This window comes from Desmodus rotundus, chromosome 4, assembly GCF_022682495.2.
Source record: "Desmodus rotundus isolate HL8 chromosome 4, HLdesRot8A.1, whole genome shotgun sequence".
NCBI lineage: Eukaryota > Metazoa > Chordata > Mammalia > Chiroptera > Phyllostomidae > Desmodus > Desmodus rotundus.
Genome location: NC_071390.1, coordinates 8,271,885 through 8,554,264, shown reverse-complemented (window position 1 = coordinate 8,554,264; position 282,380 = coordinate 8,271,885). Strand labels below are relative to the sequence as shown.

General features: G+C 51.4%; 4 protein-coding genes and 1 long non-coding RNA gene across 8 annotated transcripts; 2 read left to right on the top strand and 3 right to left on the bottom strand.

Moving 5' to 3' along the window:
* The first annotated feature begins 9,550 nt into the window (after positions 1–9,550).
* On the top strand, positions 9,551–29,438 carry DENND10 (DENN domain containing 10). 3 transcript variants are annotated; one of them, XM_053922927.2, is made up of 9 exons: positions 9,551–9,644; positions 11,964–12,160; positions 13,757–13,836; positions 16,992–17,140; positions 18,174–18,285; positions 20,693–20,793; positions 22,842–22,949; positions 25,631–25,725; positions 28,207–29,438. In XM_053922927.2, exons 1-9 carry the CDS (start codon positions 9,590–9,592, stop codon positions 28,381–28,383), a joined length of 1,074 nt encoding a protein of 357 aa, XP_053778902.1. In that variant the 5' UTR covers positions 9,551–9,589; the 3' UTR covers positions 28,384–29,438. The 3 variants fall into 3 exon arrangements, with proteins under 3 accessions (XP_053778902.1, XP_053778903.1, XP_053778904.1); XM_053922928.2 differs by lacking the exon at positions 13,757–13,836 and having other exon boundaries at positions 9,554–9,644; positions 11,944–12,160; XM_053922929.2 differs by lacking the exons at positions 9,551–9,644; positions 13,757–13,836 and adding an exon at positions 10,304–10,321.
* Positions 29,439–31,697: 2,259 nt separating this feature from the next.
* Positions 31,698–50,318, bottom strand: SFXN4 (sideroflexin 4). Its single transcript, XM_053922842.2, has 14 exons — positions 50,147–50,318; positions 48,919–48,984; positions 47,017–47,091; positions 46,142–46,168; positions 46,002–46,056; positions 44,829–44,854; positions 44,057–44,110; positions 43,919–43,975; positions 43,726–43,791; positions 42,416–42,494; positions 41,416–41,531; positions 35,792–35,877; positions 34,000–34,117; positions 31,698–32,103 (listed from the first exon to the last, which is right to left on the bottom strand). The coding sequence occupies exons 1-14, from the start codon at positions 50,183–50,185 to the stop codon at positions 32,026–32,028; spliced, it is 942 nt and encodes a 313-aa protein (XP_053778817.1). The 5' UTR covers positions 50,186–50,318; the 3' UTR covers positions 31,698–32,025.
* A 1,844-nt stretch (positions 50,319–52,162) lies between these two features.
* PRDX3 (peroxiredoxin 3) lies at positions 52,163–61,057 on the bottom strand. The gene is made up of 7 exons (XM_024555359.3): positions 60,960–61,057; positions 59,466–59,601; positions 57,430–57,571; positions 56,724–56,859; positions 55,740–55,843; positions 53,505–53,670; positions 52,163–53,201 (listed from the first exon to the last, which is right to left on the bottom strand). Exons 1-7 carry the CDS (start codon positions 60,993–60,995, stop codon positions 53,148–53,150), a joined length of 774 nt encoding a protein of 257 aa, XP_024411127.2. The 5' UTR covers positions 60,996–61,057; the 3' UTR covers positions 52,163–53,147.
* Positions 61,058–73,636: 12,579 nt separating this feature from the next.
* Positions 73,637–260,976, top strand: GRK5 (G protein-coupled receptor kinase 5). 2 transcript variants are annotated; one of them, XM_024555551.3, is made up of 16 exons: positions 73,637–73,917; positions 163,577–163,672; positions 208,776–208,888; positions 219,938–220,015; positions 241,156–241,256; positions 242,933–243,025; positions 247,165–247,228; positions 248,032–248,172; positions 250,518–250,708; positions 252,861–252,898; positions 254,773–254,862; positions 255,058–255,266; positions 257,976–258,113; positions 259,136–259,273; positions 259,831–259,962; positions 260,529–260,976. In XM_024555551.3, the coding sequence occupies exons 1-16, from the start codon at positions 73,866–73,868 to the stop codon at positions 260,625–260,627; spliced, it is 1,773 nt and encodes a 590-aa protein (XP_024411319.2). In that variant the 5' UTR covers positions 73,637–73,865; the 3' UTR covers positions 260,628–260,976. The 2 variants fall into 2 exon arrangements, with proteins under 2 accessions (XP_024411319.2, XP_053778492.1); XM_053922517.2 differs by lacking the exons at positions 73,637–73,917; positions 163,577–163,672; positions 208,776–208,888; positions 219,938–220,015 and having other exon boundaries at positions 241,163–241,256; positions 242,929–243,025.
* LOC123479256 (uncharacterized) lies at positions 199,765–205,640 on the bottom strand. Its single transcript, XR_006654811.3, has 4 exons — positions 205,261–205,640; positions 204,754–204,867; positions 204,091–204,304; positions 199,765–202,892 (listed from the first exon to the last, which is right to left on the bottom strand). It is a non-coding gene; the product is annotated as an uncharacterized lncRNA (long non-coding RNA).
* Positions 260,977–282,380: the final 21,404 nt, after the last annotated feature.

Sequence of the window (282,380 nt, the reverse complement as noted above, 5' to 3'; positions counted from 1 at the left end):
ATTACGCCATCTTCACATGGCCCTTTTTATTGTGTTACCTTCTCGTGGAGCGACTAAAATGGCACCTGCTCAGAGATTTCATCCTCCTTTCCCGAACACCGAGTTCAGCCTAAATCCCACTCTGTTAATTCTCAGCGGAGCGCTCATTACTCTGAGTTGATAGTTTTCTTTGTTTCCTTGGTTACCGTCTATCTCACCTCACTAGATGGTAAGCTTTAAGTGACCAAGTTTGTCTTGTTCACCATTGTATTTCCAACTCCTGGAACTGTGCCTGGCACATAAATATGTGATGTGTGAATAAATAAAGGAATGGAGACTGATGTAGACAAATTCTAAGATGCCCCCCAAGACTCCAACTCTCTGATGTACATACCCAGGACTGTAAATACGATGGGTTATTATTCCTATGATTAGGTTATGTTATGTGTTACAATGGACTTGAAGAAGGGTAGATTACCTGGGTTGGTCTGACCAATCTCATGAGCCCTGTAAATCTCTTGAAAGCGTTCAAAGAGATTCAAGCATGAGAGGGAATATGGAGGGAGCTGCATGGTGAGGAACTGCAGGCACAGACCTCTAGAAGCACAGACCAGTCCCCTGGCCAACAGCTAACCAGTGAACAGAGGACTCAGTCCTACGACTGCAAGGGCCTGAATTCCATCAACAACTTGGATGAGTTCAGAGGTAAATTCTTCCCCAGAACCTCCAGAAAGGAATACAGCCTGACCAACCCCTGGACTTCAGCCTGGTAAGACCCTGGGCGGAGAACCGCGCCGTACCGCACCTGGACTCAGGATCTACAGCACTGTGAGCTAATAACTGGGTGTTCTTTCAAATTGCCACGAAGTTTGTGGTACTTTGTTACACAGCAATAGAAAATTAATACAGAGACCTCCATGGTTTTCTCCATATTAACTCAGAGAAAGAAGAATGAAACACGGATGGAGTCTAAAATTCTAAAGTGATTTTGCCTTGCATGAAATGAAAATGAAAGTACAGCTCAGTAAGGAAAAGGGCAAACTGTAAAACTGCACAGATTTACACTGTTGGAGCAAAAGCACCATAGGAGGAATCAGAGACAGGTCCACGTTGGTGTTTTAGAATGCAGGGGTGTGTTTTCTTTCTTAGAGAACTAGGGTCACAAATACATCTCAGCTCATCCTGTAAGCAGGGCAGATTTGGGGGTTGACATGGCTTCAGACCCCAGCATTGCCACTTACTAGCACTACGACATTAGGCAAGTAATTTCTCTGAGCCTCAGTTTTATCATCTGTGAAATAGGCACGATGAGTTTGTTTGAAGTTTAAATGAGATACTACATGTAGCATTCAGCACAATTCCTGACACAAGCTCTGTGGAGATCATTTTCACATATATAAATAGAAGAGGGACAGGCCCTCACTGGTGTAGCTCAGTGGATTGAGCGCGGGCCTCTGAAGCAAAGGGTCGCTGGTTCAATTCCCAATCAGGGTACATGCCTGGGTTGCAGGTCAGACCCTAGTAGAGGGACACATGAGAGGCAACCACACATTGATGTTTTTCTCCCTCTCTTTCTCCCTCCCTTCCCTTCTCTCTAAAAATAAATAAATAAAGTCTTAAAAATAAACAAATAGAGGAGGGACAAAATCAGTGCGCGGAATACAGCTTCTTTCTCAGCTACTATAATATTCTGATATTGACTAATAAGCATTTTTCATTCCTGCCTTCCCCCTTTTCCCACTTTATTAGGTACATGGGGTAACGAGTTGGGAGGACACCTGGAGAAGTGGGGTAGGCAATTCAAATAAGAAAGGGTTGAGATTAAAAAAAAAGGCACAATAGAGGGTGTAGGAAAAGGCTAATGGGAAAGAAAAGGAAAGAGGAGGTAAGTGGGCAACCGGGAGAGTTATTTGTAAGGAAGCAAAGAGATTTCAGAGCCTGTGCTGAATGAAGGAGAGATAGTTGCAATAGGAGGGAGTCCATACTGATAGACATAAAGATCGAATATGTGAATAAATGGAACAGAATAGACAAATTTCCCATGGAGAAAAATTCTAAATAATTCATGTAGATGCTTTGCCCTCGAGGAGGTGGAACATAACTCTCCGCTCCTTAACTGTGGGCTGTGCATAGTGACTTTCATCCGAAGATGACAGCATAAAGTTGGGCGGGGGTAACTCTGCAGGAGAGAAAGCCAACAAACACTGCTTCAGCAGGGCGACCAAGGTTATCACCTCCATGGACCCCAGCTACAACGAAAGAATAATAACACTTGACGTCTGTGGTCTTTCTCTCCAAAGTGCATGGCTCAATCTAATGATGAGAAGGACATCAGAAAATCCTAACTGAAGGGCAATCTACAAAATACCTAATGAGTGCTCCCCCAAACCGCCATGTTTATCAAAAACAAGGAAAGTCTGAGAAACTGTTAGAGCCAAGAGGACATGTTAACTAAACATAACATGGTATCCTAAATAGGATCTTGAAACAGAAAAAAAGACTTTAGGTAAAAACTAAGGAAACCTGGAGACTAAGGAAATCTGGAAACTAAGGATAAAATATGCACGGACTTTAGTTACTAATGTATCGGTGTTGGTTCATTAGTTGTGACAAATGGACCTTACTGATGTGAGATGTTCGTAATATAGGAAACTGGGTGAGGAGTATATGGTAACTTTCAGCATTATCTTTGTAACTCTTCTGTAAATCTAAAATTATTCTTTAAAAAAGTTTATCCTGGGCTTTGGCACCCCCCCAAAAATAAATAAATAATAAAATAAGATTTAAAGTTTATTTAAAAATATGAGAAGAAAGGGATTTTAAGATATATCACTGGAGGCAATGAATTTTATCTTCTTTAATGTTCTTTGAAAAATTCAGGTAAGGATCCGTATTAATTTTTGCTTACATTTTTCTTGCTGAACTGTTTCTTTTATTACAAGACAGTTCCAAAGCTGGGCTTCCTTAGGTTTGGGATCTACTCGAGTTTCGACATCAGCACCCTAAATCTGTGAGGAACCCAACAAGGACTACTTCCTTTGGGGAACATTCCGGAAGCCTCACATATGCTGGAAGCCAGTTAACTGTCAGGACAGAATGTCAGGAAAGTTGACGAAGCTCTTTCCAGAGGTGACTTCCTGGTGCCCCAGTAGGCCTGGAAACCCATAAAAGAGCCAACTCCAATGGCTCTCTTAGCTGACACATGCCTCATGTCTCATTGAATCCAGTTATGGACAAATGATGAAGAGCCCACTTGGCTCCCCAGGACCTGGAAAGTAGAACATCTGTGGAAGATGTTGGGGGCCCTTATCCACACGCCCAGACGGTTGGGACATTTCCCCAATCCGCATCCATGCCAGCCACTTCCTACTCTTTTCCTGGAGAGCAGGGAGTGTGAGCAGCAGGCCTGAGGCCTGCCGTGCTGAGTAAAGTCTGCTGGCGAGGAGGCCCATGGCTGGGGTCTGGGAACTTGGCTTTCAGGAGTGCTCCCACCATTCCCAGAATTTATAAGAGTGACGGACTGTGACTAAACATTTTGTACAAACAATGGGGTTCATGCTGAACACCCATTTCCTTCTGCGAGCCCTGAATTATGATACGTGCTCAGCAGAAGATGCCTACGTGACTGGCCCCCAATAAAAAACCCGAGTCTCTAATGAGCACTGGGTCTTTAATGAGCTTCCCTGGTCAACAATTATCTCACATGCGTTGTCACGACTTGCTGCTGGTGGAATTAAGTACATCCTGTGTGATGCCACTAGGAGAAGACTCTGGGACGGTGGGCCCACTTTCCTCTGCACACGGCCTCACGTGGCTTTTCCCTTTGCTGATTTGACTTTTATCGTCTGGCAGTAATAAATCACAAGCTCGAGGATAGCTGTGTGCTGAAGCATGTGGGTCCCCCAACAAATAATCGAATCCCAGGGTTGTCTTGGGGACCTCCTACACAAAGCTATCCTTGCCTGTAAAAATAACACAAAGGTTTTTCTTGATTCAGATCTTCCCTGGAAGAGGCACAGAGGACAGTGTGAATAGCTCCATTTGATCACTGAGAATGTAAGTGCAGAGGAGACAGGCAACACAAGTAAGGTTTCTCAAGTTAAGATGGCAGAACCAGGATCAGAACTCTGGTTTGTCTGTTTCCACACCCCAGTTCCTTGCGTTGGTGACAGTCTTATTAAAGGTGGGGAATACCTCCCTTCTCTCTACCCTTTTATTTCTTTCCCCTTAACTCTGGGGAACTTGTCTGGCAGGTCTGACCGCACCAGTGGTAAAACGGAAGGGAGGGAGGCACCAGTTCCAGTCATCCTTCCTACCCATAGGTAACCTCCCCACCCCTGGCCCCGTGTCCCGCTCCATCTGAGCCTGTCTGCAGCCTTCATCAGCCTTTTCCCTGCACCCACCACTCTCTCCCTCAACTCCTTTGTTTTGGAATCTATTGAGCAGCGTCTTTATCCTCCGTATTTTCTGAGTGTCTCCTGTATGTATGCCAGAGACAAGGGTGCACCCTGGGCCTCCACCACATGGGGCTGCTCCCTAACACATTCATTGAAGAAATACTCAGGGTCAGGCACTGCACGAGACACAGCTTGAACATCCTCCCCAGGAGCAAGGAGAGGCAATACACCCAACACACTTTTATCCTGCTCTGCCTCTGAGACTCGTCACCATTTTCTTTTCACTCAGGTTTGGATCTCCCAGTCTGAAATCCCAGAAGCAATAGGTTCGGTCATGCCTTCCCTCCGTCTTTCTGTTTCCCCACCTGATTGTAAGGGGGCCACAGGCAAGCACCCCACTACGGTTGCATCTGTATTCTCCTCCCCGCCCTTGAGCCCATGCCATGCCTGTTTTGCGAATGTTTGCACACTCAACAAGGGAATCGAGTTTTACTGAACCTACAATGTTGCTAACTTACGGAAAGTGATTCTTGCAGCCAAAATACCATGAAAAATTATGCTACATATTTTGGGCAAATGTCTCTCGGTAAGATTCAGCAGATGACTTTGGTGAAATGGGAAAGACCAGAGATCTGGAATCTATGGATTTAACATATTTTCTCATTTGTTTTTCTGTTTACCATGTTTCAGCAAATCTAGAAGTACCATCTAGATCGAACACATCATTTTGTATACCATTAAGAAAGAAAAGCCCTGACCCATGTAACCCAATTGGTTGGGCGTTGTCCTACAAACTGAAAGGTCACCAGTTCTATTCACGTCAGGGCACCAGCCTGGATTGCAGCCCAGCCCGTGGTTGGGTGTGTGCGAGAGGCAACCAATCGGATTCTCTCCCTCTCTTTCTTCTTCCTGTCCCCTCTCTTCTAAAAAAATAAATAAATACAATCTTTAAAAAAAAAACCCACTCAGAGTTATAATTGTAGGATGCATCCCAGTTTTAGAAATTTAAAAATTTGAAGTATTGGAAGCAATGGATACAGTATTTTTAAAATTGTGAAATAAAGTAAAAGGAGGAAAATTTGCTGAAGTCTTACCTACCTAAAGCAAACCATTTTAAATATTCTATTTATTTATTTTTAGAGAGAGGGGATGGGAGGGGATGTGAGGGAAACATCAATATGCGAGAGATACATTGATAGTTTGCCTCTCACACGCCCCCAGCTGGGGACCTGGGCCACAACCCAGGCATGTGCTCTGACTGGGAATTGAAACAGCGACCTTTTGGCTTGCAGGCTGGCTCTCAATCTACTGAGTCACACCAGCCAGGGCAGCAAACCATTTTATCAGGATCTGTTATTAGACTTTGAATATCTTCAATATTTCCAATGACATTTTTTACAGTTATGAACAATCTATAATACGTTTAACATGCCTTATGTATTAAATATATACACTTGTAAGTATTTATAAATATAGACACTTCTATAACACATTTCTAGGTACGTTGGGATTTTTATTATGCAATTCACAGTGTTTGGGGTACTGTACAGATGTCAATGTAAACACAGCTGACCCCATCTTTGTGTGCCCCCTAATTTCTTCCTAGTTTCTATGCCGAGAACTCAAACCAGTCTCAACCAGCACCAAAGCCTCATAGCTAATGACTCGCTTTGTCCTGTCACCAAGATTCCTGTCCAGGAAGTGGCCAGAATGGAGCAACTGAGATAAATATCAGACTAGGTACCGGCACCAACTGTGAACAATTATCCATCATAAGGCCACCAGGAGGATTGGTTCCTGACTCCAGCTACATTCTTCGTCCCTTTGCCTTGTCAATCCTTAGTAGCTCAGCTAGACTATGAAACATTTACTGTACTATAAGGGTAGAGGAGCTGTGCAGACTGCTGGGTCATCTTTTCCATTCTAACCCAATCTCCCCTGCAAGTAAATTACCCTACTATAAATTCTGTTATATTCAATGAATTTGCCTGGTTTTTTCTTGGTCTTAAGACACCTTACAGTTCAGTGCCCACCTGTACAGTGCCCACCTGTACTGTACCTCCTCTCCCACCTTCACACAGCTACACAGCCCTTCACACTGTTCCCCACACCTTCCCTCTGGGTTAATCATTGTCAGCTGCTGGGTGTGCATGTCTCCAATCATTTATACACACTCTCACACACACACATATGGATATCTAAGCATATATACACGTATATACGTGTATATATACTTGTGTGTGTGTGTGTGTGTGTGTGTGTGTGTGTAGTCTGTCTGGAAAAAGTCTAGCCATTGTTAATATAAGGAAAATGGTTTGTGCAAGAGACAATGTGACCTGACCCCCAAGAAGAGTGGACTGGAATGCACATGCATAAACAATGAAGACTTCACTGTACTAGTCAGTAGGGGTGGTAGACATCATTGAGTGAGCATGTGTACTGTGTGGCTGTTGCATTCAAAATGACTGAGCAAGTAGAGCAATGAATCTGCATCAAATTTTGTGTTAAGCTTGAACATTCCTCCGCAGAAACTATGGATGATTCAGAAGGCCACAGCTATGGGCAACTGGTGATGGGCAACTTCATCCATGTCATCAACATGCCCACTCATGCATCATGTCTTGTGCAGAGTTTTTTGGCAAAACATCAAGTCACCCAGGTGACTCAGGCCCCCTATATCCCAGATTTGGTGCCCTTTGACTTCTGGCTTTTCCCAAAACTAAAATCACCTTCAAAAGGGAGGAGATTTCAGATCACCAGTGAGATTCAGGAAAACATGATGGGGCAGCTGATGGCAATTAGGAGAACTGTGTGAGGTCCCAAGGTGCCTACTTGGAAGAGCATCATTTTCCTATGTACAATGTTTCTTGTATCTTATATCTTCAATAAATGTTTCTATTTTTCATATTACATGGCTAGATACCTTCTGGACATACCTCGAATATATCAGCTTGAAGTTTTACACACACATGGGATCATAGTGAGTTAGTACGAACGTGTCTGCCTCACGCTCCTCAGTGACTTCATAGCATTCTATAAAATGGAATAAGCCATCGTGTTTCTAGTTTCTTCATGAACAGCTGTTTCTTCATGAAACTGGAAACACGATGGTTAGCTATCTAGGCAACTTTCACATCGTCGCTATTACTGGCATCACTGAATGAACATCCTTGCACATGCGTATTTGTGTGCGTGCCTGTTTCACCACAAGCAGGTATTTGAGGTGCAGGTTAAAGCAGGCTAATGTCATTGTTGAGGTTGCTAAAGGAAACCCATGAGATGATCTATTTATCTCTAGAAACTCCCTAGAAATTTCAAAGGCCAATGAAACATGAGTGCAAGTGTCTTCTTGGCTCCCAAACCGATTCTGAATGTGTCCCACTCCTCAGCCTTAATACAGATGTATTTTGGGTGAGAACTAGAAATATTAATAACTATTTACTACAATAGTAAGCACAGGGAATTCAAAGGTGCATGGTTCAGGATGCTGCCCTCCAGGAGTTCAGTCCAATGGGAGAAATAGAAGAGCCATACACATACCTAAATATACTCCCTTCCTAGCTCTATGGACAAACGCTATTAGACTCCGGAAGAGCGAGAGATTAGTTTTGCCTGAATTTAGGGAAGAAATGGTAGTTGAGCCTTCATGACGTGGAATTTCCCCAGGTAAAGAGCAGGTAGAGCAAGGAGACTTGTTCAAAATACAGCAGCACCGATGACAAAGTAAAAAACAGGAAACAAATTGATGTCCATTAACAGATGATGGAACTAATTATATTTTCACACACAAAATATCATTCAACAGTTAAACTTACTGAGCCAGAACTCTACTAATGTGGATAAATCTGTAAAAACACACATTTGAGTGGTGAAAAGCATTCTACCAATGATTCCAAACAGCATGTGACAGAACCGGAGAACAGGCAGCACAGTGCTCTGGTGTGTGGTCACAGCCCCGCTGCCTCGGCCCACTTCCTGGCACCTCCACTTGCAAGCTGTGTTTATCCTGGGCAAGTTGTGCCACCTTTCCATGTTCTCACCTGTAAACTGGGGGTCATCCTAGGATGTACACACAGGGGTATGGTGAGGGTTTGAGGGAGTAACACAAGCAAGACACTCAGAACCGGGCCTGCCACTCAATAAGTGTTAGCTGTCGTTGCGCTGGTGTGAAGTTTGAAAAGGAGTACAGCATTTTGTTGGGTGAAACATACACATATGCCAAAGGTTAAAAACATGTAGCAAAAAGACAATCACCAAATTTAGGATAGCGGTTCCTTCTGTGGGGTAGGGAAGGGAAGGAGACCAGGGAGAGAAGGAAAGTGTTTCAACTACATTTATAATAACTATCACGTTGAGTGGTCACCACATGCTTTTCTTAGGTTGGTACATACGTATGAAATATTTTATTTTGAACACTCTAAAGAATATTAAACGGCTGGGGGTGGGATTGTAGACACCAAGGACACTGCCTAGTCAGTTTTGCGTGATCCGGGGATGGAGGTGCAGAGGATCCAGAAGGTGGGATCCGGGAGCCACCCAAACTGTCTGGCTCCTTTCCATCATTCCGATCTCGGTTCAGACAGCCCTTCCTCGGGGAGAAACCTTCCTTGACACCCATTTTAAAGCAGCACATCCCTGTCCACTCTATAACACACTGAAGTATTATTTTATCGCAATGCGTTTATGACTCTGGACTGTTTTAGTATTCTTTTACTCGGTAGTTGTCCGTCTCTCCCCATTGTTATGCTCTGTCTTGTCAACACTGTATTTCCAAAGCCATTTTAAGTCTTCAATTTTGGGGTGGGGGGGAGGGATGATGGATGGATGAATGAATGCATGGACACCCTCCATCCTCAGGACACCTCTTTTTAGCGGACTGAGTGGACTGGAGTGGAGAAGTAGACTGAGGAAAGCTTGAGGGAAGATTGGAGTGGGTTAAAGAGAAGGCGGATGAAAATCTGGAGTACAGAAATGGAGGGCAACTGCGGAGCCTGACGGAGGTTTTTGAGGGTGAAGAGCCAAGGGCTGAAGGTGAATGGAGGAGCTGGGAGGAAGTCCCGGAGGGCGGGGGGCGGGGCGGGGCCTGGGGTGGAGGCGGGGCTTCAGTCCGGGTGGGTCCAACTGGTAGGCGGGCTCTGGAGGAGGGGCGGGGCGTGTGAGCGGGCTTGGGGAGCGGCGCGCTGCAGCGGCGGCTGCGGCGGCGGCGGCGGAAGATGGCTGCGGCTGAGGTGGCGGACACCCAGCTGATGCTCGGAGTCGGGCTCATTGGTGAGGACGCAGGCGCCGGCCTCGCAGGCCAGCACCCCAGTTACGCCTCCGCCTGGGTCCGGGGCGGGCCCTGCTCCCACCGCCCGCGGAGGGGAGGGCGCGACCCAGTCCCTGTTGGGCCTGGGCGGAGGGCTGCGCGGCCCGGCCTCCTCCGCAGAGGTTCGACCAGCCCTTCCGCCTGCGGCCTCGCGTGGTGCCCACTGGGCGGAGGGATCGCTTTGGGCCTCATAGGTTCACGGCGAGGAGCTTGTCCTGGACGCCCGGGCGTGGGGAGCGGCAGGCCCGGGGCCCCTTCGGAGGGTGGGGGAGCCAGGCCTGGCTACCGTCCGGCCCCCGACTGGTCTGGATCATGTGATCGAGCGGTTCGAGACTGGGCGGCCAGCTGCACCGGCCCCGGGTGCTGCGCATTATGCGTGGATTATCTCCATTTAACGCTCCCCTCGGCTTCAGGGGGTGTGGGTGACGTTTGATGCCCACTTTACCGAGCAGCAGCTGGAGGCCCAGGGTGTCATTTGTGCACCGACGCACGCCACAAAGTGGCGGGGCCAGGACTGGGACCCTTGCGGTCTAGCCCCAGAGCCCCAACTTCGGCCAGTGGGGGCGACTCCTGCGTCCTACGCTAGGGCTTGCGCACGCAGCACGGTGCCGATGGTTTTGAGGAATTAATGGATGAGGAAGTACGTTGGGACCTTTGGGCAGCCCAGAACGTGTGTCTGAGCCGTGGGCAGTGTTTCAGGGTTGGGTGTTTCAAGGAACCATTCATTCGATACGCGACAGTGAGCTCGGGGTTGCTGGAATGAACGTATGTCGGTTCCATGCGTGCTATTGCCCTTTGAAAAAGTATTATTCTGTTGGGATTTTTACAAACCCCTAAACACACTATATCCCTAGTGTACAAGAACATTGCTTGGGTTAAGAAAAACTGGTGAAATGTGCTGATTACTTTTCAACGTCTCAATGAGAGCATTTATGTGGGAATGGTTTCCTGTATTCATATCTTTTTTTCCTTAAATCATTTATTTTTCAATTACAGTTGACATGTAATACTATATTAGTTTCAGGTGTACACCCCAGTGATTAGATGTTTTACAGCTTACTAAGTGATCATTCTGATTAATCTCATACCCATATAACATTTCTAATGTGATTTTAAAACTGCTTCAAAGCAGAGCCTAAGTAACGGGCATCTTAGTCCTGCCTGAAGCACTTCTGAATTAAGGCTGGGTTAAACTGTGACTATAGTCGGTAAGAGCGAAGAGAAGGATGACTTGCAATCCTTTTCAATTTTGCAGGTTTTTAATTTTTCATGTTGACCTGAAAGATAAACGGATTTGCTTCAAAATAAGAGGAGGAGAAATGCTCCTCCCCCCCCTTATGAAACAAGGAGGGTCAGTTGTTAATAACTGCTGAAGCTGAGTGATGGAGATGAGGAATTTTTTATTCTGCTTTTTTTAAAAAGATTTTATTTATTTCGAGAGGGAGAGAAACATCAGTGTGTGGTTACCTCTCACAGGCCCCTTACTGGGGACCTGACCTGCAACCCAGGCATGTGCCAGGACTGGGAATCGAACCAGCGACCTTTTGGTTCACAGGGCAGCACTCAAACCACTGAGCTACAACATTCAAGGCTCTCTGCCTTTTTTATACACTTGACATTTTCCATAATAAGTTTTTAAGTCTATAGATCAAATCTAGATTCTTTTTTAAAAAAAGATTTTATTTAATTTTAGAGAGAGGGAAAGGGAAGGAGAGGGAGAGGGAGAGAAACATTGTTGTGCAAGAGAGAAACAGTTGCCTCTCATGCCCTAAGCTGGGGACCTTGCGCCCTGACTGGAAATCGAACCAGTGGCTTTTCAGTTAGCTGGCTGGCGCTCAGTCCACTGAGCCACACCAGCCAGGACAAAGTCTAGATTCTTAATGCTGTGTGTGCAATAACTATTTCTCTAAAATTTAGGCTATTTTTGCTTGGCGCTTTTATTACAAGTAGGTTGCTTCTGTTTTGTTATTGAGGTGTTTTATTTTAATGATGAAACTATATGTGTGGATAACCTTTATTATTATTATTATTAAAATTTTAAATATACAATTTGTACAATCAATATGTAACAAGATTTTCTCAGGTGGCCTAAAATTCAAGGTCAGGAAAGCTAGGTTATGTGAGCAGTAGAGGTAGGTGGGAATTAGGGGGTCTCACATGCTCTGGGTTGCTTTGTAAAATGGGATGTTAAAAGTGATTCCACTAAGTGCTTCTGAGTAACCAATCAATTCACTCCCTTGCTGCTGTTTGACATTCTCACAGTGACCATCTTTCCACCGTAGAAAAGGACACAAATGGAGAAGTTCTGTGGGTGTGGTGTTATCCTTCCACGACAGCTACTTTAAGGAATCTGCTGCTGAGAAAATGCTGCCTTACAGATGAAAACAAACTCCTCCACCCCTTCGTCTTTGGTCAGTACAGAAGGACATGGTTTTACATCACAACAGTCGAAGTTCCAGATTCTTCAGTTTTGAAAAAGGTATGACTGCATGAAGGTCAAAAAACCAAAAATATTTAAAGTGATGTAAGGTTATTTCAGTAAGTCTTAGCTTTAGATTTCATCATTCACAATTCACTTGAAAAGCATTAAATAAGATTTCCGTTGGGAATGTTCCCTTTCATGTTTCACTCTCATTAACCCTTGAACTTGTTAGTGTGTATTGCATGACTGGCCCTGCTGTTGGTGTAGTGAAGCCTTTTTCAGGTTGTAGTCTGATGGGGTAGAAATGTAGAAGTTTCAAAGTAACGACTCTTACTAGAAGCGTGAGGAAGTATTTTTTCTATCATCAAAAGCTATTTTAGAGGATGTAATTGTTCTTGACATAGTTAAGAAAACTTTTTATTCATTTGTGGACAGTAAGGCTGTACTAAGAATAGAAAGGATAATTAAGGAAACGCATGTGTTCAGCCGGCTTTTCGCCGTGTCATTTGATGCGGATAGAGTCAACGTGACAGGCTGAAAACTGCTCCGTGGCTGCCGTGAGCTTCCCGACCCCAAACAACCAGCAGGGTTTTCCAGAGAAGAGAATATGGGGGAGTAGCGGCTGAGCTCCTGGCATGTTCCTGAGTAGGAGCTTCTTTTACCTTTTCAGGGATGATTTTACAGCCAAAAACCAGACTGTGGGAAGCATAACCAAGATATCAGTTTAAATTTAAGGAATCACATTTAGAAACAGGAAGGCAACAATTTGGAAACTGTTAAGAGGTTTAAGACAAAACAGAGATTCATGATTAGAAAATGTAAATTTGCAAAAAGATAGTTTTCCACGTGTCATAAAATCTTTCCTATGTGTTTGTTAAGTGTTTGCTGAGAAGTCTTGATGTATCCTCAGGTAGGGTCCCTATGTTTCACACCGCAGACTGCCAAATTACAGCAACGGCGGTTTCAGATCTGCTTTTCAGATTTGAAAAATAGCAAGATTTTAGATTTTACACTTCAAAATGTGATTTTTTAAAATATATTTCTTAAATGCTTTGCTTTTATAAAGTTCTAAATTTTGCCTCATTGATAGGAATGATAGGTATATGATTATTAGAAATTTATATTTATAAAATGAAGCATATCAATAAATGAAACTTACTATAACAGCGCACTTCAAGTTATATAGCAACCTATAGAGAATGAACTATTTCAGGAACTGTATAATTTTTACTGTAAGAATTTTACTGAAATGTATTCTTGTTGTTTTCCATCCTTCTATTTCATTAATGAAAAACAGTTGCTACGTTGGTAGGTCTGATATAGCATTCCTAGTTCTGCTTTGATGAGGTTAAGGGATTTTAAATGAAAATTCACACTTTTTTATATTTGAAATGTTTCTGTTTTGAAAAAAACTAAAAGTATTACATTCTTTTGTAGTAAATTCAATATATGTACAGTTACATATAACATTTTTATATGTGGGTATACATATAAAAGTACAAAGAAACAATTGAGGACTTGTTACGTTTTGGTCTTTTTCTTTTAATGCTGTTTGTTATGTCTTGTACCAGAGGTTTGTTAGAATAGAGTAATAAAAATTAATTTGATTAAAGTGTCTTTAAAAAATTTACTTTTTTTGTTTCTTTTGGACAGGTGACTCATTTTTCTATTGTTCTGACCGCCAAAGATTTTAACCCAGAGAAATATGCCGCCTTCACTAGGATATTGTGTAGGTCTGTATGAAAACTGTATTGAACGCTCATATACAAAAATGAAGACCTTAGTAGTTACATAGCAGATTTCTATACTGAGGAAGCCGATTTCAGCTCTTTGTCTCGCCATCTTAGTCTTTACTGGCCCTGCAAAGATTATTTTATAAAGAGGAACTTTCTCTTCTGCTTCAATGATATTGTTCCTCTCATTTGGGAAAATGGTAGATGGGAGGAGAAAAAGCAGTTTGCGTAGCTGCTGTTCCTGGGTTTGAGTCCCTTGCCATTTTTGGTCTGCTGCTCCTCATTTCCCATCCAGAACTTGCCTGAGCAGAATGGGTGGGTGACGTGCTTATGAAGCGGGAAGCTGCTTTGTATGTGTCAGGGTCTGTGTGTGGGACTCATTTTGGGGGGGAGTTAATGAGCATTTTGAATTATGCAAAAGCACAGGAAAACTTTTCGTAGCTGGAACGCTGAGAGACTGAAAAACTGATTCATTGGTTCATTGTGATTCAAATAGAGCCCTTTAGTTTCATCCTAGCTGTTGAAAAAATTTATCTAAAATACACCAGTGTACTTTCTTGCCTTGGTGAGTAAATCTAATGGACTTCATGAAATATTTCTTATGTATTAAGAATAGTGGCTTTTTGTGTAATGAAGACTTTAATGTTTGTTTGTTTTTAAATAAATATTGTTATCACTAGAAAGGCTTGAAAGTCTAGTATGTATTACTCGCAGCTCTCAGACTCACACCCAATAGGTAGTTTGAGGGGATGCGAATGGGGGGAGTTTTGTTTTTCCCACTATAAGCCCAATAAATGGTTTGCTTTTTGCCGCTTTTATGTGCAACACTCGACCTAGCATAAGAATACCGTCTCATTACCTGAGGGTGTCAGGTAGGTTGTAGTTTGAGAAATGAAGTCTCATTGCTTTCGCAGCCAGCTATGATAAGAAAGACCTCTCACCATCATAGGATTAATTCCAGGCGTGTGGCTCACTGTGGAGCAGGACCTTGTCTGTTAATACGGTGCTTACACAGACAGAGACTGCTGTTGCTAGTGAGACGCTGTCCAGAAGCTGTGAACTCAGAACATTGCAGAGGTGGTCTTGAACAAACACGGGACCCCCGTTTCATTTGATTGAGTCAGGGCTAGGTGACTTAACTGAAGTCACTGTGAAATGTTCTGGGGTCCAGAGGGGAAGGTTGGTTTAGACCCCACTCCCTGGCCAGGAGGCAGCCCGAGGGTTTCTCAGCCTCTGTGGTGCCGGTGCGTCCTGGATCCTCAGCTGCCACAGTGCGAGGGAAATGAGGACTCAGAGCTGTTGCCAGGCACCTCCTCGGCCTCCGACCCTTAGTGAGCTCTCGTGCTTGACCTTACATGTGTGCGTACCCATGTACTCGGGGACATGGGTACATGCATGCATGTGTGCACACGAACATACTTTCTTCCCATGAACTCCGGTGTCTGTGTGCATGTGCACACAAACTTTTACAATATTTTTTTATTTTTCAATTACATGCAATATTGTATTAGTTTCAGGTGTACATTTTTTAATAATGAAGAGGTTGCTGTGGACGTGCTCCCCTCCATTTCTAGTGAGAGAAGCAAACAGGCATTCCTTCCACAGCATGCTGCTTACAGAGCCGTGGAGGACTGCATTAGGGGTGGGGGGATCATTCGGGAGGGTCATTCCCTATAAGGGTTACAGGTCAGCTGCCATGACCCCCTTCCTCTTCTGGTCCTTCAGCTAGTGGCCCTGGTAGAGAACCAGGGTTTCATGCACACTTGGAGTCAGTTGTCCAGGCCAGGTGTGACAGCTTGTGGGTGACCATCTGAACACGTTCCCCTGGGTTGTGCTTTGTGGTTTTCCTATGGAGGAGTTTGGGGGGATTCTTTCCACTGTCCAGTCTCTTATGGCTCGCAGTTGTCATGTGGGAAGTTCCCTTATTCTACTACCTTTCCTATGTTTCTCTTCTCCATTACTGCATATTGTTTGTTTTATAATGGTAATGGTGTGTTTTTGTTTTTGTATCTTTTTGGTGGTAGTAATGGAAGCATGTAGTTAATTAAAAAAAAAAATACAGTACAGAAGGGTGTACAGTGAAAACTAAGTCCTTCCCCCTGTTCCCAACCTCCAGTTTTACCTCCTGACCCCCACCCCCAAGGCAGCTCCTGAGCCTGTTTTCTTCATACACAGCTGAGCCCTTTGCTCCACATATGAGCACACGGACGAGTTCAAGGGCTTGACTGTGTTTTATAAATACGAGGGTGCACTGCAGTCATTGCTCTCTACCTTCTTTCTCAATTTGTGCGTTGAAAAACTCTGGTGATTGTCAAAATTTGGTAAGCAGTTAAAACACTTTTTGTTTCATTATCTTAATGAAACTTAATATACAATAAGTATCATTTTCAAGTGATTTATCTTAAACAGTGATTTTATTTTCTTCCCAATTTTGTATCCCTTCAGCTGCTGAAAGGCCCAAATAGACCCGGTCCTGCTTTCCAAGCAGAATTTAGATTTAGTTACTCATCGGAAGAGATTTCGGGGGGAGAGATTGATTTCACATGCGAGCTATAATTGGAGCCAGCATTTCCTGTCAGCATTTTCTGGAAGTTTTTAACTTGATGAATGTATCTAGTGTGCATTTATCACCAGAAGCTTAAAGGAGTTGGATTTCTTAATGATTTAAATATAGTTATCTCTGGGAACTCTGATAATAAATATAGGTTCTACAACTAATTACTGCTTTCTCTGTGAACAATGCATAAACCTCCTTTCTTGTCAGAGGAAATTCCAGCAATAAAACAGAGTTATGACTAAGAACCCCAGCTGTGAACGTAAGACATGAAAAGAGATAAGTGTGTGATGTTCTTGAGAATAATGGGGCCTCGGACAGCCGGTAGTTCATTCTCCCACCAGCGCGGACTAGAGCAGGCTTTCCCAGATACAAAGACAGAGCCAACCTCAAGGAATTGTCAAAGGTCCCTCAAGTGGGTTTTTTTAATTACATTTTAAAATTAAATCTTAAAATGATGTCATGAAAAAATTCAGGCATTCAGAAGTGTATTAGCAAGTTGGCTTCAGTTCTTTAGGGAGTACTGGTGCTGAGCCTTGGTGCCTTTCTCCACGTGGTTCATGCGAGATAGAAGCGTGATTGCTTTTGTCCTTTGTTACAGAATATACCTGAAGCACGGGAGCCCCGTCAAAATGATGGAGAGCTATATTGCAGTTCTCACAAAGGGGATATGCCAGGGTGAAGAAAATGGCTCTTTCCTCAGCAAGGACTTCAGTGCCCGAAAGGCATACCTTGCAGGCTCTATCAAAGGTAAAAAGAAAAGAAAAGAATGCAAACCCATCCCAGGGGATTTCAGCCTGACAACGGCAGAAATCCTGAAGCCAAGGGCCATCTGTCAGTCGACTCTGATTTTCCATCTTTCCACCTATATCATCTGCATGATATTTATTTTTTGTACAGGAGAGTTCTTCAACTTCTCCATTTTCGCATTTGATTCGAATTCTGTCATAGGGAAGCAGGCTTTTGTGGTGTTCCTTTCCAAAAAAATCTGACTTTAAATATAGAAATGTTCTTTCAACAGTGAGCTGCACTTCACGGGTTCGGGTCTCCACTGACTTCCATAGTTTTCTTTCCTTAGATCTTAGCTGCTAACTCTTCCACCTGGAGAGCTCAAGCCCCGGACCCAGGCTCCTAGTCCAGCTCCCCGCCTTCATCCTACCTGGAGAATCCAAAATGACAGAGATAGCCCTGGGCTAAGCCACTGACTTCTGGGTCCTTAACAAAGGGAGGAGAGGGAACTCCAGGGGCAGTGCCAGCCCTCGCTCTCGTCCTCCCACAGTGCCTGTGTGTCCTCACTGCTGATGCTGCTGTCCTGTGTGGTTGGTTTCTGAGCGTCCCTGTGGAGGTGTCAGGTGTTGCCCAGCTATCTCAAAAGCACTTAAGTGTTCACCTCAGCAGCACACATACTAAAATCAAAAGGACTAAGTAATGACATGTAGGGGCGTTTGGGGGGTGGTTAGTGAGCAATTTGTAAAAATTTAAGGTTTTATGACACAGAAAGGTGCTGATTGCCTTCATACCATTTACCCCACTTTCTTGTGAGTCTGACTGTGCATCCAGCAGAATGAGTCTTTTGGGGAGCAGGTCTAGGTGGCTGTGACACCCCTCCTGGGGAGCAGATGTGTCCACCAGATAAGATGCTTCTGTACTTACAGCATTTACTTAAATTTACTTTGTGTTGAAAATAAGTTTCTTGCATTCATATGACAAGAATTCTTTCCATTAAAAACTTTATTTCCTTATTTCACATTTAATTCAATAACGTAATTTCTTTTGTTTGAAGACATTGTATCTCAGTTTGGAATGGAAACTGTTATCTTACACACAGCGCTGATGCTCAAGAAAAGAGTTGTCATCTACCACCCCAAAATAGAAGCTGTCCAGGAGTTTGCCAGGTACCGTCTCTGATCAGTCAGCACTGTAAACTTGGCCGGCAGCCCGTTTGGGGCAGTTGGTGTTACTGTACGCTCTCTTTGCACACTTGGTAAGAAAAGAGTGTGTTAGGCTGGAGGTGAAGGACCATTCTGGTCTAATGGTCCAGTTTATTTATTTTTTTACTTCTTAAATACACACTTCTTAAAAAATTTTTTATTTTAGAGAGAGGGGAAGAGAGGGAAAGAAACCAATTGGTTGCCTTGCCTTCCGTATGTGCCCCAGGCTGGGAATTAAACTGCAGCCCAGACATGTGCCCTCACTGGGAACTAAACTGGCAACCTTTTGGTTTGTCAGATGACGCCCATCCAACTGAGCCACACCGGCCGGGGCTAGTGGTCCAGTTTATATTCAGCAATTCAGGGTCACTGAATTTGGACAGATTCTTTAAATTTAGAAACATGAATAGTTTACAGCAGGAAATATTTTAGGTGCCCTGGCTGGTGTGGCTCAGTGGATTGAGTGCTGGCCTGTGAACCAAGGGGTCGCTGATTTGATTCCCAGTCAGGGCACATGCCTGGGTTGTGGGCCAGGTCCCTGGTTGGGGGTGACACGTGAGAGGCAACCACACATTGATGTTTCTCTCCCTCTCTTTCCCCTCTCTTCTCCTCTCTCTAAAAATAAATAAATAAAATCTTAAAAAAAAAATCTTTTAGGCTTGTTGCCCATATGGTCTCTATCTCAACTACCCGCCTGTCACGGTCGCATAAAAGCAGCTGAAGGTGAGTGAGTGAGCGTGGCTGTGTTCCTGTAAAACTCTATGTGTAAAGACAGGCAGCAGCTCATAGGTCATGGTTTCCTGACCCCTGTTTAGGTAAGTTGTTTCTTCTGTTCAATTTTACTACAGGTTCTTCTCTTATTTTTTAAAAAAAATGTTTTATTTTTAGAGAGAGGGGAAGGGAAGGAGAAAGAGAGGGAGAGAATCATCAATCGCTTGCCTCCTGCATGTGCCGCAAGTGGGGACAGGGCCCGCAACCCAGGCATGGGCCCTGACCGGGAACTGAACCGGTGAACTTCGATTTGTATTTAACCAACTGAGCCACTCCGGTCCGAGCTTCTCTTATTTTTATAATAAATATTTTTTTCTTTTTATTTATTTATTTTTTACCTTTTTTTTTTTTTTACAATCAAGGAGAACTAGCACCTATGCTGTGTTTACTATATGGCAGGCATTGTATAAGGTACCTTAAATTTACTCATGACGAGAACTTTGCAAGTATTATTGATGAGAAAATTGAGGCTCAGAGAGGCTAAATGGTCAGATAAAAGAGAGAAGAAAGGCTTCGTAGTCAGAAAGACCTGGATTAAAATACCGGGGCCCTGACCAGGGTGGCTCAGTTGGCTGGGCGTCATTCTGCAAAGTGAAAGGTCGCTGATTCAGTTCCTGGTCAGGACATATGCCTGGGTTGTGGGTTCAGTCCGGGTCAGGGCGCATGTGAGAGGCAACCAATTGATTCTTCTCTCTCACATCAGTGTTTACCTCCCTTTCTTTCTCCTTCCCTTCCCCTCTCTCTAAAAATAAATAAATAAATAAAATCTTTAAAAAAAATCCTGGGAGGCCAATTTACGTGCTCTGTGACCACATAAAGGATACTAATATTCCAAGCCTGTCTTTTTATCTGTACAATGAAGATCATACTGACCTCATAAGCTTATTTTTCAGATTGAAATAATTTGCGTAAAGTTTTTAGCAGGTACCTCGCCCATAGTGTGCACTTGAGGAATAGTCATTGTTGTGACAGCGATTGCCTCAGATCTTAAATGAAAGGGCCGGAACTTTTACCCGGCTCACTCTGACTCCCAGACCCGGTGCTTTGCTACCCGTTATCCTTTCCCTCTGCACTTACGCTGCTAAAACTGTGGTGTGCAGAGCTCTGAGACATGTAACAAGGCATCGGGGGGTCACAAAACCTTGCGATAGCCATTTTACTGGAAGGTTTTTTTTTGAGGAAACCTGTTTTGTATAAATAAACACAAAGTGGTTTACAAGTCTGACTGGAATTAAATGTGAAACGAGAGACTTCAAACATGTTTTTACGCGTACAGGGCCCTCCTTGGATTGCACACTCAGGCTCCCTCTCCGTGACAGTCTGTGTGATGGGGTGGTTTGGAGGGGAACCTCAGCAGTGTCTCTCTGCCACCGTGGAGATCGTTTGAAATTTCACCTCGGGCTTTGTGTAGCTAATCTGACACCAGAAGCAGAGTTTTAAACGTTGCCTTGCTTTCATTTGAAGTCTTGGAGGGGTTAGGCCTTTTATGGCTGGTTTTCCCTCCGCCTGTGCTACCCAGTTTCCTCCTGGAAGAAGTGGGAAGAGGGCAGCTGAGCTCGGCAGGCCAGCAGTCATGTGCGCTCTCACTTTGCTTCCCCAGGACTCTGCCTGCCCTGGTGTGGCATCGACAGGACTGGACCATAGTGCATTCATACGTGCACCTGGATGCTGATGAGCTGGAAGCCCTGCAGATGTGCACAGGTAGACCCCGGGCTCCCGGGGCAGGGACTTGGCTTTTTCTAGGGCTGTTGTTGGTTCTTTGATTTGGGTTTGTTTGTTTGTTTGTTTATTTTGTGCAGTTTTGTGTGTGTGTGCGTTCCTAAGGAGAGTACTGATCGGTTCTTACTTCTTTGGTAAATGGAACCGATCCCCCCCACCCTTTAAAACCTTTAATTTAGAAAAAAATTGGGTAAAATACACTTCACAAAACTCATCATCTTAATCATCTTAAGTGTGTAGTTCAGTGGCATTAAGGACATTAACATTTTTATGTAGCCATCACCAAAATACAACTTATTTTTAACTTGTAAAGTTCTCGTCTTAAAGATTTCTTATTAGTGATTATTTATTTATTTATTTAACATTTTATTTATTTTTAGAGAGAGGGGAAAGGAAGGAGGAAGAGGGAGGGAAACACCTATCTGTTGTCTCTCATGCGCCCCAACAGGGGACTGGGCCCGCAACCCGGGCATGTGCCTTGACCAGGAATTGAACCAGTGACCTTTCCCTTTGCGGGACAATGCCCAACCAACTGAGCCACACCAGTCGGGGCTCAGTGATTTGATTTACAGTTTAATTTGAGCCTTGGCGTACTTTTCTCTAAAATTATTTTAAAGTGATGTTTTTATACTTACATAATTTTTAATAATAAGATTCTGTATCTAGAGTAATCCTAACTTTGTAGTGCCATAGTTTTTTGTTTTAGTTTCTTTAGATTTAAGGTTAAAATGCCCTTTATACATTTATGGTATTCTTAAAAAATATTTTTTTTATTTATTTTTTAGAGAGAGGGGAATGGGGTAAGAAAGAGAGGGAGAGAAACATTGATCAGTCGCACGCCCCGCAACCAGGGACCTGGCCTGTGACCCAGGCATGTACTCTGACTGGGAATCCAACCAGCGACCCTTTGGTTTGCAGGCTGGCACTCAGTCCACTGAGCCACACCAGCCAGGTTTAATTGATTTTTCTATACTCAGTATATGAAGCTATCATTGGTCTATATGCTTCAGCAATCTCTGAGTTTGTGAATTTTTTTCATTCTCATGGTATCTTTTGAAGACTAAAAGTGTGTTGGAATTTTTAGGCTTTTATGATTTTACTTCTTATATTTTGTTTAAGAAACATCTCTATCCCAAGGGTAGAAAGATATTCTCCTATATTTTCTTGTATAAATTTAAAAGTTTTTTTCTTCCTCATTTAAGTCTTTAATCTTTGGGGAATTACTTTTTTTGGGGGGGGGTGTGCAAGTTTGGGAGCTGATTTCCTTTTCCCCATTTAAACAGTCGCTTGGCCCAGGAGCACCACCGAATAGGTTCCCCTCTGTCCGGTAGTCGTAGTGGCATTTGTGTCCCAGTTTGCGTTTCCTCACGTGAGGGGGCCTGTGTCTGGGTGCCCTGAGCTAAGTGTTTGGTTCTGCTGCAGTTGTTTGTAAATGACCTCATCTGGTAAAGTAAAGCTTTAGTAATGATGCACTGGCCATCAAAAAAAAAATTTTTTTTATTGTACAGCTCTGTGAAATCCGAAAAGTCTGCAAATCACTTACTTAACACCCATTCCAAAGGTCTGCTAATTCTGGAGTTGCCTGATTCTTTTACCACTTCTTGTATCAGCCCTGAATTCAGTGAGAGATGATGCTGTTTCCACCTACTGTCCCTGAGAAACACGGGCGTTTGGCTATGATTTCTTGGAGACAAGGACCTAAAGGGGGAACACTGATCAAGAGCATCCTTGCTACCTTCTGACTTGTCTGTCATTTTTGCCCCCTAAAGCAACAACAACAACTGAAAAGTAAAGGCTTTTCCTTCAGCCTCCTTCCTTGACACTGAAGTCTGGCTTTGGAATCTTTTGAGTGTATGAGTTTCTTCGGGCAATTGACAATAAAGGAGTCGTAATGCCACAGGGCACAGCTAATGTACCCCGAACAAGTAAAACTGAAAAAAGGCAGCTTTTAGTAGACGCAATTCTCATTTGATATGTTCACAGTAGGATTTCTCCGTACTCCGGTAATGTTGTTTCTCTTCGTGATGCAGGGTACGTCGCCGGATTCGTAGACTTGGAGGTGAGCAATAGATCGGACCTCTATGACGTGTTTGTGAATCTGGCAGACAGCGAGATTACCATTGCTCCGCTTGCAAAAGGTTAGTTCTCTGGTTTCTTCTGTTGGTAATACGAGACATGAGCCAAGCAGTTGTAACTCTTTTTCAGGCTGATTCTCTAAAACCAGTATTTGAGGGTCTTCTTACCCTGCTGTACTGAAGCTGGAGGGATTTTTTAAAAAGAGTTTATTTATTTATTTTTAGAGAGGGGAAGAGAGGAGAAAGAGAGGGAGAGAAACATCAATGTGTGGTTACCTCTCACATGCCCCCTAGTGGGGACCTGGCCTTCAACCCAAGCATGTGCCCTGACTGGGAATCGAACCAGTGACCTTTTGGTTCGCAGGCTGGCACTCAATCCACTGAGACACACCAACCAGGGCCAGAGGGATTTTTTACATGTCAGGAACACAGCATCTATTCTTACAGGCCTAGCCATGTTAGTAATACATCCTGGATGCTCTTGCTTCACAATGTATGTTAATAAGATGGTGTATTCATTTGTTTCTCCACTTTCTATTAAACAAGGTGTATTAGTTACCTATTGCTGCATAACAAATCACTTCAAAACTTAGCGGTTCAAAACAACAGATATTTATTATCTCACAGTTTTGGTGGGTCAGGAATTCAGGGCTGACTTAGCTGGGAGGCTTTGGCTCAGCGTCTCTCCTGAGGTTTCAGTCAGTGTGGTGCCAGGGCTGCTATTATCTGAAGGCTCTGGTGGGCTGGAGACCCCACTGCCCAGCTAACCCCCGTGGCTTGTGGCAGGAGCCCTTAGCCCATGGGCCTCTCCAAAGGGCAGCGTGAGTGTTCTCATGACCTGACAGTGGGCTTCCCCGAGAGTGAGTGATCCAAGATGCAGAGAGGAGATGACAGTACCCTTTATGCCGGGGTGGCCAACCTTTTGGTGTCTCTGGGCCACACTGGAAGAACAGGGGTTGTCTTGGGCCACGCTTTAAGCACACAAACACTAATGAAAACTGATGAGCAAAAAAAAAGTTTTAAGTAAATTTATGATTTCGTGTAGGACCACCTTCATAGCCATCCTGGGCCGCATGCAGCCCGTGGGCTGTGGGTTGGACACCTCTGCTTATGGCCCAGTCTCAGAAGTCATATACCGTCACCTCCTCCATATTCTATGTGTAAGAAGCAAGCCATTAAGTCCGGGCCGCACTTAAGGGAGAGGCATTAGGCTCCACCTCCTGCAGGAAGCAGCGTTAAAGAGTGGGTAGACATTTGTCACTATATGAGGGTCAGCCGTGGCTGAAAGTGGGGAGAGCTGAATGCTGGCCCAGCAGGGGTTTATGTTAGACAGAGTCTCCTTCGATTAGATTTTATGGGGTAACTCTAGATGAATAGAACCATAACTAGTTTTCTTTCATTTGTTCTCAAGTGACAAACATCATGTGTGTTCATGGTGAAAAACTCAAAATAGGGAATCACCTACTACCTTTTGTGAAGCAAAAGTGATAGAAAACCATCTGCAGCCACTGGAATTGCTGAGAGGGTGGCCATTCCCTCGCTGCTGTCTCTTCCTGAGTGTGTACAGTGGGCTCATCCCAGTCGGCACCACTCGCGTTTGTGCCTTGAAGTGACACGCAGAAATTCCTGTTACTCTCCTTGCTGCAGAAAGTAGCAGTGTACAAGCAGTGCCCAAAGAAACTGGAATTTAGAAAAAATTGTGTATTTACTCCTACATGTTTAAACTTCAGTCACCTTCAATGTGCTCTCCATTTGATGCAGAACACCTATCGAGAGGTTTGTCCACTGCTCAAAACGGTTTTTGAACTCATCGATTTTGATGCCTTCTAGTGCTTCTGCGTTTTTTGTTTCACCTCTTCCACATCAGTAAAATATTTCCCTTTGAGGACTTTCTTCATCAGGGGAAACAAACAAAAGTCACTCAGGGCAAGATCTGGTCAACAGGGAGGATGAGGCACAGGGGTCATGCCGTCCTTGGTCAAACACCGCTGGACACTCAGCACAGCGTGGGCAGGTGTGCTCATAAATCACCCATCATGAAATGGGCAAATGTGTTGAATCTTCAAAAAAAAAAAGTCACTGAAGCCAAACACAGCCTCTCACAGCAACGCCAGCTGGTGCACTGGTACAAATGGGTTCCTAGAACACTCACCTACTAGGGGAAGCCTGTATGTACTAAAAGGGGCCCGCCTTCCAAAAGATAATTCCGTTTTGGGGGGATCCCCCTCATATATAATTAATGCAACTTGGTTTGTTTCCTTTGCTCATTTCTAAGGGCCTTTATACACTGAATATTCAGCCAGCTTCTGCAGAACTAACAGGAAACACTTCTTTCACAATCTTCCTGCCAGGAAGATAAACTTGAATTCTTAACTGTAAAGACCTGGACAGGAAAGTCAGGCTTTTGGCTTAAACTCACAACTTATTTGTAGTCAGAAGCTTTCATGAAGTGTTATCTAGAAGGAAAATAAAAATACTTCTCAGGCAGGTGTGAAGGAGGAATTTGGTTTGGTATGGTGTGTTTTTATTTGGACATGAAGTATATAAATCATGATTTTGCCTTCCTTACCTCCTAGCATATCATCATGTTTGTGTTGAGCAATAAGATGGAAGTGTGGTGGGTTGTCAGTTGGTTTTCGAAAACTCCCTCTGTGTGATCTGCCAGGTTTTCAGATAGATGGCATAGTTATTTTTTATTATGCGAACTTCTAAATATTCACACAACATATTCTTCATCTCACCAGAGGCCATGACAATGGGCAAACTGCACAAAGAAATTGGCCAGCTGATTGTTCAGTCTGCAGAAGATCCAGAGAAATCTGACAGCCAAGTTGTACAGGTACGTCCTTAACCTGCCAGCTTAGCCCCGAACTAGTGTCAGTGGGCCGTGTGCGAGGAGCTGCTTGTTGTCTGTGGTGCACGTGACAGGGCAGTGACTGGGGGAGGCCAGCGGGCTTGCGCTCATGAGGGTCTGCGGATTGACCTGCTGGAAGGGAGCAGTGGGGGCCGCTGGGGCCACTCCGGGCTCAGGCTCTGAGGACAAGATAAGTGTGCGGAGTTGGTGCCGAAGCCAAACATTTATGGTGAGAAATGTAACTTCTGAGTGGTCTGGAATGCTGTTCTCGACTGGCCAGTGCATACTCTCCTCCTGGCAGGATTTTCATGGAGAAACAAACGTCAAACAGAAGGTTGCTGCTGAGCAGGAAGACTAGATAGAGCGTCTTAATCTAGCTTTGATATATTTATCGTCTCCAGGGCATTGATAATGCAGGCCCTTGCCAAACTTAGCAGACCCTGGTGTCATAGTCTGCGGGCTAGCTCCTCTGTGGGATCTGTCATCTGACAACAGTGTCCATGTGGACGCTGTCCTCTCCCCTTGCCACATGGCATGCATGGCAAATGGGTTTTGTTTACGCCTCTCCGTGTGGTGATAAAGCCCCTCCTCGGCACCGCAGCGTGCCAGCCTCCACCCCTTCTGTCTGCTGCCAGGTTGCATTGTGCGTTTCCAGCAACTTGCTCTTCTGCGTGGTTACGCTTCCATCCTCGCCTCTCTTGGGTCCTGCCTCATCTAGACCCATCTCGTACTCTGGTGGGAGCCAGGGGTCTAGAAGGATTGTCTCCCCCCGTCTGTACCTGGGGGGCACCTCTAATGTGAAGGTCCTACTCATCTGGTTGCACCTAGCCCTTTTCTTCATTAATCCACTTATTTACTTAAACGGTGTTTATTGAGCACTGACTACCTGTCCCACATTGCAGGGGGCATTGCAGTTACAGTGGTGAGCACAGTCCCTGCCCCTATGGCCTGTATTTTAGTGGAGTAGGTGAACAGGACATAATACGAGTGACAAAGTCATGGCGAGCCACGATAAATGAATGCTGGGACAGAAAGAAGGGGTGAAAGTAGAAAATACGAGACAAGGGATCAGACGGCCCTCTGAGAAAGTGACGTGTGAGCTAGAGGATGCTAAAGGGTGAGGGACTGCTGGTTTTGACAGGGACCCGCCAGCAGCACTGTTCTTTCTCTTCAGTGCTGGTGGCCTGTCCAGCTGTGGCCAGGAGGAGTGGGTGGGTCTTGTCCTGCGGACTTAAACACTGAGACTCTCCTTTCCTACCCATTGGACCGTCGTGGCCCATCCATGCTTCCACCACCGTAGTAGTAAAAATAGTGACTCTTTCCAACATTGCTGAGGTATGTGAATTTGAGTTACGGTGTTTCTCATGGACTAAAAGTGATACATAATGACTCAGTAGTGTAATGTATGACGAGTGTGCCTGGCATGTTGTAGGAGTCCAAAAAATGTTTGAGTGCATTAATGATGTCAACACACTGAGAAAAAGACATGACTTTGATGTGAGCTCTGGTGAGTCCTCAGCCCTGCAAAGGAATGTCAGTCGACAAAGAGGAATAAAGCCCCTGTGGCAGGTGCTGGATTTCTTACCCTAGGCAGAAGAGACCTCTGGGAAGAGATCTGTTCTAGAAACAATAGTAGGGTTCCTCAAAGAGGTGAACACAGAATCACCATGTATCTAGCGATTCTGCTTCTGGGTATTTATCAAGAGGAATTGAAAACAGGGACTCATATTTGCACCTCCCTGTTCAGAGCAGCACTATTAACAATCGCTATGCATGGGTGGATAAACAAAATGTGTATATACACAGTGGAATATTATTCAGCCTTAAAAAGGAATGAAGTTCTAACATGCTATAACATGGATGAACCTTGAAAGATTATGCAGAGTGAAATAAGCCAGACACAAAAGGACAAATATTGTATGATTTCACTTAAATGAGGTACTCCGTAGGCAGACTCACAGAGGCAGAAAGTGGAATGGTAGTGACTGGGGCTGGGGGAGGAGAGATGGGGAGCGCTTGTTCAGTGGGAACAGAATTTCCATCTGGGATGGTGAAAAAGCTCGGAATGGAAGCGATGATCATCACGCAACACCATGAATGTGCTTAATGCCACCCAATCACGTGCTTAAAAATGGCAAGAAGAAAAAAGTTATCCATGACATTGATTTTTATAAGTTATTTTGTTTCATTTTTTTCTAGTTTAAAAATAAACGCCCTAGCTGGTGTGGCTGAGTAGATTGAGCGCCGACCTGCAAACCCAGGGGTCCCTAGTTTGACTCCCAGTTGGGGCACGTGCCTGGGTTACAAGCCAGGTCCCTGGTAGGGGGGCACTACAGGCAAAAAAGAAGGAAAACATAAAGTTAATCTGATAAACTTAAAAATAGCAGGAAGAATTCTGTTACAATGCAACAACTACTCACATTTTTCGGTGCTAACGTTTTGTGTGTTTTCCTGTTTTTATTAAAGGATATTTCCCTGAAAACAAAAGAAATCTTCGCCAACCTGGCACCATTTTCAGAAGTTTCGGGTGATGGAGAAAAGCTGGTTCTCAATTTGGAGGCACTGAAGCAAAGACGATTTCCACCAGCGACAGAAAACTTTCTTTACCATCTGGCTGCAGCCGAACAGATGCTGAAAATCTGACCGCTTGTCCGAGCGTATCGCTGAGGACTGATACAGAACTCTGTGACCACAGTTGTCCGTGAACTGTGTAAAATACTGAGGATAACAGGGAAATGGTATATTTTAATGATTTATCTGAAAGTACTGAGATTCGACCTGAGAAGCACTGAAGCACATGAAACCACTGCTGACTGTCTCTTGCTGATCAGCTTCACGCCCACTGTCAGTGCCGGGCCAAGCGCTGTAACTGCCAGACACAGGTCATAGGCCGCCTGAGGTCCTGGGGTCAGAGGGAAAAGCTCTGTTGAGTTCTCGTGTAAATCACAGCAAGTCCAAACGCCTTCCTTATCATAAGTTCCAGTTTGTCTCATTGTGCTCCACAAACTAATGTTTATTTTCAGAAAGCTGCCTGAAATTTTGCTTTGTATTCTTCTAGGAAGAACTTTAATTCCTCATGAGGAACTCTACTTTCTGAGCCAAACTACTAAGTTTCCTGCAGAACCGTCTAGAAGATCATTCAAAAGACCCTGCAGTTGCACTTTCTTACAAATTTTTTTTTTCTTGGCCTTTGAACATTTTTGAGGGTTTTGCATAGATTTTATACTTGAGTAGACAACTTTAATAATCCGTATTTATACTGTCTCAGAGGTAAGCGTTTGGCAAACTTAAGCCATCAGTACTCTTCAATTAACCGTGTTGCTAGCAATATTAGTTTGGAAAAGATACCAGTCCTTACATGGCAGAGTAAAGTAAGCAGCCCATTTTGAATATAAATGTCTGTATAACTGACCTAGCAACTTTACATAAATGGTAAAGGAGTGTGAGAACTAACTTCCTGCAAGGGCCAAAACCAGAGAACGTCTTCAGGTAACTCCAGAAAAAGTAACCTGGCCACGTACGAAGGTAACTGCTCCTGTTCAGCTGCGTGCCTTCCTCATGGTTGGAGACCTGAAAACTGCAACACAAGCGTGTAGGTCCGTGTTATGTGCGTGTTATTTTAGTACGTGCATTCATATTAACTGCGGCAGGTGGTTTTACAGTCACTGCTGTTGTCCTTAGCTGTTTTATCCAGAAAACGTTTGCAAAAAATCTTGTCTTCATTGGATCTTTCAGTTACTCTTGGTGTTAGACTTTTGTTAAGTGAGAATTTAAAGTAGTCCTTTCCCTCCCTCCTTGGGTAGGTGGGTGAACCTGAAATGAGATTTTGTTTACTAAGACAAACAATTTAAAATTAAATCTGCACTTTATGGAAATGAATACTAACATCTTTTTCTTGCTCATTTTTGTATTTCTGTATTAGCTAATGATCGAAGTTGTTAAAATTACAAATGTATGATGCAGAAATAAAATGGAAATATTTTGATACTCATCAAAGTTTTAGGTAGATGAAAATTGTGCCCTTTCTCTAATTCTCCCCACTCCAAAACAAAACTACTTTTTGTCAACTGCAGGTGTGCTGGGGAATTATTAAAAGATCTATTTGAACGTGAGGGGCCCCTGACCAGTGGGGCTCAGTTGCCTGGGTGCTGTCCCACAAGGCGAAAGGTCGCCGTTCGATTCCTGGTCAGCGCACATGCCTGGGTCGTGGTCTGTCCCTGGTCAAGGTGTGTAGACAACCTAGGAGAGACAATTGTTTCTCTTCCTCTTTCTCCTCCCCCCCCTCTAAACACAGTAATAAAAACTTAAAGTGAAGGCTCTTTTCCTCCACACTCAGCTCAGACCCGTGTCTCTGTCCTCACCCTCCCTCGCCCATTCCCAGAGCTGTTCCTTCAGTGTCGTCTTTGAAGAGAGGCCCTCACGTAGCCACCATCCTGTCAGTGGGCAAGCTTTCACCTGGAGCCTTTGCACATTTTGTCCTGTTCACTGTAAGCCGGGGGCTATCCTGAGCCGTCTGGTAGGTCGATTTTACTAATTCTGTCCTTTTAGGCTGGTTCTCGTGAAACCTGTTTACCATGATTCCAGCCCAGAGAAAACTGAAAGGCCAGAGATGATCTTCGATGATTTGGGGCAGGGTGTGGTGGGGACACTCCTCCAGGGTGCAGGTGTCTGGGTACTGACTGCACTGCACTGTTGTGTCCTGGGGCTTCCTGGATACACTCAAGGGACAGTCTGCAGGGGCACAGGGTCTACAAATGGGCCATGGTGCTGTGGTGTGGGAAGTGCTGGACAAATGCTTCGGGAGCACAGGAGGGGCACATGATAGAGCACCATGAATCCTGGAAGGCTTCCAGGAGGGAGTGACCGATGTCCACATCAGGCCTGAACCATAAGCAGGAGTTAGCCCAGAGCAGAGGAATGCAGGTGTGCAGGCCCAGGGCAGAGAATGCAGCCCATTTGAGGAGCTGGATGTTGCTCGAGTGAGGAAAGGGAGCAACGAGATGAGTAAGGCAAAGGCTCACTGCTGCCTGCATGGGAAAGAATTTGAACTTGACCATGAAGTGCTGAGAAGCCACTGAAGGCTTTTAAGCAGGTGTGGTTTAAAAAGAGTCAGCTGGAGCATGAATTGGAGGCAGCCAAACAGAAATTGGACTAGTGATACCAGCAGGGGCTGCTGTTGGACCGAGCTGGGCTGCAGCTGTGGGCGTGGAGTGAGCTGTAGAGAGGACTCCAGCTGTCTGCTGAGTGGGAGTGGGAGGAGGGTGGGGTAAGGGTGTCGCCAGTGATCCTGCCTGATGCAGGTGTGGTGGGGACACTTCCTGAGGTTGGAAGGTCTCAAGCGGACACCCAAATGGCAAAGTGCAGGGGCAGCTGGCTGTGAGCCTATTGCCAGGGGAGAGCAAGCCCAAAGACTGTGGAGCAGCCAGCCAGCAGTGGAGCAGAAGGTGGGGTGCAAACAGCGAGGGTAGACAATCTTAGAAAAAGTGTGGCTATGAATGGGGGTTTTGCTTTTTCAATGAGGCAGGTGACTCAAGCAGTTTAACTACTACTGGGAAGAAGCAGACAGAGGCAGCTGGATGCAGAGACCCTGAGGAAAGAGGGGACAAGCCCAGAACCTAGGGCCCAGCTGACCTTGCATGGAGGAGGAAGGCTGGGTGCAGGTGGAGGAGGGTCTGCAGGTTTGGTGGCAGGAGTTTCCACAGCTGGCCAAGGGCCTTGGTTTTTACTGTGAAGCAGGAGGCAGGGTCGTTTGCTAGTCAGGAGAAAGGAGCTGGGTGGTGGGTGGCAAAGATTTTAAGTAGTAGTACAAAATGGGAGCAAGGTGATCAGGGAGACAGGCTTGCTTTGGGGGTGAGGCCTTCACCGGCTCACTAGAGGCTCTTGTTTACCTGGAAATGGTCCACCGATTTAACTTAGCCTGTGCCCTGGGCTTCATGGACCCTCCATGTCTTCAAACGTTCAACTTGAGACGAGTTTATTAGTAATTTCACAGTGTCATTTCACAGGCTGACAAATCAAAAACAACCTGAACATCACCCATCCCCTCAGCAGTCCCGTGGGGGCAGGTCGGACAGGACGGCCTGCCCTTTCTCTCCCTCCATCCAGGCTCCGAAACCGCAGGCGCAGCAAGCACGGACCAAGTCTTGGCATGTGCGACTGTAAGCCGACCTGTCTGTGCAGACACCTCCGGGGTTTCCAGGAGACCTCTGGCACCGTCCTCGAAACTGAAACCTTGAGAGGAAGGTTTTCCAGCAGGAGCCCAACAAATTCACCTAAAACCCACCCCTAAACCCCTCTGTTATAGAAGAGTTCTGTTTCTTCTGTTGCAGACTGGATTTCCTCTTCCAGTTTACTACACTGTATCTGAAAAACACAGTCAAATTCTTAATATTTATAGTAAGAACTTTTCTTGCCTTCGAAGCCAAGTTTTTTTTGCTTTTTGTTTTTTTAATTTCAGAAAGTATTTGTTTTACAGTCCAACTTTTTTTCAGTGCTGTCTAATTCAGAGCTAAAAAACATAACCTAACATCTTAAAAACATTCTTCTGGAAAATTTCAAACATAAACAAATGCAGACAGAATATAATGAGCCCTAGTGTACCATCACTCAGCTTTAACTATTAACGATCCGCCAATCCCAGGAGATTGAAAACCTTCTGTAAATCACCCGACTTGCTAAGCCATTGCTCTACTCTCTGAGTATCCATGCAGTCAGAAGTGATTATTTTCAGAGTTCACTTTTATTGCAACCTTACTGTAACAAACTGTTCTAAAAGGGACTGTGAGAATTGGAAATATTTTTTTCTACTTTATCTATTTGAATGAGAAGCTACTCCTCTCTCTACCCTGTCCCTCACCACCCTCTTTTTTTAAAAATACTTTATTTATTTACTTTTAGAGAGGAGAAGGGAGGGAGAAAGAGAAACATCGATCAGTTGCCTCCTGCACACCCCTCAACTAGGGACCTGGCCTGCAACCCAGGCATGTGCCCTGACTGGGAATCGAACTGTCGGCGTTTCAATTTGCAAGATGACACCCAGCCCACTTAGCCACACCAGTCAGGGCACAACTATCTTAAAGTATTTAAAACGTCTGTTATATGCTGGCAAAGTTGCCTGAATTAATGATTCTGTAAACCTAAACTTAAGAGAATTTGGGTTTGGGACAAAAGCATTCCATAAATACACAGGGTGGAGCCAAAAATAGGTTTACAGTTGTTTGTAGAGAAAATACTACAATAATTACTAAATAATAATACAAGAACTCTGTTTTGTATATTCATGACTGTAAGCCTACTTCTGCCCCACCCTGTAAGTGCTTTGAGAGCATGACTGATTTTTTAACTCCAGCGGCAGAAACAAGCATTTGAAATTTTCAGATGAGAAATGCCAGAAATCGCTAATATATACTAGCATCGACAATGTCCTTGGTACCAGCAGCAACCCTTTGCAGAGATGGTTATTGTCATCTCTCTCTAACAGATACAGGGACTGCGTCTCAAAGAGCATGAGCAAGTTGACCGAAGCCATGGAGGAGTTGGGTTTGAGTCCAGGCAGGCTTGCTCACCACAAACGGCAACATATCCTAGTCTACAGAACTGTGCAGTCTGATACAGTAGCCACTAGCTGCATGTGAGTACTTAAAGTTACATTAAACTTGCCCTGGATGGTGTGGCTCAGTGGGTTGGGCATCATCCCTCAAACTGAAAGGTTGCTGGTTTGATTCCTGGTCAGGGGACATGCCTGGGTTGCCTGCCAGGTCCCCAGTTGGGGGCGTGAAAAAGCCAGCCAATCCATGTTTCCCTCTCTTCCTCCCTCCCTTCCCTGCTCTTTAAAAATAAATACATAAAATCTTTTTAAAAATTAGATTAAATTTAAAATTCGGTTCCTCAGTCATAGTAGACACATTTCAAGTGCCCAACAACCACACGGGCTAGTGGCTACTGTAGAGGACACCACAGATACAGGGCGTTTCCATCACCGCAGAAACTTCCACTGAATGACGCATTGCTATAGAATGTAATAGACTAAAACATTTCAAAGTTTTTTTTAACATCCCATAAAAATGCTTCTGTTAGATCCTTAAAAAAGTAGAATCCCAAACAGCACAAGGGGCTGGGGAGATGGGATTACGCGTAAACGATGTTATTTCCTTTTAGGCTTTGGTAAACTTGGCAGATTTTTTAGGAGAATGATTTCTTTCACTCTTATAAGGAGAAGAGAACGTTACTTTTAGGAGAAAGTCAAATGCGGGCACTTACCCGCTCGATATTGGGGAACACACTAAAAGAAACTGGCACCATCAGCCCCGTTACCAAGATGGTACACGACAGCTTCAAGGTCCACAAGGACCGTGGGTATCGCACGAACAACTGGGTCCTGGAAGAGACGAGGTTACACAGCTTCTTCAGGGGCGGCCCTCTGCCCTACTGGCGGCCAGCTGTCTTGCTCACTAGCATCAGGTCCCGGAGTGAGGACTCCGTGTGCATTTGCTCACTAGGGTGCCCCACCACCCTATGAGGTTTATGTTGCCATCATCTCCTTCACGTGAACGAGAGAAGGCAGCCAATGTCCAGTCACCGTATTCTGTAACACGCACAAAAACGTGGGTGTGCATTATACACCTGAGTGCACATTACACACGGCAAAACACGGTAAGTTACTTGTCCCAAATCCCACAGCTCAGAAGTCAGAGGTCAGATCCTAGAGCCCGTGTTCTCCCCCGAGGGCTACGCTGACACAGATGTGACGTTCTGACCCCGACCTTTGAGAGCGTGAGACAGTGGGGGAAGATGCAAAGCACCCCAGCCTGGCAGTCAGAGCCCGAGGCCCTGGGGTGGGGGCGGGGTTCTGCTACGGACAGACTGGGTGCTCTCAGGCAAGTCACTTTCCCCCTCTGAGCTTTGGGTTGCTTCCAGTGTGAAATGAAAGGGCTGAGTTGGCCATAGAGGTCACGCTAGCTTGGATACTATCACGGCTGTGGGATGGCACACAGTCCTTCTGGGAGCTCCAAGGCCCCTGGGAAATGCGGACCCTCTCTCCGCTCTAGGCAGCCAGGGCCATTACACAGGCATCCAGAGGGCCCCAGCATTCCCAGGAGCCAGCTCTGAGGCCAGCTGGAGTGGTCCAGGAAGATGCTGACTGAGCATAAGTCCCCATACCCAGCCAGCTGGACTGATCATGGGAAGTACCAGCTGGCACTGCCTAGGACACTGCAACCTCATGGAAAAATGCTCCTTACATGGTTCTAGCAGGGACTTCCTAGCTGATCACGCTGAACAGCGTGGATTGGTTCAGCAACAGGCAGGCGACCCCACATGGGCCAATAGAACCCTTCCCTGGGAGTTTGTGAACTGAGTGGAAGACACTCCTGCCTCCCCTGGGATTTACTGTGTTCTTCTCTCTCCTTACGATGTGATGAGGATATAGCTAGGTCGGTCACATCCCTCATCAACACAAAGAAGCCAGCGTGTGGCAGGAGAGGAAAGGACTGTCCCAACCCTACGGCTTATATTCAGCTGCTGTAGGCTCCACTCCCTGCCTGTACCCGGTATCTAAACCGACACAGTCCCCTTCCGGACTGAGTTCCTGCAAGCTGGCTTCTCGGACCGGCGGATCCCCAGGCCCCCCTCCCAACAGGCCATTTCTCGCTTCTCAAAAGGACGACAGTCTACCAAATCTGGGGCCACTTAAGCTAATTGAACGCATGCTTGGAATGAAGGCGGGGAAAGAGGCGCGGGCAATGGTCATAGCACATCAGAGCGGGGAAAACCTACAGATCATCCACAGCCATCATTCCAGAAGTGAGGAAACCCGCCTCAGCAGGTGCCGGGCCACGCCCAAGAACACGGAGCTGACTGAGGACAGCGCCGGGCGCGCGCCAGGTCTGTGGGCACAGGCACATCTGGATGTGCACGCCGCCCCCACATCAGTCCTACCGTCTTAACTGCAGTGAGAGTGTTTGGTAGGAAGACCCCAGACGCCCCGTCTTCCTGGCCCACCCACCAGGTTCAGATCTGACAGGCTTTTGTAAGGACTTGGACTGCGTCTTACTGTTTGTAAAAGTGCGAGACGACTTCGGGAATCAAAGCTGAGGTGCCAAACAGCATGGCTCTGGATGTCGCTGTATCTCTAATGGCCTGGTAGAAAGGGAAAGAAGGCAGCTTAGGACATGGAGTGAGACGATTTCCAGGCATCCTGTAATTCACGACAGAGACAAGCGAAGAGCAACTCTCCTTCCTCGCTTAAAAAAAATAGCACACAAGGAAAGGGGTGGGGGCAGCACCCGACACACACATGTACGTAGGGCAGCTGGTGCCGGTGCCAGGAGTAACTGAAGATGGGATTCACCCCCGCCCCTGACTCCATAATGGGCTCCGTCAGTCTGCCGACCACTCCAAATAAAACACTAAGTATAAGCAAAGGCAGCTTACAGACAAATCCTCTCTTAGAACCAAATGGCAGACCCCTTGGCAGAAATGCTGTGTTTTGTCAATGATGGCCAAGCTACGTTCTCCTTTAAATCCAGGACTCTGCCACTGGCCTCTCTATCTGGAACTGCTCCCCAGTTATTCCTACCCCTTCCAGTGGAGGAATGCTCCAAAAGCCAGGTCAGAGTGCACCAGCACAGGGTCACGCCCACAGGGAACACGCATGAGTCTGCCTACACACACCCATCTTCTGTTTGTGCAGTTAAAAGTGTGCTATGATGCCCTGGTTGGTGTGGCTCAATGGATTGAGCACTGGACTGCAAAGCAAAAGATCACCAGTTCGATTCCCAGTCAGGGCACATGTCTGGGTTGTGGGCCAGGTCACCAGTAGGGGGCACATGAGACACAACCACATATTGATGTTTCTCTCCCTCTTTCTTCCTCCCTTCCCTGGTCTAAAAATAAATAAATAAAATCTTTAAAAAAACAAGTGAGCTATGCAATTTGATTTTGTACAAACACGTATGTAAAGCATATGATGTTTTGTCACTTTTTCTATTATATACATTACTCTATGTAGTGAACATTTAAATATATAATTTACTGTATGGGTTATATGCACAAAATCCTGTGTACTCACAGTGTAAGAGACTTTCAAGGGGAATTTTGAGTACTGATGACACTATGATAACTTCAGAACCCAGACCCCGGGTAAGAGATAGCAAACAGGCACACAGGCCCCACTCCCATCCCCCACCCGCCTCCCCCCTACTTCCACTTCCCATGCCCACACCTGTTGTCTGCCTGTTACACGAATGCTCCGCCCATCTGACCCCTCTGCAGGGAATGCCTTTCCCCACGATGACAGAGGGAGCCAGGGAGGGTGGCTCTTAAAATAAACTTTCAGAAACATTACATAAAATTGCTCCAGTTCAAGAAGAGAAAGTGACTGTGAGCATGGTGTGTTTGGACATCCGTGGGGCAAGGTTGGCCTGTCTCCATATGTCCCCTGTAGACGGGAAGACACTCCAAACACGACGGCCGTCATTCGGAAGCACTAGGAGACCAGTTACAGTTTGCAACAGAGTGGCTTCCAAGGCCAGTCAAGGGGAACAGCGTGGACTAGGCTCCTGAAATCTGATCAAAGGTGCCCTATTACAATCAGATATTGCTGGTTACGCAGTTTCTGAAATTTTAGCCACAGAAAATAAACCTTTCGGTTGACAGGGAAATGATAAAAGAAGCCTTATGCTTACGCACAGTTGCAGACACTTTATTCTTAAGAGAAAGATAAACTTATTTTTTTAAAGCAGACCATCAAACCCTTCTTTTATCCTAAGTTGGCATTCATGCAAAAAAAAAGTGAGGTTCCTCCCGGTGAGATAAACTAGATACCCAGATAGCTAGCAGGGCCTGAGGCGCCTCCCGCTGGGAGGCCCAGCGCTCCTGGCCCCTGGAGAGAAGGGATTCGGGCTGGTGAGGGTGTCGACCCTTGCAAGGTGCCCAGTGTGCCAGAGGTGCTGAGGAACAACTGTGGATTAAACATTTGCTCTCTCTTCAGCTGTAGGAAGAGTTCCCAACACCACAACACCCTGCAGTTAGAACGGAGTTGAAGAGCCCTGGCCAGTGTGGCTCAGTTAGTTGGAGCATCATCCCGTACACTAAACCACTGCAGGTTCTATTCCTGGTCAGGGCACATACTGAGATTGTGAGTTCGATGCCCAGTTGGGAAGCCTATGAGAGGCAACCGATTGGTGTTTCTCTCTCATATCGATGTTTCTTCTCTCTCTCTCTCTACCCCCCAATTTCCTCTCTAAAAGCAATAAAAAATATGCTCAGGAAAAGATAAAAAAAAAATGAGTTAAAGAAAAATACAAACATACAAGGTCTGTCTGGAAAAAGTCCAGCCATTGTTAATATAATGAGAACGGTTTGCATGACATCGATGTAACCTGGCAGCCACAGAGAGTGGACTGGTTTGTGCACGTGTGAACAATGACAACTTTGCTGTACTAGTCAGTGGGGCTGTTAGATGCTGTTGAGTGAGCATGTGTACTGTGTGGCTCAAATCTGCATCAAATTTTGTGTGAAGCTTGAACATTCCTCCGCAGAAACTACTGGGATGACTCAGAAGGCCGCATCTACGGACAACTGCTGATTGGCAGCTGCATCACAACAATGCACCTGCTCACATATCACTCTCGTGCAGTGTTTTTTTACGAAACATCAAATCACCAGGGTGACTCAGCCCCACTACAGCCCAGATTTGGTGCCCTGTGACTTCTGGCTTTTTTCTAAAATCATCTTTGAAAGGGAAGAGATTTCAGATCATCAGTGAGATTCAGGAAAACCCAACGGGGCAGCTGATGGCGACTGGGAGAACTGTGTGAGGTCCCAAGGTGCCTCCTTTGAAGGGGACATAGGGGTCATTGTCCTGTGTACAATGTTTCTTTGTATCTTGTACCTTCCTCGATAAATGCCTCTATTTTTCATAGTACATGGCTGGGTACTTTGTGGACAGGCCTCTTTTGTCCAGAGTGTTGCACATGAATGTTCAAAGCAGCACTGTTTCTAATGGCTCCAAATTGGACGCAACCCAGTATTTATCGCCTGGAGAATGGGAAAGCAACAATGTGGTACATACGTACCGTGGAATACTGCTCAGCAACAGAAAGCTGGATGAACATGTGGATGAACCTCAAAAGTCAAAGATGCTGGACACAGAAAACTAATGTACGATTCATTTATATGACATTTCTGGAAAAGGCCCTGCTATGAAGGCATAAAGCAGATCAGTGTTTCCTTGGCATTGGGTGTAGGAGGGAAATTTTTAGGGTCATGAAAATGTTCTAAAATTGGACTAGGGTGATAGCTGCATAACTGCTTAAATTTATTAAAATTCATCAAACTATAGTTGTTGTTTTTTTTTTTTAAGAATTTAAAAATTTTTTAGAGAGAAGGGAAGGGAGGAAGAAAGAAGGGAGAGAAACATCAATGTGTGGTTGCCTCTCACATGCCCCACAACCAGGGACCCGGCCCACAACCCAGGCATGTGCCCTGACCAGGAATCGAACCGGCAACCTTTTGGTTTGTGGTCTGGTGTTCAACTCATTGAGCCACACCAGCCAGGGCCTGACTAGTCTTATAATAAAGCTGTTAAAAACATCTCTTTAGGGTGGTTTCTTAGGCACAGAATCTTCACTTCAAAAACGAAGTATTTTATTTCTGGTAGCAGTTTCCCTCCTTGATACTGGCAATTACCATGTCCCTGCTATAATTCATGTGGAAAGGTAGCCGTTACTTTGAGACCTGCTGATGTGATGGACTGGTAGAGACACTGTAGCACGTTGCTGATGGTTGGTAACTCAGCTTTGTGAATCACTGCTAGCATTTAGAGCAATGTGTTTCATGCGTTTTCATGCATCATGCAACAAGGATGCATTTCCTGACTGAATGAGCACCCTGTTTTTCTGGGCTCCTCTGCCACCCACGTGCCGGGCAAAAGGCTGTCCAGCCGGCCCCTCTCTTGCTTCCTACCAGGGGCTGCTTCACGTTGCTTTTCATGCCATCTGCAAACAACTGCTTCACATTACAATTCTCCAGCTGAAGTCACTTCCCAGGGACCCCAAAAAGATCTCCTTGGTTAAACAAATCTTTTTTACAAAGTCCGTACCCAAAATAAAACTACCACAGGCCTCTGGAGGTCCTGAGAGCTGAATGCATACAAAAGTCATTGTGTTGAAATCAGCAAAAGAATAAGCTATTTAATAATAAAAATTATTAACAACCAAGGCCTTTTTGAAGAGTTTTGGGCCACAGCATTGAATTTTCTTAGGCCATCCTTGACAGCAAACCAGGCCCTAAAGATGAAGAAAATCTGCTGTGAGTGGGAAAGGGAGGTTCTCGGAAATGCAGAGAAGGTATCCATGGACTTCCAAAGTACAGAGCAGGCTGCGAGGGCGGAGACTGAGCTTGAAGAACACGATCTCACATTCGCTCTGATCGCCGTGGCTTGGCTGGTGGGGTATTGTCCCGCAAAGTGATTCCCAATCTGGGCACATGCCTGGGTTGCAGGTTCAGTCCCCAGCTAGGGTACAAGAGGCACCTGATCGATGTTTCTCTCTCACATCGATGTTTCTCTCCCTTTCTTTCTCCCTCCCTTCCCATCTCTCTAAAAATAAATTTTAAAAAAAGATCTCACACTCAGAGAGGCCTAGCATTTGGCAGACACCCATCCATAACGGTCATTCTTATGGGTCCACTCAGCAAGGCCACTACTCCCACTTAATCAGACATGAATTGAGCCATTGCTGTCGGGGTGTCCTACAATCAGTTCAGTCCAGTGAGGACTTTAAGTAAAGCAGCTAACCCCCCATTAGTATGGATGGGCCTCACCCCATCAGTTGAAGGCTTTAAAAGCAAAACCTGAGGTTTCCCAAAGAATAACTTCTGCTTCAAGACTGTAGCAGCAGCGTTGAGTTTCCAGCCTGCAGGCCTGCCCTACATATTCCCAGAAGAGCAACTGCACAGCCAGTTACTGAAGATTCATCTCTTCGTGTATATGTATGCAGACAGACAGACAGACAGACATCCTATTGGTTCTGTTTCTCTGGAGAACCCAAACTAATACATGACCATTTTTTTCCTAATTGTTATTTATTTATTTTTAGAGGGGAAAGAAGGGAGAGAAACATTGATGTGTGAGAGATACATCGATCAGTTGCCTCTCACACACTCCCAAGTGGGGACCTGGCCCGCAACCCAGGCATGCGCCGTGGCTGGGAATCAAACCGGCAACCTTTTGGTTCACAGACTGGTGCTCAGTCCACTGAGCCACACCAGCCAGGGCACGATCTTTTCCTTTATTTTTTTACCCTCACACATGGACACACTTACTGATTTGAGAGAGAGTGGAAGGGAGGGACAGAGAAAGAGGGAAAGAAACATTGGTTACCTCTCTCATGCAACCCTACCAGGGACCGAACATGCACCCTATGTATGTGCCCTGACCGGGAATTGAACCTTCAGCCTTTTGGTTTACAGGACAACGCTCCAACAAACTGAGCCACACGGGCCAGGGCTAACGCACAATCTTCAAAACATCAGAGTGCACAACATAAAATCTCTCTCAGCATGAGGGAAGCTAGGAGAAGAGAAGTCGAATGGGAAATATGAATTCGTTGCCAGCTCTCACACAGAGAATTCAATTCTTTGCCCCAAAGTAAACACCATCATGTCCCCCCCTACCTTCGCCCCAGCTCTTCTGGAATAGCCAATGACATTGCCTTCCTTGTCCATGACCTTAATCCCTCGCGTGGTCTCCAAACTTCGGGACGCAAGAACATTCAACGCACTGACTTGGGCTGTGGATTAAAGAAGAGAACACAACAGAGACGTGAGTGTCAGTCCAGTGAGGAGACATCTTTTCTGGGGTCAAGTCTCTTTCTCTAATGGCTGTGCTTCCCGCCATGGTCACCTGACTTGTGCTGGGCCAACCAGGCTCTGTCCTGGGCTGTGGAGCCGGGTCAGAACTGCTGGCCTGTCAGTCTCGGATCGACTATAACCCAGCTCCGGGTTCCAGCACCCCAGAAAGTCTAGCCCGGCTCCCTGACAGGATTCCAGGAGAATACCCTGGACCCCTGAAATATACCCCCCTTTTTGCTTAAGCTGCTCTGACCAGGTTTCTGTTAACAATTTCCCAAATTTTACCATTAACTTTCTGCCAATTCTTCAAAATGCTGATTCCCAATCCCAAATCTGGAGCGTGAACTAGCGAACTGGCAGGCCAGCAAACTTGACATAGTTGGTTAATATCGCTGCCACTCCCTTGGGGTTAGATCTCTGCTGCTTCCCCGCGGCCCTAGGAAAGTTACTCGATCTCCCCGTCTCAGTCTCTTCATCTGCAAATGCCAACAGTGTTGCCCACCCATAATCTGCTATCAGGGCCACGTGAAGCAATACGTGTACAGAGCTCGTAGGTCACGTGAAGCAATGCGTGTAGAGAGCTCGTACAGACGGCCTTTAAAACGTAGTTTGCGTTTCCAGGTTTGTGTTCATCCTTTGGCAACTAAAGGGGTTTCTATGGAGAAAATGTCATCTCTCCAATCAAAGACCTCACCCAGGCCGAGGGGCACCCGCCAGCTGCAAATGGTGGCTGTCCTCGGCCACAGTGCGGCCAAAGGACCCGAGCGTCCCTGGAAATGGGGAAAGGCTCAAAGACCACGAAGACTGCAGGCTTCCTGCTTACCGAGGATGACGACAGGCAAGGTTTCTCGTAGCAAAATGTTTTTCAGCGCATACTTTACTAGGAGTAAATTAGGGAGTAACTAGAAAGAGAGAAAAATCATTATTGCATGGGACCAAAACTCAGCTGAACATGCGCGACAGCAGGGAACCAGCGTCAACCTCATTCCTACCATGGGTCAGACCACGGCCAGGGCGCTCCATGTGTTTTTTTTAAATTTATTTTTAAAGATTTTATTTATTTATTTTTAGAGCAAGGGGAAGAGAGAGAGAGGGAGAGAAATACTGATGTGTGAGAGATACATCGTTTTGGTTGCCTCTCCCACACCCCCAACCGGGGACCTGGGAAGAGAACCGGCGACCTTTCGGTTCCTAGGCCAACATTCGATCTACTGAGCCACACCAGTCAGGGCTCGTGTGTATGTTTGATTCCATGCAGCACTGAGCTATTCATCATCATCACCATCATCAGAGGGATGCGCAGACGTTTCAAGAAATGACATTAACTTGTCCAGAGTCACTTAAGTCGGGATATAAACCTAGGCTTACCCGACTCTAAAGTCTGTATTTTTAACCATTACCATACCCTGACACCCAACGCAATATACAATGTGTACACCATGTTTATGGAGCATAAACTAATTTTTCAACAAGAGAGCATGTGCCTAGAAACTCAGAGTACTCACATAAATATATGGGGGGTGATAGGACTGAAGGTAGCTTTATTCTCTTCGTTATGTCTTAGTCATGCTTTATGAATTGTTCAAAAATGGAATATAGCCCTGGCTGGTGTGGCTCAGTGGATTGAGCACAAGCCTGCAAACCAGGGGGTCGCTGGTTTGATTCCCGGTCAGGGCACATGCCTGGGTTGCGGGCCTGGTCCCCAGTTGGGGGCCATGCGAGAGGCGATTACACATTGATGTTCTTCTACCTCTCTTTCTCTCCTCCTTCCCCTCTCTCTAAAGATAAATAAATAAAATCTTTAAAAAAAAAAGAAACATCAACTTAAAAAAAAATGGAATATAGATTTGTAATTGGAATAAAGTTTTTATTTTATTCTGAGGAACAAAAAAAAATTGAGCCCTGGCTGGTGTGGCTCAGTGGATTGAGAGCAAGCTACGAACCAAAGGGTCACCGGTTTGATTCCCGGTCAGGGCACATGCCTGAGTTGCAGGCCGGGTCACCAGTATGGGGCGTGTGAGAGGCAACTACACATTGATGTTTCTCTCCCTCTCTTTCTCCTTCCCTTCCCCTCTCTCTGAAAATAAATAAACAAAATAAAAAGAAAAATTGAAAGAATTTTATAATACCTACTGTAAAAAAGGTTGTAGAAGCAATCGCTCCTGCCCCTACTAATAGACTCTCATACAGGTGACGATTCTACGGAGAAACAACAGTATCTATTTAGCCAACAGCACAGTTTTACCCAGAAAAGATAATGAAAACAAAAACTAACTCCAAAAGATACAATACAAAATTGCAACCCTGTGGCCTCCATAGTACTCACATAACTTGCGTTTCCATTGATGAAGTTGAATGCTGTGCTGTAGGAGCAGAAAGACAGCTGCAGAAAATAGAGGCGAACAGATCACATACTGGTTTCAAGAACAGAATTTAGTAATCACAAAATCGAAATCATTGCTACCTGAGGTAAAATCATGGACTTTAGGCTTTTCCCCGGCACCAGGGACAAAAATACCTTTAGAGAGGAAAAAAAAAAGCACAGTTACAGTGTTCTGAGCGAATGAGAGGCTGTAAGAGCACAGAAGTCCCCGGGGGAGATGCAGGACTGGGACCTCCAGGAGCAGGGACAAGGAGAAGGAGGTGTGCTACAGGGGCCAGCGGTCCATAGAACGGTGAAACTGTATGGGCACCACCTGGACACTGAGGACACCTGGGGTCCCACGGTGGTCCCTGACTGAGACCTGCAACTGAGTGGGGCAGCAGAGAAGGATGCACGTCAAGGAGACACAGAACAGGGCAGGTGTGGAAGAACTGGCGGGGAGTGCTGTCACTTTGTGAGAGCCCCCTGGGAGAGCCAAGGTGGGCTGGGGCCTGTTGGGGGCAATTCCAGGTCCCAGTGTGGGCCTGTGTCAGGGTGAAGCGCTCGGGGAGAGAAGGTAAAGGGCCATTCTGTGGGCTTGCGGTACCTTAACTCATGGCTCTCCTCCCAGAGTGCTTTGGGCTTAGTAAGTGGTCAAAGGATCGCCCTATGGTGCTCTGGATGCCTGACTGGCTAAGCGGGGGCGAGGCGTGGGTAGGGGTATATGAAGAGCAGACAAGGTCGGAGGTAAGGAATCCATTACTGTCTTTCACTGGACAGGGGCAGGGAGCTGAACTGAGGAGACAGGTGGACATCTTCCTAACCCCCAGGCTGCCTCCCCCGCTGATACCATGGCAAGCAGGGGTGTACTCACCATGGGCGTCGTGACAGGCAGGAAAGCTGGGGGAGAGAAGAGGGTCAGCGGATGCAGAAAAGCCAGAGGGGTTACCCTATCCCCCCAAAACCTCTTCTGCAGCACACTGAATGCATGGATATCAAAAGATCTTTTTTTACTCATTCTTTTAATTCTCCTAATAAAAACAACTATATGAATATGGCAAAAATTTAAATCAGTGCAGTACAGAAAGACCTAATGAGGCTCCCACCCACCAGCCTTCAGAGTCCCTGTCACTGAAGGTAAGCAGCGTTAACGGGCACCTGCTCACCCTGCCACGTGACTTTAATACATCTGGGACACTGTGATTTATAATACAAAAGGTGAAGTCCCTCTCCTTCCCCGATCCTAGCACAAAAGATACTACAATGCTTAGAATTTCCAGAGTGAGAAGAAGGCAGTCTAGTAAACATGCCCCTACTACCCCGCCGGAGCTTGTGGTAATGAGGTGACTTTAAGAAAGTCCAGAAGGCTGAGGGCTGGTTGCCAGGGCAACCAACCAAGTGATGGTTGGAAAGTGAACCGACCTTTCAGCCCCACTCCCCCAACCTCTAACTCAAGGGAGGAGAGGGGCTGGAAGTTTAGCTAATCACCAATGGCCAATGATTTCACCAGCCAGGACAAATAATACAGCCCCCACTTAAAAAGGCTAACAGACCCTGGTTCGTGTGGCTCTCTGGACTGAGCACCAGCCTGCAAACCAAGGGGTCGCCGGTTCGATTCCCAGTCAAGGCACAGGCCTGGGTTGTGGGCCAGGTCCCCCAGTTGAGGATGAGCGAGAGGCAACCACGCATTGATGTTTCTCTCCCATTCTCCCTCCCTTCCCCCCTGTCTAAAGGAAGTAAATAAAATACAGAGGCAGTCTGGAGAGCTTCTGGGATAGTGAACACGTGGAGGTGCTGGGAGGGTGGCAGCCTGGTGAGGTCATGGAAGCTCCTGGCACCAGGCTAGTGCCCTCACTCCCAAAGCCCAGATCTTTCCCCAGCCCTGGACATCCTTCAAACATTCTTTTTAAGCTGTGGTTTCCAGATTGTCAGAAATCCTTCTCAGAAAAGAACTGTTAAAATAAGGCAGGCAGAGTTTTGTAGCTCTTCCCATCACACCTGCCCATCGCACCTGCCCAACCCACTTCTGAAAATCAGCACGGCTCACCTGCAGGTCGGAAAGGAACGGGGATCAGTTTGCCGTTGTCAGGATGCACTGCTGACTGCAAACAGGTGAGCACGCGGGTTAGTTAGATGTTTGGCTTTGTTATTTTAGGAGGCTAAACATTAAGAAGGGCTGAAATTTACCAGGCTTCTCTTCCAAGCTTCGCGTATCTAGAAAGAGAAAAAACAAGCAATAGCTTTTAAAGGTGGCTCGGCTACAAACCAGTCTCTCCAGGCTCGTTTCTGATACTGCCTCTGCTCCACCTTTCAGGGAGCGAAGGGCAAACCCGTCAAATACCAGACAGACAGACAAATCAAAATAAATGAGTCAAACAAATAAATGAACTAACAACAACCAAAGAGTTGATCTGCATAAAGAAAATGACCTAAACATTAAAAAGCCTTCAGGCTCTGACCTTGGAGAACTCAAGGCCAATACCTAACCTATCCCTCAGCAGACTGCGTGTAGACAACACGCCATTACCCAAGTCACTTGCAACAGAGCCAGCCTGGGAGCCCAGAGGCCCCAACAGGTTCTTAGAAAAACCCAGTTAAGTCTATGAGCTTTCCACAAGCTGCCTCACAGGACTGATGTTTGCAGGCTCTGCAAAGACCCACACACTCACTTCAAGGGAACAAATACTTCGTTTGAGTCTTCAGGCAGGAATGGAGTCCTGTCCCAGAACACTATCTCTAACAGGAAATGGTTTCAGATTTCTGAGGCCTGCCTGGATCCTGGAATTCGTCATAGGGCTACAGGAATAGGCTATAGAGCATCCCCACTAATACCCATTGCACAGGAGAAACCCTATGATTTTCTTCTTATTACTAGTTTCTATTCCTGGTACTAATCTAGTTTATGGGAAGGAATTCTAACTACAATGAAAAAACTGACCCACTTTTGAAAAGCAGGTCCCTTGTTTTTGATGGCAAAGTTCCACCAGATTTCAGACCACTTGAAGGCAGAATCACCTGAAGACCAGCCTTGAACCAGGTGCAACAGGGAACTCGATACATACCCTTTGGTCCTCCAAGTCATGAATAGATGCATCTTCATTTTTTAACAATAGTTGCCTCGATTTCTCTATTTTTCCCTAAAATCAAATATAAAGATATCAAGCCATTAGCTCAACATCGCACAGGTTTACCCAGATTTCAAAATGACATGCTTATCACACCTGATTTCAGTGGGACACGTAGTCAAGGCTTTCAACCTCCTGAGAGTTTCCATCAGGATAGGGCCATGTGTCAATCAGACCTCCCAGCCAGCTCCAGCAGCTGACCCCGCTGGCGCTGCCATCTCCCCGTTCTCTGACGTCAGCTGCCTCAGGGAACCGTACCACAGTCTACTTGGCTGGGCAGGTCAGAAACCTGGAAGTCCCTTATTGCTCACTCACCCCCCATCTAATCAGTTCAGTCTTACTTCCTCTCCTTTTTACTTAATTTAAGGGGAAAAATTAAATGCAGAAAAACAAAGAAGCCCTGACAGGTGTGGCTCAATTGGTAGGGTATTGCCCAGCAAAGCAAAAGGTCGCCGGTTCGATTCCCAGTCAGGGCACATCCTGGGTTGTGGGTTTGGTCCCCCATCAGGGTGCATATGAGAGACAACTCATCAATGTTTCTCTCTCACATTGATGTTTTTCTCCCTCTCTTAACCCCCCCCTTCTCCTCTGTGTAAACATAAATAAAATCTTAAAAAGAAAATACAAAGAATGATTATATACTTCCAATCCCCTCCCCCAGAATTAACAGCTATAAACATTCAGTTATATTGGCTTCAAATTTTTTTCCCCAAAAAAGAACCAGCACCCCAGTCTCATTTCCGTCCCCATGCTCTCAGAGGCACCCACTATTATGAGTTCAAGGTATAAACTTCCACCCCTTTTTTCTTCCTCATACATGTATCCATAAATAAATATGAAGTATTGATATTTTGTAATTTGCATAAATACAGCATTTATGCATCGCTTTCCACTAAAGATCAGATACCATGTTTTCCCATTTAACATCATATGTTTGTATGTTTCTATTTCACATGTGTTGATTACTAGATCATCACTTTTAACAGCTAGTCAATATTCCACTGTATGAATATACACTATATTCATACAGTGGAATAGATTTTAGATTAGATTTTTCTACTGTTGGGCCCGCAGGTTGTTTCCTGTTTTTCTCTATTATGAACAGCGCCAAATGGACCATCCTGAGCACAAGGGTGGGCATGTCCCTTCGGGGCTGGTCCTAAAGGGTCATTGCTGGTGACAGGACCTCTCCTCCACATCCCTCAGCCCCACCTGGTTCAAACCCTCGTCCTTCATTTGGACGCTCTGCCATCCCGTGAGCCGATGACGCCCCACTTACAGTCTGGACCCCGCTGGTCACTCACTGCACGGTGACCAAAAAAACCCTCTGTAACAGAAACACTGCTCTGTGGGCCAAGTGCAAACTCGTCTCGTCTGAATGACACACAAGGACCTTCAAGAACTGCCTGGACCCCCCTCATAAAAAGCCCCAGAGACTGGATGACCTGCTCTCCTCCCCTGGGCTTTGCTTACAGTGCCCCGTTTCCCTCAGCCCCCCTCCCACACCCTCCCCCAATTCCCTGTGACACCCCGCCCTTCGATCCCTAGGTCAGGGTCTGTGACGAGAGCTGCCCATCTGTCTTCCATTCCCAGGGGGCTTTGTCTGACCCTCTGAACCTCCAGCACCCGGCCCAGGGCTCGGGAGGGCCTGTTCACTGGCTGCCCACTTCCACTTGCCGCCCTTCCATCTCACAGGCTCACTGGAAGTAATAAAAGCACGCCAATGCGTGTATGTGGATTCTGGTATTTCGCCTGCTTTCAAAAAAGACACACAGACTTCTCGTTTCAGAATAACACATAAAACTCATGATCTCTGAAAACAAAACAAAAAAAACTTACAGTTGGAATGACCAAATTTGTAGGATCCAATAGCTCTGTCCACTGAAGAAATCTCTGAATAAAAGACTTAGGAGGGGGAAAGCACAAGAGGTTAATGGAGCAGAACAACAATGATATATGGTAATAAGAACTGCTGACATTATTTTTGAGAACCTAATGGGGATGTCTGTCTGCAGCATCTCCTAAAAACCCCATCCTCCAGGTGAGGAAACTGAGGCTTAGAAGGGCTGCAGGGAACCCGGCCAGGCAGACTCAGTGGGCTGGGCTCTGAACCACTCCACTGTCGAACTGCTCTGGAGGCATTAAACGGTTGACCTGTGGAGAAAGGAGGCATGTTTTGCTCCATAGAGACACCAGACTTCACAGTGGTTCCGGCCTTGAGTCCAGGCTCTGCAAGGACAACTTGGGTTCTCTGTCCCTTCTCTATTTCCCCACCTAAAAAACAGGCTGGGCCCTACTTTAGGTAAATAAGGGCTGAAAGAGAACAGTTAGCCACATGTGGCTTTGGAATCCTTGATATATGTCCAGACCAAATCGAGATGCACTGCCTGTATGAGATATACACCGGATTTCCAAGACTTAACCATAATTTGAAAAAAAAGACGTAAAATATCTCGCTTATAATATTACATAGATTACAAGTTGAAAAGTTAATGTTTTGTATCAATTGGGACAAGTGCAACATATTAAAATTAACTTCAGATGTTTCTTTTTGCCTTTTGTAACGTGGCTATCAGAAAACTTTAAATTATCTACATGGCTCCCATCACGTTGCTATTGGACAGCGCTGTCCCAGACACTTCGTGGAAGCGAGGCCTGTGGTACTGGTCTCAAAGGGTGAGCGACCCAGCCTACAGAGGTCAGGAGGCTGGGGGCTCCGGGGAGGACCCGTTCCTCTCCAGCCTGAGACAACCCGACGGTCAGCAACAGCTTAGGCAGCAGAGAGCAGACACCTGCGAAAGGAGACTGACTCCTCTTTTAGGGCGACCTGCAAGGTGACTTTGTGGCGACCCTTCCCAGCCAGGCCTGGGGCAGAGGTGGCATTCGAAGAAGAGCCATAGATGCTGGCCTCCAGCAGGCCAGGGTTTCCCTTACGTCCCCTCCCCGGACCTGGGGTGGGGAGGCGGGTAATGAGGCCACGTGGCCTGCCCAAGGTCACGCGGGCCAGCCGGCGACTCCACGAGCCACGCTGCGCCCCACCCCCAGCCGCGCGGGTCCTGGGCCGTACTTGGCGTTCGGTGATCCAGAAGCGCACGTTGGGCTCCATGCGGCCGAAGGTGCTGCTGTGCCCCCGGGCTTCCTTCTCCTCCCGCTTCTCTTCCTGGGAATCTACTTGATGGCTGGAGAGGTCGCCGCCGCTGGGCCTGGGCGCGGGGCGCGGGGGAGGAGCCAGGCGGCGTGTCCCGCCCCCAGCGTGCGCGCGCCCGTTCCAATCCCCAGGCCGCGCGCCAGCGCCTCGGTGTCACACGTGCCAGAGCCGGGCCCCCAGGTGGCTGCTCCTCTGTGTCACCGTCTCCGAGCTCTCGGGGCTCCGCACACCTGCTGCTCGGTGTCACTGCCCTCTAGCACGCCAGTCCCCACTCACCCACTATCCCGATAAGCCCACCTCTCCCAAAGACCAAGTCATCTCGACCCTCCTTCATCCCTTAGAGTAGTAGCCTGGAAGCTTTCCGGGCGGGAGGGGTCACCCACCAGAAACCAACCCCCCTATCACAGCACCAACGTAAGCTTTTGGACATACCCTTGGAAATCCCTTCTGTTGCCCTCTGAAGCCCAGTGTAAGATAGTGGGGATAGTCAAAACTGGCTACATTTTCGTGGCCCAGTGAAAACTGAAAATGTAAAAAGATCGAGAAGAGTCGACGTCAGAGCGTTAAACCCAGCCGGGGCCTTGGTTTTTCCTCCAGCTCTGGGGCAAAACCAGGTCTTTCTGTTGATACCAGATCAAGCAGCGGCATTTGGTAGAGAAAAATGCACCCCCTTCTTCCTGTGGCCCCTCCCCCCGCCCCCTCGCTGGACGGCAGGGGTTGCGTGTGTTGGTGGAAACCGGTGTGAATGTTTAGGGTGATGGCTGGGGTGGGGACCCAGCACCACCCATTTCTTAGTTGTGTAGTCCTAGTCCAGTCAGTCTCTCCAGGTCTGTTTACTCACCTGTAACACGAAGATAATAATCGTACCTGCCTCTGGGTTTGCCCCACCAACACCCAGCCAGCCCATTCCCTGCCTTGCCTTCCCCTGTCGGGGCCTGAAACCCGATCCCGTTTTCTCTTCAGGCCCCCGTGACTACAGCTCCTTCAGCTCAGCTGACCTGGCTCACTTTTCAATAACCTTCAGAAGTTCATCTCCTCTTTCAGGAAGCCTTCCCTGATACCCATAGACGGGAAAAGAGCCCCTCCTCACCTCACTGTTCCCCTGTGACCCAGGAATGTATTTATTGTACCCCAGTAGTTAGCACACCCTGTATTATTCTTTTGGCTCTATTCTCAGGTGTCACAAACCCAGCCCAGCTGACCGCTACTCCCCTCTTTGGACCCTTACAATCTAGTCTTAACAAAGGAGCTAGGGATCCTGTGAGAACAAGTTGATGTAACTCTTCTCAAAACCTTCCTGGTATTTCCCATCCCAAAATAAAATCCACAGTTCTTGGTGTACCCCTAGGGCACTCTGGGCTCTTACCATTCTCCTCTTCCACTGCTCTGTGAAGTCAGAAGGCCCCTCACATCTACATCCCCACCAAAACTCCTGCCTTGGGGCCTTCGCCTAGAACCTTCTTATCCCCCTACTGCCCTCACTTTACACGTGATTTCATTTCACCCTCATCAAAACCCTGAGACAGGTACAATCATTGCCCCTCATGCTAAGATGAGAAAACAGATCTGGAGGGACCGTCTCTCCCCCAAGACCTTCCCTGACGAACCTACCTAGAACACCTGCACCTCGCTGCACTTCATCTTCCTTCCAAACTTTCTCTGTAATGTTTATTGTGTTTCCCCCTCTACAATGTAAGTGCATGAAGGAAAAGGTCTGTCACTGTTTGGTCCCTCTTGTGTGTCCACAACAGCACCTGGCACATGGTAGGTGCTTAAGGGTTTGCTGAAATAATGAATAAATGCTTCCACTTCTCTTGCCCCCTAACCTGAGTTCCCCGGGTGTGCGGTCACTGTCTCATCTTTGTGGGCCCAAAGTTAGGTTAAATGCTCAGCAGAAGTTTGTGGACATAGGAGGAAAACTGGAGTCCCACAACATAAGCTGGACCAATAATTTAATGGTGTTAAAAATGCAAATATTTTTAAATGTTTATTTTTTTATTATATACTTTACATTGAGTGCTTCAGAAAATATAATTACACTGATTTCAAAATGCAATCCATGGATCCAATAAATAGACTCTATAATTACTTTCAACTGATCTTTAGAAATGTATGTAGACACCAAGTCAGCTAACAAATAAAATGATTATGTGAACTACAAATCTCAGGGATGAGGAACATGCATGACCAGTGAAGTCACTTTGCCACTGTGATTTTAAAAACATGATTCACATTGTTACATCACGTGCATCTCCACTCCAAGAGCTGAATTTAAACTAGACTGCTGATGCTAACAACTTAAAACTATGATCTTTGTTACCTCAAAAGAAAATTCAGTTTAATACAAAGAAATTCAAGAAGAGAATTCCAGGACCCTTGATCAGAGGCTTTTGGTACCTGTCCAACACTGGTGCACCCGAAGGTTCAAGTAAGGCTAAGAAGTTTCCCCTTGAAGACATGATCAAAGGAACAGGTGGGCTAGGCAGTCTACACAGAGCTGGCCGCCAAGAAGTTACCAGTAAAGGGCTCATGTGAGTAACTACTGTATCTTTTGGACTGTAAGATGCACTTTCCCCCCACCCAAACATGGGAGGAAAATGGGGGGTGTGTCTTACAGTCCAAATGGAGCTTACATTCACATTGGTGAAATACTATGTTATTAAATATTTTACCACATTTTTTGCTTCAAAAATTTTCTTCCTATTTTCCTCCTCTAAAACCTAGGTGTGTCTTACGGTCCGAAAAATACAGCAACTATGTTTAAAAAGCCTTAGCCAATGTTACAAAAACAAAACATTTAGCGTACTATTTGTGAATGCAAGCATAATTGCTCTCTTGCCTTCTATACATAATCATTTTTGAAATGCTAAGAGTTCCAACTGTGGTTCTTTTGAGAAGCTGCAGGTACACATGGGATGACCTACTGATTCACCTTCTCAAAGTATTCTTTGGAAGCAGTCGGATGTGGCTTGATCTGAAAATACAAACATTTAATTAGGTAACAGACTTTAAGATAGTAGTTTAAAAGTGAGTTGAAAGCTCTTAAGTTTTATGCTAAAGTTCTTTAACTTTTTAAAGGCTAGTCTGTTTCCTTTTAAACACATTGATAAAAGTTACATTGACAGTCTGCCTAACCCCTGGCCCCACCTCTCAGCAGCTTCGCCCATGCACATGCCATCTGCAGCATTGCTCTAAGGGTGGACTCTTTTTGTGGATATTCCAGACCAGCAGCCCGTGAGGCAGTGGGGGTCCCAGGGCTTTTGCAAAGGAAACCTACCGTAGGGGAATCCGGGGTCCAATTTGCTGGGCAGACTTCTCCATGGGCTTCCACAAACTGGAACGCCTTCACCAGGCGGAGGGTCTCTTCCACGCTTCGGCCCACTGGGAGATCATTGATACTCAGATGCTTGATGACTCCATTGGGGTCAATGATGAAGAGACCCCTGCGTCACAATTGTCCCCATTAGTGCCTCAGCAGTACCAGAACTAGAAAGACTCTTAACTTACACCCTCTTCTGTCTTTAATGCTCCCTAGTAAAGCATTTACGAAGTGCTATCATATGCTGGAAAACAAAGTTTTCATTGTTAGGCAGGACTGGACCAGGCCACCATGGAAAACAGGCAAATGTGACCTGAATGTCACACAGTATCTGAAAGTCACAGAGAGCAGACACTTCTTTCCTTATTAGTGATTCAGTAAGCATTCTTTGGGCTGCTGTATCAGCTCTTGGCAAGAAACCACAGGCAAATGGGAAGGGACAGAGATGTATTTTATCTGTACAGAGTAAATACTTACGAAATGAGTGAATTCTTGGGTAAAGGGTGGGGTGGGGGGGGTTGGTGTGGATCCCATGGGAAAATCTTTGCAGAAAGAAGTCTATACAGAACAGAAATCTGAAGGAAGAACCCACCTGAAACTTGTATTTATTCACCAATGTCAGCCAATAAATACAATACAAACTTAAAAACAAATACATAAATAAAGGAAGAACCAAGCCAGTCACCCTTTGTCACTTGGCAGCGATATAATGAGATGACCTGCCCTGTGGTCTGTGTTCTTCAGTGCTGGTGTCACTGACATGGGCAGATGTACTTAAGGCACAGGTTTTAACCGTCTGTCTTCAAAGGGTGTGGCATCCCAAGTGCCAATCACTCTGGGGAAAGGGGAGTTGGAGAAAGCTCACAAGGTAGAAAAGTGCTTCTCCCTCCCCGGGCCTGGCCCCCGGAGGTCTAGGCTTTGAGGCGCAACAGGTCCTGCGGCGTGCTCCTGGAGGTGAGCCACGCTGGAGTCCATGGGGCAGGTGCAGACACGGAGCTGACATGGAGCAGGGCCCACAGACTCCAGAAAGAAAGCCTCATCTTACAAGCCAGACTCAGCTCCTCTCCCTCGTCAGTCCTAACTGAAACCAGTAGGGAAGTAACTGCAAAATGAGCAAGACCCAACAGGGAAGGATCCAGGGAGGCAACAGCCAGCACTGTTCCTCCTCCCCTTGACAACTGTCAGAGGATTTTACTTTAGTAAAGGAAGACAGTAATCTCCTTGGAGTAGAAAAGGCCTATGCTCCAAGGTGGCTCCCAGAGCTAAAATTCCAGGTGTAACGCAAAAGGAAAGCAGGCCAGAGGCTAACTACCAGACAGGGCAGGTGAGCAGGCTCATGCCCAACTGTGAGCCAGTTTGGGGTCCCCACCTGCTCCCTGGAGGTCAAGTCCTACCCAACCCCTCCTTCCCTCAGCAGCAATCAAGGTGCCAGTTCTAAGGAAAGCTCTCATTCCTCCCAGGAAGGTTGCGTTCGCGCTGGGGACTGTTAAAAGACAGAAAGCAGGCTTCCACACTCAAAGGAATGCAAGTCTAACCACAGAGTGAACGAGGACAGTAATAATGACCTTCTGCCACAGGGTCATAACAGGGGTCCTGAAGTGCTAACAACTGTAGTTACTAGCACTTGGTGCCACGTTATCCTGCTTAGGCTTCACAACCAACCTGGGAGGTACATTCTCATTTTAGTTATGAAAAAATTAGGACTCGAAGAAGTTAAATAATTTGCCCAAACTTATTCTATTAAACTATTAAGGAGCCGAGTTTAAAAACAAAAGCAAAAAACACAAACATACTTGGCTGCTTTGATTCCAGGGCCTTATGACAGCTCGCCCATTCCAGGGTGCCGACTCCCGCCCTGCCGGCCCCCCTTCCCCAGGTGTGCCGGGGATGTGCCCCCATGAAAGCAGCTCTCAGACAGGAGGAGTGCAGCAGTGTGACCATCAGGACACGATGTCCTGATTCAGACAGAGACACAGGGCGGTGCGGCGGCAAACAGGTCTAGGCCATTTCTGAAAGACCGCCAAGCCTCACGCGGGGCATTCATTGGGGCTTATTAAAAAGCTAAAGTTAAGGGTTTTTGGTTTGCAGAATGCTTTGCCAAGGTCTCTACAAATGTCTCTATAAACTCCCTAGGAAGTGGGATGATACTAAACATGAAGAGCAATTTTAAGTTCCTAAGGAACAGGACCTCACCTTAGTGCAAGACCAGGACCTTCCAGCAGCACACCGTAGTCTCGGGAAATCTGCTTAGTCAAGTCTGACAACAGTGCGATGTTCATGTGGCCCAAACCACCGTTCTAATAAAAATGCAAACGACACGGGCTGTTGTTCGGCACTCTCACGACATTCGTGGCCAGGTAACACGGCGTCTGAGACCAACGATAATGGCAACAGGCAGCAGGAACTGGCCACCAACAATGGGCCAAGCACTGCCCTCAGTTCTATTAACTCACTTCCTCTTCCCAAGGACCCTGGAGTAGAAACTATTGTCACCACCTTTTCAAAGATCAGGAAACTGAGACAGACAACGGTTAGGTAACTTGCTTTAGGTCACAGCTAGAAAGGGACAGAAGCAGGATTTAAACCCAGCTAATACTACAGAACTTTCTCTAATTCTCAACGTATTTACAATAGTTGAAGATTAATTTCTGAAGCATAAAAATGGAAGAATATTTTTAAAGACTTGAATAATCTGTTAAGCTCTCACAATAATTAGTCATATAAATTAACTAGAAGATTTAGTTCAACTGTACGTCTTATGTAAATTATTCCCCCCCCCATAGTTCTAGACTGCACACAAATTCGATAATTTGTTATTGATAATCCAGCATCTTAGCTAGAAATTTTGATTCTCCCAAGCAAGTTTTTAGGCAAAAATACTGATCATGCAGAACACTGAAGTCAGAGAACCTACCCACCACCCCACAAGCCATGCACCCTGCTGAGCCAGCTCTCCGTCACCGTTTGTACCTTGGAAAATAAAAGTGCAGCGGGGAGTAAGTATGCATGCAATGCCAGGGGAGATGCGGACACAGGTGACAGAAGTTGCCAGTAGGTGAGGACCTACAAACAGCCCACTTCAGACGAGGCAAGCTTTAACAACTTCCGGGTTAGTCTTTGATGGGTCTTTTCTGTTTTAAGATCTATGAGCAAAGGCAAGATGAACGATGTTCAGACCTTCCTCGGGGTGTTGATCCAGGCGAGGTGGGTGAAGTGGGAATCCACGGAAACGGCCACGACTTCGCAGTTCACGTCATGGAACTCATTGGCTTTGTCACTGAAAGCGATAATTTCCGTAGGACACACAAAGGTGCTAGAAAAAAGGGGCAGAAATTCTCATCAGAGAGTTTGAAAACCAGGATTTAAAATGTGAACAATAGTCTAAAAACTAGTTTAATTTGCCTAAAGGTAAAAAAGGCAAAATGGCTGACCATCCTTACTGGACACACTTTTCTATTTAAGAACCATGTCCAAAAATGGGGAAAGGGGTGGGGAGGCATATTCAAAGAATGAAGAACAATTTTGCTTAAATTCAGTAGTTTTACGAGGACACTCCTTTCATCATCTGTGCTATCCTTATTTTCTTCCCGACCAGCGAAAACTTCCCCGCACGCTAGCCTGCAGGAGCCACCGCTCCCGAGCACGTAAACCGGCCTTACGAAAACCCTACCACGTTAAAGGGAAGGCCATGCCACACTCTAAATTCGTCACTTGAAAATTAGCTGCAGATGCAAGCTGCACCCACAAGGCCATCAGCAGGAAAGGCTCAGAAAGAACCCTTCTTGGCGAGGAGCCCACCTAGAGGCAGACAACATCAGCGTGCAAGCAGGGGTCTTTGCTTGCTCTCAGAATGACATTAAGGTGCCACAGAAATGACACTCACAAATCCAAAGGATAGAAGAAAAGCACCAGATATTTCCCCTTGAAGTCATCAAGGCTTAGCTCTTTGAACTCTCCCTTGACAACGGCTGTACCCTTAAAATAGGGCGCGTGCTGGGTGACGGCTGGGGCGTGGTATGAGGAACCTGAAAAAAAAACACAGGCACAGAGAGTCCATCATTAGCTAATGCAAGCACCTGATTTTATTTAAAGCTCTCGCAATAATTAGTTGTATAAATTAACTAGAAGATTCAGTTCAACTGTACATCTTATGTAAATTATCCCCCCCTCCCCCCATAGTTCTAGACTGTACACAAATTCAATTGAAAAGTGCTATGGAAAGCTAAAAAGATGACTGGAGGTGGTAGCGATGGAATCAAGGAAGCCGTGAGACTGGATATGGATCCTAAATATGGTTCAGATTTTGCCAAGTCCAGACGGGGCACGGCCAACGGCATGGAAGAAGAGCGTGTACAGAGAGCAGGTGAGTGTGGGAGGGCGGAGAGTAGTAGACAAAGCAAGAGTTGCTGAAGGCCACGCTCTACGGCCCCGAAATGTCAGGGTGAGGGTGTTCTCAAAAGAGATAAAGGAGTTACTGGAGGTTTTCATACAGGAGATGGAAGCTGGCTGTTCCTAGGAAGATTAGTCTGGCAGGGGAGGGTGAGAGGAGCCCAGGAGGAGCACTGAAGTTAGATTTCCTTATCTGAGTGAGAAGTACGGAGGGGAAGGGTGTGGCTGGAAGACCACCAAGAATGAAAAGAATTCAAGAGCTGTGTCAGAACTAGAGAGGACTTGCTTCTATCTACAATAAGGGACAAAGGGATCAAGAGACTAGAGAGATCATGTGTCAAAATGCCCAGCCCGCAGAAACTACAGGAGCTGTTGGAAGTGGGAATCTGGAATAGGTAACTAAGAAAGTTTTAAATGTGTGGCATGAAATCAGTACTCGGAAGTTTTTAATGTTCCACAGTGGTGAAATTGTAAAACTTTTTAGAACTGTGGTCCTCAGTCTTTTTGGTACCACGGAAGACAATTTTTCTATGGACCGAGGTAGGGGATTTGGGACGATTCAGGCGCATTACATTCAAGCTCACCTCCTGCTTCATGGCCTGGTTTCTAACAGGCCCAGACCAGTACGGGTCCATGGCCTGGAGGTTGGGGACCCGTCAACACAGGCTTTGCTCAAGTATATCCCCCACACCATCACAGCTTTTTCAAATGTGAGACAAATCTAAAGGAGGTATTTTCAGATACCACTCATTATCTGAGGCTGATCTTAGCAAAGCCCACATTCTAGAAAATGGAGTGTAAATCTCAAGAAATAGCCATGCTCCACTGAGATCATGGAGGCGGCCATGGAGTACACCGTGGCGACTGAAGCCTGCACACAGGTTTGAATCCAAAAGCCTCGTTCTTGACAGGCTGCCTGCCCCTCCTGCTTACCACACAGCCCTCCCTGCCACAGAAGTATCCGAGTCATCTGCCCCGCACCCCCACCAAAGTTCCTCAACCCCAGGATTCGAAACTGTGGTAACCAGCAAGGAAACATACAAGGGCAGTTTGCCTCAGTGATTCTCAACCCCAGCTGCAAATGAGCATCACTTGGTGACATTTTACTTATTTATTTATTTAAAGATTTTATTTATTTTTATTTTTAGAGAGTGGAAGGGAGGGAGAAAGAGAGGGAGAGAAATACCAATTGGTTGCTTCTCATGCAACCCCAACTGGAGACCTGGCCTGCAACCCAGGCCTGTGCCCTGACTGGGAATCAAACCGGTGACCTTTCGATTTACAGGCCGGCACTCAGTCCACTGAGGTGCACCAGCCAGGGCAAACTCACTTGGTGAGACTTTAAAAACATTGATATCCTGGTCTCACTCCAGAGAGTGACTTAATTTGTCCAGGGTTGGGCCCGGGGCAGGGTGTGTTTCTAAAAGCTCCCCAGGTGAGTCTAATGTACATACAGCCAGGGTTCAGAGCCCCCGTCCAGAGATGACTCATGTTTCCATTGCCTGGGTCGACACAAGGCATTTCACTTACTGGTGCTAAAGGCAAATTTTGCTTGACTGGAAGCAGACCACAACACATTTGTCAAGCCCGTTCTTCGAGAAGCAGCAGGCCTAAGGGCTGAAGAGGCAGAGATGCCCCAAGGAATGGAGCTCACGTGTCGGGCAGCCTGGTAAGAGAAACACTTTATATTATATTAGGAAGTTGTCCCAGAAGAGTAGCTAAAAGGCTGACCCTGCTGAAAGGGCATAGGCCAATAGGGGCCTCAGCTGTCCTTGTTCCTATGAACCACACACCAAACCAAAACTCTAGGAGCATGGATTGGGTCTTCAGGTTCTTAACATTCCCTTCCACTTCCTCCTCCTTCAAGAATGCAAGAGGTATTGGTCCTGGGTACACAGCTGCAGTTAGGCAGGAGGAAAAGTCCAGAGAGCTAATGCACAGCATGATGACTATACTGAATAATACTAAAATGAACACTGGGAATATGCCAGGAGAGCAGATTTCAGGGGCACTCATCACACACTCAAAAGGTAACTGCGTGAAGGGAGATGTTCATTAGTTTGACTGTAGTAATCATTTAGTTAAGTGTACGTATATCAAATTATCATGTTGTACATCTTAAACATATAATTTTTATTTAAATATATAAATTTAAAAAAAAAACAAACCACTGCAAGGGAGGGCATAAAGAAAGACTTCATGCTCTTAAAAGCAACACGGAAGGTTCAAAAACCAAGGGGACTTAGCCAGGCCCTGTGTATTTCAGCCTTTTTGGCAGGGCGAAAATGATGAGACATTCTACCATGTCAAGGTTTTCCTTAGAAAAAACAAGGCCTTTGCAGCCCCACAGACAAGCAAACAAGTAGAGCAAAGTTCAGCCTCTAGGAAAGTTTGGATGGGGCTCAAGGAAATGTTTGCTCAATTTTAGCGCCCAGCGTGACTCAGGAAGAAAGAGCCTGCGTTGAACCCCGCCATGAGAAAGGGGGTGGGTGGGTAGCACGAGGGGACTGGGCTTCGCCAGGAGAAAAGCGCCTTTTGCGTTTTAGCTTTGGTTACATTAGCACTTTGGTTTCCATCCAGCAGGTTAGTGGATTCTCCCAGCCACACCTTGATGTAGGCATCATTCTTTCCATCTGAAGGTAAGGAAAGTGAACTGACTTTCGGAAAGGTGAAGTCGCTTTCCAAGGTCATGGAGTCTGTTACAGAACCAGGACCGGAGGCAGGTCGCCCTCCTCCAGGACCACGCCTCTGTGCTCAGGTAGAGAGAGGACTGGGGACCTACGACTCCGAGCGAGAAGGCATTAAAGAAGGGGACCACGAGGAGAGGGCCAGGGAAGGGAAGTTCTGCGCAGGCGCGAGGAGCTTTCCCTAGAGGAGTAGGCTGCTGGGTCCGTTACCCGCCGACACCTTCCAAGAAGAGCAAAATATTCCCCGGACCGCAAAGGAGTGGGACTTAGTCCGGGAGCCACGTTCTTGGAGCCACCGCAGTGCCTCCGCACTTGCTCCCAGCTGGCAGCCACTCACCGTAGCCCGCAGCAACCTTCTTAACGTGGCCGCCATCTTCCGTGCACACCGGAGCCGCGAGCAGGATCGGGGAGCAGAGAAGGCGGGGCCCGTGGAGGCGGGGCAGGAAGGGGCGGGGTCTCGTCATGAGGGGGCGGGGCCAGCCCTGGAGCCAGGGCGGGAAGAACCACAGCCTGGCCGCCTTTTGGTTGGGTCCCTGGGCCCCTATTGTGAGGGGAACACTACTGTTATGGCTTCAGGGTAGCTGAATTCTTGGGAAAGTAAGACTTTGCCTTTAATTTTTGCCCCAACCTGAAAAGGACTAATTCAGGTGGGGGAGCTAGATACATATTTCTACATTTGCTTTGGTTTACTGTTTATAGTTGTTTCTTAAAAGGATCTCTTTCCTATCTCGGCTTCTGCATGAAATGGAAGTAATTTCAGTGCAATTTTAGTCTGTTAACAAGCTAAGTGGATCAGCCACATCAAGGTTTTGATGTCCTGAAAACCTTTGGGTGGCGTGTGGGCTTCCATTTTGTCCTCTCTTTCCAAAACTGGGAGAATGGGGACAAACTTAAAATTCATTTTCTGTCGATTTAGTAAAACTCAGCCCTCTGGTGAGCATGGCACTTCAGAGCAAACTCACTAAACAGATAAAAAAAATCTCAGAGCGGACTTAAATGTGACAAGTTGCAGACTGTTCATGGGTATTTTCCAAATCCCAGTCATTCATTGCATTACCGACTCAGTTCGTGGAGTCTGCATGTCACCTGAATATTATTCACTGTTTATGTTGCTCTCCTTCCATGCATTTGTACCTTCTTGTCTTTCACCTGAACAGTCCTAGTGGGTTCTGGCCCTGCAATTGAGGTTCACCATCTTGGGGACTTGCCTGGTGTGGCCCACCCTATTCTCTCTTTTTTACCCTGTTCCTGTCTTCCTGCCAAGCTTGTGGGAAGAGGGCACCCACTTAGAAGTGACAACCAGAAATGTCTCCAGACGTTGCCAAATGTCCCCTGGGTGACAAAAATCACCCCTGGTTGGAAAACAAAACAAAACTCTGCTCTAATAGTTAGTGGCAGGTCTCTGGAGCCACCAGGACATGGGACCAAATTCCTGGTCTGTCACTTATAGTTTTGGAGGGTAGGGCGGGTGTCTTGGGCATCATGAGTCCCTCGTCGCTAGACTGTTGCTTTTCTATACCTCAGTTTCCACATCTATCAGTAAAATGAGAATAACCATAGCAACTACCTCAAAGCATTAGCTGTGAGAAGGCAGATAACATGCAGAAGACTTACAGGGGTACTTGGCCCACAGTAGGAAAGATAGATATTCGTTACAATTTTGCACCCGAGCAAACATGCTACATTTTCAAACAACTGACACAGACTTTGAATACATTTTGTTTTTCTCCAAGTGATGAAGTTCTTCTTCCTCCTCTCATTTAGGATGAAAGGATGAGGCTTTTGCATAGGCACTGATCTCCAAACAGGCTGAAATTATGCTCTTCTGGAAGCTAGAGGGACATGAAGTCAAGGAAAGGGAAGATGCCAGGTACCTACCTACCTTCTCTCTGCAGCTCAGTCTTCTCTGCCTTAAAGATTCTTCATTAGGCTCTTACTCAGGAAACCCTGTTTTTTTTCTTTTAAAGCTAACTTTGAGTGATAAAGGTGACCACAACAGACACTTGTCAGAACCCCATCTACCTGAAATGGGTTTTAGCTGTGATTAGAAAGAAATCTTGACCCTTTCTAAGATGGATGCAAATCTCAGTTTTTTGATCACTGGGTGTCCAATAGCCTGGTACAATTCTGAAAAAAGTTCTCTTCTATCGTATTAACTTCTGCCTACATTTTAAAATGTTTTCTTTTAATATGGGGTTTAATTTTCATCTTAAGAATGTACCATCTTCTAGGTATCTTTTTGCCTCTTCTCTCAATATAAATCACAGTGGGACATTTTGTAATTTTTATCTCCATAAGTCTTGATCATTCCACAGTCATTCTTCACATTGGCAGTTTAGGCATCTCAACAAAGCATTACTGTATTCCTCCCACCAGCCAGGGGCCCAACACAGCAGCCCGATTCCCAGGTCTTTTGGCCACTGGAGAGGAAGGCTCACTGCTTATTGCTTCTTTTCAAAACAAGATAGTTAAAGAGCTTTCCTCAAGGCACACAGGGATTCATTGGCTCAGGGACATAAGAATGAAGAACTCTCTGAGAGCTGACATGTTGGTCTCCTGGTCTGCTGAGCTCTGTCTAAAGGTTGATCTCCTTTGCCCTAACAGGAATGGAATACCCTAGAATCTCAGGCCAAGAGACCCAGAAGGAATTTCATACGTGAGCCTTCCTATGGCCTGTCCAGAATTACAAAGTGAGTGGCCTTCAGCTAATCTTGGGCTACAGCCAAAACTTCTGGAAGGACACGCAGGGCCCTCCATTTGTGCATTCCAAGACAGATAAACCGTGACTGGTATTTGATCACCAGTATCAGTTCTGTGCTGCCAAGTCGTCCCTGACCACCTCCTCTATCCGTCCAGGTTGGAGAACCCTCCCGCATGCCTAGAAAGCATTGCTCATGTGCCTTTCACGTTCTCATCATTCTTGTCACGTCACAGTGGAATTTTCTTTTGTCATGTCTGGGCCTTGAGCATACTGTGGACTTCTTGAGGGTAGAGCTCGTGTCTTATTCATCTCTGTGGCCCCAATGGCTAGGCTCGTGCCTGGCTCGTATCGACTTGCTCAGAAACAGTTTGGCAAAAGGATGAATAAACAGTGGTTGACATGATAGCCAGTGTTCTTTGCACACTCGTTCTGGGAAAAAATATCTTTCTATTCAGTTTTCCCTAGTTGTCACAACAAGGACACAAATTATTCCCCTGAAGAAAAAAAAATACTGACCTTGTCCTCATTACCAAAAGAGTAGGAAATAACTGAAATTCTCCCTTTTGACTTTGGGAGAATTTCTGGGCCTACTTGAGGGAAAGGCAAATGAAAAGATATATGCTACTTTTTATGATGATTAGGAAAATACCTCCCTGGAACCACAAGTTAACTATTCTGGTAGCTGGGGCTACAATTAGAGATGGCAAACATCACTCTGGCTTTTGCTGAGTTCCTCTTTCCAGGGCAAAAAGCATGGGGACATGTAAAGCAGCTTCTTCTTGCATATGATGTGTGGCCCCTCACTGAGCTAGCCTTAATAGGACAGGGAAATGGGGCCCATAAAAATGCTTCAAAAATGGTAACGTTTCAGGGGTGTCTAACATTTTGCATCTCTGGACCACACTGGAAAGAGAAGAGTTGTCTTAGGCCACACATTAAATATACAAACACTAATGAAAACTGATGAGCAAAAAAAAGGTTGTTTTTTTAAAATTTTATAGCTACATCCTTTTTTAAAAAAGATTTATTTTTAGTGAGAGGGGAAGTGAGGGAGAGAGGGAAAGAAACATCAATGTGTGGTACCTCTCATACACCCCCCATCTGGGGCCTGGCCTGCAACCCAGGCATGTGCCCTGACTGGGAATCAAACCGATGACCCTTTGGTTTGCAGGCCGGCACTAAATCCACTAAGTCACAGTAGCCATGGCAAAAAAAAAAAAAAAAGGGTTTTAAGTAAATTTATGGCTGTGTTGGGCCACATTCATAGCCCTCCTGGGCCGCATGCGGTCCACAGGCTGCCTGTTGGACACCCTGGATATGCTTTGTGACCTGGCACCAATGTTTCTGAAATTTGGTGATGAAAAGGAGATGCAGACTGTTTAGGCAAGCAGTATTTTTGTTGTGGTGGTAGTAGGGATGGAGGAAAAAATCGATCTGAATGGGAAGAGGCACTTTTATTTTGGGAAAACACTTTGAGGAGCTTTTAGTTATTTGAAATTAAGCCAAATTCCTACTCTGCAATGGAGAGCTGGGAATAAAAAGGAGTTAAACTGTGCTGAGTAATACTCGAATGTCTTCATCAGGGGAGGCTGATTGTTGGGGATTAATCTCTTTCAGGTTAGCCAGGGTGGAGGTCAGTTGGAGGAGGACTGGATGGGGACAGGAAAGGCAAGATCCAGGGTTGTCCATAGTGTGTTCTCCCAAGTCAGATGCGGGGGACCACAGAGAGAGACGTGGAGGCCAGAGGGAGAGTTGTGGGGGGCTGAGAGAGAGAAGTTGAGAAGAGGTGGGGTGAGAGGTTGGACTGAAAATAAAGACACTGTTCAGTTTTTGTTTTGTTTTTGGTCCCTTCCAAGTGGGAAAAATGACTGTGAGAGAGGAGGGAGGATGAGAGGGCTGTGGGAAGGGAGCCTGAGGAGCAGTCCCTCCGGTCACTGGGGTGGCGAAGCTCCTAATTTAGAATTACCTAATGGGGGTGCTTATTGTGGCTCCAAGCCTCTTTCCTTTGGAGTCCCACTTCATCCCCATGCCTGTTTGCCCGTTGTCCCCTACTGCCGTGATTTCCTTCATTATGCTGATGCTGGGGTCCTCTGTTCCTGATTTCTTCTTCTCCTCTGCCTTTCCTTCTGTCCATTCATCTTGTTCCCCTGGACTCTAGGCCTCCTGCCAATATTCTCTCTTTCTACAAGATCAGTGCCATTTGGTAAAAACGCTGCAACATTTCTATCATGCCCGAAGGCCATGCAGTAGAGTGGAATCAGGAACTCATCTTAAAGTCCCAAATCTGCAACTTTCTGGTCATGCACTCTTTTATTTCTCTGACCTGTAATTTCCTTATCTATAATATTGTAATAACAATACCTTCCTATGCACCTTGGCCGGGTAGCTCAGTTGGTTGCAGCGTCGTCCTGATATGCCATGTTTGTGGGTTTGATCTCCAGTCAGGGCACATACAAGGAGCAACCAGTGAATGCATAAATAAGTGGAACAACAAATTGATGTTTTTCTCTCTCTCCCTATCCCTTTCTCTCTGTCTCTAGAATCAATAAATAAAAAATTTAAAAATAAAATAAAAAGGGAGCAAAAAATAATAACTACCTACTGATTATGTAGGTGAGTGCAATTTAAAAATTGTAAATTGTTAGCACATTAATAATTATTCATCACTTGGCCTAACTGAAGTATTTCTCAACTATGACTTGGATTAAAATTTTAATTTTTATTGAGGTGAAATTCGCACAACATAAAATGAACCATTTTAAAATGAGCAGGTCAGTAACATTTAGTACATTCACAATGTTGGGGAACCACCTCATTTGTCTGGTTCCAAAACATTTTCATCACCCCGAATCAACCCTACACCCATTCAGCAGTCTCCCCCAATTCACCCAACACCAGCCCATGAACAATCACCAATCTGTGTTTCCATCTCCATGAATTTTCTGTGTATCTCATGGCAGTGGAATCAGACAACATTTGTCCCTCTGTCTCTGGCCTCTTTCACTCAGAAAAGTGATTCTGACGTTCATCCGCCTTGTAGCATGGATCTGCACTTCGTGCCTTTTTGCGGCTGAATAATATTCCATTGTGTGGATAGAGCACAATTTGCTTACCCATCAATCTACCGATGAACATTAGAATCGTTTCCACCTTTTGATTCTTCTGAAAGTGCTGCTCTGAGTGCCTGTGTCCAAGTTTTCGTGTGGACACATGTTTTTAATTCTTTGGGGCACATACCCAAGAATGGAATTGCTGAGTTATATGTCATTTCTGCTTAACGTTTTCAGAAACTCAGATTTTCTTTTTTTAGGAAAAGAAAAATATGAAAACAAAATCAGAAGTTGATGAAACTATTCTATATTTTGGTAGTGTTGGTGGTTATACAAGTATATGCATTTGTCTAAATTCATACAACTAAACACTAAAAAGAGTGAATTTTATTTTACTGTCCATAAATTTAAAAGGTAGAAGACAAAAAGAAAAAATGTGCTCATTAACTCTTTTAAAAAATCATTTGTCTTGCCCTGGCCAGTTTGGTTGGTTAGAGCATTGTCCTGATACACTAAAGTTGTGAGTTCAATCCCTGGTCAGGGCACGTACAAGAAAGAAGCAATCGAATGCATAAATAAATGGAACAACAAATCAATGTCTCTCTCTCTCAAATCAATTAAAAAAAAGTGAAACTAAATCGTTATCTTATTGTTCTGGTAAAAGATTGACAATAATAAAAATGTTCATCGATGGATGACTAGTGAAATGAATTATGGTCCAGCTCTTCAGTGGAACGAATACCCTGTATCCTTAATAAGAACATGCCAACCTTCGCCCTACCTTCCCCACAACACAGAGAGGACAAATTCAGCCGGGGGAGAGAGAGATTCATGGGAATCCCATTTGGCTCCTGGAGCACAAGAGGGTTGTGGAGCTTGAGATGTAAGTAATGGAAATGTTCTATGGAACAATAACCACTTCATAAGCAGAACCGACAAGTAGCATGTGGGAACTGTTTGCACTGTAAATGAACTGGCCTAGCACACTCAACGGACTCATTTTAGACCACAAAATGTGGAGCCTGAGGTTTGCTTTTGTCATCTGGGGGCTGGCTGCAGCTCTCCCGAGTCTGTGCTAGATGGCATCCTCTCTCTATCGAGGAGACTTTGACAGCCACGTGGGTTCTTGCACAAAACTTATTTCTATAGCACGGTAATCCCACCTTTGCTTCTACAGGAGGAAATTAAGCCGCTCCAAATCAATTGGGTAAATTAGATACCCTATGCTATTTTATGTAATTGTCAAAGAGCAATCTGCACCAAACACTACATTTCTAAAACTCTAAGTATTTGTGAGATTCTATTTGGCATATAAGTGCATCGATAGATGAGACTTCAAGAAGGGAGCAAGTATGCCCTCCTTTTATCAGAGCAATGAAATTTTCATGTAGCAGCAATGGCCTGTCTTAGGACAGCAGAAGCTTTGTGCCCCAGTCTGAAGGGTAATCAAACCTAGAGTCTCTGGAACAAGAGAAAGTTTATGCTGCTGCAGCAGTAAGGTCCCGACTGCTGCAGCCCATCTCACCTGTGAGTAATGGGTCCTTTGGTTTTAAGGGCTTTCCACATTGCATTCAGTGCGTCTCACCTCCTTCTTCTCTTTAAGAAGCAATTCTACCTTTGCTGTCAAGACTGTATCCACATTTCTTTTTTCTTTGTTTTAAAGATTTTTAGACAGAGGGGAAGAGAGGGAGAGAAACATCAATGTGTGGTTGTCTCTCATGCGTCCCCCCACTGGAGACCTGGCCCACAACCCAGGCAGGTACCCTAACTGGGAATCGAACTGGCGACCCTTTGGTTCACTGGCCAGCACTCAGTCCACTGAGCCACACCAGCCAGGGCTGTATCCACATTTCTATTGCAGGCTACCAATGCTCACACAAATGAACCTGGCTTTGGTCGGGTTATCACTTGACAGATGCTGGTCATAAAAAGACCGTAAGTGATGGTTTGGAGTCTTTGCTTATCCATATTAACTGAAAATCATTGGCTTTTAAGAAGATAATGTGAAAAGAGCCAATTTTTTCTCTTTGCACTCTGAATTAATTTTTACACTTTTGCTGTGTGGTTTTCTTACCAATTTGAACATTTTTCCTCCATCTAAATCTATATAATTGCTCAGCACTGAACAAAACAAATGGTGCTTCCTGTGCACCATTTTTGGAGTAAATATTTTGTTTCACTCAGTCTGAAAAGTGACTTGATGTTGGTCTGCCCAGTTGCCTCTAAGACTGTCTGATCAATTTAACTGCTGAGCTGATCACAGAAGACAGCTGCTTTTGAAGATGGAGGTACGGTCAGAAAGCTAGAAGTTCCAGGCACTGAGTGACTGCCCATGGCTTTCCAGGATGTTGACCTATGATACCAGGAAGCCAATCTCCCCTACTTTTCCCTTTTCATCTCTGATTGTCAGGGATGTGGGAATTTCAATCTTTAACTACTATGGAATAACCAGCGTCCCAGAGATGTAGGTGGGTTGAGTGATGCTGTATTTGCTCCGAGTCAGCAAATATTGCCAAATGCTCACTACATGTAAGACACTGTCTATGTTCAGGCCTTTGAGTAGGACACTTACCTGAGTAAGTAGCCTCATCACCCACTTAGCAGTTCACCTTGGGCAACAGACCTCCTCTAAAGATAATGGAGGCAACAACTTTTAAACAACTCAGTGCCCCAGTAAGTCTACCGTGGGGACTCTCCTAACTGAACATGGCACCAGGGAACGAGGCCTTGTATTCTCACTGAAGACCAGAAGCACAGAAACCACATGTGGTTGGGACCATCAGCAAACGTGTGTTTCACCAGGAATCTCTTTTCTGAACCTTCATTTGAGGACCCAGCAGAGCCCTGACTGGCATGGCTCAGTTGTTTGAGTGTTGTCCCGCAAAGCGAAGGGTTACAGGTTCAATTCCCAGTCAGGGCACATGTCTGGGTTGTGGGCCAGTCCCTGGTTGGGGCACATATGAGCAGCAACTGATCGATGTTTCTCCCCCTCTCTTTCTCCCTCCTTTCCCCTCTCTCTAAAAGCAAATAAATGAAATAAGAAAGAAAGAGAGAGAGAGAGAGAGAGAGAGAGAGAGAGAGAAAGAAACAAAGAAAGAAAGAAACAAACAAACAAAGAAAAAGAGAAAGAAAGAAACCTAGCAGATGAGCCTGGAAAGTCTTGTTATCGAGATGGGTGTTCGGATGTCCATAGGTCTCAATCGTCCAGCAACACCAGGGTGAAGCCTCCCAACAGGTTTGGTAAGGTCAGCTGGTTCATCCTGAACCACAGGCTGCTCAGACCCGTTGCTCAGAGTGTTTTTTCCAGTGTGCTGCTTGGAGGTCAGTTTTTTTCCAAAATGTGGTATTTCTACTACTAGTTACTTCACCACTATGATTGGTTAGGATGAGTAAAAAGTTTAAAGCAACTTGACTTCCAAGAATGATAGGTGGTCTACAGCATGGCAACATTTTTAATGTTAAGTTTGGTAACAATGGGGGGCCATCGATGAAGGGAGGGAATGCCACCGGCAACCTTATGACTCCAATTCCACTCTCAGCTCTCACGCCTCCTCCGTAGAAGCTTCCCAGGTGCCTGAAATCACTTCTTTCTCTCTGTTTCCAAGGCCTTTGTATATGTGTCCACAATGGCTCTTATTCCATTTTCGCTGGGTGGGTTGCCTCCCAATTTGCTTTCCTTCCTCCAGCCATGCTGTTCTGGAAAATCACCTTTGTATTCCCTACAGTGCTTGGCATATAAAGGTAAACTTTGAAGAATGAGAGAATAAGTGGGAGAATGAAAGCACTATCTCCAGCTGTTTCCTGATGATTAGAAAGCGGTGAGGCAAGGCAAGGCATGAAAACCCCAGCTCCGGCACTATTCAAAGAGCCAGTTTGATTATTCAGGCCAAAGCAATCCATATTTTAGGATGGAGACAGAGTCGTGACTATCCAGAATAGTCAATTTCTACTTACAAGAACTCTGACGGAGCAGGTTTACCCATGCAATACAGGAGCTGGCAGAATGAGAAGATTCCCCGTTTCACTGGCCTGTCCAGCTCAGCTGATCCTGAGTGGACTGGGAGTCTGTATTTGTCTTTGGCATATTCCCACCCATTTCAGGCCCACCCAGTCCTCCATTTGGATTTCCATTCTTGCTGTCAGCCAGCAAGGTTTTTACTTACTTTTCAATATTTAATGGGCAAGTCTTCCTTGAATAAAACCTATCTTTCAAGAGGACTGTGAGTAGTTAATGCAGTTAATTGAAAGGAATGAAGCTGTAATGGTGGAATTATGGAAGGGGATGGAAAACCCCTTTAAGTCTTAATCATTTAGCCAACTGCCTCCTTTGCCTTCTTAGAACACAACTTAAGTTCACTCTGGCAGCCAAACGGAACAGTGGCAACCGACTTCTGCCTGCCAGCCTGAGCTAGCCAGAAATTAAGTGCATAGACTCTGAGTCACACTGCTAGGTTCAAATCCCAGGTTGTTTACTTATTATTGGATATGTGACCTTAAGCAAGTTATAAAACTCCTCCAAACGAGGTGGCTTTATCTATAAAGTGGGGCTACATTTTCGGCTTTACCCAGCTATTGTGGTCCGTGAAATAATCCATGTGAAGCACTTAGCACAGGACCTGGGCTGCAGCTGGTACCCAGTAAATCTAGCCATTATTATTTCATTCTTGCATCGGAATGTCCTAATGTCTTCATAGAGGCACAGATACTTGAAGTACAGCCATTTATTTTGTAGGCAGGATGTATTACCACGTGGCAGAGAGAGAAATAGATAGGCTTTTGCTTGCTAAGTGATCATGCAGAACCTACTTAATTCCACCTGGTCTGTTTCACATCTGTAAAAGGGGGTTGGGCGGGCAGCGTTACAAACTCAAATGCCTGTAGAGGTGAGATGGGTAAAATCACTGGCGTCCTGGGCTGGGTATTAGACATTAGGGGGTGGTGGGGATGATGGTTAGCTGCAGAGCTTTGCTACTCAGAATGTGGTGCACTGACCAGCAGGATTGGCAGAGCCTTGGATTCTGTTAGAAACAACAGAATCTCAGACCTAGGGAAATGGAATCAACATTTTAACAAGATCCTTAAATGATCTGTATGCACATAAAAGTTTGAGAAGGCTGCTACGGAGCACAAGCCATCTAAAAGCATTAAAATTTAGCCCTGGCTGGTGTGGTTCAGCGTTGGGCACCTGTCCGTGAACTGAAGGGTCAGCAGGTTGGATCCCGGCCAGGGCACATGCCTGGGTGGCGGGCCAGGTCCCAGGCAGCAGCCCACATCGATGTTTCTCTCCTTGTCCCTCTCTTGCCCTCTTTCTAAAAAATAAATTAAAAATCTTTAAAAAAGGCATTTAAATTTAGTTTCTTTTCTTTCTTCTTCTTCTTTTTTTTTTTTTTTTTGATGTCAGCCAAAATAACAAACTTAGGGCCGCATCAGCTTAGCCTGCCAGCAAGTGATTTTTGTAGCTGGTGGCTCTGAGATGCTGCCAGCCCTAGGTTTCTCTCTCTCAGGCCTTTCCATTATAAGTTAGGACTCTGAGCATGTGGATATGTAGCTAAGACCAAGCCTGGGTTGCTTAGGACAAAAATTCCTGGAGTGGAAGATGCCTAAGAAGTTATCTGCTCAACTCCCTGCCCTCTAACAGGTTACTGCTCCTACTTTGCAGACAAAAGAGGCCCAGGGAGACCCACTGACCCAAATCCAGAATCTAGGAAGTGGTGGTGTTGGTGGGTATATGCCATTAGGAAACAAACAATCCTGTGTTTTTAGAATCAGCAACCATTTTGGTTTCCAAGGCCTGGAAAGTCTATTAATTTCTTTATATTCTCCAGTGCCTAATAATTGTTCTCAGTTTCTCTCGGCACCTCCCTGTCACTTCCTGGCAGCCCTAGGGACAGAAGGTTTCCTCCTTTTGCACAGAGAAGGCCCATGGCCGGCTTCTGAACGGATATCCGGCCTGCAGGATGCAGTGGAGGCAAAAGCCTCATTGTTCTTGGGGCCAGTCCGCCCCTCCCCCAGCCCGGAGGACACTCGTCGCAGACCCCCGGGGTGATCGAGGGCCCATTTCCCAGGAGTGGGGCCTTCAGAGGAAGCGAGACTGAATGTTCTGAGTCTGATGTTCCCGAGCACACAGTAGAAAGGCTCTGGAGCCCCAATACAAATGAGCCTGGAGTTTGAAAACGCATTTCCAACACCACCAGCTAGGCGTTGTTACTCATTAACACTCCCCGTTGCCTACTCAGGTGATCCCGTCTGCACTTTTATTAATGTGAATGAGTTTGGTTGTAGTGGGATTCGTTGATTTGCGGACTCCCGGTGCTAGAAGACGGTTTATTAGACAAATAGGCCGCTTCCACGCAGGGACCTCTAGAGTCCGGTTCGTGAGGGCGCGGGCGGTTCCCGGCTCCGGGAAACGCCGTTCGCTGGACCCGCCGCCGGACGCCGCATCCCGCGACCGCCGGGGGGCGCTCGGGCTGCACGGCCACCGACGCGGCCGCCCGTGGCGGGTCGCCACCAAGTCGCAGACCCCTTCGCGCCCTTGGAGGAAACAAAGTACACCTTTGTCAGCGAACGGGTGCGTGTGCAACGGCGCACAGTTACTAGCCGCCGGGTGTGAGGCCCGCGGGCGCGCCTCGCTGCCTCTGGGCTGCAGTCCACGCGTGGCCCCGGCGTGGCCCAGAGGAAGGGGGTGCGGCTCACGGCCCGACAGGGCCGACCTTCCCCCCATACCGAGTGCGTCCCAAGGGTCAGCCTGACCCGCACTGGCGCCTGCGACGCTTCTCCCACCACCGCCGTGGCCTGTGGACTTCGCTTTCGCGTCTCTCGGCAGGGCGGGAAGCGTACGAGCCTGAGCCCGGCGCGTGGGCGTGCGAGTCCGAGCTCCGACACAGCGGGCTCCGGCTCAGTCCGGCTGCCTTTGATCCCCCCACCGACCCTCGCAGCGCCGCGCCCGCCTTCACACTGGGTGCGGGTCCCGGGGCGGGTCTTGGACTCCCGCAGCCGCGTACCGCCCTAGCCCCAGCGCGGAACGCGGAGAAGACTACAAGTCCCAGCAGGCCCCGCGCCGCGAGCGCCGAGACAGTAGGCGCGGCCCGATCTGACGCTTGCGCAGTGCGGCCGCCCGAGCCTGCTAGTACCACACCCCCGGGAGGGACGGAGGGGAGGCAGAAGCATCCGAGGCATTAAAGCATCCGAGGGAGCCGGAGGGGAGGAGAATGGAGTGACAGAGAAACGCGGAGGGTGGGGGGTGGGGGGGAGACTGTTGAGGGAGGGGGGAGGGGGGACACAGAGGGAGGAAGAAGCGGCGGCGTCGGCTCCTCTTTGCAGAGGGGGAAAACTCTGAGGGATAGGAGCAGGAATAATGCGGTAGGAAAGGCGGGATCCCGGCTCCCGGCTCCGGCAGCAGCGGCGTTAGCCCGAGCAGCGGCAGCAGCAGCGGCAGCACCCCCAGGCGCTGACAGCCCCGCCGGCCGGCTCCCTCGCTGACCGCCGACTGTCAATGGAGCTGGAAAACATCGTGGCCAACACGGTCTTGTTGAAAGCCAGGGAAGGTAAGAGGCAGGGCTGGTGCGCGCCGGGCTCATTCGCCGCGGGCCAGGGTGCGGGTGTCGGGCGGCGTGTGTGCTGGGGCGTGTGTGTGCTGGGTGCCCGCAGCGAGTTGGTCGCGTGCAGGACCCCTCTGAGAGCTACTCTGCAAAGGCTTCAGGGTTCCTGCCCTTGGGCTCAGATAATCTGGACTTGGGCAGAGAAGGAGAAGCATCGAGGTCGCAGGGGTTAGGATGCTAAAATACCCCCTGATTTCCTGCTCTAACCTTACAGACATCGCGGCAGCTGTTGAAAAGGGCACTTGGAGAAGCATTCATTCAGGAAGAGAGAGGCAAGCATGAAACATGCAAATAACATAGCTTTTCGAGTCTGCCCGGGATGTTTCTATGAGTGTGAATTTGTGTGTGCGTTCGTGCGTGTGTGTGGTGTGTGGTGTGTGTGTGTGTGTGTGTGTTGGGGGGGTTGGAATTGGCAGGAGCCAAGTCTTTGCTTGCGCAGGCTGAGTTGATACAGGCTCTTGCTGGAAACCATCCGCTGGGAATGTTTCTTAGGGAAATCCCGTCGTGTGGAAGGAAGCCTTTTAAAGGCAAAGTAAGATGTTGAGGAATTAGCCTGTTCCTAGAATAACGAGAGGATGGCTGTACAAATCACCTAGAAAATAAATCAGGATTTCAGAGGTGGTTTTCTTTCCCTTTTTTTTTTTCCGGGAGGGGGGCTGGGGGGCGGTAACTGAATTGTTTGATTTTTGGCTCAGTTAAGAAAAGAAAGGTAAGTGTGCCGGTGCTTAAATGCGTTTTGGGTGCAAATCAGTACATTTCCTGCATTTAGCTTGCAGGAAGTATCTAAATGGAGTGGGTAAGACCCTAAAGTCAAAGCTATAAACACACGTTTTGTAGCTTCCTAGATATGGGGGGAAAAGTGGCCCAGAAACTCAGATGGTTCCTGAAATAATTGTGTGCCTGTAAACATACATATTTAGGGACACCTGGAATTTATGTAACATCTCTTTTGCCAAGACTTGAGCTCTGGCATGCAGCCTTTTTATTAAGCGGGGAAGTGGTTTTTCCTTTTCATGGGAGGAGGCTTCATTTGACCCCCAAGGTAAGAAGGCAGCCTGAGCAAGGTCTTGACTTCAGAAGGATACTCCGGGAGCAGCCCACGAACATGCCATACCTACTTCTTAATATTTTCATTCACCCACTTCGATGAATGAAGGAAGAATTTTTGGCCAGCAATAAAACGACTTGTGTTTATCCAGCCGGTTCCATCACCTTGTGGCTCTGTTACCCGCTGTGCGGGCTGGGTGATGCACAGCCCAGCCTTTCTACCCAGCGTTCACGTCGTAATTTGGTCGTCACTTGTCGCTCTAAAGCAGCCTAAAGCAGCTGCCTGGAAGGTTTGCTTTGAAAACCCCAGCAGGGTTTAAAATATGCAGGTCTTCCCCCCCCCCCCCCCCCCCCACTGCCCAGCTTTGGTGTGAGAACAGATTTGGAGGAGAGGTGCTACTTGGCAACTTCAGGTTCTAAGGCCTGATTTTTTTTCTTTTTGCCTAATCGAAATTATAGCGAGAGGGACAAAGGTGAGGGCCAGTGGGCTCTCCTCTGTACTGGGCAGTTCGTCCTGAGGGGGAAGAAGCCGGGCAGGGGGTGGGGTTGGGGTTTGGGGGACAGCCGGCCCGCTCCCCCTCGCGCCCCTCTCAGTCTTTGCAGCCGCCACCTAGTGCTGGGATTTGGTTGTACATCTCAAGGCTCGGGGCTGGGAAAGTTTGTCTCCCTCCCTACGTTCTGAGATTAATTCTTGGGAAATCACTGGATAGGATGGTGCTGGAGGTTTTGTAAGGTCCCCTGGTTTCTCTAGTTGTCCGGGGAATTCTGCTCCCGAGGTTTGCTGCTCCACACGTTCCTTTGCCTGGGGCACGCTTTTTCCTTTCCTTCTCGATTGGTTGCTTCTTTTAAAATGTTTTGCTTGGAGTTCTCCCTCAAATTGGTCTCCCTAGATTTTTTTTTTTCACTGAAATGAATTCACCGCCTGATATTTTGATTTGTTGGGTTAACAACAACAAAAATAATAATAATTTCAGAACCTGAGGGAAGGAAGAGCCTGCAGACAGGAGGTTTATGTGGAGTGACGGAATTACAGTGATTAAAAGCACTCAATAATGTGCCTTACACTTCCTTGTCCTTTTAGAGCCTTTTCAATTTCTCTTTGGGAGTTTGGCGGTCATCTCCTGGTGAGAAAGTAGCTCTTGACGATGCCTTTGAAATGGAAAGTGTCTTGCCTGGAAGGAAATGGAGAGACTTGACACATGAATGAGAGAAATTAATCACTTACATAGAAACTTCATTTTTAAATTTGCGTTTCTCCCCTTCTTTCTCTCTTTTGTATAAGCAGAACGCATGATTTTAAGTGTTCCCATTCTCTCCTTGCTGTATCTTTATTAAAAATTTGAGCACATATTCTAATTAGTGTGGAAGCTTGTAGAAATAAAAGCAGTTTATTTTTTTCTTTCTCAGTGCTCATATATTTGAAGTCATTCTTTTAAATTAAGTAATTCTGCAAATAGTTATATTATCCAGGAGTGAAAGTTCTAATTAGTTTAGTGAAATATCTGATGTATTTATAGTATCTTAAAAAAAAAACCTGTGTTGTTTGGAATATTTAAAAGTACTTCTTATGTGAAGATTCTTGTGAATGGTTACAGATGAGAAATATAGTTGGTGAATGTGAAATTCAATTTAGGTCACTTAACAAAATATATTGTAAACAATCTGAAATGTTGCTTTCAAGTAAAAGTCACGTTTATTCCAAACAATAGAGAAACAGCCCTTGAAGAAAGACAGACACACTTTGCAAATGCTATAGAGGAATTTGTAGTTGTATCCATGTTGGTGGATAATTTGGGGGGGGGTATCTTTTGATTTTATTATGCATTCTGAAAGGCAGACGACTTTTAAATTCATTGTAAATTCAGATTCTTACCATGATAAAACATGTATAAAGTGAAAAACATGAATATAACAATGAAATAGAAAAATCTATAAGCATATTAGAGTAAAAATGATTCATTGTTAGTAGTTAGAAAACATAGCAAGCAAATTGCACCTTTTTGACAGTTGTTTTGAAATAAGAAAATCTTAAACCACCCAAATGTATTCTGTTTATTTATCTTGGTCTCATGAGAAAACATCAATTTGGTCACTCTTAGGAACTTTAGATGACTCTCTAAAAAGTGGTTAAGGAAAAAAAGGGAGGAGTTGGGACTGAATTCCTGCCACTTTGTGGAGATGGGCGAAGTGATTAAGCTCAGACCAGCTCTGTCTACCTACTTACTCACCTTTCAGAATCTCAGGGAACTGGCAAGCAAGCCAGTGTTGAAAGAATAGCAGTGAGAGAGCGTTTGCAGAGTGCCTTTTGTGTGTTTCTTCTGTCGCTGTTGCAGTGGAAGTTTTGGTGTTTTTCTCATATTTTAGATCTGTGGCCTCACTCTCGAGGGAACAGAGGTGGGAAGAAATTTTGCAGGGACCCACCTTTCTCCACAGGCCTGCAGTCATCACATCCGATCAATAAAGATGACTGAGGGAACGTTGATCCCTCAGTTTCCTGAGCATGGTTCTAGCAGACACTGAGTACAGGAACGGAGCCGTCGGAAACAGAATGACTTTGCCATTGGTCACAATTGCTGAAAACCAGAGTACGCGAGAACCATTCCCTCACATAACTGGGTGACTTGTTGGCTTGGCTCTTCCTGGTGGTTAAGGTTGAGGACCTGAGCAGAGGTGAAGCTGGGGGCTGGCAGAGGCCGTGGTGGGGGGGGAGCGGTGAACCCGCTTCTAGCCGGTGAGAGGCAGGCAGGCCTTACTTGGACAGAATTAGCACTCCACGGCAGGGCTGAAAGCCAAGACCTCCCCCCTCCCTTTCCCTCGCACCCCAAGTTCATGATGATGAGCGCAGCCCAGTAACAGCTTTCCTCCTGGCATAGGCAGCTCAGGGTGTGGAAGGACTCCCTGGCCTGTGAAGTGCAATGCTGTTCAATGCAACCGCCTTGTATTTGCTCTAAGTTTCTTTTCCATGCTGACAAGTCAGAGGTAGAGAAACCAAAAGCGGTGTTTTCAGAAGGCCTTGCTCTCTTACAGAAAGATTTCAAGTGATGATTTTAATGAATCTAGCTGCCTGTTTTTACAAGCATCAGTTAAATGCCCACAAGACTCTCATCTTTCAAGAGCTTAGCTGCTTCTTGTCAGATTTTTAACTTCAAAAAAGCTTTATTCTTGCAGTGCCCCAACGAATTCTTGTTTAAATTATGTCTTCAGAAGCTGCCACTATTGTGGTGGCCTGCTAAATGGTACCTTTAGGGTCTAGGCTGTACACTTTCATAATGTCCAAGTGAATTTCAGGAAAGAGTTGAACGTACGACCAAATTCACCTTTACCAAGGGCTGTTCACCCCATACCCGGGGACTTCCAGTGTCCTCAGGAAACCATCCGGACTGCAGGCAGTATTGAAAGTTCATATTTGTTGCCAATACATCTGTGGCTTAAGGTGAAGTATTATGATATCTAGATACTTTTGAAATAAAAAAAAAGTCTTGTGGTTACAAAAAGATATTGCTGCCATAGCTCATGCAACTCAAAGGTGAAAAGAACAGAAAGTGACTACAGATAGGTGGCACGCAGAAAAGGAAACTAGGAGTTTCTTCAGTCTGACTGCCCTGAGCCCCCACACCTGACATCAGAATAGAAGAGTGGAGATGAGGGTTTTAAGATGTGATTTTTAAATGATTAACATGGATTATATGGGCTTAAATAATAGGAGTGATTTCTACTTTAAAACACATCCTGCTATATTTCAGTGAAATATTTTAGTTAAGAGCATCATAAATATTGGAAAGGTTTTGATCAATAAATCAAACTTGTTTAAATTTTATCTTTTTTAGGGTAAAAACATATTGTTCCATTTAGTACTATCTAAACTCGGGGTGGGGGGGAAGCACTCCATTTTGCTAAATCATGCTACCTTTTAAAGAGAAAGCAGCTACTTCCTGACTAGACCCTGTGTCCCCACGCCCCCTCAATTTCTCATTTTGAGAAAACTGTTCTTACATTATCTTCTGCAATTTTTGCAAGGGTAAAATCATTCATTCACTCATTCACCACTGATTGTTGAAGGACCCTGTGGGATGTGACATTTTGGATGTCAGCCTCGGGAAGATGCAGCTAAAGGTGGGTGAAGAGATGGAATCGGGCATCATTATATTCTTAGGCTTTTAACTGGTAAATATGATATGAGTCAAACCAGATTCCCCCCCGCCCTCCCCCCCAACCAGCTAAAGCTGACTGTGGTTTGACCTGCTCAGCTGGGTACACGGTAGTGACTCTGTTCCACCAAGAACTTGGACAGTAACCTGCAGGACCAAAATATGATTTATGGATAATTCAAGGGTCGTACTTGAGGGATAGGCCCGAATCTGGAAGACAACTGCTAATCTTCCAAGACATTGTGTTTTCACAAGTCACTTCCTACAAATGGAAACTATGAAAAACAATGACAAGAAGACCCTTTGGTTGGAACGACAAGATCCGAGAGGAAGCTGGGTTGCAGTGGTACCTTCTGGGCAGAGCTTTGGTGCCTTTTGGGGGGTAGCGTCCTGGATGGGGTTGATGGGCCACAGTTCTAGAGTAAAGGTGGTGGAGGCCACCTTTTTCTCTGGCTTTTTGTTGGGATGGGTTTGGGCATGTCCTCTGATGTAGCCAGTGACTGGCAATGTCCTGAAAAAGTTAAAGGCCTTTACTTCTCTAAAGGTGTGCCATCTGCCCAACACAGTAGCTTGTAGCTGCATGTGGCTATTTACATGTAAGTTAATTAGAATTGCAAATTCAGTTCCTTAAGCGCGTGAACCACATTTGAAGGGCTCAGTAGTCCCATGAGGCCAGTGGCTACCGTGTTGGACGGTCCAGATATAGAATGTTCTCAGCACTGTGGAAAGTTCATTTGGACAGAGCTGCCCTGGAGTTCTACACATCGAATTAAATGAGTGTGGTAACCCCGTAACTTCCTAAATGATGATTGGGGGAAGGTTAAGGAGAGGAAGTAAGGTAAATGTTGCAGGGGGCAGGGAGCGGGGGGGGGGGGGGGGGGGGGGGGGGGGGATAGCAAGGGCTTGGGCCGAGTCTGGGGGGTCGGGGATTAGGACTGACTCCAGAGAATAATTTAGCTCGGGACAATAGTAGTTATTGGAGGTGGTGGTGAGCCACCCTTATTTCCTTTCCTTTTTTTCATATCTTGTTGGGAAATTTGCCTAGATTGAGCAACTGGCTTTCCTGATTCAAATTAAGTGCATATTGCAGATACATACAGAGCCCCATGTTCCTTCTTGAAACTCCTGGTATGAGGATATTCTATATCAATCTTTTCATTAAGAATAAAATTAAGTTGTGTGTGCAGTAAATAAATATACAGAAAAAAAGGAAAATAATTACCTCTTTCCATGGACTTAGAAAAGGCATTCCAAAGTGAGGGTGAAAATAGGTAAAACAATTATAAGTGCTTGCATTTTTTTTGAACAGGACAGACTGAAATAAGATCACAAGAAAGATGTAAAAAACACACTGTTCTTGTACTCACTTTAAAAACTGTTTCCTAAGAGATTTGCAACATTTTAACACAGCCCATTTAGAGCACTCTTAGAAAGCAACATTAGCATTTGAAACAATAAAACAGCTAGTTGCTGTTTCTTTGGAGTCTAAAGCAGGGACTCTATTTGAAATTGTGCCAAAGGGTCAACTGGTAACATCTTTCTGACAGAAGTCAGTAATAAATTAGTCTTTTCCATAGGGCCTGCCTTGTGTCTAGGAATTTGTAATCTGTGGATTATCAATATATATTTTTTGGAGGTCACAATTAAATGAACCTCAAAGGACAACTTTGGGGGTCTCTGCAGAAAGCAAAAGAAACTGAGATAAACAGATAAGAGCACTTCTGTGACATGGAGAAGCAGGGGCCCACAGGCCTGCCAGCACCTCGATGCCCCAAGCCTTCTCAGCCAGCCTACAAATCTGTCCTCCACTTTCCAAGCTAGAGGTTTCCCTGCTTTAGCAGATGGGGAAACTGAGACAAAAGAGAGTCACTGCTAAGGTGACTTGAATTGTGGGCTTCTGTGGAGCACCCTCCAGAGTCCTTCAAATGTTCAAAAACAAGTCTTTCCTCTCCCTTGTAATATTGTAAGCCAAACACCAAACTCCTGTCTCGGGGTGGTATAGTTTCTAAAGGTAAACCCCCTTGAGATTGCAACCATGTACGATAAAGGTGGTCTCTGTCAGATTTCCTGGAGAAAGGGGCCAGGCAGGAATATAACTTTCCTTCCAGACCCTGCTTTCAGCTAAGTGCCAATTTGAGAGCAATTGGATGAAGTATTCCTGGCACGTCGTGACTGACTGACGGGCCAATCCTCCTAGTAGGTGTTTCCACTTTAGGAGTAGCACTGCTAATCAGCTCAGATGAATCCATGATTGAGGGGAGGAGGAGGTATGTGTATACCATACACCTGTGCCTGCATGTGTGTGTGTGTGTGCGCATACAGGGCTATGATCCTTCCTGGAGCCTCATGTACCTTCTACCCACATTCCCCTGTCCCTCCCAGCACACACCAACTTGTCAAAAGAGCAAGGCCAGCCTCTTGGCGTTCTTCCTAATAGCATGGCCTGCAGAGAATCTCAAGAAGCCAAAGAATTGCCCCTGAGGGCCAGGTGTTAAACCACATGGCTGGTGGTGGGGACATGTCACTGGCTGTGGCCTAACCACCTATCCTTGTCAGAGCCAACGCATGGGCACTGGGCAGGCTGGCACCTGCTGGCACGGGTTTACCTATGCAGGTCACCTCTGCCCCAAGGCCTCCTTCCCTGGGGGCTTGCTACCCCTTGGGAAATTCTTGCCCTCAAACGCCTCTGCCTGAGGGTGACACCTTAGGTGTATGCTAATGTCTCTGCAGCTTTCTTTACCTAAAAATGTAGGGGCTGGGGTGGGAGAGGTGGGGAGAGGCCCACCAGAGCAATGGCTCTGCCAGATTGCAGGGTGTCCCCTCCATCTCCTAAAGAGGGTGTGTGAAGCGGCCTCTCCCCCCAGAAAAGTGCTCCCTGGGTAAACCCCTTTCTTTTTTTCAGTGACCTTATGGATGTTTGCATTTAGAAACTGTATCAGTGTGTGTGTGTGTGTGTGTGTGTGTGTGTGTGTGAAAGAGAGAGAGGGAGAGAGAGAGAGATAGGAGGCAAGAGAGTCTTAAGGACCATGGACTTCCTTGGGGGCCGCTGTCAAACTTGAGATGCTGAAGAGGAGGCTGTGTGATGTCGTCACCTGGTAATGAGGGGACAGGAAGTCAAGTCTTTGATCTCCTGCAGAGAAGGTGAAGCTCTGAACTTAACCACTTCTGGAAGGAAGGGGGGCAAAGGATAGAACTAACCCAATGACAGGCTAGAGGAGCCAGCCAGCGAAATTGGTCTGCATACCCGATTGGAAAATGGAACGCCACCATGGTGTGGCGTGGGTCTCAGCACTTGTGAAATGGAAACAAGCTGGAGGAGGGTCAGCGAATGGCCCGTGAAAACAGCCTTATAACAGCTCATGCAGACACGTGCTCTGCCTCAACTTAGTGTCTGTTCATGCACTCAGAAAGAGCGCCCCGTGAGAAGGAGCTCCAGCTCCTTTCTGTAGGAGAAACAGCATGTGGGCGTGTGGACAAAGAGTTGGGCTGCTGACTTGAATGGCAAAGGGTGTCTCAAGACCCAACTTTTCTTAAGTCCCGTTGAGTCACAGATGAGGAAGGGTATCTGTCAGAAGAATGGAACATAGTAGGTGTTCAACAAACATTTCCAGAAATGATTGACTCATGCTACCTCTAAGTTATGTGGGGGGCAGAGAAAGTATGATTCTCGAGAAATGGTCTTGATGTCACAGTAGATGGTAAATTAGATGATTCAACATGGCTAAGAACGATGAACTAAGGCTATAGGGCAAATTGGAAAATGTTTTCCAAATGTTTATCTTAACTGCAAAAAATGTCTGGCAGACTCCCCCACCTCCATCCCCAATTTGGAAGTGGTTTGTTTTACTTGTTTTAGAAGAAGTAAATATTTGCATTAGACCAAACATTTGGGGCAAACAGTTCTCCCCAATTCTGAGGCTGTGTGTGGGTCGGAGGAGATGTTTGATGCCGCAACACTCATACCTTTTTCTGCTAAACCTAAGGTAGCTTAGGCCACAATTTCATGTGCTGTTCACGGCACTCCTAGGACAAGGCTGAGAAAGTGGAAAGAAAAAAGGAAGCCAAACCAATGATCCTTCCAGACCTAGGAAGGGCTGATGACCTGGCCTTTGAAGGATGCAATCGTTACAGAAAAATTGCCTTTCTGTTCATGGGCAAAAAGGCTGGATCCAATTAAGACAAAGAAAACGTATGTTAACTCGGAGAAGAAATTTCTAAACAGCCAATTCTGTAATCCTCTCTGAAGAGGAAGAGGCCGACATGACTGGGCTTTATGGCTGCTGCCAAACCCTGTGATATATAATAATTAGTAACCACTGGTTATTTCACCGCACACTCATTTTCCAAACCACTAACCATCGCTTGGGACGGAATGCACTGGGCCTAGATATTTGCCCCAGATGTCTTCCCATCAGTAGTATCCAATTAGAGGGATTTTAAAAATTAAAGCTTAATTCTCTATAACATATAGCGGAATAAAAATTTAAAAAGGACCAACCTGATTTCCTCAGTGGTTCCTGGGTTACCAAGGTGAGGGTTAGTCTTTGGGTACACTTCAAGTACACTTCTCAGTTTACATTTTTGTAACTATTGGGTGACTAATTGTTTTATATCATGGTGCCTGGTATTCTCGCTGGTCTCTTTGGCAGCTTACAAACATTTCAGGAATGACTGTGAGGGGGCTGAGGATTTGAGGCCTATTCAGAGTCAAGTTCTTCCTGGGCAAGCACTAGAAGTGAACCTGTGTCTGCTTATAATTTTATTCACCCAGGGTGGGCCTTTACGCTCTAAATATCTGCTTTAAATACGAGAACTTGGGGGTTTCATGGAAGCGAAATTCTAATGGGAATAGCCCTGCATTGGCTTTGCGTCTTCCCCAGTGTCGTAAAGCCAGCATTTAGTTAGTGCTTACTGTACACTTGGCACCACACTAGGTGCTGAAAGGAGGATTCAGTACGCAGTGGTGTCTCCTGTCCTTTTTCTAAAGAATCATTTAAAAAGCATATGTCCTTTGCGTCCATTGTTTTATGTGATCTGCAGAGAACCAAACACTCCTGTGAGGCATGTGTGATGCTCCCCTAGTCTTAGAGATGAAGAATTGGATAGTCAGAGGTTAATGGCTCACCCACAAGCACCCTGCTAGTTCCAGAGCCTGGACCCTGGGCCAGGCTTCTGCATGTGACACGCTTTTCTCCGTCACAGCAACTTCCCTCAGTCATCTTACCAGCTATTGGGAATGTCAGTAATAGCATAGGTGAGACATTGGAAGAAGAATCGAGTGTACAGCTGTGAGTCACAATTAAATAGGAGTCATTCTAACGTTTAAGACAGAAAGAAATCTGCACAGACAATGCTTGCTAAAGAACGTTCGAACAACAATGTGAAACATCAAGAAGAAAGTCAAACATCTCGCTCTCCTCCCATGGGCTCTGCAGCCAGCTTCAGCCCCCAGAGATCATTGCCGGCAGCATTTGGGTGGGCGTTTTCCCCGATTTCTATGGATATGCGTGTGTGACTGTACAGAGCACTTTGCACACATGGGACTGTAGTCTTCACGCTGTTCTGTGGCTGCTTTCAGTCAACAGTGTGTTGTAGAGCCTTCCTGTATCTGTGTTTATAGTTTCCCATGAAATGAATGGATGTCAGGAAAAACTGTGAAAGACTTCGGAAATGCAGAGTCGGCGCAGCGGAATGCTGGGTGCCTTCCAGCAGACCCTGAGGGGTGGTTCTGAAGGGGTCTGTGTCTCCGATGGTGTTACACTAGTTTAATAATAAACTTAACCAAACCCTATATAGTGAGCCACTTAGGGCTTCTAATTTTTAAATGTAAACAGTATAGGAATATGCTACCCATTGTGTAACATCTTTATACATTTGTTTAAAGACTTTTTGTTTGTTTGTTCTTTTTCCCAGTGGTGGTATCTGTTTAATAGCATTCTCCCCTTTCCCCTGTCTCCTCCCTTTGGGAAGATTAGTGATAATTTCTGAAATGGAGTTGCCACCCCTAGGGATGAATAAGGTATATTATCTTATGAGAAAGGCACATGAGCCCTGGCTGGTGTGGCTCAGTGGATTGAGTGCCGGCCTGTAAACCAAAGGGTCGCTGGTTCGATTCCCAGTCAGGGCACAGGCCTGGGTTGTGGGCCAGGTCCCCAGTGGGGGGTGAGCAAGAGACAACCACACATTGATGTTTCTCTCCTTCTCCTTCTCCTTCCCTTCCCCTCTCTCTAAAAATAAATAAGTAAATAAAATCTTTTTAAAAAAGAGAAAGGCACATGATACACATGAGGACATATGATGTGACATTTTTGAAACCTTTGGGCTTTGAACCCCCTCCACCCCCCACTAGTGTTTAGTCATCTTTTGTATGATATTCAAAGCTTCGGTTAGGGAAATCAGGTTCAGTCAAAGGTTTTATTTGGCAATGACATTGTGATTGCCCCTGGGGTTTGAATGTGTAAGTAGGCAGTGAACACAAGCACAGACAGCAAGCCCGCAGCTTTGGAAAGGTGGCCCCACGTTCTTGCCTCTGGTCGTCACTGCAGCCCAGACCTGGCAGCTACATTTATTGTTATTTCAGCTTCAGAAAGAAAGAAATCACGCTTGGAGAGGTGAAATGCTTCTCCAAGGACACCAGTAAGAAACTGCTCCCCCGTCCTCCTCCAGCGCTGACCCGTGGTGTCTTTTCTCACGTGGGAGGACTTCCCTGTTTGGTTGTACAGTGTGCAGGTCTAGGGAGGCCCAGCCCACCTCAGGGGAATGGTAGATTTGTAAATGTGTCTTGGGGAAGGGATGCCCTTTCCTAAACCTCTCAGGGGTGCTGCATGTGCTGCTGGTGGTTTTATGTCCTGTCTTTGGCTCCTGACATTTTTTTTTTACATGTTGACTTAAAATTGTTTTTTAAGTTGATTTGAGAGAGAGAGAGAGAGAGAAACATCAACGTGAGAGAGAAACATCAATCCGTTGCCTCCTGTACACACCCTGACCAGGGCTCAAACCTGTAACGGAGGTAAGTGCCCTGACTGGGAATCAAACCGGAAACCTTTTGGTTTATGGGCTGATGCTGCAACCAAATGAGCCACCTGGCCAGAGCCTGCTCCCGTCTTTTATCTGGCACATTTTCCTCTGGAGTTCTGTGGGTTCTTCCTTTGGTGACTGCTTTAAAAATAATAATAATAATTGATTATAGAGAGAGGAACGGATGTGGAGGGAGAGAGAGAAAGAAGGTGAGAGTTGTTCCACTTATTGATGCATTCATTGGTTGATTCTTGCATGTGCCTTGACCGGGAATTGAACCTGCAACCTTGTTGCATCAGGACGATGCTCTAACCAACTGAGCTACCCAGCCAGGGTGGTAACTGCTTTGACTGAAGTTTTGCATTTGATTTACCTACGTGAGGGTTGTCTGAGTCCCACCTTGAGAATCAATAGTGCAAATAAAAACAGTGCAGCACACAACAGGTCCTGCTGCCCTGCTCCAGCTCCCTCTGAGAGAAGCTGGGCAGGAGGGCATAGTTCAGAGGCTGGGGGCTTCAGTGCTTTTGCAAGTGCTGGAGGAGGGTGTGGCATTTTCTTCCTGGAAGCGTTTGTAGCTTGTTGGCTTACACTCCGGTGGCTCACAGCTGCCTGGAAGCAGCAGAGAGACCAGACAGAGAAAGGCTGCCCGTTAATTGTATGATTAGTCTGAACATGGCCGTGGGCTCACTGTCATCTCAGCATGCAGGAAGGAGCTCCGCCACCCCAAAGCCAGCTCCTTCTCCACAGGAGGAGTCCCAGGACCATAGGAAGCCCACGTGGGCAGCAGAGTTCAGGGCTGGAGCAGAAGCAGTCCTTAAAGCAGGACCTGTCCCAGGCCTGGATTTTCCTCCGGGCCCTTCAGCAGCTCTCTCACTGGTTCCCAGGCTGCATTTGTTTCCTAGGGTACCGAGGGCTGCAAAGTGCCACCAGATGGGCAGCTTAGAACCACAGAATTTATCGTCTCCCAGTTCTGGGAGCCAGAACTCCAAAATCAAGTGTGGGCAGGCTACGCTTCCTCCGAAGGTGCCGGGAAGTATCTGCCCCAGGCCCCTATCCTGGCTTCTGGTGGCATCGGGTGTTCCTTGGCTCACAGATGGCTGTCTACTCCCTACGTCTCTTCACACAGCCTTCCCTCTGTACCTGTCTGTCTCTGTGTCCAAATTTCCCCCTTTTTGGACACAGTTGTATTGGATTAGGGTGCACCCTAATGACCTCATTTTAACTGAATCATCTCTGTGAAGACCCTACTTCCAAATAATGTCCCATTCCGAGCTTCTGGGGGTTAGGGCTTCAGCGTAATCATACTTCGGGGGACACAATTTAACTAACTCACAACGTGAGGCCCTGGACATGATGTTCTGAATCAGAAGCTCATGGGTAGCATCCAGAACTCTGTTTTATTGTAAAAATGCCTCAGGATCAGCCAAGCATGGGAACCGCTGCTCTGAAGTTTTTCTGACTCTCTTCTGAGGATCTTGGAGACGCCGCTCCAACCTGGCTCCCCAAACAGGACCCTCTGCAGCCTCCCTGGTGGTGGGTTTCTACCGTCTGCTCAAAGCTTTCTAGTGTTAGGAACTCATTACCCCCTCTCAAGCAGCCCATCCTATTTTGAACTGCTGGATTAAAAAAATAAATTATTAGGCTTCCTGCTTCACCCACGAAGTCACTAACTCCCCAAGGACTGGGATCTTTTTCTTTCCTTGTGTCCCCTGGGGTCTCACTAAATACTGATGGTAAGCCCAGGTCTGCATGCAGGTCAGGCCCAGGCACGCCTGGTGCTGTAGTCGCCCATCAGTCAGGTGCTGGCTCTGCTCTTTGGAGGCCCCCAGAACGCATGCACCACCCTTTGCTGAGGGGGTCCTCCTAATATTAGAATTCTGACAATGGTGGCACCCACTGTAGAACCGAAGCCAGAACCCTGGCCTCCAGATTCCCGGGTCAGGCCAGTGCTTTCACTGCCCATGACATGCAAGTAACAGACATGTTCGGCCTAGGGTTAGCATCTGCCAGCGGATGAGACCGTGGTGTTGCTAACATCTGGCAAAGCTCAAGGACAAAGTTGTTTAACCACTTCACAGAGGTGGGGTCAAAAGGCACCCGTTTTTTTTCTTTTCAAGGTAATACATCTTATCCAGCTGTTAAAGGCACCAAGCCAAGATGTTCTGATTCCAGTGAAAGCTCTATTAATGCTTCTAGTGGAAAGGCTGCGGGGGAAGGGAGAATGTGCCACCATTAGGCACACTGCTTGACCTCTCTGAGCCAAAAATTCTCCTAGCTCTATAAATGTGTGCCCTGGCCCAGGTGATTTCTCGAGCTCCTTTCACCTTTCAGATCTTGAGAATTTGCTGGCGCATTTTCCACTGATAGTAATTCAACTGTGGGTACTTCATATTAAGATCTGATGTTAATTTGAAGAGCAGGCATTACGTATTAAAATGAAAATTTCTCCAAGGAAAGAATTAGAGTGGGGAGGGGTTACAAGTGTAACAGAAACAAACAGGAAAGAACCTCACTGCTGCTAATGTAACTGATGTCTGCAATCTAAGAAAGGCAAATGAATGATTCTAGTATTTTCTTTAGTGGATTATAGAAAGGAAAATTAAATCAAAAGTCAAAAATAAACAGTTTGATTGTTCTGTACTGTATTATCTTAATAAACAGCCTTCCTGGAAAGTTTAAAAATACACAGTGCTCTGTCTGGCCAAAGAAAACAATATCAATATTGTTGAGAAAATGTAAGAATTTTCCATCTAGACATGAGTAAGGGGAAACACTGTCATGTGGACCCAGAGGCATCCCTCAAGGAGTTAGAGATTGACAAGTATCCCCTACTTTTTCAGGCTTGTGGCTGGGGACGGTGTTACCCACAGGGAAGAGGTTGGAGATGGGATGGGCAGTGCCAGCCTTCTTGTGGGTTCCTGGCAAATCCAGACCCACTTCTTCATTCGCCTGCAACTTCACTTGTTTGGTCTAGATGTCCACCTTATCTTGACTGGTGACACAGATGTCACAGTCAAGGATGATGCTAGGCGGACTGGTAATTCTCTCCCGCTTAAGTTTTCTACATCTGGAAGCGGCGAAAGGTGGAGACTGGTGATTTGGATTCTGTCCTTGCTTTGCTGCTACCTTTCTGAGCTCCCAAAGCCAATAACTTAGTCTCTCTGTGTCTTTATCGTCACATAAGGACAATGCCCTAACGATTACAGATACCGTATAAAGAATGTGAATGGAATAAAAAGTCTAGATACAGATACCCAAGTGTATATAAAAAAATTAGTATGTAACAAAGGAAGCATTTCAAATGGATGGGAATATAGATTTGAATGGGGTTGAGGTAACTGGCTAACTAATCCTTGGGAAAGATATAGTGTTAGATTTATTATACTAACTAAAAAATATATAGAGTCACTGAAGATGGAGAGTTTTAAAAATTAAACTATAAACATTCTAGAAGAAAACATAGGTGATTGTTTCTCGAGAGTTTGGGGGTGCAGTCATAAGAAAAAGGTGGATGTATTTGACAGTGCAAAATAAAAAATTCCTCTGAGAAAGGAGATTGTGACTAAAGTAAAAAGTCAGTGACAAGCTGGGAAAGTAGCCTCGATATGTGAGATACTCTCATAAAAATCAATCAGAAAGAAGAAACACCCGGTAGAGAAGTAAGCAAAGAATGTGAAGAGGTAGTTCACAAAAGAAGAAAGACCGGTAAAGAGGATCTATTAATTAGGCAGGAGTCTCGGTTGCAAGCGAAAGAAATTCAGTCTGGACTAGTACAGACAGGAGCACTTGTCTGGGAAGAGTACTCCCAGGGTACCTTGCAAGTCGAAGGGAAGGAGGGAAGTGCAAGGACCAAGATGACCTTGGAACCCCTGTAACTTGGAACTTGAACCTACCAGCATTCTTCATCACCCGCATCTGCGTCTCTCCATCTGTCAACTTCCTGTTTTCTCACTACTTTCTCCATGTGATGGGAAAATATTCATAGTTTCACATCTTATACAGCTTACACCAGTGGAGAGAAGACTGATTTTTTCCCTTCTCAATTCTGATTTGGAAAATCCTGGGTAGCGACCCCCTTTGGTCTGTCTGGTGTCAGTGGGTCACTCTGGAACGATTACCGAAGATTGTAGACATCAACTCTTAGATTCTCAGATTGCAGGTCACAGGGGTGAAGCTAGAAGAACATAGTGGGCCAGTTATAGCCAGAGAGGCTGGGGTAGTAAGTGGGGAGGCTGTTTCTAGGGGAAAAAAGAGGTTATTGATCAGATAGGCAGTAAATAGGGATCACTGCTCATGAAGAGATGCTCGATCTCACTAGTCAACATAACCTTGTATGCAAAATCTTAGATTGGCAAAAATTTAAACATTGATAATCCTTGGTTAAGGAAGTGTGGGTAGCTAAGTTCTTCCAAACATTATATTCACATTGCTGATAGTGTTAATTGATAAGTCTTCCTCAAGGACAGTTTGACAATAGATATATCAAAAGGCTTAAAATTGTGTAACCCTTGGCCTTAGGAATATAATTTCTAAGATTTTACTTGAAGGAAAAATCAGCATACTGGTGATTTGCAGGAGGTTGTTTATAGCGTGTTTATAATAGAGAGAAATTGGAAATAATTTCAGTGACCATAAGTAGAGGATTGACAAAGTGAATTTTGGCATATTCAGATAATGAACTCATATATAGCCATTAGGAATTCTGGCAATCTATTCTTTGACACAGAGAGATGATCATAGCACAGCGAACAGAGGTTAGGAAAGCTTGGATTTTGTACAGGGAGCATATGTTGCACTTAGAATTAGTAAAACAAAAATACTTTTATTTGGTGGGGTGGTGTGCAGATGACAATCTGTACCGTGTAAATGTAAGGCCACTTGATGGGACCATAAAGAAATAAAATCCTTTAAATAAATAAACACGCCAAGCCCTCTGGATTTATCCCTTTTAATGTTTCACAATGGGAAGTCGTAAGATTATTCTAGCCGTCTTGCCTAAATGATTCTTGAAATTTCTCCTTGGACCCCTTTGTTGACTAACTAGCCTGGTCAAGCCTGTGTAATAGATATCTTGGTGTGTCTAGCACATTTTTTGGACTCTGCTAGATGGTGACCTACCTTTGTCTTTTAAGTATGGATTTGAGTTTGGGGAAAAAAGCCTCAATTCCTTTCCTGTCAGGTCAGGTGCATAAAGCAGGAACCCCTCTGGGAGGTGGGGAGTGGAGGACAAGGACCGAGAATGAGACCACACCTAGCTAGTGCTGTGGCTGTGCAGGCACTGTGCGTTTGCTGGAACAGTGACCACCATCATTCGCTTGTTTGTCTTCACGGGACGGTTGGTGGGAAGGGGGCAGTTTGACGCCCGTTAGACAAGTGGGGAGTTGAGGAGGACAGAGACCCTGACTGTCTGGACTCCTGAAGCCAGGGATGTGCCCTGGGGGCTGCGTTCTTGTCAGCTCTGTCTAGGGAACTAATGACCAGCTCATGGCGGGAGTACTGAGGGATGCATGCAGTTGGAGTCCATTTCCCTGGTAGGATTCGAGCACTCTGGGAGTAGAACGCCAGCAGAGGTGTTTCAGGACTGTAAAGATGAAAGAGACCACTCCTCCCTTTCCAGGAGTTCCATTCTAGTTGGGGGAAGGACAGGGGCAAGGCCAACTACATTACAATGAAGTGTATAAGTACATAGTTAGTCTTGATGGGGGGGGTCAGTAAAGGCTTCATAGAGAGGTGCCATTTGAGCTGGGCCATGAAGACTGGTGATTGATAGTGTGAAGCCACTATTAACAGAACCCTTACTGGGCTCCAGGCATTGTGAAGATAGCTTTCTGGAGACGTATTTTTCATTACCATCTGATGAGTTATGTATTGCCATTTGCACGGGACAAATCTGGCAGAGAGGCTAGTGCACTTGTCCGAGGTTGTGCAGCAGGTAAGCGTTGGAGCTTGGATTTGATCAGAAAGCCAGTGTCGTGGGGAAGAATTCCACTGCTGCGGCTCCAGGGCAGAGTGCTGTGGAGACAGGGTCCCTGGCAGTGGGGAGGGTGGAGGCATATGGTGGAGACCGGGTGGACATAGTGCAAGGTGTTGTTTGCCTGGAGCATGGAGTGGGGAAACGGAACAGGGAGGCTGGAGAAGGGGACTGTCATATGGTGAGGTCTCTGAGTGCCAGGCCAAGAAGTTGGGAGCTAAATTTTTAGGCAAAATCGGGCCACTGAGCATTTTTGAGCAGAGGAGGCTGATACTGGCTGAGTGAGAAGGTGCTGGATCTGGCAGCAGAGGCTGTGAGAGTGAATGAGCAGCCGTTCTGAGAAGTATGTGGGAGCAGGCCAGGGTCCTGCCAAAACAGGGGGGCTGGGGTGGGTAGGAGCCTGGGGAGGCCGAATCTATAGTTCCTGGTACCTGATGGGACATGGAGGTGTGTGGAAGAACAAAAGTATTGAGTTTGAACCCAGGTGACACTGCAGGGCAGCTGGGAGGTGCTGCTGGCTCTGGGAAAAGATGTAGCTGTGGGCCTCACCGAGTAGAGGAATGGCCGGCACTGAGCCTCAGAGGCTGCAGAGAGCCTCCAGGTTGGAGTGAGGATCTGGGAGGTGCCTGCGCAGCAGCAGCTGTGAAGAATGTGGGGGCAGACAGCTTGTTATTTTTCCCTGCCAGGATCCATTTCCTCTTACTCTGGCAGCAGCACCCCCAGTTCCTTGGAGTACCACTCTTCCCTCATATTCAGTCCACAAAGTTGGTTGGGGAAGATTTCTTATTGGCTCCATCAGTGAGTATGTGACCTCACCCTGGCCAATCAGAGCACTGCTTCTCTCTTTGACCTCACAGACCTGGTCAGGGATGGGGATGTGATTTATTGTCCAGAAAGGACTGTTCTGATGCTGGTGTTGCCAGGCTGGTGGAAGGGAAGCCTGGCAATGCTGGTTGCCATTGCCACAATCTGTCTGAGAATAACAGCAACATGGGGTAAAGAGACTGAGTCCTCACCACATTGTTTGGTTGTGGCCTCTAGCCATCCTGGGAACCAGATGTAGATCCTCCACCTCTTCCTGTTTAGGTAAAGCCAGACTTGACACTCACAGTGGAGGGTGCTGACTCACTCAGGGTTAGAAGCCGTGTCTTTAGGGGACACCTGCCTTAAAGGGCCCAAGAAGGCAGGCCTGTGGGGTGGGTCGTGGATGGAGAAAAGGTGCCCCAAGTCAAGGAAGGTTGAGTCAGCATTTAGCTCAGACGTTGCCTGAGCACAGAGGCAGGTGCATTTGATGTTTGCCACAAACAATACAATCCCCAACCTGCCTGCCCTCGTGGGACTCCAGTTATAGCAAGAAAAAAATAAAATCAGGAAACAAGTAAACAAACATGCTGGTCACCATGGATATGTGAATCCAAGGTGTTGGAACAATAGCTGTGTGTGAGTCAGGAAGTGGATGCTGCCTGTCTACACAGACCTTAGTTATAGACCAAATCTGTTTCCTTGTGGGAGCCTGGGCATGTCTGTAAGTTCATTATACAGCCAGCTCCTCCCTGAGAGGGTAACACCTCCGATAAGCCTTGGTTTCATCATCGCTGAAATAGTTATAAACTTAGCACAGTGCTTATGCATCATAGGGTACTTTACCGGACATGTTTATCCCAGTTCCACGGATGAGAAAGTGGGGGCTCAGAGAAATTCCTTAACTTGCCTGAGGTCCCAGTTATGAAAGGAACACCCTGGATTTTAACCCAGGCCCCAGCATTGGTGCCCTTTCAATCACCATGTTTTCACTGCGTCACTTTGGTGTTGAAAAAATGTCAGTAAAAGTAGCTAGAACTTACTCTACGTGTCTTATTTCATTGAGTCGCTACCGCAAATCAATGAAGTTGGTACACCTGGTTGACCCCATTTTATAAATGAGGAAACTGAGGCACAGAGGATTTGGGAACTCTGCCCAAGTTCTAGAACCAGTAGGAGGCAGAAATATATTTTGAGGTTATTTTTTCAGATGGATTCAAAATGCTAATGTGCCTTAAATTTAATTGAGGAGCCCAGGACGGGTGATAACTGCAGTTTCTAAGTGCGGTTTTCATGGATTACGATTTCTTCATGTGTAGATTTGTATTAAAGAAACAAATCAGGAGAGTGAACCATGTGGACAGAGAGTAATAGCAAGTGGATTTGTCTATTATCGTTGGAAAACCATATCCTGGATTTTACTAAAATGTAAGTAATTGGAAAATGTTAAAGCCAGAGAGTAAGGCCTAAAAACAAAATCACAACATTAGGGTTATGTTAATTAGCTCCTTGGTGGAGAAGAAACCCCAGTGTACTACTGTTTGTGGGCTGGCTGGATAGTTACAAGTGCTGTGGAGTGGGAGTGTGTGACTTAAAAAAAATTTTTTTTTATGATTTTATTTATCTTTTTAGAGAGAGGAGAAGGGAGGGAGAGAGGGAGAGAAACATCAATGTGTGGTTGCCTCTCACGCACCCCCAACTGGGGACCTGGCCCAAACCCAGGCATGTGCCCTGACTGGGAACCAGCGATCCTTCAGTTTGCAGGCCTGGTACTCAATCCACTGAGCCACAGCGGCCAGGGTGTGGCAATTTTATTTTCATTGAGAGCCCCTTACAAGACACGTTTGGGCTGTTCACCCTCCTCCAAGTTCATGAGTTGGTTCAATAACAAAAAGGATGATCATTTTAATAAGAAGGGGTAGGGACATCTGCTTGAGTAATTTCTGACTTTTTTTCTATTGGAAAATATCCTTAGGGTTATTGTTAGAAACGAAAAGTGGCTCTAGGGACTGGTAGCCTAGAAGCTTCGGGAGGACAGGACTTGTGTCTGTTGCTCTTTGTTGTGTGATTGTACACATTATGTGTTCAATAAACACTTATTGAATGAATGATAAATCCAGTATCCAGATTCTGGTCCATGCCAGGCCCACCCCTTTCCCGGAGGTTCCTTGAGGCCGGCAGATGACCACAGGCTAATGGCAGCCAAGTTCCAGCTCGCTGGAGGCCCAAAGTGCGGCTCTGGAGAGCTAGAGTAGGTAGCCCAGTCTGGGGCCCAAGGGCCTCCTCTCTCCTCAGGCTCAGCCCCAATCTCACCTCCACCACCTTGCCAGAAAGGCAGGGAGTCCCTCTCTCCTAGGACAGGGGAAGATGGAGCCAGAAAATTCAGAAAACGCAGGCAGAAAATTCAGAAGCCTTGGGCCTGCCTGGATGGAAGTTGGCATGAGCCTTGGCCGGTGGTGGCTCTGGGCCTGGCTGCTCCCAGAGGCTGTGGAGTTGGGCACTGCAGTGACCTGCCTGGAGACACCCTGCTTCCACCCTCTGGGACCTCTAGATCACTTCTGGCCTCAAACCCGGGGGAGCTGTCTTAATTAAGAGCTGACGTCTGTGGGTTATTTCAGGTGTGCAGTATACTGTACTAAGTACTAAATGTTCTCCCAGGTTTTTCCCTTTAGGACCTTGATTTCATTGTTTCCCTTTCTGTTACCAAAAAAGTGTTGATATCCCCAACCCCATTCCACAGCTTGGAATGCTTTCTGTCTTAGTCCTTACAGGGATCCTACTAGGAATGAGTTATCATTATCCCCATTTTGCAGTTGAGGAAACTGAGGCTTCAGGAGGGTAAGTAACTTGCCCAGCATTGTGTCTCTTCTCAGTTATTTTCCCAAACTCATAGCTGGGCCCACTCCCCTGCTATGGGTTTGGGAAAGAAAGTACGGGCCTCTGTTTTTTAGGATTATTTATTTGAGTTACTGAGTTTTGCTCCATCACAGGGACCTGTGAGCTAGTTAAGGGCTTTATGCTCAGTTATCTTGTATATTTTTATTGGGAAAAGGCCACCACTCATCATATCTTTCATAAATCTGTTTCAGCCAAGCTGGCTGTGAAGTGAATTTCTGTAACATGAACTCAAGTAAAGTGAATTACAGTAAAGTGAATTTTATTTCCTAATTGTTTCCTTCCTAAAAAATAAGATCATTCCCAGAAAGTGTCCCAGAAGGCTACAGCCTGCAGAGAAGTTGGCCTTTGAGGAATGGGGCCTGGATCTGCCTTTGGCCACATGTCCATCCCCAAGCCTGGCTCCTCCCCACCTCCTATGTAGTGGTGCTGCTGTGCCCAATAGCGCTGGGGCCCTGGGGGGGCACCAGGGCCTGTTTATCATCTAGCCCAGGGGTTGCAAACAGTTTGACACACATGCTGTTTTAAAAATCAGAAAATTCACATGGCCCTGGCCACGTGGCTCCGTTGGTGGGAGTGTTGTCACAGTATGCCAAGGTTGTGGGTTCGATCCCCAGTCAGGGCACATACAAGCATCAGTCAATAAATGCATAAAAAAGTGGAGCAACAAATTGATGTTTCTCTCTCTCCCCCCTTTCCCAGGTCTCTAAAAATCAGTAAAAAGTTCACATAACGTGTCTGACTTAAGACTTCTCTTAGAAAGCTGGAAGTCCTGGCAACATCAGGAAAGACTCTTCTCAGGGCAGCATTTGTCTGTGACTGACCAGGGGTTGTCTATCGGGGTCAGAGTGTCAGGCGCTCCACGTCACCACAGAGTACCCTCCCTTTTCCCCTCACTCTCAGTCAGCCCCCGTTACCTGACCGACCTCTGGCTGGGACTCCTGTCCTCTTCCGTAGTGCGTTTGCCTTACAAACTTTAAGTTATGCAATTAACAAGTTCTTCTTTAAAAAAAAAACAATAATTTTGCAGGCACAGAGTTTACTTAAAACATAGTTTTAGCAGGCCCTGATTTGGTTCATGTAATGCCATGAACTGGCAAGGACCCGTATGAATGCTTAGCAGTAGGAATATGTTGGAACCAAGGAGAAGGCAGACATTGCCTGGGTCTCCAGCATACTGCATGGAAGGGCTTCCTTCAAAGAAATGAAAAGTTACACGCAGAGCTAAGTGATAGAAGCAGCATTCAAAGGGAAGACCCTTGAACTTCAGGGAGACTGGAGGAGGGAGAGAGGTGGGGAGAGTGCGTGGGGTGGAGGGCGGACACTCCCCTTGTGAACATTCCACAACAAAGGAGAGGGGGGCAAGTGAGCTGGGAAATACCTGCGTCTGAGCTTGAGTGATTCTGTTTACATGTTCTTACAGGAAAGACTGTTATGGGTGAGCTCTTCATGGGCTGTCTGTCTGTCAAGGGGAGAGAGGCTGGGCTGGGGGAGGGGCTCGAGTTGACCTGGTAATGGCTGGAAATGGCTGGAAGTGGCTGTAAGCTTTGCTTCTTGCATTTCATGTCTTTCCAGTTACAATCTGCTTGGGGATTAAAAATTTGTGGGGAGGGTGCAGAGCTAGGGAGGAAGGAGATCTGTGTGTGTGTGTGTGTTTCACGCTCTGAGTATTTTCTGGGCCCAGAGAGGGTTTTCCAGTCTGCAGGGGGAAAAGATACCCTCACAGCGTATGGGGGCTGACCTCCATACCGACCGGATGACCGACAGGAGGGTCTGACAGGACTGGTGTCCTGCGTGGAGGGTGGACTGGAGGAGGGGTGCCTGGCCCTGAAGAGTTCAGTTAAACTTTGGACTGGCTCACCCAGGGATGCGGCATGATCTCCTCTGGAGGTTTAAAAGAAAGGGCAGAGATTCGATTCCATTTGGAATGATGGGTGTGACCCCCCCCTTGCCTGGCTGCTGGGATGGACCCCGAGATCTTCCCAGCTTCCTTTGTTCCGAGCTAGACACCCCACCCTTCACTCTCCTGAGAAATTTCTGGATCTACAAAGGTTTAGTCTCAGCACGTTAGAATTACAGCTAGAAAATAAAGGTCCTTAAAGCTGGACCCTTTGGCTTTTGGGGCAGCAAGCAGGAAAACGCCCACCTTCTGTGGGACACGTGGAATCTGTTCCAGTGACTTGAGCTGCCTTGAGCTGCTGTGTCAGAGCGGAGCCAAGAGACTCTTCCCTCATGCAAAGGGGGACGGGCGGCCCTCGACTCGTCCAAGACCCGACATTAGTGTACCCTGATTCAGTTTGCTGGCTGGAGGTGCTCGCCACATTCTTCTGGGCTTCTGATCTCCACCTCCTTCCAAAGAGGAGTGATTATATGGCTGGTGTCAGGGTTAATAGTGTCCCCTTTCATTCTTAAAAGGGTCCCTGTTTGGACAATAAATTATAGTCATTCTGCCATGAAAGAGCAGAAAAACCTCAGTAGAAAACTTTGTTTGGGGAGGGGGTGTTGAAACCAAGGCATTTGAAAAATGTGGGTTTTTTTTCATTTTATATATATATGTACACACACACACATACATATATATTTTTTGTAATCTAAGTGACATTGCAACCTTCAGAGCCTGATTTCCTGCTACAAAGAGAGGAAGGAAGTTTTGTTATTGACAGAGCATATAAAAAAACCCAAGTAGAACAGAAATGAAAGAACTGGGGAGCTTCCTAGTCAGGGGCCCTAACCCTGCTGGGGACCGAGGTGGCTGCAGGAGGGCTTGGAGCTGCCTCTGCCGGCATGGGGCGGGCCCATGAGGAGCATGGCTTTGAAAGGAGAGAGGATGCAGGGAGGCCCTTGAATTGATGCTGCAAGGCTGGAACATGGGGGGACGCAGATGCCTGGGCCCACAGTCAGAAGAAGCAGGAGGACCCTGCTGGGGCTCTCCGTGCTTCATTGGGGCCACTGGGTCCATCCTTGACCACGGCTGATTGTGAGAGTGGGGATTAGGGACTGAAAAAAAATCTAGGTTCTAGTCATTTCTGTTAAGAGATGAACAGACATATTAAAAATCTTAAGGGTTGCCCTGAGCAGCGTGGCCCAGTGGGTTGGGCGTCATCCCACAAAGTGAAAAGGTCGCAGGTTCAATTCCCTGTCAGGGCACATGCCCGAGATGTGGGCCAGGTCCCGGCTGGGGCGTGTGTGAGAGGCAGCCGATTGATGTTTCTCTCTCACATCAATGTTTCTCCCCCACCTCTAAAAATAGATAAATAAAACCTTTAAAAAACATCTTAAGGGTTTATTTGAGCAAAAACATCCATTCAAATCAGGCCTTGCCAAACCAGACGTGGTTAGGGGGCTCCTCCAGGAGGAGTCAGGGGAGAGCCTCATACAGAGAAAGTGTGGGAGCAAAGGAAGGGTGTCGTTGGATTGGCCGTAGCTCATAGCCTAGTCGGCTGGTTGTGATCGGTCATGCTTAGCGTGTTGTTTTTGTAACCTTGAGGCCTTTACAGACTTCGGTTTTGGTTTGCTTATGTTGGCTGCCAGGGCATTAGAGCCACCTCGGTCTAGTGGCCTCCTTGTTTAATTAATTTAACACTTCCATAGCAAATAGTTTTCTCAAAGCCTCAGTTTCCCCACCTGCAAAATGGTGATGGTACTATCACCTATCTCCAAGGCTGATGGTGAGAACCAAACAGAGGGCAAAGGGCATCCGTGAGCTGGGGTGGTCCATGCCAACGTGAGGGGGTAGCCCTGTGGCCCCTGTGTGGTCACGAGGGCTGCTGTTTCCTTTGGGCAAAAGGGGTAGTAACCCTTGAGCTCTTTCATGTCAGGGACACATGCCAGGTGGCCCCTCATGGACTCTCTTCCCAACCTTGTCAGCAACGGACAGGTGCAATAAGGCTTTGCCAAAACGTTCACGTAGCTTTTCCTCACACAGGTTTTTCTTCACATTTTGTCCCACACTGCTACCCACAAACTTCTCTGGGAGCATCTTTTGCCAAAATGAAGCTGGCAGGGCTGGGGAAAGAGGCCGCGTGATAGGTGATTGTGAAAAGTGGCATACTGGCTGGCACACAGGATACATTCATTTCTGCATTCAGTCATTCACCCAACAAACAGGTACTGAGACCAGCTCTGGTCCCGGGCGCTGGGGCCATTGGGGTGGCCGGGCAGATGGTGATATCTGCCTTGACCTGGAAATTGCTTCTTTGAGGGGATAACCTGCAAGTAACTCAAGTAACTTAGAATCTGTTAAAGAAAAAATAAAGACCGAGAGGCCAAAGGCAGAGCACTAAGGAGAACAGTGGTAGTGCCTTCTGGGGAGCCTGACGGCCCAGAATCTTGGCTGCGAGGGACGAGGTGTAGGCAGGGGAGAAGTGGCCTAGGTCTTCCGTAGATGAATGTACGCACCTGCGCCTCATCGAGCCTGGGAAGGCACCTGGCTGGTGCTGTCTGGGCTTGTGAGTTGGGTGGGCATATGGCTAGCTAGAGGTGGTCTTTTCTGTAACAAGGGCTGCCCATGACATCATGGTGCCAGGAGTGTCCTCTGCTCAAAAGGTTTGCTGCGTCAGGATTATGGCACCCAGTGAGGTCTGCACTGATGTCAGTAGGCTGGGTGGCCAGGTAGGGGTTTGTCCCATCTGATGGGTTAGGTACCCATTAAAGATGAAAATCTTTAAGGTAATGTAGAAACATGAACTCTTACATGCAAGGAATAGAACATGGGAAGGTCACAAGCAAAGTGTTCAGAAATCCTTTGGCAGTAAGTGACAGAAACATAAATCTAACTGGATTAAACAAAAATGAGGACTTACAGCCTCATGTGCCCAAAGCGTCAAACAGTGTTCCTGGGGTCCTTTCTGTCCCCATCTCTCATCTCTGCTTGTCTCCCCCATGTCACTCTTGACTGAATGGAGGTCGCACAGCAGCTCTCTTAGCAATCCCAGTGCAAAGAGAGCATCTCTTCCGAAAAGGCCTGGAAGGGACCCTTTTGGCATCACAGTGTCACTTGCCCTCACTTGCCTATTCCAGGGCCAGATTTGGAGGGAGGAAAGGGTGGTGGGGGTCACGTGGACTGGCTCTTAGAGAAGAAGGAGAGGAAGAAGTGCCAGGCAAGTGTACACCACGACTGCCCACTCCAACCACGCTAAGAGTAAGGCATCTCCTGGTTGGACCAGAGGCTCATCGGTAACTGATATGCCTGGGTGGTAGAAGCATGGATTTTACAGTTGTTTCCAGGGACAATAATCACAGTGTTTAAAAGAGAATTATCTGACCCAGAATTGTTCTTTCTGTCATATTTTGATTGAGGCCAAAATAGACATATGTTTTTAAGACTTGACCCTATATATCAGGTTTAGCAAACATTTCCTGTAAAGGGCAGCTAGTAAATATCTCAGGCTTGTGAGTCATGTGACCTCTGCTGCAGCTATTGAACTCTACCACTGTAGTCTGAAAGCAGCCATAGCCTATGCCTAAGTAAATGCCAAGGCTGTGTGTCAATAAAACTTTATCTTTAATGGGCGTTGGACCAGATTTGGCCCACAGGCATTATCTTGCCAACCCCTGATACAGATATCTGAAAATTTTATATTCAAATAGCCCATAAGGCACTGTTCTAAAATAATCTATATATTTTTAAACCAGATACCTAGTTAATATCCAAAATACATAAGGAATGCCTATAACTCAATAGCAAAAAACCAAATAACCCAATTAAAAGTGGACAATGGTCTTGAATAGACATGTTTCCTAAGAAGACTTACAGATGGCTGATAGGTTGGTACCTGAAAAGATGCTCAGTGTCACTAAGCATCAGGGAAATGCAAATCACAACTATATGAGATATCAGTTAACATCTGTTAGGATGGCCATTATCAAAAAACAAAAAAATAACAAGTGTTGGTGAGGATGCGGAGAAGTTGGAATCCCTTGTACTGTTGGTGGAAATGTAAAATGTTGTAGCTATTATAGAAAACAGTATGGAGGTTCCTGAAAAAATGAAAAATAGAACTATCATCAGATCCAGCAGTCCCACTTCTGGGTATGTATTCAGAAGAATGGAAATCACACTCCCAAAGAGGTACTTGTACTTTCAAGTTCACTGCAGCATTATTCACAATGGTCAAGAGATGCAAACGACCTCAATGTCCTGTGACAGACGAATGGATTAAGAAAATGTGGTGTATTCAGACAGTGGACTATTATTCAGCCTTTAAAGAGAGGGAAACCCTGCCATACGCAAAGACATGGATGGACCTTGAGGATGTCGTGCTAAGTCCAATTAGCCAACACCAGGGGACAAGTACTGTATGATTCTTCTTACACGGGTTGTCTAGAGCAGTCAGATGCAGAGACAGAAGGTAGAATGGTGGCTGCAGAGGGCGGTGGCGGGGAAGGAGGAGGGCGCCAGGGAGTGACTGTTCACCTGGTGTACAGTTTCAATTTGTCACCCTGGCCAGGTAGCTCAGCTGTTTGGAGCGTCGTCCCTGTTTGATCCCCAGTCAGGGCACATACAACAATCAACCAATGAATGCGTAAATCAGTGGAATAGCAAATCAGTGTTTCTCTGTTTCTCTCTGTCCTGTCTCTCCCTTTCTGTCTCAAATCAATAAGTAAAATAAAAATCTTTAAAAAAGTTTCAGTTATGCAAGATGAGTGAGTTCTAGAGATCTGCCGTGTAACACTGAACCGATAGTTAACAATATGGTATTGAATACTTAAAAATTTGCTAAGGGGGCAGATCTCATGTTACATTTCTTAAACACACACACTCTATCTGTCTGCCTGCTAAATTGTGTAACAGTTTATTTTTTGTTCTTCGTGTGTGGTGGGAGCATAAGATTGGTTGCATCACAAAAGCAAAGAGTTAAAATTGACCTATCCTAAGGGGTAGTAATGTTCACAAATAAACCAGCTGAGGATGGTGACACGTGGGAGGGATGACATCCGGAGGCCACAACAAGGTGGCTGGGTTCGAACATGGGCCAGGGTAGCTTCGTCTTGCCAGTTTTGGCAATGCGCACACTTATGTCATGAACTTGGGAGCAGCGTGGCATCATGCCTAGTTGAGAGGTTTAAAGCTCCCTCCTGTACCCTCCAAACCAGATGTTGCCTGGGATTGAAACCATTCATGGCTCGCTCCACAGAAGACCCTCACAGATCTGATGGAAATGTCACCAGAGAAGGACCATCTCCTCCCATATGTGCATTTTAACATCTCCAGACTGCTTCAGCCAGCTGCTGTTTCAGTGGGCACCGAGGAGCTGGCTGAGGACCTTCCCCAGGTCTCAGAATGAGTCCGGGGTCCTGGGGCTGGAGATAGGATCTTGGACCCTTGTATCTTCTGCAGATGTGATTATGCAGCACACAGAGGCAGCCAGGCCAGGGAAAGGCGGAAACTCTGAGAACATTCCATTTCAATAAGATGTGTTTAATAAGAGCCATGGAAAATGGTAAACCTGGCTTGGGGAGAGCGAATGTGCTCTTTCATGTAAAACAAACAAACAAAAAATGTGACTGTGGGAAGCATCCAAAAAAAATGAGATGACCTGGAGGCTGGATGTAAAACTTGGCACCAAGGGAGATCTCACTTCCCCAGTCAGCAACTCCCCACTTCAGCGAAGCTCCTGCCAGAGGAGCAAACCAAAATAACTTCATCAGTTAAAGTTTGCGCAGGCCAAAAAGCTACGCCTGGACTATCACCCCGGATGAAACCCTTGAAGGCTTTGCTCCCAGCTGGCAACCTTGGTTGGAAGGGTGACGGTGTCGGGAGAAGGTCAGGATGCACACAAAGGTGATTAAAAATCCCTGTTGTTGGTCCAAGCCAGACCAGCAGTGCTGACTTACTGTAGTTGATGACGCCTTTGTTTGCTTGTTTGTTTTTCCCTCTGGAAAGAATTTCTTTGTCCTGCCGGAATGAATTGTAACCAGCTTTTGTTTAGATCATGGTACATGGAAATTGCTCAGAGCTCAAAGTATGTTAGCAAGTGGTGCCTTGTAACTAGGACCTCTAAGTTTCTTTTTCTTTTATTACACGCGTAATAGAAGGATGCATTTGGGATGTAAAAGGTTCAAATTACAGAGCAACATACATACCCGGAAAAGCTCAAAATTCCCCCCATGGCCACCACCCCCTTCCCTCCCTGGCTGCTAATGCTTCCTGTTCTCCTTTCTGGGTCTTTTTCTTATGTTGACTGTCCACGTGCCCATGAACAGTGTGTGTGTACATGTATACACACATGTATATAATTAGTTTCCTTTTTCATACATATGTAGTCATGAGGTATGTATTGAAGCGCAAATTGCTTTTTTAAATTTACTGATTTTAGAGGGGGGAGGAGGAGAGAGAGAAACATCGATTTGTTGTTCCACTTATTTATGCATTTATTGGTTGACTCTTTTTTTAAAAAAGGGAATTTACTTGTTTATTTTTAGAGAGAAGGAAAGAGAGTGAGAAAGAGGGGGAAGGAAACATCATCATGTGAGATAAACATCCATCAGTTGCCTCTCACAGGTGGCCCAACCAGGGACCGGGCTCACAACCCAAGCACGTGCCCTGACCAGGAATTGAACCGGTGACTTCTCACTTTGCAGGACAGTGCCCAACCAACTGAGCCATGCCGGTCAGAGCTCATTGGTTGATTCTTGTATGTGCCCTGACCAGGGATGACACTCTAACCCACTGAGGTACCTAGTTAGGGCACAACTTGCTTTTTTTCACTTAGCATGTCCAGAGCTGCTGCTTCTCGGCACATGTGTGTATGAATTTTAATGCTGTAGAGCATTCCATATACAAATGCAAAATCTCCCTACTCACTCTTTTTGCTATTAAATGAAGTAACGATCGCGGGAGGTTATGAATGTGCCAAATGCACCCTCTTCGGGTTTTTGTGTGGTCTGTGAGCCAAGAGTGATTTTCTTGTTTTTAAATGGTTGAAAAAAAGTCAAAATATAATGTCTCCTGATAAATGAAAATGACACGACTTTGAAAATGCAGTGTCCATGAAAGTAAAGTTTGTTGGAACGCAGCCACGCACACCTGTTTACCTGTTGCCGGGCGCTGTTTTCACACCACCACAGCGGGGCTGAGCAGTGGCGACACAGACCACCTGGCCCACCTAAAATATTTACCATCTGGCCTCTTACAGAAAACGTTCGCTGACCTCTGAGCTATGGCACGTTACTGATCGCTCCATGTCTCAGCTTCCTTTTCTATAAAACGGAGATAATAATAATACCTACCTTGTAGAGTTAAGTTACTTGCTACATATATGAAATAAATATCCCATGTAGAATATACCAGATGGACCATGTATCAAAGGTACATGTATAAATTACTTGTAAAACACTTAGAACTTTAAAAATGCTCAACAAAGCTCAGCTACTATTGTTACATCAGTATTATTATTATTATTAATAATTATTATTATTCTTTGTGCACATGCCTGGAAGTGGACTTGATGGTGGTGATAAGTCATATCAAACTGCCTTCAGAACAGCTTCCCCAAGTTTTCCCCCATCCCCGGAAAGTCTCTGCTTTCCCACACCCTTGGCAACACTGGAGGGGACGCATGGAGTAGATAAGAAAACTGAGTCTGAGAAGAGTTGGTTCCCGACGGGCTCTATGCAGGCTCTGCAGAGGCAGAATTGCCCTCCGAGCACCGTGCCCAGACCTCTGGGTGGGCGCTCCCTGGAAAGCTGTCCCCTCGAGTCAGCCCATGCACACTGATTGTTGAGTGAGGGCCTCTTCTGGGCTGAGCCCTTGACCTGCACATTCTCATTTTTAGTTTTCACAACCACCTGTATTTACAGATGAGGAGACTGAGGGGCTCAGAGAAGTTGCCCTGCACAAAGTCCCGAAACTAACAATGCCGAGTGGGATTCGAATCCAGTGTGGGGGCTCCACCAGACTTTCTACTCGACGTTCCTGCTTCCAGGAAGGGATAAGGAGTGCTCAGATGCTCTGCATTGTCCATCCTTGCTCTACTACATCAGTGTCTCAAAACCGGGGGAGGAATTCCTTGAAAAATTTGAAGTGAATTTTGCAGGGAGTGGCTTAGTCACGGCTGATTTTGCCTCCCCCTGGTCTAAGGGAAGAGAATTTGTAAGAGCGTGGTTACTATATTTTTCCTGCTCCGATGTCATAGTCTGTGCTGCTCAGTCATGCTGAGAATGATGCAGCTCCAACAGATAACCCTCCCGTGGGTGAAACGCCTATTTTTAGGCAGCTCCTGTTAAGGGCCTTTGCAATCGCATTTCTCACGTTCCATTAGCGCAAATGCAAAACGCAAAGCAAATTTGCCCACATATCCTGCAGCTTGTGCTCGAGGGGGAAAGTGTTCCTGGGTTCGCATGTGTTTTCCGTGATGAACACTGGCGTTCTTTCCTGCCCTCACTTTTTTCCCCCTCACATTAAGAAACAACAACAAATGATAATGGAAAAAAATGCAGCAAAAAAAGAAAGAGCAACACAACGCTGCTTGCCTCCCCGGGGGGTCTTGTAGAGACAGCAGTTCTCTATGAGGGATGTGAAACCTTGGACAGAATTCTCTGCATGAACCAAGAGCTGTGGTCCCCTGATTAAAACCATGGTAAGACATCAAGTCAGCTAGCTCCAAAAGACTCTGTAGGACTGCTTCTTATTCAATCACAGCTCAAGTCAGATGTTTATGCCGTCATCAGGGCCTTTCTTGGATGCTTATACTTTTTAAGATCATGCTCAGAACTTCTTCTTAAGCCTGTTTACGGTGAGTTATTTTCCCAAAGGTTAGCCTTCCTTTCTGCAGCCCAGTTACTAATAGTCATTGTAGTGGATAAAAAGCCAAAGCTTCTGTTTTTTTCCCCATTGGTTTTTAGAGAGAGAGGAAGGGAGAGAGAGAAACATCAATCAGCTGCCTCCCATACATGCCCCAACTGGAAATCATATGTACCTGGACTGGGGATTGAACCCACAACCCAGGCACACACTCTGACTGGGAGTCCAACTCACAGCCTTTCAGTTACGGGATGACACTCCAGCCAACTAAGCACACTGGCCAGGGCCAAAGCTTCTATTCTAATAGACTGTGACATTTATTTGAAGTTGTAGTTGTCATACTCCTATCTTGTTTTCTTGATATCTTATAGAGCAATGATGAAAAGGGTATGGGGGAAAGAAAACAAAAGAAAAAAACCTTCCTCCAGAAGGTATGTACCAGCCTTGACACTACTGACTTTTGGGGCTGGATCATCCTTTGTCATGGGGACTGTCCTGTGCTTTCCGGGTGCTACTGATATATCTGTAGTTATGACAACCACAAATATCTGCAGACATTGCTGGACATCCTCTGGGGGCAACCTCACTCCCCTAGATCTTGGTGATCTTGAACTTGCACCCTGCTCCTTTGCCCTCTCATCTCTCACGAACAGCTCTCCCATGCAGAGGAGCTTTGTTTTCGTTTTCACCCCACCCTCATTGCATTGAGATTCTGCTGCTTGTGGGCAGGTGTGCCAAGCTCAGCCCAGGCCCAGGTAACTGAAATAAGGCATGTTACTTAGAGTGCCACAAACACTCTTCCTGGTGGTCCCTGTCGCCTCTGGTCTGCACTGGTGTGCTGGTGCTGCTGGGAGCATGTGTGCGAATAGAAAGACCCTCCCTCAGGTCCGTGCTGGGTGGAGTCTGGCAGCCCCAGCCTGCGGTGTCCTGGTGGCGCGGTCAGCTAATTGCCACTGCGCCTGTGATGGGCAGAGAGCTGCCCTTCTGTTTCTCCTTTTGAACCTGAAGGGCAGAGATGGTGAATTTCCTTGGAGAGTCCCAGTGAGTGGATCAGAGTGAGTGGATCACAGTGAGTGGGGTCACAGTGAGCCAGGAGTGCAGCCCTTTCCCAGGGCCAGGGAGCAGGAGGCTATGGGAGTACCTCTGGGACTCATCTCCACCACCCCCAGAGCCCCGGGACCCAGTGCAGTGGGCTACACCGAGGAGGTGGGGGAAGGATGCTGGCCCTGGAGTCTGGAGGCCCATGTCTGGTTTCAGGTCTACACCAGGTAGAATGTGACCTTGGCTAAATAGGGCCCTTCTTGTTCTTATGTTTCCCATAAAGCCGCCTTCCGACTAGAACTTTGTACATTCCTGTTTTTTCCTGACTTACAGGCAAAGCTGCTATTGCTAAGATTGGAACTGTGGCCTTCCGGAATTTGCTTTTAGTTGTGCGTTTCTGATTGGGGTTGGAGGTGTCAGTGAGGGGCTTAGGGTCCTTCAGTGGTTTTTGCCTTATGTGTGTGGGGTCTTAGAAGACAGCCTAATAAAGCGCATTCCTCTCCCTTGAACAAATTTAGAGATGAGGCTATAGTTGAAGGCTTGAACTTGGGAACTTGCCCGGATTTATTTATCAAGTAAGTCATTCTCCTCCCCCGGGGCCAGTAAATCAAGTATCTAAAAGGCCATGAGTTTTTAGAGAAAGTGACAGACACTGGAGGTCGAGGGTCATGGTCAGTGTGGACTACCAAGCCCTGTCCCACACTGGGTAGGGGGTGTTGGCCTGGCTGTCCTTGACACCCTCTCTCCTTGTGTCAGGCTTGTTTCAGACCTCCGCCGGCCCAACCCGCTGGTGGGGGTGTGTGGCTGCCATGTCCTGTCCTTCTGAGCCTAGAGACAGCTCAGCAGTGACAGCCCAGGGGTGACACAGGAGTGTTCACCCCACCCAGTGCCCCTCTGCACCCAGGTCTGGGGGACTATTGAGAGGACAGTGGCCCTTGATGGATCCCCCAAATTCCAAGAAAAAGCTTGAGGGATCGGAACTGCCATGAGCTGTCTCAGGCTCAGCTTTGCATCGTACACAAGTCACACCAGTGCTGATGTTTACTTCTCCTGACCCAGTGGATTCCACAGCCCCCGCACCTGCCTGTGGAAGAGGGACAAGCTTTGTGCACGCCCCCTTTTAACCAGCAGCTGTACCCCTAGGTGCAGCTGCTCTACTTGAGGTGCCCAGTTGACAGCGTCCAACCCCTGCTAGGCCTGTTCCCTGATGAGGTGTGTGCGTGGAGAGCGTGGCCTCTCCAAGGCTGGACTAGCAGCCAGGCTCCACCTCTGCACACACCCAGCTCGTTTGGAGGTCATAGCCCACCGGAGAAGTGGTGTGAGTGGCCAGCTCTTTCTTCACTGGGGCTCTGGGCAGCCCAAGCCAGCTCTCGGGTGGATGTGAGGCCTGAGGGTGAGCTTCTTTGTGAGTAATGACACAATTCTGGAAAAATGCGGCATCTCCCGGATACAGCATCTGCAGCTTTGCCGGGGGGAGGGGGCCCGGAGGGTGTTTAGTGGTTGAGCTCTTGGGCTCTTGGCGGTTCTGCGCCCCACCGGTGTGTGCGTCTCTGTGTGTGTGCACCTTCTCATGGGCACGCTTATTTGCAGATGCTCGTGTGGAGCGTTTCTCGAGAGGCCCCTGGGGAAGAAGAGGAAGTGCAGAATGCCGTGACACCTGATGGAAAATATGATGCCTCAGTCAGCGAGGCTGATGTGTCTCCTCTGACTCTTGCCTTAGATCAAACGAAAGCCTGACTGGAGAGCATGAGCCACACACACATGGGGCCTGCGGGTTGGTGCTCACCCCCTGAAGCGGCACTGTCCTGATTCTAAACGCCTTTGGAAAGGCTTCCAGAATCATACAGTGTTCGGGATCCTCCAACTCGAGGCCTGAAAGCTCATCTTGGCCAAATGGCTGATTGTAAAGAAAGGAAACGGAAGGTCAGAGAAGACGCGTGACTGGCCCAGGGTTGCATAGTTAGACTTTGAATTCTATGTCTTGATTCCCAGAAAAGGGTTTGTCCTGTTCTGTTCTACTTTGGTCGTCAGGCAGTCAGTATATTGTGACAAGTTTTAGACAGTACTTTTTCCGCCCACTCTGGTCTTTCTCATTCAGCAACGCTGACCACCACGCACTGTGCCAGGTGCTGTGGATACGGTGGTGAGCAGGGAGACCTACTCCTGGTGCTGGGGGCTTACGGTCTGATGGGGCAAACAGCTGTGAACAAGAAACTTTGTGTGGGGTGTGATCAGAAGTGGAGCTCTGACTCTGGGGGTCCCCAGTCACTCTCCCCATCACCCTCTTTCCTCCATCCTCCTGGCTGTCCCTGCTCTTTGTGGAAAGCCACCTTGAAGGGTCAGGGAATTCGGGAAACTTGCCTGAGGTTGGCACAGCCAGGTTGAGGCCTGTGGGGTGGGGGGAGCCACACTGGGCCACAGCACCCCCCACCTTCATCCCTTCCCTCACCTCCGAGCTGCTCTCCTTCAACTCTGAGGAAGAGGCTGTGTCTCTAGTAATGAGTGTTTCACTTTGGAGCACTTCTCTTTCTCTCTTTTTAATTGAGCTATAATTTACATACCATAGAATTTTAAAGTGTACATTTCAGTGATTTTTAGTCTATTCACAATATTGTGCAAACGTCAACACTATCTGGTTCCAAAACACTTGCGTCACCCCCAAAAGAAGCCCTGCACCTAGGAGCAGTCACTCCCCACTTGTCCCGGCTGCGGCGCCTGGCCACCTCCAGTCGGCATTGTCTCTGTAGGTTTGCTACGTGGGACATTTCACGTAAATGGGTCATGCAGTATGTGGCCTCTTGTGTCTGGCATCTTTCACCTAGCATGGCATCTTCAAGGTTCATCCGTGGGGTAGCTGTGCCAGTCAGCACTGGTTCCTTTTTGCGGCCCGGTAAGATCCCGTGGTGTGGATGGAGGTACCACATTGTCCGTATCCATTCATCTGTGGATGCCCTTTCATTTCAACCCCAATCACAGCCCCCCACTGTCTCCTTGAGTTCTCCAGGGAGCGTTTGGGAGTTATTTCTGATTTCTCCAGTGGAAACTTTGGTCAGCATTCTCCCCCCAGTAGGCTGGTCATATTGCCCATAATTTCCAGGGGGCCTGAGGAGAAGGTTGAGCACTGGTTCTGAAACAGGAAGGAGAATGTCCTCTCCCCCAGCTCCCCAAATCTGACATAGCTGCCCTGGGCCATGCCCCAAGTGAGGGCAGTGGCTGTTACTGGTGGGAGGAGGTCCTATCTCAAGAGGGTTGCAGCCGAGTGGCTGAGCCCATCGGTGGAAGGTGGGTGGGTGCACTGCCTGACTGGTGGGGATGAGAGTCTTTGCCACCACACGTGGGCTGCAGTGAAGATGGGCTATGGCACAGCTTGTCTAAGAGCATGTTTGAGGCCCTGCCTTTATTGTCTTTGGCCTTTGTTGTCTTTCATTTTCCCTACTTATTTCAGTAAGTTGTAATTCATATGCAGTAGAACGCACATTTTAACAAATATGTAGTTAGGTAACTACTACCACCATCAACACCCCTATCGTCACCCCCTGAAAAACTCCCCCAGACTCCTTTGGAGTCCCCTCCCCTGCTCCCCAGCCCCTGGCAACCACTAGTGTGTTTCTGTCCCAATGTCTTGTCTTTGCAAGAATGTCATATTGATGGAATCACACAGAATGTAGCCTTTTGCCTCTCCTTTCATTTAGCATAATGTGTTTGGGTTCATTGTGCTGACGTGCATATCAGCCCCCTTTTATTTCTGAGTAGTATTCCATTGTTTATCTATTCCCCAGTTGAAGGACGTTTGGGTTGTTTCCAACTTTGGGTGATTATGAATAAAGCTACTATAAACACTCATGAACAGCTTTTTGTGTGAACATAGTTTTCATTTCCTTTGGGTAAATATCCAGGAGTGGGATTGCTGGGTCATATGGTGAGTTTATGTTTAACTTTGTAGGAAACTTCCACGCTGCTTCCCAAAGAGCGGGAGCACTCTGCATTCCCACCAGTGACGGACAAGCATTCCTTATCTTTTATTATGTTCTAGTCGCTAAAATCGATCAGAGCCTCTGTGCACGTGCCTTTTTTTTTTTTTTTTTTTGCAAGGAACCAAGACGTACACACTCTGTTTACCAGTTTTAGTTTGGGTCCCCTCAGAAATAGACTCAGAGGCAGAGATTTGAGTGTAAGTGGTTTATGGGGGAGGTGGTCCTGGGAAACACCAGCAGGGCAGTGGAGAAGCGAGGAAAATGAAGGAAGCCAGTAAGAGACGTGCTGTCAAGCAAGTTACCTTTTGGGGCAACTCACCCTGTGTCCCACTGGGAACTCTGAGACACAGTACAGAGCGCATGCCTGAGTCCTTTCCCATTCGAGGGCCCAGGGGCTGGGTTCTATGAACCGTCTCCCGTCAGTCATTGGCTGAGGGCTGCCACCCAGGTCTTGTTCATTTCTGGGCACTTCCAGCTGCTCTTTGTGCAAGGAGAGCTGGCTTTGGCCAACAGAGTCACAGGTGAAGGGCATTTGAAAGTCAGGCTGATGTGTGACACGCTCCTTAGGTGATAGATGATTCCTTCTAGCTGCTCTCCATGCTCCCTCTTTCAACATGGCCATGATTCATAATTTCGGTCAGTCTGTCTCTTCTTATTTCCCACTACCAACTAACTGACCGTCGAGTTCAGACTCCCTAAAGAGAGAACTTGGTCGGTGAGTGAGTCACTGCCATTCTATTGGGCAAAGCCCTTGATTTAGGTCATCCTGAACACATACTGGCCAGCCATTGGCTGCCCTTGAGTCAGGTGGCCAGGGCCAGTCAGCTGTGAGCAGAGAGGTGAGTCAGAGTTTAGAGGAGCGCTTGCTGGTAGGACCTTCTGTGATGGAGGACATGTACCATATCTGTACTGCCCAGTGTGATAGCCACTAACCACACGTGGTTGCTGAGCACTTGACACATGGCTAATGCTACGGAGGGACTGAATTTTTATTTTAGTTAATGTTAATTAAAATTAAGATTTATTTAGTTGCTAGTGGCCACTGTGCTGGACAGTACACTTGTGAAACATGGGCCTAGCAGGGGACTTGGCCTCTTCTCTCTGGTATACAATATGATAAAACATTCTCTTGAGATCAGTTTTTTAAAAAGCCAGTTATTACCTGATTTAGAATCTTTGCGATTCTGAGTCTTTGAAACTCTTCAAAACCAACCTGCTTCAAACATTGGAAACACCATCATTTTAGGCAATGAAACCGACCCAACGATGTGTTGTTACGATTCTGTTGTGAAGCTACCTGTGACATACTGACAGCTCATTCTCAGAAGCTCACTTTAATTCTGTAACTCCCACTGACATCTGTATACACCTGTTTGATGTTGTGAAACACATGTGTGTGAATTATTGATCGCTCAGCAACGGACTGGGCCCAGCAGGAAGTAGGGCTGAAGTGGTCTCTTGGAATTCGGAAGTACAGGGGTGTTCCTCACAGCAGCTTGGGTGTGAATTTCTGAAGTCAGAGACAAGTTAGGTTCTGTACCGCCGGAAGACCACATATGAATGTCTTAAACTTTTGTTTTAAAACTACTTTGCCTTGGCTTAAGGAATTGACTAAGAGGCACCTAATCAGAATTATTTTATAGTCAAGGACACAAGGACAAAATCAAGGGGGAGGGTAGAGGTGGGAGAGGGAGGTGGGATTGGCTGGGGTGGGGTGAAGGGATGGGGAGAAAATGCAGACAATTGTAACTGAATAAAAAATTTAAAAAAATTTTAAAATAAATAAATAATGAAATAAATACAACTTGGTCATAAAAAATTCTTTTATAGTCATAATAATGAGATGGAGCCTCAAGGGACATTGGACAGGGAGTCAAAGAACCGTGACTCTTGCTCAAGCTGTGCCCTGATCTGCTTGCTTTGTGACCTTTAGCAAGTGACTGCACTTTCCTGGGTGTTGCTTTCTTTTTCTGTAAGCGTGGAGTTTGATTAGATCTGCATTTTACACGTGTTTTGTGAAATGTCATTGCAGGAAATGTTAATAGGTATATCTGAGAAAAAAGGACTCTATGGTCAAATATGTTGGGGAGTATTGCTTACTGTATTTCCTTCTTGGGTATTCCAATGCCCGTGCATATGCCAAAGGCTCTGAGAAGCCCCACAGAGGAATAAAACATATCTTTTTCACTTTATAAATCAGGTTTCCCCAAATTATTTGAGCATGGCATCCCACTTGTGTGTGTGTGCGCGCGCGCACGCCATCTCTTGGAGATGGGAGAAGATAGGCTCCATCAGCGCACAGTGGTAGAAGCCAGCTCTAGGACAACACAGGGTGTGGACCCACCAGGAAGGTTGCCAGGAGACTGGGAGAGGTTATCAGGCCCATAGCTGGGGCCACTGAGGGGTAGGATAGAGTAGGACCACGGAGATTACAACAGAAAAACCATGTGCATTCAGCAGATGGTTGAGTGGAAGCTGGCGTCCTCTTTGGATTCAGGTGACCTGGGTTTGAATTTCCAGCCACCACTTAATAGCAGTCTGACTTTGAGTAATTCCTTCAACTACTCTGTGCTCAGTTTGCTCCACTGCAAAGTGGGGAGAATATTGAGGCCCCATTGAGGATGCATTTGACACAGAGCCTAGCCCCTACCAGGCCTTTAGATACTAACTGTTGCTATTACTAACCACAAACAATGCTTTGTACAGGGTCCTCGGGTCTGAAGAGGAAGGCACACACGTGTCCGAGGTGGCTCAGCGTCCAGCAGGCAAGGGACTGAGATACCGTCCATCCTTTTGTGCTACTCCATGCTGGCATCCTTTTGTGCTACTCCATGCTGGCTTGCAGAGGCCTCTCTGGGCAAGCAGGAGCCTCCCCCTGGGAGTCAAGCACGGGTGTCTGGTTTCAAAGTGCTCCCCTCCAGCCCATAATTCTGGGGGCCCTGCTCATATGCCAGACTCTGTCCTCTGCTTTCTGTTCCTTAGTGTTTGTTTTTTTAAAAAATCTTGTTAAGTCCCCTGAGTTAAACATCACTAGCCTTGTTTTATAGATGGGGACACAGGGACCCAGGTTCCAGCATGCCTTTGCTGAGGTTCCCAGGAGGGTGAAGAGCTGAGCAAGGATTTTGATTCAGAGTTGGTGCTATGGACTGAATGTTGTGTCCTTCAAAACCCTGTGTGGAAGCCCTGACTTCCGATGGGATGGTGTTAGGAGCTGAGCCTCTGGGAGGTGATGAGCGCTGAATTAGGTCACGAGAGTGGGGCCCATGATGAAATTAGTGTCCTTGTAAGAAGAGGAAGAGAGGCCAGAGCTTTCTTATTTTGCCATATGAGGACGACAAAAAGGCCGCCATCTGTAAGCTGGGAAGAGAACCCTCCCCAGGGAACCTAATTAGCTGGCACCTTGATCTTGGACTCCCCAGCCTCCAGAACTGTGAGAAATAAATGTCTGTTGTTTAAACCACCCGGTCTGGTACTTTTTATGGCAGCCCCAGCTGACTAGGACATTTGGGGTTCTTCACCCCCATTGAGTGCCTGGCTCCTCTGTAAACACGCTGGGTTGTACAGGTCCTGGTCTGAAGTCAAACCTCAGGTTGCTGAGGCCAGGGCCCTGCTTAGGTCTGACGTCTGGGCGTGGGATCCGCTCTAAGCAGTCCTGGCTCCACGGTCTCAGTCACCTTTGTTCCCTCTCCAGGGCTCACAAAGGGAGAAGTTCTCTGAGGACCCTCTTCCCCACCCCCAGCTGAGCCTGGGACCACCTGGAGACAGAGGGCACCCCTGGCCTCTGCCAGGGGGATGTCGTGAGGTGAAGCAGTTATGTCCATTGTCTCGGGGAAGTTTATCTGAGGCTGCCGTGGGCCTGAGCAGTCTGCATTCTTAACCTACTTTTAGAAACAATGCTGGTTGTTTACCACGGAGAGCCCTTCCCAAATGCTCAGCCACCATCCAACGAGCTTTTCCTTCCCTTTCATAAGTTGTATGTTTTTAAAGGTAAGGAAGTTTAAATAGTAAAGCCATAGGGTGGGCCAAGGGAACACTATCAATCCATGCAGCTGGGATAGGACGGGAAGGCGGCTGTACGTGGAGGCTTGGCTGCTGCCTCTCACTGGGCATCTGGTTGAGAGACCCAGGGGCCTTTCCTGCTGCTTTCCCACAAGGCCTGCATTTGGCCAGTTTTGGGTGTTGGGGTGGGGGTGGGCTGATGTGTTTTATTATCTGGCCCTGGTGTAAATGGCCCCTCCTGCCAGTTTACAATCTGGGGGCTGGATTCATAATCACTGGGTAAGTGGGCACCAGGCTGCAGGCTTTCTCACCTTGGCCAGACTAGGGATACCCACCAGGGGCTGGACAGTCCTCGCCACTGGAGGCTGAGCTCACTGGGCCCTGATTTAGGAATGCAGGATGGTGGTTAAATTGGGAGTCAAAGTCTGAGACCAGGGCACCTAAGGGTGGCCGTTGTGCCCACTCTCTGTGCTTGTGATAAAAAAGAGCAAGGCTTTGCAGGGAACTTCAGGCTGCTGGTGGGGAAGGTGGGGTGAGGGGGTGCCTGGTGGGAAAGGACGGGGCACGGGGATGTAGACCGGAGCCAGGGCCCGGGTGCCTCAGCGAAGAGGTAGGGCTTTAGCACTAGGGAGCCACAGAAGGTTTTAATGCAGGAACAGCTAGTGGCTTCGAAAGCTAACCCTGTGGCCCCAGGTAATCCCATGGACTGCTAGGTGTTGGATCCACACCCTGCGAACTGTGAGATGGTCTTTTTTTATCTGTTCTGTGGCACCTCCCCCATTTCAGCATTTCTCAGACTTTTCACTCCTCTGCAGTCCAGGTCTAGGTCAACGAAAGTGCTGCCGGCCCTCCTGTTGGCCATTACTCCAGAAGGGCTGCCCTTGGATGTGACTCTGGCCCACAGGGGTCACGTGTGCTCTTTTCAGCTTGCCCCTCCATTCTGCTCGCCATGTGGAACTCAGCCCTGGGTCTTGTGTGCCAGTGTGGAATAAGTGAGTTCCATTTAGGCTGGTTTGGTCTTAAGAAGGGAAACCCCACAAGAGTCAACTCAGTAAGGGGGGTTATTGCACAGATACAACAGACATCTCAATATAGGTCCCGGGAAGATGCAAAATGGACAGGAAAGATAAGGAACAGAGGTCATTTTTCTGCATATTTCAGGGGCCTCTTGCTGACTGAGCACCTGATCCAACATGGCATCCTTCTCCCCAGGCTGTGTGATCCTGTGGCTCTCATGTCCCCATGGTGAGTGCCCCGAGCTCATTGTTCCCCGGACAAAGAGCCCATCTATGCTCTCCAGGCTACAGAGACCAGCCAGCCAAGAGGTGGGAGTCTCTTGGGTCAAGTGCCCGTCCCTGTCCAAGCAGGTGTATGGTTGGCCCTTCTCACTGACAGATCCAGAGGGGCAGGAGAGGACGTGAGGATGAGGGAGGATGGCTTAGGCTCTGCCTTGCCTGGGAGAGGCTGGCTGCATGGTCTTTCAGCTGTTTGGCAGAACCAACCCAAATTCATCCTCGTGCTTTTAGAAGGGGCCATGGTGGTGTAGGGGAAACAGCACTTGACCAGTCCTGGGTTCTAGCAGGTAGGTCTGGCATCTACTTGTAGGGCCCTGAGTTTTGTCCTCCACAAAATGAAGGGGTCAGATAAGAACACCTCTGGGGATGGTTTTAAAGCTATGGTTTTGATTGGGATCTTTGCCTTGGCACGGCCACGCAAACAGTGACACGGGGCCAGGAAGGCTGCTCGAGCACTGGGAAAAGTGTCCTCCCCACCCCTCTGCCCAGCCAGGTCCAAAACCCTAGATGCGGCCTCACAGGAAACGGTGCCCCCTGAGGATATGACAGGAGTAAAAGCTGACTGAATTTCTGCAGACACAGAGAGAGGAGGACAGGGTAGCCTCATTTGTGCTGGTCCCCAAATGAGTTTCCTCTGTGAAGCCTGCCTGGGTGTGGGACCTGCAGGCTGTGCCTTATTACCAGGTGGCAAAGGACATGGTAGAGACAGCTGATGCCACCTCTGCGTGCCCTGTGCGCTGGCCTCACCCACACCGCCAGTGCTCTCCGAGACGGAGAACTGCTGTGTGTTGGTTGTTTATCCTCACCTGCTTCTGAAGCAGCAGATGGGAAAATAGAATTAGCAAAATCAACTGTCAAACAAGCTTTGTGTTAATTAGGGCGGTATAATTAGATTATTTAAAAACAAAACCCAGTTCAGTGTTTTTCTGTGCAAATAAGTGAATCCACTGTTGGGGGAGTCCTAACTTGGCTTTCCTCTGCCTCTGGGCAGACCTTGCACGTGGGTTTCAGCAGACGGTCCTGACGTCTGAGGACCCTCCTCAGTTAGTGCCGCCCCGCCGTGAGCTAGACCCCCTTTGCCACTTTCACCGCACAAGGTGGGCTGTGATTTTGTAGTGGGAAGGCCAGGCAGCTTGGGCTTGGATCCAGGTTCTTCTACCAAGTAGAAAGTAACCTGTGGCAATTAATTTCATGTCTTCCTGCCTCTGTGTTTCCATTTGTGAAGTGGGATAGTAACAGAGTTGTTGAGATTACAACATTAACATGCGGCACGTGATAAATGCCGACTAAGTGTATGCCTTTGCCATAGGAGTCCTGTGGCAGTAGTTGTCATTGTCCCCATTGTCATCATCTTGGGACATGGAGGAGTGACGAGGAATGGATGGGTCATCCTGTGTCTTTAGTCATTATAGAATCCGTCCCAGCCCTGTCTCCAGGGCTGGACCCAAGGGTGGGGCTCATTAACAGCCTGTACAGGCCTGGGCTCCAGCAGACCTCACTCCTGGGGTGATTAGACAGTGGATCCCAGAAGGGGTTCCTGCACCTGGCCACCCAGTCCCCTTCAGCCTAGGGCCACCCCCAGAGGGGGAGGGGATTCTGGCTCCTTCTCAGGGTAGAAGTGGGGCCTCGGTCACAGGCAGATCATAACTTACCTCATTCCACACTCTTCCGGGCCAAGTGTCTGTTTTGTTCTCTAATGGAAACATAGAAATGAGCCGGCATGGTTTCTAAACAAAGAGGGACTTTTCCCAGGAAGTTGGTAGACCTGACACCTTCTCCTTGCTTGCTGTGGCACGTGGCTTCTTCTCTGACAATTGGCATGACTGGCTTGGGAACAATAGACAATGGTCACGGCCTGCTTCCTGTAAGAAGGAAGAATGGGCACAGGTGGGTGTCCTGAGGCCCCAGTCCCCAAGGGGTTTCCTGAGAGTGTCCCATAGTCCCTGACCATGTGCTTGGGGATCCTCCCGCTCGTGACGGCTGCGTGTTTGGCCCTGTAATGAGAACAGTAGGGCCTCACATTATCGAGGGTCCCTGTGGGCGGGCCCTCTTCTGAGACCTTACACACTTCAATTAAATGATGCTGAGGATGTGTCGGGACTTACATGAGCTGCTGAATTCTGCTCTCCAGACCTCGTCCTTGGAACCATCTCGGAAGAGGCTCATCAGCCCCAGGCCTAGACCACTCTGTAGTTGGGAAACTGAGGCCCTGGGTAATCCAGGTACAGGCCAAGGCCATTCAAGGACAGAATCGGATGTTGACCTTTCAAAGGGGTGGGAGGCCTTGCTGCCCCTTCCTGCCCTGCCAGCTGCACCTCTTCCAGTTTCTCTGCCTTGTCTACTTTGGCCACCTGGTGTCCTGTAGGTCCTTGAATGTGCCTTCCTGCAGCTGTTCCCGCTTCCCGCGCCCCTCTGCCCTCTCCCCTGCCTTTCACCCATTCCATTGCTCATTGACCTTCAGGGTTTGGCATAAACCTCACCTTCTCAGGGGGCCTTCATGTGCTGTCCTGAGTAGCTGGGCTCCTTTGCCAACCGCTGCCAGCCCCTTCATTCCTAATCACAGCCCCCTGTCATTTCTTTCTTTCCCAGCCCTCACCAGAGTTTGTAATTGTGCATTTGTTGGTTTACTGGCGTGTTGTCCACCTCACTGACTGGGTGGGAGCCTGGCTTCCAGACCTTCACACGGTTGGGTGAATGTGTGAATTGGCTTGGGGGGAGGAGGGAGGAGGCATGTAGATTTTCAGAGATTTCTTCCGAGGTATGATGTTGAGAGTTAAGTATGGTTTTGTTAAGTCAAACAACAAGGGTTTTCCTTCCAGCAGCTCAAAACTGCAATGTGCCTGGCACGACATTCAAATAAGAAGGTCATTTAGTTCTTAAGAAGGCTCTGGAAATTGCATCTGCATTCAGGCTAATTGGCCGGGCAGGCGTCGGGAGCAATACAAATGTGGAATTTGAACTCTACCCTACCTCAGAAAGCAAGGCTTCACCGATAGGACAGAATGCGTGCGTTTAAATGTCAAGAGTGTTATTATTAGTCGTAATCTTATCTTTGTTAATAATAATAATAACAGGACCCGCCTAGAAGTTGTTGAACAGGGGAGAGACGCTTCCCGAAGTGAAGTTCTTGTTGTCAGACAGGACGGCGGGCCCTGGGGAGGCGCCCACTGACTCCATTAACACCACCGTGAGGGACAAGAGTATTGGCCGGAAGTCCCACCCTGGTCACATGTGTTCAGTCACATCCTCTACGCCCTTTGGGGTGCTGGCCATTCAGAGAGGCGCCGTGGCCTCCCCGATGCTGCCCGTCCAAGCAGGGGACCGCGGGTCGGGGACTGCGGGGCAGCCTCTCCTCACAGAGATCTCCACGTACCTTTCCCTTCCATCGTTTCCTGCGCCAGTGCCTTGCTGAAACAATGTGTTTCCTACAGATTTTGTGTGCCTGCGTTGACTTCTTTGTTTTGTTCTAGCTAAACAGACAGTTAGCATATACAGATCTGCGTGCCTGACAAAGAGAAATCGGGAGGCCGGGACTGGCGGCTGCACTGAGTCACCGGCTCCGTGAGCCTGTAGACCTTGGATGGTCCAGGACTCACAGATGACTCATACCGTCCCTGCTGCCCGCATGGCGTGTGCCGAGGTTCACTTGCTGGAGGGGATGGTGGGACTCCTGCTAGTCAAGGGAGGCCCATGTTTGAGAACCAGGTTAGTTGAGATTGAATCCCTGCCCCAAATCTTTCCTTAGTTGTGTGACTTTGAGGAAGTTGCTTACCTGATTGTGTTTTCTCTTTGGAAAACAGTACTTATAAGGCTGCTGGGCGTGAAGGAGTTAATATTTGGCAGTCATTGGACACGAGCCTGGTGCTGATGCATGCTAGCTGCTCTTGTTATTTGGCTGTTGAGCTCTGTTGTGTGGACCCCTCTCAGAGACTGTTCCTTTTGGGGAAGGCTTCCCTACACACCCACTTGACCTAGAAGTGGAATGGAGGCCATCGCTGGAGGCTGATGTGGCCCTTCTGGATGCAGTGGTGGCTGTCTGCTCATCAGAAGTGGCTCGGAATGCCCTGAGCTTCCCTGCCTGAGTGGGGTGCACGGCCAAACAGGATAGCAGCTAAGAACTTGGATACCGAAGAGGGAAGACCTGGGCTTGCACCCCCCTCCTGCTCGTACCAGCTATGTGAACGTGGGCCTGCTGCAGTACTTATCATGTCTGAGCACTTCTCTTCCCTGATTCACTGGGGTGGGGGGTGGGGGAGTGGGGTGCGAGCATTAACTGTATCTGTGCCTCCGCTTAGGTGGGCCTGGCACTGAGCCAGCACACTGGATTGGGGATGGGGGTGCCCTGACTGATGAGCTACCCCTGAAAAGGAAGGGGGTGGGCGCTGAAGACATGATCACTGGTTTTCAAATTCTCAAGGCCCAACCCTATCCAGTGTTCAGGATTGTCCCTGTCATTTGTGGTCCTGCTGATAGAACTGGAGTGGCAGGAGGGGACTTTGATGTGGTCCCTTCCAAATGGAGCTCCATCGTGGGATTCTGCTGCCTGCCCTGGTACAGCAGGTTGTGCCTATCAGGAGTGGGTGTCCTCAAGAGAGTGCAGGGCCCACGTGTCCCTTTAAAAGGGTTTGAAGTGAATTCACCCATGTAGAGTCCATGGTGGGCATTAATGATGTGGGGAGCAGGGTGCAGACCCTGTGCCCCGGCCCCAGGCTTTCTCCAGCCCGCCCAGGGTGCCCGAGGCATTGGCACTTCAGACCACAGGTGCAGGTGAGCCCCTGCTCTTACTTCCCCAGGCTTTGTCCCCATTAGCCACCTACTTTTTGACTCTGGTTTTAAGGTTTATTTGGTGGTGGGAAAGTGGCTGAGCTATAGCAATATATTTACTTTTCTTTTTAAGACTTTATTATTTTTTTAGAGCAGTTTTAGGTTCACAATAAATTGAGGAGCTACAGAGAGTTCCCATATACCCCTACCCTCAAACGAGCACAGCCTCCCCCACTTTCAAACCTCCCCCCAGAGTGGCGCACTTCTTACAATCGAAGAGCCCACGTTAACACGTCATCTAGGGGTCACAGTTTCCGTTAGGGTTCTCTCTCGATGTTGTAAATGCTGCTGGTTTGAACAAGCGTATAATGAATTACATGTATCAATCATTATAGTATCATACCTCATCATATAGTATCATCATGGAACAGTTTCACTGCCCCCAAAATCCTTTGTGCTCTGCCTATTTATCCCTCCCTGTCCCCGAACCCCTGGCAACCACTGATCTTTTTATTGTCTCCATAGTTGAGCCTTTTCCAGAAGGTCATAGAGCTGGAACCATACAGCATGCAGCCTTTTCAGATTGGCTTCGTTCACTCACTAATATGCACGCAAGGTCCTCCATGTCTTTTGATGGTTTGATAGCTCATTTCTTTTTAGTGCGAATATTCCATTGTCTGAATGTGCCACAGTTTATCCATTTGCCACAGGACATCTTGGCTGCTTCCAAGCTTTGGCAATTATGAATAAAGCTGCTATAAACATGCGTGTGCAGGTTTTTGTGTGGACATAAGACTTTAACTTCTTTGAGTAAATACCAGGGAGTGTGATTGCTGAACTGTATGGTTAAGGGTACTCTTAGTTTTGTAAGAAGCCACTAGACTGTCTTGCAAAGTGTTCGTACTATTTTGCATTCCCACCACCAATGAACGAGAGTTCCTGTTGCTCCACACCCTTGCCAGCATTTGGTGTTGCCTGTGTTCTTATTTGTGGCTATTGTCATGGTTGTGTAGTGGTATCTTGTTTTAAAGTACATATCCCTGATGATTTATGATGTGGAGCATCTTTTCATGTTATTATTTACCATCTCTATGTCTTCTTTGATAAGGTATATCTGAACATCTTTCTAAAAAATTGTTTTTCTTATTGAGCTTTTTTTGAAATTTTATTTTTATTTTTTATTCATTTTTAGAGAGAGGGGAAGGGAAGGAGAAAGACAGGGACTCTGACCAGGGACCATACCTGCCACCCAGGCATGTGCCCTGACTGGGAATCAAACTGGTGACCTTTTGCTTTGTAGGGTAATGCCCAACCCCCTGAGCCACACCAGTCAGGGCTTCTTAGTGAGTTTTAAGAGTTCTTTGTCTATTTTGAATAATAGTTCTCTATCAGCTGTGTCTTTTGTAAATATTTTCTCCCAGTCTATGGGTTGTCTTCTCATCTCTTGCATTGTCTTCTGCAGAGCATAAGTTGTTCATTTTAATCAAGTCCAGCTTGGCGATTATTTCTTTCAGGGACCATGCCTTTGGTGTTGTATCTAAAATGTCATCACCAAACCTAGGGTCACCTAGACTCTCTCCTGTGTCATCTCATGCCTCGGGTTTTCACGGGCATCACCATCACCCTTTGTTGACACAGTTGGCCAGCCTTCCTTTGCTTACGTGTGTTCTCTCTTTCTTCCGCTTGGTAGAGCTGGCTTTGTGTCAGAAGGGAGGGAGCCCTGAGGAGCCTGGTTTGGAGTGGCACTTGGTTAAGCTGTTGGCATCTGATTGGGAGCTGGTCCAACCCAGCTGTGCCGCTGAGGAGTGGGATCCTGGTCCTGGCCAATGCACAGATCACAACACTGGCCTGGCCACCCCGGCAGCCAGTGCTTTCCTCCCAGGCACAGGAACACAGACCACGCTTATCTTTGAGATGTCTGACCCTGACAAGGCTGGGACTGTGAGCCAGCCAGTGATACACAGTCCAGGTGGGGCCGCACACAGGTGTTGGAGGGAAAGCAGACAAGCAGGAGCCGTGCGGAGAGATCCCGAGCGTAACGTTGATTTCATGGCTTCATTAGGCGCCTATCCTCTGTGCTTCCTCCCGAAGGTGCATGGCACGTTGATGCTGCCTGTCCCCCTGGCATTGTAAAGAGGCGTCTGGGTTGTCAGAAGCCTGCAAGACTCAGGACAGGTGGTTCCTTCCGTGGCTCTGCCATGCCTCCTGCAGCACAGCCAAGTATTTTTCTCTCCAGACTGTTGCCTACAGCTGGGAGCAGGCGGTGTGCTTTTGTCTGCTGAAGGAGGCTGCAGTTTTAGGTTTCTCTGTCCCTTGGCGGAGGGGCCTCCCGTAACACAGCTAGTGCATGCCCTCTGGGTGGGCTGAGGTCGTGCCGCAGCCCAAGAACACTGACCGGGGCGTCAGCACTGAGGGATCCCCACTCAGTTCCAGCTCCACTAGGAGGCCTTGGGCAGATCTCCTGGCTTCTGTGGGCTGCAGGTCCCTATTTCTACAAGGAAGTTGCTGTGGAAATGCAAAGACCCTTCTAATGTACATTTTTTGGGAAGGGCAGTATTACAAAGCGGTGAAGAGCCTGGGATTTGAATTATGATTTGTCCACACGGTAGCTTCCTAAGGCGCTCAGTTTCCTGGCCTGTAAAATTGGCTAATGATGGTCCCTACTACTGGGTTTGGGGACACTGGAACCAGATAGGCACCAACGCACAGTTCCTGGCACGTGGGTAAGACTCAGTGGGTAGCATCTCTGCCCGTTATCATCCCTCAGTGTGACCGCCACCCAGGGTGGGGGATGAAGTTCCCGGCGCCAAGGTTGCAGCCCAGATCAGTGCCCAGAGCGAAGCGACAGGGCGTACAGTCGATCTGCACCTTTGTTTTCTCTTCCCCAAGCCGTGACCTGGACGTTTGTGGCTGTGACCTGGGCCTGACCTATTGGAGTGGATCAGGGCAGCCAGGGCGAGGTCCCTTTCCCGGGGTGGGACGGCTCTGTGACAGCCGCTTGCTCGCGTTACCACTTCCTGGAGACAGCCAGTCCTTTCAGTTTTGTGTTTCATTTATTTAAACTTTCCTGTGAAGGAGACTTGATACAGAGGAAGAAAAACATATGGTGAACCCTTTATTTCCTGTGATAAACGATGATCTTTGGAACTGGGGTCAAATCTGAATTCTTCAAGGCAGAATTTATTTTATTTTATTTTTTTGGCTGCCATGGTTTTAAAGTCACGACATGCTGTGCTTTTGGCTGTTGCTCTGTCTGGCTGATGATTCCAGTGAGATGCCAAGAAATTAGATGGGTGCCTTTGGAAGGTATTCAAAAATGACTCACTGGAGTAAAAATGCTCCATTTGTTGGGGGAGAGGGCTGAGCATGTGTAAAATGGGTATTAAGCACTTAGTGTCAACATCAGACAGGAAAAGAAGGCCGCGGGGGTTTGGGGACCGTCTTGCTGCCCAGTGCTACAGACGTGGACAGGCAGCTGAAAGTCCGGTGTCTTTCTTCCTCGTTGGCCCACACCTTTAAGCTCCAGTGATGGGATGTGCTGGGCTTGTGCTTGAAGGGAGTGCAGCTCCGATCCTGCTGTAAAGGGTGAGATTTTAAAGTGAAATCAGAGGTCTTAAGGGGATTCCTTGAAGTTGACTTTGACAGCTTAGCAACATAGCTAGCAGACAGGGTAGAAGACTCCAGCAGGAGGTGAAGTGAGTCCTGGACTGTCAAAGTCAAAGTGAGGGGAGGTTTGGGGAGGCAGAAGTCCTCCTTTTACATATGAGAAAACCAAGGCCCAGAGAGGGCGAGTGGAAGGCCTAACAGCACACAGCTAACCCCGGGGTTTAACTTCTAAGTCATGGCTCCTCCCTAAAAGGCCTGTGGCTTGTTGCAGTTCACAAAATTTGTCAATGACAGATTATTACTGTGCTATTCAGCACTTCTGTACCAATTTATATTGGCCAAAGAAGGTTATACCATACGATTTTTAGGTGACATATTATAGAAAACTTTTCTCCAAGGAGTGAAGTTCGGTAGCCTTTAGCGTTTAGGCATGTTTCTTTCTGGTCTTTGTGCCTGAGCCTGTGAATGAGAAGAGAAAGAAAAAGACCCACAAAGTAAATATATAAACAGACATAACTGTAATAATGTCAGACTTAGCATTTAGCCTGACCTCGAACTTTATTAGAAATTGAGTTGGAGTCCCCTGATGGCCATATTCCCATTCCTTGTCCTGGTGACTTAGGAATATTTATGATCCTTTGGCCGAACTTCTGGATCACGTGACCAGATTTTAGCCTCATCTGGTGAGCCAAATTTTAACCTAAGTGTCCTCAAGTGAAGAATTAGGTGGTGGTGGTGGGTCCAGAAGGTGGCTTGGATGGAATCCCCTTGTGGACCCCGGCCCTGGGTTGCCGACGCCTGGATCAGTTGAGCCGGACTCGAGAGGGAGCTCACAGACCACCGCGCTGTGGCTAGAGACCAATCGACTGTCTGACTCCATCGCGTGGCTTCCCAGAAGCGAGGAGTGACCGTGTGGGGACACGATGCCCGTGTGCGTTCTGCCAGTGGACGGCAGGGACAACTGGGCTCCGTGGCTGGCCCTGTCACTCTGCTCCAGGGTGCGCTGGGGAGGGCCTGCACCCCCTCCCCGTTTCTCTTCTCTGTAACCCTCCCACCATGACTGGCCTCCACTCTCTAGGCCTGCACTCAGGAATCTGTATTCTTTTAAAACCACTTTGTTGCGCTAGAAACGAACAGGCAGTAAACTATACACATTTATAATAGACGGTTTGAGAAGCTGGGGACATACAGGTTGCTCACGCCCGAAACCACCACCGCCAACCAGTTAGTGAACATGTTGCCCATAAAAGTTCCCTGATGCTTCCTGTCATCCTCCCCTCATCCCTCCTGCCACGCCCCCACCCCCAGCAATCTCTCATCCTGCTTTTTGTCACTACGGGTGAGTTGACGCTTTCTAGAAATTTCTGTAATTGGAATCATATAGTATGTACTCTCTTTTGGTCTGGCTTCTTTTGCTCAGCATAAGCATGTTGAGATTCATCCACGTTGCTGTGTGTTCACGCACCTGTTTGGACATTTAGGGTGTTTCCAGTTTTTTTGCTGTAACGAAGCTGCTGGGAACGTCATTGGATATATGTTTCCTGTTCTCTTGGGCAAAAACCTGGGATGGCACAGCTGGATCATATGATAGGCACAGGTTTTGTAACTTTTTGGAAATTGACAAACTTTCACAAAGTGATTATACCACTGTACAAGGAATCTGTGTTTTTAAATAAGCTTCCCCAGGGATTCTCCTGTGGCTTTTCCTTCCCGAGCTCATGTACTGGCCTTGTGGTCGGCCCTGAGTGACAGGTGTGTGACGTCTCCTCCACCTGTTCTCTCGGAGCCAGCCTGGCCCTGGCATCTCCCTGCAGGCTGCCCCTCTCGTGGGAGTGCTGGAGGAGCAGAGGCGGCAGCTCAGACCCTTGCCTTGCTGTCCGTACACCCCTTCAGACACCCAAGCCTCTGCATGTGCGTGGACTCTCTGTAGGGTTGACGTGCCATGTGGCAATGAACGGTCTCATGCCACAGTGTCCCACACAGAGGCCTTAAGGAGGTGGACACTCCTGTGGCGCTCTCATGAGTGCAAGAGTGCCTTGGGGGTCAGTTCTGGGCTCACTGCTGGAATCTGACATGCCTGAAGAGGTGGATCAGAGGCCCCCTTCCCCTCTTCCGTGCTGCCTCCTCCCAGCACTTCTACCTAGCACCCAGCATTTATCGGCCCCTTTAAGTGCCAAGCCCTGAGCTAGGTGCTCATTGTAGATGCTCACTGAAGTTCTGTCCTGGGTGGAGCTCAGCATCCTGGGGGGAAAAGGGCAGGAGGGGCATATTTTCTGATGGAAGGAGGCTCTGAAGGGGGTAGGCTCAGTGCTGCTGGGGTGGAGGGGAGAAGGGAGGGAGGATGGGTAAGCCAGGCTTCTCTTCGCAGGACACACACCTTCTATACTGCACGCCATGACTCTGGAGAAGGAAGTGGTGGGGGCCGTGGTCCGCTGGCATTCTGTGGCTAAGGCCAGCTTGAGCCCAGCAGGGTCAGGATTGTGTTCCAGGGCCTGTGCCAGCGCTGACACACACGTCAATTGCCCCTTGGTATTTCAGCAAGTGCTCTCCCTGGGGACACTCACACCACATTCTGGGGGGCAGTGAAGTGGAAGGGACGCGTGTGAAAAACAGAGCCTCGGGAGAGCGTGAAGTCGCCGTTCTGTTACTGGAGAAGTTGTCGGCTGGTTTGTACACACCTCGGGCAGGCGATGGTGGAGGGGCTGAGCATCCCACCACCTGGCCGCGCCAGCGGTTTTGACCCTGTGGCCTGGCCTCCCTGTTCTCTTGGGTTCCTGCTGTGTCGAACCCCACAGATCTGGTGCCCGAGTGTTGTTCCAGGGCCAGAATGGGAAAAGCCCTGAGTGCACGAGTCAGCAATGTTGGGGCTTTACCTGTGGGTGACGGAGAGCCCATGTACCATGTCCAGGAGTTGGAGGCCTCAGAACCTTTGGCTCCAGCAGCTTTTTCCTGTCTGTGAGAACAACGGTAGCCAAGGTGAAAAGTGACACATAAAGCGTTGGTGCAGGGACCAGTTGTGTTTGGTAAGGAGTTATCCCCAGCGTGCTTTGTCCAAGTGTTGGCAGGTGACGATGACCGCAGTCGGTGTTGTCACAGGCACAGTCAGCTCTCCAAGTCCCCCAGCTCACAGGTGGGGTCTTTCTGGTTGGCTCTGGCCCCTGCAGGATGTGAACGCCAACCTGGGCGCCCGTTCACCCCTCTGCCATCGCTCAGCAGCGGGTCTCACAGCTCTGGGCTTCTCGGCGTGTCTGTGTGGTAAAGTACACATAATGCAGAGTTTACTGTTCTAACCGTTTTCAGGGGTGCAATTCAGTGGCATTAATCATATTCACACTGTTGTGTAACCATCACCACTACCCATTTCCATCCGTTTTTCATCATCCCAAACAGAAACTCTGTCTGCATTAAACACCTACCCCCCGTTCCCCCTCCCCTTGTTTACTTCCTGCCTCTGTGAATTTGCCCGTTTTAGGTACTCCATATAAGTGAAATCATATACTATTTGTGCCTGGCTTATTTTACGTAGCGTAATCTTTACAAGGTACGTCCATGTTGTAGCTAGCATTTTCTAGTATTTCGTTCTTTTTTATGGCCGAATAATGTTCCACGGCGTGCATACACCCCGTTTTGTTTACGTCTCGATCGCCCTTTCCCCGGTGCTGGACACGAGCTCTTTCTGCCCTTTGGCTGTGGCGAGTGGTGCTTCTCTGAGCATTGGTGCAAGGCCTGTGTTCGAGTCCCTGTTTTCAGTTCTTTGGCGTCTACACCTGGAAGGGAAATTGTTGGATGCTATGTTTGGTTTCTGGAGTAACTGCTAAACTGGCTTCCTCACGGGATGCTTTGGAGGCAGTGATTTCCCACTGCCTGCAGGATAGACCCCCAGTGCCTGCCTCATGCGTGCAGGACTCTCTCCTTTGGGCCCCGGCTCCAGCCAGGCTGACTTGCCAGCACAGCTGCCTCCATGCTTGGGCTAGCTCCATTCTCTCTCTCTCGCAGCACCCCTTCACCTGCCCAGGACCTAGTGCAAATCCTGTGTTCAGAAAGAACTGCCCCTCCCTGCTGCTCCTAAGGCAGTTCTCGTGGGTCTGACTCAGCAGTGTCAGAGAGGGACCCGCGAGTGTTAGTGAGGGACCCCGAGAACCTCACTAACTATGTGTGTTAGTAATCTCTGCCCTGAGATGGCTCTTCTGCCCCTTCCTGTTGCTCTTTAGCTCTCGTTAGGGTTCAAGCACGCTGGAGGCAACCGTGGACCCCTTGTGGTGGTGGTGCCTCTGTCTGGTTTGCCCCATGTTTGTCTGCCCAGCCCACGGCTGCCAGCCTGTGTGGGAGCCACCGCCCCAGGATTAGCCTCCCCCACACCGCATCCTCTGCACAGGGAGGGACCTGGCCGGCCCCTGGTGTGAGCGTGCTGAGCTGCCCGTGCTGGCAGGCTGCCTCAGGTTCTCAGGGTGGGGAGTGGCTGCCTCCCCTCTTGGGCCCCTGCCCATTTGGAAGCATGCCCTCGAGCACTGCCATCCCTGAACCAGGCTATCAGGTCATCTGATCCCCACGGTGGCTGAGATGCCTGGCTGAACACTTCTACTGTGGGTCAGTAACAAAGAAGCCAGCAGCCCTGGCTGAGCCTCGTGGGCAGGTTCAGTGGATACCAAGCCTCTTATTTCTTAGGGATTGTCTCATGGCACAGAAAACAGCCTGAGTGGCCTGTCACCCAAGCCAGAAACCTGGTGTCATGTCTCAAGTCCGCCCTACATATCGTTAAAACTGGTGATTCTCCCTCTGAAATATCTGTCCATGTCTCTGGCTTAGATGACCACTGTGGCTTTCCTGCAAGGTGCCTCGACTTGGGGTTTGCCTCCTCCATTCTGCCTATTTACTCAGCACAGTCTTCCCGGAGTTCAAATCCAAGCTGCACCCTCCAAAACGGTGATTCACTACCTCTCTTCCCCTGTGGATTTCAGCAGTGAACTACTTTATACTTCAGCTCTTCGTGTGCATGGAGCTCTCCCTCTCACTGTCTCATTAGGCAGGTACCATTCCCTGGGCCTGGGACGTCCTCCCAGACCTTTGCCAGGCCAGTTCCCACTCATGCTTCAGGCTTCAGCCTAGATGTTGCTCCCCAGGAGACACTTCTCTGACCCCAGGTCTGCTGTCCCCACAACTTGTGCACCCACTTTCCTTGGCAGCCCTCACCTGTCTAGACGTGTCTTGTACCACTGTGTCCCAACAGCTCGGCCGGGGCCTGGGTATGACAGGGGCTGGAGCTGTGGGGATGGGTGGGCAGATGAGTGGATGAATGGAGGCCCTCTGTGGGTCCAGGCTTCTCGCTGGGGCATGAAGGGTGGGCCCAGATGACCTGTGACGACCTCCTGCTCTCACATTCAGCAGCTGGGCACAGAGCTAATGGAGTTGTTGGTAGGGGCCAGGGTTGGTAGAGGCCCTGGAGACTTTTAGGAGGCTTTCTAGAAGCATTTGAGCCACTTTGGTTTTTACATTATTTATTACTTGATTGATTTTAGAGAGAGAGGAAGGGGGAGAGACACAGAGAGACAGACAGACATTGATTTGTTCTTCCCCTTATTGATGCATTCATTGGTTGATTCTTGTGTGTGCCCTGACCAGGATTGAACCCATAACCTTGGTGTATCAGGACGATGCTCTAACTAACTGAGCTGCCTGGCCAGGGCCCGAGCCACTTTCTCTTGAGCAAGCAAGATGGTGTGTCTAATCTTAAAGACAAGTTCTTGTGAGAAGGCAGGTTAATGGGAGGTCAGGAAGAGCAGGCATCTGTTCCAGTTATGGGCTGGTGAGCCAGGCTGCTGGCCTGGGTCCAGTCCCTTCTCTAGGGCTGGACAGTCACAAGTGCCCTCTGGAGCCCAGTCCTTCTCTAAAAGGTGGGTGCATCTTGGAGCCTCTCAAAGGTGACAAGAGGCCTGGCCTGCTTCCAATTTTTTATTTTGTTCTGAGGCTCCCAGTTCACTGAAAAATTTTAAAATTCCACAAGAAGGTTACAAAAATTCTGGTTTTTAAAATTATTTACTTGTATTAAGATGGCGTTTTTTGAACAGAAACTGCCTGGCAATTATATTCACAGGGTAGTGTCACAATCTGTAGGAAAAACTGATTCGTCATGTGCTCCGGGCAGAGTGGAGCTGTGATGACAGCAGTGTCCCCTGTCGCTGCGGCTGAGCAGACTCACATTTGGGGACAATATAAAATATGTGACATTGAGGTTTCTGTGAACGTGAGTTCGACACCATCCCCCCCCCACCCAGACCCAGGCAGGGAAATGAGGACACAGGGACAGGGCCCGGGGGTGGGGTGGGGGAGCAAGTCACACACATCCTCGGGGCTGGGAGTTGCCACTTCCAGGAATGCCGCATTCCTGGTTTCCTTGGCCAAGGGCTGATGGGGTCTGAGGCACAGATGCTCGTCACCCAGGATGGCTTGTCCTGGGGCCGGAGCAAGTTCTGACGCCTGTGCTCCGGAGCGTGGCCTGCGTTGCCTGCCTGTCATGAGACCTCAGAGCGTTGAGTGTCTGTCTGAGCTGGGCACCCCATCCCTCACCCTGCAAATGGGACTGTGAGCCCCACACCCCGCAACGAGACTCGCTCAAGGTCATGCAGTTAGTCAAACAGAGATGAACCTAGTTCGCCAAGGCCTGAGCCGGGGATGCCTCCAGCCAGAGGATGCCTCAGGCTCATCTTTGTGTCTCCAGGGCTCAGCGTGGAGCCTGCCATGTCAGAGGGAGATGAGTGAATCTTCGCTGAGTGAATAATAACAGCCAACGTTTATCGAGTGCCAGGAACTGTGGTAACTGCGAGTTGAATCCGCACCCCGCTCTGGGCCGTAGGGACTCTTAATGCCCTGTGTGCAGGCGGGAAGCTGGGAAACAGATAGCAAAAGAAACCTGCCCGATGTCAAACAACTAGCGAACGGAGCTGAGGTTGGGCCCAGGTAGTGGATGAGAGCCATGTCTGGACTAGCCGCTGTCCAGTAGAAAATTGTGGGAGCCTCCTGTGAAGTTGCAAAATTTCTAGTCGTCATATTAACCTCAGAAAGTAAAAGAAACAGCGGAAATTACTCTAATGATATATTTTATTTAATTCAATATAGGCAAAATATTTTAAACATGTAATCAGTATAAAATTATTACATTTTACCTTTTGCTTCATGCCAAGGGTTCAAAATGCAGTGTGTATTTGAACTTACAGCACATCTCAGTTTAGACGAGACACGTGTCAAGTGTTCAGTAGCTGCCTGTGTCCAGTGGCTTCTGTGTTGGGCGTGCAGCCCTGGACCCCTCTGCCAGTCAGTGAATGAAGATCTGGACTTGTCCTATAGAGTGGAGGGAAGCTGGAGGCGGAGGTGAAAGGGAGTAACAGGGGTGGGATGGCAGGCCTGAGTGGGTGGGGGGTTCCAGAGAGCGCTCGCTGGGTCTTTCTCCCCAGGTGTGAGTGCCGGGTGAAAGCTGCTCCCCTTGGCAAAGGGTGTCCCACTAGGGACTTCCCTGAAAATCCAGCATCCTGCCCTTTCTGGAAGGGCCTGGGCAGGGCTGGGCGGAGCACAAAACCCTGAGCTTCCCCCCAGCCCCTGAGCTTCGGGGAGGCCTTGCTAGTCTGCGTGGGGATCTGGCTCTGAGCCGTGTTGCTTTTGGCCAAAGGCAGTTGCAAAACTCCCGGCGCACAGAACAGGTACGATGTGTTCTTGGGGAAAGGTTATGAGGTTTCAGACATAACAGAGGTTCTGAGTATACAAATAGAGGACGTCTCGGGGCTGGTGTCACGAGTGAAGTCATTAGACCCATCCATCATGGGGTCAACGTGGCTGACACATTTAGGGCACCTTGGGCTTGGAGGTGGCCTGTAGCAGGGTTGACCAGAAATTACAGAATGGGGAGGGCAGAGATGAACTAGTGTTTTCTCAAATAGGTATCGAATGAAAGAGGTAAGACTGTTGCTTAAAACATTTCCTGAATTGCTCCTGAGGTGCCATGGGAGGAGGGTAGGTAGTGAGAAGGTTTCCTGGGCAGCCCCTACCCACCATTTCCCGCCTCCATGACCCCCCCCCCGCCCAATTCCTGGCTTAGGGGCAGAGATCAGAGGACTCTGTGGCCAGACTCTATCCACACAAGTTCTCTGAAAAGGTGAGTTGGGGTTGGATCGGCTAAGGCTGGCCAGGGGAAGTGTTCTGTTATGACTTGATTTATGCTGCTGGAAACGTTTATAGGGAGGACTGTCCACCGGCCAAACAAGTGTTTGGTAGAAAGATCCGGTAGGGAAGATGGATGCCGGGCCAAGAGCCCTGGGAGGGAGTGACTGTCAGGCCAGCATGGCTTGTGTGGGCCATTCGCAGTTCCTAAAACCTGCACAGTGATTCAGGAACTGGGGTGGTAGCCTGCAAAGTAGTTGAGCATTTAAGTAAACTTGAGTGTTTGATAACGGCCACTACCCCAAGGCAGCAATGGTGGAGCAGGGGCTCTGAGTGCCTGGCCGGGCCAGAGCGGGGAGGGATAAAGTCCAGGGGAAGCCCTCTGCCCGAGTTTGAGTCCTCGCCCGTGCAGCTTCCTGGCGGAAAGCCCTCGGGCAAGCCCGAGTCTCCGCGGCCCCATCTGCAAAATGGGGCTAGTAACTCCTACTTCCCTTGGAAGTTCAAATTAGCACCTGCAGAAGCACTTTGTAGGGCAAAGCACTCCACAAATCCAGGGGTTATTTTAACTCATCCTACTGCAAATGTTTTATCCACATTCATTCTACAGCATTATGGTATTGAGTGTTGTTTTTCCTGGGTTTTGAAAACTTATCATTTTGAAAAATCTCATGTACTCAGAAATGGAGGGTATAGTCCCCTGAGATCCCGTGCCCTTCAGCCAGCTTCCCTAACTCTTGATATTTCCTTGGGATGATTTTGAGCTCACTAAATAATAATCCCTTTCATTAATTGAGTTCCCCAAATGCTTTAAGTCCTTTGAAATAAAATCTGACTAAAATAAGTTGTTGAAAAATCTGCTCTCTTGCTTGGGGAAAAAAAAATGTTTTTTGTACATTAGGTTTTTAGACCCACACACTTGTCACAGCCTGTGATTGCCGTTTTGACAACGTCTGAGTGTTTGGTGGACAAACGGGCCCCTGGGACCCCATAGGCCCCTTGACCTCCCTTAAGCCATGAGGGCAAGTTAAGTTCTCTCAGGAGTTTGGGGGCCTCTGTAGATTCTGCTTTTCAACTTGCTGTAATTTGCAGGGAAAAAGGTTGTTCGTTCTGGAGTTTAAATGATTATTTACATGGAAACTTGGGAGTGGCTGGCTGGGGTAATGAGGGAGCTGGGAAGTCTGCTGTCCCCGGCAGCCTGCGTCCACTCATTTCAGTCCGCCATGCCGGCACGCCCCTGCAAGTGGGCACTTTGGGGGATGGCCACCCATTCCCTTGCCTGGGTGTCAAGGTTCTGGTAGGAAAGGTGGGCAGGTGCTTGTGCTTGTTTTGTCTGTTCTGGCTCAAGGGACCTGTGTTTGATTAAGGCTTCTCAACTTGTGGTTCATTTTCTTCTCTGTAATTTGGGGTGGATGATGGTAGTTGGCCAAACTTACTCTGAGTGGCTATGAGGGCGAAATATAAGTGTGTTTAGTCCATTAATCTGTCGCCTATGCCTAGATGGCATCTGGCACATAGTAAGTGCTCAGTCAATTTATGTTGATGAATAAGAGGGGGGAATAAGAGGGAAAGCTACATCCATCTATCTAGTATTAATAATGCATCACAGACCTTTTATTTTAGGATGAGGAAATACTAGAAAGTCCCCAAGGTGGGGGACATGCCTGTTTATTCTGGGCTTGGAATGCCTTCTCTACTTTTTCTTGTAGAATTTGTATTCCTATCTCAGGCTCAGTTCAGATGACATTTCATCTTTTAAAGCGTTTTGGACTTGCCCTGGCTGTCATGGCTCAGTTGGTTGGAGCGTTGTCCCATGGACCAAAGGGCCATGGGTTCGATTCCCGGTCAGGACACACACCCAGTGTGGGTTAGATCCCCAGTTGGGATGTATATGAGAAGGTGGCCGGTCAATGTTTCTCTCTCACATCGATGTTTCTCTTTCTTGCCCTCCCTCTCTCTCCTCCTCCCCCTCTCTCTAAAAGCAGTGGAGAAGTGCCCTTGGGGTAAGGATAAAATAATGTTTTGGACTTCCTTTGGCCAATGCCATGGCCCCCGCCCTGTGCTGAGACCCTGCTGTCCACACCTCTGTAAAGTCCAGATAGGCAGCTGGCCATCGTTCTGCTTTGTCAAATGCCAGTGTCAAGCTGGCCACCCTGCGCCACCCATGAGGGTAGCGCTGTCATCTCCACATTACTGTAGGGGACACAGAGGCTCAGAGAGGTGAAGTGAGTCTTAGATTCAAACTGAGCCCTATCTGATTGCCGAGCCCCGCTCCTTCCTCTGCTCCCAGGTGTGTCTTCATCCTTGGCTTTTGGTTCACTCTCTCTGGGCTGGCGGGGGTTCTCCCAAGTGTCCTCTACTCCCAGGGTTAACTGAGAGGGGACACGGGAAGTGTGCAGTGATCAAATGGGGGTACACCCTGTGTTATGGGGAGTGGTGTGGGGTCTGCTCCCCTCCCCACCCCAACTGCCTACAAAGCCCCCTGGGAGTTTCTGAGCCCTGGGGGGCAGGGACATGGCTTACTCCAAGCCTCATGGCAGCTCAGCAAGCAGCAGTACCCAGTGGGATTGGCAGAACGTCTGCTGGGGGCAGGGCAAAGAGTGCAGGGGCTCTGAGCTCCCAAAGGTAAACTGCATGCAGACTGGGCCTTGCCTGTCTTGCTAGTTGTATTGCAGTGCCTGTTCAGGGTCTAGCACATAGTAGTTGTTTAATAAAATGTATCAGCCTGATCTTCTGACCTCCCCCGGAGCTGGCTGTGTCATGGCTCTGTAGCTACTGTGGAGAGGCGGGTGGCTAGGCTGAGAAACAACCCAGTGTGACCCTGTCTCCTGGGCGGACAGCAGCTCTCCTGCCCCTCACTGGCGTCACACTCCTGCTGGCCTGAAGTGTGTCCCCAAAGCCTTGCTCAGTTGGATAAGCCTTGTTTAGTACAGACCTGGCCCCTGGGGCCCTCGCTGACCCCTGGGGTTGTTTTCCAGGGCGGTTGTGCTGCCTGCTCCATGTTCTTGCCCTTCTCATCTCCTGGACACTCCAGTCCTGAGTGGTCTGCAGGCTGGTCATCTGGAGAGAGGGTCACAGTGTCCAAACGACTAGTCCTCGGCCTCAAGTGTGCCCTTGAACTTTCCTTTAAACTGCTCTCCAGCCCCCAGCAGCACTCAGGTCACATTCCCAGAGAGCCTGTGGATCAGGGCTGGGTCTGTTTATTTTCTAAGATTTCAGAAAACATGCCTTTCCCCCCCTCTGACCTTAAACAGAACTGTTTTCCCTCCAACACTTATATTTTTAACTCCATGAGAAAATATGGTAAGGGAGCATATTTTCTTTCTTAACTGTCATTTGAAAAAGAATTTTTTCATTAAAAAAAAAAGGATTTGGTGGATGGGGAGAGTAAGGTGGTTGGGTTTTTCCTGTTTTGGGGTTTTTTGTGCTGTGGGGCCACTTGGATCTGTTTCTGCCTGGAGCCACGAGCAGGGGGCTCCTGCTCTGTGAATCTGAGAGGTTCCTTCTAGCTGGGCCCTCAGCTGTTTTGGTCGTTACTACGACCCCTCTTCCTCCCCTTCTGATGACCTAGGACTGAGCTGCTGAGGGCCGTAAACCAGCCTTTGCCTCCCATGCGGGACGTGCTGCTGGTCTTGGCTTTGGGGACCTTATCTGGGCAGGCCGGGGGCAGCGCCCGCTCTGCTCTCGGCTCTCCTCCCATCATGGGGTCAAGGATGGTGGGAACATATTTGCAGCCCCTGAATTCTCATCTGGGGGATGTAGGATCTGAGACCCAGAGAGGGTCGGTGACTTGGCCCCCAGCCACCAGATAGCAATGAGCGGAGGCCGGGAAGAGGCAGCTTCTCTGCTTCTTTGGTCTTTGTGCCAGATGCTACCCCCCACCCCATTCCCGAGTGTCCCTGAGGCCCAACAGCAGTTTGTTGATTGACTCCTGTCCCTTACAGGCACCCCCTAATCCAGCCATTCCTGAGGACCCTGCCCCCTGAATTCTCTCTATCTGGAATGCCCTTGCACCCTCCCCTGCTTGTTGGATGCCTGCCGGCTCTGTCAGGCCATGATGAGACAGCCCTCTTCTGGGGAACCTTCTAGCTGCCGTGGGCTTGGCTGTCCCTTCTGTGCTCCTGTAGCATGTTCACACGGGCCCTGTAGCCCTTGCCTGTGTGTTGGGCATAGTCGTCCGCTTCCTTGTCTGGTTTGTCTTTGGGACTGGACTCCCCCAAAGCGGGGGCTCTCATCCCTGTGTTCTGGCCGCCAGCCAGTGCTGTGCATGTTTACTCAGGAAGTGCACCTGGAAGCATGGGGTGGATCACGCCGAAGTGTGAGGGACTGGTGCCAGTAGCAGGAGAAGCTTTGTGGAGGGGTGAGACTAGACTGGGCTCTTGAAGGTGAGTAGATGTTAGGTTGGTACAAGGGTTTGGGGCAGGGGTCTCAGGCAGTGGGAACAACCTGAAGGAGGCCCCTGAAGCCAGCTCTGGGCAGGTGATAGCAGGTGAGCAGTGCTGTGTGACCCGATGCGGGGTTTTCTCCGTGTTCTTCACGTTTTCTGTGGATTGATCTCTTCCACTTTCTTCAAGTTGGCCTCAGAGGCAAAGGAGGGCTCCTTTGGGTTTCCAAAGTGTCACCAAATCGGCAGGAAACTTAATGAAGTAGGTGCTGCCCTTTTAGCCACGCCCCCGGGTTGGGGGTTTAGCCTGGTATCCTTGGAAAAACAGGTACCTGGGCGCAGGTTCCCTTTGGGATCGTGTGCTCAGGTCGAGTCTGGGAGAGTGGGTGTGACCAGGCTGCCTAGGGTGTGACCTAGCTGCGATGGGTGCTGGTGGGTGCAGAGCTGCTTCCTGGAGCCAGGAAGGAACTGCCTCCTCGGGCCTCCTCCTCAGCCTTCACAATCGCTGGTGCTTTCGCTCCACCACTCATCCGCTCATTGTTTTTGGGCTGCTGCCTTGGGCGGGTAGCTATTTTGAGGGTCTTTCAGAGAATTCTGAAAAAATAAATAAGCCCCAAACTTAGTTTTTGCCCGCAGGGAATAAGTACATTTGGAGTTTTACCCAAACTTAGGGATGCCAGTGCCAGCCAGGACAGGGCGGGGCTCTCCAATCCCACTGACGTGCTGGTTTACAAAGCGTCTTTAATGACTTAGCCCCAGGCAACACCTAGCGCTGCTGCACCATGCTGAGTGCTTCCGGCATCATCTCGTGTGATCTTTCTGGCCCTGTTGTGGGCAAGAATTGTCTCATTTTACAGATAAAGAAACTGAGGCCCAGAGCAGTCCTGTATCTCTTGCTTGAGGTCATGCAGCCAGGAAGTGAGCGAGCAAGGAACTTGCTTCACTGGTCTTTGAATCTTACCTCGATCCTGTGAACGCGGTGGGGGCAGTATTTTGCCTCCCATTTAATAAAGGAGAAAATCGAGGCTGGGGGAGTCATCCAGAGGTGCCTGCAGGCTGAACCAGGCTCCCGACTTGTGACCCAGTGCGCTTTCCTATGGCTGTGCTGCCTGTGGAATTAGCTGATACACGCTGCTCTCCCCAGGACACTTGCAAAACCTCAAATGCAGGGTGTGTAGAGGAGCAGTGGTGGGTAGATACCCAGCTAGCACCCTCTGACTGACAGCCCGCAGGCTCTCCTCTAGGGACCCTGGACGACGGGCAGCAACAGGTCTGTTTATGTCAACCTGCCTAGTGCCAGGCACAAGGCGGCAGCCAATGGGCTTTTTCCTGGTGAAAGCTGTCACTGTGCCTTTCTGTCTTCCCACTTCCCAGGGACACAGACCTGTGCTTCTCTGCACCGCTCCTGGTGGGGGCCCATCCCTCATTTCAGGGTCTGTGCCAAGTGGCTCGCTCCCAGGTCAGGAGTGGGAACAATACTCCGTTGTGAGGTTAAACCTGAAATAGACACCTTTGTTTGGAGGGCGTGTTATGTGTCTGTTGTGGTCTAGTAGAGACAGGAGCACTGTGTCTTCAGGTGTTTGACAGTCACCTGCTAATCCTGTGGGGTCTGGGAGCAGCAGTATTTTCCCTCCCCTCCCCACTCCCATTCCTGGACCCCTGCCTTCTTTGTACAGCTGGGAAACCACCAAGACCCAGGAGCAGCAGAACCCGAGGGTGGGGGTGGAGCGGGGGCTCAGGCTTCAGGGTTGGAGGAGGTGCATTTGTACTTGCTCCTGACCCTCCCTGGCGGGAGAAAGGGCCCTGGCTCTGGGTGAGATGCCTGTGTGGTGGTGAGAGAAGGTTGCCCAGACTCGAGTTCGAATTCCGCTAACATTTATCCAGCACTTACGCATGTAGGTACTCTGCTTAGCACCGCAGGGCCGACATCTTGGTCCATCCTCACAGTGCAGCCCCGTGAGCCCAGTACTGCTCGCCCATCTGTTCGCTCACTTCCAGTGCTGAATAAGGCAGACATGCTCCTACCTTACGCCCTAGTGGGAGTTATCCAGGGGGAGCTGAAAGCAGCAGAGCTGGGCTTTCTTATGCGGGCCACAACCCTGGTGAGTGGAGGAGCCAGCCTCAGGCCTGTGCTCCCCACTCTCTGTCCCTTGTCCCACCCTGACCACATCTCTCTCCACTGCTGCGCAGATCTCCCTCCGGACCCCACTGCCTCTGTCTGGATGTCCCAGGCAGCACAGATGTGTTTCCGGTGGGCTTCTGGTGTTTTTTGCTCCCAAGAAATGTGCTCTTCTTCTTCTGCACCCTGATGCCACAGATGGCCTGTCCAGGCTCCCCTCTGCCTTCGTTCCCAAGTCGTGTTACCAAGAACAACGGCTTCTGCAATGTGCCTCCGGGACCCCGTTCCCCTGCCCCTGCCATGGTTCAGCCTCACACCGTTTCAAGCTTTGGTGTGTTCATCCTTGTTCTCTCATCACTGTGCCTTTGCACATGCTGTTCCTGCAGCCAGGAATACTGTTTCCCCACAGCCACATGCCCCACTCCTGGCAAACTCTGGTCCTCCCTGCCATGGGGTCTCCCCCGACCCTCCCTACGCTCCTGGTGGTCTGACCTTCTACAGGCCAGCCAGGCCACCTCCCACCACCCTAGGAGCTCCTGGGGTGCAGGAGCCAGGCCGCGTCTCCTCTTCCATCTTCAGTGCCCAGAATGGGAGGCGTTTATCGACCAGCAAGGTGAATGGGTGAATAAGGAGTGGGTTTCTGACAGAGGTCGGGATGCTGATCCTAGAGATTAGCTTTCCTATCGCAGCAGACAGATTGCCTGCTCTTTCTTAAGGAGCCCTAGTCTCCCCTAACTCAGTAGTTTCCAAATTTGTTCACATGTCTTAAAAACCTGGTTTTTAAACTAAATTGTCCCACTTTGATGATTCCGCAGGGGGTCCCTGGGGTACCCAGTGGGATCCTAGTGAAACAGTTTGAAAACCACAGGTCTAGCCAAGCTCTCACTTTATCAGTGAGAGTGGGAAAGAGAAGGGGTGGGTTGACGGTGCCTCTGCTCTCATGGTGACATAGTGACAGAGCCCTTTCCAGCAGGCCACCGTGTCCCCTAGCAAGGCAGACCTTGTAAGGCAGCCCTTTGTCCTCACAGTGAGCTCAGCTCCAGCGGCAACGGGCAGCCCATTGGAGGGGCTCCTGGACCAGAGGGCAGCCTGTCGCAGGGGCTCCTGGACCATGGGCAGCCCGTTGGAGTGGCACCTGGACCAGAGGGCAGTCCGTAGCAGGGGCTCCTGGACCAGAGGGCAGACACGTTTTCCCAGTTTCCAGCAGCGTTTTCTTTTAGGGGCAACGACACTCGAAATGTAAAGGTAGCACTCGTGTTTCAGAACACTCTCCCTTGTAGCCCTGTCTTGCCCTGAAGGCTTACAAAAGACTTCCAGGCAGTTTGGGGTGAGCTTTTTATTGAGATGCACCATTCGTGGAAAGGTTCGGAAACCACAGCATCCTGCTGGGTGAGCTTTCAACATGCACACGTCCTGGCACCAGCCCCCCAGAAGCCCCTAGAGCCCCTCCAGTACCGTCTGCCCCAAGCTGGTTCCGACACCGTGGGCTAGTTCTGAACTCTGGATGAGGGAACCCTACGATGTTTGCTCTTTCGCGTCTGGTTTTTTCACCCACTCCTGGGTTTGGGAGCCAGCCCTGTGGTTGCACTGAGTGGCCGCTGGTTTGTTCTCGCTGCTGCATAGTATTCCCCTGTCTCCGCACACACGTGGCATCCATGGCGACCCCTTGAGGCTCGTGGGTGGGGGTTGTTCCTCTGTCACACAGTTCAGCAGAAGTGGGCAGGGGCTCCTCCGGACAGGTCTCCCCTGGAGACCTCCATGCCCTACACTCTGAGACACTGCCCCAAGAGCCGCCTCCTCCAATTTAGCGCGGTGCAGTCTGGAACTTTCTCCTCCAGTCTCCCATTAATCCTCCCTGATGCAGCAGAAGTGAATTTCCCCATATCCTTTTGTTGTGTGGAAATAGGAGACTCTCCTTCGCTCCTCTGGGAAATAGCCCGCATTCCCTGGAAGTCACCCTTGGCCCGTGGCTGACGGATGCCTTGAACTCGCCCTCCTTCCAACCCTGTAATTATCCGGGTTGCTCACCTCTGGGCCCCTCCTTAGTCGGCTATGAACCCAGCTAGAAAACCTCCAAGGGGTTGGCTTTCCTGGGAAGGCTGCCTCAGGCAGTCACTCTGGGAGCCTTTTTGTCAGGCTTTGCCTGAGGTGGAGGCATAGAGGCAGAAGGGCCTACTTTGTCTCCCAAAGTGCCAGTGGTGCTCTGCTGGGCAGGCTTGTTCTTTCCTCCTACACAGCCCTGACTAATGGATGCCTTCTGGTGGAACATTCTGTGCCCCAGCCGCTCCTTTTTTTCTTGCCTTTAAATGGGACGCCTGTCATCAGGGAGACCCCGCCGTGCCACCATCTCCCCAGTGCGGCAGCAAATGGCATTCATAACCCTGGGTATTTATTTCCGGGCCCTAAAGGTCAAGCTCCCTCCCATCTCCTACAGAATCCTGGAATTGTGTCTCTCTGAGGAGCTGGGAGTGATTCGTGGGTTGAATGACAGCCCAGATGGGGCCTGGCTCTGGGACATGTCCCATCTGACAGCTGCTGAGGAAGTGACTTGATCCTTCTGGGAGTGATTTGACCCTTTGCTCTAGAAATTGCCAGTAGCTCTCTCTTTGGTTCTCCAAGGCCTCTGGCTCTCTTTTTGAGTTACTTTGACCATGTTCCTCACTAGTTGAATCCTGGGTTTTCTGGATTCCCACTGCTGGTTTTGCTTTTTAGCTAAGCCCTAGGCAGCAAACATGTAGCATGCACAGCACCGTTCTCTATGCCTATGCCAGTGGCAGACATTGCTAATCAATCACAGCACTCATGACCCCCCGAGCCTGAACCCTGTCTTGAGTCCCACAGCTCCAGCAGCTATCGCCATCTGTTTGGGGCTTACAAGCTTAATGAAATGTTTTTGCCATTGCAGCTCCAACTGAACTCTATGTACACTACGTTTTTTCCTACCCATACCTACACATCGTAACATGTACAGCTTCTCTTTGGCATATCTGAATTGCCAGGATCACTATTCTTGCACTTTGGAGCCATTATTAAGTAAAATACGGGTGCCTTGAACACAAGCACTGTGACCCTGGGACAGTCAAGCTGATACCTGAGAAGGCCGCTAAGTGACTGATGGGCCGGGAGGTATACAGAGTGGACGCGCTGGGCAAAGGGACAGTTTATATCTTAGGCGGGACAGAGCGGTGTGGTGGGACTTCATCACACTGCTTAGAATGGGGCACAAGTTAAAACTTATGAATTGCTTACTTCTGGAATTTTCCACTTAATATTTTCAAACCGTGGTTGCCCGAGGGCGACGGAAACTGCGGATCAGGGGGTCTGCTGCATTTTGAATTCAGGAGTCCACAGTCTTTTAGGGTGTCCTTTGCTGCCTCCAGAATCATGCTGCCAAGGAGACTTGAAGGTGGTGAGATAGCCACCAGGCTCCCTCCCAGCCCCCTGAGGCCTCCCGCTCGTAGGTCGTTAGTGGAGCCCTCGGAATATGTCCAGCAGGAGGAAACCGGGACTGGGTACAAGTCCCCAGGTTGGAAGACGCACGTCCTGCTTCCTGGGTGAGACACCACCCTGCAGGAGGGGGCAATCCATGGGCTACTTGCAGCCAGGTTTGGTCAGGGTGCCGCGCATTCCTTGCCTTGCACAGTTATTTCCAAGGCTGAACTCCGGTCTCACTGAAGTGCTTTACCCTCTGTTCACAAGAGCTGACTGTTCTTCTTCTCTAGCAGGTGGCTTAAGGCAGAGGGTGGGGTGGGGGACACTGGAAATGTGGTTAATTCCTCCCTGGGTCCCACGGTTGTTACCTGCCCTTCCCCCACCCCCACCCCCACCCCCACTGGGGCACTTTGTTATTACAGCTGGGCTGGCTGTGGTACATCGGCCTCAGGCCAGACTACCTGGTGGTTTAAAACCAGACTTAATCAAAATGTAAATACTCCGTGGGGCCAGAAGGCAGCACTGTCCAGGTGCGAGTGGGGGCTGCGTAGCCCGGGAGCCTGAGGAGAGGGCAGGGCCTGTCAGGCTCTTTCCACTCAGAGGTCTGGGGTTCCCTGGGGCCTCTGCCAGGGGCCTTTGCAAGAACCACCTGTCACCAGGGTGACCAATGCCCTACTACTGCTTATGGATGCTGTGCCTGGGGCAAAGTTTGTTCTGGTGGTGACAGCATCTGCTTCCTTCCTCCTTCCTTGGTCCCCCTGCCCCTCCACCCATAGTCCCTCAGGATCAGTGACTGGTGGTCTCGCTCACAGCAGGAGAACTCAAGGCTCAGTGGGGTTTGTGGCCCTTCCAGGATTGCTCAGCGAGCAGGATGGTCACATGCATTTATGGAGGACTGTGTGCCCAGGCAGACACTGTCCCTGCCCTCAGGTGGGGCTGATGGGCTGGTCGTAAGCAAGGAAGCGAAGATTGTGTCATGGAGAAGTAAATGACCTATAACTACGTACATAGTAATAATTCCTGATGGTGAGGAATGCAGTGGAGTCCATGAGATATAGGATTAGATGATAGAATGAGACAGACTCTGCAGGTGACAGTGCCACTTTAGAGGGGGCCTCAGGAAGCCTCAGGGGCAGGCGTGTGACTGGAGGCAGAAGTGTCAGAAAGGAGCCAGCATGGGACTAATCTGGATGGGGCACAGCCGGAGCAAAGGCCTGAGGTGGGAATGAGCAGGAAGCCTACGTGGGAACGGGAACAGGAGGAGGACAGGATGTCTGGAGTAGAGTGTTGGCCTGGCGTGTGGGAGTCCTCTGGATGTTACCCGCAGCTTGCTGGGAAGTCGCGGGAGGACTCTGAGGGAGGGAATTCCTTCATTCAGTCTGGGTCTGGGTAACTCTGGCTGCTGGTGGAGGTGGTTTGGAGGGGGTGAGTACGCAGGTGGGAGAGCAAGGAGAAGGCTGGCTAGTCGAGGGGAAGTCCAGGATGGCAGCCGTGGAGACAGAAGGAGACAGGTCTGCATTCTGCTTTGGGACCCACGGACGTGGGGACAGACCTAGTGTGGAATGGAAGGCAGGGGGGAGCAAAGGAGGAATTTAGAGTGTCTCCTGTGTTAGGGGCTCAGTAGGGCTCCTCTGATTCACTTCCCAGGTTGCGGGGTTCTGGGTGTCCCCCCGGCAGATGCAGGGCCCTTGCTTACCCTACAGACTAGCACAGGGCCTGGCTGCTGCAAGTGTCCAGTGTCCCACCTGGAGGCGTGACTCCAGCTGCCTTTCTGACCCAGGGGCTGGACAGTGCAATGTTACCTGGAGTCGGAGGAAGTGATGCATCTGGACTGAGAGGTGGCCTTGGGCAGCCCTGGCTGATGGGCCCAAGGAGTGGGATGTGGCCGGGGACAGAGAAATGAACATCGAGAGGAAAAGCATGGGGCTTGCTGGTTGGTCCTCAGTGATGGCCATGAAGGAACAGCAGCCAGGGCGCTAGTGACCGAGCACGTGCCCTGTACTGACTGGCCTAAGAGCCGTATGGAGGGAGCATCTCAGGTATTGACAACCCGGAGCAGCAAAGCACACGATTGCCACTCGTGCTCAGTGGCACGTGCTCGGAGTGTTTGGCTCGAGGTCACCCAGCTACTGAGCAGCTGAGCTCACCAACAGACCCTTTTCTCCAGGTATTAAGTCTTAACCAGTGCCCAGCCCAGTCCCTGGTGTACCATGCTATCCCCTCTGGGCCCACTCCGTGCAGTCCGTGACTAGGCATGGGGGCCTGAGAACCGACTTCTCCGCCTGAGGTGCTGTCTCTGTGCACAGGGAAGAGGACTTCAGGGAATTTGCGGAAAGAGCTTAGTGACAGAGGGGCCCAAAGTCCCCTCCCTCTCCTCTCAGCCCCCTTTCTCTCCTTCCTTCCCAGGAGGGCTTGCTCCCGGGGCTCAGGCCCAGTGGGAGCTGCAGGGAGAGGAGACCTTTGGGCCCTGCCTTTTTGGCCACCACAGGTGCCTCAGCCCTGCCCACCTCACGCTCTGGCAACGGCAGGTCACAGTGACCGAGTTCCACCTCTTCTGCCACTGGCCTGTTCCTGCCAGTGGGGAGGTGGGGGGGAGGAGCCGTGAAACTGCTTCATCCAGTTCGGATGGACCCGAAGGACTCCCTTGGGGTCTGAGGATGAAAATCATACCAAGAGGTTATTGTGCCTATTTTCCTTGAGCGGGGAGTGGGGGTGATCCTTGTTCTGATGTCCAGGAGAAGAGGGTGTGATGTGCCCACATTTTCCAGACCTCAGTTCAGGTGTCCTGGCCTGACTGGTGACCATCTGTGTCCTTGTGGAGACAGGCCCTGGGAGTCTGGGGCTGAGCCAGTGTAGTGTGGTTTTCTCACTGCTGCCTGCTCCACGTCTCCCCTCCTACCCTCAAGGAGATTGCTACTGCCTCATTCCAACTGCCTGCCCACCCCTAGCACCCTGCCTGGCCCGCTGTAGACTCACAGGAAATGCCTGTTGGCAGGCTGAGTGATGGACTGAATGAATGAGTGAGTGAGTGAGTGAGCGGGTGGAGGAGGGAATGAATAAATTGCCCCTGGTCTTCAGTGCTTTTCTGTTGCTCTAGACGGGTGCTGTCCGAGCCAGCAGCCACTCACCACCTGTGGTCGTGGAGCCCTTGAAACGCAGCCAGTCTGCGCCGAGATGCGCCATAGTGAATAATATGCGCTGGATTTCAAAGACTCAGTATGAAAAAAAAAGTAAAACGTCTCATTAACAATTTTTTATACTGATTACGTGTTCCAATGATAATATTTTGGGGACGTCTTGAGTTCAGTATGTTATTAAAATTAATTTCACGCATTTCTTTTTCCTCTTTTTACCGGGATTACTGGCCAGTTTTCAATGGCCTGTGTGGCTGCATCAGATCCGCCAGACAGCACTGGCTTCATCTGTGGTATTTGTTTTTGAAAGGCTGTGTGACCTGGCTGGGAATCCCGACTCTCCCCTTGCTGTGTTACCAAAGGTGCGCTCTGAGCCTCAGTTTCTTCACCTGTGAAATGGGCAGGGTGAATCAAACTTCACAGGCTAGTGTCAGAATTACACGGGAGACAACTGAAGTGCCCCAGTGTGTGTATGTGTGTGTGTGTGCGCACACGTTGGGCACGCCCAGGATGCCCCCTCTATCTCTCGGTGAGGCTGTGGGCCAGGCCATGACTGAGTCCTACTCCCGGAACTTCGAATGCAGGCTGTTTTGGGTTGGAGGAGAGTAAATAAAAGTAAAAAGTCACTGTGCCCCGAGGAAGCAGATATGTCAGAAGGACAGCTTCCTCTCCGACCCGGAGGAGCCTCAGGGCGGGGAGCACAGGAAGCAGGGGCAGGCGGGGTGGCTAGGGCGGTGTCCCACCCTGATCCCTGGGGTGCTCCCCTCCCCCAGGCGGTCACGGCTTGTGCCCTCTGTGGTACCAGGGTGGGTGCTGGGTGCCCTTCCAGCACTTCTGAACGCTGGGTAGCCCCTGTGTTCAGAAAGAGGCCAGTTGTGTGTATGTGGGAGGGGCTGAGTGCTTACCTCCATCTCTGGGCTTCAGTGCCCCGGCCCTTGAAGGGGGCAGCTTCAGGAGGAGGGTGGCATTTTGGAACCCCTTTGGCCTTGGCGGCTTGGGAAGCTACCAGGATTCTCATGGTGCTGAATGGCTTCCCACCCGTTTCCTCGGTGGCTCTCCCAAACCAGCAAGCATTAGCCCATTTCATAGGGAAGAAAACAGAGTCTGGGAAGGAAGCAGCCTGCTAAAGGCACACAGCTAAGAAGGGTTGATAACCAGGACTTGAACCTAGGTCTGCGCTGGGTGCCTGGACTTCTGACAGAAGTTCTGCAGCAGGCCGGGCTGGGATGGACTGGCAGGGAGGCTTGTTGCTGCTTGTCTTTTTAGAATATCTTAGTTTACCACGTCATGGTCTGTGCACATGCCTGTCTGTCCCTCTGTCTCCAGTCTGCATCATGGGCTGGTCCCTACGCCTGCTTGGCTAAGCCCTGGCACCTCCTAAGCAAGGAATGAACGGCCCACCATTCCCCACTGTCCTCGTCTGTCAGAGCAGAGCCTCCCTCCCCAAGTTGAGGGGAGGGTGGAAAGAGGGCGACCTATAAACAGCGTTGGTCAGTAACAGCAGCTAACATGTCTTCTTATTATCATTTGCTAGTCAGCCCCCCAGTTTTCCACCCAGTGCATTCTCTTGAAGCATTGGAAATGTACCCTAAGTGATTGACAGCAAGTGAAGGCACATTGCTGGACCTGCACCTTGACCTGAGCTCAAGGTCAGTGTGGCCAGCAGGTGGGGGCTGGTGCACTCCAGCCGCTCAAGGATGTGAAGGATGAGGGGCAGCCCCGAGCCCGGATCTCCAGTTTCCCAGGGCAGCTGCTTCTTACAGCTGGGCGTGGTGGTGGGAAGTGTGCTTGCTCAACCCGCTGTGGTGGAGCAGGCTGTCTGTCTGCGGGGCAACCTGGGAAAGCCCGGATGAAGGTCCGAACCACGCCTTGTGCTTGGCACTGAGGGCCTGGCCTCAAGCCCCTGCCCTTTTAGCTCCCAGGGCTCCACTGTGTCAGGTATTGAGTCCTGGGTGGAAGGGAGCACAGACTGCCAGCTTCTGGGGTGGCACCTCTGCTCCCTCATTCATTTACAGACACTTACTGAGGTCTGCTGTGTGCCAGGCAGTATCCTAGGCACTGGCCACTAGGCGTGGGTGAGCAAAAGGGACGTGGTCCCTGTCCTCTCGGAGGGGGACCCGATAAGACACATCATGAAATATGCTTTGAAGGAGAGGCTGGGCAGTGGTGGAGACACACGTGGAGACCTGACTCCCAGGTTGATGAGGAGGGTCCAGGAATGACGTGGTACCGACCGAGACCTGAAGGCTCAGCCAGGCAGAGTGGGGGCAGGGAGCATCAGAATGCTCAGCGAAGCTTACACATGACGGTAAAAATTGGGAAATAATGAGCTACATGTCTCTTCAACAGGAAGTGGATTAATGAACTATTTTCACAAAGCCTGCAAGTATACGTGTTTTTTCAAATTTTTGTTCTCTTTAAGCTTGAAATATTTCATTTTTTAAAAAATGATGCTGGAAATGTGTATCAGGCAGCAAGAAGGGCATGTGCAAAGGCCCTGAGGCAGGAAGCAACTTTTCCAGTAAGGAAGTAAGCAAAGGCCTGGCTTTTGCTCTGGAGGCCATCCCACTTTGGGCATCTCTCTGAAAGTCTGCTGTCAGCCGCCTCCGAGACTATGGGAAAGGCCCTTTACTGAGTCTTGGGAAGGCCTTCTAGGGGTGTCCTGGGTGTCAGCTGGAAGATGGTGTGATCGATGGCTTGGGAAATTGAACCACTGGGTCAGTGCCTGCCTTGGCCAGATTTGTGGGGGGGAAGCCTCGTGAGTTAGCCCTCTTTGGCCTGAAGCGGCAGAGCCTAGTTGAGCTTCTGCCAAGGACCCGTGGTGATTCCTCTCCTCTTTTGTGGAGGAATTCCCCTGCTAAACAGGCCATCTTTGGGAGGTGAGTCACTGTTTCCCCCATTTTGTTAATCACGGACACCTCTGAGTGGGTCTGCTCAGCCTCAGTGGCACACTCCAACGAGCTTCGATGCCTGGACTGCCAGCCAGCACATGTTCCAGCTTTGAGTCGTGTGCAGCTCCTTCAGAATGCTCTGAAACTTGGTCAGGGGCTCCTGAACCCAACGGAGGCCCAAAGAGGGGCGGTGTCCAATTTGAGGTCACCAAGAGAGGGAAGGAAGTGAGGGGCCCGGCTCCCATTTGCGGTCTGCAACACTTGCTCTTGGCCCTGAACATGGGTCTCGGTGTCCCTGGCCAAGCTTAGTCCTGCTGACCTCTCCTGAGGAAAGATGCGTAGTGTCTGACTCTGGCCCCTGAGCCAGTGGGTGGGGTGGGAACGTGGGTGTGAGATTCTGGCCCGGGCGGCTGCCCCTGCAGGTGCTTCCTGCAGGCACTCTGCTAGGGAGCACTTTCCGCCCCCTCCATGTGACTCGCGGACCACGGCACCCCCTAGCATCTATGGATGCAGAGCAGTGGGTGGGGCCTGCTGGACGCTTTTTCATGCAGGTCTGTGACTGGTCATGTGACAAGGTACTGGGGATTGCGTGAGAAAGTGCTGTGTGACTCACTCTCCTCTCTGGGCCTCTGGGCCCCCAGCTGAGGACACAGTTCAGTGAGGGACAGGCCTGGGTGATCACCAAGGCCCCTCCCAGCTCTGACAGCTGTTAGTTCTGAGCCTGATGGAGAAGAGAGGATAATTACATCCCCCTCTCACTGCGCTTTCTTCACTGTGCTCAATGCTTTCCATGCCTTAGCTCATGGCTCCTATGTCACACAGCTAGTCAATGACAGCTGGGATTTGAACCCGGGCAGTCTGTCCCTGGAACATGCGGTCTTAATCACCACTGTGGTAGGCTGAATAACGCCCCCCCACCCCCACCCCACAGATGCCAGCATCGCAATCCCTACAACTTGGGAATGTGTTACCTACATGGTAAAGGGGCTTTTCAGATCTGGAGGTGGGGAGGTTATGCTGGATCATCCAGGCGGGCACAGTGTAACCACCGGGTCCTTATAAGAGGAAGGCAGAGGGAGACAGGGCTGCAGACAAGGAGGTCAGAGTGAGGCAGCTGAAGAAAGACTCGGCCAGTGATTGCTGGCTTTGAAGACGGAGGGAAGGTATCGCTAGCAAAGGAATAGTGCAGCCTCTACAAGCTAGAAAGGGCACAGATTCTCCCCTGGAGGCTCCAGAAGGAGCCAGTGCTGCCAGCGCAGAGAGTGAGTCTGATTCCAGACTTCTTACTTCCGGGACGTTAGGATAACAAATTCATGTTAGTTTAAGCCATTAAATTTGTGGTAATTTGTTGCAGCATCAGTAGGAAGCTAACACAACTGTGTCCTAGTCACTCGTTTCCTTGTAGCCAGCTTTCCTATCTGAATTCAAATTTGATTCTGAATTCCCAGCAGTGGAAATCTAATCTGCCAAATTGAGCCCTCCCTGGCCATTCTATGATTAAGGAAGTGTCTCAGAGGAAGATTTTGTAAGCTTTGCTCCTGTTTACTCTGCTATGTAATGGGAATTAGGAGGGGAAGGAACGGAAGGGGGAAAGGTCATGGGGGGGCTGGAACCCCAGCATAGACCCTGCTTCTGTAAGTCCCCAGCTGGACACGCCACCTCTCCAGTGGCTGCCTTTGGTCCCCTGTGGATGATCACCCGGGCTGGGGTCTGCACTGTATGCCTAGCACATCACTGTGGGCTGAACAAGCATGGTCAGGGTCAAGGCTGAGGTAGCAGGTGGTGGGCTGACTGCTGGGGCCTTGCAGGGAGGTACCCTGGTTCATGCTCAGGTAGCAGGGCTGTGCTCACTGGTGGAAGTGGCCCAAGGGCTTTACTGGGTCAGGAATTTAAACAGTCCAAAGGAAAACATTTCTTCCCATAGAGATGTGAGATTAAGCTGACCCTTAAGGATGAAGTGCCAGCTCTGTAGAACCCAAGGCGACGCCCTCTGGTGCCATCCAGGGACACAAAACACGGGTTCTTTTACCTTTCCTAGAATATGGTCTAACTGCTCGTGGATCTATCACAAGGACCCTTGGGACCTGAGAACTCATCAGCTTACCTCCACACCTGGGGAAACTGAGGCCCAGAATGGAGAAGGGACTCCCAGAGTCACACGTGAAGTTAGTTAATGGGTTCCGTGCTGGAGATTCTAAGCTCTGAAATGATAGGAGTTTTTTCTAGGGTCACATTAAGACAGGGGATTCATTCATTCATTCATTCATTCATTCAATGACACTTTATTGCACACCTGCTTGGTGCCTGGCACTGGTACAGTCATGATTCCAGCATTCAAGGAGTAACCTTCTAAGGGGTGGAGAGAGGTGGGATGATACATAATACAGAAGCTAAAAGATTAATGAGTAAAGTAATTTCAGTCATCACAGTTTGCACGGGGAGTAAACACGGTGTGGTGATGGGGCATGACCACTACACAGGGTAGTCAGTGAAGGCCTCCCTGAGGAGGCGACATCTCAGCTGCAAACCAGAGGAGTTGCGGGAAGAGTGTTTCAGGCAGAAGAAACAGCCAATTCACAGACTCAGAGCGGGGAAGACCTGGTGTATTTGAGGTTGGGGAGGGAGGCAGGTGGGCTGCAACCTGCAGGGTCTTGTAGGTCATGGCAAAGAGTCAAGCTTTTATCCCAAAGGCCGTGGGGAGCCATTGGAAAGACCAGAAGTGGTCTGCTTGGATAGGATGCCACAGGCAGCAACGGCCAGCGTGTTGCATGGAACCAGATGCAGGCAGGGAGGCCTGTCAGAAGGCTGCTGCGGTCGTCCTGTGAGAAGCGATGGTGGCCTGAACCAGGACAGTGACTGTGGAGGGGAAGGGAGGTGGCAGAGTCCATGTCATTTGGAAATAGAATCCATGTGACCCGATGGGTGGTTGTAGGTGGAAGACTGTACTAGTTAGCTGTTGCTGTGTAACAAGCTACTCAAAAGCCTAGCAGCTTAGAACAGTAATAAGCATTTGTTATTGCGTGGTTCGTGTGGGCCAGGAATTCGGGAGTGGCTCAGATGTGTGGTTCTGGCTCGGTGTCTCTCGTGAGGTTGCTGTCAAGGTGTTAGCTGCTGCTGACATTACCTGGAGGCCAGAGTGGAGCTGAAGGATCCATGTCCGAAGTGGCTCCCTCCTGTGACAGACAGTCTAAGGCTGGCTGATTGCAGCAGGGCTCAGCCCCTCCCCACCTGGGCCTTTCCGAGGGGCTGCTTGCGTGTCTGCACAAGATGGCACCAGGCTTCCTTCAGGGCGAGGGATCCACAACAGAGCAGGGCAGAAGGCACCGTGACGTTCGCGACCTGGCCTGGGAGTCATACGTCATCATTTCCGCACACCCCGTTGGGTACACAGGGTCAGCATGGGAGGGGACTGCTCAGGCTGTGACTGTCAGGAGGCTAGAATCCCCAGGGCCACCTTGCAGGCTGTGTACCACAGAGGCCCCGGGGAGGGTGGAATCAGGATGACACCCCAGTTTTTGGCCTGAGTGGTGCCATTTACTGAGAGGGGAGGAGCATGTTTTGGGTGAAGGTAGATGGGAATCAAGAATTCTCTCTTGCACCCCAGCTTGGGAGACTTCACCTCTGTGTTGGAAACTCTTCTCTCTATAGGTGCCTCTGTGTTGTGCTGGTTTTGGGTTTCCGTGGCTTCAAACTTTGGGGGAACTTTGTCACTTTGTCAGGGCGCAGTTCTCATCTGTCCCTTGAGCCAACTCCATGTCAGGCTCGTGGACTGAGAGCTAAGAACCAGGTATCCTGCCCTGACCAGTGTGGCTCTGTTGGTTGGGCGGCATCCCACAAAGCAAAAGGTCACCAGTTGATCGCTGGTCAGGGTACATGCCTGGGTTGCGGGTTTGGTCCCCAGTTGGGGCTCATATGAGAAGCAAACGATTGATGTTTCTCTCCTTCTCTTTCTCCCCACTCCCCCACCCAAAAAAGAACCAGGTATTCTTAGGTTCAAGTCCCAGCTTAGCCACTCAGTGGCTATGTGACCCTGGGCCAGACACTTGGCTGCTCTGGCCTTGTTTCCTCATCTGCAAAATAAATCCACTTCACTGTTGTGTCACGAGACTCAAGGATGATGGCGCCGGAGCACCCGGGCCAGGGCCTGGCTCTCCCTGACCTGTCTGCGCCTTGGGCCTCCGCGTTTTTCTGTGAGCAGTCATGTCGCCATCGGAACATTCCAGGTCACTGGGTGGGTTCGACTGGGAAGGGTTTCAAAAGAGTCTGTTCAGCTTCTTTTAAGTAGGTGATGCAAAAATTCTGGGGACAGCAAAAGTAATTATTACTCACAGGGCAATGCAAATATTTTTATGAATATCCTATGAAAAATTGGGGCATTTTTTCATGAGCAAATAGCCCTGTTTATTTCTCCAACAAAATAGCCACAGTTGTGCTGTGAGGCTGAGTTACAACTGCCAGTGGCTTTTCTCAGGGGTCTGCTCACCGCCTCCTCCCCCTCCCCACTCTCTCTTCTTTTTTAACCCAGAGTAAACATTGCAGAGACAAAAGTGGCCAAATTTGGGCTTCGCTGAGAGGAGGGGATTACTTTTGCAGTGAAAAGTTAATTTTTGTGGCCAGACGTTCTCAACTGTGAAAACCGGTGTGGGTTAAGCGTAAGAAGCCCAAAAATACATTTGAAGAATGATTTTCCTTGGAAAGGACATTTTTAAGAAGGTCATTAATGTTTGCAAGAGGAGAACAGGGGTCTGCTTTCTCATGAAGGAAATGTTCTCTAAACTCCCGAAGAGACACAGGGGAATAGAGGTAAGGAGGAGCCACAGGCAGGGGTTGGGGGAGGCTGGGGAGCCAGGCTGGGGGTGACAGGGCTTACAAATGTGTTACCATAGCTCCTGCCAGCGCTGGCACAGTGCTAGGACTTCAGGTGCCCTCTGTACCTGACCATTAATTACAAAGCTAGGTTATTATGGCTCGGAGAGATTGGGGAGGTGGCCGGTGGTCACTCAGCCCGTGGACAGAGGGGTCAGAAGTCCAACCCTGCCCACCTGATGAGAGGTCTTTCCATGCTGTCCTAAGAGAGGGGGTCCTCTGTCCTGGGTCCGGATAACCGCCACAGTGAGGTGGGAGGAGATATCCGAGGGGAAGCGCTGGGGAGGTTGTGTGCTTCCCTGGGAAGGCGGCTCTGTTCCCATTTTCAGGAAGAAACACAGGGGCTCAGAAAAGACTATATATGGGATGTGATGTGGGGTTCATTGTTTTAAATTTTCTTTGGAAACGCAGAAAATTTTCTTTTCTTCCCCTTCTGGTCCTTCCTCTCCATCCACTTATCCATCCGTTTATCAATGATGTATTGAGCATTTGCTATGAGCCAAGCGCTGATCTGGTCCTCGGGAGACAGCAGGGAAGAAAGCAAAGAGCCCTGCCCTAGGGAAGCCTGCCCTCGGATGGGAGGAGGGGCAGGGGCAGGCAGCGAGCAATAAATGGCATCCACAGGCCACGGAGAGTGTGACAAGGTGATAGGTGCAATAGAAGTTAAGCAGGAAAGTAGAAGAAAGGCGGAGGGGTCAGAGAGGCAGGGCAGTGGGCGGACTCCTACCGCAGCATTAAGAGCGGTGATCAGTAGGTGTGACTTCGGAGGGACGGAAATGTTGGAACTAGGCAGAGGTGGTGGTAGCGTGTCGCCACTGAATTGTTCACTTTAAAGTGGTTGACTTTATGTTACATGAATTTTACTTCAACAAATTACTTATTAAACCAAAAAAGGTGGTCAGGGTCACTTCATAGAGACAGTGGTAAGTCTGATGGTGTTAGCCCTGAGGAGGTTTCCCCCAATGGGAAAGAAGGGGGTTCCAGGCAGTGAGAGCAGATAAACTCAGGCAAGCTGTGACCCCCACTGGCAAGTCCCTGGGGCCAACAGCCTGCTGCCTGTTTTTGTGATAAAGCTTTATTTACATATTGTCTGTGACCCAGGGACTTCATCTGGCCCTTCAGAGAAAAAGTTGACAACTCCTGAGCTGGAGCAAAGGTCCTCAGGGGGAAAGGGTACCAGAGTGTTTGGGGGATGCGAGAGGAGAGCGCTGAGCAGAGGCTGCGGTGGGGGAGCGAAGGAAGGAGTGGTAGCAGGTGAGGTCAGAGCTGTGACGGGGTACAAATCATGGAGCCTCCTGCACGACTGCCCCGTGGTTCCCTCTGGCACACGGCGGGACAGGTGCTGACATCACGTTGATGGGGAAGTAGTGTCTGTGCATGCGCATGTGTGCATGTGTGTGCGCGTGCGTTCAGGGAGAGTAGTGCTGAACTTGGAGTCAGAAGAACTGGGCTTGAGACCTGCTGTCTGTCCCTTGCCAGCTCTGTGTCCTCAGTTCTCTCATCTACCAAGTTGTGATGCCAGTGGTGGTGGCAATGGGGGATGGTGGTGGGGATTTTGATGGTAGGCATAGTGGTGATGGTGGCAGTGATGGCAGTGGTTGTGTTGATGATGGTGGTGGTGATGTTGATGGTGGTGGTGGTGATGTCAATGATGATGGTGGGGATGGTGATACGTTGATGGTGATAGTGTTGAGGGTAGTGGTGGGGGTTGTGATGCATGGTGACTATGGCGCTGGTGACGGTGATGATAGTAATAGTGGTCATAGTGTCAGGGATGGTGGTAAGTGGGGGTGGTGGTGATGATGGCTACATTTTGAGTCTTCTACTCTATGCTAGGTCCTTGCACACTTGGCTCTAATTCTTAACACAGCAATGCGGGTTGGGGAGCAGCATCTTTGCAGGACAAAACACAGTGTGATTACGCAAGACCACACAACTGGTGAGTGGCAGGGCTTGGGTAAGTGTGGTGACACACACTTGCATTGCGGCGCAGAGGCCTCCCGGCCATGGACATTAGAACCCTGGTAAACTGAAGCTGTAAGTCAAGGGCGGCAGCCTTTGGCCGAGGTGGCCCAGTCTCACTGCTGCCCTTGGCAGCAAGGGTTTCCTGGGAAGGACTGTCCCCCAGCCTCCCCCCGCACCCCCTACACGCCACACCAGAGGCCCGCTTTCTCTCAGGCTCTGTGTGTTGGGGAGGAGCTGTGTCTTCCTGTCCCCATGGTGACCAACTACCAGTCCTGGTGTTGGTTTGGGTTTCCCTAATTGAGGTGTGGGATCCTTCTGGTGTGGCTGAGGTTTTTCTGCTCTGGAAATCCGACTGTGGTGTGGCCATGAGGTGGGGCCCGGAGGTGCTGGGACCTGCCCACAGGCCACAGGCCCCACATGCCCCGTGCCACCTCCCATGCCTCACCCCACTTCAGCGCCGCACTTCCTTTGAAGAACATTCTGGAGGTTTCAGGTTCTTGAAGCTGACAGCTACAACACCATGAAATATTCTGGGGTCAGGATAACTGTGAATCTTTGCCTCCCCACGTCTGGTCCCCAGGGTGGAGCCGGCCTCAAAGCCTGGGGTGTGTTAATGCCTGTTTCCATGTGCCCACCGTGGTTTTTGCCCTCCCCTTCTTGGTGGGATCCCCTGGAACAACAGAAGCCCCTGACTAGCAGCTGAGTTCAGCTCCCAGGCTGGTTAGCCTCAGAAAAGGCCTCAGGCCTCCCCCTCCTCCCCTTCCCCCTTGCTTTACTAAGACCTCGCGGGTTGCCCCCTGGCCTGGCCGTGCCAGCACCAGGTCATCAGCCTTCTGACGGGGTGTGGGGCTTAACCCAGTATTCTGGGCCCATCCCTAGGTCTCTGAAGTGGTCAGAAGGGCCAGCGCCCACCCCATGGCGAACTTGGTGGTGCTGTCAGGCTGCGGAAAGCACTTCTGGGTTAAGAAGAGGCTCTGTGCCCCCCAGACCTGTCCACTTCCCTCTCTTTCCCACCCCTGGGATCCTGTGCCCAGCCAGGAAGGGGCTGGACACACTCAGACACCAGGACAACCTGATGCTTCCTGCCCTGAGCAATCGTGGGCTCGGGCCACCCAGCATCAATGGAATGGTCTCCATTCAAGGAGATCTGGGCCCGAGGAGCCTTTGGCGGCCTCTCGTGTTACATTTTCTCTAAACATTCAATCATTGGGTAGCTATGGGGGCATCTCTCCACCCAGTGCTGCCAGGCCCTGACCTCTCAGCTGGAGCACTTTGGGACAGTGCAGTAACTGAGGAACCGGGGGCAGGGGTGGGGGACAACTAAGGAGGAGGCACCTTGATTCAGGGGGGCATCCAGGAAACTTCCCAGAGGGGAATGCCCAGAGACAGAGAGCCTACAAGTGCTAGGTACTTCCAGAAAGTGAGACCCACAAAAACAGGATGAGGCCCCTGGCCCTGTGTCTATAAACTCTACCCCCTACCCCTGTCCCACCCCCCAATCGGCTCCCTTATTGTCTATCTTGCCTGCCAGGATCGCCAAGCAAAGTTCTTCTGAAAAAAAGGTTCTGTTGCCCTGTCCTGGCACAGCCTGCCTGGATCCCCGATGAGAAAACTGAGGACACAGGGGTGGTGCTTTCTCCTGCTCCCCAAGTGGCCTGTCTCCCTTTCACAGTGGGTCCCAAGTGCATTGGGCTGGGCAAAGTCTCCCGCAGGCTGAGGTCACCTCAAGTACACTTGGCTGGAGTCACATCCCTTCTGAAAAGGCTCGACTCACTCAGTGGCGCAGCCCCCAATCAGGCCCTATAATCGGGGTCTTGCCTTGTTTGAGGCTGAATGAAAAGAGACTTTGAACCAGTGAGGTGCCACATACCTACCTCTTCAGCTTCCACTGGGGGTGCCACTCTGGTGGTGGGAAAGGTGGCGGAGCCCAGGTGGGCTGTGACAGAAATATCAGTGGTGGGGAGGGCAGGGATGGAGGCAGCAGACACGGGGGCCCTCCCTCATCAGGAAAACCGGCCTCGGCCACTGTGCCCATGGCCTCTGAGAACACCCACAGCCTCCCCACCACTGGTGTTATTTTCTGGAAAACCAACCCAGCTGGCAGCGCTGTCGAAACCGAGTCTAGAAAGCTCACCTGGGCAGAAAGGGATTGAACAGATTCTGTAGCTGCACGGACGTCACAGGCAGAATTGTGACACTGCCTTGCATCTGACCGGCGGAGAGCGGGTGAGTCATCGGCATCTCAAGGCTGGGAACACAGAACGATCTCTCCCACGTACATACGGTCACTAGGGGACTTGAGAACCTCCCAGACCTCCATCACGATATGCTGAGAGCAGCTCCATGGTTCCCCGCACCTCTCCATGCATGTGTATTCTAAAGACCCACCTAGCAATATCATTTGGATTTCTAACAAAGTTGCTCCCTCGTGTTAGCAGAATGCAGACCTTTCCAAGCCTCCTGGCCCCTTGCGACCCACAGACCATTTCCTGAGATGATAGGAGAAGGCCTTTCTTGGAATCCTGGGGCCGCTGTAGCCTGTGCAGCCTGTGCTGTGTCCATCCTGTGTCCTTGTGCTTTTAACTGAGGCTGCACCCTAAGCTGTTTTTGGAAGGGAGGGTGGCTGTTTCTGTGGTCTCATTTGTGCTGCCTCTGGTTACACCTGGCTCCATCCAGGGCCGTCCGGTCTGAATGTGTGAGCTTGGGGAGGCTCTCTGCCAAGTTCCCATTGGAGGGAATGGCGAGTGCAAAGGCCCTGAGAGCAACTGCAGGGAGGGGAATAGCCTGGGGAGATGATGAGGGTCAAGGGCTTCCAACCCGGCTGAGGAAAATGGGCTGACCCGTGGGTGATGGGCAGGTCTGGGAACTGGCCATCCCTGCTGCTGGGGCCTGACTGGGCCCTGAGTGGCTGGGAGGTCATGGCTCTAGCCCTCTGGATGCCTGGCAGCCCTCCCAAGTGGGGAGGTGGGCCTGGGGCAGTTGGGGCCACAGGGCCAGGATGGGAAAGGAATGTATGCAGACGCGTGATGGCCCTGGCCACCTCAGAACGCTGAGAAACAATCTAGTCCAACAGAAATAATAAACAGTATCAACATTTCAGTCACAAAATGTGCCATTTAATAACCCACCGGCATACTTAAGAGCCACATATTTGTCTGGAAGTGGTGACCTCCCCGAGGCAGGTTTCGTTGGTTGTTAAGATGTGGAGCCTTGCCCCAGCCCGTCCCAGCTACGGAGGAGCTGGGCTTCTTCCTCCAGGCTTTTAGGGGAACCGGGGGCCATTTTGGGCCCCTGTGGCCTTTTAGGGGGACACCCTCCTGAGAGTGGTTGAGAACCACTGAAATAAAGCCTTTGATGTCTGTCTTTCCTGCTAGATTGGGGCCCTAAGAGGGGGAAGTTCCATGTGGGTGTCACGCCATCCATCTTGCCGTCTCCATGTCCCCAGCACCTGCATGGTGCTCAGCGTTTAGTAGATGCTCAACACGTATTGGTTGAGTGAGTTAATGTGTCTGTGTTAATTTTCTTAAGTTAATGGATAAGTCAATTTATAAAAAATGTGCACACGTGTGTGCATGTATAAAGCAAACTCCTGGTTCCTGTAGACTGGCTTCCTGAGAGTTAACTGGGGAGCCTTGTAAGATGTCACATTCCTGGGTTCTGAAGATCACAGAGAGTTCGGGTGCAGCTTAATGGGGTGTAACCTGGGAGAATGTTGTTAAGAGTACTTCATTGGTTCCTCAAAACGGTAAATATAGAATGACCTTATGATCCAGTGTTGGGGTTCAGAATGAGTCACCCAAAATGTGCCTCTATGGTATGTGATTATTTTGAGCTAAAATCAATTGAGAATGGGCTCACAAGAAACTTCTACCTTTCTCTTAAAGAATTTAAATGAGGGTCTTTGCCCATAATAAGAGTCATTACTAGAAATCACTTTTCATGCCCTATCGACAGGGCAGGGCAAACTCGTAATTCCTGTACACTTGCCCTTCTCGCCATCCTGCCGTGGGCGTCCTTCCCTCTGCAGCCCGAGTGGCTTTATGGCACCTTTAGCTTGGGAGGCTATATAACTCCCCATTTGACCTGTCTGCTTCTGAACCTCTCATGTGTGGGGGTTCCCTTATGTACGTATTTAATTAAACTTGGTTATTTTGTTAGTCTGTCTCACGTATATTTAATTACCAGAATTAAAGAAGAATGAACCAACCTCAATGGGTAGAGGAGAGTGTCTCACACCAGCAGTCCCTCTCGTAGTATACATCCCAGAGAACCGAGAGCAGGGCTTGTGTCCATAGCAACACTATTCCCAACAGCCGAAAGGTGGAAACAACCAAGTGTCCACCAGCGGATGAATGGGTAAACAGAACGTGGTCTCTACGTACAGCTGAATATTATTCAGCTTTAAAAACGGAATGAAATCTGACACATGCTTACAACAGAGACGAATCTGGAGGACTTGATGCAGTAACAGGAGGACACACATTGTAGGATTTCACTTACATGTGGCGCTGAGAGAGTACTCAAGTTCATAGAAGCAAGAAGTAGAAGGGTGGTCGCCAGGGGCTGGGGCGGAAGGAATGCGGAGTTGCTTGATGGGTACAGGGTTCAGTTTACCTAAGAATGGTTAAGGGTCAGTTTTATGTTGTGTGCATTTTACCACACACACAAAAGGTGCTTCATCCCAGCCAGGTCTGGGAGCGACGAGTGTGGGATTGGGGGAGTGGAAGGGGACACAGACTAGATGATTCTAGTGGCCCTTTGAGGCCCCGCAGCTGGGAGTGGCTGAGATGGCAGCACTGGCTTTGCGGCCTTCTGTGGGGGCAGACACAACTTGGCCTCTGCTCCTCAGGAGCCCCGTAGGCTCCTGCACGGGGGCCATGTGGCCTGTCCTCAGGGGGGCCGCAGCCTGCCTCCAGCCAAATCTTGCCATGTGGGATGCTTGGGTACGGGAATGAGGTCAGAAATGGATTTTGTGCGAAATCTCCTGATGTTCTGATCTTACTGTTGGTTCAGTGAACAGGCAGACGAACAACGTACCTGTGAGTCAGAACGAGCCTACAGCCTCCGGTCTGGGTGTGTCTTTTCTCGGAGTTCGCAGGCTCAGGCCCCGGCCCCAGTTCAAGAGATCCCGTTGCAGGTCCTCTTTCTCTAATGTCCCTGAGAATTCCCCTTGCTTTCAGTGCACCCGGAAGGGGGGTCTGTATTCCACTCAGGATGGGGTCTTCGCTCTGCCTATGTTGAGTTGTGTGGCTTAGGCCGCTTGCTTCTTCCTCCCCCCATGCCTGTTTCCTTATCTGTCACATGGCAGTAGTAACAGTTTTGCTTCACAGAGTTCGAATGAGGACTCCAGGGGGAGCCAGTGAGGGGCGTGGCCCAGGGCAGGGCCCAGGGAGGGCTCTGCGGTGTGTGCGTGTGTGCATGTGTGCCCCGGCTGAGCAAAGAGCGGGGATGGCATCAGACAGGCCATCAGCTGCTGAGTTAGGCAACCTCAGACATCTGTTTCTTCATCTGTGATATTGGCCCAGGAGTTCATCCCAAAGCGTCATTCTAGTGAAGCTTAAACAAGAGAATGTTTAAGGTGCCTGGCCACAGCACATGCCCAGTACACCTTCCTTCTGCCTTTTGGAGTCTGAGGCCTTTGCCCTCTACAGAGACTTGGGACCAGGGAGCTGGGGCTGGTTGTCCACATTGAATACCGGAAGAGCAGATTGCAGAGAAACGGAGCAGTGTCCTGTCCTCCCCCCGTTAGCCCCCTCTCCTACTCCCTGGCTCCCAGGATGAAGGTCCTGCTCCCATCTCCAGAAGCTGACCCACTTGCTGATTGGAGACATGGCCTCCGCTTTCCAGGGCAGCTTGGATGAGTGAGGCATCCCTGGTCACTGAGAGCGGCTCTGTGCCAGCCTGGGAATGCACGCTGGGATCCGCTGGGGTTCCTGGGTGTACTGGCTGGAGAGAGGGGTCCTTGCCCTGCACAGATCCACTCTGGGAGGGTTAGAGACTATACACCCACCCAGAGCAGGGAGTGAGCCCAGGGTGCTAAGGTCCTACCCTAGGATCTTACATCTCTTGAACCGGGCCCCAAACTCCATTGGTTCTTGGGGTGCTGATCACATGAAGGACCACATGAAGGAGGGTAATACTCTGAGACTCTGAAGGGCCTAAAGGGCTATTTAACGTTTGGTGAGTCACTGACAGATGATAGCTAAGGGCCACTCGGAGGGTGGGAGCAGGTGATAGCATCTCAGTCCTTGAAGGGCTGGCTCCAGGGCGCAGAGGTGCCTCCAGGGCCAGGGCCCAAGTGCTGCTGGACTCAGGGACACGTAGCCGGAGTCAGCGCCCCCTCACTGCTTGCACACCTGAGTGCTCCGACGTCTGCCCACCGTCGCCTGCATTCGGAGTGGTGGGGATGACGGGACACCCTGTGTGTGTGCGGCTTACTCAGTCCCACGTGTTCAGTGCTTGTTCGCATTACGTGCGCCTATTTGTTGTGTTTTCACCACACACACATTCTTCACACGTGCATCTTTATTAAGTGGGTTCATCGCATGTCCATCACATGTGCCTAGCCATTGTGCACGTGTTCGTATCACATGCATTCATTACGTGTGCATCTTCACTGTGTGTTCCTTACATGCCTGTTCGCTGAGTGTGTGCTCTTTGTGTGCATGCCCATTGTGTACCAGTCCCTGATGTGTGCGCGTTCATCACGTGTGCACACTGCAGAGGACATGAGGTGTGATAGGGCCCTTCAGGAGTCCTGCCAGCCTTGAGAAGTGTGTCCTCTGAGACCCTGGGGTTTGTGAGGATGAAGAGGAAGGGGATACCTAAGACAAGTGGAAGTTGAAGTTCTTGTCCCCAACATCTGGCCTCCAGTTGGGGAAGGTGACTCTCCATGAGAAACAAGAGGACAAGATGAGGCAGTGAGGGGACTGCAGTCTATTTGCCATGGGTCTATTCTACAAAGATTTCCTGAGCCTAAAGGGAAGGTTATGGTCTAGTCTGGGGCCAGATACCGCACACCCAGCAGGGCGGACAGCAGTGGGAGATGCTGAGGAAGAACAGGGCGCCTGGTGGGGGCGCCTGCAGGGGTGGCTGGAGGGGCCTCCCCACTGCTGCTGTTGGGCGCAGCTCAGGTCTCAGCACGCAGGGAGGTCACACGGGGTTGAGACCAGTGGGGGAGGGAGTGTGTGTGCTTGGTGCTTGGGGGGTGTCACTGACTGGACCTTGAACCCCCCCCACCCCATCCACACAGCTGTCTCCTAGTCGGGGTGCTGCGGGTAGGTCAGGCTTACTGGGACAGGACACAGGCTCTGGAGCCTTGGACAAGGCCACCGTCACCTGACATCTTCCCCCTACCATCTCTGCAGGAGGCGGAGGAAAACGCAAAGGGAAAAGCAAGAAGTGGAAGGAAATCCTGAAGTTCCCTCACATCAGCCAGTGTGAAGACCTCCGGAGGACCATAGGTGAGCATCATGCCTCGAGGGAGCTTGGGAGGGCCTAGAAGGGGAGCAAGGCACCTGTTAACCTCCGAACCGTGAGTCACATGAAAATCAATGAATGCCATGATTCCAAGTAGGGCTCCGGGCTGACATCCTTGCTGGTTGACGTAAAGGTGCAATCAACGTTTATTATTTGGTGTGTACTGGGTAGAATGATCTCTGTTACCTTTTGAGGCAGGTACTATTATTTTACTCCACCTTTCAGATGGGGAAACTGAGGTACACAGGGGTTCTGTAACTGGCCCAAAATCACACAACTTGTGGGAGGGTGGCAGAGGGGGCCAGGCCCAGCCCTGAGCCCCCACCCGTAGCTTTGCACCTTTCCTTTGGGGCCCATGGGTCCTGCCCTGGGGAAGCAGCCCAGACTTTGGGACCAAGGGCAGTGTAAGCATCTGGGCTCCCCTTTCCTCTTCCAGGGGACATCGGTGCTCACCAAGGGGCCACCCTGCTCGGTGGCACAGCCCAGTCCTCTTGATCTAGCACCCATGTGGCTAAGCACCTCCAACAGCAGAGGGGTCTTGGCTGCCACGGGGCCGGCACAGCCCAACACACCTAACGAGGCCCATCCCAGCCCCACTCGGGACACAGATGTGGTGAGGAGGCTGAGTGACTGGCGAGGGCTCCCAAGGGGTGGGTGGGACCGGGCTCCTCCATACTGGTGGGGGTGCCCTCCTCCCTTTTGTGCCTTGTGGTACCCCCCTACCCTGCTGCAGGAAGGCCTGTTGGCTATGGGATGGCCCTGTTACCAGAGCTCTGCAGGCCTAGCTGCTCTTGGGACTTCTGCCCAAGGCTTTGGGTGAGCTTCCCCTGACTGCCTGGGAATTCAAGGCTGCTCATGGCCAGTTAGCTGTTGTATTGATGAATGGCTTCTCCCCGTGGCCTGGCCTCCAGCAGTTTCCAGGCTGGGTGGGACCTGCCTGGCATCCCGGGCCTGCTCTGTACTGGCCCCAGCATCCAGATTCTTCAGTGGCACTGTGACAGCAGGTGACAACTCTTTCCTCTGTGCGTCCCACATGCCAGAGACGCACATGGAGGAGGAGCTCACTTAATTGGTGTTTATGGAGTGAAAGGCCACCCTGTTCCCCCCACAAAGGCAGATGTGAGCAGGCGACGAAGCTAGGCTGCTAAAAGTGGGGAAATGTCCTCAGGACCCCCCTTCCAGCCCTAAAAACTCAGGCCGGAATCCCTGTGGCATTCATGGGGCTTCAGGTGGGGCTGGCTAAGGGGTCAGGGTCTCTGGGTCCAGACACTTGGATTCACACTCCAGCCTTTTTGCGAGTCACCTGACAAACAACAGTCTCGCTGAGACTCAGTTTCCTCAGCCGCATGCAGCGATCCCAGGCGCAGTCAGACAAGTCCACGTGTGAAAAGGGCCCAGTCCCCTCAGCACCCCACTCCTCCTGGAACACGTGGCAGCCCCCCACTGCACTCCTCCGTGGGGGCTTGGGTGCCCTTGTTTGCTCTGATGCTGGAGGCACATGGACAGGTGGGAGAGAAGGTGGGCCCTTGTCCTGGGGCTGGGAGAGGAAGGGAGGGTCTTGCTACTGATGACTGTGAGTGGCAGTCAGAGAGAGGAGCGAGGGGAGGGCCCCCTGGAGTCTGGCCATTACCTCCCAGGGGCATTTTGTCCTTTATGCTAATTTAGGCTTAAGAGAGCATAGGGGTGGGGGGACGGACCTCAGTTGCCATGGTCACTGCACACTCCTGGGGCACCAAGCTCTCTTTTCACCCTCTTGGTTCAGGACCACAAGTTCACTGGCTGTCAGAATGCCTTTCCTGGATGCTGCGCCCAGCCTTTCCTCCACGGGCCCCAGGGAATGGCTCCCGCTCACCCACAGAGCCAGAGGCCTGGTACGAGGTAGTCATTTGGAGGAGAGAGGTTGAAATAGGAGGAGAGGGCCCTCCAAAATGGGGAGCTGCACTGAGAGGCACAGCTGGCCACCCCAGAGCCTCCCACTTCCCTTACAACGTGGAGGCCTCCCGTTCTGCTCTTCCAGATTCAAAGGCCCCACTTCCTTTCACCTCTTTCCACTCTGACATATAGATTCTGGTACCTGCAGGTTCCTGAGCCCTGTTGAGGCTCGGGGTCCCCGCCCCCGAGTGCCAGCACCCTTTCCTCTAGTTCTGCTCCCCACAGGGCTTCTGGACATTGCCTCAGAAGCACCACAAATGTCCCTCAAAAGTCGGCCTGGCCCTGCCTTCATCACTTCCAGTTTGGGGGACCCAGGAGCATAGGATTCACCTCAGCTTTTCTCTGTCCGTGGACACCCCCCCCACAGGCCCCAGCCCGTGGGTCCTTCTAGGTCCATGAATGGGCCTCTTGGCAGGGCCCACTCCCCTGGCAGGGTGCGAGGCACGTGCATGCTAGCGTGGGACCGTGAATTCTTCTGTTCTGGAGGGCACTGAAGAGGCTGTGTGTGAGTGCAGTGTGGGGAGAGGCCGGGAGACACAGGAAGGCCTCCATAAACCCGGGGCTGAGCCATGGCCGCCGGCCCCAGCGCTCGGGCCTTCCCGCCTGTTTACAGTCCGTCGCCCCGGTGTTTGTCCAGCCTCTGCTGGGGTCCTGCTGGAAGGCTTTCTTACATAAAAATCTCGCTGCTTCTCTAGACCAAAACACAAACCAAACAGTGGCAGATGCCACAGTTATTTTTCCTGTGGACTCATGAGCTCACTTTCTGAAGCTCTTTGGGACGATGCCCTGGGACAGGCCGCCGGCCAGGGTGACGTGGCCCCTTGGGCCCAGACAACAGCGTGGGGTGATGTGGTGTGAAGGCTCTTGATCCGAGGGAAGGGCAGAGCCCACTGGGGCCCAGGGACGCTGCTCCCCTGCATTGCCCAGAACTGGGGTCTATTAAAGCCTCGCCCTCTCAGTACGGACCTGAGCAGCCACAGGACAGCCCCTCCCCGCAGCCGGGGTGACTCTGAGAAATGACAGCCGAATCTCCTGCTGCAGCCGCTACACCAGTTCTCCCACCCGGGATAGAGCCCAAAGCCCTTTCTGTGGCTTCCAGGCACCTTGGCCATTGGGTGAAGCCTAGAGATCCCTTCTCAGAAGAATGCTTCTATGTGTATAAAATAAAATAGACGGGGTTACTAGATACCGTTATTAGATACTTTTTAAATGTATGACATCGAAGTGTGTGTGCTTCTATGTTCATACTTTCAATGATAAGGTTGGCAGGGGGTCGAATCGCTGCTGCAATTTTGGACTTCTGGTGAGCGGGATGTTTCCAGGTGTCTGTGCCGACAGTGACGTGAGTGGGTCTGTGGTCTCTGTCGCTGGCGAGTCCCTGGCGCTGCTAACATCACCGAGGGTTGTCGGCATCAGTGACTACGGGGGGTGCTCATTCTCAAGTAGAGGTTGATGGAAAGGGAGATGACATTTTTCTCCATCCAGGTCCCGGGACCCCCTAATGCTCTTCTTCCCCTGGCTGTCACCTATGTCTTGGGTCATTCCCTCCTCCCCAGTCACTAGCTGCACTGGTTGCCTTTTTGTTCTTCGAATACCCCAAGACGGTCTGCAGCCTGGAGCCTTTGCAACTGCTGTGCCCACTGCCCAGAATGCTCTTCCCCACCAGTTCTCCAGGGGCCTTCAGGTCTCAGCTCAGGCATCAGCTCCACAGAGAGGCCTTCCCATCCAGCCTCTCGGGAGGAGCCATACTCTCCCTCTCGCTTCTGTCTCCCGCACGGTGCTGCTTATTAATATTCTCTGCCCGTAGCTCTGCCTGAAGGCATCTTTGGTATAGTGGTGGGCGTACGCATTTCCTGTCTCCCCCACTGGACTGGGTGCCCCCTGACAATAGTGACTGTGTCTTGTCTGGTTCACCACTGGACCAGTGCCTGGCATGTAAGAGGAGCTCATTATTGGGTGAATGAAGGAATGAATGAGGTGAAGTAGTGGAAATTGGGGCTCTTTAAAAAAATAATATGTGACATGTGCTTGCCATGCCCAAATTTAATCTCAGCCAGGGCTTTAAACCTAAAGTCACAAAAGTTCAGACCTAGTAGGTACCTTAGAAAGCATCCACTTGAATACCCCTCCCCCAACCCTTACTAGATAGATAAGGAGACTCGCACAATCACGAGGCTGGGGCCGCAGTCTCTCCTCCACCACTTGGGGAAGGCAGCTGCAGTTTGACTAATTCTCACAGTCATGTTGGGTTTCCACAGAGCCCTCGGCTCCAGGAACTGGGGAGCAGACCACACGAGGAGGAAGGGGTTCTCTGATGTCTGCTGGATGGAACATCAAATAAGGACATTATTAGTTAATAAGCTAATTGTTCACATAAGAAATTTAATTAGAGGGCTCAAATCAAAGGGGTTCTCAGAATGCCCAAAACTTCGAAGGCTGGAACGTCATTGTGAAGACAGATGATTGTTGAGGTCTGCAAATATTTCTCAGTGACGCAGAAAGTTCCATTGGGGAAAAGTGTGGCCTTTTTATTTATTTAGCTCAGTCTCGTTGCGTACTTTATTCTTTCATTTAAAAAAAAAAAAAGTAGGAGGGGGCTCGAGTGAAAGAGTTGATTATTCCACTGTTTGGCAATATTTCTGCAGGAACTGTCCAAAAGCTATATAATAAATCAAGGCCCCTCCCAACCCCCTGGTGGGACTGACGTTTACGAGGGGGCTGTTCACAGAAATTAGCTGCCATGGTGCCCTGTGCCCTTGCGGGCCGACAGGGACGGGGGAGACTTCTCTCGCCCGGTGGCAGAGCCTCTTGCCGAAGCCTTAACTCTTTCCAGGAGCATCAGCTCTAAGTGGTGGGGGATTCCTAGAAGAAAGCGTAGATCCTCAGCATTAAAGAAAAACACCGTAACAGTGTGAAGACTGCCTTGAGCCAGCCTAGGACCAGACCGTTCATTCACTCAGCTTTGCGAGTGTTCATTAAACAAGAAATCAGCCCACAGATGTCTGTTGAGCTCCTATTAGGTGCTAAGCATTGTTGCAGGCACAAGAGCTGTACCATTGGCCCCAGAAGCTGTGCAGTCTCGTGGAAGGACCTCAGTCATTGGCACTAAGGTCAGATGGTGGCTCTGCTGCTCCTAGGCGAGTGACATTGAGCGAGGTGTTTAATTTCTCTGGGTGGCAGTTTCTCTGTCTGTAAAATGGAGACACGAGTACCAAGCTGGCAGAGCTGTTGGGAGGGCCAGCAGAGTGCCTTACATATGCCATCTCCATTGTCGTCATTGTCATCACCATCGTTTCCATCACCATCGAGGTTCTGGTGGCTTGAGGGCAGAGGTTGAAGACCCTTTAGGGGAGATTTGGAGGGTCCCAAAGCAGCCGAATGGGCTACAAGTGATGACTGGAGTTAGTTATTTCTCTGCTGACAGTACGTGGGCCCAGCACCCCAGGGTCATTGCCTTAGGGTCACCTGGGTCCTGCCCCTTCTTCAGTCCCTGCCTCCAGCCTCCTCTTCCTGGAGGCCCACTCAGATCTGTCCCTGTAGCCCTCCTTCCACCTCCTCCCCTTCACCCCACAGCATGCCCAGGGAAGCTGATAGTGTCAGACCCCTGGCCTGGTGGGTTTCTTTGCAAGAATATGCAGTCCTTTTGGAAGGTTGCACCCAGTGTCCTAACGGGGAAAGCGTGGCGGTTTGCTTTATCTGTAAGGTGGTTTTTAAAATGGGAATGAACTTGGCATGTTCCTTGTGCAATTAAAAGTTGAATGAATAAAGACTGGATCTGCTGTCTGATTCCACAGCAGGGCAGTGGGGACAGTGACCTTATCTCCTTCTTTTCTTGTTGATGTTTGTCCCCTGATGAGTCTGTGGACTCCGAGAGGATGGTCAGAACCTCATCATCTTTGCAGCCCCCACAGGCCTATGGCTGAGGGGCCTGCTTGTTTCCTCTGGGACACTGGCTGGCAGGAACCACCTTGTAGACTCCAGCAGCTGGGATCCCAGGGCCTCTGTCCCGCGAGGGTTTGGAGGGAAGCCCAGGCCTGGATCAGCTCAGTCTGACTCTGGACCCCATCCCTGGGGTCTGCAGCTTTGGGGCTGCTCAACTCTGCTGTCTGATCAGCAGTGGCCTCTTAATTCAGTGATCTGAGCTGCCACAGCATCGGTCTTACTGAGTGGAATGGGGTGGCTTAAGTCACTCCTGGAGATGTGGCAGGGGCTAGTCTGTGCCTTAGACGCTGTCCCTTTCTGCTCACTCCTGCTCTTGGGCTACTGTGCCAGGCACACGTCAGGGGCTGGAAAGGATTCCAGGCTCCTGGGATGGGTCCTGCCCCACCCAGGGGCTGGAATGACCCTGGCATCTTCAGGTCTGCCTGCCTAGCGAGGGAGCTCTTGATTTCATTGTCAGGGAAACGTCATTCTTGTCCTTGGGGTGATAAGGGTGCGCCACGGCTGTCGTTCTGCCACTCGCCATGCCCCAATAAGGCACAGCGTCTGCTCGTCCTTGAAGGGCAAGATAAATTTAGATGTGGTGGATTTAGAACATCAGGTGACCTGTTTGTAGCTGCAGCTCTCAGGAGGGAGAGGGCAGCCTGGCTTGTCTGCCCATGGTTTCTTGGGTTAGTCTCCCTGTTCCACCAAGATCAGTAGGCACCTGGAGTCAAGGGCCCAGGGCCTCAGCGCCTGGCACGAGCTTGGGTGCCTGGGAGATGCTCAGCAATCCTAGTTAGTGGGTCCCACTTTTGAAGATGCGTAGAATGGCACACTGATGGGGATTTCACAGATGACCTGGAATTGTGATTTTCAAAGGCTGCTCTGTAGGGAGGGGGTGGGGTGTGATCCAAAGAGAGCTTCTGCCTCCTTAGGGTTGTTTTCTACCTTTTATGTTTGCACCTCTGTGTGAGATTTTACTCCAGGGTTAAAACCAAGTTTGAAACCCACTGCTCTGGGCCAGGTCTCCTGTTTTCCAGAAAAGTAAACTGAGTCCCAGAGAGACCAGTGACTCGCTAAAGTCTCCCCATGACCTGACTCCAGACAGGCTTCCCCCCACTGTCTCAGCTTGTCATAACAAAGTACCACAGTCTGGGGTCTCGAACGCCAGGAACTTATTGGCTCACATCAGGAGGCTGGAAGTCTAAGAGAAAGGTGTCAGAAGCGTAGGTTCCTTCCGAGGGCCAGGGGGAACCGTCCTCCCAGGCGTCTCTCCTAGCTTGTCCTGGCGGCCTGCTGGAATCTCGGCGTTCCCGTGCTTGTGGAAGCACCACTGAGCCTCTGCCTTTATTCTCCCGGGGCGGTCTCCCTTGTGTCTGGGCGTGTGTGTCTTTGTCCAACTTTTCCCCTTTTACAAGGACACAGCCATTTTGGGTTACAGCCCACCCTCATGACCTCATGTTAACTTGATTACCTCTGTAAAGACCCCATTTCCAAATAAGGTCACATTCTGGAGTACTAGGGTTAGGACTCCAGCATATCTTTTATGGGGGGACACAGTTCAACCCCTGCTACCCACCTTCTCCCATGGTCTGTGGGGGTCAAGTTCCAGGAGCCAGGGGATCCTGATCCCCACCAGCTCTGAGGACAGTTCCCTCCCTCCCTCCCGCCCTGGCTTGGCTGACTGCTTCCTCACAGGCCACAGGAATGGCTTCGGGAGGGTGAGGTGCTTTCCAAACCACGTGACCTGGTGCTTTTCATTCCCCCTTGTTGTCGTCGTCGTTCTTGTTCAAGTCATAGTAATTGGTAAGCTATTTTGCTAAAAACATACAGAAAATTTTAAGGAAAGGCCGCCCATAATTTTACCACTCAGCCCTAGCCACCTGTCACACCTCATTCCTTCTGGCTTTCTCCTGTGCCCATAGCTGCAGTTTTGTTTCTTTCTTTTTTTATCGATAAAATTTCAAAACCATTTTCACATGTTGTTGAAATTCTCCGTGAATGTGATTTATGGTTTTCCATTTGACACATAATTATGGAGTGTCAGGCATTGAGGCTGCTTCTGTGACTAAACACAAGATTTCTCTTCTCACGGTCTGCCGTCCTCCAGGTGAGTGTTTACACCTGTGGGCAGTGGGGAGCAGGCTCCTTGCCCTCCATCCAGCATCAGGCCAGGCCCCAACTTACTCCCATCTACGGCTTATTTATTTTCTGTGGGTGATTCTTCCTTGAAGCAATCCTGAATATAAGCCCTCGCCCAAGAGCCCAGTATAAATAAGCATGATTTTTGAAGGCTTCATATCTATCCTGTGTATATATTGTTCTAGTTGGTGTGTTCCCCCCTGGCCCAGCTTTTGTCATTACAGTTATCATTCAGATGAACATCTTTGTACTTCACTGTGACATTTCCAGGTCTGGCTCCAAGGGTAAGAAAGACCACACTGTCCTTTTGAAGGCCAGACACACTTAGCTAAACACGAGCAGTGTACGCAATGACCTCTGCCTCCTTTGCTTCCTCCGGAATGTTCCATCTCCAGCTCTACATCTGCAGACATCATTAACCTGAAATATGCTGCTGATGGACAGAACAGGCAAGTTTGGTGAGACCCTGGGCCCCAATCCATTGCAGTCGCAGGCATGAGAAGGGCTTTTCTGTCCAGTTTAAGGCCTGTCGCTGAAGAAAGAGGGAAAACAAGCTGGTTTATGCAGCAATGGGGACCTCAAACCAGCACAAGAGGCCAGCCGACCCTCAGCAGCCCGAGCATGACAGCATTCTGCCCCATAAAGAGACGCTGGGACAACACTTTTAACGGCCTCTGCCCAGACTCTATTTACGGAATTCAGTTCCCGGCCTCCGTCTGTTCAGCAACACCTTGGCGGCATCTCCCCCGGCGTCCGTCTCAGTGTGTTAAATGCTCCTTGTTCCGAGTACCCAGAGCCTGCACCCAAGACGGGGTGAGAAGGAAAAATGTGGGTGGAAGGAGATTTGGGGCCAATGTAAACTTTTCAAATTAAAAAAAAACAAAAAACCCAACCAAAGAACAACAACAAAAAATGTATCCCCTCAAGAGCTCCTGTTGCCTCCTTACCGCGGCCCTTCCCGGCCAGTGGGAGAAAGGAAAACACAAAACACGAAGAAATGCGCCCAGTGCTGCCTTTTGTTGGTCTGCTCTTCCTGCTTCATGCGTGTGCTGTCCTTGCGTCATCTTTACACGTTATTTTTCAAACGATCTTTTAACTCTTTTTCTCTTTACAAAAATAATATCCATCCACCAATGAAATTTCCAAAATATAATCTAAAAGGAGGAATTAAAAGTTGCCAATGAGATGACTGCTGTCGCGTTTTGGTTTCTAGCTCCTTCATAGTTTGTCCTGCTTACGGAGAGAGAACTGCACCCCTGTCACCTGTTTCCCTGCCTGGAAGTCAGACGCCACTTCAAGTTAAAGCACGCTGCTGTGGGGTTCCCTCTGCACCGGGAGGCGGAGGCCTGAGGAAAGTCACTCAACCTTGATTTGCTCTTCTTTAAAATGGGACCCAGTAATCCCCACCCTAGTGGGTGATCAAGCGGCCAAACGAGTTCGTGGTACGAAGTGGTTGTAATGCGCTCTGCAAATTGCTGTGCCCATTTTGATGTGGTTGTGGGACCCTCGGGTCAGACAAATGGCTGGAGTCATTTTCCTGTCTTCCTGGTGTGCTGTGACCCTTTTTTCTGAAGCTGCCCTGTGTCTGATCTTAGTGAAAATCACCACCTTCGCCCAGCGGCCCAGAGACCTGGAGCCTCCCTCCCCCTGCCCTTGCCCAGTGTGCATGGCCAGTCTCTCGCCCAGTCCAGGTAGCTCTGCCTCCAGGTATCTCTTGGGTCGACCCCTCTCTCCCCAGCCCCGCTGGTCCCCTCGTGCTGACCACCTTCCTCTCCTGCCTGCACTGTGTTGCTCCCAACTCCCTTCAGGCTCACCCCTGTCCAGTCAAGCTGGAGGTCCTCTCTTAAGTAGCCATCTGATCGTACCGCCACCTGCTTCAACAGCTTTCCGTTATGGTCAAGATGGAGCCACAGGTCTTACTAAAGCCTACGGCCCTGAGTTACCCACCCTTGCTTACTGCTCCATCTCCACCCCTCCTACCTCCCCCAGCTCAGCCTCTCCTTCACGTTCCTCCTCCGTCATCGGGCTTGGGTGTCGTTAACCCAGGAGCGCCCAGCCTCTGTGGACACCAAGCCCCTGCCTCAGGCAGGTCGGCTGGGACGAAAGGAGCGAGGGGTCAGCCCAGCTCAGTCACGTTGGGAGGGAGACAGTGAAGAGCGTGAGTTCAGGTGCCAGATGGACCTGGGTTTGAGCCGGGCTCTGTTCCTTACTGACTAGGACTCTAGACAAGCGATCTAACATCTCCAATCCTCAGTCTCCCTATCTGCAAAATGGGAATGGGAGCGTCGTGGGGAGTAAATGAAGATGTGCGTGGGGACGGCGCCCCTCAGGGCCTGGCATGCAGCGAGGCCTCACAGGCAGCAGCTGCTCCGCCTGGTCTTCCTCTGCACCGTCACTGTTACTCCTCACCATCGCTGTCGTCGGCAGTCCTGTTTAGGTCAGAGCTGTTTCCTGGTTCCCGCCCAGCGGCGGTTGCCAGGTCCTGCTGGTGCTGAGTTATCTGTTCATTCATTCATTCATTCATCTGTTAAGCCCTCACTCTGTGCCAGGAATCCGGGGAGCTGCCAGGTGGTGTGGAGCTGCTTTCACAAGTGGCTTTTGGCAGCATGGGCTAGGCCACATTTATTGCCTTTATGTAACCTGAATATAACTCTCATCCCTCATATCACTATTTACCAACTCTCAGCAGACTGTAGAGGGTCTGGATGGTCCACCCCTCCCCTTCCTCAAAGGCCGTCTCAGCCATCCATCCACTCCTCCTCCAGGAGGAGGGGCCTCTGAGACACACTGGGAGCTAGACAATCCCATCTCTGGATCCCTGTCAGCTTTCCCTCTGGGCAGGGCCTGTGGAGGGTCCCAAGGGGAGAGGTTAGGCCCACTCCATCCCTTCTGGACCTGTCCCTAGTTGGGAAGACAGGGCAGAAAGCCCACAGATGATGCTGGGAAACAGCCGTGTGAAAGTGGGCAGCTGTCGAATGTCTGTCCTCAGCACCAAGTGCCTGGAGGTTGGTGGGGACCTGGGTTTGAGCCAGGCTCTGTTCCTGACTACGACTCTGGACAAGCGATTGGACGCCTCTAATCCTCAGTCTCCCTATCTGCAAAATGGGAAGGGGAGCGTCGCAGGGAGTAAATGAAGACACGCGTGCGTGTAGGGCAGGAAGGCTCCAGTCAACTAGTGGGAGAAAGGGGAGGCTTTGGGTCAACAGGTCCCACATCATCCGCATCATACGCCCAGCAAGCATCTCCTGGGTACTTAGTGTGGCCTGGCATCAGGCTACTTGCTTTATAGACGAGCTCAGTGAATCATTACGGAACCCTATGGGCCAGTGCATTTTCCTCACCTGTATTTTATGGGTGAAGATGCAGAGATTCAGAGAGATGAGTAAACTCACTTACAAAGCTCTGGAAGAAGCAGACACCTGGGCCTGAGTCAAGGCCATGCTGGCTGTGGATTTCTACTGTGCAGGCCATGCTCTCTCCATGGAGGGGGAACAACATGAGACCCATTCGGGAGGTGAAGTGTGCACTGCTTTCGTGGGCTGGGTGAGCAGAAGTCATGAGGGAGAAGGCCCAAGAGAGGCGGGTCAGGCCAGAGACACCACCCATGCCTCCAGTTGAAAGGTTAAGTGTCTGTCCCGTAGGTAGGAGGGAGCCAGTGCATGTGCATCTCTGATTGCCCCTGCAGCCATCCTCAGGGTGAGTGCAGAGAGCAGAGGGGCTGGGGACGGAATAGGCTGGGCTTCCAGGGCAGTACGAGATTCCCTCACTGCTCCAGATATTCATTCTTTACCTATGGGGCCGGGGAGAAATGAGACCGTGTTTCTTAAGTGCCCAGCCCGGGACCTGGAACGGGCCATCAATGGTCCCCACTTCTGAACACAGCACACCTTGGCTCAAGGAGGCAGGAGCGGCTGGAGCTTCTCTCACCTACAGTGTCAGGCTGGGAACAGACTTCTCTTTGTGACGCAGGGTCATGGGGTGCCTTTCATATCACCTGTGAAGTCTTTGAGCCGGCAGCTGTTCCCGCTGCCCACCTGTCTCTCCCCTCCTTTTTTGGGGGGGGTGATTTCTCGCTCCCCTGCTGTCTGTTTTCTCTCCCTCCTCCCCCTGCAGGGCCTTTTGGAAGGTGGCAGATGGGCATGAATGTCACACTGGCTACTTCTTTGCCCGTGCTGTGCCTGGGCCCAGCAGAGAAATCATCTCGGTCACGTTCCTTGTGGGGCTTGCAGACCCAAGCTGACGGGGGGTCAGAATGTGGGTGTGGGAAGCAGAGGGGTCTCTCCACCCCTGACACTCCCCTGGCCGCCTCCTCTGGCCAGCCAGCCACGAGACTCATTCATTGCCTTGGACTTTTGCCACCCTTTGTCCCCACGTGGCTTTAATATGAAAGGAGTAGTTTTGAACTGTGCTTGCCTGATGATGCGTTGACACCTCCCTGCCCCCAGCCTGCATGCCTCCTGGATTCCTGTTCCCATCAGGGGCCTTCCCAGCCGCACCGACAGAAACCTCGGGTTCCTGTCCCATTGGCTGGATCTGCCCCTCTTCTCCACCCCATCGCCTTGTCCTCTGTCACCCCGCTGGGACTAGGGCAGTGGCCTCTTCATGGTCCTGTCTCTGGATGCTTTCTTCCTCCTTCCAGCCCACCCAGTCAGACCTCCTTGTTCACTGTTCTTAGCCTCCAGAGCTCTTTGACTTTTCTGAAGACATCCACACTGAGGCTCCTCGCAGATGTAAATGGCCTCTCCATTGCCTCTGGGACAAAGTCCAAACCACACAGCCTGAAGGCAGGTCCTCTTACCTGGCCTGTCCTCTGCCCTCCTGAACTTGGCCTCTGACTGGCTACACAAAGCCACCCAGACTGGTCCTGTCACTGTAACCCCCCATCCCTGGAAGCCTTCAGGCTTGTCACGCTCTTGGGTAACCCTCTCCCAACACGGTGGTGCACAGCATGGCCTTTCAAGTCATGGTGCCAATTCCTGCTCTCCTGTTTAGGGGCTGTGTGACTTGGAGCAGCTTGCTTGACTTCTCTGAGCTAAGGGACAGAACAAAAATGGTAGTGATCCTGGTAGATATCACTGACCAGGGTTTTACTGTGTGCCAGACACTGTGCCCAGCACTTCGCATCACCCCCCCTACGCCCACCCGATAACCCGAAGAGGGAGGCACTATCCCTAGGCTCACTGGCAAATAAGGAAATTGGGGTCTGTGGCAGTGAAGCCCCTTGCCCAAGGTCACACACCACACAGAGGCAGAGCCAGACTGGGGTCCTATCTGGGCGCTGGCCACATTCACAGACATGGGGACCACACCACGCACTTTTCAGGGCTGCTAAGGGGTGTAAGTATGGCAGTGCATTCGGAAGTCCCTGCCTGGTGCTGTGTACCCAGGGGAGCTTGGTGAAAGGTTGCTCAGGCCTTATGCTCTGTCTTTCACCCCACCCGGCCGTGTCTGTCCACCTCCAGCATCAGTAAACCCCGCCCTAAATAACCGCTGCCCCCACCTCCACCCCTGCCCCCGCCCCCAGCCCCCTGCAACAGGAACCACAACTTGGCTTCCAGTGTCTGACTTTCTCCTCCGAGGTGGGTGATGTTGCCACCACCTCTGTGTGCCAGCTCCTGCCCGGTGCCTGGGCCTCTCTAGGAGCTGATGAGGTGTCCACAAAGCCCACAGGGGAGTCCCTGAGGGGGGAGGGAGGGGTGGACGAGAGAGGGCCTGACTGGCGGGTGGCCCACTGAGGGGTTCTCTGGAGCAGCCTGTGCGGCCGGAGCAGCCCTCGCCTGGGCAGAGCCACGCCCAGCCTGGCAGCCTCCCCCACCCCCAACAGTCCCCAGGGTCTGGGCACTTATTTCAGTTATTTCCTGGCTGTGACCTCCTGGGTCAGATGTATCATTTCCTGGGCAGGAAGGAAGAAGCCCACGGGGCTGGGTGTATGGTGCGTGAACACGGCCCCGCCAGCCCCCGCTTCCTGCGTGTGCGACACTGTAGTCAACCCTTGCCATCTGTAGAGCCCGCTGGCTCCTGACAGACCCCGGGCCCCTCCGGGATATGCAGGCTGTGGCCAGGCCTCCTGCTGACCTTCTGCATGCCATGGAAGAAGGGCAGCTGGGCCCTGCAGGGAACACCTCCCGGGGTGGGGGTCCTCCCTGCTCACCTGAGCCCCAGGCCCTGGCTGAGGCGCTGGTGGAGCCAGTTCACCCCAAAGCTCGCCAGAATGAGCCCGTCTAACTTGTTGCTCTCTCCTGACAGCAGTGCACTCCGCGGGTGCAGCTGGCTGGGCCCCTCTCAGCTCATCTAGGGGCATCTGGGGATCTGTCTCCTGGGAGCGGAGGGGAGGCTGTCCTAAGGAGATCACACTGCTTTGCCATCTGTTGGGTCATCCACCCACCTCAGCAGCAGGGGGCGGTCACCATTTCTGGGCACTGGTGCATTTCAGCTGACCGCTCAGTCCCGACGGCTGAGGCATAGCTGGCACCTGGCCATCTGAGGGGAGACCAGCCTTGGCTGTCTTGTTGCCCTCCCGCTCTCCAGAACAGCCTGCAGGGATTCCCTCTGGTCCACGGGACAGACTGCCCTCCTCAGCCCGGCGCCTGGGACCCCCGCTCTGCTATGTGCACACGCATGAGCATGTGTGAGTCCATCACCCGCCTGAGTGCCCTGCAGCCCGGCTGCGGGCTCTCCTGTGTCCCACCCGCCGCCACCGAGGTCAGGGCCGGTGACTCTGACCTGGAGACAGAATCCACAGGGGAGGCGGTGGGGGGCCGTGGAGACTGTTCTTGGCCAGGGGCGTGGTGTCCCCAGTTCTGTGGGCTCCCACTTACCAGTTCTCTGCGTTGCTAAGCCATGCACTCCAGCTCTCCAAGCTGCAGTTTTTGTTCTCAGTGAACGGACTTTCTTTTTTGAGCAGTTTCAGGCTTGTGGAAGCATTGAGCAGAAGTATAGATAGTCTCACATATCCCCTCTCCAAGCCTCAGCTTTCTCCCCTCAAATGGGGACACTCACTTTCTTCTTCCTGCACTGGGGAGCTCACCCTCACCCTCACTTTATGGATGACATAGCTGAGGGACTTGCTCAAGGCCACTGGCTGGTGACTCCAAGGGTCCAAGGAGGCAGGAAGTGGGATAAGCTGCCCCTGCTTCTGCCTCCTGCTGAGAGGGACCCTCGGTTGTGAGGCCTTTTTAGGGGTGTGGAGAGTCTCCCCAGGAAAGGCACAATCTCCACCACCTTGGTTTGTAGTAGGGAGTGAGCTCAGCCCCTCTCAGTGGCCACCAAGCTCCTAGGTCTGCCCTGACAACTCCTTCATTCATTTGTGCAATGAGGCTGCGTGCTGAGCAGGGGGCCATGCCAGTGCCTGGGCTGCAGATCTAAGGTCTGGGCCAGCTTTCTGAGTGACAAGTTTAGATTCTTCCTGGTATGTCAGAGCAGGAAGGCCTCATTCTGGGAGCCCCATGCCCTCACTTTGTGGGGAGGGAAGACGAGAGGGGGACTGAGGCACCACAGAGGATGGATGAGGCAGGCCAGAGGCTGAGGATGGCAGGAGACCAGGTGGAGCCCAGGGCTTCTGGCTGAGCGGCCAGGCCCTGCGGTGCCCTCAGTGAGGAGCCTGGAAAGCCCAGCAGTGGTGTCTGGTGCCGGGGTGGGGGTGGGTAGGAGCAGCAGCTCTGGGCCTGTGCAAGAAGGGGCCCGTGCTTGGTTCTTGGCCTCCTCACACCCTGCCTGAGAGTTAAGTAATCACTTGCTCTAAGCAGCTGCTGTCAGCCTCGCTGAACTAGGGAAGGGCTTTCCCTAGCGTTCTAAACCTTCCCTAGGAGATGGGGACAGCTTGGCAAGCGGAGAGGGAGGAGGGCTGCCGCACCTGTGCCTGTGGGCATGGCCAGGCAGTGCCAGGGGAGCTTGTCCTGCTCTGTTCCAGTGTCCACCCTTCCCTGTGAAGGAGGGCAGTGTGGTGCCCATGAGTGAGCTCGTGCCCTCCAGGACGGAGGCTGTGTCTCAGTTCCCTGCGCCCCCAGCATGTGCCACTGCCCCTGCGCACAGTAGATGTGGTTGTGTGTGTGTTTACCAAGGAGTCCTGAGGCCTGGCTTTAGTTTGTGCTCTGCCAGTAACCACCCACCAACATCCCTCTCTGTTCAAACTGCTGGGAAGCCCGCGGCCAAGTTTTGTGCCAGAAGCATAGTCCAGCTCTCCTTCGTTACATGTCCCGCAGGGAGCTCATTTCATCCTCCCTCCCCCTCGGTTGCTTACTTCCTGTTCTTTGTCTTTCATTAAACAATTGAATATGTGCTTTCATTGGGAAAAGCTGTGGCTCCTTCTGGGCCTCGACCAAGCAATGTACAAATCCATACATTAGAAAGGAAAAGGAGAAAAATCTCCCTGTTCCACCTGGGAAGCAGGTGTCTCTGACCTCTGATGCCCTCCCTGGAGAGTGAGCAAATTAGCACCTGTCCTGCTGACGTCAAGGAACAGATGAGCAGAATGTATTTGACAGGCCAACATGCTGGGCACGGCCAGGCTGCGGCCTGCCCCAGGGCTCTAGAAGATGAGGTTGTCCCTGTGTGGAACCAGCTGTGGAGCAGCCAGGCTAGGGGGTGGGCAGAGCTTGCCCGGCACAGCTGGCCAGCTTCCCATTTTGGAGAAACTGTCTCAGAGCCTAGCTAGACAGGCCGTCCGGTGCCCTGCGGGGGAACGAGATATCACAAGTCACAGCACCGGCGGCAGGCCAACCACGTGTATTGTGTCACTTTGCTTCTCTGTCCCTGGTGAAAAGACACAATCACGGAGCATCCGCAGGGCACCAAGGTGGTGACGTTGTCCAGAAAAGAGGAGCGCTTGATTGAAAACAACGAATAGGCGTGCTGAGGGTGGCCAGAGGACAGCACTGCTCGCTCGCCCCTTGGCCAGATGGGGGGCTGCTTGGAGGTCCTGGCCGTCAGCAGGAGACAGATGTTTTGAGATGTTGACAAGAGATGGGAGTTGAGCAATCTCCCATCATCCTCTGCTCTCCTCCCTCCCCGCACTTTGGCCACCGTAAGAGAAACTTTGAGAGAAAGAGCCTTGGGCAGAGAGGTGAAATGTGGCCCATTGGCTGTGCTTGGAGAAGGGTCGTGGCTAGGGGCTGAGGGAGGATAGGAAGGAGGGTGTCTGGTCTATGCTGGGAGGAGGCCAGGAGGGAGCCGAGGGGGCTGAGTTAGCAATGGGCCCACCCAGCCACAGCTAATGGGAGAAGCGTGGCTTTGGATGGCAGTGTGAGGTGATGCTCCGTATGGCTGTTTCCAAAGGTTCTGGAAGGAAAGCAGTGTCTTTAAACCCAGACTGGGTTGGGTTTTTGCTATTGCGAGTTCTTGCCACATGGCCTTGGGCAAGTCTTTCACCTTCCGGAAGCAGTTCCTCACCTGTACCACGGGGTGAGCACATAATACTTCCACATTTCCCTGGATCTCCATGAGTACCAACTAAGACTCGGGTGGGCGGCCCTTGTACTCAGGTGTGGAAGTCATGTCACTGGGGCTGGAGATGGTCATCAGGACTGGGCACTGGGTCTGTCTCTCTGCAGACATGGTGACAGCCTTCCTGGGGCCATTGGCCAGCAGCCTCATTTTCCCTGGTTAGGCCTGAATGGTGAAAGCCAACTCACCCGTCCCAAACAGATTCAGCTGCCATCACCTCCTAGTTCTCTGAGTTCCTGGGATTCCTAAGATCCTAAAAACCCGCCACGGGCCTGGGGGCATTACTCCACCCCATGCCGTTGGCTGTCACTCCCAGTGGAGGCTGTGCAGCTTGCGGAGCTCTCTTCACTCTCCCAGTTCACGTAATTTCCAGACAATCCAGGGAGCAAGCGATGTTTTCATTCTCCTTTTACAGACCAGGCTCCTCGAAGTTGCCCAAGTTGCTGCTTTATAGGCAAGGCCTGGCCCACGACTGCTCACTGCCACTTCTTGGGGCTGAATCGGGTGGTGACCACCTCACAGCCTGCCTGGGGACGGGGTGAGGACACTGTGCAGATGGGCTGGTGGCAGGGCGGTAGGGGCCCGGGGAAGCTCGGGGTGAGCCCATTCCTGCTGGATGAGCTTTCTGCCTCTTTCTGGGGATCCTCCAGCTTCAGCGCCTTCTGCACAGTGCTCCCTGGCTGTCTGGTCCCAAGCAACTGGCCGCCTCCACCTGTCTCATTTTCTCAGCACACCATTGGGCCGTGGAAAGGTGAGGTGGTGGGAGAAGTGAGTTACCTTCCCGTCTGAGTTGCCAAATAAAACATTCTATACATGCCAAGAACTATTTTACTTGGTTACTTCTTCACAGGCCAAGTGCACTATTTTCCATCAAAACATTTCCATCATTCAGAAAGTGTGTCTGACACAGAAGCTGCTCCCATGGCATCCCTGTCGCAGCTCACATTTTATTTGGGATCCGGTGTTTTCAGAATGTTACCACCTCTCGCTTTGTGCAAGGACCGTGCTCCCTGGTGGAAATATTTTGCAAGAATGTTTTCAGCTGTCGTGGTGGTGCAAAACTCCTTCAGAAGGTTTTCTTTGTCCAGCTCAGTGAAGCGCCTCGTTTTTGTGAAGTCCCTGCCGAGTGTCACTGGCCGGTACGGGTCTTGCCAGGGCGCCACGAAATGGATCAAATCCATTACAGCAAGAGCCACTTAAGGTTCATGGAAATGTTTGTGGGCACAATTGAAGACTCCTCTGCTGATAGCCCCTTCTTATGTGTAGTTTTTGAAAGAACACACAGCCAACACAGAAGAAGAATTTGGACACCCCGGGCATGTGCTGGCTGTGCTCTCTGACCAGGTCTCTGATATGGCTGTGAGGGAATGTTCTGCTGCTCATCAGGCAGATGTTCAACGGTTCCTTCTAGGTCCCAGGTCTGGGCCAGTCAGAGATGGATGCACCCTGGCCCACCCTCAAGGAGACCGGCTGACGGGGAATAGAAGGTGCACGTGCAAGTCACCCCTCTGTACGTCCGAACCACATCGGGATGGGAGGCCACACAGCTCCTTGTGTGCGACGATTTTAGGTGGTACACAGACAGACTGGGGTTATGCATGTCATTAAAAAAAGCAATGACTGCAGCAATAATTTTCCAAATGATATTGCTTAGAAAGGCTAAGCTGAAAAAAGGTGGGGGAGAGAGTCGATTAAAACCCAAGTTAAAGAAGAATAGCAAGTAAACGCTGTGACTAAATGGTGGCAACTATTATAGGTGGGAGATTACGGCAAAAAAAATCATGACAGTGGCTCACAGATGGCTGATGTCTGGGGAAGTCAAGTTCAAGTGTGTTGTGTGCTGATGGGCCGTCAGGAGCTGTAGCTTTGTTGTCATGCAAGATTCAGGAAACTCTTGGAGGTGGTAGTGTTGCTGTCCCAGCTAGCCACTGTCGAAAGTGCTGCTCAAAGAGGTTAAATGATTTGCCCAAAGTCACATGACTAGTAAGTAGAAGAATTTGGATTTGAACCCTGTTCTGTCTGACTCCTGATCATGAACCACTATGCTATATGACAAAGTACTGCAGCTGGCCAAATAAAGAAGTAATGATTTTCTCCCTAGGATATAATCCAGGAAAGCTTCCTAGAGGAGGTGGCCTTGACTGAGGGGTAGGATTTAGGAAAGGGAGTTTGGGTGGTAAGGCAGAGTGTCCTGTGAATCACATACCTGTGATTTTTGGCTGGATGGTTTACACGACATTTTTTTCCTCACATAAATGAAGTAGATTGTGGATTGGCTTCTCTGTATCAGCAGGGACCCAGGGTCCTTCTATGTCTCTGCTCCGGATGTTTTATGGTCCAGGAGGGCTGATGCTGCTCCAGCCATCACATTCTTCTTCTAGGCAGTGGAACAAGGAAAAGAGGGAAAAGGGTAAATGCACGTTTCTCTCAATGAGTCAAGCACCTGTAAGGAGCTTTCTGGGAGCTGAACCTAACAGCTTATCTGCCTCTCCTTGGCCAGCCCTGGTTACACGGAGGCTGCCCACCGTGTGCCAGGCTGTTGTGAGTAAAGGACAAGGGTGCAGCAGCTGAACAGAGAGGGGAAAGCCTGCTCTGAACTGGGACTTGCTTCTGGAGTGGCCCCCCGTAAGCTCAGTCTGTTTGGGGTAGTTTGGCGCGTTGGTTTGGTGTTGAATTGGACCAGAGAGTGCAGTGGTTATGCCAGCAGTTACGCCATCCCGGGCAGCCCCAACCCGCTATCCCATCAGCCCCTCTGAAAAGACATGAGCCACTCTTCTGAGTGCAAAACAGCCCTGTCTCAATGACAGCGGGAGCCTCAGAGCCAGCTTTCCCTGCAGCTCAGCACTGAGTCCTGAGCTTGACTTTGAGCCCTGTGTGGTTCTCACTAGCCCTAAATGGGAGTCTAGGGCTCTGTGAAGCTCACGGACATGTGAGGCCTGGAAAACACATGTTGCCATCCTCCCTCCTCCCCTCCCTCTTCACCCGCTGCCTCCAGGCGCCAGGGGCCTGAGGTTGCCTTCCACTTCTCAGTTCTCGGGTTCTTGGGCATGCAAGCTGGCTGAATGCCAGCAATTGCTGATTTGGAGAGTTCTCTAAAATCAGTGATGCTCTTCTGAGTTGCCGTGCTTGTTCTGAGGATTTGTTCATGAAAGGTCAACTGTTGTTCAGGTGAAGCCCCCATCTGCTGAGATTGGGGGGGTCTTCTGTGTCTGAAATGGTCCCTTTTCACTTTGGCATATTTTTTTTGCTTTTTGCAAGACTGTGGAAAGAATGTTAGGGGTGAAATGGGCTCCAGAAGTGGGATCAACCCCCATTTCCCCATTTTCTTGGTCAGGAAACTTCACTGCAGCTGGTTGGAGGCAGAAGTGGGGAGCATTGACCCCACACCCCAGTGCTAAGTTGGTTCTGTAATTACCTCCGAGCAAGTCTTATTGTGAAGAGGCTGGAGAGGCTTCCCTGTGGCGATAGAAATCAAACTGCTATTAATATGCTAATTACAACAGTTCGTGTTTACCATTTAAGCAGGTCCTGGAGAGCTTTTCCTTGGTAACACTGTTAGACATTTTGTTCTTGAAATGGAAAGTCCTTATCACTTTCTAATGAAAACTCTTAAGTCCAGACTTTCCCTATATTCAGCCATCCCTTTTCCATGCATTTAGTAGGTCCAGCCCTGGCTTCCCGAAATGAAGGCCGGTGGGGTGGGGGAGCGGGGTGAGGAGGAATTGACGCACTTCGGAAAGCAGGCTCCTTAAGAAGCCGGTAGGCAGGGGCCTGGGTCCCCAGCCAGTTACCTGCTAATGTCATTATACATCTAAGCATTATTTTTAGCAGTAGCATCACTCCCTCCTAAAACCAGTTCTGCTGGCTTTATTTCCAGGTTGGATGATGCAGGTGCTGTTTGGAAACGTCTCTTTCTCCCCACATCACTTTTGTCCTGGAAGTTCCTGGTGGAAAACAAAATGGCAGCCACACAGCCAAGGGCAATATAAATATTTGTTTGGGACACTGAAGGATGGGTGCTTTATTTGCTTTGAGGGTGGGTCCCAGAGGGCAGGAAGCAGGGTTGGCCACACCCCTTAGCTTTCTGAGGAACTGGGTGGGGCAGGAACTCTGTGTGAGCTGAGGGCTTGCATTTACTGGCAGACTGGAGAGGGAGCCTAGGTTCCAGTGAGGGATCGAAGATACCCAAAGAAGGGAATGGGACTTTTCTGAAGAGCTGGCTCTGGAGGCTAGAAGAACAGTATGTTAGCTAATGTGTTTTATAAATCTGACAAATATTTAAGCACCCACTATGTGCCAGACCTAGGTTAGGCACTGGAGAGACATTGGGGAATGTTCCATGGCTGAGTGACGTGGTGACATAAAACAACTATTTACTTTGCTCACAGACTCTGTGGGTCTGGAATGCAAAGAGGGTAAAGCAGGGAGGCTGGTGGCTTAGTTCTGTGCAGAGCTGGGAGCTGGAAGGCTTCTGCTCACGGGTCTGGCTGTTGATGGGTCCTCGGTTCCTCTCCACATGGCTTCACCGTGGGTCCAGGGCTTCCTCACAGCTTGGTGGCTGGTTCCAAGGGTGAGCATCCCAGAGATGGAGAGCTAAGCAGAAGCTGCGTCCTTTTTGTGACCCAGCCTCAGAAATCACAGAGAGTGTCCTTCACCGTGTTCTGTTGGTTGGAGTAGTGACAGCGCTTGCCCAGATCCAGAGGGAGGGAACACAGACCTACCTGTCTGGAAGGGGGTCAGTCCCGCTGAAAAGAGCATATGGGGCGCTCCTATGTACTTTGCAGAACAAGTGTAAGAGAGACTTGGGGATGTGAGCAAGGAAGAAGAGGCTATGTATGAAAATGGAAATTTAACAAATGAAGTAAAAACTCAATGGATACATTATAGAGCAGATCAGACTTAGTGGATGAAAAAATTAGACAAGTGAAAGATACATTCAAATAAGTGCACTGGAGTGCAGCCTGGAGACACACAGAAGTGGAAATAATTAATACAAGACAGGTAAGGGACTTGCAGGATACAGTGGAAGGTCTAATACGTATCCAATTGTGTTGTCAGAAGGAGAGAATATAGAATATGGGGACAAGGTGAGATTTTAAGAGATAATGACTGAGAACTTTGTAGTCTTTGACAAGTATGAAACCTCAGTTAGAAAATGCAATGAATTCCAAGCATGATAAATAAAAAGAAGCCATAAAGTAAAAATAAATTAAATAAAAATAAGACGTATCAGCATAAACCTGCAGTGTGCCTAAGACAAAGAGACAATGTTAAAAGTCGCCAGAGAGAAGAGCAGGATTTCATATCCGGGAACAGCGAAGAGTCTGTCGGATGACCTTGCAACAACTGTGGAAGCCCCAGACAGTAAAGTGGCTTCGATGTGCTGAGACAAAGTAACTGTTGGCCTGGAATTCTGTACTCAGCGGGAGATCCTTTCGAGAATAAGCAAAATTAGAGGTAGAAGACAGAGAAAGAAGAACAAAGCTTGGATAATTTTGTGCAAATTTATTTCACAATAGGACATTCTTCAGGCGAAAGAAAGCACAGATGGAAGGTTCGAGGTGCAAGATGGAATGATGGGCAAAACCTTTGGTAAATATTTGGCTATATCTAAGCAAATGCTGGTTGTGTAAAATGATGCCTCAGTTGAGGGAGTCAATAAAAAGGAGACAGAATTAAAATGCTGAGCAACTAGACCTCGTGAGCTGGGAGGCCATGATCAGAATGAAAGCACTCGAAGCTCATTATTTCTTTTTCAGAAGGAAAGTAAAGATGTTGATGACCTTCGGATTCATTGATAACAGACAGTATAACTTTGAAACTAGTAGAGTGGCAATTTCCAAATATGGATCTGGACCCCGAGGGGACCCTGAGGGGACCCTTTCCGTGAGGTCAGAACTACTCTCGGAGTAACGCATAGTCCCTCAGAATAATACTGCTTTCCCTGTTCGCTCTCATTCTCTCACAAGTGTGCAGTAGCTTTCTAGAGCCTGCTCGATGTGTGATAACATCGTCACTCTGATGGTTAACAGGGCATGTGCTTGAGTGTTCTTGTGTTTCAAGTTTCTCTGTTTTCTGTTCTAATGTGGACGGGGTTCACAGGCTGTAGCCCACATGAACAGAAGCTGCCTGGGGCCCTCGATCACTGTTAGCCGTCCAAAGATGTTCTCCGTCCTGAGAAGCACTGCAGGGGCACTGGGAGTGGGGGAAGGATAAGAGAGTTAAAAGACAATCCGTATGAAATGGCATGTTCTGAGTCTTGAGAACAATGAGTGCTATGTCGTTACTTTCATTCTAAAATAATGCCTGGTAGAAATGCTTAAATCTAGAGAACTTACGCAGTGAGGTGCTAATGCAGTCTGTAGGCCTGAGAGCATTGCTCTGGAGGAATTCCAGGACTGGGTTGTGTTCCTCCTGTGTTACAGTGACACCTGCTGAACAACTGGGATATTACCACCCAGCTCTATGGGACAAAGGGCTGGGAAGAGTAAATGCTGTATATTCAGACTAAGAAGGACATAGAAAAGAGCAAACTCCGTCAAACAGAGTGTGACATTATAATAGGCTCAGATAAAACACACGTTTTCAGAGTGCAGAGGGCACCTCAGGAAAGACTTAATGACAATACCATTCATTGCCTATACGCCCTCTTCCTCAGTTAGGTGGAAAATTAATGGTCCATCAGGGAGCCTAGAGGGTCATATCAGAGTCAGCTTGGGGCTTTTAAGAAACAAGTAGTTACAAAGTTTCATAGAGTTAGACTCTCTGGGCCTAACTCTAGAATTTTATATATTTTTTAAAAAGTTCTGCAGGGAACATAGTCCTATTTGACAGTATCTGTTCCAGATGGCTCTGCTGAGAATGGCCTGTGCCCCAGAGGAGCTGCATCAGAGCTAGACAGCTGAGCTTTGGGGGTTCATCAGTCCCGGCACCTGCCCCCTGCTCCTCCACTGGTTGCGGCCTCATTTCTTCCACTGCTGCCTGTGCCCCGGTTTAGGGGCTCTGAGCCCCAACTCTAGACCCTGCTCACTGCTCATCCCTTCTTGACTTCTGGGGTCCTGTCTGATTTCTGAGGTTGGGCTGGCTAGAGTCCTGTTGGCCTTCCTTCCTGATGCCTTGTCAGACCAGCCCTTCAACTGGGCCTGGATGGATGTCTACTCCCAACAGACTAAATCCAACTTCAAACAAGCTTTGAGCTTTTCCAGCTCCTTCTCTTTTATTTGAGCCCAGGCTGATTCCATTTGTGCTCCAGAACCCTTAACAGGGAATAGCCTAGAATAGAGAAAACTACTAACAGTAAAAAGCAAATAACAGAACCACAACCCTCTGTATGCTTCAGCACCCCACAGACGGCCTGGCCACCATTGTCCCCCATGTTCACGAGTTTTCACCACGGTCTGTGGGAGGATTTGCCTTCCCGAGTGGGAACCCTTCTCAAATTGACAAAAGAGGAAGGCTTTGCTTACTGAAATTTGCTCACCTACCAGTGCTGGGCTCTCATGGCACCTTAATGGTATCATTGAAGAAGACCCAGCCCTGGGACAGGGAGCTTCCACGCCCGCTGAACAGCACCATGTGGGTGAGGCCAGGCCAGGGAGGAAAGATTCTCAGCAACCAGTGAGGTGTGAAAGCGGCCAGGCCAAACGGAGCCCGGAGCCCTGGCCGAGTGAAGTGACGCCAGAGGCCTGGCCCTGTCTGCAGTAATGAAAGTGATCTGTAAATGTGTTTTCTTTCCCTTTAAATGATAGAGCAGGACTGAGTAAGGAATAGTGATTTAACTGAGGTGACTGTAAGTGCAGGTGAAGCTTGTTTTTGTTCCAAAAATAAAAAGCGACAAATGGGAGACAGGATGGGCTGTGGCCTTCTGCTTACTCTGGTCAGATTCCTTTGAGCCCAAGACCGGCTCAACACAGTAAGGAGGTGCCTTCAGAGGGATGCATGTCTTGTCTGCAGATCTGTCCCCTGGGAGATAGAGACTGAGACACCAGGTGGGAGCATCCTAGCGGGCCAGTTGGCACCTGGGGTCCGGGAGAGGTTGGAGAAGGTCACAGCCACGACGGGGATGGTGGGGAATGGGCCATTCTGGAGCAGACCTTGACTGCTGCCTCCTGAATTCCTGCCCCTTAGGGGGAAAGCATTAGAGTCTAAATTGTTGTTGGCTTGGCTGCCCTCCAAAGACCTGTGTCCAGGTGCCAGGGAAATTCTGACTGAAGTTTGTTCAATGACAGCAGTAGCAGCTCAAACTCAGCACCCCCGCTGGCTCCATCATTCACAGCTCTGCTTGCATTTCTTTCTGTGCAAGTGAGGGTCCCCCACTGCCTCCCACCTCTCATCCCCCGCCTGCCTCTGTGGCCATGTGGAGACCCAGGCTCCCCCTTTGAGTATCAGGGCCTCTCCGTTGCCAGTAGCCACAGGTGATGGGTGGTGGGTGCATGCTCCTTGACTCGGACACCTTGGCCCCATGGAGACTGGATTTTGGACAAGGTGTCGAGGCAGCCTTCCAGACTGAGCCAGGCAGCATCTGCTGAGCAGATTCGGGACCTCTCGTGGTGGCTGCGTCGATCACACCCTAAGCGAAGAGGCCTCAGTGTGGAAAGTATGTGAGCCTTGGACGAGACCACTGATGGCCTGAAATGGCTTGGCCCCTCCTATCCCAGACCCCGGCTGACTTCCTCATTGTGCAGTGGGGACACAGCCAAGGGCCAGCTCTCCCAGTTGCCCTGGGCCAGGGGCAGTGAGGGCTAGGAGGCAGGACTCCTGGGTGGCTGCCCCGAGGGCATGGCTGGCCCCAGCTGGAATGCTGTGCCCATGTTGGCATCTGGCTGTCACTCTCACGAGCCACTGGATGCTTATCCCCCTTGTTCACCCAGGAAAGCAGATTGATTATGCCTGGAACATAGCAAATGCTCTGCTTACAGTAGATGCTGTGGTCATGTGGTCTGTATGGGGTCTCCCAGGTGGTGAGTGGTGGGCCAGGGTTGAACCTGTGTCTACCCCACACCCCAGGCCTGCAGCCCGACTGCCTTCTCCAGAGCCCACCAGTCCCCTCAGGGAGGCAGGCAGGGCAGAGAGAGTTACGACCCCATTTTACAGACGAGGAAACTGAGGCCAGATGGCTGTCAGGGACCACGGAGCTCGTAAATGGCAGAGCAGAGCCTCAGACCTCACTCTCTCGGTCACACACCCTGTATCACTCAGCACAGGCTGCCACAGCAAAGCACCGCTGGCCTGGTGGCTCAACCAGTGGGCATTTATTTTTTCAGTCTGGGGGTGGGAAGTCCAAGCTCAGAAGATTGATAGACTTGGTTTCTGGTAAGGCCTCTCTTCCTGGCTTATAGGCGGCTGCCTTCTTGCCGTGTCTTCACATGGCCTCTCCTTTGTGCACAGAGAGAGAGAGAGCAAGCACAGTCTTTGGTGTCTCTTCCTCTTCTTACAAGGACACCAGTCCTATTGAACTAGAAGAACTTCATCCCTATGACCACATCAATCTTAATTACCTCCCTAAAGGCCCTATCTCCACATTTAGCCACGTTGAGGCATAAGGCTTTGACATATGAATGGGGGGGTGCACAATTCAGTCTGCAGTGTATCTTGAGCGCCTTCCACTGTTTTGGGCCCCCCAGATTACACCAGGGGATGGCAGCTACTGCACACTGAAGGAGTCATTTAACGTGATTGTGCAGGAGCCCAGAGATAGGGCTGGGGCAGTTCAAGAGGGCTTCCTAGAGGAGGGGTGTGTGACTCTGGGTGTGTGTTTGTGCAAATATATGCTGGGTTTGGGTAGTTGGCACATTTGGGACTCTGGCCATTTTAGGGCAACCTCACATGCCGTCCACCCTACTGATTCAGATGAGTTGCGGCTGCTTTCCAAGAGCCACTTTCTCTCAATTGATGTGGCAAGAGGGGACTGTCTGGTCCTTGCCAGCCTACAAGTCAGCTCTAGCTTGATGCAGCCAATCAGGTAGCATTTTTAGGTCTGTGATGTGGACGAGAATGGAATTCTGGATGGGCAGGGATGGGCAAAGGAGGGCAGAAGTGGAGCCGAGAACCCAGGGGTTCCTCCTTTAGCAAAGAGACTTTCGAGAGCAGGCGCTGGCCCTGGCAGCCAGCCCCGGCTCTGTCAGAGCAAGATTGCTCCTCAGGGAGGCGCTGTGCAGGGACAGCATGACTTGTGGGAGCCCTTGCTGTAAACTTCCTTGCCTCCTTCATCCAGGGTTCGTCTCCCTGTCTCAGACTCACGTGCTGGCTATGGCTGCGGAGAGAATCCACACTGCCAGGTTTAAATGCACGTTCCTGCTGTGTCTGTTTCTGGAATGTGGGCAGTGTTCCCAAGGCAGAGGATTGGGTTCATACACCAAGTCCTCTGTCGGGTCCAGAGCAGATACAGTTCCGGGGCGGGGGGTGAGGGGGGGAAAGGAGAGGTTGTAGTACGTGCCCAGCCAGGAGGCTGGAAGGAGCGCTGAGGGGACAGTGTGGAAGGCTGGGGAGGCTGGGAAGGCTGGGGAGGCTGGGGAGGCTGGGGGAGGCTGGGGAAAGCTGAGGGACTCTGCCACTTTGGTAGGACCTCCTGTTTGTCACATTTTTCCCCACGGAGGCCACAGTGCCAGGCGCTACCCCAAAGCAGAGCCTGTGAGCCCATCCACTTTATGAGTGCAGAGCCTGTCTTTGGCCCGTCTTTGGTCTATCCCTCGGCTAGCACACCTGGGCCCCTGGTGGGCTCCAAAGGTGTTTAGTAAGTTGCTTTTCAGAGTTTAAGCCACAGCTCATCTGAAAGGGAAAATGTTAATGTAATTGACACCCTTGCAACCAACCCCCTATCCACCTTCCCCATCTCCCATCCCTTATCTTCATCTGTACCTGGCCCAGGGCCCTTTGCTCTGGGTCACACTCTGTTCCCAGGCTCTGTGTCTCCTGTTTGGCTGAGCGAGGCCTCTGTGTGTCTGAGCCTGGGCCCCACTGCTTCTCTGGTGGGAAACGGTGGCTTCCTCCTGAGGGAGGAACAAGTTGCTGCCCTCCCTTCCTCTGATCCCCAAGGGTAGGGCTCATCTCTGGGAGAGCAGACAGGCTGCAGGGAAGGTCTCCTGGCCAGGCGCTCCTGCCTCCCCAATGCTTACTGGGAGCAGTGGGGGCTTTGGAGCCAAAAAGACCTGGACTCAGACCCCAGTTCCTCTGCTGATGCTGTGTGACCTTGGGCAAGACCCTCAGACTGGCTGTGCCAGGGCAGGGCTCTCCACCCCACAGGGCGGCACTTAGTGAGAGAATGGAGTCTGAAAGCTGCTCCTAGTCGGTGCTGGGTACGTGTGCGATCGCTATGATGTGGGTATTCCTGGCCCCCGGTGGGTGGACGTGAACAGATGGATGCCCCCCCACATTTACCAGTATATGGCCTTTGCTGCTCTCTAACTGCCTAGGTGGAGACTTCATCTTCTTCGTCATAATTGAAATCATTCCCTTATTCAGCAAGCCCTATTCATTCATTCTCCCACCTCTGAGACCCGCCGTGTGCCCGGCCTTGCCCTGGGCACTGGGGAACACAGTAGTGGAACAGATGGACCCAGGAGGTGGGGACAGAAATTAGTCAGGTAATCACTCGGGCAGACTTCTAAGGTCACCTGTGTTGAGGGCCTTACAGAAGAGGTTATGGGAGCCCAGACCAGGGCCTGTGCTGGGTGCCCAGCACTAGTGGAGGCTCTCATGGGGTTCAGAATGGAAAGGCTGCTCTTGCCCTGAGGAAGTATGGGCGCCAGCTGCAGGCTGCCCACACTCTGTGCTCTGTGACCACCAGAGGCACAATACTGCAAGCATGAAGTCAATGTTTAAAACAAGACGCGTCAGTTCTTAGGAAGCCCTTAGTAGCCCTGTATACAATCTTGTGTTTAGCCATTTAAATGAAGCTGTGGCCCAGGGTCAGAAACACCTGGATGCCTTCCCCTTGCGTGCATGCGCACCATCCACCTTCCCAGCCCCTTGAGTGAAGGTGGTATCATCCCAGGTACACGCGTGGCCAGCTCAGGGTTGCCCGTTGCCCGTGCCCTTGGGGAACCCCAGAGACACTTGAGTCTAAGGGACGTGATGTGGCCTGGACAGGGGCAGTTTCGCACAACCTCTGCATCTTGGGAAAACAAATGTGGTTCTCAGTGTGCTGCCTCGAGTTCCTGGAAGCCGAGTGTTTGTTTTATATAATATACAGCACAAACACTTCTGTTGACTTCAGAACCTTCCAACGTCCAAACTATGACTCCTACTAAAATACTCTTTCAATGTAGATCACCCAGGATATCTCTGGGAAGGAAGACAAAATTGGGCTCTGCATTTCAGGTCGTCTTTGAAACGAAACATGTGCTTGGGTCCTTTAATTCCACCAGGGCAAAGTCCTCTGTTTGCTTAAGTGCAGGGGCACTCAGCGGGGCATGGGGCCCTTGGGGCCTTGTTGGAGCATTGTGAGTCCTACTGAGCAAGGTCGTGTGAGTACGTTGTGTCTGAAGCAACACCTCGGCCTCCCAGCCCGTGGCAAAGGAGCATCCAAAACTCCACCTGATTTAGGAGATGTGGCTCAGGGGTGTCAGCCTGGTTCCAGTTAACCCCTTCCGTGTGTGCAGTGTGCGTGCTCACACTGTTTCCTGCTTGGGTGGCGAAGGAGGTGGGTGTCGGGTTTGGACGGGAATACCCAGTGGCTGCGCCTTACAACAGTAGGGGATAGACAGTACCTGCTGCAGGCCTACCACGTGCCAAACACCTTGATGGAATCATGCCCATCAGGTAGGTCATAATATTTTTATCTCCATTTTAGGACCAACAAAGTGAATCTCAGAAAAAGATCATACAGCTAGTAGGTTGTAGTACTGGGCCGAGAATAACAGGTTGAGCTACGTAACAAAGACCCAGATGGACACAGGTGTAAATAAGGTAGAAGCTGATTTCTCTTTCATGGAACAGTGTTTGCAAAGGGGTCAAGGGCTGCTGGGGACGTTCTATGTGGCTATTCCATCCCTCCTGTTTTTAGGATATTGCCCTCTTCTACGTGGTCCATGATGGAGCCCCGCTGTGTCTGCATTCTAGTCTATGGGAAGTGGGGTGGTGAAAGAAAGGTCCTTCCTTTTCCTTTAAGGGCATAATCAGAACTAACAGGGACCTGTTATTTCTGCTTACATTCCATTGGCCAAAACTTGGTCATCTCGCCACACCTTGCCACAAAGGTGATTGGGAAATGTATTCTTTCTTTTGGGTGGCCATCCACCCAGCTAAGAGCAAGAGGTCTGTTACAACACGAAACACGATGAACTGATGTTGGGTGACTGGAGTGTGAGTCCAGGTGGCCCACGTCCTTCACTTCTCCACTGCCTCTCACCTGGGAATTCTAGGTCAGCTCTGAGGAAAGGAGTCCAGAACTGGACCGTAAGCTCCTTGGGTGAGTGAGGTGGTGGGCATTTCTGGTAATCCCTGGGTCCTCTGGGCCAGCTCAGAGCAGGGCGCCAAGTAGGTGCTCAGCAAATCAATCTTAAAGGGCGGTTGGGAAGGGACACCTGGCCTACCAGATGCAACCCCAGCTGAGTAGAGTAAGCCTGGATACAGATATATGGGAGCTGGCAACCAAGTGACCAACCGCCAGCAGCCAGCTAGATCTAGGATTCCCTTCCGGGGTGGAGCTCTGCAGCTGCTTTGTTCTGGGCCAGAGGTTCAGGGTGACCTGCTGGCTCCCCCAGCTTAACCCCAACTGTGAGCGGTGTGTGGGAGCTGTGCTTCCAGGATGGAAATTTGACTCTGAGCCCCCTTTGGGAAGCCCCAGATTCTCTCCCAGTGATGGTCACTTGGCTGTGTTGCGCACATTCCCGATTCCATGCCAGTTCCCCCCGGGTCCTGTTTGTCGGCTGCTGGCCCGCCCGTGTGGGCCCTGTCTGCTAGGAATGGGCTTGGCCTCCTTCCCACTGTGCTCCAGCAGCCTACTTTAACTGGCCCCAACTCATCTAGAATGAGACGCAGTCACAGCCCGCCCTCTCAGCGCCCAGGCCCCCAGTTAAGACACCTTCCGAGGGCTTCCCGAGGCAGTGTGCTGAACCTGAGGGGCTGAGAGTCCGCCTGCCCTGTGGCTAGTTCCATTTTCTCAGCAAAGCTGCTCTCTGTGCAGGTGCTCAGAAGGAAAAATAAGTAAGCACCGGGGGTTTCAGTGTGGAATTTTTCAATCATCTGAACATTGTTCTTGGCAAAGAATCATTTAAAACAAACAGCCGTGTGGGTTACATTTTTAGAGCAGCTAGAACCAGGGGTTTCACCACAATGGTATTCTTGGATCATCTCAGTCTTTCCTTTTTGTCTTTTTCCCACTTATCTGTCTTGTGCTTAGTAACTGAGGAGCCTACCTATTTGGTTTAGCATCAGTTCAATATCTTGTCAAAATGCCTATTTCAAGCCTGGCAGCTGGAGGGAGGGGCAAAACCGTGACAGAGAGCCGCGCTCCCGGCTGAGACGGAGCTTACCGAGTCTAGACAGCTATAAGATATATGGCACTCCTAAAACAGAAAGAAAGGAAGAAAGAAAAGCGTGTGTTTGGGGTTCTGCAGGCTTCTGTTCTGTATTTGTATAGCTGAGAAAGCTTTAGTTTAAAGTAAGTGGTGTTTGGCAAGAAGTGGCACTGCCTGCTGACAAATTGACTGTGCTCTTTTACTTAGATAAAAATGAAAAGGCGCGAGGCCTGTGCTTTTTTCCCTCTTGATGATTAAAAGCGTCTACTTGGCTCCATGCGGAGACGGCCCTTGAAGATTTATTTGAGGCACCTGTGTGGCATCGATCACGGGCCTTGAGGCCGACAGGAGCAGCTACACTTCACGGTGTTTAAAATGTCAGTCCCGGGGGCAGTTTTGAAAGGCTTGACTGGGCGTCTCTGTGCCGAACCTGGGTGAGGGTCTTTGAATTGTAGTAAAGGACTTCTCCTCCTAGTCCACCCTGATTCATGGCCTTCGAGCAACCGAGACAGCTAAGCAAGCCCTGGGTGATGAAGAGAACAAGACCCCTCCCCTACCTGGGCCTCAGTTTCCCCATCTGACAGATGAGGGGGTCAGACTGGCTTCCCCCTCCAGATTTTCTGCAAGGTTCTGTGACCATCCTCCCTCCAATACACCCTTTCTCTGCTCTGCCATTATTTCACTGTGCAGGACGAGGGTGTCGCTGGTGGGAAGGGCTCTGCTTCCTGGGTGGCAGGTCCATTCATTAATCTGGCCTGGCACAGGGGAGATTTGGAAGCAAGTACATTAGAATACAGCCAGTGGCTAGCAAGTGGATGAGCTAGGTCGTTAATCTGTTCAGTCATTCACTTGTTAAATGTCATTGTGTGCCCGCGCGGGCCAGGCTCTGGAGCTGGGGGTGCAGGGAAACGGCAGCCTGGGCCCTGTCTGCTCCAAGTTGGGTCCAGCCCTGTTTGGATCCCTGTCCTGTTGGTGTAAAGACTCGTCTCGATGTAGGTCTGCGCACAGGAATGCGCTGCAGAGCACAGTTCCAACACCCTGTTAAAGGCCAAGCGTCGACTTCGGGACACCGAGGACTTCAAGGTCTGTCCCCTCAAGGAGCAAGGGATTTGTTTTGACAAGTGTAAATAGGATCCCAGTGAATAATTTTTCTCACGGCTGCTTCTGCTTTAATCAGTGGCATGTTTTTTGGTGACCTCAGAAGTGTTCAGACTGTCCCAGACTCTACAGGGGTGTGAAGTGGGTGGCAGTGGAGAGAGAGAAATGATAGCTCAGGTGAGGGGACAAGGCCAATACTGGGGACAGCAGCCAAAGGAATGAGATAGCATGAGCATGTTATGTGATCACAGGCTTGGTGCAGGCCTCCGAGCTGAAGGAGCTCAGAGCCAGGGCGGGGGTGGCATACTCCAGCTTTCCGGAGAAGAGGAGAGAAGAGTGTTTTCCAGATACTTCTCTTGTGCTGGCCCAGCCATGGAGCGTACGTGCCCAGCTGATGGCTGGCCTTGGAGCTGCCGTGGCCTTGTCCCTGGAGTCGGGAGCTTCTAGGCCTGGTGTGCAGAGCAGCCCTGGGCTCATGGACACGGGTACGTCCAGGTTACCAGAGCGGCCCTCTCCCCGGTGCTCCTCTGGAGGTTGGCAGGACATCACCCACCCCTCAGGGGCCTGAGTGCTGGGGGTGCATGTTATTGCCTACTGCTGAGGCGGGTCCCTAAAAGCTAAAAGGTGCAGAAAAGTTGTTTCGCTGCCAGGAAGAGCTGAGTTAAAATCCCATCTCCGCCCCTTGCTGGCTCGGGAACTGTGCACTAATAAATGACTCCTCAGCTCCTCACTCTCTGACATCTACAAAAGTAGGCTGAGGACAGCACCTGCTTCGTAGGGCTCTTGGGAAGACTGCCAGAAACAAAGCGTGCAAGTGCCTAGCGCGATGCCTGCTCGGCCGCAAGCGTCCCGTTAGCTGCGTCATTTTACTGTTGTCACGCACGAGGTGGTGGTAGGAAGGCCACCTCCTGACCCAAAGGACATCTCTTTCTGAAACTGGCTCCGCCCAGCTCCGTGGCAGTCGTGTCTAACACCCCAGCACCTGAGCCGTGACTCAGGGAAGCAAAATCTGAATGGAGCCTCCAGCTTTCTGCGCGTCACTTTCTATGGAAGCAGCGTGCCTCTGCCCTGTGTTTCCCTCGGAGCGAGAGCGTTGGGGACCGTGTGTGCCCACAAATGTGTCCCTCTCTTCCCAGATGGAGCCCCTCTTGGGTCCGGGGCCGAACTAAGCCAAGATGGCTTAAAGGAAGGAGTTGACGTGGTCCCACATTTGATTACCAAAGGCCCCAGTCGGCTTCCGGAGGTTTGGCCAGTCCTCTGGGAGCCATGAAGAGGCAGCTGAGGGGATGAAGGCTGGTCCGGGAGAAAACTCCAGAAGCAGAGAATAACCGCTGCCTAACACCGGTCCTCTGTATCCCAAGAATGAGGACCAAGGGGCAGGTGGGAGAGAAAGACAAGTTTGGTCAAAAACTAAGAATAGACTTCACACTGTTCTGATGAAGAGGGCTGGACACTTCGTAGATAGGGTGCTTCTTGTCCCCGCAAGTGCACAGGCCAAGGCTGGCTGAGCCTGGGGCGGGGACCATGTTGAGAGGAGCAGGGTGACCGAGGTCTTCGGACCCTGGGACACCAGGACTTGCAGCGGAACATCAGTTGCCTTCACCTTCCCAGGCATTCCCTTCTCCAGTGCTTTAGGCCGGCATAGCTGTGAGCCTCAGTAAGCCCTGGCCGGAGGCCTGGGAAGAAACAAGCTGCCTCTCTGCACCGAGGCTATCTGCCTTAGCCCTCCCCCCGAAACCCACGCTTGTCCAGCCAATTCCTGCCATCACTCCTGTTGTGGCTTTTGCTTCATTAGCTCATAGCTCCAGGTGAAGCCACTATCCTGGGGTCCTGGATGGCTTCAGAGCCCCCCTGCCCCGCCCCTGTCTCCCTGTGTGCCCCCTAGCAGGCCAGGACAGCTGGCAGTAAGGGGGTGGGGCAGGCATTGTCATCCAAAGGTAAATTCAGAGAAGCACTGGAGAGAGTCTGACGAGGAATAACAACCAGGCCCCACAGCGAGCTGATGGAAGCCAGGGCCCCGGCCCCCCAGAACAGCCCCTTCCCAGGCCTTTCAGAAATGCTGTCTTTTAAGCTCACGCTCACTCTGCTGGCGCTCTGGCCATTGCGGATATAGGAAAGCAGGCTGCTGAGTGGGCTAGGGACCCTGACGCTAGAGAAAGGCCTGTGCCTGCAAAGTCCCCACCCCCTCCAGGCTCCTCCCTGTGGAATGACCAAATTGGGAGGCAGGGCTTTTAAGCTTCCCTCATTCATCAGCCTCAATCTGTAAAAGGGGAAACCGGGGTCTGGAGAGGAGAATGGTGGGTCTGAGGCCACACAGGGGTCACAGGAGGAGCTGGAGACAAAGTCCAGATCCCCACCCCTTGCTGAGCTTTGTGGGAGTGGCAAGTCAGGCAGGGCCCCCCCCCCTGCACTCAGGCCCCACCCACTGTGGGGCCCCGAGTCACCATGGCTGCCATTCCCAGTGCAGCACACGGTCTTGCTTCGGCCGAACGCCCAGAGCCCTTCTGCCTCCCTTGCATGGAAGCCCCAGTAGGAGCGACTCGCTGTCATCTAGTCTCTTTGGAGAGAGAGCTACAGCTCTGGCTGATTAACTACAGGGGGATTTCTACTCCCCGATGTGGAGGCGTGTCACCTCCACGTCTCATTGGTTGGTTCTTTCATTTGTTCAATCCCTCATTCTACACACACACACTCTCGCTCTGGCTCCAGGCACCCCTGGTGCTGGGGATAAAAAGCTGAACTGGACTTTTTTTTTTAACCCTCACCCAAGGGTATGTTTATTGATTGTAGAGAGGAAGAGAGGGGTGGAGAGAGAGGGAGACATTGATGTGAGAGAGAAACACAGATCAGTTGCCTCCCCACCGGAGACCGAACCCACAGCCTTCCGGTGTACAAGATGAGGCTCCAACCAACTGAGCTGCCCGACCAGGGCTGAACTGGACTTTCCAGGCTTGTTGGAATCACTGGGGTGCTGTAAAAATTGCTGACCTCACCCCCAGAGGTTTGATGTAGTTGGCTGGGTGTGGCCTGGGTATTTTAATTGCCAAAGCTCCTTGTATCCACATGGAAATTTCTCTCCAAGGAGCGAGAAGCTTGTAGAAAGAATGTGTCTGTAAGAGGATGGGCTCCCCGGGATGGCTGTGAGCGGAGTGACGGAGGCCTGGGTCATCAGGAAGGGGGCAGCATCACCATCGACTGAGGCTGTCCCAGGAGCTGGTTCCGCTGCAGGCCGGGCAGGGCAGAGCATGGAGTTCTGAGCACCCACCTGTCACCTAGGCTCTGCACTGAAGGGGGACTTGTCTGGCAGTCCCAGCACCTTTGCTTCGCTGCAAGCAATGGCTAGTCGTGCATCACCGTGTCCTTTTTGTCGGCATTTTCAAGAGCTACCATTGCCGCTGGGGTGTCAGGCTCAGAGCCCTGGACGAGCCCAGAAGGAAGGCTTACAGTCACAGAGCAGTGCATGTAGGGGACAGCCCAGAGCACAGAGGTCCATACCTGCCTTTAGAAATGGCAGGTAGAAGAGCCCGTCCTGGAACCCAGTGCCCAACTCTGTCCCCAGACCTTTCCAACGTGCCAGGCTCATTCCTGCCACTACCTGCACAGCTGACCTAGCCACTCCTGAGTCCGCCTGTACCCAGGGCTTTGTCCCATTCCCGCTACAAGAGAACATCTAAATTCTTTGCTTTTCTTGGCCTTGAGAATAAGGGAGAGGTCCCTGCCTGACTTTGGAGGCTGGTTATTGCCTGGAGAGCCCCAGGGGGATGGCACACACTGCGTGTCCTGTCCAGCTCAGCTCCCAGGCCTGTCCCAGACTCCCAAGTATCTCCTGGGGTTTGACTGCACCCTATGGGGTCAAGCCAGAGACCTGGGCCTTCATTAAAGAGGTGAGGCTGGTAGGGGCTGCTGCCCGGCACCCCCAGAAGCATCCTTCACTCTACCTTGCCTTCGTTTCACAGGTCCACAGGCGAGGCTCTCCTTTCCTCCCTCCCTGCACCTGCCACCCCAGCCCCAAACACCCTACAACTAAGTAGATTTTACATGTGGCTTGTCCAGGTGCCACTGACCTTTGGAAGACCCAGCCTTAGTATTTTTGGCCCTACAGAGACATGTGATACGTATAAAACACTTGGTAAAACTGGAGACCAGAATGAGGGGGACAAAAGGCACAGGGAGATGGGGCATGATTTGGGTGTGTTTGTGTAATGTGCCATATGTCATTTTTTATTCACATAAAAACATCTTTCTTGAAGTAATCGGAACCCACTCAGCTGTTGCTAACCAAATACCAAATGTTTCCCTTTTCCTCTCTTGCTCCTTCCAAGGGGCGGGCTGTGAAGAATTGCCTTTATCCGTGATGCTATCTTGCTTTTCAAACGTCAGAGAGCTTTTTCCTCTGAGCAAACGCCCAATTGTTTTTTCCAGCTTTGGCAGGAATTTTTAAGAGAAAGCTGTTTTCAGAGCACTTTTCCGTTAATTGCTTTAGACCTGGAGCACGGCGAAGTAAAGGGCTCCATCTAAGCGGGTCTGCTTACATCTGTTTTCCTGAATTGCCTTAGGACCTATCAGGAGCCACCCCCTTCAAAAACAAAACCCCCACAAAACCCCTGGTGTTTTAGTAAAGCAATGTGAAATGAAATGGAATGAAATGAAACAAAATAGCCCCCCAGTAGGTAGAGATGGCTTCGGGAATCACTTTTGGATGCCCCCCATACACCCCACCACGTACAATAAACATGTGGTTTCATTTCCAAGGGCTCGGGTGTTAGCGGTTCCATTTCCTCAGGAAGCTGTGTTTCTTGCTCTTACTTCTGAAATGGAACGTGCATTTTCATTGGCCCAAGTTCAAGGAGTGCCTGGGGCAACAAAGAAAACAGTCCCAAGCAGGTTTCAGTCATCCACCACCCCCTCCGCCCTCCCAGCCGTGACTTCGAAGTGCTCCCCATCCGCTGGGGCGCCAAGGGCCACTCTCCAAGCCAGGGAGGGAGGGTGGTCTTGCTCACTTGGGTTCCCGGCCAGCCGAGGGGAGCCGGGCCTGTGTTCCGGCCCTCGGTTGGGAGAATCTGGTTGCCCTCCAAGCATCCACATACCACAGGCTCCTAATTAAGAAAGTATGTTCCCATTTCATGTCACTGGAAAGGAATGAAAACAGTGACGGCATTTATTTATCTTCACTATCTGTATCATTCCTGCTTCTAGTCCCACTGGGGGCTATGAGTCTTGAAGGAATTGACTGTGGGTTGTGAGATTTTCACCTCGGCCATGTGCCGGGAGGACACGTGTGGCTTCTCTCTGAGAGGCAGACTCAAAGCGAGGGAGAGAAAGGCCTGCCGAGCCCTGGTCCCTGCCGTCCTGGGACGTGGAGTCCTCCAATGGCTCAGCCACGGGTGGAGTGGCTTTTTCCTTCTTTGGTGTTGGTGCAGTCAGGTCCCCTTCACCAGCTACATCCCCCTCCTTTTTTTCCTGCGTCTTCAGAGGAGGAAAAGCCTCCACGCCTTGAGTCTTCTGGAGGAGTTGTGATCTGTTCAAACGGTGGCTGTTTACATAGGACCTGCTCTGTGCTAAGTCTGGGCTGGGCACTCCCATGTGTTGCTAATTCTCGGTAGTAGCAGCTCACTCTGGCTGCCCGCGTGATACGGGAGACAGGATGAAGGGAGTTGCTGAGGACTAGATAGCAAGTTAGCCCATTTGGGTTGCTGTAGTAGAATGCCATAGACTAGATGGTTTTTAAGCAACAGACATTTATTTCTCACAGTTCTGGAGGCAAGTCCAAGATCAAGGTGCCGGCAGATTGTGAGTCCGGTGGAGGCCTGCTTCGTGGTTCATAAATGGCCTTCATCTCATGGCATCCTCACTGTCAGAGGGATGAGGGAGCTCTCAGGGGTCTCTGTTATACGGGCACTAATCCCATTCTTGATGGCTCCACCCTTGTGACCCAGTCACCTCTCAAAGGCCCTACGTTCAACTACAATGGGGGTTAGGTTTCTATATGTGCATTTTGGGGCAGGGGACACAAACATTCAGTCTGTTGCAGATGTCCTTGACAATGGGCCTGAGGCGGGGGTGCCCTCAGTAGCTTACGACGACCACAGGCTAAGAGGCAAGGGCAGGCTCTTGGCAAGGCTCCCATGCTTCCCCAGGTGGTGGTGAGGAGGGGCCCCTGGTCTTGTCTCGCCCTCTGTTGGTTGACAGCTTGGTGGGTGTCATGTCCAGCCTGCGCAGGAAGATTGGAAGTGACTTGGCCATGTGTTGTGTATTGTGTGCACACACACACACACTTGCACGTGCATTCCCAGACACTTACGTTCACTTCCAAGTACAGTTGCTTGCTGACCTTCAGTTAACACTGCCTTCTGATTCCTATCCCTTTGTGGAGCCTCACCTCCTACCCCCAAGCAACCTGTCCCTTGTTGTCCATTTTCTTTTAAAAAAAATATTGTGCCGAGAACATTTCACATCAGATTACCCTCCTAACACATTTTAAGTGCACAGTACATGATTGTTAACTGCAGGCACAGTGTTGTACAGCAGGTCTCCAGAACTGAACCCTCTTGCACAACCGAAACTTCACACCCATGGAACAGCCACTGCCCCCTGCCCCCGCCCCAGTCCCTGGCAGCTACCATTTTACTGTCTCTGTGAGCCTGACGGTTTTAGGTGCCTCGTATAAGTGGAATTGTGTGGTACTAGTCCTTCTGTGACTGGCTTTCTTACTCTTCTCTTAGTTGTCATACTGTCCTTGAGGCTCATTCATGTTGTCACAGGTGGCAGGAGTTCCTTCCTTTTTAAGACCCAGTAATCTTCCACTGTGTGCGTGTGCCAGCGTCTAGTCCATCCATTGGTCAATGGACAGGTGGGTGGTCTCCACGTCTTGGTATTATAAATAGTTCCACGATGAACATGGGAGAACCAGTACCTCTTTGAGATCCTGATTTCAATTCTTTGGGGTAAATACCCATAAGTGGGATCGTTGGATTATATGGTAGTTTTATTTTTAATTTTTTGTGGACCCTTCATGCGCTTTCAGCCATTCTTAAAGGCTCCCTGCAGCAACCTCAGACCGAGCCTGGAACTCTTGCCCTAACGCAAGAGCTCCCCTCCCTGCTGTGGCTTCTACTCGCCCCTCACCCCGACCTCTGGACCCGTGTCTCTGGCTCTGACATTCTTCTTCCTGGCACTCAGCCTCTCCCCTGCTGGCATTGCCTTTGGCAACCCTGCCACTCCCACCCCCACGTCCCAACTTGCTGTCCCACGGGCGCCGCCCCAGAAACCAACCCTGGTCACGAGGGCAGCATGCGCCCCCTCCTTGGACTTCACCAGCAGCCCTCCTGTATGCAGTTCTGTTCCATGGCCGCCCTTCCCAGCCTGTCCATGCACATGCCTCCCCCCGCCCAGCTGGTAGGCGTGCTTACCGCTCAGGATGAAGACGAGGCCTGTGGTGCTGTGGCCGCTTCCAGGGCTCAGAACGCAGTGCCTAGCAGGGGCTAAGCCAGTGCCTGTCAACTCGCCAGAGGGGCTGCCTGGGAGCAGACGGCTCTGTCTGAGGGCGTGGCTGCCGTGCCGTGCTGCAGGGAAGGGTGGCCATCCTGTCTTCCAGGCCAGCCCGTGCTTGGGAGGTGTCAAGCCCTTGAAGAAGCAAATGACACATGGTTTTCTTCAGTCCATCTCGTCACCAAAGCAGGGTCCCAACCACAGGCCCTGCGCCCTCCCTGCCCAGGGCCCAGGCTTGAACCTCAGGCAGCCATGGCTCCCACCACCGTGACCTTCTCTGTAAACACCTCAGACCCCTGCTCCCCACCCCACCTTGTCCACCTTTCCGTGGACTCCACTTGAATTGTTCATGCTCCAAAGCCATGGATGCCCCAGGGGGACAGTGCATCCACCCCTGTCCCCATGCCCTCGGAGCCCAGCCTGCTGCCCCAGGGTGTCTCCCACCGCCCCCCTGTGTGCACAGAGGGCTCTGGCCACCCCCTGGGGCACTTTGCCCCTTGGCCAAGGGCACAGCTCAGTGTCTTGGAGCTTCTAATGGGCTTTTTAGAGCTGCTTTTCAGCCACCTTCCTTCGGAGATGCTTACATTTGCTCCGTCCAGCAGACCTCTCTCTGCAGCCAAGGCCAGACGTCACATCGCAAGGACCACACCCCCGTTCTTGTCTCAGCTGACAGCCGGCTGCTGACGCCAAGCCTGTTCCTGAGTCGTTAACCAGTGTGTTTAAGGGATGGCTCTTCCCACCCATTTTTCCAACCCCCCCCCCAGGTGTTGAATTCCAGAAAAGTCTTAAAGTTGAAGGAACCTTCTAATATCAAGAAGCAAGAGATCTTGGAAGGGAGTTTGTTGAAAAATGAAGGACCTAAAAGAATGAAGCTAGAATGATTAGGCGATTAGTGGACACTTTGGGGGTAGGGGGCCCTGATGCCCGTCATATATCATGTAACCACAGCATCTTTCTGGATTGGAGGGAAGGACCAAGGAAGCATGTGGCCCAGAGCAGGATTTTCGTGTTGTGGCAGAGCTGGTGTGTGTGTGTGTGGGGGGGGCACAGCATGTGTGTGTCTGTGCACAGCGTCCCAAGGTTTTCCCCACCTGAGAGACAGAAAAGACTTCTGCCCCTGTGTCCGGGGCGCTCCTCCTCACCAGCCCCCGCAGACCACACTCTGATTTGTGCCTCCTGGCACCTCGATCGACCCCCAGGCTCCTCTTCTTGCCTCTGTGGCTCCTTCTCCGTTTCTAAAGGAAGCACGAACATTGCACCTTGGCTTTGTTGTTGGCAGCGGCGGCGGTGGTGCTTCCTCAGAAGATGGGCCCATTTATCTTCACTTAAGGCTGAGAAAATAACCTGAGTAGTTGATTACGGATCCTTTCATTTCCTCCCGGGCTTCCAGGGGGCGACGCTCTTGCCTGGGATCCTCTGTGCAGCTGGGAGCGGCACGGAACGAGGTGCCGACAGCTTGGGTTGGAGTCACGTGGTGTTTACTGTGCTGTGAGTTTATGACAGCCTTGTTTCCACACTGGCAGCAAGCTCCATATGGAGAGAAAGCATGCTGTCAGCTGGGCCCCTAGGCAGTCACAGCGCAGCACGCGAAATCTCATAATTGCTTTTGGAAAACAGGGGGGCTTGAATCACGTAAGCAGTGTGGGGCTCCCTGCCATAATGGAATAAAACTGGAGTTTGACATAAGGCAATTTACTTCCCTTCTGTGTTCGCGCTGGGGACGCTCAGCTGGTGGGAAGGACGGGGCGTTTGTTTTCCTCACCTGTGGGCGGCGCGTTGAGGGGGAGGCAGAGAGAACGCAGGCTGACTGCGGGGGGCCGTGCTAACAGGTGCAGGCCACAGACCTGCCACCCCCGGGGCTCCCCCCTCCCAGACTCCCTGCCGTGCTGACGCTAACACTCATCCAACTTGACATTTTATTACTGTCACTTGGGATCTTGTCTGCTCAGCCCCCCCCCCACACTGCCTTTCTAACAGAATCCAAGGTCCCTGAGGGCTGGGACTGCATCCCGCCCCCACCCCCACTGATGGCAGCCCACCGTGATGTGCATTAAGTGCTTGTTGGAGAGGCTGTTCAGGAACCGTCTGTGTGCATGAAAGGATGGACTGAATCAAGGTGGTAGTTCAAGGCTAGTTTCAGCCCCCAGCCCACTTGAGGAGGGGGTCCCACTGAGCAAAGTATCCACTTGTGAGGATGAGAGGCTTTTTGAGTGGCGTTTTTACAAAGAAGACTCAGAACTGTGAACCCCTCCAAAGACAGCCCCTGCCCGCAGGCAGCTACGGGCGAAGGAAGCGTGCTGCACACCGCTCCAGCCTGCACGGGGCTGGCCGGGGGCGCTGGCTTCAGGGCACCCGTGACACTCGTGTGGCACCAGGTTTCTCTCTTCACTCAGCTCTCCTTCCCCTGTGCCGGCCTCGGTCTGTGTGGGCTCTCGCCGCCTGGAGGGAAAGATGGTTGTGGGAGCTCTGTGATGACGGGTCCTATGGCCTTGTCACTCCAGAGAGGAGCAAGTCAGTCCTGTGGCCTTGTCACCCCAGAGAGGAACAAGTGTCTTTCCTGGAAGTTCTAGCAAAAACCTTGGAAGGACTCCAAGACCCATTCAGATCACATGAACCTATCGATGTGGCCGTGGGAAGAGGGTGGCCGTGGGAAGAGGGCTCTGTTTGGCTGGGGCTGAGTCACATGCCCATCCCTGAGGCTTGGAAGCAGTCAGCTCCTTTAGAACCTCAGGCTGGAGTTTTACAGAGAGAGAAGGGCGCCCAGAGGAAGGGAGATGGGACAAGCCAAAGAGTCCACATCCACAATGATAACAGATGGTGTTGATTAAGCATTTCCTATGTGCCAGGCCCTGATCTGAGTCCTTCATGTTGTCTTACTTAATCCTCACGGTAGTCCTTGGCACTAGGTACCATTACTGTTCCCAGTTTACAGGTGAGGAAACTGAGGGATGGAAGTGTCCAGTCTGTTGCCTCAGGTCACATAGACGGTTAGTGGTCAGGCTGGAGTCGGAACCCCGGCGGTTTAGCTCTGTAACCCACACTCACAGCCCCCAACCTCCGTACAGGTAACAGCCTTACCTCCCCCGGCGGGGCTCTTTGGGCGTGGAAATGAGTTGGCATTGATGGCTGTGTACCTATCGAGTTCCCTGGCTTCCAAGAAACGCCCTCCAGGGGGCAATTGTCCTGGCTCCTCCTCTGCATTTGGCAAGGACAGTCAATCCTTCCACCCAGGAAGCTCTCCTAACCCAGGCCCGACTCACCCGCTTCCTGGTTTCCCCGCGACAGCACCGGACCCTTCCTGGTGCAGCTGCAGAAGCAAAGGACACACTTGCAGTGCTCGAGAAGGTTCGAGGCAACGTGTCTCAGTCAGTCCTCTGAGCCTCCTCCTGGCCGGAGAGAGCCTCTTGCAGAGCCATTGCAGGAAGAGCCAAGAAGGGACTCCCCTCCCTCCAAACTCCATCTTACTTCCAACACGTGCCTTTATTTTTTTCAGAGGAAGACTGAGGCCCAGAAAGGGCAAGTGAGTTTCTTGAAGTCAGAGGCCTAGCAAGTCATTGGCTAGGCCTCTGGGCTTGGAGTCTTGCAATGCATTTTCACTTCAGAACTCTCTTGGCTCCTGAGTGGCTGAGGGCTGGTTACTTTCTGTCTCTGTGGCCCTAGCACCTCAGCTGGAAAATGCAAAGTTTTCATAATCTGAAGCATCCTAAAACTGAATTTCGCTCCAACTTGGCAAAAGTGAATTTTTTTAACTATAGTTATTAGGGTGCTTTGAGTTACAGATAATGAAAAATTTTTCAAACTACCCAAAGCCAAGCTTATTAATAAGTTTTTCAGATATGTTTGGGCTGCAGGCATGGTTTGATCCAGAGACTCATGACATCATAGGGCACCGAGTCTGCTTCCTGTACTTTTCCCCATTCTGACCTCCACATGTCAGCCTCAGCCTCCTGGCAGCAGCTTCTGGCCACAGCTGAGCACCCAGCACCCAGCACCCAGAGGGAGAGAAGCACCACTGCTCAACAGGCCAGGCAGAGTCTGGGCTTCCCTCTGGCTTTCCCGGCTTGGGTCGCATGCCTGCCACCCTCATCCAGTCACTGTAATCAGGGAGTGTGACATGCTGGTCGGCCAGCCAGGGGTTAGCTATAGTCCCCAGAACTGCTGGCATCTCCAGATAGAAGTGAGGGCATCGGAGCAGGAATTGGGCTGGGAGTAGAAGCTGGGTCATAACCTTCCGGCACCTTCCTCTACCAGGGGTGTCCAACCCGGGGCCTGAGATGGCTGTGAATGAAGCCCAACACAAAATCGTAAATTTACTTAAAACATTATCAGATTTTTTGTGATTATGTGTTGCAATGTATTTAATGTGTGGCCCAAGACAACTTCTTCCAGGGGGGCCCAGAGATGCCAAAAGGTTGAACACCCCTGCGTCTACACTGACCTTGGCCCCTCTGAGTCTGCAGAGTCCGGAGATGAATAAGGGCTCCCGAGAGTGTGCCAGTCACCTCACTCCATCCATCTGGGGCGTTACATCCAGGTGTGGGTTGATGGGATGGCCCTGCCTGGCTCCCGCCTGGGTCTCACCACATTCTTATTTTCTTGTCTCCAGACAGAGATTACTGCAGTTTATGTGACAAGCAGCCAATTGGAAGGTTGCTTTTCCGGCAGTTCTGTGAAACGAGACCTGGGCTGGAGTGTTACATTCAGTTTCTGGACTCAGTGGTAAGTCCCTGGTCCTGGTGGGGAGGGCGGGTCTGTGGTCCTCTGTGATCAGTGGTCGTTTTCGTCCAGAGGAGAAGGTGGACCATGTGGCTTAGAAGGGTGTGAAGAATAAAACTGTTGCTCAAGAAATGGCCGGTGCAGACTCTGAGAACGCAGACTTGTCTCTAGGCCCCTACCCGCTGAACGACCATGGGCCGGCCACCTCCCGCTCTGGGCCTCGGTCCCTGCTGCTTTAAAGTGAGGCCCTATCAGCCCTCTGACGCCAGGAGCCTGGGTTATGCGAGGCTGTGCGTGGGCAAGCTGCATGGCTTTCCCAACACCCCAAGGTCGCTCTTGAATTCCATGGCCCCTCCCCCAGCTGAGAATCTGTTTTCTGAAATTCCAAAGCTTGTGTTTGTGTACTTGTTTCCTCTCTGCTTACCTGCTAGAAAGCAAGGTTCCCAGGGCACTCTGCCCAGCACAGTGCCCGGCACACGCAGGGATTCAGTACACGCTTGTGGGATGAACACACCCTGGCAGTTCCAGGTCGGTCTGACAGCCGCTGGCATGCGTGGCCATGAGTCACACTGTGGCGACTTCCCGCAGATGTCCTCGTCACCCACTTGTTTAACAAATGCGGGTCGGGCTGTGGGGGCTCTGAGGACCTGATGTTGGGGTAGACGGGGGTTCATCAGCGCCTGCTCAGGAAGGCAGGGCTCCTCAGCCCGGCCGCCTGCCTTGGGGGTTTCTATCCAGGGGGAAGGGTGGAGACCAGTCATGAAAGGGGTGGGATCTTCTAGACGCCCATTCCCAGGGCAGGGGGCCCAGGGCTGTTGTTTCTTCCTGGCCCTCGTGGCATTATTGGCTGCAGCCACCTGACCTCTGTCCTGCTTTAGGGGACAGCCCCGTGGGGCCTAAGTTTCTGTGTCTTCTTCAGGGTCCTAGCATGGATCTTTAGACCCACAAGCCAAACAGTCCACTGACTGTCTCTTCCAGAAGTCACAGGAGCCCCCTGAAAGTCCACATGTCCCAACCATTCTCAGAACCTCTCCCCAGGCCCCCCAAACCACCAGCCCTGGCGTGTTTCCTGTCCCAGTGACCAGCACCCCACAGGCACCCCAGCCTGATGCTTTTCGTTGTACTAGCCCTCTCCTTCCTCATCCCTGCCCCCACTCCATCCCAGACTGTGTGCTTGCCTCCTTGACCTCTCCCAGACCAGTCCCGTCCCCTCCGTAGCCTTTGCCTTGGTCTTGGTGCAGCCTGTCTGCAGGTCCTGTGTGAGCGATCGCAGCCTGCTCAGCCTTGGCGGTGCAGTAGAACACCAGGGAGCCCCAGAGACACACAGGGCTCGCACCGGGGCCCAGACTCGGGAACGTGTGTCTCTGGGAGTGGGGCCTAGTGTTTTCATGCCTTTGTATTACGGAAAATTTCCAACTATCGAAGGCAGAAGTCTGCAGAATAGTATAGTGAACCCCCATGCATCCTTCACCCCACACCAACGCTCAGAAACTCAAGGCCTCTCTTTTCCACCCCCCTCCCTTCCTCTGTGGCATTTTGCAGCAGATCTCACATTCATTACTTTGTCTGTGAACATTTCATATGTAGCTCCAAACGATAAGTGCTCTTTAACAAAACCCCCCACAAAACCATTACCATGGCTAACATATAATTCTCTCCCATCACTCAGCATTAGTCAGCGGCCCCACTTCTGAGTTTCTCGTACTTGGTAAAAATGCGTGTTTTAGCAGTGCATACCCACCTCCCCTGGTTCATCCAGAGGCGTGTCCCATGGTCTGAACTTCATGCCCTCATCCCCATGGGTTGAGGGATGGGTTCCTCTGGATTTCTTGTAAATTGATTTCATTGAACCCAGAAACCGAGGCTCATTTCAATTGAGGGTGAGGGCCCTGACTTCCTAAGTGGTGTCGTGTTCTTCTGTCCGGGGACACATAATGTCCGGGTGTCCTTTTCTTTGAGATGGCAGCAGCCACGGGTACTCAATACCAAACGCTGTTGATTAACTGGGGGCTGCAATATGATGGCATTCTACGTCTCATTCCTTCTTCATCTGCTAACTCGGAGACACTGTCTGTCGGTCACTCCTGCTGGGTTACGCAGTGGTAAATAAAGTGCATACAGGAAATGCTTGGTTCTTTCCCCGTATTTATGTTTTCAAAATACCAAGTGGTTCATTAGTAGTAACCAGTTAGAGTTTTTTAAATGCGTGGATTTAAACAAGGTGCGTTTTGATGCATACTAGTTGTTATTTTTGTTGGTGTTCCATCATTGGCCAGTGGGAGCCCTCGAGAGGACGCCGGCAACCTCTGGCGGCCTCCTGACTACCTGGTATAACGTGCAGTTCGAGACTCCTCTGGGGTTTCCTGCCCTGCACCTGGAGCTCGTCATTTCTCCAAGGAGCCCTGCTCCTCTGGCCGGGAAACGGTACCTGCAGACCAGTAGTGTGGCGCAGAGGCCCTCATTACCGCGGACTGGCCATTCTTTGTAGCAGACAGTGGCATTTTTCAAATTTCCTGCCTGTACTGGGTGTCCGTGTTTGGGAAGCACTGACATCCAGGACAGAGTCCAAGTTCTGAGGCTGACTTACCAGACCTTCTGCTGACAGGCCCCTGCCCTTGCTTTCATCCTCGACCTTCCCCAGGTCTTTCTTGGGCCCTATGTTCTGGCCCTGCTCTCTGCTGGTGGTGGCTCTGGCTTGCCAGGGTGGTTGAAGACTCTCAGCAGTGGCTGGAGAGGAGGGAGCAGGGCAGAGGGATCTGGGAGAGGGGTCAGTCACTCCAGACCTGTGCCATTAAAGAACTTTGAGTGAAACGGGAGCCCCTGGAGGGCTGTGAGCAGAGCAGTGGCACCGGCTCACTTAGGTCTTTAAAGGGCTCTCTGACTCTGTGGTGAGAACAGGCTATGGGGGGCAAGGGTGGGAGCTGGAGCTCTGATAGGAGGCCCTGCAACAGTCCAGGTGAGAGTGACGGCAGACCAAGCCATGTGGACGCAGTGGCATGGTGACAGTGGTGGGATTGGGAGCCCACTTTGAAAGCAGTGTTAACAGTGTCCCCTGAGGCCTCAGGGGTGAGAGAGAAGAGTTACAGGTGACCTCAAAGTGTTGACCAGAGCCACGGCAAGGATGGAGTCAGTGGAAGGCTGTGGGAAGCTTGTTTGGGGGTGGGGGGCGGATAGGAGCTTCATTTTGGGTGCATGCAGCTGGAGGTGACCATTGGACATCCGAGTGGATGTTTGAGAGGAGGAGGGTGTTCAAGCTAGAACTCTGTGAGAAAGGACTGGGCTGGAAATAGAAGATGGGGAATGTTAACATACAGCTGGCATTTAGAGCTATAGGTTGGACGAGCTCACCAAGGAGATGTATGTGGAGGGAGAAGAGCTGAAACCCAAGGACTGAGCCCTGGACCAGGGCTGCTCCCCATTCGGAAAAGATGAGGCATCGGCAGCTTTGGGACTTGTCTAGAGTTGATGAGGCAGAGCAGGGCAAAGCTAATCCCAGGAGCCAGTGGAATTTTCCAGCCGCGTGTCTTATTAGATGCTTACAGTCAGTTTGAGAAGCAGAAAAAACCCAATGGATGCCCATTTTCATTCTGGTCATGCAGACGCTCCCTATTGCTGGGCCTGTACCAGGAGCTTTTTTTTTTTTTTCCGGAAAGGAAGTGTGAGTGTGTCTCCCTGTGTTGATGTGACAAATACTCTTTACATACGCCTTAAGGAAGCTGCCACTCACGAGAGGCTGGCCCTGTCCCCTCGCATTTTGTCTGCATCTCTGGGAATTAGCAGGGCCTTTTCATCACCCATCTTGACGTCAAATGACCGGCCTTTGGAAACACCTCTTTTACGCACGAAGACTTTATTGAGTTTTCCAGAGCTGGTGCAATTCTCGTCTGAACTACGTTTTTTTCCTTCCGTCCTGACTGGAACTCTGAGGAGGGAGGAGGTGGCGCTGTCCTGGGTGTCGCCTACCGCCCAGTGCTCCTGGCTCGGCCAGCGCCATCCTCACTGTTCCCACCTCGGGGCTGACTTTCTGCCAAGTGCAGCTTATTAAAAACAACCCGTCCTCGTCGGGCTCTGACGCAGCCCGCAGGAAAGGCTGGTCCTCCGCTCAGTCTTCACGTCTGAGCTTCTCAGGTCAAGCAGAAGGCTGAGACTGTTTCAAAACGGGGCCTGGGTGATTCGGGGTGGGGGGGTGCAGCAGAATGGTCTGTACACCACCCACCAGGCTGCGGGGTAATTCATTCTTAGCTGTGGATGTCGGGGGTGGGGTTCAGGAACCTGAGGGCTTCCCCTTCCTCTCCCCCCATGAAAGGGAGTCACTGGCCTAAGTCAAGGTGATGACTAGAATTGGCTTCAGGAGGGCGAAGAGGATTTGCCCAGCTGGTCAAGGGGTCGGAAGCGGTTCCAGGTCAGCGCAGACCTCCCTAGGCCAATAGTGTCCTGCCAGGGACTTCTTAAAGACAGATGTACTTCTTCTCTAACCTCTTTCCTGGGAGCCTCGCTGGCATCTCAGCTCTTCTGAACCCCTCCCGTGCCTACACTCGGGGGTCTTCTCTTTGGGTTGGGGGGATGTGGCAGACCCTCAGCCAGACTCAGCCCCTGTCTGTTGGCCGTCTCCAGGGTGTCACGCTGTGTCCCAGTAGTTGGAGATGATGAGGTGAGCCGGGGAAATACAGTCCTGCCCTCTCGGAGCATGCTTTTGGATTACATGAGACGTTAAGAAATACATAAACAAAAATTTAACAAAGTCATGAACTCACACTAGCCATGAGTTCAGATGCCTGTTATTTGTTGCTGTGTAAGAAATTAGCTCAAAACTAAGCAGCTTGAAAACGACCGTAAACATTTATTATCGCGTAGTGTTGTGGGTCAAGATTTGGAAGTGGTTCTCCAAGGTGCGCCTGGCTCAAGGTCTCTCAAAGGGGATTATCACAGTGCTGGCTGGGGCTGCAGGCATCTGGAGGCTTGGTCTGTCTCCAAGGTCATGTGCGTGGCTGGCAGGCCAGTGCTGCCTGTTAGCAGGAGGCCTCGATTCTTTTATGTGGGGCCCTGTCTGTGGGGCCGCTTGAGTGTCCTCCCAGCATGGCTGGCACTCCCCAGAGCGAGTGGCTCGAGAGTGTGTGGTGAAGCTGCGGTGTCTTTTCCAGGCTGGTCTCTGGGGTTCCTTACCGCCACACCCCTAACATTGTAGGGTTGCCCAGGTCAGTCCTGCTCAGTACGGAAGAGACTTCTCAAGACCACAAACAGTAGGAGCGAGGATGAGTCAAGCCTCTGTTTTTAATAACGGAGACTGGCAATGATAGGAAGTTACAACTAGCGAAATTGCTCATCAGGAAGTGCCCAAAGGCACCCCAAGCCGTTCATTGGCCCAGAACTACGGAAAAGAACTTGAAATTAGTAAGCCATCGCCTGGATTTAGATACACCTGGTTATCCTGAAATTGTGTCGTGAAATGACTTGGTATGGCCCACTGGGGGAACTAAGTACTCTGCTTCTTTTATTGATGAGAAGAGGCAAACACCCAGTATTTGTCTTTCTGTCACTGCTGTGATCTCCCAAAAGAGGGAAGGTAGGGGAGAAGGAGTCAGCTTTGAGATGGATATAGAGACCCTCGAACAGCTGGTGAAGCCAGACCCTGGGAGCAGGGTGATCTGGGAAAAGTGCCCCTAATAGTGCTTCCCAGACAAGGTAAAGGTAATACAGGAGTTCATCATCACCAAGCCATTATTACATGAAATGTTAAAGGGACTTGTTTAAGAAAAAGAAAATCAAAACTATCAACATTAAAAAAGCAAAAATTTACAACTACGAAAACTGAATTTAAAAAACAAAAACAAAAAACTAAGCAAACAACCAGAACAGGAACAGAATCATAGGTATCCTATATGTATCCATATGTATCCTATAATCATAGATATTTGGAGGGTTATCAGCAGGGAGCAGGAGGAGGGAGGATGAGGGGAAATGTGCAGGAATTAAAAAGCATGATTCATAGGTACAAAATAGACAGCAGATGTTAAAAGAAGTATAGGAAATGGAGAAGCTGGAGAACTTACATGTACGACCCATGGACATGGACTAAGGGGTAGGGTTGCTGGAGGGGGCAAAAGGAGAAAAATTGGGACAATGGTAATATCATAATCAATAAAATATACTAAAAACAAAAACAAAAGTGCCCCTTATAAAATGGGTCCTTCTGGGTGCCCACCCATGCTTCCAGACAGCACGGCTCTCCTAGAAGCTGCCAGGGTCCTAATGACATCACCCCCGAACCACAGTTGATTGGAGCAGGGAGGAGCCCGTGCCTTTCTGGGGTTTTCTAGACATGAGGGCAAGTCCTTCTCTGGTAGAGAAGGCTTAAAGTAAAAAACCTGGGAGCTACTGGCCGCCATGTCTTCTGCCACTGGAGCGACACGTCTCAGGCAGCTCTGAGAGAAGGCCAGCACACACTCGCAACGCATGCACATGCACATGAGCACACACACATGTGCATGTGTACACACACGTGGGCTGGTAAGAGCAGTTCCGGAAGTGCTCGTACCCCCGTCCTTGGCGCCCCGAGCCCAGCTACACTTCCGTTCTCCCCACATTTTGGTCATCCGGTGCATCCTTGGGTTTCGGGAGCCAAGAGAGGTCTGTTCTCCCTGCACCAGGTTAGGTGGGGATTCTGTTCTCTGAGAACCAGAAGAGTAATGGGGAGAGCCAAAGGCCTTTGCCTGGACAGAGAAATGCTGCCGGGGGCTGGGGGAGGAGGGTGCGCAGCTGGACAGTGGCCGGTGGGGAGCCCTCAGGGCTGCAGCTCTTGGGAGGATGATGGGATGGGGGGGTTGGGATGAGAGCACAGTTCCTTCGACAGCTGCGGGTGCATTTGTTCCCTCCACCATGAGAGAGGTGCGCCCCTTCCTCCCCCCCTCCTCTTTAGCTCTTGCCCCCGGCAGTACAGGTCTCATGAGCTGGTGGCTGTGGTCCTGTCAATGTGGTCTGGGGTCACCCTGGGGCCACTCCTACTGCTCAGTCCATACCCCAGTGTGTCCTGTGGTCCACCCCTCCCTCCCTTCTCTCTGTGGTCCTGTCCCACCTGTTGTCCTCAGGGGGCCAGTGAATCCCTTCCCAACCAGACCCAAGTGGGCTTCTCAGATGGCAGCTGGAGATCAGAGAGCCTGTCTGATGGGTCTTCAAAAGAGGGGTGCAGAGCCCCTGTGTGCAGGGAGGGAGCCAGCAGACCACCGCCCCCCACCCCCCAGCCTGCCCCGAGGTAGGGTGGAGAGAGGCTCCGCCGGGCAAATGGAGGCCCCTCCAGTCCACAGGGTCTGCACGCACGACAGTGGGGGTGGGGCCGGGTGTTTCTCCAGAAAGGGCCCTGGTGAAGCAGCGTGGCCAGCCAGGCACATCACTTGTCCCCACCGTGAGGACACTGGAAAAGCTGACCACATCAGTAATTACAGGGGCCGGAGGTGGCCAGACCTCCTAGCGGCTCTGACTTCACAGCTTCCTGTCCCGGCTGAGAGGGTCCCCCGAGGGAGGGCGGTGGCATGACGTCTGCAGCCAGTCAGGGGCCGAGAGGAATTCAGCTCAGACTCTCTGCTCTTCCAACCAGCTTCTCTGAAAACACGGCAGGTCCCTGTTTATCAGCTTGCAGTCCTTATGTTTTAAAAAATCACCTGAGGGAAATGTGTTGTAAGAGAGCAGACATCTTTCCACCAGCATTTTCTGGGATGGTTGGTGCTACCAGAACAGGCCAAGAGGATGAAATAGCAGGTTCATAAACTAGGGTGTCCACAGGTGTTTATACTCGCAGGTACATAAATAATTCTTTTTGCCTTAAACCCAGTGTCGTTTTTGGTCTTTGTGTGGGGGCAGCGTCTCCTCCTCAAAGGTTATTCCTGTGTGTGGCATGAATCACGTGCCAAGCACAGGCTCACCAAATGGCACCTCGCTCGGTGGGCACCTCGGTGCGTCTCGGGAAGCGAAGGCCCCTCCGAGGGGACTGGTGTGGGCGCCCTTCGGTGCTTTGGCTGTTTGGACCCAGTTGGGGCAGCAGATGGTTTCAAATGGACATTCCAGCAGAGGGGGCGGTGTGTGTTCCCTTTGTTGGGGGTGGAGCCAAATCCCACCACCGTCTCTGGCAGGAGGGAACTTTGACAGATGGAGGTCCCAGGGGCATGCCTTGCACATGACTTACCTCTCTGGTCATTGAAGGCATTGGGTGGCCACCATTTCCCAAGCCGGCTCTAATTGTGATATCCTAGGCTGGTGGCCCAGCCTCTTCTTTGCTGCTCATGTTTTCTGGTTGAAGCTGATCTCAGCAGCTTTTGCCCGCGACCTGGGCGAGGGTGTTGCCCTGGCAGTGGGTTTCCGGGTGGTCCCCTGCGTCGGGCAGTGTGATCTGCCCACCCCGCTGAGCTGCCCTCATGTCTCCTCTGTGCAGGTGGCCTCTCAGGACATGTCTCCTGTGAGCCCCTCATGGGGGGGACACTGTGGAGACATGGCCTGTCACTCCCGGTGACTTAATCAGTGTGGAAAGCCCGGTTGGAAGCCATCTGTTGGTTTTCTGCCTCCCAACACAAGTGTTCTTCAAGTGGCAGTGACCTGATGTGGACTCTCAAAGAAAGGCCTTTTGATCCCGGCCGGGGTGCCTGTCCCCGCGTGCTCCCGGCTGCCTCCCTGTGGAACTGTGGCGCCCAGCCACCAGCCGGGCCTCTGCTGGGAGGCAGCTGACCTGAAAGTGATGGTATTTTCTTTTAACCTGGGTTTTAATACCCAGAGCAATAATATTTTCAGCTGGCTATTGAGGCTGATTAGTGAGTCTCAGGCCTCCATTTGGTTAAATAGAGCTGCCTTCACAGATATATTTTGGGACAGTGCAAATCCACGGTTCTACATGGGATTGAGTTATCCCAAGAGGTGGTCTTGGCCTTGCAAAGCAGTCTGGGTAAATTCCCAGGGTGCCAGACCACTAGGCGGGATGTCCAGGGCAGCAGACACTGGGTACTTCTCTCCTCACTCTGGAGAAAGGGTGGTCAATTGTGCTGTAGCCTCGGCCTCTGGCCCTGTCGCCTGCTAGCTCTGCTGGGTTTGAACTGGTTGTATTTGGCTTCTGAGAGCTTCTGTTTCTCTCTGTAAATTGGGAATCATAATACCTGCCTTGCAGGGCGAGTCTCTAATCTACTCCATATGGTGTGGAGGTGTGTGCTCTCGTGTGTATCGGTTTTGGGGGATAACTGGAGAGCAGAGAGGGAGAAAACAGCAGGAAGAAAGAGCTACCTTCTCTCCTTAAATGGTCTCCAGACATCATTAATCTAATCAAACCATCGAGAAGTGACGGTTCCCACCGAGCTCATCCTGATGGTGAGGAGGCGCTGGCCTTTGAGAGAGAGGAGCAGAGGGGGGACCCAGCGGAGGTCAAGAGGCCTGGCTTCCATGCTGGCTCTGCTACGACTGGCTGTGTGACCTTAGGCCAGTCCTTTGCTTCCCTGAGCCGCGGTGTCCGGCTCTGTGCAGTGAGTGGTGGGGTTCCTTCCCGAACCACCATCCCATAGTCCTGTGATTCAGATGGCCGTGGTGTCAGTGTTTCTTCCCTGCGGAAAGCCGTGGTGTCTTGATTCTGCATTAGAAGAGAAATGGTAATAAAAGGAAACCCACTCGCTTTCGATGGAAACATGCCCGGCTGCCTCTGTGGGCATTCCAAGTGCCGCCTGTGCTTCCCCTTTTCCAGGAGGGTCTTACAGGACGGCCTGGGGACAAACTGGCCCCTGGCACTGAGTTGAGAGGTTGCCTTGAACCAAGCCGAAGGAGTGGGGCATCTAACTCGACAGTGAGACAGAAGAGGAAGGCGTTTCGGTCGCTCTGTGCTGATGTCATTTCTTTTGAAATAGCTATACATTTGGACCGAGACTGACACATCCTTGAGTGGTGGATGTTGAAGTTCCCTTGTGGAAATGAGAAAGGCGAGCTTACCCAGGCTTCTTCTTAAGTCCAGGTCTTTCCTGCACTTGGCAAGGGCACCAGGTGTTAGTGAAGGGGCCCCTCTTGGGTCAGGAAAATGGAAAGGCCCTCCTTCCCGAGGCCTCACTTCTTTAGAGCCAGGTCCCGCTGGCTCAGTCTGCAATCTGGAATCCCAAATTCCTCGGTGTTGTTGAGAAAGAGCTCGGGCTTGGCAGTCTGAGTCCCAGCCCTGCCACTTCCCCTCAGAGAACCCTACCCTGCTCTCCACATGCAGATGAGGGGGTGTGATGGGGGCTCCTGCCACCCTCCCACATCACCACCTGGGCTCTTTTGAGGTTCAGACAAGAGCATCTGAAAAATCCCTACGTTCACTTTGTGAGCTAAAAAGCTGCAAGAGGTGAGACATCCATATGGTTGTTTTCTCTTGCAAGGTGTGATAATAACAAGGTAATCAGTGTGGCAACTGTTAATTGAGTATTTATACGTGCCCCGCTCTGGGCTAAGAGCTTTAATACGTTCTGGCTGCGCTCTGGGCTAAGAGCTTTAATACGTTCTGGCTGCACAGTCACCCTGCAAGGCAGCACTCTCTCCCTGTGGGTTTTACAGAGGTTAAGGAAATTGTCTAAGGTCAGGCAGCTTGTAACCTGCTTGACCTAAGGCAGCCTCTCGGGGGTGGGCCTTCCAGTTTGGCGGCTTGTTATTTTCCAGTGACTTCCTTTGATTTATCTATGCTGGTGGTTCTCAGCCCCAGCTTCCTGGCATCTGAGCCCCAACTTCCTGGCATCTCAACCTGGATGCCCAGCCCTCGTCGCCAGAAGGTCTGACCTGGTGTGGGGCGGGGTGGGCCTGAGCACCCGCGTTTGCTCCCCAGGGATTCTGATGGGCAGCCAGAAGGAAAGACACTGTCCTAAGCACACGGTCACAAAGGTACAGAGTGGGATGGATAGGGTGTCAGGTCTTCTGCCTGCTCTGGGCCTCAGAGCCCTGCCCTGTAGGAGGAGGGGATTGGTCAGGTTACCCCCAGGGTGTCATCTCCAGGGACCTCGAAAGTTCTGCAATTATAAGGAACTTATAAGCAAATATTTTATTGTTCATGTCCTTCTTCTCTTTTAGGCAGAATATGAAGTTACTCCAGATGAAAAACTGGGAGAAAAAGGGAAGGAAATTATGACCAAGTACCTCACCCCAAAGGTAAGAGGCCCCCCAGGCCCCAGAAGGAGGAGTGGGAGGCCTGACACAGGAATATGGGCTCCCAGAACTGTGCCCAGCTGTGCGGGCAGCTGGGAAGCGCCGGGCTGGTGGCTGCCATCGGTCTCCAGAGATCCAGAATTCTCATCCTCCCCAGAATGCCCATGCCTGGCAGGGCTGAGATGGGTGGTCCAGGCCCGGCCAGCAGGGGTGGTTGTGCGGGATTGGTGTGACACAGAAGGGGTCGGGGGTGATGGGAGGGAAAGAGGGTGGCCAAGGCTGTGTCGGCAGAGGCAGTGCCAGTAGAACACATAACAGAATGCAGAGGGTTCTGAAGTAGGTTCTGGAGTTTACTGAGGGTGAGGGGCCACCCTGACCCCACCTCAGGAGCACCCCCTTGTGGCTGAAGGAAGAGAGGCAGCAACACTGCCCTTTCCACCCCCGCCCCACTCCTGTCTCCAGGGTCCTGGTGGCCTTGCTTCCCTGGAACTTGTGTCTTCTTACCCCACCTTGACAGATAAATGTGTTTTCCATCCATGTCACAGAGCCTGGCCTGGGAGCCTAGGATTCTAATCCCAGCTCTTCTACCCACACAGCCATGCTCCCGCACTAGGCCTCAGTTTCCCTTTCTTAAAAATGGCCCTCCCTGCCTGGCCCACGTCCTGGAGGCCCAGAACACTTAAGATGAGGCCTGCCTTCGAACAGCTTTGCGTGTGTCCCGCACCCCTGTGGGCCATCAGGGAGAGACATGTGTTGCCAGTGAGACATAGAGACTCCCAGGAGGTGATGTTTAGCCCCTGAAGAAAGGCAGCTCCCGACCCACCTAAGAGTATTAATCAGTTGATCTTTAATTAGCTTGACTCAAAAGGCCCTGCCAACCCCCGTGGCCTGTGTCCATTGGCAAGTGCGCTAAGGCAGGAGGCATTGAAACCGGTGCTGCAGTTACACAGGTGGACTTCAGCCCAGGAAGCAGGTGGGCTTGTGGACAGAAGGAATCCAGGTCACATGCAGCAGCTCCTCCAGCAACAGCTGGGCTGCTGAAAGCCTGCAACCCCTTATGAAGGCATCCACATGACACGGGGGTTTAAATCCACAGTAGCCCCTGCACCGCAGGGGGCTAAGAATGACAGCTCTCTGGCTGAGCTCCTACAGGGAGCTAGACGCTGCCTAGATGCCCTTGTGATGCTTGTAGCCTCTAAGAGATGAGAGACAGATAGCCCTGCTCACAGGCCGCAGCGTGCTGCCTGGGAGGGAGGAGCCTGCTACAGGAGGGGCATAGCTAGTGAAACTTCGGCCGCCCTCGGCAAAGGCAGTTTCCACAGTGGCTTGGCATTGTCCACCCAGCTCTGCATCCATGCCCCTTCAGGGCTGCCCACCTGCTTGGGTCCCCTCCGGATAACGGCCACTATCATGAATTGAGGACCCACTGTGTGCTGGCGCCGTCTCACTTAGTCCTTGTGTTACCACCTGATGGGATTCTGTTGCCTCCACCATGCAGGCAAGGACAGGGAGGCTCGGGAGGGACTGTCACTGTCCCAAGTCACACAGCTGGGACTGAGCCCCGCTTGGGGTGACCCAGGAGACCTGTGTCCCCTATGGTCCTCTGCCCCCTCGCTGCCCTCACTGCCCCCTCCCTGCGAGTCTGCCAGCCTGGCTGATATCCACGAGGATGAAGTGGTTCTTTGCCCAGCCTCACTTCTCTGTCTGCCTGTCCCGGTGCTGCGGTGAGGCTGCTGCCCTCTCTCCCTGCCTCGTCCCACCATGTCAGAAGTCTGCTCCCAGACCCCCAGCCTGGGCCCTCCAGACCTCTGTGCTCCTGCTCAGCAGTCTGGGAGGAGGGAGAGGAGGGGCCCAGCCTCCCCGTCAGCTCAGACAGTTTTACAAGTGCTTCGGAGACTGCCAACATTTTTTTCTGAAGTGCTCCTCAGTTTTTAAAATTTAAACCACACCGTGTTATGGCCCAGGGGCCTAGGGGAGGTGGTCGAAGCGGTCCCATGGGCCAACTGTTTTCCTACAATAAATTTGGCACTGCCTTCCCAGCCCTTCCTGTGGCCGAGCTCTCAGGAGCCTGTTTTACTTCTCAGTCCTGCAAACGCCCCAGGTGCTAGGGAGCAAGGGGCTGGGAGAGGGGCTGAGCTAGTGGCCGAGGCCCCAGCATTGGCTGAGGCCTTGGGACAACTCCCAGAGCCATGTCCCCAAGCCCAGATTGTCCGTACCTTGGGCCTTCTCAAGATGCAGCTTAGGTGTCTCAGCTCCAGGAGCCATTTTCCAAAGGGCAGACCCTAGAAAACTGGTATTTGAGAAGAAGAAAAAAAAAAAACCCTGAGTAGTCAATCCTACATGGAATACTGCACGCCGCCCGCCCCTCACCCCACCTGAAGACTCGCCCAGCATGGGAGCTCGTGAAAGGCTCTGAGAGGGCCTGCGATGAAGAGTTCTGTTCAGCTGCGAACAAGACACTTCCTGGACTTACGTGACCACAAAACCTTTTCTCCTTTTCAAACTTCATATCCTGCGGAATACGTCTTGGGCTGCAGCACACATCCTGGGGTCTTCCAACGGGCCTCCTTCGGCTCCACGTCCCTCCTCCCATGACCTCCCACAGCCCCCGACCCCAGGCTCCGCCATGCCCTTTCACCACCTCACCTTGACGTCTGCACCTCGTCGTCTTTGTTCAGGCTGTTCCCTGCGAGGCCCTTCATCTGCAGGTGTGGCCCCTACACTGTCTCTGTCTCTCTGTGTCCCTGCTGGGCCTGACGCCCCCGCTGCACAGAGCCTCCCTGCCTCTGGTTGGAGGCCTTCACTCCCGCCTGGGTGGTTTCTGAGAGCGATGCTCTGGTCCAGATGGTCAGCGCTTGCGTGTTTTGGTGGCAGGTCCTGAGGATCCCGCCCTGGGTGGTGCATATGGACCGGTCAGTTGAACGCAGTGTGGCTGGCGCCAGCATGGGACTGTGCAGAGGGAGGTGGGGGACGGGCTCGTGAGAAGCTGTTCCTAGACCAGCCTGGGCTGGTGAGCCAGGGAGGCTTCTTGGAGGTGAGGTGGCTGGATCCAATCTTTAGATGATGCGGAAGAGGAGGAGGAAGCCAGGTACAAATGAAAGGAAAGGAGAAGGGCCTCTCATGAGCAAAGGTTAGAGTTCTCACCTGGGCCATCCCCCCTGACCCCACCCCCGCCAGGGGATGTCCCATCTGGCAGTGTCAGGAGATATTTTTGATTGACACATCTGGGAGGATGTACTACTGACATCTAATGGACATAGGCCAGGGACACTGCTAAACACCCTGTAATGCATGGGTGGCCCCACAGCAAAGAGTGATCCGCCCCAAATGGCAGCAGTGATGAGGCTGAGAAACCCGGTACAGAGGTGGGACGGGTGCAGGGTGATCAGTTGTGTGGGAGACAAAGGTTGGGGGTGGGGCCCTCTGGGCAGCAGAGCCTGGAAAACCACGTCAGGGACTTTGACACCACACCAAGGGCAGTGGGAGCCACTAGGGCTCCGCATGCCATGTGCAGTTTAGGCGGAGGAGAAAGGAGAGGGGGAGACACTGGAGGCAGGAGACCACCCAGGGACCTGCCGCAGGAGCGTAGGGATGGTCACCGAGTGGGTGCAGGGGCCCAGGAAGGACCGGTCACGTGGGACAGGGACATTGCCGTAGTTGGGAGGGTTGCTAGCTCACTGGGTGGAGAGGACGGCAGCTGCCCTCTCTGGGGCCCCCGGCCCCTGCACAGGGTTGGCATGTAGCTCTCATTCATCGCCAGGTGGTTTGATTGACGCAGCGGAGCTTCTGCCTTGGGCCCTCATCGTCTCCTGCCTCCTGTCTCTTTCTGGGGAGCCGACACTTGGCCGGCTTGCGTCTCCCAGTGCCTGACTTGGTGGTTTGCTGGGAGTCTGGCTGGAAAGTCCCCTTTCAAAGTCCTAGCTCGAGTCCTGGCCCAGAGCCGAATTCTCGACCCCTGAGGGGTGATGCCCTTCAAACCCAAAGTCCCCTCCTCGGACACTGACCAGGGTCCTGCATCAGTTACCCATATGTGGCTGGCTCTGCTCTGGGGGCCGGGGTGGGCTTCGGAATGGGTGGAAAGCTGTTGGTGATCTGACTCATAGGCAGCAGAGTGCTGTGAGAAGGTACGTTTTAGAACCAGGTGGATGTGGGTTGGAGGCCAGACTGGGCCTCTTTGAGCTGTGTGGCCTTGGGAAAGTTGCTTAACCTCTCCGTGCCTCAGGCTGCTCATCTGTTGTGTGAGCGGCACAGTGGCGGGGTTCACACATACCAGCAAGGACAGAGCCCAGGAGCAAGTGTCATCTTAGACACTCACTCAGCATGGCTGTCATCTGATGGTCCCCTCCCTCGTCTGTGCTTTCAAAACCAGTCTGTTGAATGAGGAAACCATTCAGACGTGAACGCCCGCTGTGGGTTTGCGAGAGGCCAAGGAGGGGTCTGGAGGGCCCGCAGCCATGGAGGGCTGGCCAGTGAGGCCGGACTCATTAAAAGGCAATGCATTAGTCAGCCCTGGCCAGTGCGGCTCAGTTAGTTGGAGCCCTGTCCCATAACCAAAAGGTTGTGGGTTCAGTTCCCGGCCAGGGCACATATCTAGGTTGCGGGTTTGATTCCCAGTCCAGACGTGTACAGGAGGCAACCCATCAATGATTCTCTCTCACATCGATGTTTTTTTTCTCTCCCTTCCTCTTTCTCTGAGAGCAGTAGAGAAATGTCCTTGGGTGAGGATTAAAAAAAATTAAAAGGCAACGCATTAGTCAGGATGATCGATGCTTAGCAGCTGCAACAAACAGACCCAGATCTCAGGGCCTTCCCACGATGGAGATGTCTTTCTTTCTTATGCACAATCTGCTTGGGTTGTCAGCTCTCCTGGGTGACAATGACCCGGGGTCCTGGCTGCCACTGTGGCTCCACCATCTTGAAGCTGTTGTCCCACTGTCACCACCAAAGGGGAGGAGAAGGGTGACAGAGGCACATGAGGCTTGGCCCGGAGTGACACGTCACTTCCTCTCCCAGTCCATTGGCTAACGAGGGAGGCTGGGGGGTTTGGGGGGGCACACTCAGTGTCGCCTCCTCCCTGTGTTCTCACCCCCCCAGGCTGAAAACACTGTCCGTGTGGCAGGCTGCTCTCGGAGTCTCGGGGCTGGTGAGATGGCTGTGAGTGTGGCGCGTCTTCGAGACAGTGTCAGGCTCATCAGCTCTGAGAGGCTGCCTGCCCAGGGGCCCCTGACAGAAGCAGGTGTGTGCTGGGCTCTATAGAGATCTGGGCGCTCCCCTGCCAGGTACCTGCGGATCAGAAGTGATACCGGCTACAGGGGTGCAGGGGCAGGGTTGCTCTGAGTTGGGAAATTACTGACAATAATAATGAGATCCTGAAAACAGTGTTAGATACTGTAATCATCCATCACTACAGACTTCATTTTTAACACACAGCTTTGTGGAAAGATAATTCACATACCATAAAACATCACCCTTTACAGTTCAATGGTTTGTGAAATATTCGGCATGGTGTGGCTACCACCGTTATCTGATTCCAGGACATTTCATCGCCCCCAGTAGGAACCCTGCGCCCATCAGCAGCTGCCCTCCGCTCCCCTCTCCCGCCAGCCCCGGCAAACACTCATCTCCTCCTGCTTCTATGGGTGTGCCTGTCGCGGACATTGCATACAAACAGAATCGCACCGTGCGTGGACTTGGGCGACTACGCATTTCACTGAGCCCGTCCGCAGGGTCCATCTGTGCCGTCGCCTGTATCAGTGCTTTGTTCCTCCGTGTGGCCAAATAATCTTCCGTCGTTCGGATAAACCACACTATGTCTTCTCGTCAACTGACAGATACGCGGGCTGGTCCCACTTTTTGGCTGTTGGGAAAAATGCCGCTGTGAACGTTGATGTACGAGTGTTTGTGTGGACGTATTTTCGTTTCTGCTGGGGACATACTTAGGGGTGGGACCGAGGGTCACGTGGCAACGATATTTAATCTTTTGGGGACCCGCCAGACCGTTCAAAGGGGCAGCGCCGTTGGACGTGCCCACCCACAGTGTGTGAAGGGTCCGATCTCTCTGCCGCCTCCTCGGCGCTTGGCATCTTCTGTCTTTGCCACCGTACCCATCCTGGTGGGTGTGAAGCGCTAGCTTGTGGTTTTGATTCGCATTTCCCTAACGACCGATGATGTCGAGCACCTTTTCATGTGCTTGTTGGCCATTTGTATGTCTTCCTTGGAGAACTGTCTATTCAAATTCTTCGCCCATTTTTAAATTGGACTTTTTTAATCTTCTTAACGTTGAATTTTTAGAGTTCTTTGTATGTTCTGGGTACAGATTCCTTATCAGATATATATGATTTGCAACTGTTTTCTTCCATCCTATGGGTTGTCTTTTTTCTTTGTTGATGGTATCCTTTGAAGCATAAAGATTTTAAGTTTTTAAGGATCTCAGATTCATTTTTGTGACTTGTTTTTATTTGGTCTTATCTGTCCTTGTAAGACGGCCTCAGCTGGGGGCAGGGGGAACAAGGTGTGTATGGGGACAAGGTAAACAAACCGTAGAGCACATTAGGCCCCTGAATCTGTCTTCCTCTGGAGAACCGCAGCCCAGTCGCCCACTGGAAATAGTTGGGCCAGACCTGGTCCTTCAGGATCATTCCAGCCCTTCTCCTCGTTGACATGACGATGTTTTGGGGGCCCTCTGTCCAGCACTGCCGTGGCGTCTCCCACACCTGCTCTTCCATCGTCCCAGCAACTCCTCAAGATGGGCATCAGTGTAGCCATTTCACAGATCAGGCAACCAAGGTTAGGGAAGGGAAGAGGCTGCTTTAGAATCGTGACAGCAGGCTTCAGTGCCGCCCCTGGGAATCATCTCTTGGCTGCTTTGTTGCCATGGTTCATTTTATTTAGGCCCAGGAGCAGCTGAGCCAGGTCTCCAGCTTTAAGCTGCCCCACCCCATCCCTGTGGCCTGGCAGGTGGTACCAGCGGAGCCCAGGGCAGCTCAGACCTGGTGGAGGGCACTGCCGACAGGCCCTGCATGGGTTTCTTCTATGGTGACCTGGACAGGTGTTTTGGAGCAGGCTTCTGATGCAAAGCCCCTGTTCTGGGTGGGGCGCCAGCAGTGCACCAGGCAGGCAGCCCCTGGAGAGCATTTCTTGCTAGAGGTCCCTTGGCAGGATATTGTTCTCTGGGCCTTCCATGGACGCACGCCTCTTCGTTTCTGCAACAATGATCGGGGAAGGCGGGGAAGTCTGTTCTTCTTCTTCTTCAGGAGAAATTACCCATCAGCCCAAGTTCCTGCACAAAAGAAATTTACTCCTAGTGCTTGTTTGGCTCTCCGGAAAACATCCACCTTTTAAAAAGTAAAGAGTTTGAATGAAAGGAAATAATAATTACTCTGAAGTCCCCTTTCTTCAGGCTCCCGCACACAGCGTAGCTTCACTGGTCCATCCCTGTCCTCACCCCGGTAGTGGCATAGGGTCTGAGATGCCCAGGTAGGCCGGCTTCTCAGCGGGGGGCAATTCCAGGGCCTCTGGGGCAGTCAGCAGCTTCAGTCCTTGTCCTCAGCTTCACATGGCAGCCCAGTTCTGCCACTCCCCGGCTGTGCATCCTTGGAGCCCCAGCCTGCCCCTCTGCGCACGGGGACGGTGACAACGGTGTTCTCAGGGGCTCGTGGCCATCAGTCACTCTCAAGACACCTTCACAGTGAAGCCTTTGCTGTAACTGCACACCACCCTTACGATGATTTGTGTAACACTTTTCTTTCGATCAACCCGTCTTTTAACTGAACATGAAATGAGTTTGAAAAGGAAACTGGGTATCAGGAACACATCTGGAAAACCAGTATTGATTTGTCACACGTAAGGGTGACTGGAAAAATTGATACTGAATTCTAGCTAGATACTCTTTTGCCTGCCTAAGGCTCTGAGCCTGAAGCCTCCTCTCTCTGTTTGAAGGGGGGTTAGCGAGAATGAGAGACACGTCAGCAAGATGGTAGCTCCACACTGCGACTGTCTTCTGGAGGCTGGGAGACTTGAAGAATTCAAAAGGGCCTGCCTTTTTCCCTGAGCGATTCAATATTATTTAATTGTGTCCCTGTGCTTCAAAAGACCACCTCATCATCTTTGGAAAATGCTGGGCTACCTATCTCCTTCCCAGCCATGATGCATTTTAGAAATGATGGCTTGTTGGAAGACAGTGTGACCTAGAGCCAAGAACACTGGACCAGGAGTCAGGCTGTCCCTTGACCTCCCTTTCTGGGGTCTGTGACCTTGGGGGAGCTATCTGACCAAGTTGGTTTCCAGGGCAACCTAGGGCACCGAACATGAGCGGCTCAGGCAAATAAATCCCTCTGTTCCAAGTGCATGCCCCGTCCTCTGTGGGGTCTGAGGCCCCAGCACCCAGAACAGCTTTTCCATCTTGTTGTCAATGAAGTTGGCGAGCTTGGAGTCCCCCTTCACCTGAGCCCTTCCTGAGCAGGACAGGAGGGGCAGCTGGGCCAGCCCAGCCCTGCACCCTGGCTTTTCCCACTTCCTGCCCCAGCACTGCAAGAAGACTCCAGGGTGGAGGGGGATTGAAAAGAAAACTTGAGAAAGGGACTGTGTTCCTGGAGTTTTCTCAAGCCACGTTGGGGGAGGGGCAGGCGCTGGGCCTCTTTCTCTTCCATTTTTGGGAACAGCAGAGAGAGGAAATCAAGACAAATAAGGCCACATTTGGGCTCACTAGATTTCCTGGGGTAAGACAGGAGAGAGCTAGCATTTACTGAGCAACTATTGTGTGCCTTGAACTTCTTGTTTTACGTTTAACTGGATTCTCATAACAGCCAGCTGAAATGGTAAGAAATGGGGGCTCAAAGAGATTAAGTAATTGCCCAAGAACACCCAGCTGGGGCCAGTGTGGGGCGCCAAATCCTGGCCTGTCCTCTGCCCATGCCCCTCACAGCCAGGTGCCTCCTCTCCTTGGGCGCTGGGCAGGGTGAGGAGGTAGGTGGGCCAGATGCTGTCTGGGAGGCCCCTCTCACTCCAAGCACCTCTTGACAGCGATAAAACCTGTGGACCCGGGACCAGATCTTACTCTGTGCCAAACACAGCACTGTCTTTTCAAACGTTAATCAGATCGGCCTCCCTGGTGCTTCACGGACGAGTACACCCAAGAGGGCAGGTGGGCCGAACTGAGGACGTACGTGCGGGTGGTCCCTCCTGGCCCCGTCCACCTCCTAGCCCTGAACCTGGGCACCAATGTCCACTCTGTCCCTAGCATCTGCTCCTCTCACCGTCTCCCCACACAGCATGTTAAGCGACCATGTAATTGTCTTTCAAGTGACATACTTAATTTTCTCCCCAACCTTTCCTGGAAAACAAATTCTCTTTGCCTGAAGCCTGATGTTTTTTCAGCTCCTAATGTTTTTGAGACCGATGCGCCAGCTGGGACTCCTCACAGCAGGCCTGAGTGTGCCCGTCTGGGTCCCTTTTCCTTTCTCGTGACCTTCCAGGTCAGAAAATTGGATGTTCCTTTGATGCTGGCCAAGCCAGCTCTGACTCTGACCCCTGTTCCCATGTGTGTATAATATTTCCTGCCCAGAGTTCCTCTCCTCACAGTGGCCGGAGACAGAGGAGTCAGCAGGAGGCTTCCTGGGGACACCCCCTACCCCCAAGCTCTGCCCTGGGTGGGCAGTGGGGTGGTCTCTGTGGGGCCTGTGCTGGGCCGCCTCACTGTGTGGCCTGGCAGGTGGGCCTTGGGCAGAGAAATGACTTCATGGGGATGGGTAGTCAGTTGCATTCCCTGGATCTTAGGAGATTCCTGCCCCTCCTTCACTCCCAAGCCCCATGGAATGAAATCCTCACTGGAGAAAAATCTTCCAAGGCCAAGATATTTCCAACACAGTTTCAAGTGAAGCAGCCTTGGAAGCCGTGGGATGAAAGGGTGTCCTGGAAGATGGAAAGGCGGCTCGCCGTGCCCTGCCTCTCACGCACAAGGAATGAGGGGCGCTCCCCGCCTTGAGGACCCTGCACCCCAGCCCTTCGGATCTGAGCTCCACTCGAGAACTACCTGCGTGGGGCTGTGCCGACTCAGAGGAGAGCGGCATTCAAGCCCCTTGCCAGGAAAAAACCCACCTCCCCAGGTCCCCGAGAGCAGCCCCGGCCTGTGTAACAGCACGCCATCCCCCCCAGTGCTCTGTGGGCCCGTGGGTCGTGACCGGGAATTACTGAATTGACGGAGTCCGGCTGGCCTCCCACTCCATCTCCAGGCACGTTTCATTTTGTTAATTATCAGTTTTTGCTTTTGACGTAAAGAGTCAAGGTCTGGGTCAGGGTTGCTTGTGTGTTTTCCTTTCTTTCTCATTAAAGTTGCCCAGCCCTCCGGGCCCCTTGCTAAATTCTGCCAGTGTTTGAAAACATCCTCTCACTTCCTGACCCCTAAAAATCCTTCATCCTGATTGCTGCGAAGCCACTTGAACAGCAAAGGAAATATGGGTTAAGACCCTTGAAGCCCCAAATTGCCTTTCCTTTCTTGAAGGGGTTTTGGTTATTTCTTAAGGTCTGTGTCCTCCACCCTGCTGACCCTGGGACCGGGACACCTTGCAACCTAGGGTGGCCAGTCAGCAGCGGCACCACGGGGAAGGGCTGGAACCCCTCGCTCAGGTCTTCTGGCCTCACGAACCCCGACTCTGTGATGTCTGTGAGCCCGCAGTGTGTTCGGGGTCCTCAGAGCCATTGTAAACCCTGCCGCCTTAAATTTGCCCAGAGAAGTGTCAGTCTGCCACAGGCCTCCTCAGAGTACTTCCCAGTGTGCAAGCACCAAGGGCTGAAGGAAGGAGGGTCCTTCTCGCTACCCAGCCAAATTCTCTGTGTCCAATGTGGACACCTCTCTGTGGTGTCCCTCCCGGGGGCCACCACGCTCAGGCTCCTTCAGCCCCCATCAGCCTTAAACTCCTGCCACTGGCCAAGTGAGCGGGTCCATGAGGTCCCTGGGGTGGAGCTCATGACCTGGACACTCAGGGGACCTGTGTGGCTGGCGGACTGGATCAGCCCGACCACAGCTGGAGAAGCGACGGGCTCCTGGCCTTCTGCCTGGCCACAGCAGAAGCGCCCCCTGCAGCCCCACAGGTAGAGACAGCTCCTGGGCCTTACACGGTCTTCCTGGCCTGGCAGAGTAAGCAGCTATCCCCAGGGACACCCCCAAATTGGTGCATGAGATTGCTGCCCAGAGTTAGGGAGATTGCCCGGTGGTGGTGTGTATCTACTTTGTAATGGGATTGTGGGGCTTACAGAGGCCCCGGGACCACCCCCAACACCACCCCCAACACAGTGTCAGGGCATCAGCCTTTCTCACCTTCCCCCGCCCCCATGAGAAGCCCCAGAGAGCCCGTGAGCCTCGTGGAATAGCCAGTCTCTGGCTATTCGTTGCAGAAAGATCAAGGTGCCAGTCAGGCTCCCGAAGGTTTGATGGCAGTCGGCCAGGAGGGAGGCTCCTGGGTGTCCCTCTGGAGAAGGGCCCTTTGGAGACTGAGTGCTATTGGAGATGAGGGAAGATGCAGGTTTGTGGGGGCTGAAGCTTAGGTAACTTGGGGAGTGTGTTCTTTAAGAAGAAGAACAGAACATTAGGCACACAAGTGAGTGTTTCCTGAGAGTGGGCAAAGAAACGCTAACAATGATGGGAGCTTGGACATCAAGGCCCTTTTCCTGGGAGAGCTCACTGCACCGGAAGTGCTTCCCAGTGACACGTGGCTTCTCCCACCTAGAACTCTGCCTTTCCCAGGGCTGCAGGCCAAGGGTCCTAAAAAACCTTAAGCTTCCTCTGCTTTGGGGTGTCACTTCTGTTGGAGACTGTGCACCCCAGAGGGAAGCAAGGAACAGCACCTTCCCTTAGGACTTACAAGGGGCATGGTGAGTTTCTGAGGGGGGCATTTGACATTTTTCTGGCTTCTACCCCAAGGCCCTCCGGCCACCAGCTTCTAGTCCAGCCGTGTATCCCTGCCCAATGGGGCTGAGTCAGGCGCAGTGCTTGGCAGAGCAGCCTACCCGCCAGGCTGACCGTGCAGACACTGGGGAGGAGTTGGGGTGCTTCATCCTAGAGCTGCAGTATATAGACATCAGGCCCCGAGTGGAGGGGATGGTGACCCCATGCCACGTCCCCCATGAGCATCTGGCTGGGCTGATTTGTGTTTCCCCAGTGACCAGGAACCCAAAACCCTGCCTTTTCCCTTTGGTCCTGTTCTCGTTTGGGGCTTGTGTCTGCTGCCTGGCCACATACAGACAGAGGAACTGGCCCAGACGGACACGGCGCGGCGGTGGCTTTGCCACATGGCACTGAAGGTTTTGATTAAGAAGGTGGAAGACTAGAGCTTTTTCTTCCTGTCAGGCAGACCTCAAGTCAGCCCTTGAGTGAGGAAATGCCTTCCGAGACTCCTGCTCAGCAATTCTCCTTTGTCTCCCGGTTCTGATTGTACGAGCAGGTTTCATTTCCAGCCGGTATTTAGGGTCGGAACGGCCCTGTGTTCTTCACCCAGTTGCTGTCCCTGGGGCCGGGGGAGCTGGGCTGAGTTAGTTCATGGAACTCAGAACCAGCCACCCTGAGTGTGGGGAAAGGAAATCTAGGGGAGGAGAAGCCCAGCTTGGGTAGTGTTTAGAGGGTCCTCCTAGTCACCTGGCCCAACTCCTGATTTTACAGATGGTGAATTAGTCTGGATTCTTGGCAGCAAGTGGCAGACACTTAATCCAGTTGCTCAAACAAAGGAGGGATTTATTGGAAGGGTAGGGGTGTGATTAAGTGAAACTGTGAGAGGCACGGCTGTATCTGGGCGGAGGAACCTCTGGCACCAGGATGCCTCGCCCAAGGTCAGCTCTAGGTTCTCCCCGAGCTGGCCACCCCCAAGTCTCCAGTGCACAGTTCCTGCCTGAGATGGGCACCCCAACCAGCTATAACTAAGAAAATCCCCGAGAACTCCGATTGCCCCAGTGGTCACACAGGCAGGGGGTAGACCAGATGACCTTATGAAGGTGCTCCTGATGGACAGGCCTCCTAGTTCACCACCTCCCTCTCTCCTGCTGTGAGTGTGCATATGAGCACACCCTTATTCCACAAACATACCGAACACCTACTACGTCCCAGGAACATTGTCAGCTCATTTCAGCGAAGCGGGGTGGAGAGGTTACAGGTTGGGAGCCAGGCTGGCCTGGATTTGGATCTCGGGTCCACCATCTCCTCTCTGTCTGTGGGGCCACATGGGGAGCGCGAGCCAACATCCTAGCGCCATGCTGGGTGCTGATGGGTCAGGAGCAAATGACATGCCTTCCCTTCGGAGAGCCTGCCGAGGCTCAGTCTCCACGTCTGTGACCCTGGGACATCTGTGCAGCATCGTTCAGGGGGTCAGCAGAAGTAGAGAGCTGTGAGAAGGCACATGTCAAGGGGCCAGTGACTGTCGGGTGCACACAGCTGGAGCCTGGTTCCCACCCCCGCCCTCACCCACAGCCAGGCCCTGGCAGCTCTGCGTGCAGAGCCTCCCGCCACTGGCTCGGGTCCCCTCATGCAGGGTCAGTGGGTGGTGGGGGTGTAGTTGTGGGAGTGCCCCTCCCCTATTCCTGTCCTGGGAGGGACATGGGGGTGCCGCCCCGGAGAAATAGCTGCCTCCATCCCGGTGCAAGCAGAATGGCAGACCCCTAGGCAGCCCCTTGTTTGGAAGGAAGGGGAAGAAACCCTGGCGCCTCTTTCTTCCAGAGTGCGTCGCCTCTCCCCTGCTCAGCCTTTCCTGAAAGCCCAGTCTCTCCACACTGGGAAATTGCGAATAGCTTACGTGGGAATGTCAGCTGCCCACAGATGAAAATACACACATCATTAAGGCCTAAGTGCTTGCGTCTGGAGATAGGGCGGACAGTCCCCTGGGCTGACCTTTTGTTCACTGGCGGAACCACTGCTAATGAGCGCTGAGACCTCAGGGGGTGTTTTCGTGTGTTGAAGCGAAGCATGTGCTGGCTGTTAGCCTGCGTGTGTGGAGTGGGGGACGCTGAAGGCACTGTACACACCGCAGTTGCCAAAACAGGCAGCATCCGCCGAACCTCACTCCCAGCCCCCGTGGGCCTCCACGAAGGGCTTGCTCCCCACAGCCAAAGTCACATCCCCACACGGTCTGAGAAGGACTATGGCAGTCTTGAAGGACATGATGATTTTTGGGAATAAGGCCGTCTGACCAGGCTGCCTGGGATTGAATCCGGTTTTCTCTCCCATGCTAGCTGTGTGACCTTGAGCAAATTACTTAACTTTTCTGAGCCCGCTGCTGCATCTATAAAATGGGGATACTAATAATAAGGCCAACCCTGAGAGGATGAGAAAAGATAACCTTTGTCAGGCTCTGAGGGTTTTACATACAGTAGGTGCTTGGGAAAGGGCAGTGACTGTGACGAGGACAGTTGTCCTGGGGGCAGGAGGGGGTCCTGCCTGCTCAGACACTCGTCTTGGATGAGGTTGTGTTGGAAGTGGGTCCTGAAGACTGGGTGGGACTTGGACTTACCATGATGGGGCAGGAAGGGCTCCTTCCAAGGGAACAAGCAAGGGCCCAGTGGCTGGAGAGCCAGAGCTTGACCAGGGACAGTGAGTGTACCGTGCGAGCATCAGCCAGCAGAGGGCAGGGAGGGGCAGCAGGTGGGGAACGGAGTCAGGGGCCAGGCCTTTGGCAGTGGAGACCAGCTGTGCTGCGTGGTGCCGGACAGCTCCCTCAGGGTTCATTACATCAGCGAAAGAGCAACTGATACGGAGACCTGTGAGGGGCCTGCTGACCAGTCCAGGGAGAGAAGAGAATTCTTGAAACCAGGCAGTGAGGTGGGCATGGAGAGGAGGGGCTGGGGGGAGAGATACCAGGGTCAGGACTGCAGTGTGGGTGTCCACATCTGTGAAGTAGGGACAATCTGGTTTGAGTAGGGCCAACGAGGCCCGCTATGTCCTCCCCCAGAGCTGGCTCAGGACCCTAGTTTAGAGCCCTTCCAGCTCAGAACCACTGCCCACTCTGAGGCCCATCCCGGAGCCCCCGGGTGATCTGGCTCTTCCATGGGCCAGCAGTGTGGCTGTGGAGGGGTCCCATCCCTCTGTGGCCTTTTCTGTCAGCTCCCCATCTGTGCCGCGAGTCCCCCGAGCTGGGCCCTAACGGGCCTTCCCAGGAGAGCCCTCTGTGATCTCCACCTGATGCTCCATCATGGTCCTGAATCTCCGAACAAGCAGAGGCTGTGAGGGGGCACCCGGGCTGCTGACTTCGGGAGTATTGACGGCTGCTGAGGAGGAGTGGGGTGGTCCTGAAGAGCCCCTTGTGCGTGCCTCCAACCCTGGGTGCCTCCAAGGACGCAGCCACATGAAGTCCATCCCATTTCCACCCTGATGTCTCGAAACAAGGCTTTGAGGCCAGGAAAGGCTTTGGGAACCAGGTCCTCAGACCTAAGGTCTCTCGCTGATGCAGGAAATGATGTGCCCTCCTCCTGCTAGTCGTCACGGTGCAGAGGGCACAACGGTGCCCAGGGAAAGGAGGCGACGGCCAGGCCCTGGCAGTGCCGCCCTCAGGGCTGATTCTCAGCACCCAGTGGGAACCAGCCTCACAAGAGGTATCAGCACGTGTCAGCTGGTCCTGCTTCGTTAACTTTGTCTAGAGGAGTCCGCCCCGCTCTGAGCAGCCACCCTGCTGCTCGCAGCTTCAGCCAGCCTCCAGGCCTCTGCCCAGGCAGTCCCCTCCACCTGGGTATGTCCAACCCGCTTCTCAGGGTCCAGCTCTCGTTTTCCCTCTCCAGGGCTCCCTCCCAACGGATCTCTCGTTTTCCCCCTCAGTTGTTATTGCAAAGACTGCACTCCGCACATCTGAGATGAGTCACTGAGTCATTATTCCCCTTGTGCACCTGGTCTTAGAGGCCTGGGGAGCTGGTCTACCTTGTGAGTGAAGCACAGGAGCAAGGGGCTCAACAGCGCCACCTTGTGGAAGAACTGTCGTGCTGGCCAACAGGCTGGTGCAGGCAGAGCCCACTGAGGGTGGGTGTTGCAGCATCTGAGGGAGGCAGAGCCTTGGGTGTGGTGGGTAATGGGCACCTAATTCCTGGATTGAGTACTGAGTAAAGCACCCAGGCATGTCTTCATGCCCAGATTGGGCCCGTGCCTCCCCACCACTACCCTTCCTTCTCTGGCATGCTCAGCACCTGAGATACCCCAGATCTCAGATCTTGTCCTCCTTCAGGTTAAGCACAGAGAAGGCCCTGGAGAAGCTGCAGCTAGGACCTGGGAGGGGTGAGGCTTTGAGCAGTTGCAGCACCAAGGGGGTGCTGGGGCGGTGTTAGCCTTCCTGTGGATAATCTCTGTTAGCCCGCAAGTTGCCCCGGGCCACACGCACGGCTCACCCCAGACCCATCGTACGTGAACGCAGCTCCGGAACTAGTCCTTGGCTCTTCTGCCCAAGCAGGCTGCTGCCCACCCCCCACTCCCTCCTCTTTAGACCTCCCGAGGCCCCCGGGCATCGCATCCCCACTGGTCGCCAGGACTGTGTCTGAATATTGGGGAGGTTTCCATCTGGTGGAGCAGAGGACAAGGGGTCTCGCTGAGGCCACACGTCACAGTGTAGGGTCATGGGCAGTGCTGGCCGAGTGCGGACCTGAGAACTTACCGGGGAGTGGGGACAAATGGGGGAGAGGGGCTTAGAGAGCATGAAGGTGGAGAGCCCACCGGGCCCCCTTCACCCCCCTTAGGGGCTGCCCGACGTACATGCCAAGTGGCACGAAGGGTCTTCTCAGCGCGCAGTGGGGCCCAGGAGAACGCCTGTGCAGCCTCATCTCTGGCTGCCCGGTGTCCAGAACCCACGGCAAATGTCTCAGGGAGAGCAGAGTGGGCCCGGGCCGTCAGGGGAGGAGGTAAGAAGGAGCCGGGATCCTGAGGAGGTTACAGCCCGACACACATATGTCGCTGTGTTGTGTCTATCTCGCCAGCAGGCCTGGCTCCACCCACATGTGCCCCTAGTTCCTCTGGTGCAGGAGATGGGTTCAAGGTCAATTTCTCATTCTGGGCAGGGGAGGGGGTAGGGAGCAGGTTCCTCCCCCTCTGGGTGAAGGGGGCTTCTATCCAGAAGCACAGACTCACACAGGGGATAAAGCACACCCAAGCTTTAATGCCATCTCTGTTCTACTGTGCCCCACCCCCCCGCCCTGTCTCCGGCAGAGGAAATGGAGAGGAAGGAGAGTTAGCCAAAGAGGGGACGAGGTACAGATTCTCTTGTTCCAGAAGTGACTTCAGGGGCAGGACAGGCGCCCCTGCTGCCCTCAGCTCCTCCAGGAAGACAAGCCCTTTCTTCCTGCAGGAGGGAGAAGCGGGCATGCCGAGCCACATCCCCAGGCATGGCTTGCTGTCTCAAGCTGTCCCAGGACTTGACCACAGAGCCCTCCTCAGGGCAGCTGGGGCTCCTCCTGTCTGTCATCAGGGCGGACTTTCCAGCAGAGCTGGGTCCCATCAAGGTCGGCCAGCTGGTTAGCCTCAGCTGTGTGAGACCATCAGGAGGCCAGGCATTTGTTCTCATGGGGCCTCCAGCAGAGGAACCCTGTCCCCGTCCTTCCTCCAGTCCAGAAGCCGTGCCACCAAGACCCACTTCCACACACTTCAAGGGAAACGAGGTGCCTAAACTGACACTGTCCTGTTCAGGTCAAGGCCTGCAGGCTGGAGCGACCTGAGAAGACCGTCTGTGACCAAAGAAATCAGTGTCACTTCAAAGCCCTGCAGGCCTGAGGGGGGCCCGGGGCCCAGGGTATCAGAGACCTTCAGCTCTTTTTGCTCTGTAAACAGCTAAGGGCCTGAGGCCCTTTCCATTTGGTTAGAAATTAGGGCGCATCTTTGACACGGAGGAGGATGTTGCCCATCCGTCCTGCCCGCCCTGTGCCGCCCAGCATAGCTCTCCAGAGCCCGCCCTTCCCCAGCCCTCCTCACACGCCCCAGGGGCCAGAAGGACTGGCTTGCTGGAAAGAGATCTGAGAGCATGGAATTCTGTCTTCAAGGCACCCCCATTTCGGGAGGGCCAGGGAGAGCCTGCCTGATTGTCTCCCTCTGGAACTCACTTCCTGTCCCGGAGGGGAAGGGCCAAGCACCCTCTGATTCTGACAGTGAATGGCCCTGAAATGCCCCTTTGGGCAGCTGCCCCCTTGCCCTCCTGGCAGGGTTCAGTTTCTGACTTACGCTGGCCAGCAGCTTCTTACTCCCTCCTTTCTAGCAAAGGTGTCCTCCCCTGGAGTCACTTGAAAGGGGCTTTGATTGGAATCCCTTAATCTCTTCATGTCAAGCCAAAGACTGAGTTTAAACCCGTGGTGGTTAAAGTGAACACATTACTACCTGCTCATTAACTCCGTTAGGGCTTTGACCGGTGGGCAGCGGCCCCTGGGCTGTCCCGCCAGCCGGTGCCAGAGACTGGCCGTGGTGTGGCCAAGCAGGCAGCCCAGGTGGCTGTCCTGGCCTGCAGGTGGAAGGGCCTGACCCCACCCTCTGAGAAGCCTTTCCCAGATGACCCCAGCCCGGTAAGACTGCCCCTTATCTAAGCCCAGTGGCTCCTCACCCTGAGCTGTGCCATCTCCCCTACAGGCTCTGCCTGCCTCTGCTAGGGGGCCTCAGGGTGTCCTGGTCGGCCCCGGGGCGCACACCACACCTCCTGGGAGGTGGGGGGGAACACAGGTGGCCCAGGCAGCCCACCACCTCCAACCAGACTTATTCTTGGCCCATCCAACGTGGGTGACCTTTGGCAAATGACCTCAGCTTCCTGCACCTTGGTCTCCTCATCTGTGAAGGCATTTCACTCAGTGTCTGTCCAGGATTGGCCTCAGTAAAGGCACACCATTGTTATCAATTATATTATTTCTGCTGGCTTTAAACGTTGGGTCTATAAATAAATTTAATTTGGACAAGGAGAAAAGAGCCTTGCTGTTAAAGAAAGTGCGAGAACCATAGAGTTCCAAGCAGCCCATTTCACACATTGCCGCTTACAGCCAAGAACAGGGAAAGGACTTTCCTGTTGGGATCTCACCTTGTCTCACGTCTGTCTTACTGGAGAAAAAGTGCTTTGCGGTTGAGGACCACACAGGGTTCACCTTTTAACAGCCCACCCGCCGTCCCGGCCCTCCTCCCACTGCCCAGCACCAGGCTGGGCCCCTGTGGGTGCGGGTATGTCCTCCCTGGGTGAAGTCTGATGACAAAGCAGTGGCCCCCCCACGTGCATGTCTGTTTGATCTCTGCTGATGCCCCCAGGCCCCGGTCATTGTCCTCTCTCACTAACAAACACACAGCAGGCACCAGGTCTGGGCCAGCCACCGCGCCCTGCACACAAGGCAGCCGCAGCCCCTCAGCTTTCTTCCTGAAGCGAATTTGCCCATGGCCTCAGGGCTTGTTTTGATATGCCGTTGTTCCCAAATTCTGGAGTTCCTGATCCCCAATAGACTCAGCTGCCAGAATTCCCAAGAAAGTTCCCCAAGTCTTAGAAGCAAAAACTAAAACAGAAAAACCCCGACCATCAATTTCCAAGTCTTGAAGCGCCAGTAGGGCCTCCCTGGAGCAGCTCCTTCCTGTTACAGGGGGGAAGATGGGGGCCCGAAATGGCCAAGGGCAGGGGTCGGACCAGAGCTTGGGGCTCCAGCCGCTCTGTCGAGCACCTTTTCTGCAGAAGGAGCAGCAAGTAGCCCCAGAAGCCAACAGTCTGCTGGTTGCTCTTCTGTGGTCTCTTTATATTGTCAGTGTAGGGATGGAGGGGTAGCCAGGCAGAGTGGACAGAGGGGGGAGGGAGCCACCCCCACCCAGGACTGGCGACGGCAGCTCTCTGGGAGATACTCCGAGATGTGTGATGTGGCTGGCGTTGTCTGCACTGTGTGTATGTATGGGTGGCATTTTCTATTGCAGTGGTAACCCCCACACCTGAGGCCTCCCCTGCCCAGGGGCTGGGAGGGCCCAGGGCAGGGCAGAGCCTGCAGAGAGGAGAAACTGGGAGGGGAACGAAGGGGCAATGTGGCCATTCAGAACGGTGGGGAATAGGAAATAAGCCACTGGTTTCACTCACGGGCACCATGCCAGACACCACCCAGTGGGCTTAGCAGAACAGTCAGCCCCACGGTCACATGGCGATAGCTGGGACGAGAAAGCAACTCTTTCAGATTTCAGCATCTTCGGGAAAGATGCATCTACGCCCCACCTTCCCGAGCCCACTCCTGGCAGCTTTCTCCATTATTCCTGTAATTTACTGAAAACCCACCGCGGGGCCCAGCTGGTAGAGGGAGCCTGGTTGGGGGAAGGGGGGGAAGGGGCTGGGTGGGAGGCCTGCTGCTCCTCTGAAGGACGCAGAAACGCGGAGCTGTCCTTCCACCTTGAAGTGTTCAGGCCAGGCAGTCTAACCGAGGACAAAATGACAGTGGTGACATTTATTGCACACTTTCTACTGCATGCCAGGATCTGGGCCAAAGGCTGGACCTAAAGCATTCACCGATACGTTCTGGGAGAAACTGTTGTTTCTGGTCATCTTCCTGGTAACCGAGGCTGAACAGCCAAAACCAAGGGCCCCCAGCCACAAGCAGCAGATGTGGGACTGGAACCCCAGGGCCAGTGCCAAAGCTACGTCACACAGCTGCTGAGCCTCCTCCCCTAGCTGCTGTGTCGTCCTGTTCGCTTGCCCTTCCATCCCTTCCAGACCCTTTTGTACATGACCTTGAGGCTATGCAGGGGTTCATCTCGACTCTGCCCTCTGAGGGGACAGCTCAGAGTGGCTGGGGGGCATCAGCAAGCTTGGGGGCTCACCAAGGACCTGGACGTCAGTGCACAGCTCCTTCCGCTGGGAGCGATCTCACACCCTGTCCAGTTCCGGCCATGGGCCCAGGACATGGGCGTAGGACATGGGCGTCACCCTAGATGCTGTGCAGACGAGGGCAGTGATGCTCAGAGGAGCCCTGTGACATCCTTGGGGTGACACCAACTGAAGCGGCAGAGCAGAAACCTGACCCGAAGTCTGGGCTTATTCACCACCATCCTGCCCGCCGCCTCCCGCACCACCCAACACTGTGCAGGTGGCCTAGGGCCAGGCGTGGGCAGGAGGGAAAGGTGCACCCACGCCCAGCACCCGTAGGTTGCCCTGGATGCCCTGCTCCTCCCCCGCACTGACCGCTTCCTCTTCTCTTCTCCCCTCCAGTCCCCAGTGTTCATCGCCCAAGTTGACCAGGACCTGGTCTCCCAGACAGAGGAGAAGCTCCTTCAGAGGCCCTGCAAAGAACTTTTTTCTGCCTGTGCGCAGTAAGTGCTATGGCGGCCTGCCCACCCCGGCCCCCCGCAGGCCGGTCTCCCTCCCTCCCAGGATGCGGGTGTCAGGCCCCTCCACCCCCCTGGCAGCCACACAGCCGCCCAGACGGGGCTGCCTCCAGCTTATACCTGGAGCGCTAGGCACCAGGGGCAGGTCTTCAGTGGCCGAGGGCCCAGCCAAGCCACCCAGATGTCTGTGTGCTCCTTAAGAGGGGAAAAAGATACCAGGCGCTGAGTCCAAGGAAAACACCTGCTTCAAAGGGTGTTGAAAGCAGTGGCTCTCCAGGCTGTTGCGACTGAGGAATGTGCAAAAATTTGACCCGGTCTGGTTGGTTTGGAAATCCTTCCCAGGCTCCCCCACCCCGCCGCTGCCACCACCCCGAGCGGGTGCTGCTGCTGCAGGGGGGGGGCCGCACCCCATCACCTCTGCAGGCCATGCTGCGGCCCTCCTGGGTAGCAGACCAGCCGGTGGCTGTGGTGCCAGCTGTGTACCAATTAAGCCCCCACCCATCCCCTCACACACACTACGAAGGTGTAATTCACACACACGCTTTCACGCACCCACATGCGCCACACCCCATAAGCTGACACGTGCATGCACGCAGACGTGCCCGGTGCCTGGAGGCATCCTGTGTGCCCTGTTCAGCCTTTGATCCACAGGCATCTGTTGGGCATCTGCCATGTGCCTGGCACCGTGCTGCATGCTGGGGAGACCCTGGTGAGCAGGAGCCCAGCCTGACTTTCCCAGAGCTTGCTGCCAGGTCGGGAGGCCAAGAGAGCCAGCACCCCCATGTGCTGGGAGCATGACCATGCAGTCGGGCACTCTGGGAGGGCAGCTGGGGGCACAGCCCTGTTAGGGGCTGAGCAGGGTCCCCCACAGCAGAAACAGACCTGGTGGCTGCCCTCTTGGAGGTGGCCAAGGGTCAGGCCTGACACTGTGGCAGGTCCCTGGGCTATTCCCAAGGGCGTGGCCATCCTGGCCCCCCATGCCAGCCCATTTTCAGGTTTGGCAAGACACAGCCCCCAGCTTGCCCCAACTCTGCACGTCCCCTGCCTTCCTCAGGTCCCAAGTGCCTGGGCCAGACTGGCCAGCATTCCACTTTTTATAGGGAAGAGGCCCACCTCCACCTGTAGCTCAGACCCCCGCCCCCAGGTCCAGCCTGGGGCCAATCCCACAGCAGGTGACCCGGAAATTCTGCTGCAGGGATGAAAATCTGGTGGCTTTGCTGGTCCTGGACCAGATCCAGAGCCTGGGCCTCAGGGGCCGCATCCCTACTCCAGCCCCCACCACCCACCATCTTGGAGTCCCTACCCCTCCCCTGTACCCATTTAAGTTGCTTCTGTTGTCACTTCAGCTCCTATCCCTTCTGCAGAGAGATGTCCCTGACCCCTGCCTCCTGGACCCTGGGGTCATTTATTTAATGTTTATTATTTACCATTGTGACGTCCCTGTCAGAAGGCCACCCACATGCTCACTGGTGCACCCCAGGCTTAGAGTGTGCCTGGGGATGGAACTCAGTACCCAGTGCAGGGTCAACCAGGCAATCTCAAACAACCTTCTGGAAGGATGGGGCCTCCGGCCCCTGTGTGTGTGCCGCTGGGTGTGGTCTGCCCATCTGCCTTGGGACCAGGATGATGAAATGTCCCTCTCTGCGTTCCCTCCGAGCCAGGTCCGTGCACGACTACCTGAGCGGGGAGCCCTTCCGCGAGTACCTGGACAGCATGTATTTTGACCGCTTCCTCCAGTGGAAGTGGCTGGAAAGGTGAGCACCCCCGGCCCCCCGCCCTCCAGTGTGTGCGCCAGGGTGTGTGTCAGGGTGGGGGCCAGGTTTTCACCTGTGCAGTCCCATAAAAGCCAGTTACCTCCGTGGGCAATGGTCCAGAGAAAAGTAACTATCTTCTCCCATGAAGGAAGTTCTGTTTCCTAGAAGTGCTCTGTGCTTAGGAAAGTGTGCTTACACGCATCCCTGCCCGCTCACACACACAAACGCACAGCATCTCGAGGCATCTTGTTCTGTCTGTTTGTTCTTGGGAGCCCTTCCGTCTTCCCTGAACAAGCGGAGCATCCCTCATTTAACCCAACCCCCTACCGATGGGTCGGTTTTGTGTGCAGCCTGGTCCTAAGTAATGGAAAGCTTTGCACGTGTATCTTTACTTGTACAACTGTAGAAATTCCTAGCAGAGGAATTTGGGGGTCAAAAAGCCCCAGTTTTAAACTGTGAGGGACTGCCAAGTTGCCCTCCCAAACAGCAGCCCCCAGTTTCCAGTCCAGCCTGCTTCCCTTCGGCATCAGCCACACTGTTCTCGGTTTCCCCATCCAGCAGCGAGCTTTCTTCTTGTTATCTTTTCATCTCTATTAGTGGATGAGGCTGAGTGCATTTTCATGTTTTATTTGCTGCCTTGTTTTCTGCAAAGTGCTCCCACATGCACGTCAGTGAGTGGGCGGGGCTGATGTGGCTGGCGGAGGAAGGACAGACAGAGCCGGGATGTGATGTGGCTGGCCTCGTCACCTAGCGGGCCAGGGGTACACCAAGGGGCCCTGGCCCCGCACCCCTAGCTCTGTGCTCTGCTCACCACACGGCTCAGGGTGTGCGGGGTGGAGGGTGCCCATGGTACATCCGTGCCAGGCTGAGCTGGGAGGCGTGGGTGGGAGCGTCCCCTTCCTCAGCCCTGAGTGTCCTGTGCCCTGAGGCCTAGAGCTCGCGGCCCTCTGAGCACGATGTGGCTCTAGAGCGAGGAGCCCACCTGACCCTGTGTGCGTGCTCACACCTGTGCTGGCCGAGCATCCTGCAGACATTCAGGATGCCACACGACAGGAACCTTCTAGAAGCTCCATCCATAGCTCTTCCCCACCCACTTCAGGAAGCCCAGAGGAGAAGCACCCTGCCTGTCAGCCACTGAAGGATGTTTCTTCTCTCCACCCCACCCAATGGGGGTGACAGAGTACAGTGGGCGGCCTTCTCTGTTGGCCCCCTGCCTGCCACTGGCCCCTTGCCCCCACATGCCATGGCTGCTGCAGGAGAGACCGAGGAGCGAAGGGCCGGGCCAGGCACCTGCTGGGGGCAGGGAGCCCACAGCCTAGGCCCGAGTCCCAGCTTGGCCTCCTCCTGAGGGGCCTCGGGAGGGGCTGCTCACCTCTCCGCACCGAGGTCTCCTCCTCTGTCAGTGGGGTCATTATGGTGCCAGCCTTGTCAGCTGGGCATGAAGATGAGATGAGACCAGCAGCACATGCCTAGGACAAGCCAGCCGTTGGCCCCAGGAGGTAAACTGCTGGATACGGCTGCGGTCATCACCGGGATGGTCATCATCAGCATGGCCATCCTCGTCGTACGTCTGGTATTGCAAGGAGCAGCTGACCCTAGGGAGGGGAGGTTCAGTCCTGGCTCTGATGACCACAGGGCAACGGTAGGATGTGTTCATCAAGCCCCACCCCCCACCCTGGAGCCCTGGGCTGCATAACATGTGACCCCAATCTGCACCCACCTTGCCTGGTGTTGCAATGTGGGGTCAGGACGCCGAATGTGGGCTCTATCGCAGGCTGCCTGGACTCCAAGTCCAACCCCAGCACTTACCAGCCATGACCTTGGGCAACTCATTCTACCTCTCAAAGCCTAAGAGTTCCCACCTGCAGAAAGGAGACAGTAATAGTCTCACCTCCCAAGGCTCGTGTGAGCCCATGTACAGGACGCTTCGGGCAGTGGGAACTGTTACCACAGAGAGCCCCCAGAGGGGGCCACATGCCTTAGTCCTAGCGTTCTAATACTGACATCTGACACACAGCAGCCTTCAGAGAGCCTTTGGATGCAAATGCCATTTCAATAGCTCCATTTTATTGATTATGCCAGGCTCAGAGAGGTTGATGGACTGGCCTTGGGTCACACAGCAAGAGCCTGGTGAGGCTAGAACCTGAACTCCAGGTCTCTCACTCAAGTCCTTCACCCTTGGTCTACCCAGCGCTCCCGTTCCAATACAGTCTTTTAGCTATGACCCCTGACTTTCATTTTTCTTGTCTGCACCAAGCATGTGAGATGGAGAAATGGACTTCTTAAGTCTGAGAAATGAAGCTCTTTTGCATTAAGTTGTGGAAGCCCGCAGGACAGGACCCTGGCTCAGAAGCGTCCTAAATGACCAATACACCCTGCCTTCTCCCCTTCCTTTTATTTTGTTCCCCCGCAACAAAGCCCATGGCCCCTTAGTGCTATACTGTTGAAATATTAAAGGGATTTTTTTCCCTCCCAAGGTTAACCAAGAAATTCCTCAGAAATTGTATTACACTCATTTCCCCCAGCAGAAGAGTTCTGCGGTAATGTCGGCCGACTGTTTGTTCTCCATGCGTCGTAAACTGGTCTGCCCGGACCCCTTCATGTGGTTTCGAGGGCGGCTGCAGGAAACGCTCCCGCGGCGCAGGGCGGGCGCGTGGCAGGTTTCTCCGGGGCCCTGGCTGCTCCTGTGCAGGAGAAAGGTGCAGAGTGGTGGAGAGCCCTGCCGCGGGGCAGCCCCGGGCTGCTGACAGGGACTGGTCCCGTTTCCCAAAGAAACATGGAAGAGTTGCAGCACAGGGACCCCAGGCCTAGTGCAGGCCATGCCCCGGGGCTCAGGCCATCCTGGAAGAGCAGTGCTGTGATTTCTGGCCAAGCCCAAGCTCTCTCCAGGACCCAGCAGCCAGGAGCATTTCCCTGGAAGATTCACTCAAGAGCTGCTGGGTGACCAGAGGCTCTCTGTCTTTCTAGAGCTGACCGGGTTCTTCAGCCCAATTCAGTCTCGCCCCAACCTCCACCCTGGTCAGGGCCCTTGGGGTGCGGTGGAGAGATGCTCAGCGAGAGAGTGCTGGAGCTCCAAGGGCCCGTTTTCACATGGCCAAGCTGCTTGTTTATCATTCACTTGCCAGTCGGCGGACGTTCAGATCGTTTCCATGTCTCGGCTCCCATGGGTGATGCTGCAGCGAACCTGGGAGTAGAGTGTGGTGCACGCGCACACATACGCACAGGCTCTGGAATATTATTGAGCCTTTAAAAAGAAGGAGCCCCGCCATTCACGACAGCTTGCGTAAACTCGGAGGGTGCCTGCTCCGTGAAATGAGCCAGGCGCAGAAAGACACGCACCACGTGGCCTCACTTGTGCGTAGAATCTAAGGCAAACTCAAAGAGGCAGCAAGCAGATGCGGTGAGGGTGGGGGGAGGTGCTGGTCAGGGTGCAAAGTGTCCGTGCGCAGACGAGTGAGCCCCGGGGGTCTGACGTGCAGCGTAATGACGAATACTGTATCATGCGCTTGGAATGTGCTGAGAGGGTAACTCCAGTGTTCTCCCAGAAGAGGGGAGGGAGAGAGAGACTAAGTGATTACAACTTCCTAAATTCCACTTTTGGCAGACGGTTCTTCTAGTGTTGGAGCTCTGGGGAGACATAGTGAAGGGGCCCTGGGGGTGGAGAGGCTGGAGGTGTGGCCATCCTGCTGGGCAGGCTGAGATGGCAGGTGTGGGGAAGGCCCTGTCTGGTCTCAGGCATGTCCTCCCTGGGATTCTGAACCTCTGTTGCTCTTGGCCCCTCCCCTCTCCCTGCTCAGGGGTCGCAGCTTCCTTCTGAGTTTCGTGCCCTGATTTGCATATGAGGGGGGCGGAGGGAGACAGAGAGAGAGAGGAACCACAGGGAAAGTCCCTTGAAGCTGCTTCTGCTCACTTTTTGCAAGCCTTCTTCTTTTCTCCCAAGCTGCAGGGCGCCAAGGGCAGGTGGCCTGGGATTGGAACACCCAGCCCCAGAGTAAGCCCTTGAGGGTCCCCTCTGCAGCGATGATTCCTGGGGTCCCCAGGGCATGGAGCTGCACCTTGCACCGGCCACTTCAAAGCTGCTGTTGTCTATTGCATGTGGGTTACACACATCTTAACCCAGGATTCTTGCTTTTTTCCAGGCAACCGGTAACCAAAAACACTTTCAGGCAGTACCGAGTCCTGGGGAAAGGGGGCTTCGGGGAGGTGAGTGAGCATCCACGTTCTCAGTTGAAAGTTCCCTACTCTGGTCCCCTTTTCTGTCCCCTCTGGACCTGCGACAGGTGCTCCTGGTGTGTGCTGGTCGTGGGCCCCTGGTGCAGAGGAGGGGCCTTTGGGAGGGTGGGGGTGTCCGAACGCGGAAGCAGGGTGTGGAGTGGCCTCGGGCAGGGTTCAAGTCCTGAGGGGAGAAACCGAGCTCCGGGCTGTGTTGGGAGGGAGAAGTGAGGCCCTACAGGGCCTGGCAGCACTGCTGACCTGCGCTGCCGGGCTCCGTCTGACCCTCCCGACGGGGAGGCAGGCCTGGTGGTGCTCCTTTAGAGAAGAGGAAAGCCGAGCTCCAGAGTGGGTAGGTGGCCCAGCCCAGGGCCCACAGGCAGTGAGGGGCAGAACTGACACTGGCTCCCTGTTTCCATTCCTCTGCATTACAAACTCGGGGTTCCTGGGGGTCTCCCATCACTGACCCCCCAACAAGCATCTTCTAGCTGCAGCCGGTACTTGGAAATGCCCAGCTGGCACTGGTTGCATCTGGTTGGGAGCTGAGGACAGAACATTGAGTTGTCTCTGAGAGAGGGACAGGACTCTGGGCCTCAGCCAGTCACCCAAACGGTGGTGTGAAAGGCTCACACTGCACCTTCCAGAGCTGGGACTCCCCTCCGGGGAAGTGGGGAGAGGGCGCCGAAGCAGGGTCTTGAGGGGAGGGCCCGGGGCAACCTCGGCTCCCAGGCCAGGGTGGAGCTCCGGGCAGGCCCCACGTGCCCCACACCCTTGGCTCCTCCCCTGCACTGCAGGTCTGTGCCTGCCAGGTTCGAGCCACGGGTAAAATGTACGCCTGCAAGCGCCTGGAGAAGAAGAGGATCAAAAAGAGGAAAGGGGAGTCCATGGCCCTCAACGAGAAGCAGATCCTGGAGAAGGTCAACAGTCGCTTCGTGGTGAGTGTTCGGGGCCTCGCTGGTGACGGGGGCTTCCGTCCCTCGGGAAGTGGGTGGTGCTCCCCACCCCTTGCCCAGGAAAATGGAATGCAGAGAGGAACACCTACAGAAAGGCCTCTAGACCCCAAGTCACCTCCATCCCAAGGCCCCTCGGGGCCAGTGGTGGCTGACGTCGCGTCACTAGGCTAGCCGGGCTCCCCTCTGTGTGTGGGACCAAGGCCTCTGTTCTGCAGGACCGTGTTGTAAACTCCTTGGTAGACAAAGAAGCCTCCCACCCCGGGGTCCACTGAGGAGCTCTGTTCCCACAGCCCCCTGCAGACTGGCTTCCTCGGGGCGGACACCCCAGTGCCAGTGCCCTGACCCCGTGCGCATCGCTGCATTTCTCCGTCCACATTCCCTCTGCGCGGTGACAGAGTCGCCCCGACTCACAGTAGCTGCCAACAGCCGAGACTGATCTGTCACTCACACAGAGTCCAGCCGGATGGAGCCGCCCCCTCCACCTCACAGCCACCCCATCTGGAGTCCTGGAGTGTGCGCCGAGGGGCACACTCCTCACCACCGCCCTCAGCCCGTTGGCCAGACTAGTCCCTGCGAGGGACAAGCCGGCTGAGGGAAACGTGGAGGAGGATGTGGCTATTTGGTCAGCTCTCAGTGCCTCTGCCGCGGTCCCTGCAAAAGCAGTGTGTGTGTGAGGTAGAGGTTCCCGCAGCAGAGGGACGCAGAAGGCCCCTCTCTGAGCAATCGCTCCACCGTATTCGACTCATGGTCTTCAGCCAACAGCATCTTACCAGACCTCTTATGCTGCAGTGTTTTTCCCCTTAAAAGATGGATTTTTAAAAAATACCCAGACCTATAGCTGCGCCATTCCCCTGATACACAAGGAAGAGAGAAACCCTCACCCGTGCAGCTGGTCCCCACAGACAGAGGGCGTCCCTGGCTTGGGCCACTGCACGTGGGGCTGTGGCGGACCTCTCTCTCCGTTGGCAGGTTTCTGTGACTGCGGCCGCGGGCTGGGCCCCTTGGCAGAGGGATTGCTGGGGCATAGGGTGTGTGCACCTCCCGTTTGGTAGCTGTCCCCAAACATCTCTCCAGGAAGGTCACCCCGATTAAACTCTCACCAGTTGTGTGTGGGAACTAGACGTGCCATCGGCCTAGTGCTTCTGTCATTCCCCAGAGAGGGGGTGGCTTTCCAAGGGGACAGAAGTGTGCCTCTCTGGGCCTCATCCCAGGCTGTCCCCACTGCCAGCCCCACCCAGGGTGATGGTGACATGTGGGAGGTGGTGGTCGAGGCCAACACCAGCCATCATTTTGGCCGTAGGCCTTTTTGAGTCCAGACCCTTCCTCTGTGCCATTGGGCCCCTTCAATAGGGACCACTGGTCACCACCTCCATGCTGGCCTTGGAGCCCTCAGGGGTGAGGCTGGCTCTTTTGGAGGTTAGCGATGGTGGGTTCTACTTGGGGAAAGGGGTTGAGTGTCACATCTTCCAGGGCCTGGACCTTCCTCTACTGTGCTCTGTCTTCTGCCCCTAGTGGGGCGTTCCCACAGCGTTCCCCTTGGGGTCCTTCCTCGAGATCACCTGGACAGGTGTGGGGCTGGGGGCAGCGGGAGCTGTTGCCAGAGCACAGTTCCTGGAGCTCTGTCACCTTATGCGCCGTTCTGTCTCCTTTCCTCAGAAATAACCCTTTGTTCCTGGTGTCTGCACCCAAGTTTTATGGCGCAGCCTGGTCCCAGCCTGGTCCACACGGCCAGATTTCATTTGCACCAACCCGCTGAGTGGAGACCCAGCCCTGCCCCGCCTCCCGCTGCCCCATGGTCCCATGCACGGAGCCTCAGGCAGCTGATCTCCATCCCTAAGGGACTGGATCCTCTCTGTCGAAGGTCCCTCTGACCAGGCGTGTCCTGCGTGTGAGAGTCTTGGCCTAGTTATGTTCTGCTTGGTGAAGCCCCTCTGGCCACCTGCCCAGCGCCCTGCAGCGTCCCTGCACTAGAGATGCCCAAAGAGCCTGTGGCCCTGCTGCGCTTGAGCAGCCAGCACTTCTGTGGTGTAAATGCAGAGGTGCCTTCCTGGCAGGATCCCTGAAACAGCAGGCGGCCAGCCTGCCCCTCCCCCTTTGCCTCCCCACCTGAAACCACCAGATTGGAAGGTGTGAGTCCTTCACCAACTGACAGCTGCAGTGGGCGGGGCACACTCTGAGGCTGTCTGGATTGGAGGCCAGCAGGCATGAAGCTGCTGCAGCTCCCCTAGCCCAGTGCCCCTGACCCCAGCTTCAAGGAACCAGAGGAGGAAGGGCGGAAGTGGAGGGCGGTCGCAGAACCTCACCTCGGTGCTGTCTTGTGCTCCCAGGTCAACCTGGCCTATGCCTACGAGACCAAGGACGCGCTGTGCTTGGTTCTGACCATCATGAACGGGGGGGACCTGAAGTTCCACATCTACAACATGGGGAACCCCGGCTTCGAGGAGGAGCGAGCCCTGTTCTATGCGGCTGAGATCCTGTGTGGCTTGGAAGACCTGCACCTCGAGAACACCGTCTACAGGTGAGTCTGCGGGGGTGGGGACCCATCCCTTCCCTGGGAACTGAGGCCTGGTTGCTGTTCTTGCAGGTGAGGGTGCTTGAGTCAGACAGACCCCTGCCCTGAACTGAGTGAGGGAGGTGGGCTGACCAGGTGCCCTGGTCCCCAGTTCCCTCCAGGCCAGTGCCCGAGGTCGCTCAGTGGAGCCTGGTGGCCGTGACCTAGACTCTAGGCCTTCATCCATCCCTCTCTGCCCGGTTTTACAGGACCGGGGGCCAGACTGTGAGCGGCAGCCTTCGCGCTGGTCTCTCAGTCCTCCACAAAGATTCTGAAACTCCGCGCGCTCGTAGGTTTTCAGAAGACTTCTGAAATAGTCTATCATGTGTCTGAATAGTGGCTGGTATTGATATTTCGAAATCGAACAGTTACTCCGCAGTTTTAAAGGTATCCACTGGGATCTAATTGCTGCAGTCAATTGATTTCCACCATCATTTATCTTAAAAAAATGCATAAAACTTTAATGGTGAGGAACATCCTACCATTTTCTATTCCCCTCCTTCCTCACAAAATGTTATTATAATGTAATATATATATTTTGCCTAAAAGTCTGTCATTGAAATATGTGGCTACATATAAGATTTTTAAAAAAATTTCCTTTGACCATAAGTCTCTTAAGTGTCAGAGTAATTTCTTCTGCTAAGTTGCCATTATAATTATCACTAGTAGACGCCACTTCTAGTGGGGACCCTGGGGTTTTTACACCTGGAGCAGGGCACCCTCGGAATTCATGTCTGGCTTCTGGAGCACAGCTGTTGAGAGAGGGCAGGTTGGAGGGGACACACCAGAAGCAGCCGGGGCATCTCGGTGTTAAGGATCTAGAAACCCACAGTCTTGAAACTGCCCGGCAGCCGCACAGGCCCCCAGGCGCTCACAGCCCGGTTTGGAGACAGTTGCCACGGTTGCCACGGGTGGAGATTATCCTGGGAGAACAGGAAGGTTTTGAAAACGAGAAGGGGGGCTTTGATGCCCTGCGCTTCTCTCCAAACCGTCTCCCCACTTGTGCTTTTGTTTGGTTGTCTTTCAAGTGAGGAGAGAGTCAGAACAGTTTTCCTAGGGGTTGAGAAAAGCCTCCTCCTTTGATTGCCTTTCACTTAAAAAAAAAAAGAAAAAAAAAGAGCAGCTTTCTAAGCTCAAGCTCGACCACTTGCCACGGCTTCTTGGTGTCCACTGGCCAGCTGGTTTATTGACACGCTGGTGCTTGCTCTTCTTTGGAATTGTCAACACATCAAACATTGTAAATTAAATAACAACAGCAAAAAAAAAAGTATTTTGTAATGAATAACTACATACAAACACCAACGAGCGCTGTGTGAGACCGCCCGCTGGGTTTGGGCACTGTGACCTCTCCCCAGGGACAGCTGTCATCAGTTAAATGAACGAAGCCAGTTGGTTGAGGACCAGTGCTCAGTCCAGAGGCCAGGTGTCATTGTCGAGTGCCTTACCTGAGTTGCACACACCATCCTGCTGGCGGTTCGTTTACACCTGGGGGACCTTTCCCTAGTAAAACGAGACACTTCTGCTGCCTCTTCCGCCTGCCGGGAATGGAGAGGTTCCCTTCCTTCTCTCTGACTATGTCATCAGAGAGAAGGCAGACGTTAGGGACAGGGAGAGGTAGCCACACCTACAGCTGTGCCTTCTGGCTGTGCTTTCTTGAAGACTGTAGCTCAGCTCCTGGGGGGCCCACACTGAGAGGGTCCTTCTCTTGGGGGTGGCCATCCTCCTCCCCACAATTTCCTGTCCCAGTTCTACAGCTGGTACTTTGTTCTCAATAACTTCTGTTCCTTTATTCCCAGGCCCTTCTCTGCCTTCAGGGCATCCCAGGGCATCCGGAGACCTCAGGGTCTCCCTAGCCCTGGAGGGGTCTGTCACCACCCCAGCCAGAGGTATCCCCTGCCCTGGGGGCTGTGGACAGGAGCCAGCACCAGCCTTCGCCTAACTTCCTTCCTAGTCACTCCCCATGGTGGAGAAGATGCTGATGGCAAACAGTGGGAGGAGGGAAATTAGCCCAAGATTGTCTCAGCCTGGAGACCAACAGCCTTGGGCCCACGGGACTCCCCCCAGACTCCAGGGTGCCCTTGAATGCCCACATTCACGTGCTGTGGTCCTTCCCTTTCAGAGATTTGAAACCTGAAAACATCCTGTTAGACGATTACGGTAAGTCGGGGAGTGGCATGAAAGACCCTTTTCCTACTCTGTAGCTTAGGTGAGCATCGCAACCCAAGGCAGAGGGCCTCTCAGAGACTCAGGCACCGACCCTGGGCCCACGGGAGGGCAGGGGGCAAGTAGAGGGAAGGACCCATTCTCTGTCCTCAGTCCTGGGGACCCGGGAAGGCAGTAGGTGTGGATGCAGCTCCTACCTGGAGAAGAAGCAGTGTGGCTGGGCAGAGAGAGAGAGAGGGGAGAGAGAAATGCGGAGTGGAGGGAGTGAGGTGAGGGGTCCAGAATTTCAGAGATGCTGGGCAAATACTGAACTCACACAACTTCTCTGAACCTCATTTTTCTTGTTTTTATTTTGTATTTTTATTTTTTAAAGACTTCATTTATTTATTTTTAGGGAGAGGAGAAGGGAGGGGAAGAGAGAGGGAGAGAAACATCAATGTGTGATTGCCTCTCACTCACCCCTAGCTGGGGACCTGACCTGGCCCGCAACCCAGGCACATGCCCCAACTGGGAATCGAACCAGAGACCCTTTGGTTCGCAGGCTGGCACTCAGTCCACTGAGCCACACCAGCTAAGGCACATTTTTCTTGTTTTTAAATGGAAACAATGAGTCCTGGCCTGCCAGCTTCAGAGGGTGGAAGGTGGTGCTGAGGTTCTGACAGGATCGCTTGAGGGGAAATTGTTTTGCCAACCGCAGCCAGCTATAAATGTGTTAGTCATTAGTGTTTGTGCGTGGCCATCGTTATTTTCTCACATGGATGACAAGGACAGCCACAGCAACCCCTCACAACTGTGTAGCCTCTCACACTACAGGGTGGGAAGAAGCTGGGGGGGGGCGGGGTGCCGGGCTGGCATGCTGTGCCCGCTCTACAGACAACAAGATTAAAGCTCAGAGGAGCCGCGCTGCCAAGGTCACCCAGCAATATCGGTGGGGAGCCGAGATCAGAGACCAGGTCCCCTCAGCGCGGTGGTGGCCTGGTGATGCTGCCACATGGAGCAGTGGGCTCCTACCCCAGCTGGTCTCAGACCCACGCCCACCACTGACCTGCATCCCCATGGCTGGACTCCACGTGGTCCCACCGCCCTTTCTGCCTTTGTGAGGGGTTGCTGAGCTGGGGGACACAGCTCCAACATGGCCAAGGTCCCGCTCATTGGGCCTTGCCGAGGTCCAGGCTGTGGGGGCCCCAGTATCTACAGACGGGGAGCGTTCCTCCCTGCAGGGTCGGATGTGGCATGACCCCCCACCCTGGGTGGGCCACTGGGCCAGACAACACTGATGCCCAGCGCTGAGCACAGCATCGTCCCTGCTTTGGGTTCAGTTGAGGGCCATGAGCGCTAATCCAGCGCCATCTCCAGGGCCCGGGCATCTTCCCGCCATGTTTCTCCAAAGGGAGAAAATAATCTCCAAAGACCATCTGGGCAGGACAGGAAGTTGCTTCCCAAATTGCTTTATAATTTTTCCCTTTAAGCAAATTGTTGCAAAATGTCAGGAGAATCTTGCATTTTTTCCATGAGCAATCCCAGAATCGGGCCAAGGCATTTTAAACTCTGTGACCTCAGCCTTCCAAGAAGCCCATTAGAGCATTTTATGAGGCAGGTCGGCTGACATCCAGCCGAATGCAGGCGTCCCTTTGCATCTGAAGTTCTCCTCCTGAAGAGTAGCGATTTCCCCACAGCCTCCGACACCTGGGCTCTCCCAGGGGCGCAGTTGCCCTGCGGTGTTAGATGGGGGCCCCTCTTCATGGGACAGATGAAAACACAGAGGCCCGGGGCCATGCCCGGCACACGCGGCGAGTCTGTGCCCCTACCCAGGGTGGGCCAGCGTGGGATGGCCATCCTGGCCCCGCTGACCCTCTGCCCCCCCTCAGGCCACATCAGGATCTCCGACCTGGGCCTGGCCGTGAAGATCCCCGAGGGGGACCTGATCCGTGGCCGGGTGGGCACCGTCGGCTACATGGGTGAGTGTGGGTGTGGCCCCTCCTTGCGCCCACCCCTTGGAGTCCCTGGCCTCTTTGGGTGACTCTAATCAGAAGTAGGGGCTCAGCGGGAGGTGGGAGATCTTAACGGCGGGGAGGTGGGTGTTGGGGCCCCAGGGTGTCACTTGACTAAACCGAGCTCTCTCACCTCTCCTCGCCCCCCTCGTCTGCTCCCAGCTCCCGAGGTCCTGAACAACCAGAGATATGGCCTGAGCCCTGACTACTGGGGTCTGGGCTGCCTCATCTATGAGATGATTGAGGGCCAGTCACCATTCAGAGGCCGCAAGGAGAAGGTGAAGCGGGAGGAGGTGGACCGCCGGGTCTTGGAGACCGAGGAGGTGTACTCCCACAAGTTCTCCGAGGAGGCCAAGTCCATCTGCAAAATGGTGAGCTGCTGGTGATCCAGACTCTGTCCTCGGGCCCCAGTCCAGCAGTGGCTCCCCTCCCCTTGCTGCCTCCCAGCTGAGCAAACTGGCTGAGGAGGATAGGGCCAGGGTGCACTGGGGTGTGGGCATTGAAGCCACCGAGCGGGAGGCGCCAGTGCTACTTGCTGTGTGCCGGAGGAAGCCAGGGGTAGGGCCTGGTGGCCCCTGACAAGGGGTGGGGGCTGAGCTGAACAGCGTGGCACCCTCACATCCAGCTTTGTGGGGGAAGTCAGCACAGGGGAGAAAGAAGTTGATCCCAGCTGATCCCCAAGATACAAGGGGATCTTGGGTCCAGCTCGTACCCTGGCCTTGGGCCTCCTGCTCCTCCCAGCTCTGCACCCTGCCCATTAGCTTGAAGCAGTGACATTTTCAGTCTTTGAACACCTTATACCAAGTTTTCTGTTCACTAAATGGAATGCCGGCACACCTGCATGGTGGCCTCTGTGGACAGTGAGATTGCCCCACCCAGGCAGGCACATTTGGGAGTGACACTCCGGCTGGTGGGTGGGACTGACCCCTGGACCCCAGCCTTGCCCCTCCACCCAAGCAGGCCCACCCCTGGCCAGGGGCCCTGTGGAGGAACGGCCAGTCTGCTCCTGCTCTCAGGCTCCTGAGCCCTGCCGTGCCTGTTGGGGCCCTCCTGCCCCCAGTGCCCCACACAGCTGGGCTGGCATCCACACTGTAGGCAGCTGCCCCCTAATGCTGGCCCCCTGGGGACGGGCGGGCCTGAGCGTGAAGCTCTGCACACTCACGAGCCCACAGACTTCCTCTCCGGTGCTGCTGCACTTGGAGCAGCTGACGGTCAGTGGTCAGGCTGGACGTGTCCGCCTCTGAGTCGTGTGCCTGAGCGACTGGGCTGGCGTGTAGAGAGGTGTGGGCCCCAGAGCTGAGGAAAAGCAGCAGAGCTTCTGTGCTGGCTGCTGCTAAAACCCCCAGGCTGTGCTGCGAGGGGCCCAAGAACCCTCTGGAGTGGCTCCCCCTCCCCAGGAGGCCCCTTTCCTGGGCCCCTCCGCATGCTGTTGACCACTTCCTCTCCAGCTTCAGCCTGGAATCACAGAGCCCTGGGAAGATTAGGGCTAGATCTGCCATGTGACCACCTCCAAAAAAGGGGACATAGTTCTGTCACTGGAGAGTGTGAGAGACGCAGAGGGAGGGATGCGTGGGGCCCGCTGCGGCTGGGCACTGGCCCACACGCCCGGGGCCTCCAAGGAACAGGTCTTCATAGCTGTGGACCTGGTCGAGGGGACAGCAGAAGCAAGGCAGCACGAGGCAGGTACATGGAAGTCTGGGCTCCTAGAGGGGCCTGAAAGCCGGGGTGGGTGTGCTGACTATACTCGGTTATGTCAGAGAGAGGTTCTCTCTCCACTGAACCACAGAGGGAAGTCAGAGCACCACCAGATGCCCCAGGTCAGGGTCAGGGATTCAGAGAAGCAGGTCTCGAGAGACCCGCAGGGACATAGATGTGCCAAGAGAACAGAAAGGCACAGGGGGCCCCCTTCCTGCTGGTGGTCCTCTGCTCTGGCACACTTACTTTGCGGCACCGGACTGGGGCGCTGCTGTTCCTTTGCTGCCCCCTGCTGTTCACTGAGGGAAAGGCTGCCTCCAAGGCTGGGGATCCAGGTGGACCTGGGCCCTTGGGTGCAAAGTGTCAAACCCACGTCCCCTCATCTTTCTGAGCTGGAAGAAGAGCCAGAAGTATTGGGACTCTGGTCCTGGGCTTCTTCTGTGTCCTTCACCACAGTCCATCTGGTCTGGCAGCCAGGCTTGCCCTGTCCCCTTCAGCGGGCACTAGCTCAGGACACAGCAGGGCGGAAGGAGACCGTGGAGGCCGCGGGCTGTGCCAGCCCCGCCTGCCTGAGAAGGCCTCTTCACACCCAGCCAGGAAGCTGGTCCCTGGCCCCCAGATTCCACCACTCATTCCATCTTGGCCGCCACAAGTCCTTGCCCACTGCTTCTGCAGTCCAGAAATGCATGTCTCTTCACTGTCCTGCCCCTGGGTGCTGCAGGCTCTAGGCCCAACCTCAGCACCCTCTTCCTCAGTCCCCTGCTGAGTCCCAGCTCTGGTCCTTCCCCACCCCTCTAGCTCCCTCCTTCTGGCCCTTCAGCCTCCCTGACCCCCAGGCTCCCAGCCAGCTTGCATTCCTCTGACCTGGTATTGCATCTGAACCGTGGTGGGTCCTCTAAACCTGACTTTACTGAGGCCAGACCCTCGCTGCCCTCCACCCGCCCCACAGAAGTTTGTACCTAGGTCCAAGTCTGCAGTGTGCTGTGCGTTGAGTAAACAGACGAGAGACGTACAGACAGAGCCCTTGCCCTTCGTGAGTTTCCTGTAGCAGAAGGTACCCCCGATTCAGCAGGCCTCCGTGGGTGCGCAGTGGGTGCCCGGCATGCATGGAGTACTGAGCACATGGCCACGGGGAGACGCAGACGGAGCTTGCTCCCCCAGGGGCTCCCCTCATGTGAACGCCCGCAGCGCTCAGGAGGTGGCCCTGAAATAAGGCCTGACAGGGCCAGGCAGTGTCTCTCGGGGACCCAGGGTGGCGCAGGCTGGAGGAGGAATACCTGGGAGTCCCAGGGACGCACCTGTGATGGAGAGACGACCACAGGCCTGCCCCCTGGAGGAGGAAAGGCCCACCAGGCATGGCCTCATGGGGCTCTGTCTTGTCCCAGCTACTCACCAAAGACCCAAAGCAGAGGCTGGGCTGCCAGGAGGAAGGGGCCACAGAGGTCAAGCGACACCCCTTCTTCAGGAACATGAACTTTAAGCGCTTAGAAGCCGGGATGTTGGACCCTCCCTTCGTTCCAGACGTGAGTAGCCTCCCCCAGCCTGGACTGAGCCTGTGCCCGGGGTCTCAAACTTGACCTAGCCCAGTGTCCATTCTAGGCCTGGAGCCAGGGGCCCAGGAGATCCATGGGCAAGAGGCAGCCTCTGCCCTGCAGTAACTGACCTGTCACCAGGGCTGGGGGGTCCCCTGCATCCATCCTGGAGGCATTTTCTCTGTGAAGTCTTCATCTTCAGAGCCCCTAGGAGGCCCCCCATGACCGTCGACTCCCAGAGGGCAGGGCCCTGCTGGGCTCACCTCTGTGAGTCCCGGCATAGAGCAGCCCCAGCATGCCTAGAGTCTGGTGAGCGAGTGCGTCCAGAGATGCGGCAGCAGCTCACAGTGGCCCCATGGCCCAGGTGCTGCTGTGTCCCGTTTGGTGGGTGAGGAGACAGGCCTACAGGGGTAGGTGACATTTCCAAAGTCCCTACACACCACAGCTGGGACCCCAGCCCAGGCCTGTCTGGCAGCAGAGCCTGGGTGCTGAGCCCCTCGGTGTCCCGTAATGTGGGAGGGGTGGAGGAGGTCCCCCTAGGACATCCTCCATGGCTGCATGTTCCCACAGACACAGTCTCTGGCATCCCCTGGCCTGGCCCTGGGAACCAGCATTCACTCTCTCTATGGAGGGGTGGGGCAGAGGCCCCACACTGCCAGCGCTCGTTTAGACATAGATGACTTTGGAAACATCTTCACCATCCCAATCCTGTGGGCTTTAGGGGAGCATAGGCCACCTGACAGGGGAGTGGGGATCCCTGGAGGTGCTGAGGAGTGTGAGCTTGGAGATGGGTGTCCTGCAGCGTGTGTGAGGGCAGGGCCCTGGACACCCTGAACTCACGCTCCACCCCAGCCGGGGTCCTGCTGGCAGATCTGAGAGAGGGCGGCACAGTCTGCGGGGGGGGGGGGGGGCAGCCTCAGGCAGGCCCTCTGCTTCCCCCATCTTGGGCCTGGCCAGGGGATAGCAGAGCTGAGGGTGAGGGTACCCCTCTGACCAAGCGCCCCACCCCTCAGCCTCGTGCCGTGTACTGTAAGGACGTGCTGGACATCGAGCAGTTCTCCACCGTGAAGGGCGTCAACCTGGACCACACGGACGACGACTTCTACTCCAAGTTCTCCACTGGCTCCGTGCCCATCCCGTGGCAGAACGAGGTGAGCCAGGTGGGGTGTCTGCCACTCCCTGGGGAGGAAGCAGGGCGGACACGTGGGGTCAGGAGCCCCTGTGGCCTGTTGGGGCATCATGGGGTGGGGTCAGAAGAGGGAAGACCAGGTGGGACAGACATGGCCAGTCTAGGTGACTGCTGGGAAGTCCGGCTGGGAAAGGAGGGAAATGGAGCCGTGGCTGGAGGCAGGCAGGGGTGCGTTGGAGCGAGAGCTGCATCAATGGACCAGAGGCGATGGGGCGGGGCCGGGGCTGCAGCCCGCTTGCGGGGTCCCCAGGTCTGGGTGCGGTGAGGAGGGGTGACTGTGGGCTCAGCGGTGCAGGTTTCTGCCTTCTCAGGGAAAGGCACAGCCAGGCTGCCAGGGACAGGCAGGAGCCGGCGGGAGCTGCCTGGGTCTGGTCCCTGGTGAGACCCAGAGCAGTGGAGGACTTGGTGGGACCCGACTCAGGGCTGGTGTGGGCGCAAGGCTGGGTGCCAGGACACCTTTCCGCCCGGGAGGACAGCCAAGGCCCCTCATGCCGCCCGGGTGTTCGCTCACCCCTGCAGATGATAGAAACGGAGTGCTTTAAGGAGCTGAACGTGTTCGGACCCAACGGTGCCCTCCCGCCGGACCTGAACAGAAGTCATCCCCCGGAACCACCAAAGAAAGGGCTGCTCCAGAGAATCTTCAAGCGTCAGGTGAGACCCCACCACCACCCCGCCCGCTGTCCTGGCATCCGATCCAGGGACCGGGTCCAGGCACGCCCACCGTCAAGACCCAAGCTGCAGTGGTCCACCTCCATGGGGGGCTCGGGACATGGGGGTCGGCAGCAGCCTGGAGGGGACGGGCAGCCTGTCTGGAGCCCCTGGCTGAGGGGCCCCCGGGGTGGAAGAGACAGGGCCAGCCCCAAGTAGACCTGCATCAGGGTCTCCTGCCTGGGCGTTATTGACCTTTTGGGTCGATTCTTTGGGAGGGGGGGCTGTGCTGTGGGCCGCATGATACTAAGCAGCCTCTCTGGTCTCCACCTGCCAGGAGCACCCCACTCCCTACCTCACTCATGTGGCAAAAGGTCTCCAGACAGTGTCCCCTGGGGGCAGCAGGCCTGGAGAGAGAAGCAGTGCTGGGCCGCCCGGGTCTGCAGGGCGGGGCGCACAAGGTGGCGTGAAGCAAGTGGCCCCTGGGTGCCTGGGCCACAGGGCCGGACCCCACACAGCCTGACTCGCTTTCTCTCCGCCCCCTCTCCCTGCCCCGCCCCCACCCCCAGCATCAGAACAATGCCAGGAGTTCGCCCAACTCCAAGACCAGCTTTAACCACCACATAAGTTCAAACCATGTCCGTTCTAACTCCACCGGAAGCAGCTAGTGGCAGCTTGGCCTTGAAGTCCACCGTGGGACCAGCCTAGACCCTCGTCCTTAGAAGCAGAACTTGTGACCCGTGGAGCGTCCGCCCTGGCTGGGCGGACAGGGGAGCCCTCCAGGAGCCAGGAGAGGAAGGAGGCCCCCTCCACGCAGAGCCTCCGGGGTCCTCAGAGAGATTTCCACTCAGGTCTGTGTGCGGAGGTGGCCGTCAAGCCGGGTGGCCCGGGTTTGTCTCCGTCGAGTACCGCAATAGAAATCCAGTCGGATACGACGACTTGCACGTATTTTAATAGCGTCATAACTAGAACTGAATTTTGTCTTTATTATTTTTAAAGAAAAGTTTTGTAAATTTCTCTATCGTCTCAGTTTACATTTTGTATATTTGTATTTAAATGGAAGTCAGACTCTGAGGGTGTATATTTTCTGCGCAGCCACTGTTAAGCCATGCGTTTGCAGACATTTTAGAGGGGTCAGGGGGATTTACCCCCCCAAAAATGTGACCCAAGACTTCCACAGCCTCAAATGAAAAAACATTTTTATTAAATGTAGAAAATGATTCACGTTTCACCTTTAAAGAACTGGTTGTATCCATCTCTATAACCTCTCCCCTGCGTTGGTATCTCCCTGTGCTGACCTGCGAGAATCAGGATTGAATGCGCAAAGGCACCCCGGGGACTCCGCCCCAGCCAGAACGCACATGCTGGCCGTGGACCTGCTGGGCCCGCTCCCTCGGGACGTGCCCTCTCCCGGGTGCCCTGCGGCCTCCTCTTCCTTCCCGGAGGCAGCCACGTGCTGAGCCAGGCGTCTTCAGCACAGTGTTCTCTGGGCCTCTTTCTAAGCGGGTTCTGACTGCTGAAGCCGGTGGGTGTTCCAGAGGCCTGTGTCTGGGGTGTTAGTTTTCTTCTGCTTTGAAGGGAAGCATAGTGATAGGGAGCAGTCATACAGCCCCAATGTCCAGAACCCCCATGGCCCGTGGGAGCAATGGAGTGGGGTCAATGGGTCACCCTGAATGAGTCTGGAGGGGAAGGGGCTAACCCAGGAACCCGGGCGTGTCCTTTAAGTGTTTTCGGGGTCACAGGGCCTCGAGAGCTCCCCCAGGCTGCCACAGATTTGTTGTCCCAGGGGGCAGGGGCAGAGTTGGCTGTTCAAGCAGATGGGGTGCCCAAGGAGACACCGAGCCACCAAAGAAGCTCAAGACAAGCTCCGTCACTTCCCGGGAGGGCAGAGGCCACCTCTCATTGCGACCCCCATCTCTGGGGCACATGCAGCCCCAGGAGGACTTGGTGGCTTTGCCAGACCAGGGCCTCTGAGCTCAGTCCCTCACCAATGCAGCACAGCCGTCCAGTCCTAGGGAGCCCCTGGCCTCCCCCTGCTGTCTCCAAAAGGTGACAGGGGCCAGTCCGCCCTCGCTCCCCTCTGGGACAGGGAGAGCCACTGACTGGCCCTGCTCCCCAACCTGGCGGGGCCCCGGGGACCCAGTTGGCCTCAGTCAGACCTGGTCTCGGCCCCTGGGCAGCTGCCAGGGTTGCTCCCGGGGTGGGCCTGCACCAGCATCCTCACCCCAGCCTGGAGATCTGCAGCTTCCACAGGCCCTGCGGGTCCTTCTGGTGCCCCGGAGGGTGTGAATGCCACCACCTCCGGCCACCAGTGGGTCTGCAGCTGTGCCCGTCCCAGACGCTGCTCCAGGTGGCCCAGGCTGCTGTGAGGGAGGAGGAAGTGGGTCGCCTGTGATCCTAGGGCCCTGCTGCTCGGAAGGGGCCTGACCTTGGGGACTGACCGTGTTGAGGCGATTTGACAGACAAATGGGAGAGAAGGGCCTGCTGGCTTCCCTCAGACCCCATTAGCGCTCAGTATTCTTTTCTTCGAGACCGACTCTTGTTTCAAGAGGCTGCTTCCCTGACCCTTCTTGGGCCAAATACAAGATAAATACAAATGGCTATATTCAGTTTTTGCCAAGAAGTGGAGAGCCCTTTGACCAATATTTTAAGGTCCCCAAGCTCTTCATGACTGTCCTTTCTTAATGACAAGGTCAGTCATCTTCCTGGGACAGTCACCAGCCCAAGCCAGGACGCTTCTGTCCAGAAGTTTCCTTTATTTCACCCAATTCACAGCAGCCCAACCCTCCCCGAGTGGACCGGTGTGGACAGGCCAGCCTCTCTCTATCCCTCAGGGCCCAGAGCCCTGTCCGCTGTGGTAGAAAGAGATCCCGAAGGGGCAGGAAGGAAATGTAAATCTGCCAAGTGTGTCTGTGGGGTGAGAGCTCTGTAATCAGTGCTGGGACCTCCCTTCACGCCCGCCCGCGCCCGGCCAGTGCCCACAGGCCACGGGGACCCGGTCACTGGCCTTTTCAATCCGCCTCTTCTTTTTGGCCCATTGCTTTGCCCAAGAGAAGGGAAGTGTTAATTTGGAACAGTGCCTGAAAATCGGCCCTCCTCCCACCGAGTCCCCGAGTCCCCACGAGTCCCACCCCCAACCCTTCTGCTGCCCCCCCCACTGCTTCTATTCCAACTTGTGTCCTATGGCTGCATTTTTTTAAAGGTATTTTTTAATTAAAGAAAAACACCACCTTCCCACCCATCCGCCTTTCCAGGGTGAGGCTTACTTGGACAGAGTGGATTTAAATCTTTTTTACAGCATTTGAGCTCTTCACAGCCCTCCTTTCTCCAGGCGTGACATTTTCTCACCAGACGTGCGCTGACTTAGGTGCCTTCAAGGTGAGACACGGGGTCTTGCAAAAGCGTCTCTGCTTCCGTCCCTGGTGGGACAGGGGAGGTCTCTGCCAGGATCACTGGGCCTGGTGTGTATTGGCCCAGCCCCCCCCCCCCCGGGGGGGGCTCTCCTGGCCTCTCCCATGGCATCACGGAGACCAGCCCCCACCTTCATGGAGGAGGGCCCCACACCCCTCATCAGCTCCATCTCTACTCTCTCCAGGCCGGGAACACCACCCTCTAAACCGTGCGCTTCAAGCGCCACGCACCACGCAGCAGCTCCGTGCCGCTGTGTCTTGGGCAGCCCAGGCAGGCTTGCCTGTTACCTGAACACACTGCCCTAGCCACGGGGAGCACCTGGCCTGGAGTGAGGGTAGAAGGGAGGCCGGCCTGCAGGAGGAGAGCCATGTGACCTGGTTCCACGCACACACGACAAGCAGCCCGCCGGGCACAAGGTGACTTCTGGCACAAGTAGATGTGGCTGCCTGCCTGTGAGCCGAGCAAGCCCTGATGCGGCTGAGGGTTCGCCCTCCAGGAGCCGGGGTCTGCTGGCTTCCCCAAGTGGCCCAGTGCACCAGGGGGACTCCCTATTCTTCTACACCCCTGTCTTTTTCCAAAGGCTGGGGTCATCAGGTGGTTTCCCACCGACTCTCACATGGGCTGCTGACCCAGACAGACCTCAACACAGAGGGAGCGTCGCAGCCTCACCACGGGGAACCGCGGCCACGTGGACAGCTGGGAGTCTGCTGGGGTGAAGGGGAAACACCGGCGGGTTGACTCCAGCTGCCCTTCCAAGCTGCTGTGTGCCCTCAGACCCATGTGGGCACTTGCGCCCTCCTTAGGGGGACCTTTCCTGGTTGTCTCCGGTTCCCACCCTCAGAGGTGGGACCTCCTCACTTTGCAGCCTCTGTTGCGGGAGGAGAGCGAGCGTTTTGAAGGGGCAGCACTGTGAGTCGTGAACAGTGGAGCTCTCGCTTCCTTCTGAACCCAGCAGCCCAGCTTTCGACGTCCAGCCGTGCGGGGCCGGTCTGACCCTGCTGGGCTCCAGGACTCTGGTCTCATCTGGCTTTCAAGGCCGGTGCTGCAGACAGCGCTTGAAACATGACAAGCTTGCCTTCCCTACGAGGGGGAGACACTTCCCCAAAGAAGAATCTAGATCTTTTCTGGTCCATCCATAAGTCATTTTCGTAATAGATCAAAAACAACTGTTCTGATTTAGAAGATCGTCGTAGCTGTTGGTGGTGTTAAAGTAATAACCCTTCTAGTAGCCAAAGGCTTCTCTTTTTCCCCGCAGGGAAATCTAACATTGGTGAATGAAAAGAGCTCCATCTGGGGGGTCGTTGCGGAGGGTGGCGGCTTTGTTCTGCCGCTCTGCGTCTCTGTGTGTTCCGCCTAAGGTGTCACAGTGCTGCTGTACCCAGACCCAACCGCTGTTGGCTCTTTAAGAGAAATAAATTCCTTAATGAAAATAACTGCATTTCTTCCCTTCTGCTGAGCTGTTGTTCTGCTCCTTCTGCGTATGACAGTCGCCCCCAAGACGCCGGTACCTGCCTTTGAGTCGACCCTTTCTGCAGGGTCAGCCCCACCCAAAGCTGGGCAGGGCCTCAGGCCGTCACCTGAACCCTCTCAGGGTCAGTTGGTTTCTGAGCCAAAACCCAGTGGGCGCCCCAGGGACGCTCCAGCCATGGAGCCCCAAGGCAGAGCCGATAAGAAGGCAGCACTTGTCACCCCGACATCCCTCAGGGCATCACACCCCTGCCCAGTGTGTCCTACACAACAGAGGTCACGACCCTGAGGTGGGCTCTTTGGAGAGGGCTATTCTGGGTGTCCAGCTTCCACAGAGCCCGTTGCACGCTGGGACTGGGTCACCAGCAGGCAGGGCCCCTGAGTGCCTCAGAACCCAGAGCCCCAGCCCAGGACCTGAGACCCCTGCAGCCCCCTCCCTCCTGCTGGGCTCAGTAGTTGAGTGGGTGAGGCTCTGGGCTCGGACAGCCCCTTCTGACTGGGCAGCCTTGAGCGGCCCCTCCACTCGCAGCCTCGGAGTCTTTTGTGAGACAGGATAGCACCTGCCCGGAGGGCGTCCCTGCAGAACATGGTCGTGCTGGTTGCCTCTGGACCCCCTTCGATGCTTGACCTCAGGACAGGGCGGGGTCCTAGGCCCACACTCCTCTCAACCTCAGCCCAGCCCCGGAGCACAAGGTGTTCCCAGCAGGCCCTGGGTGAGGCAGCACCCAGGCTGGGGGCAAGGCTGGAGACCTGTTTCTGCCCAACTCCTGGCCCAGAGCCAGGGCAGGGCGGTGGTGGGGGGGGCCTCACAGGATCTGAGGAATCCCAACCCTTTCCTCCCCATGGCTCCCAGAAGCAGGTCCGACTTTCCTAATTAGAAGAAAGGAGTGAGGAGGGCTCCACTAGGCAGGAGACTGGAATTGGAGAGAAAGAGCGGCTGGTTAGCCAAGGGGGGGTGAGGGAGGCAGGAGTCTTGTGGAACCCCAAATCTGAAACATAAGGCAGGACTCTGGAAGTCTGGCCCAGCCTCCAAGGTAGCCCTGGAGCTGCCCCTCACACCATCCTGGACCACCTCGTCCCCCACTGTGTGACAGGTCTCCCCTCCGGTTGGGCTGTGGGCTTCTCTTCCTGTGCTCACCTGTCTGCTTCCTCCAGGACCCCAAGAGGCTGCTCCTCAAATCCTGAGCACCTTGGCCGACTCCTTGCTGTCATCTTCTGACCCCTCACGGCCTCCTTGGTTCTTGGCCTTTCAGCCTCTGCTCCCACTGCCAGCAGCCCGGGCTCCCCACATGTCCCCCTGAGCCCTGGAGAGCTCACGGAAGAATGAAAGCCGCTGGCACACAGCGGCTCAGTTTGGGCAGAAGCTTGGCCCCAGGACCATCCCACAGCGCTGGCAGCCTGCCCCTCAGTGCCCCATCCTTGGCCCACTCCCTGCTGCCTGTGGAGGCACCCAAGGTTGCCTGGGGCTGTCCCCTCCAGCATCGACTTGGCCCCTGATTACCTGGCCCCTCCCCATAATTCCTCCTTGCAGCCAAAGACTGGGGTCCAGTGGGGTTTCCTAATATGAAGCTCATTTTCATTTATTGTTTTTACCATGATTATTTAAAAATGTTGCTTCAATGTAACACAGGCCAATAAAATATAGGACCCAGGGTACTGCAAGTATTTGCTGTCCCCCCACCCCCTGCAGCCCTGCCCTACCCCACTCTTACCTTCTAGAATGTAAGACAAGACGTTCTGTGTCGATTTAAGCCCCTGAGTCTGTGGTCGCCGTGACAGCAGGTGTAGAAGATGAAGGCAGTGACTGAGGCTGATCTAGCCATTACGTTGGTTAATGGTGTCACGCACTCATATCATGCTTCACTGCGCACCGAGCACTTGGCGTCGGTGGCTCCCTAACCAGCCTATAAATCATTTCAGGGTGTGAACCCCCTTTTATTCTTCTCTTGGACCCCATTGGTGCCTATTGATGTTAAGAAAGAAAAGAAAAAAAGAGTCTATTTCACAAGTTCAACATTTTCTAAGTCCTCACGTTTTTCTCATTCATTTCCCTTCCGGCTTTGCGGTTGTCAGTAAAGTTTCATTTGAAAACCCCCGCCGGCGTCCTTTACGCCAAAGGAAGCACAGAGGCGGGAGCCGCTCTGCCCACGCTTGGCCAAAGAGAAGAACGCCTGGGTGGCGAGGGGTGGGGAGGGGCGTTGAGCCAAGGCAGCCGGTGCAGGACCAGGCTCTGCAACCTACTGACTGTGACCTTGGGAAGGTTACTTCCCCAAACGAAATCCCTTCCCCTGGAAGACTGATGCATGGTTCGCTCCACCAGTGTTTACTGAGCTCGCACTGTGGGCCAGGCACCATCTCCGAACAAAGAGGGACGAAAGGGGCAGAAGTCTCTGCTCTCGTGGGGCTCACCTCCTAGGAGGGCACGGAAAGGCACAGAAATAAATACATCCTGTGCTGGTTAAACATGCCGAGGAGAAAGCAATACAGCAGGGAAACAAATACCCTTCCGCAGGGGAGTTCTTAGTCACCCGTGGCACATCCAGCATCGGGGAACACAGCTCAGCAGTGAGTAAAAAGGAGGGGATTATCGCACACAGCACCATGCAGAGTCTCCGGGGAATGACGCAACGTTCTCAGAATGTCAAAATCGTAGCGACGGGCAACAGACGCACGGCCGCCTGGGGCGGGGGTGACTGTACAGGGCGGTGTGAGAGAGATCTTTGTGATGACGGGACAGTGCTGCGTCTTGGGCACAGTGGAGGTCACACAAATCTGCACACGTGTAAAAACGGCATCCGGGCCTGGCCGGGGGCTCAGTGGGTTGGAGCGTTGGCCATACACCAAACGCTTGAGGATTCGATTCGGGCCAGGGTGCGTACCTAGGTTGCCGGTTCGATCCCTGATCTAGGCGCGTATGGGCAGCAACTGATCAATGTTTCTCTCCCCCGACCCCTCTAAAATCAATAAATATATCCTTGGGCGAGGATTTTTTTTTTAAATGGCATCAATGCCCTGGCTGGTGTGGCTCAGTGGTTGAGTGCTGGCCTGCGGACCAAAGGGTCGCTGGTTGGATTCCCAGTCAGGGCACATGCTTGGGTTGTGCAGGCCAGGTCAGGTCCCAGGTAGGGAGCTCGAGAGAGGCAACCACACATTGATGTTTCTCTCCCTTTCTCCCTCCCTTCCCCTCTCTCTAAAAATAAATAAATAAAATCATTTTTAAAAATGGCATCAAGCCATCCACACACTTGGGCCCAGGTCAGTTTCCTGGCTCTGATGCTGTATTCCAGTGACGTAAGCTGCAGCCACCGGGGGAACTGGGTGAAGGGTACATGGGACCTCTCTGTTCCGTCTTTGCAACTTGTCGTGAATCTATACTTATTTGAAAATTGAAAGTTTCATTTCATATGTCAGAAAATAGAAACTAAAGTAAGGAGAAAGGATAGGCACCATGTGGGGTTGCAATTTTGGGGTGAGCAGCACCACCTCAGAGGGCAGGTGGGTGGTTGAAACGAGGCATGACGTGAACCTAGCATGCTATGAACACTCAGCGAGTGGCTGTGAGTTTGCTCATAAACTTGAGGACCTCTCAGCTTTTTCCAGCTCTGCCTCTCTAGAATTCTAAATGCTGACCAATCACTCATTCACTTGTTCATTCTCTGCTTTGGACGCAGAGAGAGCTGGGATCGCATCCTGGCTCTGCCACTTGCTAGCTGCATGACCTCGGGCAGATCACCTAACCTCTCTGAGTCTGTTTCCTCATCTGTTCAGCTGCTCTAACAGCAGCAGCTGCCCCAGGGGCCAGTGTGACACTTGCTGGGGTGAGCAATGCCCCAGGTGGAGGAAAGGTTTCTGCAGAAGGGGGCCTTCCCAGCTCCCTAAGGAGAGTAGGAGGGGAAGAGGCTGGAGGGGGTGGCCCCCGAGACTGGGAGAGGCAGGGCCACCTCGGCTGGCTGGTTCCCTGCCTCCTTCTCTTTGTCTGGCAGTCCATTGTCTCCGGCCACTGAGGTGGTGGAAGAGTCCACCCCCCAGCACGTCGTGATGGCGGCTGAGTCAGGTGAGTCCCTGAGTCTCTCTGTCTTTCTGTGCTGACACAGCTGAGGCAGGAACCGGGAGCTGTGTCTCTACTTTGACTGCTGACGTGGCCCCTGAGCCCTGAGGGAGACCTGCAGTGCCACCCCAGACCTGGAGGACACACCCAGGGGGAAAGGGTCATGGTGAGGGGTGTGTGTGGCTGGACTAGAAGAGTCGGGCATCACTGAGCCTCTGCATGCCCTTCACCCCGCCCCGGGCAGAGAAGGGAGCTGGGCTGGTTCTCCAAGCTGCCTCCAGCCCCTGGGGGACATTGCCGGTTCAGTAACCCCGGGCCCCCACCTGCCTCTGTGGGAGGAGTGGGATCTGGAACACACCTCCCCGGCGCCTCGCTGTCTTTCCCCTCCACACCCTCCCGCCTGCTCTCTGTGTCCGTGTCTGTCTTTCTCTGGCTCTGCCCATTTTCTGTCCCATGTCTGTTTCTTGTCTCTGTCTTTCTGCCTGACTTCCTGGTCTCCCAAGGTCTCAAACACGCTCCCTCTCGTCCCATGTTCCTTTACTCCCTCTCACCCCCAGGTTTCTCTCTCTGAAACAAAGTCCATTCCCTGTGGGCCAAGCCCCAGCTCCCTGAGGTTTTGGGGAGGTGGAGTTTGGGGGCTCAGAGGCAGGCCCCCAGAAGCTGCACACTGAAGCCATTGGCAGCTTCCCCTGAGGCCACACCGAGGCGGCTTTGACCACCCATTCCTTTGGTCAACTTAACTTGTGTGTAACATGTCCCATGCAGAGTAACCAAGAACCATCCCATCCGTTGCTGCCCCAGGGCCCCTTCCTTCCAAGGAACTTGGTCATCCATGAGCCTCTGGCTCCGGAGCAGGGGGGTTGGGAGCAGCATGATGCCAGCTGGCAGGGTCTGAGGGCAGCTCATGCGCTTTCTGGGTTTTCCCGCCGCTCATCTAGCTCTCCCTGGTTTGGTACTGGCTGTGTTTGGCCCACACTGGGCCAGGATGTGCACTGAAATGCCCAGGGCCCACGGGAATGGGTGTTGTGTGCCGAGAACTCTCTCTTCATCTGTGGAAATGAGTCTGGCACCTGGCTTCTGCTGGGCCTGGGAGCAGAGGGTGGCCCCCAGCAGGACGAGCTGCTCGGCCTAGCGCTGGCCGCGCAGCGGCCTCAGGTTCAGCCAGCAGGGTCGGGCCATGTCCACTCCCTCCGCACCACCCTGTGGCATCTGGTGCCACCTGGCACCATGGACCAATGCCCCGGGCACCTCTCAGCAAGCTCACCTCTTGCAATTTCCAGCTTCTCAGCTGCCTGGCCCCACTTTAACTGGAACTAGGCTGGCAAACCTCCCCACCAACTTCCTCACTGCCCAGCTTTGGATTCTGAAGCCCTTTATGCCAGTCCCGCAAAAGAGAGCCCAAAATGGCACGGTAAGGAGGGGATGAGGGAGAAAAAGACAACAAAATCGCTATGCTTCAGTGGACTGTCACACCAAGCAAGTCCTCGCAGGTGCAGAGACGTCCTTTCGTGGAGGCTGGTCATGGCCTTGACGTGAACCGCGCGTCTGGGCTGCGTCACTGGCCCGGCTGCAAAGGCGCCCCTTTCCCAGTGGCCCAGGACTCGCCAAAGATTCCAAAAACAACAAGAGGGTTTGAGGTTGGAAAGTGTAGCTCAGGGGTTTTGTTCATGTGCTTGTAAATGATACACAAGCATTCATCCTAGTGGATGGGAAAAGCCGGGCAATTCACACACACTGTAGCAAGCTAGGGTCCGAGGACACCAGCAGGCGCTGGCTCCATCCCTCACGGGGCCCAGGCTGTGGGCGGTGTTTTCGCAGAAGGCCTTGTCTTCCTTTCAGCTGGTCTTGCAGTTGGGTGTTGGGGCTATTGCTAGAGAACTGGGCCCAGGGGGTGCATAACATCACACCTCTTTGCAACATGATTTGGGGAAATTCTGAAAGGCTGAAGAAAGAATGAAATTTTTTAAGTAATTTTTTTATTCTGTAAGGAAGAATGGATTTGAACCTTATCTCCGTCTGCTCTCCAAAATCTGCTGAATAGGTGTTTCTCTACGGTTTTTCACCCCCGGTTTTCACTTTCGCACCGCCCAGGCCTGAGCTCACCATGTGCCCGCGTTTTTACTATTTGCCCGTCGCCCATGTGTTTCTGGATTTTTTGAAAGATTACCCCCGCCCTGTCCTATGAATTAAACAGGTGAGATAGATACAGATTGATACAAAGACAAATAGATATCACGTTGTCTATGAGAGCAACCCCCTCTGCCCCCGCGTGTTCAGTGGGGGGCGGGCAAAGCCTAACAGCAGGCTCTTGGGGGAGGGGCGAAAGCGGTGACTGCAGCATTTGCCAATTTCTGGGGAGCACATGCTCCCCCCGCAGCGGATCCACGTGATTGGCTGTCCTGCTCTGTCTGGACATGTATGTGCAGACCGAGTGCTCCACGTGGGAGGTCACTGTGGGATGGAGGCAAATGGCCTCTTGGCCGGAAGTCCCCCACCCCCTCCTGTCCTTTACAGCCCCCAGGGCTTTGGAAGCACTTTCCTCGCAGCCTGCTTTACCCTTTCCTCTGGATCCCTGCTCTACCTTCTGCCCCTCCGCCTCCTCGAAAGCACAGGCCAGAGGCTCCGCAGTCCGTACCCATCTGCCCACTGAAGCCGGCCAGGATAATGTGCCTGTATTTGTTCATAACAGAACCATAAACCAAACCAAACACATTTGTTCTTCGTCTCAGGGTATGTAAAAGGAAAATATATACTCGATATTGACCGCGGAGAGTGGGAGAGCGACGGGAAGGAATTGGCTGGTGGCCGCGGCTGGAATGGCCCACCCCCTCCACCATGGCAGTTTGGCTGGAGGGCCCAGAAGGACGGTCATGGCCTGTGACAGTGGAGTCTGTGGGTTTCGGGGGTTGGGATGTCCTCAGGAAAGTGGGGGACAAGTTGGGCTGGGGCAGGTCAGCTCGGGCCCCAGGGAGGATGCAAGGGGAAAGGGAAGGCTGCAGGGCAGAGTGGCGGAGGTGGATAAGGTGGGGGCTCGGGGAAAGGGACCCCGCACACCATCTGCGAGTCTCTGAGTACAAGAAAGTTAATCAGCTCATTTAATACAGAGATTAAACTCGACAGAGAGGAAGGAGCACTTTAATAGCTGGGGCGGTTCCACAAAGCAACTCACATTGACACCCTACTTCCCCGGAGTGATATGGCCTTTCTGTCTCATTTGGTGAGGGCGCCTCATTGCATGTGATTATGGTGCTTAAAGATGCCTATTTGTCACCCGGCCTGGGCCAGCCGGACAGGCCCACTGCTGGGGACAGATCACCGCCATACGCAGGGGTGTCCAACCTGTGGCCCAGGGTGGCTATGAATGCAGCCCAACACAAAATCGTAAATTTACTTAAAACATTATGAGGTTTTCTTGTGATTACATGTCACAATGTATTTAATGTGTTGCCCAAGACAACTTTTCCTCTTCCAGTGTGGCCCAGAGATGCCAAAAGGTTGGACAGTGCTGGAAGTCGCGGAACAGCCTCTGAAACCATTGCATCCAGGCGTGTGTATTTACTTTAAAAAGAACAAACAAAAAACCTAGAAACCAACATCCTGTGAGCCCTTCCCACACAGCTTGAGCGCATCTGCGCCCTCACTCTGGGAAACCGTGGACCGAGCGAACAATGAATGAGTGAGTGGTTTCCCTCCGGTCCTCAGGGCAGCCACTGATGCTGGGCTGGATAGGGACACCCCACTGAGCGGAGCAGTGTGGTTTCTGCTGCTGGGCATCTGAGCCAAAGGACCCTGCCCCCTCTAGACTGGTGTGATCGTTAAAGTAAGTGCTGCAGAGTTAGTAGCATCTTGGAACCTATTTTTCCCACATTAAAGAAAAACACCGTCAGTGAACTGGTCCAACCTCTGAAGAAGCTGCGGTTTCTACAGCCTGAATTTGAGCAGCATCAAAAAGTTTTGTCCTTCTGTTGCGTCTCTCAGAATCTTCCGGTGTGACACCCATTCTATCCCTGCCACCGTTTCCATGTAGAAAGCTGGGTGAAGGTGTTTTCTTGAAAATGCACTTGATGGTCCCTGTTTCTGCTCCCTCAGCCACTGCCACACCCTCATCTCTCTTTGTTGGAAGGCGCAATCTGCTCACCAGTCCCTCTCTGAGAGGAGCTGCCAAATAGTTTGCTTTTCTTTTTCATGCTGCTCAGAAGCAGCACCTGTAGTTTTCCCTAACAAGTCCTTTGAACTTGCTGCAAGCAAAACCACGCACAGTTTCATTTTGAGTGGCGAGGTATGTTGCCTCCCCCCACCCCATTTGCTTCCAAGAAACACCCTGTTCCTCCTTTCCTAACTCACCTCCCAGCAACAGCAGCAAAATGGAAACAGGGCCGCCCGCAACAGCGCGCTTGCTTGGCTCTCTGTAAACACCACCAAGAGAACAGAGCGCTGGGTCCCTTTTCCATCTGAGCTGGGAATGCCATGAGCAGTCACCGCACTGAGGGGCACATGGGCTCGGCCGGCCAGCCAGACGTAATTCTCAGCATCGAGTCTTTGTGTGTGAAGAATAGATACCTGAACGCCACCACCTACGTGATGCCTGGCCAAGTGCCTGTCATCTCCACAAACAATTCAACCGGTTTTTTCAATGCGTCTCCAAGAAGCAAAGAAAGGCCCGGAAAAAAAAAAAAAAACAGAATGACAATTCAGCCTTCAGTTTCCAGAGTGACTGGAGAGTTGCTCTGGGGACGGGAAAGCCAACCAACCTGAGGACTCTTTGAGCCAAGTTCTGATGCGGAGAGGCCCAGTGGGCACGGGGCAGGCAGAGGGAAAGGCAGTCAGGAAAAGGACTTGTAAAGGCCCCTGTGTTCCCCAGGCAGCTGTCACGCTTGCCTCTGAGCCTCACTTTTCCCGTCTGCCTAATGGGCGCGTTGCCTGTGCGTTCTGTGTACACCTGTAGTGAAGCTCAAAGGAGGTCATTCGGAAGAGCCAGTGCTTTGCCATCTGCAGGACGGGGGTGGGGGCGAGGTGCTTTCTTAGGGGGAGAGAACCGGTTTCATTTCTAAGGCAAATGAGGACTAGAAGCCTCTCTAACCACGCCCTCCAACACTGAGCGCCGCCTCCTACAGTGGCCACCCTTAGGCAGCCCAAGGGTTAACGAAGTAAACTTTATACAACGCAGAATCACATGGTCTAGTCTCAGAGGACTTGTGTCGTTGAAGACCCACAGGCCAATGTGTTTCCTTTTGTTTCCTCAAAACCCTGAAGGAGATCCAAATACCAAGTTCTGGGACTTATTAAAATCCCTGTTTCCCACCCGCATCCCCCCACCCCACCCCTGCAGTCCTCCTGGTACCTCCCTCAGCTGCCCCTCCCTTCTTCTCTGTCTTCCCACGTTATGTAGCTCAGCCTGACCTCTCCAGCCTAGAAAGGACCCTTCTTCCTTGGGCGGGGCGGTGGTAACCCAGCTGGCAGGGATCGGCTCCCCAATGACGAAGTCGGCTGGGACTAGGGGAAGGCTGCAGAATTAATATTAATTATTCCATTGAAATGGTTTTGTTTGATGGTGTCCTCAAAGCTCTCCAGGGCCCGAACTTAAGAGCTAGTGCAAATGTTGAAACAAAACGTGCCCTTGGGGTATTTTTTTCCTCTCCTAAATCTCTCTTTTAAACTCACTTCCTGCTTTCTCTCTGGGTGAAAATGAAGGTGCGAGTTCCCTCTTTCCCAAGAAGCATCTTCCGGAACAGAAACCCACAGCCTCTTGCTTCAGGGGTCAGCCAGTCCAATCCAGTCCAATTGCAGGTGACGTCTGAATGCCCCTGTACCACATGAAGGCCCAGCCTCTGCTTAAATGCCTCCAGGGACAGGGGACTCTCCTCCAGCCTGATGATGTTTGACTTCTCACTCTCCCTGAGCGAACTCTGCCCTAAGGGCATGTACCCTTCCCACTCCACGCAGCCAGCTCTCAGTGGAGGCTGCAGGAGGTAGAAGGAGATAACCCAAACGTTCCCTCGCAGCGCCTGGTGCACAGCAGGGGCCCCAAATGTCCGGGCAGATGCAAGTCTTTAAGGAAAATGAGTGCACCTTGACCAGCCAGAATTCCGATGGCTTCTCAGGTTCACAGCTGCAGTTCTTTCCAAGGAAGGAATTTGGAAGGTGCTACAGTCAAGAGCTTGAAGGCAGCAGTCAGGACCATGGGCGCAGCCCGCCAGCCACTTACTTCCCAGGGACCTTGAACCTGTCATCCCCACTTCTCTATTTGCAAAATGGGGTCAACATTCCCCATTCCCCTGTGGGCCTCACAGACTGGTTTTAGTTTCAGTGGAGATCATGTATGTGTGAGCTGGAAAGAACGCCATAAACATGCAGTTATTCTTATTATTCTTATTAAGGAATAAAGAAAGAAACTATAGCCCTGGCTGGTGTGGCTCAGTGGATTGAGTGCCAGCCTGCAAACCAAAGGGTTGTCGATTCGATTCCCAGTCAAGGCACGTGCCTGGGTTGCTGGCCAGGTCCCCAGTTGGAGGCATGCAACAGGCAAGTGATCAATGTATCTTTCGCATGTTGATGTTTCTCTTTCTCCCTCCCTTCTCCTCTCTCTAAAAATAACTAAAAATCTTAAAAAAAAAAAAAAGAATCAAACCATAGAAAGGCCCCCAACATTTCAATTTACAATTTTAACAATTCACCAAGGAAATACTGATACTTGCTGAGAAAAAGAGCCCCTAATTGCACCTGCCTACTGAGATGTGGGGCAAATGGGCCCATCTGGTGTGGAACGGGGAGAGAATGTGAGACAGCCTCAGTCAATAGCCCTGGAAAACAGCACTACCACTGCTGAAGTCCGCCCCGATGCTAAGTCTCCCCGAAAGAAACACCCATCAGTGGCCCCTCTCCTCCACTGCGGCAGGGACTCGAGGGCAGGGCTGGGCTTTTTCATCCCTGGGTCTCTGGGTCGGCCCAGCCTGGGCTCAGGGACTGTCAGCGGTGAGGTGCTCAACCAGCACCTGTTCAAGAGAACAGGTGAGCAAGGAGCGTTCTCCAGGACACCGGCATCACCCAGGCTTGTTCTCTGAGACTTCTCTTTTCTGTCTTCTTTCATTTTCTCCTCTGAGAGTGAATTCCGTGGCAGAGATGAACCAAGAGGGCTTGTCCTCCAACCAAGGTCTTTAGATTATTGAGTCAGGCCACTGGGCGGGCTCCCCCTCTAAATAAATACCTGAAATCTGGATCCGTTTTTCAGGTGTTTCTAACATGCAGTAACGTTCGGAAGGAGGTGATGTTCTCCCTTCACTTACTTGAGCCAAGCCTGTCCTTGTTCGGTTTGCCTTCCAACAGCTTGTGACCATGACAGCTGAAGTTGCCAGATGGTGTACGCCTACTGTAGTTCCCAAACTGCCCACCGAGGCACCCAGGTGTCAGAGCAAACTAGCAGGAGAATCACAGGCTGTCTGCAGTTTTCAAGGAACATACAGAGATAGTTGGCACAGTGAATCAGCTCCAACTCGTTCAGTTCCGACACCAGACCACTCTACGTTCCTTTTGATGGAGTCATACCTTTGCAAAGCTAGGCTTTCAGTGGTGACTGGGATGAGAAATAATAAATAATAATAATAATAATAAGCATGCAAAAATAATCGTGGGACCGGATATAAAGGTGGCGGCGTCAATCTGATTCCAAGGTTTGCGAAGCCATGCGGTGCTCACAGGCGCGCCTGTCCCACTTGTAAGTAATTTTGGTTATTTTGGAATGAAACAGAAAAACTCTTACAATTTTAAATTATGCATTTTTTTTTCAATCAGCTACTAAGTTGTTAGATGCAAATACGCACCCCACCCCCAGAGCCAGCAGAGCCCTGAGTCTCAGGGCTGTGGTCACATGTTCCCTTCAGGTGCAATTCTGGAGACGATGCCCCTTACAGACTGTGCCCCGGACGTGGGCAACGCACTGTGGCTGACCCTGGTGGTGGTGATTACGTGTGTGCAAATGTGGACATTCATTGCGCTGACCACTTAAGATACACTGTACTGGACATTAGTTATACCTCAGTTTTTTATTAACACCCCCCCACCCCCAAATAATAATGCATCCCGGAGAGCTGGGCAGGCAAGAGTGAGATTTCAGCCTATTATCCTGGGAGCTTCAGAAATAATAACTACTTTTCAGAACAAACACCAGAGACAAAAGATGAGGATTTGGAGATATACTTTTAAATCCAATGATGGCAAAGGGAGAAATTTAATATCCCAACGGTTTTGAACTTTAAGCCTCTGTGTATACAGCCAGTCATTTCTTGATCTCCGTGTTAATATAACTATAGTACAAGGCAGTTTCTTGTACAAAGTCCGGTAGTTATTTATAAAGGTAATAAACTCCCATCAAAACATTGTATCCAAGCATTTTTTTTAAATCAGCAGATATTTTAGAAATGAATGAAACGGCCTCCCACTGATGGCGTGGTGGGATTTCTGGGGTCTTTGAGGCCCGTGGAGGCCAAGGTGGTGGGACAGGTGGAGGGCGTCCAGAACCCCTGAAAGGAAGCGAAAGAAGACCTCTGGGCAAGCAGTGGTTTTCTGCCTCCTGCTCCTCTGTGCAGCCGTGGGACTGCTGGGTGCCAGGAAGGGTAAGAGCACCTGTCCCTGCCCTTGCTGTCCACCCACACCGCAGCACCACTGCCACCCTGGAAGCCAGGGTGGTGACCCTGGAAGCCAGGGCGGTGGCCCTGGTCAGCTGGCAGGGACCTAACATTCCAGGGCTTCCCCATCCCAGGACCTGGGCCCTCAGAAGCTGATTAGCACACAGACCCCTTTACATCTGGACCTGGGGAGGGGGCACCGCCCTGGAGAGACCTCTGGGGGTGGGTGTGCCCAGGGCCTAGGTGGTTCCTCCCTGCTGCAGGCCACTCCCGCCCTCCATGGCTCACCAGCGCCCCCATGAGCCCAAGCCGGGAACTTCGGGAAGGCTGTTCCTCCTCTCCTAGGGAGCCCTGGGTGTCCTGGACAGCATGGGGCAGCTCCTCCCCGGGAAGCCATCATTCCCGCTTGCCAGGGAAAGTCACTGATGACAAGAGCGACTCCCCAAAGGACATTTACCGTATTCCCTGACCCTTCCTTTGGATGCAAAGTGCCTCCGGGAGAGACAACCCTTCTCCCTCCTTTTCCCCTGGCCAGCCCCTTTGCCGGCAACCTTCTCTCAGACATCCTTCCCTTGAACTTGGCCACTTGCCTGGACTAGGAACCTGGCTCCAGGCTGCCAATGGAGCCATCTCCTGGCCTTGTCACCCAATCCCAAGCCCACTGGGAACCAACCCCCCCCAACCCTACTGCCCTGTGCATCTCTGAGCCATGCCCTCTCCTTGCTTGCAGACCCATTTCCAGTTCAGTCATTGGAATGACATCCGGACCCACCCCTCACTCTGGGGCTCCTCCTTCCACCGTTCAGAGACCGTGGGGATGAGCCCAGCCAAGGAGTCGGGACTTAGCCCGAGTCTGCGAGCCTTCCCTGTAGAAGCCTGGCTAGACCACTTGGCCTCTCTGGGTCACTAGTACTTACTGATTCCCTATGGACCAGGCCCTGTGCTATGCACAGCTGTCTCACTGAATCGTATATTGTTGTTGTTGTTGTTGTTGGGGACAATCGAATGTTGTCCCCACCTAACAGGCAAGAAAAGTAGGCTCGGAAAGATATGTGACTTGCCCAAGACAACACAGCTAAAAAGTGGAGGAGCTGGGTGAGAATTTAGGCAATCAAACTTCATGATCTTAACCAAAATTCTCACGGTAACCAACAGTCAAGAAAAATAATGAAGGTAGCCGAAAGAAATTCTTTCACTGCTACGATTCTGGGGAAAGCTGCAAATTTAGTAAAAAGCCGACCCCCATACACCCCCCTAGGAAAATTCGGGGATCTACCCGCTCTGGCGGGGGCAGGATCCGCCCTCCTGGCGGAGCAGGGTCTCACTGCAATAATCACCAGGATCTGTAAGTGCAGATATTCACAAGGCAGCCTGCATTTCTTCCCCCTCTTCTTACAGGGGTAAGAGTGGCGGCATGTGGACCAAAAGCCACATACTTGCACAGTCAGCCTTCCTCTGGAGACCGAGAAGCAGCAAATTCTTTTCTTGGGAACATCTCTATCAAGCAGACATCTGTTACTCTTAGGCGATCCGTATGCCATAACAGTTTAAAAAACAGAGTTTAAATGCCTAAATAAGAAGAAAACAGTTTGCCCGTGTTGCAAAACAGCATATAAACTGTGCTGAAATTAGCACAAGGGAAACATTTATCTTCCCTAGATAATCTTGAAACTGGCCTTTTTTGATGGTGTATAATTCTGTTTATTGGCATGGAAAGATGGTCATGCTATATCGCTAAAGGAAAAAAAAACTGGGTGCAAATACAAAACCAGACTTTTTTTTAAAAGAGCATCTGACTCCACCCCCCTGGTGGAGCGAAGCCCCTTCAGCCCATCCTGCAGAAGGAAAGGGAGAATGTGTCAAGACTGGCTGCGTGGCGGCCCTCGCCCCGAAAGTCCAGAAAGAGAGTCCCATTGTTTTTTAGCTGGAGTGGCCAAAGATTTGCCTCGGCTGAAATCTGGCCCGGCCTGGTGGAGTGGAAGGTGGTGGGCTGTGGGGTCTAAAAGACTGGGCTGCGTCCCCATCCTGGCCCCATCCACCAGGAGCCCTGGCGGCCTGGTACAGGTTCAGTGTCAATCACCACTGATACACTGGGAGCCACGCCCACCGCTCAAGTCCGATACCATCTCAGTGTGCCCGGCGCAGGGCTGGCGCTCAGGAAGTGGTGGGCCTCTGCGGCCCTCCCAATCTTGCATCTGTGTGACAGTCACAGTGCTAGCCATTAGCAAGGCACAACACTAAGGTGCCAGGCTGTGAATGAGAGCAACCACAATCCGAGATGCTGGCATTCACTCACTCACGCACTCACTCAACATTATGGGGGCCCTGCCGCATGGCTGCTCCGGCCCGACACACAACAGATCCCATTCGGTTCTGTCCTTGGGGAGAGGGGTCCCACACTGGTAACAGATAGTCATGCGCCGGGGCTCCGAAGAGGCTGGGAAGGGGCGCATGCGTGGGGAGCTGGGTAGCAGAGTCCTCGGGAAAGAACCGAGGGGCGGACATGTGCCAGGGCAGCAGGCGAGGTGGGTGAGGTGGGCAAGGCCGGAGAGTCTCTCTTGACCTTGACGTCATGAGACCACAGTCATGACCTGAATTTTTATTCTGAGAACAAGCACAGGCATGGGGAGGGGGGGTGCTGACTCCAGCCAGCAGCAAGGCCAGGTCTGTGCTTTTAAAAGATGGGTTCTGGAGGAAGATGGGGAGGGGCTGTGGAGAGAGGAGGACTGACCACGGAGGAGGCTGCAGCCATCAGGACAGAGTTGAGGGGGCAGCGTGGTCAGGGCCCAGCGCTGTGGAAACGGGGAGGCATGTATACCTTCAAGCTGCGTTTGGGAGAAGGATCTAGAGGATTACCGATGGGTCAGACACAGAAGTGCAGGGCAGGAGAGATTCTCCGGCCACCTCCAGATGTGCCCCCGCCCAGTGGCTCTGTGGGAAACGGGAAGAGAATCCTCCTTGCAGGTGTGCAGGTGGGTGCAGCACCATCAACGCTCTCTGAGTGCCCAGAGAGGACACGACCTACAAGACCCTCACTCAGAGGAGGAGAACCCCCCAGGCCTCTGCGTGAGCAGCTGTGCACTCCCGAAGCCCGTGATGCCTATGGCAATCCAGAGAGAGCCCATCTGCTCTGCCCAGCCAAGGTTTGGGGACCTTTCCACAGGGACGCTACCCCTGCCCCCCGCTGGGCAGGCAGTGTCTCCCCTTCCTGCCCAGGCAGCCCTTTTCAGAGCTCATGGCATTGTTGGCAACTAACTTTGAGAAGAAACACAGATTTTAAAGCCCTGGAAGCTAATAGTTCCACAAAACCATTTGGCACTTAAATAAACGCAGGTTCTAGAACATCCGCAGCCCAAATGAAAGTAAACAGTGACAGAGTGCGAGCCTCGCAGTTTGCAAAGCTTGTAAACAAAGTGTGCTCCCAAAGCCAGGGCTGGAACCCGGGCGGTGGGTCCCAATTCATCGGCTCCCAGCTCTCCCGCACGTGAAGGGCATGAGGGGACGTATGTCCCCGTGAACAAAACCAGCATGGGGAACTAGTTAACTAAATTCTCCATTCTCTAGAGTTCACCGAGACGGGAATAAAAAGCTATCTCCACAAGAACAGAACCACTCGTTCCCGTGTTTTGTTTCGTTCTTAAAGAAATCACTTCCCCACCAGCATCAGTATGAAGCTGAACGTCCTGATACGTAAGGGAAAGCCGAAACATCTGAGCTTGTGAACCGAAGAGATGGTCAGATCTAGCTGACCCCGTCCCAGGGCCCCTCGCCCAGAGGCTGTCACTTTCTTGTAGCAGAGTTTTGGTAAAGACTCAGTTTCATCTCCTGACCAGCTGCTCCCTGGAGGCAGGCTCTCTGTCTCCCTCTTCCATCCCCTACGGTCCTCTCTCTAGTATTTGGCCTGGGATGTGGTAGGTGCTCATTAAATATCTGTTCTGTGAGTCAATGAACATCTTTGCCCAAAGACTACTTTCACCCCAGCCCTGTGCTTCCGTGGGGCCCTGCCCAGACCGGGGCTGGACAGAAAAGGGAGCCAGGATCAGGGGTAGAAAGGGTTTGGCTCCGCCTCAGATGCTACTTCTCACCAGCGCGTGCCTGTGTGAGCCACGGCATTGGTTTTGGTCTTCCGGTCTCTCGAATGGGAGAAATAGCTGTTCTCTCACTTTTGGAGGGGTTGTGCACAAGGCAGTGGGAAAGAAGCACCTGGACAGGTGTTCTGCATGTGTGAGGTGACCCCACATGTCTGCTGCAATGGATAGGCTGTGAGTGTGCAGGGCCAGGGGGGGGATCCGGACCACGACTCACTCTTGGAAAGCCAGTCAGGTCAGTGGAGTCGATTTGCAGGTATAATTAATGACTGCAAAGTCACAGAGGAACATGTCACCCAGGCCATGCTCTCTGTATACGGGAACAGGACATCAGGGCACGAACTACAGAGCTAGCAGATAACATGAATACGCCAGTGCCCTGTTATAATGCAACAGGGCATGCTGGGGCCTGCGGCTAACTGGAGAGTACACTCAGCCTCTGCCCAAGGCATTTGCGCTGCAAGATTTAAAATACATGCCCCATCAAACGCATCTGGGACCTCACCTGCAGGTGGAGAGATTGAGGCCTTGCAGACTGTTGTACTGAGCGTGACTTTTTTCCTGATGCTTCGACATCTGGGGGGCCTTGTTGACACTAGGGGCACTGCACCCCCAGGGCCAGCCAGCTCCTAGCGACAGCACACAGCCCAGAGCGAGCACACCTTCCATACACAATCTAACCTCTGGGGCTCCTACCCCCAGCCACCTTGTTTTCCAGGCCTTCACACTCCAAGCTACCTGCCCTCATCACGCAGGCCCAGGTACCCAGGGCCAGGTGCCAGACAG

Coding starts and splice junctions, on each gene's coding strand:
- DENND10 (XM_053922927.2), top strand. CDS start 9,590: ATGGCTGCGGCTGAGGTGGCGGACACCCAGCTGATGCTCGGAGTCGGG. Junction 12,161..13,756: donor ATTCTTCAGTTTTGAAAAAG/GTATGACTGCAT, acceptor TCTTTTGGACAG/GTGACTCATTTTTCTATTGT. Junction 13,837..16,991: donor TTCACTAGGATATTGTGTAG/GTCTGTATGAAA, acceptor CCTTTGTTACAG/AATATACCTGAAGCACGGGA.
- SFXN4 (XM_053922842.2), bottom strand. CDS start 50,185: ATGGAGCCCAACGTGCGCTTCTGGATCACCGAACGCCAA. Junction 47,092..48,918: donor CAAATTTGGTCATTCCAACT/GTAAGTTTTTTT, acceptor ATTTGATTTTAG/GGAAAAATAGAGAAATCGAG. Junction 46,169..47,016: donor ATGACTTGGAGGACCAAAGG/GTATGTATCGAG, acceptor TTCTCTTTCTAG/ATACGCGAAGCTTGGAAGAG.
- PRDX3 (XM_024555359.3), bottom strand. CDS start 60,995: ATGGCGGCCACGTTAAGAAGGTTGCTGCGGGCTACG. Junction 56,860..57,429: donor TTCTTCTATCCTTTGGATTT/GTGAGTGTCATT, acceptor CCTTTTTTCTAG/CACCTTTGTGTGTCCTACGG. Junction 53,202..53,504: donor GGACCCCGGATTCCCCTACG/GTAGGTTTCCTT, acceptor TTGTATTTTCAG/ATCAAGCCACATCCGACTGC.
- GRK5 (XM_024555551.3), top strand. CDS start 73,866: ATGGAGCTGGAAAACATCGTGGCCAACACGGTCTTGTTGAAAGCCAGG. Junction 247,229..248,031: donor GGAAAGGGGGCTTCGGGGAG/GTGAGTGAGCAT, acceptor CCTGCACTGCAG/GTCTGTGCCTGCCAGGTTCG. Junction 255,267..257,975: donor CCAAGTCCATCTGCAAAATG/GTGAGCTGCTGG, acceptor GTCTTGTCCCAG/CTACTCACCAAAGACCCAAA.